Below are 256,963 nucleotides of genomic sequence, written 5' to 3'. Positions count from 1 at the left end.
GACCGGAATCGAACCTGGGACCCTTCAGTCCGTAGGCCGACGCTCTATCCACTGAGCGAAACCGGTTTTGGCCTTACTTCTTTTTATAAGTGTTTCTAGAAGTTTAGGAAGCCATGTTTCATGAACTTCTGGAACTAATCAATAAGACTACTTCTGAACCTCGGTACCCCTGAAGTATGCCACGGGGTGCCGGATGTCACAGTATACTGCAAAATATGGTCCATCTTTCTACGTCAATTTTTCTTAATAGTGAGTACTTTAAACTGTTAATATTACAAAAGCAAACATGTATTATGGAACAGTCTAAAATGAACAAGTGAAAATTTTGGGTTAAATTCATAAGATATAAGTTTATTCCCTATGATTTATTCAGAAATATTAATTAATATGCCACAGTCTACACAAAGTTTTAGTGTATTTAAACATGATAGATCTTCCAGGAACCACAGTTTCCTAGTGGTAAGAAACTTGAGAAATCTATAATAATAAAAACGTAATATGCAAATCGACTGAATGGCTGAACAGTGGAATGACCATCCAGATGACCACACTATGACACCCACTGGCATCAGGCCAGCAAAGGCGGCCTGATTCGTGAGTGGGCCCCACCATCGCCTCATGATTGCCCCGCAGAGGGAGGCCCAGGCCACTGGCCGGTGGGGCGATCAATCGGGACTCCACAATTGCCCCAGAGAGGGAGGCCCAGGCCACACACCAGCAGGCTGCGGCGGGTGGGCAAGACCTCCCTCTGCGGGGTGATCAATTGCAGGGCTCCGAGGCTGCAACAGGGTACTGGCCAGGCTGAGGGACCCCCCCCTCCAAGTGCACTAATTTCATGCACCAGGCCTCTAGTTTTCATATGAAAATATTTCCTTTTATTATCTTATACATTTATATTCTTACTGTTTTAATATATCAAAGTACACATGGGGATATTATGGAGTAGGATAGAAAATCCATATACATCTATCTATATAATAGAGGAATATGCAAATTAGCTGGGATGCCGTAATGTCACAACTGAACAGCAGGGACCTGAGGCTGTATGGCGTCTTGCTGGGGCCAGAGACTTCAGGCCACGCCTCCCGCCCTGCAAGGCTTGACAGGGGACCTTGGGCTGTGGGCCCCCCCCTGCCCCAGTGCCAGGCCGGGGGACCTGAGGCTGTGCCCCCCGACCCAGCAGGGCTTGACAGGGGACCTGAGACTGCACCCCCTGCCCAGTGGGGCTTGACAGGGGTGGGACCGGCCAGGTCTGGGTCTCACCCAATGAGGGTGGGGCCAGTTGGGTCTGGGTCTCCTGCATTTTCGAAGCACGTGCAGGTGGTGGGCGGGAACTTGACTCTAGGTCCTGTGGTGTGCCCCAGAATCTGACAGGAGGGAGATTTTCATATACATTTTACTAATTTTCTTTCATCTCTGACACTTCTATTATAGAGAAAGGGCAAATAGCAATATTAAAATATTTCCTCTAATTAATTCCCCTTTAATGTGCATGAATTTCGTGCACCGGGCCACTAGTCCTATATAATAAAAGCCTAATATGCAAATAGATGGAACTGCGGAGCAACCGGTTGCTATGATGCGCACTGACCACCAGGGGACAGATGCTCAATGCAGGAGCTGCCCCCAGCCCGCAGGCCCCAGGCCAGCCAAGGCAGGTGCCAGCGGGGGCCCCCTGATCACCCCAATGGTCGCCCCACATATTGGCCCTGATTGCCGGCCAGGCCTAGGGACCCTACCCATGCATGAATTTCATGCACTGGGCCTCTAGTTTAATATAATAGAAGACTTAGCTTTACCCTGTATCTGCAGGATAGGGAGTTGCTTTCTTTCTCTGTGGAGAGGTACTGAGAAACTCCTTCATTTTGTTGAGGAAATAACTCAACCCTGCCAACAAAGACCCCTTTATACCACCAATATAAAAGAGAGGGGGAGGGCACAATTTATTATTGAGCAAGCATTAGTATGAATATATGCATGAAAGATAGCATGAAATCTTTGTGTTACCTTTGTATCAGGATGTGCCTCCTAAAGATGTGCCTATTGACTTGGGGACTAACTTGGTGCCCTCTCAATAGTAAGTTAAAAGCTTTATTCCTGTATCCCTGACTGCTTTGCTGAACCTTCTCTGGAGACATATTTCTCTACATATGCAAGTGCTGAACCTTTCATTTTCTGGACTGTTCCTATGAGTTTTATTCTTTTCTTTCTCATATAGTATTTCAGTAAGATTAATTTTATAAAATATCCATTTATGGAGAGATTTGATGGCTCCTAATCTTAGCATGCTATAGTAATTTTTACAAACTCGAGATTGTTTCTGGGAGAAATTCTGCTACAAATTTAGAGAAAGGAAAACACATTCAGTCAGAAAATGAATATACTAAGTATTGGGACTTTCCAGGAAAGTAAGTAGGGATATAGCCAGTGCCCAGCCAAGTCACATTGGACCTAGAGGTAAAAGAGAAAGTGTGTTATTCGTACACACACTCTCTTTACTAATTTTTAATGGTTAATTTTTCTACAATGTTAAAGTAGTTGAAAAAATGTTGGAAAATAAAAAAATAGGTATATTAAAACTCACAACATTAAGTTTAAATGTAATATTTATACCAATACCAGGACTTATTACAAATTTACATTCCTGGCCTTACTGGAGGCAAGCATCAATAATATTTTTTAAATGTACTTCTTTAGTGTATCTTGTTTTCAATAGAAAGATGGCCATGTTTTACAATTTAATTTGTAATTACGAAACATCTTGCATAGGACCCCAACACTGTGACTGATATTGTTAAAAACAAAACATATGAAGGTCATTTTCAAATTTAGATAAGATTGCACTAAGTAAAATTTGTGAATTAATTTTATTTTTTAAATCTTTATTGTTGAAAGTATTACATATGTCCCCTTTTTCCCCCATTGACCTCTCCCAGCCTGCCCCACCCCCTGCCTCCCACCCCAGGCCTTCACCACCCTATTGTCTGTGTCCATGTGAATCAATATTATAATATCAAAACACAATGATGATTTTAAAAATATGAATTATTGATATTGCATGCTGCTTAAAATAATAGAATATGAAATTTTACACTTAAGTTGTCAGAATATTTGAGAACGAAATCAGTGGTTACTTATTATAAATCAGAAGTATCTATTGAAAATAATTTTTCACAAATTCAAATCTGAACACAGTTTAATTTTTTATATCTCCATTTCAAAGGTGAAATGAGAATGTCTATAACATCCTAATGTTTTAATATATATATTTTTTTATTTTAGAGAGGAAGGACGAGGGAGAGAGAGATAGAAACATCAATGATGAGAGAGAATCATTGATCAGCTGCCTCCTGCATGCCCCACACTGGTGACTGAGCCAAGCCCACAGCCTAGGCATGTGCTCAGACTGGAATTGAACGGTGACCTCCTGGTTTATAGGTTCACACTCAACCACTGAACTACATGGGCCAGGCCCTAATATTATTAAGTATGCCTATTTCTCATAATACTAGTAATTGATAATTTAATCCAGTGATTCATACATTCCAGTTTATTATTTTTTAAATTTATGTTGTAATTTAGACAGTATATTAATATCTTGCTGAAATGCTACATGCAACAAGTATATTTCCAAAGTTTCTTTCTGTTGTTGTAATCAAGGGGATACGCCTTCAAATAGGCATGAAGCTTTATATATTGTCAGATTTTCTCATAATAACCTTTTAACACTTTATTCAAGATATCATCCCACACTGATAGGTTGCATAAAAATGTGTGATCTGTTTACATCAAGATGCTTTTGATTCTATCATAGTGTATTTCCTTATTTGATATTATATATATTAGTAGTAGGTGAATGTTAATTTGTGTGGGAAATGCCCTAATCTTTTTTTTAAATGCCCTAATCTTGAGTCCATTGGGTATCCTAATGTATCTATAATGTTTTTATTTTATTTTATTATTTTATTATTATCTCTCTATATAAAAGCCTAAGTGATCGTTTGACCGTTCAACTGGTAGCTATGATGCACACTGACCACCAGGGGGCAGACACTCAATGCACAGGCATGGACACATGGAACAGACTGATGAATCTCAATGGGAAGGGGGGCGGGGGAGTGTGGGAAGAGATTAACCAAAGATCTTATATGCATACTAGAGGCCCAGTGCACCAGTGGGGTCCCTCGGCCTGGCCTGTGGGGCTCTGGCTGAAATTGGCTCTCCAACATCCCCCAGGAGGTCCTGGATTGCGAGAGGGCGCAGGCCAGGCTGAGGGACCCCACTGGTGCATGAATCCATGCCCCGGGCCTCTAGTTTAATATGGTGGGTTTTTTTTTTTTCCGAAATTCCCTCTAATTTATTCAAAGGTTTCTGTTTTTGTTGTTGTTATTAATCCTCACCTGAAGATATTTTTCCCATTGATTTTTTGAGAGAGTGGAAAGGAGGAGAAGAGACTGAGAGAGAAAGAAACATTGATGTGAGAGAGACACATCAATTGGTTGCCTCCTGAAGATGTCTTGGTTGGGATGGAACCTGCAACCCAGGTACATGCCCTTGATGGAATCAAACCTAAGACCCTTCAGTGTGCAGGCTGACACTAACCATTTAACAGAACCGGCCAGGACTATTTAAATAGGTTTTTATTGATTTTAGAGAAAGATTGGAAAAGAGAGAAACATTGATTAGCTGCCTCCTGCATGCCCCTTGCTGGAGATCGAGCCTACAACCTGGGCATGTGCCCTGACTGGGAATCTAACCAGCGAACTTTTGGGTGCATGGGAAGATGCTTAATCAACTGAGCCACACTGGCCAGCAATATCTATTAATGTTTTTAGAACAGATATGAGAGTAGTTAATCTGATCATTGAATTTGCAAAAAAAATTTTTTTAAGTCCTTTATAAGATATTTTAAATGGTTATCATATTTGAATCCATAGACACGGAAGTTTTGCATATAAAATTAAGAACTGACCAAGGCTTAAATGTGGGATAATCATTTGGAAGGAGGAGATGATGGTTTCTACCCTTTTATATAGCTGGCATAATTGCTCCATTATCATTTTTCTGGTCATGAGCATCTGTCAGTATTATCTTTTCCCAGTGAATTTCCTAAGCTTGTTCATATGAAAATTTTTTCTTTTTTTTTTTTTAAATATATTTTATTGGTTTTTTACAGAGAGGAAGGAAGAGGGATAGACAGTCAGAAACATCGATGAGAGAGAAACATCGATCAGCTGCCTCCTGCACACCCCCCACTGGGGATGTGCCCGCAACCAAGCTACATGCCCCTGACCGGAACCGAACCCGGGACCCCCCAGTCCGCAGGCCGATGCTCTATCCACTGAGCCAAACCGGTTTTGGCAATATGAAAATTTTTTCACTTCAATAAAGTCAATACATCTTTCTTCTATTGTCACGACAGTACTCTTAATGTGAACATACCTTATAATATGACACATTTTTATAATGGATTATATCTTTTACAATCAAAAGTGAGGAAGAGCCCTGGCTCGGTGGTTCAGTTGGTTGGAACATTGTCCAAATGTGCCAAAGTTGCAGGTTCAATCCCTGTTCAAGGCACATGCAGGAGTCAACCAATGAACGCATGGATGAGTGGAGCAACAAGTCAGTGTTTCTCTTTCTTTTTTTCTCCCTCTCCTCTCTTCCTTCCGCTATCTCTTCTAAAATTAATTTAAAAGAAAAAACTGCCCTAGCCAGTTTTTTTTAAAAATATATTTTATTGATTTTTTACAAAGAGGAAGGGAGAGAGGGATATAGAGTCAGAAACATCGATGAGAGACAAACATCGATCAGCTGCCTCCTGCACACCTCCTACTGGAGATGTGCCCACAACCAAGGTACATGCCCTTGACCGGAATCGAACCCGGGACCCTTGAGTCCGCAGGCCGACGCTCTATCCACTGAGCCAAACCGGTCTGCCCTAGCCAGTTTTGCTCAGTGGATAGAGCATCGGCTTGTAGACTGAAGGGTCCCACGTTTGATTCTGGTCGAGGGCACATCCCCAGGTTGTGAGCTCCATCCCCAGTAGGGGGCGTGCAGGAGATAGCGAATCAATGATTCTCTCTCATCATTGATGTTTCTATCTCTCTCTCCCTCTCCCTTCCTCTCTGAAATCAATAAAAATATATGTATTTTTGAAACTAAGGAAGAATGTTTTCCTTCTTATATCCTTAACTGTATTTCAGGTCTAATGAGATTTCCTACTAGCATTATAAGTTCCTTTTAAATTCTATTACACAAAAAGGCACAGGTTTCTGTCTATCATTCTATAAACATTCTGTTTATATTCTTCTAATCTTTTTATTATTTATTTATTTATTTATTTAATATATTTTATTGATTTTTTACAGAGAGGAAGGGAGAGGGATAGAGAGCTAGAAACATCGATGAGAGAGAAACATCGATCAGCTGCCTCCTGCACACCTCCTACTGGGGATGTGCCTGCAACCAAGGCACATGCCCTTGACCGGAATCGAACCCGGGACCCTTCAGTCTGCAGGCCAACGCTCTATCCACCGAGCCAAACCGGTTTCGGCCTTCTAATCTTTTTAAAAAATTGGTGAGAGAGAGAGAGAGAGAGAGAAACTTTGATTTGTTGCTCCACTTATTTGTGCATTTATTGGTTGATTCTTGTATGTGCCCTGACTGGGGATTGAACCTACAACTTTTTTGTATCGGGATGACACTCCAACCAACTGAGCTATCCGGTCAGGGCCTCTTTCAATCTCTGAATATATATATATATATATATATATATATATATATATATATATATATATATATTTACTAGCAAATATTTGATTCTGTTGCATTACTGTCCTCCAAAATACACATAAAAACAAAATAAAGACAAAGATTCTTTGGCATAAGAAAACCATTAGAATAAAAAAAAAAGTTTTTTGAAAATGTTCAGCCATCATGTGAAATGGATTTTCTAAATTCTGAGTCTATCCCAAGTCTAGGGTGACCAAATTTTTATAGAACCATTGCAGGACACAGACCAAAAAACCCATCTTATAACATACAAGAGATAATTATAAACTTAGGGTTTTTCTTAAACACCAGAATGTATAAAACGGGAATTTTAAAAGAAGTACATATTAGTTTGTATTATTTACTTTTCTGTGACAAGTATCGTATTATTTAAACAAAACAACAGTAGGACTAGTTAACAGTGGCAGGAAATCTTAGTAATTTTAGAGCCTAAAAATTATGGGGTTTTGGTATGGGCCCAGAAAATTACAATTCTTCAACCTTTGGGACTCAATGGAAGAACTCTGTAAATGGAGTTCTGACCATCATTTATGGAATGGAGCAACCACATTTTCTTTTACTTATTCTACCTTCTTCAAGAAAAGAGTTAATTATCTAGAAGAAAAACACTGTGTTCTCTTCTTTAGAATGTTCCCTTTTCTGTTTGTCCATTTTTTAGTTTAGGTGTGGTACAGTCATGCTTTCCAGTTGTATTATGATAAAGTTCTCAGTAGTGAGAGGTGTCCCCAGTAAAAGATTCTATGCCAAGTTTGTACTCCCTTTTTAAAAATGAAATTTGTCATTCCAATTCTTCATAAATATTTTGTAGTTCTAGGAAGTTTCCATAAGCTCTTTACACACTATATATATATATATATATATATATATATATATATATATAGTGATTTCAGAGAGGAAGGGAGTGGGAGAGAGAGATAGAAACATCAATGATAAGAGAGAATCATGATTGGTTGCCTCCTGCACAGTCCCCTACTGGGGATTGAGCCTGCAACGCAGGCATGTGCCCTGACCGGGAATCAAGCTGTGATTCATAGGTCGATGCTCAACCACTGAACCATGCCAGCTGGGCTAAGATATATTTTCTTGTATCACTAAAAGGTTTACAATAATAGTAACAGCTTCACTTGAGTGCTTTCTGTGTGTCAGGTACTATGCTCACTAACCTCTTTATTTGAATCATCATTTAATTCTCACAACAGTCCTATGAAATAGGTTCTATTATTATCTGTGTTTCATAGTTGAAGAAAATGAGAAATGGAAACCAACTTATTCAAGGTCATATAGTCACTAGGTTGCAAATCAGTGCATAATATGGAATAGGATAGTGAACTGGAAGTCAGGAGATAAATGCTTCAAGACTTACTATGTGCCCTGTGCTGTGGCTGCAAATGCATTTGAGCAGAGTGCTCAGAAATAGCTTATAGCCCAATGTATGAGAGAGACACAAGGCATCAAATTTGTGTTTTAGGTGCTGGAATAGAGGTACAGACAGGGGACAATGGGGCCAATCAGTGGTAAACCAAGTGGAGTTCTCATTTCTAGGCATAAATACTGAGGAAAAGGAGGACCTGAATGGGTAATGAGTCTTTCAGCAAGGCAGGGCAGTTGTGTGAACAAGGGATTATAAAAACACAGGCATATTAAGGAAACTGACAATGGATCAGTTTAGTTGATGTGGTGCCTGTGAATTTGGGGAGAGTGGTAGAGAAGTGGAGTGGAGACACATGAGTGGTGAAATGAAGCTAGAAGGTTTTATGACATGATATAGAAGTTAGACTTTGTGAGTAGTGGAAAACCACAGACAAGTCCTAAGCCAGGGAATATGATCAACTTTACAGTTTTAGAGAGTGCCCTGTTAGATTGAAGACAGCAAGCCTGTCACCAGGGATACCAGTTAAGATTAATGTAGTATTTTAGGAGAGGGGTATTAGGAGGACAAACTGAAGCAACAGTAGTAGGATGTAGAATTTGTGCCTCCCCCAAAAAGTATTAAGAAAGTAAAATTGACAAGGGAAGTCTGAAGGAGCTTCTATTAATGGGCCACAGCCTGAAGGTTAAAAAAACAACAACACTGTCCTGAGGTCCTCTCTAGCCCAGCAGCTCTTACAGTCTGAAGGTTTACAGTGTGTCTTTTAAATCACAGGCTTGAAACCTCTGTGAAGTTGAGGACCAACATCCATCTTATTCACCATTGCATTCCTGCAGAAGGATCCTGAAACATTTTAAAATAGCTATTACAGACCAAAAATTCAACACTCTTTTCCTTTGACTAATAGAATTAAATTCTGTCATTAGATATGAGAATAAAATTCAAGTTACCTCGCCTGATACAGGCAAAACTTTAAGAATAACCACATCAGAAGTTTTATGAAAAGCTGCTAAAGTTTAAATAATATGTGAGAAGATTTCAAATTCTTTAAGTTGGACAAGGCTTAGAAGAAATTATACCTGTGTTTTTCAATGTTTTTTAGTCACATGATATTTTTTAGTAACTACGCAAAATATTATTTTTATGAAAAAAAAATGCTTGCTTTACTTACCTGATAGTAAAAAGTAGTGTTTATACAAGAACATAGATTGAAACATTTCAAGCCAAACAGCACAACCAGCAGTGGATTGATAAAAAGCCATGTCATGTCATCTCTTTTTCAGGAGGTGGGGTCTTGATTAGACAATCATAGCAGCACACTTTCTCAGAGGAAGCTATTTTCACACTTAAGATTCGTTTTTTCTTAATTAAGACAATAATTTAAGTATTTACTAGCCAAGAAGGAATGTATGTGTGTATTTATTATTATATTTTTAAAATTATTGATTCCTACTAATGTTAGGTATTATTCTAAATCTTTTTTTAAAGTATATTTTTATTGGTTTCAGAGAGGATGAGAGAGAAACATCAATGATGAGAGAGAATCATTGATCCGCTGCCGCCTGCACACCCCCTACTGGAGGTCAAGCCCGCAACCAGTGCATGTGCCCGTGACTGGAATCAAACCCAGGACCTTTCAGTCTGCAGGCTGACACTCTATCCACTGAGCCAAACCAGTTTAGGGCTGTATGTATTTTTTACAAAAGAATTTATTAACCAGATGAAATATGAGCAATTACTTGTTAACTATCCATGATAATACTTGTGTTTAAGTTTTGGAAATAGTAGATTTATTTTACATTGATAATGCAGTTTAGTTGGAAGCTATTGGTCCTCTTTTGTTTTACCTACTGCTAAAATCGTATGAATAAATGATGTGACATACTTGAAGTCAATGATTATTAGCTCTGTCTACACATTACAATCACTGGGAGAATTTATAGCAAATATTGATGCCTGAGCCACATCCCTAAAGAGTCTATTTAATTGGTCTTGGGTATCACATCAGTATTTTAAAAACAATTTTTTTAGGTGAATCTAATGTGTAACCAAAGTTGAAAACCATTGTTTTACAGGTAAACCACTGTTTCACATACCTCAGAGGCCAATTAATAGTGTAGAAGAGTAGAATGATCATCTAGATTTAAAAATTGAAATTTTATTTGTGTGTTTCTTTGTCTTTCTCCTCATTGCAGGCTATATGCTTGTTGAGGGCAGGAACTATGTCTTATTTATCTTGATAACCTCACAGCCTAGCATAGAACTGTGCATATAGTCTCTTAATAACATATTTTGGAATAAAGGAAGAAATAATAGGACTTGGTAATTGTTTGAGCATGGGATGATGCAAATAGTGGAATCAAATATGTGACCTTTTTTTAAATTTAATAAATCTTTATTGTTCAGATTATTACAATTGTTCCTCTTTTTCCCCCCATAGCTCCCCTCCACCCAGTTCCCACCCCACCCTCTGCCATTACCTCCCCTGCACTGTCCTCATCCATAGGTGTATGATTTTTGTCCAGTCTCTTCCCACACCCCCCACACCCCTTTCCCCCTGAGAATTGTCAGTCCACTCCCTTTCTATGCCCCTGATTCTATTATATTCACCAGTTTATTCTGTTCATCAGATTTTTTATTCACTTGATTTTTAGATTCACTTGTTGATAGATATGTATTTGTTGTCACTTTGTTGTTCATAATTTTTATCTTTACCTTTTTCTTCTTCTTCCTCTTCTTAAAGAATACCTTTCAGCATTTCATATAATACTGATTTGGTGGTGATGAACTCCTTTAGTTTTTTCTTATCTGTGAAGCTCTTTATCTGACCTTCAATTCTGAATGATAGCTTTGCTGGGTAGAGTAACCTTGGTTGTAGGTTCTTGCTATTCATCACTTTGAATATTTCTTGCCACTCCCTTCTGGCCTGCATAGTTTCTGTTGAGAAATCAGCTGACAATCGTATGGGTGCTCCCTTATAGGTAATTAACTGTTTTTCTCTTGCTGCTTTTAATATTCTCTCTTTGTCTTTTGCCCTTGGCATTTTAATTATGATGAATCTTGGTGTGGTCCTCTTTGGATTCCTTTTGTTTGGGGTTCTGTGCGCTTCCTGGACTTGTAAGTCTATTTCTTTCACCAGGTGGGCGAAGTTTTCTGTCATTATTTCTTCAAATAGGTTTTCAGTATCTTGCTCTCTCTCTTCTTCTGGCACCCCCATAATTTGGATGTTGGTACACTTGAGGTTGTCCCAGAGGCTTCTTAAACTATCTTCAACTTTTTGGATTTTTTTTTCTTTTTTCTTTTCTGGTTGAGTGTTTTTTGCTTCTTTGTATTTCAAATCTTTGACTTGATTCTTGCGGTCCTCTATTCTGCTGTTAGGTCTCTGTATAATATTTTTTATTTCAGTCAGTGTATGCTTAATTTCTAGTTGGTCCTTTTTCATATCCTTGAGGGTCTCGCTAAATTTATTGGCCTTTTCTAGGAAATTCTTGAAAAACCTTATAACCGTGGTTTTGAACTCTATATCCAGTCATTTGCTTTCCTCCATTTCTTTCACTTGTGATCTGTTTCTTTGTCTCCGCATTTTTGTTGCTTCCCTCAGTTGGTAGAGTAGCTTTGTTTGGTAGATGTCCTATATGGCCGAGTGGCTCTGCCTCCCCTGTTACCTGAGGTGGACACTTTTGATGCACCCCTTTGTGGACTGTGTGCACAGCCTTGTTGTAGTTAAGTCTTAATTGTTGTTGGTATCACTGGGAGGAATTGATCTCCAGGCCGATTCACTGTGAGTATCAGTTGTGTCTATGCTGGGAGAACTTCTGTGCTGGAGACACCCTTATGGGAGAAGACTTGCAAAAGCCTCTGTGCTCAGCTCGGATGGGGCAGAGTCTCAGGGCGGAGCAGATGCCTTGGCTTCCCGTCAGCCCTGCCCTATGAGGCCCCTGGGTCTCAGTGTCCCTCGGTAATCACTGCAAGCACCTCTGAGAGAAAGCCACCCTCGAGTTTTGCCCACTGCCAGACAGTCCAGTTTCTCCCCGAATGAGTCTGGTTTCTCAGAAACTCACCCGGAACTGGAGTTCAGCGTAGTAGGGAGCTTCCGTCTCCCTCCCGCTTTAGAAAGCCAGCCGCACACTCAGCCACCTATGCAGTCAGCCGCCCGTCCTCTCCGCTCGCGTCTCCGTACCTCAGCCTTTTGCAGCTCCTCTGAGTTTCAATGTGCTTTCCTCTTTCCTTCTAGTTGTAGAATTTCCACTTAGCCAGCTTTCCTGTGGTTCTGGATGGTGTCCGTTTTGTCTTTTATTTATTTATTTTTTTAAATAAATCTTTATTCAGATTATTACAATTATTTCTCCTTTTTCCCCCCATAGCTCCCCTCCACCCATTTCCCACCCCACCTTCTGCCCTTACCTCCCCCACACTGTCCTCATCTATAGGTGTATGATTTTTATCCAGTCTCTTCATGAACCCCCCATCCCCCTTTCCCCCTGAGAATTATCAGTCCACTCCCTTTCTATGCCCCTGATTCTATTATATTCACCAGATTATTCTGTTCCTCAGGTTTTTAATTCACTTGATTTTTAGGTTCACTTGTTGATAGATATGTATTTGTTGTTCATAATTTTTCTCTTTACTTTTTTCTTCTTCCTCTTCTTTAAGAATACCTTTCAGCATTTCATATAATACTGGTTTGGTGGTGATGAACTCCTTCAGCTTTTTCTTATCTGTGAAGCTCTTTATCTGACCTTCAATTCTGAATGATAGCTTTGCTGGGTAGAGTAACCTTGGTTGTAGGTTCTTGCTATTCATCACATTGAAAATTTCTTGCCACTCCCGTCTGGCCTGCATAGTTTCTGTTGAGAAGTCAGCTGACAGTTGTATGGGTGCTCCCTTGTAGGTAACTAACTGTTTTTCTCTTGCTGCTTTTAAGATTCTCTCTTTGTCTTTTGCTCTTGGCATTTTAATTATGATGAATCTTGGTGTGGTCCTCTTTGGATTCCTTTTGTTTGGGGTTCTGTGCGCTTCCTGGACTTGTAAGTCTATTTTTTTCACCAGGTGGGGGAAGTTTTCGGTCATTATTTCTTCAAATAGGTTTTCAGTATCTTGCTCTCTCTCTTCTTCTGGCACCCCCATAATTCTGATGTTGGTAGGCTTGAAGTTGTCCCAGAGTCTTCTTACATTATCTTCAACTTTTTGGATTTTTTTTTTTGCTTTTTGCTTTTTCGGTTGAGTGTTTTTTGCTTCTTTGTATTTCAATTCTTTGACTTGATTTTTGTGTTCCTCTTGTCTGTTTTTGGGTCTCTGTATAATATTTTTTATTTCAGTCAGTGTATGTTTAATTTCTAATTGGTCCTTTTTCATATCTTCGAGGATCTCATTATATTTATCGGCCTTTTCTAGGATATTCTTAAAAAGCCTTATAACCGTGGTTTTGAATTCTATATCCAGTCGTTTGTTTTCCTCCATTTCTTTCGTTTTTGATCTGATTCTTTGACGCCGCATTTTCACTGCTTCCCTGAGTTGGTAAGGTAGATTTGTGTGCTAGGTTTCCAATATGGCCCAGTGGGTCTGCCTCCCCAGTTAACCTGAGGTGGACACTCTTGGTGCACCCCTTTGTAGACTGTGTGTACAGCTTTGTTGTAATTAAGTCTTTATTGTTGTTGGTATCACTGGGAAGAATTGACTTCCAGGCCAGTTGGCTGGAAGGATCAGCTGTGTCTATGCTGGGAGAAGTTCAGTGCTGGAGACAGCCTTATAGGATTAGACTTGCCAAATTGCAATAGCCTCTGTGCTCAGCTTGGATGGGGTGGAGTCTCAGTCTTGGCTTCCCGTCAGCCTTGCCCTTGCGCGCACGTGCGCGCCTTCAGACCTCTGCCTTCCCGGCTCCCGAGTCTCCGCCGGAGAGTCCAGACTCCCCCCACAAGAGCGTGGGTCCCCAGGGCTCTCCTGGAACTGGGGTTCACTGCAGTCAGAACTGGGGCTCAGTGCAGTCAGGAGCCTCTGACTCCCTTCCACTAGGGAAAGCCTGTGGCAACCTCCACAGCCTTTGTGCGTACTGGCACGCGCGCGCTTTCAGTCCTCCACCTTCCCCGGCTCCCGAGTCTCCGCCCGAGAGTCCAGATTCCCCCCACAAGAGTGTGGGTCCCCAGGGGCTCGCCTGGAACCGGGGTTCAGTGCAGTCAGAATTGGGGCCCAGTACAGTCAGGAGCCTCCGACTCCTTTCCACTAGGGAAAGCCTGTGGCAACCTCCGCAGCCTTTGTGCGCACTGGCCCGCGTGCGCCTTCAGAGTTCTGCCTTTCCCAGCTCGAGTCTCCGCCCAAGAGTCCAGACTCCCCCCGTAAGAGCGTGGGTCCCCAGGGGTTCGCCCGGAACTGGGGTTCAGTGCAGTCAGAACTGGGGTTCAATGCGGTCGGGGGCTTCCTTCCCCCTTCCGCCAGATAAAGTCCGCCAGGCTCTCGGCCGCCCTTCCCTCTGCGCGCACAAAGACCCTTTGCCGTACCTCCAATTCTCTGTGAGCTTTTCTCTTTCCTTCTAGTTGTAGAATTTTCACTCAGCTAGCTTTCCTGTGGTTCTGGATGGTGTCCGTTCTGTCTTTTAGTTGTAGTTTTGAAATTGTTGTGCGAGGCAGCAGTTTAGGTGTTTACCTATGCCGCCATCTTGGTTTCTCCCCATTTTGTCTTTTAGTTGTAGTTTTGATATTGTTGTGCGAGGCAGCAGTTTAGGTGTTTACCTATGCCGCCATCTTGGTTTCTCCCCATTTTGTCTTTTAGTTGTAGTTTTGATATTGTTGTGTGAGGCAGCAGTTTAGGTGTTTACCTCTGCCGTCATCTTGGTTTCTTCAAATATGTAACCTTTTTAAATTTACTTACTTATTGGGCACATGGAACCCTGAAGATCAGTTGGGTCTTGGCTCTATAGCTCTCCTCTTCACAGGGACAGTCTTTGAGGGAGGGGGAAAATATCCTGTGAGAGAAAAACGCAAAGACCTTACTTAGACTTCAGTACACCTATGAATTATTAGGTAATATAAAAATCCTGAGAAGGGACAAAAGATACTCACCCTGCCCAAGTAGTTTCTGTTTAATCAACAGGTGTTATTGTACTGATTTTGTTCATGTTTTCTGGGGGCCACCTAATTTGTGCTCTCTATAAGTAGTAAAAGCTATAACAGCCAGTTGTCCTTGACTTTTTTTAAACTGATGGGTTGGTATAAAGTTACACAGGAATAGGAATTTTGCCATTCTTTATTCTAGAGGGCACTGACTCTAAGACTCAGGAAAGGTTTCATAAACTGGCTCTGAAGAAGTTTCCCCTAAACCTGCCCCTTCTGTTGGTTATTTGATTATATCACTTACTAACATTTGGAGAGAACTTGGAATTATTAAGATGAAGAATTTTCCCTCTGCCCCAAACACAATATAAAAAAACTTTTCTGAAAATGGAAATGAACAGAATAGAAGCAAAATCTTTATTGCTATAGCTTAAAGACTAATGGTTTAGGTTTAAGAAGAGAAAATAAAATTAGATACATCACCCAAAAATGAATAACAGGCTCCTTGTGGCTCTTGCAGCATAGATTAGGTTGGTGGTTCATTCTGTAGGTGGACACCATAGTGCTTTGCTTGCCTTAGACTCACCTTCTTCATTGTTGCACTGTAGTATTCATATGTTGAGTATCAGTACACAGAGAAGAACTAGTTAAAGGATAAAAGTTATCCAGTCATCAGTTGACTAAGCCATCCCAATAGTGAACAGCAAATATCCTAATATAAGGAGAATGATGAATTCATGGTGCTGAATCAAGAAATTCCCTGCATACTGAATCTCTTGTGACATGGTGTTTTAATTAAGGGTTCATGGGACCCCAGGCATGGTGGATTTTTGTTGGTGGCAGGAACAAGAGAGAAAGAATTACAAATACCATTTAAAGGCTGACTAAAGAATTTCTCATTTTGGAAGTCTTAATGCTAGGCTTAATCTAATAGAGGACAGCAGTTATTTAATTAAATATATGCAAAAAAATTTTATTGATGTGACTATAGAGGTGGACACAAGTGGCAATATGAGAGAATGGATGGAGAGGTGACAGGGAATAAACAGGAATGGCCTCCTAGCAACATATAGGTTTAGTCCTAAGACATGACTGAGATATACTAAGCAGAAGTGGGAGGCATAGTCTAGCTTGACAAAATAGTAGTAAGCATCAAGGCAGCATGGAGTGATGCGGGATCATATACAGGGTGGGGCAAAAGTAGGTTCACAGTTGTTCATATGAAAAATAATACAATAATTAATAAATAGTAATACAAGAATAAACTCTGTGTTTTGCATACTCACATTGTAAACCCACTTTTGTCCCACACTGTATGGGTAATGGCAAGTAACTTAGTATGGCCATGGTGAAAGCTGTGTTCTGTGAAGAAAGGAGACCTGTCCAAAAAGCCTACATATTCCAAAGGTCTTCAGGACTGGCCCTTAGGCAATAACTCTTGAGCCCTTGAAATATGCTGCCTAATAAAAACATTTACATTTAATATTAACACTTATTTAGTCAAGAATGATGGATATGAGTGTCAACCTTTGAACCAGGAAATCATGATTCAATTTCTGGTCAGGAAACATGCCCTGCATATGACTTGATCCTCAGTCAGGGGCATGCAGAAGGCAGCTGATCAATGATTCTCATTGATGTTTCTATCTCTCTCTCCCTCTCCCTTCCTCTCCAAAATCAATAAAAAAAAATATTTAAAAAAGAAAGAAATGGAAACACTTAAATGGGAGTTCGCCATCTACACTAATAAAAGAGAAACATGCAAATTAACCTTCACTCTGCTATGCCCACAAGCCACGCCCACAAGCCAATCAGGAGCGAGTATGCAAATTAACCCAACCAAGATGGTGGCTGGCCATGGAGCTGGAGCAAGCAGGAAGCTTGGGTTGCTCCCAGTGATAGAGGAAGCCAAGCTTCCCACGCACCCTGGCCGGCCCTGGCCTCCACTCAAGGCTACAAAGTTTCAATTATAGAAGATAAATACATCCTAGATACTTGTTTCCAGCTGGCCCTGGCCTCTGCTCAAGGAGGCGCTGAAAAAAAAAAAAGAAAAAAAAAAAAAAGGAGGGGCTGGGACCTTGGGTCGCTGGGGGGGTGATCAGGCCAGGATGGGACGGCAGGGGCCGTTGGGGGTAAGCAGGCCAGCAGGGGGGAACTTGGGGGTGAGCAGGCTGGTGGTGGGGGCAGTTGGGGGCAAGCAGGCTAGCAGGCAGAGTGGTTAGGGGCAATCAGGCAGGCAGGCAGGCAGGTGAGCGGCTGGAGCCAGCAGTCCCGGATTGTGAGAGGGATGTCTGACTGCCGGTTTAGGCCCGATCCCTGTAAACCAGCAGTAGGACATCCTTTGAGGGGTCCCAGATTGGAGAGGTGCAGGCCGGGCTGAGGAACACCCCCCCCCCCACATGCACGAATTTTGTGCACTGGGCCACTAGTCTGTAATAAAGAGTCTGGCTCCATTTTACCAGTAATAAAAAAGAGAGAGATTTGTTGTTCCACTTATTTATGCATACATTGGTTCATTGTTTTTAAATTTTTAAAATTTATTAATTTGAGAGAGAAATATCGATTTGTTGTTCCATTTATTTATGCATTCATTGCATAAATATGCATGTTTCTTATATGTGCCCTGACTGGAGATCAAACTGGCAACTTTGGTGTATCAGGACAACACTAACTGAACTACCCGGCCAGAGCATTGGTTGATTCTTGTATGCGCCCTGATAGGGGATCGAACCTTGGTGCATCAGGACAACAATCTAACCAACTGAGCTACCTGGTCAGGAAAGATCATACAACCTTTTAGGACTGGTAAATCTTTCACAATCGATGAGGAAGCTCTCAGTTACTTCTAATTTAACTATTGCCAGCATTTCAGGTATTTCCTCAGTGCTATTCCACATAACACTCATTCCCAGAGAGCTGCTTCACAAATAGAATGTTTGGGAAATGCTACATAACCAATTCTCTACAGGCTCTGGGAAATTTTGAATGAAGACTTTTGCGTGTTAAACTCACTGCTCCCCTAAAATCATCTGATCATTGAACCACTTGCCACCAAAGACCTTTTAAAATTCTGCAGAACTCATGCCCTTGGGAACACATCTTCCAAATACCAAGTTTGAATACTCCAAATGGTTTCCACAGGGTAGGCACTACCTTGTAAGATGATTCTTTGACACCAAACTTTTTAATAGAAAGCAGAGCAATCTTTCCTCCTATCTGGTGAACCCAATAATTTTCTCCGGTATAAGTTAGGGAAAATATAGAAGGTTCTATAATTCACACTCTGTAAAACTGAATGTGTAGTGAAAGAACTTTGTAATTGGACAGATCTGTTCTAGAGGACAGCAACAAAGAACATGGGCACTGGGGCTGCACTAGCTGCACTGGGTTCAAGTCTTGCCTCTGCCACTTTCTAACTACATTACTTTGGGCAAGTTGCTTAATCAAATTGCTTAATGATACAGTTCACATCTCTCACTCTGTAGAGGGGGATGACAACAATAGTGTTTACCTCATGAGGGTTATAATTACCCAGCACATCACTAGTGCTCAACAACTATTTCTCTTTCTCAGCTTAATCTGTAGAGTAATGCCTGCTAGTCTCGGTAATGTTTGCTAATTTCCCAATTCGTTTTAAATGAAAATACTTTATTTGACCAGAACTCTCCTTATCTTTAAAAAAATTTTTTTTTATATTGGTTTCAGAGAGGAAGGGAGAGGGAGAGAGAGAGATAGAAACATCAACGATGAGGATCGAGCCCGCAACCCGGGCATGTGCCCTGACTGGGAATTGAACAGTGAATTCCTGGTTCATAGGTTGGTGCTCAAGCACTGAGCCACACTGGCCGGGCAGAACTCTCCTTATCTTTTAAAATGACTTTTTTAGAGCCCTGGCCAGTGTGGTTCAGTTGGTTCAGAATACTTTGCTGCTTTCTGGAAGTACCCCCACTTCACTGATGGATAAAATCAAAGCACCCAAGGCTATTATTTGCTCTTGATACTTAAAAACAGTGCCAAATCAGTGATTCTCATCATTGATGTTTCTCTCTCTTTTTCCCTCTTCCTTCATCTCTGAAATTAATAAAAAAATATATTTCTTAAAAAGCCCTAGCTAGTTTGGCTCAGTGGATAGAGTGTCGACCTGCAGACTAAAGGGTCCCAGGTTCGATTCCAGTCAAGGGAACATGCTCAGGTTGCGGCTCTATCCCCAGTGGGGAGCGTGCAGGAGGCACCCAATCAATGATTCTCTCTCATCATTCATGTTTTTCTCTCTCTCTCTCCCTCTTCCTTCCTCTCTGAAATTAATAAATATATATATATTAAAAAAGAAAAAAAACAGTGCTAAGAATTTGCCTTTGAGGAAGATCAGCAGGGGACTCTCTGGTGGTCCTATGGTGAAGCAGGTCTGCCTGATAGTTGCAGTGACAACCTTGTAAGGCTTCAGAATGTCATTCCAAGATGACCCTCTGTGGTATGGAGATTATTTTGAACTAAAAACAACCAGGACCCTGGGGGTTCAAGAGAAACTCCACCCCCCTTAACTACCTAGGAGAATGTAAATTAGGGGCCTTTCCCATTAGAGTTATCACCAGAAAAAAATTTTTATGACCCAACAACAGGGAAGGGCAAAGTAATTACTGAATGAATATCTACTCTTCTTATTGTCCTGCAATGAACCTTCCTCCCCTCTGAAGTCCCAACTCACCTTACCTCAGCCTTAGCTGAGATGGTCTTATATGCCTCGTTTTCCTTTTTTGTCTCTGAACCTCTCATGTATGAGGGATCCCTGACTCATGTGTGCCTATATGTTTGTATGTAATGAAATTTGTTTTTCTCTTGTTCATCTTTCTCTTATAGATTTAATTATTAGGCCACTGGAAAGTGCTATAAGGTAGAGGAAAGGTTCCTCCCCCACAACCTCCTCATACAGGAAGGCCAGGAATAGAGCCTTTGGGATATCTTTCCTTTTTGATAAATTCAGAACGTACATATTTTTCAAATCTCTGTACCTTTCTTCTGACTCATAAGAATAGTGATAGGTCAATGGGGAGAAAAAGGAGACATATTAATACTTTCAACAATAAAGAATTTTTAAAAAAAAGAATAGTGATAGAAGCTAAATTTAAACATCATTTTAAAAACTTCTAAAAAGTTCTCTGACCAGTTACAATACTATATTTCTCAATACATTTAAAGTTAAAGAATATCCTGAGGACTAACAGTCATTACAATGCTTGATAAGCAGGAGGAATTTTAAGTCCACGTGAAGGAGACTTTAACTTTAAGAGAAAAGTAAAAACACTTCTGAAGCATTTTTTATGAAACTTTTGTTTTATTTAGCAATTATGAAAAGTGGCTTTTAGGCAACAAATTAGAACACATTTTAGGAAACAGGTATCCTCTAACCTTCAGAGAAAACCTATTTCTTCAGAGAAGAAATGAAACACCCACCTTTTCTCCACCTCTCACCTTTTTGAACATTTAGAATCGACTGTCACTGATTACAATAATGGATTTTTAGAGGGACTCATTTTTACAACTCAGATTTGTTCTCTTCCCCCCCTAATTAAGCCTGTGGTTTCTTTAAGTGGTGACGGATCTCATTAAGGGGGGCTGCAAGCAATACTTGTTACTATAGGGCTGTGGTTCCCAACCTGTCCATAAGAATCAACCACCGAAAGAGCTTTTGAAACACAGATGCCTCTTAAAGAGATTTTAAAAATGTAAAACAATGCTACCTTTTCATTATGTCTTTTTTTGTTCTGAAAAATATATGTATTTTTCATAAAAATATGTCATTCTTGTTAATATGTAACAAGTTTATTGTGGCTATTTTTCAATGAATTAATAAATATTTTTAAATGAGAAAAAATACAGATGCCTCTGCCTGGCTCCAAACCACCTGAACAAGAATCTCTTGGGCTAAGGACCTGATATCAGGAGAAATGACAAGCTCCCAGGTTATTCTAAAGCTCACCCAGAGTCAAAAACTACTGTTGTAAACTAAGTAATTTGAGGGCAAATAATACGTATAAAATTAGAAAAGAATACATGATTTTATTCTACCCTTTGTTTCAATTAGAAATTATAATTGCTTCCTCGTTTGGTTTCACATGATGCTACTTTGATGCAAGTGTGACTTCTAAATGAAGGTTACTTCTAAGCTATTGCATTGGTTCCCCAAGTGTAGTCCTCAACCAGCAGCAGAAGCAGCACTTGGGAACTTGTTAGAAATGTAAATGATCAAGCCCTACCCAGGCCTATTGAACTGGGAGATAGGGGCCCAGCCATCAGAGTTTCAGTAAGTACTCTAATGCCACCTGAAGTTTGGGACCTACTGCACTATTGTATTACTTTAAATCTAGGGCTGCCAGGTACATAGATAGGGGTACCTAATAAAATATGAATTTCAGATAAACACTGAATAATTTTCAGTATGATTTTGTTCCAAGTATTGCCTAAGACATGCTTATACTAAAAAAAAAAAAAAAAAAAAAAAAAAAAAAAAAAAAAAAAATCGTTATTTAGCTGAAATTCATATTTAACTGGGCATACTGTATTTTTATTTCCTAACTTGGCAATCTCTCCCACATAGCTTTTAAAAAATATTTATTTATTTAAATCTTTATTGTTGAAAGTATTACCTATTTCTCCTTTTTTTCCCTCTAGCCCACCCCCGCACCACCTCCCCCACATAACTTTTAATTTTAGACTTGTAAGAAGATGAATGTCTCCTTTTTAGAATAAATGCTTTTTTTCTTTAAGAATTATTTTATTTATTGATTTTTAGAGAGAGGAAAGGGGAGAGAGAGAGACATTGATTTGTTGTTCCGCTTATTTATTCACTCATTGGTTGATTCTTGTATGTGCCCTGACTAGGGATCGAACCCACAACCTTGATATATGGGGATGACGCTCTAACCAACTGACCTATCTGGTCAGGGCCTTTTTTTCTTTATGAAATAATTTCATAAAGAAATTTTGAAAAAAGATGACTAAATTGAAAGGGGAAAAAGAGAAAACATTCCATTCACTGAAAATGCAGTGTGAAAAAATACACTAAATATACACACTGTTGAGGCTTGTCAGACTGATATCATGAGTAACATTATTTACTTATAGATTTGAATTCTGAATAATTCAGAACAGTTTGAGTTGCGAGAAGTATTCCCATTTTGGTGATGGCAAAACCAAACGCAAAAAGGAGGTTTGCAGGTGATTAAAAAAAAAAAAGAAAGAAAGAAAGAAAAGGAAAATCAAGGTATTTCCTATTTGACAATTTTGTAGAGAAATAGGGGGATAGTACACGCCTGATGTCTGTTTATTTTTATTAATTTCCACTGCTCATTGGAGAACTTCTGTGGGGAAAGGAGCTGATAGGTGAGAGAGGGAGGCTAAGAGTGGAGTTTGGAGGTGACAGGAGATGCCTGTCTCTTGACATTTAAATACCATATTTTAAAAGACTTATGTAACCTTCATGCTAAGAATTGTCCAAATACTGATTTTTTAAAAAAGAACAATCTTCTTTCTTAAAACATTTTTTTCTGATTAAAAAAAATAATACTCTTTGTAGAAAAATTATAGAAAAATACAAAGAACAACAATCAATGGAGAAAACTTGTAATTTGTGAATAGCCTTTGTGGTTTTTTTCAATACTACATATACATGTAACAAATGTGGGGTATATTACTGTACTTGGTGTTTTATTTTTTTTTATTTTTAAAAGTTAAAAAATATATTTTTGTAACATTCAGAGAGGAAGGGAGAGGGAGAGAAAGATAGAAACATCAATGATGAGAGAGAATCATTGATTGGCTGTCTGCTTGTGCGCTCCCTCCTGGGGATCGAGCCCATAACCGAGACATATGCTCTTGATCAGAATCAAACCCAGGACCCTTCAGTCCACAGGCCCGCGCTCTACCCAGCTAGAGTTGTATTTGGTGTTTTAAAACCCAGCTTTTTGCCCCAAGAATACATTTGACTCATTTCTCAGATGATTAAAATTTTTTCCATATAATATTTAAAATTAAATTTACTGGGTAACATTGGTTAATAACATTATATGTTTCAGATGTAAAATTTTATAATACTTCATCTGTATATTGCATTGTGTGCTCACCACCCAAAGTCTAGTCTCCTTTGGTCACCATATATTTCACCCCCTTTCCTCTCTTCATCTTCCCTCCTACCTCCCTTCCCCTCTATTAATCACCATACTGTTGTCTGTGTCTATGCATTTGTTTGTTTAGTTTGCTTGTTGCTTTCTATTTTATACGATGTTAATCATATGGTTCTTGTCCTTTTCTGTCTGACTTATTTCACTTAGTATGGTACTCTCAAGATACATCCATGTTGTCGAAAATAGCAATATTTCATCATTCTTTATGGCTGAATAGTATTCCATTATATATATATATATATATATATACTAGAGGCCCGTTGCACAATATTTGTGCAAGAATATGCCTTCCTCCCCTTGGCTTCGCTCCTGGACGCCCGGGAGCCTGCAAGTCCCTACTCCCGGGCCACCTGGGAACTGGCAAGTCCTCACTCCTGACTGGAGCACCACTCCTGTAGCTCCCTCCGCCCCCTCCCCCACTTCATAGCAGGCGTCCTGCCCCACCCGGCCACTCTGCGACTGCATATGCAAATTAACCTTCCATATTTGTCAGGTTAATTTGAATACTCACTCCTGATTGGCTGTGGGCGTAGCGGAGGTATGGTCAATTTACATGTTTGTCTATTATTAAGTAAGATATGTGCCACATCTTTGTGTGTGTGTGTGTGTGTGTGTGTGTGTGTGTGTGTGTGTGAATCCTCACCCAAGGATATTTTTCCATTGCTTTTTTAGAAAGAGTGGAAGGGATGCTTGGAGGGGGAGGGAGAGAGAGAGACAGAAACACTGATGTGAGAGTGACACATCTATTGGTTGCCTCCCACATGCGCCCCAACTGAGACTGGGGATCACACCTGCAACTAAGGTATGTGCCCTTGACTGGGGCTCAAACCCTTGACCCTTCGGTGTTGGAGCCAAAACTCTAACCACTTAGCAACACTGGCCAGGGCATGCCACATCTTTTTATCCAATCATAGTTGAAGGACATTTACGTTATTTCCATAGTCTTGGCTATTGTGAATGATGCTTTAGTTAGTTATAGGGATGGTAATATAATAATTTAATCCCCTGTTGTTAAATATTTAGTTTTCCTAGTTTTTCCCAATTGTGGATGCAGAACATCATTGGATATAAGTCTTATTGTATATAACCAATTATTTCCCTAGTGAAATTTCTAGTCCTTTGAAGAGACGTTGTTCTTTCAAAGGGCATTCTCCTTAAATGCAGCCCCACTAGTTTAACAGGATGTTAAGCAGCACTTGCCTTGATGCCCCAGCATTGGTGCCTAAGGTTCTGCTAGCTAGGACCAGAGTCCTTCTCAGGGCATGAGACCCTCAGCCACTACCCTGACCATCATTCCCTTCCCCAGTCTGTATAAAATGACCTGTAAAGGAGAGACATCAGGTGTGGGAGCTTTGTGGGCAGTGCCATAAAGGAAGGCCCAAGCAACTTCTTATAGAAAGACTCAGAGGAGGGGGTGTAAAAAGGAGAGACTGGGTGGATGGATGTGTGCTAAGGCAGAGAGAGAAGGACTGATGAGAAGGCAAGAGAGAATGCTGTTGCTGGAGCAGCCAGTATCTCCATTATCTGGTGTAGCAAAGATGTGGGAGTCTTCCCTGCTCAGATGGACACTGGGGAGGTAGAAGGTTTGCAATAGAAATTACAAAAGTATAAATTTTGAAAGATTGAGATAAAGATGAAGTAAATATTTTTAAAAATCTTGCCAACCATATGGCTTTATACTATCATTAAAACCTCAAGACTTGCCCTAACTGGTTTGGCTCAGTGGATAGAGCGTCGGCCTGCGGACCAGAGGGTCCCAGGTTTGATCCCGGTCAGGGGCACATGCCCAGGATTGCGGGCTCCATCTCCAGTGGGGGGCGTGCGGGAGGCAGCCAATCAGTGATTCTCTCACATCATTAATGTCTCTCTCTCTCTTCCTCTCTGAAATCAATAAAAAAATTAAAAAAAAAAAAAAAAAACTCAAGACTTAATGCCTACTTAGGATAAGATTCATTGTTAACAATAGTGAATACAAATGCTTAACTCAAGAAACCTTATTGATAATTTTCCATTTTCTTGATCTATTTTTTCCAGATATAATTGTTATTTTTACCTCAAATGTAGCTGGAGAAAAGCTCTTTGTGAGAGTGAAAGAAGCATTAGCTCTGCTTTTTTCTTGTTTCTCAGCATTTTCTGAAGGTTAGTTTATTTAGAACTATAATATGATTTGTAAATCCAATAACTGGGTATTGTAAGACACAGAAAATACTAAACACGAAAAAATATGAGAGGAGGCCACTCTTAACCCCTTTGTGTTGTGGTACTTCCACTCTTATGTTAATATATCTCCGTGATGACCTGACTCCTAGAACATGTGTGCATGACATCACTCATCAGTCTACATTACATTATCAGGAAGCTTAATTTATTTTTTTCTTTTTTAAATAAAAATAAATGTAAGTAGAATTTTTCATCTTTTATCGCACACCCCAATGGATTTTTTTTACTCCCTATGGTTGATGCACCTCTCCATGAAGACCACTGGCTTAGAAAAGGGAAGGAGAGGGAATGAAGAAAGAGATGATGTCCTACCCCCTCCGCTTTGTGTCTGTCCTGCAAAATGGGGAGGAGGAAGAACCTTACATCCTTTATGAGAGTGGAGTTTTAAATTGAAGTGGAATTTTTTTTTAAAGCAAGAAAGAGTTGTTTTTTTGTTTTGTTTTTAAATATATTTTTTAAATTATTGATTTCAAAGAGGAAGGGAGAAGGAGCGAGATAGAAACATCAATAATGAGAGAGAATATAGATTGGCTGCTTCCTGCATGCCCCCCACCAGCAATCGAGCCCGCCACCAAGGCATATGCCCTGACCGGGAATTGAACCACGACCTCCTGGTTCATAGATTGACGCTCAAACCACTGAGCCAAACCAACCGGGCTGAAGTAAAATTTTTTTTAAATAAATCTTTATTGTTCAGATTATTACAATTGTTCCTCTTTTCCCCCCCCATAGCTCCCCTCCACCCAGTTCCCACCCCACCCTCTGTCCTTACTCCCCTCCACTGTCCTCATCCATAGGTGTACAATTTTTGTCCAGTCTCTTCCCACGCCCCCACACCCCTTTCACCCCGAGAATTGTCAGTCCACTCCCTTTCTATGCCCCTGATTCTATTATATTCACCAGTTTATTCTGTTCATCAGATTTTTTATTCACTTGATTTTTAGATTCACTGGTTGATAGATATGTATTTGTTGTTCATAATTTTTATCTTTACCTTTTTCTTCTTCTTCCTCTTCTTAAAGAATAACTTTCAGCATTTCATATAATACTGATTTGGTGGTGATGAACTCCTTTAGTTTTTTCTTATCTGTGAAGCTCTTTATCTGACCTTCAATTCTGAATGATAGCTTTGCTGGGTAGAGTAATCTTGGTTGTAGGTTCTTGCTATTCATCACTTTGAATATTTCTTGCCACTCCCTTCTGGCCTGCATAGTTTCTGTTGAGAAACTATTCAGCTGACAATCGAATGGGTGCTCCCTTGTAGGTAATTAACTGTTTTTCTCTTGCTGCTTTTAATATTCTCTCTTTGTCTTTTGCCCTTGGCATTTTAATTATGATGAATCTTGGTGTGGTCCTCTTTGGATTCCTTTTGTTTGGGGTTCTGTGCACTTTCTGGACTTGTAAGTCTATTTCTTTCACCAGGTGGGGGAAGTTTTCTGTCATTATTTCTTCAAATAGGTTTTCAGTATCTTGCTCTCTCTCTTCTTCTGGCACCCCCATAATTTGGATGTTGGTACGCTTGAAGTTGTCCCAGAGGCTCCTTACACTATCTTCAACTTTTTGGATTTTTTTTTCTTTTTGCTTTTCTGGTTGGGTGTTTTTTGCTTCTTTGTATTTCAAATCTTTGACTTGATTCTTACGATCCTCTAGTCTGCTGTTGGATCTCTGTATATTATTTTTTATTTTAGTCAGTGTATGCTTAATTTCTAGTTGGTCCTTTTTCATATCCTCGAGGGTCTCATAGTGAAGCTGTACCATTTCCCTATGAATAGGAATTTCTGTTGTTTCCATTATTTTACTGTTGTGTTAAAATGAATAGCTTTGAGAATATGCCATTTCATGTTTTTGCCAGTATGTTTGAGATAGATTCTTAGAATTGTATTGCTGGATCCAAAGGTAAATGCTTATGAGCATCGGCAGAGCACCAAAGGGTGGTGGGTTCGATTCCTGGTCATGGGCACATACCTGTGTTGCAGGTTTTTTCCCTGGCCCCAGGGTTGGGGTGCTGCTGGAGGCAACCAATCAATGTGTCTCTCCCACATTTATGTTTCTCTCTCTCTCTCTCTCTCTCTCTCCCCCCTCTAACTCTTCCAGTCTCTCTAAAATCAATGGAATAAAAAACATCCTCAGGTGACAATTAACAAAAGCAAAAAAAAAAAAAAAAGGTAAATGTATATGTATTTACTCCATACTCATTAAACAACACCCTCTTCTCCCTCCCTGCAGCCCCTGGTAACCACAGGAATACAAAGTCTTTTAAAAACCACAAAAGGGAAACCAAAAACTGATGAGTATTGTTATCCTTATGTCTGTGTCTTTGTGTTTTTAGAATAATATCAAGATAACTTTTCTCAATAGACAAGCTTTATTTAATTAAAGTCTAATTTTGTTTTTATTTTAATTTTTTATCTGAATCACAAAAGTTTAGGTTTTAATAGAAATTTGGAAAATTAAGAGACAACAATAAAAATAATGCAATTCCACCACCAGAAGATAACCAATGTTACATTTTGATGCATGTCATTCATTTTTTTCCTGTCTTGCTTCTTCCATCTCCCTCCCGTCCCCTCCAGAGAGCCCATGTGTATATTGGAGTGGGTATGTGCATATAGATATTCTTATGTATGGCTCTCTTTCAGTTGTGTGGTCTGTAACTATAAAGGTAGGATTATACTGTAAGTTTCTACTTTTTAGAGTATTTTTAAATGGCCATTAAATATTATTCAAAAATACTATATTAGAATGATGCATATTCTAGCATATGAAAAATCTCATAATTTAACTATATTTTTATTGTTGGATATTTAGGTTGCTTCTCAGTTGTTTTTGCTCTTTGTTAAGGATCAACTTTGTGTATACATCTTGTCTGAGTATTTTCTCTTCTTTTTCTTTTTGAGTATTTTATTTTCTTAGAGCTATTTCTAGAAACAGGTTACTAGGTCAAAGGGTGTGCTGGTCTATATTGGGATTCACCATTCTGTTATATGTGGTCTCATGAGCTAGAAAAAGCACCCAGATTCACAAGCTTCCTGTGTAGTTATTTTACCTTCTAGCCATAGAGGAGTACCCACTTTTGTCATAAAGAAGAAGAAATCCTTTTACTCATCAAACCTTTGCAGCAACCTTTAGTCAGTAGACCAGAATGAAATCTGAAGATATGGCTAAACTGAGACCAACAATAGAGCATAATTAATTCATATGCATAACTCACCCTTAGGCAGTGAACCAATTTCTGATTCTATTTACCTTCTGTCATAACCTCTCATATCTCAGCACACTCAACTGAGGCCCTTTTGGACATGATTTATAATTTACATTTTTTTTTTAAATATATATTTTATTGATTTTTTACAGAGAGGAAGGGAGAGGGATAGAGAGTTAGAAACATCGATGAGAGAGAAACATCGATCAGCAGCCTCTTGCACACCCCCCACTGGGGATGTGCCCGCAACCAAGGTACATGCCCTCGACTAGAATCGAACCTGGGACCCTTCAGTCCGCAGGCCGACGCTCTATCCACTGAGCCAAACCGGTCAGGGCTATAATTTACATTTTTAATATGATAATTGAGGAAAGAGTGTAGGACATTAATATATTTGGTAATGGACCCAATGCCCCAGTTATCTAACATAATTAGGAACAAATTATTCTGTATGAATGAGTTTTGCAGATGATTGAGGCTAACCAGTTACAGTGGTCGATTTTTGGTGCAAAAGTTCTAATACTGAGAACAGATTTCCTAACTTTTTAATTATAATGGACTTACCAGTGTAAATGAGGTTTCCTCTGTGCACATGGATTGTGAAATTCCTTGAAAGCAAAAGTCTTTCTCCATATATTTATGTGGGATATTTTATCTCCCATTGCTCATAGGAGATCCTTAGAAGAAAGACAATGTTTTTTACCCCATGTTTTGGAGAGTCTGTGTGGACAAGCCCTCATTGAATACTTGTGTGCCAGGCAGGCCCATGTTAGGGGTTCAAGAGGATGTTACAGAAAACTGAAGAAGAACAAAGCAATACTTAGAGAGATGGAGTTACATTTATTACGCGCGGGTCCACAGGAGAATGTCTCTCAAATTCTGGGCCCCAACATGCAGGAATTTTCCCTATTTATATGTTTTTACCTTCTTTGTCTCCCAAATATGGGGTGTTTCCGGCCCCTTTTGCAAGTTCTTAAAGAGCCCGTATGTGCTGGGGCCTCAAGACCTCAACCAGAGGCCTGGCCTGGCACCAGCACTGATAACCTTGTCTGGGGAAGGTTTAATGGCCTCTCTGAAGTGGGAGTAGTCTTAGCAAGCAAGAATTTACAGAAGCCAAATAGCAGAGCTAAAATTTCAAACAGCAGTATTTATATAAGATGGATGCTTCAAGGAGAGACCACGCCTTGCCTTGAGGAGCTCACTCCAGTGGAGAGAATGACTGAGAGTGGCAGATGAATGGCCTGATGCCTTAGGTTTTCATAGAAGTGTTACCGGAAGGGGACTGGCCTAGGGCCAGCTGTTAAGTGTGTGGGTTCTTGACTATGTGCAGGAAAGATTTCACAACATTGGCCCAGGTGATTTTGAGGGTACATTTATTAAAACCAGGGACAGTGATACAAGGAAGGGCCTAAGATAGAAGAAACTACAGGAGAGAGCTTAGGTGGGGTGGCTTTGGCTCTCTAGAAATGTTATAAGAAAGAAATGAGGCCTGGCAGCGTTGCTTTAGCTCACTGATAAGTCTAAGAACGGGGCGGGGTGGGTGGGAGGAGGAGAAGGAAGCGCGGGTGGTATTAGAAACAGGTTCAGGGGTTGGCCCAAGACAAGCTGTCACTGACCATTGCTCCCCTGGTTGCAAGTTTCGTAGGGTCCCTTAGAGTTTAGGAGATGCATGCCTGTGAGGGGAAAGGAAAAGACTTGGGTGTGCTCCCCAGGATGGAGAGCTCTTGCTAGGACTTTTCATTTTGAGGCTTTTTAAAGGCTGGGAGTTCAGGGGAGGTCTTAGGAGAGGATCTCAATAGAATATTCATCATGTTTATGCTGATGTGCCAAAATGAGATTTAGTCCCTTAATTAAATAATCCTATCTATCTCCCTTAGTAGGGTGATTTAAACTAATTAGCCTCTGGTTGGGGAGAAGCATAAGCCATTTACTCTTAAGAGTCTTCGGTTTAGGGAAGATAGGATTACTAGATGGTTGCAAGCTGCTTGGTCATTTATCTATCTCAGTTTCCATATTTCACTTGCCCCGAAATTTTCCTAGCTTCTTACTATCCTGCCTCAGAAGGAGGCAGATGGAATTTGGCAACATGTAGAAACGAATTTGAAACTGGGCACCCACAATTCTTGGTTCTTAACTTCTCTGAGCCTCAATTTTTTCCTGTGAAATGGGGACACCAGAGCGGTCTGAGGCTGTGCTAAGATCATGTGTCTGGCCCTGGCCGGTTTGCTCAGTGGTAAGAGATCGGCCCATGCACCGAAGGGTTTTGGGTTCGATTCCAGGTCAAAGGCACATACCTGGGTTGCAGGCTTGATCCTAAACGGGGCACATGTGGGAGGCAACCAATCGATGTATCTCTCTCACATCAATAAATATTTCTCTTTCTTTCTCTCCCACCCTCCCACTCTCTAAAATTCTGAAAGGTGAGGATTCTTAACACATTATAGCTAGTGAGACATAGTTACTGGAAATGGCTTTGCCTAGGGCCAGCCAGTAGTGTGTGGGTTCTTGACTTTGAGCAGGAAAAACTTCACAATACTAGTCCAGGTGAATTTTAGAGGACGGTTATTCAATCTGGGGAACCATGAAATAAGGAAATGAAACAATGTCTGCTTTTGGCTCACTAAAAACTCAGAGTAAAGGGGGCCTTAGTGACATGTTCAGGAGTTTTGCCTGGGACTAACTGCTGTTGTATTTGCTGCCCTGATTACAAGCCTCATGAAGTCCCTTAGAGGCATGCCTGTGGGGAAAGAAGTCTAGGGAAGGCGTGGTGGGCATGGTCCTGGGAGGGAGAGTGAGGGCTCCTTTGTCTTGATGATTTTATCTCTCTTGCAAGCAGGAATTTTAGGGGAGGTCTCAGGAGAGGGTTTCAGCAGAATATTCATCCGTTTTTCGTTTTTCGGTGTGCTCCTTCAGGGTCGTGTTCTTCACTGATTTGTCAATGTCAGGGGGTCCTTAGTCATTGCAGATGGTCCTGGTGTCACCCACCTGGTTTTGCTGCTTCTCTGGGCCTGGAGCTGAAATACAACTGAGGGCTAGACGTTATCTCTAGGGAGGTGACCTTCTGTATCTGCTGTGAATTGCTCTGCCCCTTTGTTCAGCTCTCTGTCTCAGTTTCCCTGTTCTACTCACTGGCCTGTCTCAACATGACCTAAATTATTAGTTGCCATTATTTTTACGAGAGCTTGGCTGTGGAGATGAGAGGAGTCTAGGAGTTCTACTCTCAGAAGTAGTTATAACTAGAAATCATCAGAAATTGATGACACTGGGTAGGGACAAAGGGGAACAGATGTGTGCCACAATTGTCACTTCCTTTCAATGCTGAGCACCTACTGTGTCTGTCTTCACTGCCTCACTGTGTCCCTTGGAAGAGGCTTTACTACCCTTGACCAGATGAGAAGCCTGAGGCAGAAAGGGCATGGGGTGTGAAGCCAGTTCCCCTCCTACACCAGTTCAGCTCTTTCACCAGAACCCACCTTGGGCAAATCTTTGACCCCTTCAGTTTCCCAACTGTGTTGGTGGTGGTGGTGGTGGTGGTGGCAGTGGGGAAGGGGCAGTGCAGAGTTAATTTCTAGAGGTATCTGGAGCACCAAATTTCCTACATTCAAAGTGCTTAAAATAATTTGTCTCTCTCCCTCCTCCAACTCTTCTTTTGGATGCCCAGGTGAGTGCTGGAAGGGGGCTGCAGGTAATAATAATATTAATAGAGCACCCTTTTTGAGCATTTACGAGGTGGATCGCCCTATGCTAAACTCCTTCCCTAATTCTCCCCAAACCCTAATTCGAGACTTCCTGGGCCAGATTCTCTCTTTTGGCCTCCAGCACCCATTCCATGACCAAGATGCAGAGGCCCAGGAAGGACTTCCCTTGCCGCCCCAGGGGCTTGCCCTTGCCGGGCTCCTTCCAGCCCTGCGGTAAGGTGAGGGCAGGGGCGGGACTGGGCGGGGCGTGGGGGAGGGGGTTTGGGCCCCAGTTTGGTGACTATCTACACTGGCCAGACAGATCGTCCCACACCTGCCGCCTTCCTATGGGTCAGCTGCCCCTGTGCCAGCCAGTAATGCTCCCGCTTCTGCTACTACTGGTACCCGGACTCCTGCCCTGCACAGGTGAGTGAGGAGTGCGCCCCTGGAGGACCAAGGAGTTCCTGGGACTCCTTCAGCCCGCCCTCCTCCCCAGCCCTGCTCCCCACCCCTCTGTAAGAACTCCAACTTACCAGCCCTTTCCAAGGTCCCAGGAGCCCTGCAGCCTCGAGCCCTCCTTTCTCTGGCTCACTGACACATTTCTTACCAGGTTTCTAAGAGCCTTTTCCCCAGTCCTTCCCAAGAGCTTCCACTCATCCACTCCTCCCAGGGACCCAAAACTAGGCTAGCCCTTCCCATGGGCTCGGTATCCTCCCCAGACACCCCCTCCACCACCGTAACCATCTTCAGCGACCAGACTCTCCCCATCCACCTGTCCCTGGGGTCTGAAGTGGGACTACCAAGGGGAGGAGCAGGGGAAGAAGGGACTGCCCTACCTGGATTGGGGGAAGAACATAAGGTTGCCTTCTTACCCATCCCTAGGCACCACACTTGGAGAGGTCCCCTCAGTGACTGCCCATTTCTGGGGTGCACAGGCACACATTCACAGGGAGATATACAGACACCACATCTTATACATACACACTCCCAGCCTCACCTGGGCACTTGGGTGTAGGGGTCATGGACAGACTCACAAACAGACACAAGCAAAGATACCCCAAGGAGAACACACACACACACACCCTCAGGCCCATAGGAATATAGGAAGCCCAGACAGCCTTGGCACTCCTAGCAAGGCTGCCGTGGGCAGACAGAGCAAACAGACCCCAGAGTGACCTGCCCCACCTAAGAGGGAGTGTTTTCCTTGGTTCCAAACCCAGTGCTGGGCCTCTGCCCCATGCTTGGGTTCTCCACAGGGCTGTCCCCAGGACCCTGAGATGCCAGAGTGTGGTTAGGTCAGGGTGGGGGACCTCTGGGGACAGCTGTGGGGTATAGGATTAAGACTGGGGTCCTGTCATATATGCTTAGACTGGGGCTTGGTGGACCCAGAGGTCAAGGGACCTTTTATGGAAGCCAGCTGTGTGCCAGGGCATCTGGAGCTGCCTGTGGCAGAGATCTGTCCTCCAAGAGCCCCCAGGCAGATAGCAGCACAATGTGACAGGGCTCCTGTGGTCGACCTGAGGGTGAAGCAGATTCTAGGAGGTGACAGGTGAGCTGGGTGAGGATGGGGTGAGGGCATTTGCAGCACAGGATATATGTGATGGGAAATGTAACTGGAGGAACAGGAAATGATGAGCAGGATCTATGTGGTGGGCATTCAGAGAGGACACTGGAGAGGAGGGAAGGGCAGGCTCCTGCAGGGCTTTCTCTGAAGGGTGGTTTCAGGCAGAGGTGTGGGCAGCTAGGAGCAGCACGTGGCAAATCCTGAGAGAGCGAGCTGGATTTAATTCTGGTCTGTACTCTTAAAAAGAGTCAGTGTAGTAAAAACTTGTTCTAGAAAAGAGACACGATGACTAGATGTAATGCATAAGTCTCTGGACTGGCAGTCTCAGAGCAGAGGAGAGCAGAATCCCAGGAATCAGGCAGGTCTGGGCCTGGGCGTCTGCTCTGAGACTCACCAGCCCTGTGACCTGGGATGGGTCCTTGTGCCTCTCTTAGTCTTAGTCTAAGGGGTGCACAGGCACACACTCACAGGGAGTGTGTTCTCTGATGCCCACGTCACAGAGAGTTTGGAGATGTCTGACCCTGAGCAGTGGCCCCCTCCCTGGTGACCCTCAGCTCTGTCACCCTGGCAGGTCTCCTTCCCCTGCTGTTATTGGGCAAGGAGGACTGAGCACTGGATTGGGAGTCAGAAGCCTGGGTCAGAGCCCCCAGTCAGCCAGGTTCTTGTTGGCTGTGTGGCTGTGAAAGGCAAGGGGTTCCCATTGCACCTACTGTGCACTGCTATGTGTCAGAGCCATAATTGGGCTCGGGCCACAGGGCCTCTCTGTGTGGGAGGGAGCTGTGCCTAGGCAGTGAAAATAGGAGATGGAAAGGGCCCTGAACCAGTGTCTAGAAGATGGAAGTGGTGATGATGGTGGTGGAGAGAACCAGGGACAGGGATGCCTGCACAGAGGAGCCCTTGTGGTGGCAGGGACCCTGTTTAGCTCATCTCTGATGTCCAGTGCTCATCACAGGCAATGGGACAGACATTTAAAAATATATATATATTTTATTGATTTTTTACAGAGAGGAAGGGAGAGGGATAGAGAGTTAGAAACATCGATGAGAGAGAAACATCGATCAGCTGCCTCCTGCACACCCCCTGTTGGGGATGTGCCCACAACCAAGGCACATGCCCTTGATCAGAATCGAACCCCGGGACCCTTCAGTCCACAGGCCGACGCTCTATCCACTGAACCAAACTGGTTAGGGGAGTGGTCGGCAAACTGCGGCTCGCGAGCCGCGGTTTGCCGCTCTGTTGACTAATGAGTTTGCCAACCACTGCGTTAGGGCAATGGGACAGACATTCGATGCACAACGTAGACTCTGACTGTGTCAGAAATTGTCAAGGGCAGAAGATTGGGAATCAGGGCATTCCAGGAAGAGGGCCCAGTGGTGAGATCTTTCAGATGCTGTGGCTCTGTGTCTTGTTTTCTCTTTCATGCCTGCCTTGAAGATATTGGTAATAATAGCTAGAGCTTGCTATGTGCCAGGTGCTTTACATACACGATCTCATTTCATTCTATGAAGAGAGGTGCACTTACCCCCCTAATTTTACAGATGAAGAAAACAAGGCACAGAGAGTTTGAGTAAGTTGTTCAAGGTCACCCAGCCAGGGACTAGGAGGAGCAGGATTCAAACCCAGGCAGTCATCCAGGCTCTTCAGGCCAGTGACCTTCCCCAGGGCCAAGGGAAGACTTGACCTTCAGCCTCTAACTTTTGTTTTCCCCCAGCTTCCTTGAAGTCACATGTGCACCGACGTGGGCTCATAGAACTGGCACAGACCATACACTGTGTTGGCCCCCGCAGCCCCCTGGCCTATATTAGATACGGCTGCTACTGTGGCCTGGGTGGCCGAGGCAAGCCCATCGATGCCATTGACCGGTGAGTTTATGTGTGGGCCGGGCTAGAAGGTCTCCCACCCTCTGGGGGTAGGTAAGGCCTATGAGGAAATAGCACATGGCACTACCTTGCAGGCAGAGGTCCTCCTGGGTAACATTGCCAGCTGCCCCCTCACTCTGGTTATGGGATGATTTCTTTGGCTGAAAAAAAAAATAACCCACACAAAACTGATCAGACTTAAAGTGCACCAGAAACTGTTTTGAGAACCCCTCTGAGTCCTCACAACAATCCCATTTCAGAAATGAGGAAATTGAGGCACAGAAAGATTAAGTAACTTTGTTTGGGGCCACATAGAGAGTAAGGATGTGAGCCCAGCAGTCTTGCTGGGTTCATGGCCCTTATCACTGCATTCTGCTATCATGTGAGAAGTGCCTGTTCTGTACAGGGCTGTGGACGCACATCTTTCCATGACTTCTCATTCACCCTCAGGGCCATCCTTCGAAACAGGCACAGTGGCTATCTCTGTTTATGGACAAGGGCCCCGAGACTCAGACAGGCACAGCCACTCACCGTTTCCCAGCAGCCAGCAGGTGACAGAGGATTTGATTGTCTCCTCCCTATCTTAGAGGATGTGATTTATCATTAGCAAGTCTTGACTCAGCCTTGCGCCTTCAAGGCTCTTGCTGCCGGCCATGCCCTCCCACACTGTGGTTGTCTGGTTCCTGTACATCTTTCCAGATGCAGATCAAGCATTACCCCCTCTAGGAAGGCGTTCCTGAAACGCAGCTGGGCATGGCACCTCCTCTGGCTTCCAGAATCCTCTCTTACCCCTCATCGCAGCACTTCTCACAATGCATGTAGCACTTGGTGGCTTGTCTGCTTCCCTCACCAGACTGGGAGCTCCTTGAGGGCAGAGTGAAATCTGGCTGACCTGTCCCTGCCAGATCAGCTGAGGGCTCAGCACAGAGTGGGGCTCGTGGCTGGGCGGAGATAATACCAGTGAATGAATGAATAATGGGCAGGTTTAGGGGTATTTGTGGGTGTACCTCAGGAAATTTTTCAATAGTAAATTATTATTATTATTATTATTATTATTATTATTGAAATCCTATTATGTGGCAGGCCCTGGGTTGGATACTGGTGACACTGTGAGAAATGGTCCCACATCTTAGAGCTCTGCTCAGGTGTTAACCTTCTTGCTAATGAGGGTCTCATTATAAACCTGCCCTGAAGGGAGGTTCCCTGGTTTTATGAGAGGGTGTAACAATGAGACACTCATAGCCTGGGAAGTAGGGGGCCTGATGACATTCTAGGGTTGGGAGATGGTACTTAGGCTGAGACCTAAAGGAGGAAGAGTGGGCATGCAGTTGTCCTAGGTGGAGGGCAAAGGTGGGAGGCAGGCTCGTTCTAGCAACAGAGAGGAGCGTGGTTCTGCTGGAGCTCAGAGACTAAGGGAGTGAAGCAGGCAGGGGCCAGGCTCTAGCATGGCTGGCGATGGAGGCAGTGCAGGACACACTGAGGTCAGTAGAAGTATTTCCCAAGATAGGATTCTCAGGAACAGAGTTTGGACCAGAAGATGCTCACCCATAGTCCTGGCATAGAAAGATGGCCAGGAGAGCAGCCTTCACTCACCTGCTGGTCTGCCTGTTTGCCATCCACAGGTGCTGTTATTGTCATGATTGCTGCTACCAGCATGCCAGGAAGAAGTTTGGCTGCATAACCAAGCTGCAGTCCTACCCCTGGACATGCATCAATCAGCGCATTGAATGTGGTGAGTTCCCAGCAACACCCACACCAACCTTCCCCAGAGTTCCTGGGGGCATCTGCTTGTAATAACTTACTACTGCTTCCAACTCCCCATAGACCGTGCTTTGGATTGATCTAATATAAATAATCGTTAATGCTAAACACATAAAAAATTAACAAAAACAAACCCATTTATTTATTTAAAAAATATATAGTTTTATTGATTTCAGAGAGGAAGGGAGAAGGAGAGAGAGATAGAAACATCAGTGATGAGAGAGAATCATTGATCGGCTACCTCTTGCAAGCCCCCTACTGGCGATTGAGCCCACAACCCAGGCATGTGCCCTTGACTAGAATTGAACTTGGGACCCTTCAGTCTGCAGGCCGACGCTCTATCCACTGAGCCAAACCAGCTAGGGCCAAAGAAACCCATTTCTTTTCTGTCTGGACAAAAATGGAAAAAGAGAGAAATGATACCAGATATAAACCACCTAACTGTCCATCAGATGGGGCCCGAGTATATAAACCCATGATGTATCCTCACTGAAGGATATCCTCAATGTGGAAGACTGCAGCCTGGAGAAGGGATAAGGTAGAACCATATGCTGACATGGAAAGATGTTGAGTGAAAAAGCAAACTGCAGAATGACATGTTCAATAAAGCACCACTGTGTTAAAAAGAAAAACTTGCAAATACTACCATGCTACTTTTTATAACTACATGTGGACGCTTGCAAAGCTCAGAAAAATGTAAAGATACACCCCAAACTGAGGATGACTGTGGTCATTTCTAGGGACAGAATCAGGTTGAGGGGAGTGATGGTAGGAGGCAATTTTATGTTCTCTGTAATGTTTCCATTTTTTAAAAAAGATTACCTTCATGAATTATTTGTGAATTAAAAGTTAAAAAGAAAAGGAATATACAGACTGATGGGATATATGCAAATTACTTTCACGTGTAATGAAACAAAATTAAAAAATGTGGGTGGAGGATGGATGGACAGATTACTTTCTTAGAGATGGTATTTATTAGTGGGGTGATTAGTATATCTCATTGTGGTTTTTATTAGCTTTTCCCTAATGATGTTGAGCATCTTTTCATGTGCTTGTTGGCCATTTTTATATCTTTGGAGAAATGACTATTCAGGTGTTTTGCTCATTTTTAATTGGGTTATTTGTCTTTTTGTTGTTGAGTTATAAGAGTTTTTTTTTTTCATTTCAATAAATCTTTATTGTTCAGATTATTACAATTGTTCCTCTTTTTCCCCCCATAGCTCCCCTCCACCCGGTTCCCACCCCTGCTCTTACCTCCCCCACTCTATCCTCATCCATAGGTGTAAGATATTTGTCCAGTCTCTTCCCGCATCCCCCACATCCCTTTCCCCCCCGAGAATTGTCAGTCCACTCCCTTTCTATGCCCCTGATTCTATTATATTCACCAGTTTATTCTGTTCATCAGATTTTTTATTCACTCGATTTTTAGATTCACTGGTTGATAGATATGTATTTGTTGTTCATAATTTTTATCTTTACTTTTTTCTTCTTCTTCCTCTTCTTAAAGAATACCTTTCAGCATTTCATATAATACTGGTTTGGTGGTGATGAACTCCTTTAACTTTTTCTTATCTGTGAAGCTCTTTATCTGCCCTTCAATTCTGAATGATAGCTTTGCTGGGTAGAGTAATCTTGGTTGTAGGTTCTTGCTATTCATCACTTTGAAAATTTCTTGCCACTCCCTTCTGGCCTGCATAGTTTCTGTTGAGAAATCAGCTGACAATTGAATGGGTGCGCCCTTGTAGATAACTGTTTTTCTCTTGTTGCTTTTAATATTCTCTCTTTGTCTTTTGCTCTTGGCATTTTAATTATGATGTGTCTTGGTGTGGTTCTCTTTGGATTCCTTTTCTTTGGGTTCTGTGGGCTTCCTGGACTTGTAAGTCTATTTCTTTCACCAGGTGGGCGAAGTTTTCTGTCATTATTTCTTCAAATAGGTTTTCAGTATCTTGCTCTCTCTCTTTTTCTGGCACCCCCATAATTTGGATGTTGGTACGCTTGAAGTTGTCCCAGAGGCTCCTTACACTATCTTCAACTTTTTGGATTTTTTTTTCTTTTTGCTTTTCCGGTTGGGTGTTTTTTGCTTCTTTGTATTTCAAATCTTTGACTTGATTCTTACGATCCTCTAATCTGCTGTTGGATCTCTGTATATTATTTTTTATTTCAGTCAGTGTATGCTTAATTTCTAGTTGGTCCTTTTTCATATCCTCGAGGGTCTCACTGAATTTATCGGCCTTTTCTAGAAAATTCTTGAAAAACCTTATAACCGTGGTTTTGAACTCTATATCCAGTCGTTTGCTTTCCTCCATTTCTTTCATTTGTGACCTGTTTCTATGTCTCTGCATTTTGGCTGCTTCCCTGAGTTGATAGAGTGGCTTTGTGTGCTAGGTGTCCTATATGGCCCAGTGGCTCAGCCTCCCCAGTTACCTGAGGTGGACACTCTTGGTGCACCCCTTTGTGGGCTGTGTGCACAGTCTTGTTGTAGTTAAACCTTGATTATTGTTGGTATCACTGGGAGGAATTGATCTCCAGGCCAATTGGCAGTGAGGATCAGCTGTGTCTATGATGGGAGAACTTCTGTGCTAGAGACACCCTTATGAGGCAAGACTTGCTTCAGTGGGGCTTTGGTGCTCACTGAGTCTGCCCCCCTGAGTGTGTCCCTTATGGATCTGAGGAGTTGTAATCTGGATGGTCCCACTTGACCCCTGGGTACACTGGCTTTTGGATCTCCAAGGAGGTGCTAATTTAGCCTCTGCCTGAGGCCACCCAGCAGGAACTACAGAGAGATCTGCAGATTCCTCTTCTTTGTTTGGGTTTTGGAGGTGCCCAGATGAGGCCCAGCTGTGAAGCAATGCAAGCTGCTGTGGGGCCTTGGGCCTTCTTTTGGATGTTCTGGGTCTCACTGACTCAGCTACAGTTTGTTTAGATTTCAAAGGACCAGGCCATTCATATGCAAAAGCCTCTGCGAATAGCTTGGATGGGGTGGAGTCTCAGGGCAGAGCAAACAGCAATGGCTTCCCGTCAGCCCTGCCCTAACAGGCACCGGGGTCTCAGTGTCCCTCGGTAATTCCTGCAAGCACCTCTGAGAGAAAGCCGCCCTCGAGTTCCGCCCGCTGCCAGACAGTCCAGTTTCTCCCCATATGAGTCTGGGTCCCCAGAGTCTCGCCCGAAACTGGAGTTCAGAGCAGTCGGGAGCTTGTGTCTCCCTCCCGCTTGAAAAAGCCAGCCGCGTACTCAGTTGCCAGCCCTTTCCAGGCACGCGCCTCCGTGCCTCTGCCTTTACTTCTGCAGCTCCTCTGAGTCTCAGTGTGCTTTTCTCTTTGCTTCTAGTTGTAGAATTTCCACTCAGCCAGCCTTCCTGTGGTTCTGGATGATGTCCGTTTTGTCTTTTAGTTGTAGTTTTGAAGTTGTTGTGCGAGGCAGCAGTTCAGGTGTTTATGTATGCTGCCATCTTGGTTTCTCTCCAAGTTGTAAGAGTTTTTAATATATTCTTGGTACTGCATCCCTATCAGATATGTGATTTACAAATATGTTCTCCCATTCTATAGGTTATCTTTTCATTTTCTTTCTTTTTCCTTTTCTTGTTAATTATCACCCGAGGATATTTTTCCCATTGCTTTTCAGAGAGAGAGAGTGGAAGGGAGGGAGACAAGGGAAGGGATAAACAGAGATAGAGACAGGGGAGAGAGAAAGAGAGAGAGAGAGAGAGAGAATGTGAGAAAGACACACCCATCGGTTGCTGTCCCCCCAACCCGGGGCAGGGACGAACCTGCAACACAGGTACTTGCCCTTGACTGGGAATCGAACCCTGGACCCTTTGGTGCTCAGGCTGACCCTCTAATAACTAAGTCACACCTGCCAGGGCTGTTTTCATTTTCTTGAAAATGTTTTTTGTTAATGTTTTTATTGATTTTTAGAGAGAGAGGAAGGGAGAGGAAGAGAGAAACATGGATGAGAGAGAAACCTCATCGATCAGCTGCCTTCCACATACCCCCTATTGGGGATCGAGCCCAACATCTGGGCAGGTGCCCTGACTGGGAATTGAACCAGTGACTTCTTGATTCATGGGTTGAGGCTCAGCCACTGGACCACATTGGCCAGGGCTCTTTTCATATTCTTTTCTTTTTTAAAAAAATAGATTTTATTGATTTCAGAGAGGAAGGGAGAGGGAAAGAGAGATAGAAACAGCAATGATGAGAGAGAATCATTGACTGGCTGCCTCCTGCACTTCCCCTACTGGGGATCGAGCCCACAACCCAGGCATGTGCCCTTGGCCAGAATTGAACCCAGGATACTTCAATCCGTAGGCTGACGCTCTATCCACTGAGCAAAACCTACTAGGGCTCATTTTCTTGATAATGTCTTTTATGTTCAAAAGTTGTAATATTGGCTCTAGCTGGTTTGGCTCAGTGGATAAAGTGTTGGCCAGTGGACTAAAGGGTCCCAGGTTTGATTCCAGTCAAGGGCACATGCCTGGGTTATGAGCTCAGTCCCCAGTGGGGGGCATGCAGGAGGTGGTCAATAAATGATTCTCTCTAATCATTAATGTTTCTATCTCTCTCTCCCTCTCCTTTCCTCTCTGAAATCAATAAAAACATATTTTTTAAAAAAGTTGTAATTTTGGCCCTGGCTGGTTTTCTCAATGGTGAGAGCATTGGCTCTCAGACTGAAGGGTCTTGGGTTCGATTCTCAGTCAAGGGCCCATACCTGGGTTGTGGATTTGCACCTGTCCCCCACCCCCACCCTCCACCCCAGTTGGGGCATGGGTAGGAGGCAACCAGTAGATGAGTCTCACATCGATGTTTCTCTCTCTCTCTCTCTCTCCCCTCTCCACCTCCCTCCTTTTCACTCTCTCTAAAAATCAATGGGAAAAATATCTTGAGGTGAGGATTAAAAAAAAAAGTTGTAATTTTGATAAAGCCCAATTTTTCTGTTTTGTCTTTCTTTTTAAGGCCTCATCTGATGATATTTTCCCCTTTGATTTTTAAAGAGAGTGAAAGGATTTAATCCACATGTGGGATTAAACCTGCAACCAAGGTACATTTCCTTGACTGCGAATGGAACCCAGACCCTTTGGTCTGCGGGCCGATGCTCTAACCACTGAACAACTGGGCAGGGCTATTTTGTCTTTTATTGATCATGTCTTTGGTGTCCTATCTATGAATCCATTGCTAGATCCAAGGCCATGAAGACTTATGTCCCTGTTTCCTTCTAATAGTTTTATCATTTGTTGTTGTTTTTTTGTTTTTTGTTTTATTTTTTTTTGTTTACCCCCGCCCCCAACCCCTAGTTTTATCATTTGAATCTTGCATTTAGGTCATTGATCCACTTTGAGCTAATTTTTGTATATGGTGTGTGGTAAAGGTCTAACTTCATTGTTTTGCATGGACTATCCAGTTGTCCCAGTACTGTCTGTGGAAGAAACTCTTCTTTCCCTTGTTGAAAATCTCTTGGCCCTAGATCAGTGGTTGGCAAACCACGGCTCGCGAGCCACATGCGGCGCTTTGGCCCCTTGAGTGTGGCTCTTCCACAAAATACCACAGCCCGGGCGAGTCTGTTTTGAAGAAGTGGCATTAAAAAGTTTAAGTTTAAAAAATTTGGCTCTCAAAAGAAATTTCAATTGTTGTACTGTTGATATTTGGCTCTGTTGACTAATGAGTTTGCCGACCACTGCCCTAGATGGATGACCTCTCCGGTCCTCAGTTTCTTTACCTCGAAGATGGGTGTAGCAAAGATGAAACAAGGGTTTATAATGTGATACGCAGATTGGACAGAGGTTACTACTGTCTCCCATCTCCTCTCCTCCCTCTCTCTTCCTGATCTGAACCTCTCTCTGACCCACTACCTCCCACTGGAGAGAACTGAGGTTCTGGTGTGACTTTCCACTGGAACCCTAGCTCCTGCAGCATGGTCTGTTCCGGAGGAAAGAGGCAGCTAAGTGTTACTAGAAGGATGGTCTTAGATAGGCACAGATCCTCAGCCATATCTCCTCAGTATGACTTAGGAGCTGGCATAAGGACAAGGCTGACTTCATATTGAGAAACAATATTAGTGTTTAGGACTGAAAGTGGCCCAGACATCATTTCGTCCAGCCCTCTCATATGGAGTCGGAGAAATTGAAGCACAGGGAAAGAAGTGACTTGCCTGACGTGGTGGTGATGTGCCTACTCCTGGGCACATTCCCTGTCCCCAAACTGCCCCTTCTGGTGTGGGCAGGGAGGAGGTGAAATGGGCCTTGAGTTGGAAATCTTAAAAATCTTCCCCTTCTTCCCTTCAACTTGCTCCTAACCATGTTAAAATGGAATTTGTAAAATATTTGTTGATGGAGTCTGTGCCTGTTTACAGAACTGCCCTCCCTGAACCAAATGAAGAGAACCAAAGTATGTATTATACATTTTTGACTAAAAATATTCTCTTATTCTGTTTGGAGATATTCTGAACATAGTTGTTTATTTAATTACAGGTGTGGCCCATTTTCCATTTATGGGCCTGACTTAAATATATTTTAAAAATGTTAAGCATATAATAATATTTACTGGCAGGCCTTTATTTTAAACTTAACCCATGGGAGCTATTTTTCCTTTTAAATTTTTATTATTCTTGAATAACATGTTGCTATTAGGTTCCTGAGGCTATAGAGTAGTGAGACCAAGTCTTGCTTTTGAAAGAATCTTTCTTGCTCAGAGATGAGGGTGGGAACAGAAGGGAGGTACAGGAGCTGGATCATGAGATCCTGGGCTGGAGTGCTGGTCCACCCCTTTCCAGCTCTGTGTCCTTGGACAAGTTACTGAATTCCACTGAGTCTCCCTCACTTTACACATCCATAAAATGGGAATAGTAAAAATTAGATGCAGTGTTTGTGTGAGAATTGGAAATGATGTATGGTTTTTCCATATTCTCTCAACAAATATTATTGAGAATCTATTCTGTGCCAGCCTCTATGATAGGTTTTAGGTAAGACAAAGAAGTGTAGGCCAGCTGGTATATGTAGCTCAGTGGTTGAATGTTGACCCATGAATCAGGGAGTCATGGTTTGTTCCTGGTCAGGGCATATGCTGGGGTCGTGGGCTCAATTCCCAGTAGTGGGTGTGTGGGAGGAGGCCATTAATGATTCTCTTTCATCATTGATGTTTCTCTCTCTCTCTCTCTGAAATTAATAAAAACATAAAAAATAAAAAAGAGAAGTCTGAAAGGAGGAGAATGGGAAATTGTCTCTGTGCCAAGTGCTTTTATAACTGCTGTGTCAGAAAATAAAGCAGGTGAAGTACTTAACCTGCTACAACATGGATGAACCTTGAAAATGTGATACAAGGAGCTAAGTGCAAGAAGCCAGGCACAAAAGGTCACGTGCTATATGATCCCAAGTGTATACAATATCCAGAATAGGCAAATCTATAGGGACAGAAGGCTGACTAATGGTTGACAGATTCAGGAGAGGGGTATTGGGGAACAACCTCTTAATGTGTACAAGATCTCTTTGGGGTGATAGAAATGTTTTGGAACTAGATAGAGGTGATGGTTACCCAATATTATGAATGTATTAAACCCCACTGATTTGTGCACTTTTAAATGGTAAATTTTGATATGGGAATTTTTCCTCAATAAAAAAGCAGGGATGCAAGGTGGGGGCTATTCTTTTATATTGAATAGTCAGATTAGCTGGCAACTTTAGGAGGTCAGCTTCAGCTTACTAGTGCCTCCTGTGTCCCCTGCATTTTACCGATTTGGTCTCTTTCCATTCTCTCAACAGCCCGCAGAAGTAGGTACTATTAGTATCCCTGTGTTGCACTTGAGGAAACAGCCTAGGGAGCATGAAGTGATGTGTCTACAGGTGCATATCTACTACATTCAATGTTGATTGAGTGCAGGTTCAGTGCCAAGTCTCTCCTGGGCACTTGACGTAGGCTTCCTCACCCAGGCTTCCCAGTAATCCTGCAAAGTGGATAATGCCCCATTTTAAATGAGGACTTGATTCATTTAGGCAAGATCACACAGCTAGAAAGCAGCAGAGCAGGCATTAAAAAAAAAAAAAGGCCTGGATGGTTCCCTACTGCTAGTCTCAATGGATCCTCAAATGAAATTGTGTAATATTGATAGAAAAGAGAAGCTAGCTCAAATGGACTTTGGACTCAGCATTTCAAAATACTTCTCTGACAACTTCATTTCCTTTTCAGCAAGATGGGGCCAATATCATTCCCTCCTGGAGTTGCCCTGACGATGGAGATCACATAGTGAATTGTCAAGTGTCACACACATACAATTTATGACCCTTACTGCCAACAATGTTACTAGTTTCCCTCATGTTTATCCTCAAGTCTCTGCAAGTTCCTGCTCTAACCTCAGTTTCCCCATTTCTTTCAGGACCAGCAGAGGATAAATGTCAAGAACTCTTGTGCAAGTGTGACCAGGAGCTTGCCTACTGCTTAGCCAAAACTGAGTACCATTTAAAGTACTTCTTCTATCCACATTTCTTATGTGGGCAGGACCCGCTTAAATGTGACTGACTAGTTTGACTTGAAATGTTTTGCACAAGGAAATAAAACTCTTTTTTTTTCACTAATTAACAGCCATATTCAGTTCACATTCAGAGGGGAACTGAGTTAAAGTGTTAAAGCTGCAACTTGTGTTTGTTCTTCCTCCTTCTCCAAACTTGGGGCTGGAGCCTGTTTGGTTGCCAGTTTGACTGAGGTCAAAACACCCTATTTACAAACCCATGACAGTGTTTGTACCTGTATTGGATCTGGTACCATGTCTGAGGTTCAACTTTTATGAAAAGGCTGAGCTTGTCTTCTAACCTGCTCTTGATGAACAAATACCTGCTAAGTGCCTGGCCTTGTTCTAAGTTCTGGGTTGAGGCAATAAACAAGATGACCACACGATACCATCCACCCTTGTGAAGTTCAGGTCTAGTAATTGTTAGCTCAAGAAAGAGTATTCTTGCCCATCCTACTCCACCTTTAAAAAAAAAATCCTCAACCGAGGATATTTTTTCCATTGAGTTCTAGAGAGAGTGGAAGGGAGGGAGGAAGTGGAGAGAAAAACATTGACATGAGAGACACATTAATTGGTTGTCTCCTGCATGGGCCCCTACCAGTGCTGGGGAACTTGCAACCAAGGTATGAGGTACATGCCCTTGACCGGGAATCAAACCCAGGACCTTGCAGGCCAATGCTCTAACCACTGAGTAACCAACCAGGGCCATCCTACTCCATCTTTACTAGTTAAAATTTATTTCCTGATTACAAAAGTATTATATACTCACTGCTTTCTAAAAAAGGCAAATACAGAGAAATATAAAGGGGAAAAATTATTCCATTTCCCACAAACCATAATGACCACTTTTAGCATTTTAGTTTGTTGTCCATCAGTCTTTTCTGTAATTTAAAAAAATGTAGTTGAATCCTGGCTGGTGTGGCTCAGTTGGTTGGGGATCATCCCATGCATGGAAATTTGCTGGTTCAATTCCTGGTCAGAGCACATCCCCAGGTTCTGGGCTTGATCGCTGTTTCTCTCTCCCTTCCTCTCTCTAAAAACCAACAAACTATTCTTCTTTAAAATGTAGTTGAAATTCTTTGTTTTTCATAAGCTTTTCTCCATGTCATTAAAAAATATTTGGAAACTCCATTTTTGTTGTTAATCTCACCCGAGGAAATGTTTTTTCCCCATTGATTTTTAGAGAGAATGGAAGGGAGGGGGAGAGACAGAGAAACACTGATGTGAGAGACACATCGATTGGTTGCCTCCCGAATGTGTTGGGGATCAAGCTTGCAAATGAGTTATGTGCCCTTGACCAGAATCGAACCCACAACCCTTGTCACAGGCCAACGCTCTAACCACAGAACAAAACTGGCCAGTGCTGGGAACTCCATTTTAAATAGGTATTATGTACCAGTTTATAAATTGCTCACTTTAGAGTATTGGTGGTTTCCTATTTTGACCAATTATTCATGTGTTGGCAATACTTGTGAATAAATCTGCCAAATCCCACTGCCCACCTTTTCATTATCCCTTAACTCAGATTTGCAGAAATGGAATTATTACTTCAAAGGGTCTGAATATTTTAAATAGACACCCTCTTTTGATGCATGTAAACTTGCTATGACTGAGAAGGTCTGAGGGAGGAGAGAGGCAGCTGTGGCCTTGGCTCTGAAGTACCTGTCTCTCCTGCTGACGATCAGTGAAAGTCCAACCCAGCCCATTTGCTCTAGTCTCCTTTGCTCTCCCCTGAGCAGATGTGGATAGCACCCTCTTTGAAGCAGAATATGGGGAGTGGGTGGAGGGGACTGTTCTAGGAGTCTGGCAACCTGTAGCCCACTAGTGCCACCCAGTCTCCATCTCTTTATCTGGAAAGAATAGTAACCCCTCAAGGCAGGAGACCAGGGATGTGCAAATACTGCAGTGTCCCCAAACTTGCAGTGCCGTCAGCGTCTCGGGCAAGTCATGGGTGTTAAGCAGGTAAAGTCAGGCAGTCCTGGGCCTGATGAGCAAACACAGGAGGAAGAAAACATTTTCTCTCCTTTCACTTAAGATACCTTAGGGTGACTCCTTGGCTCAGTGTTCCCATCAGGCAGGGAGACTTCAGCATGACTAGTAGGTTGTATTGAGCAATTCAGATTTTCATCATGTTTTCTAAACAATTTTTTTCTACCTAAGTTTTGTCTTTATAAAAAATATTTTATTTTTATTTCAAGTAATTTCTTTAAACTTTCAGATGCAAAGTTTGAGTGAAATCTTCAAAGATACAAAGGATTAATGAATGGTTCATGGAGTCACAAAGAAACCCTTTGGATGCAAATTTATCTCGAGGCCCATCATGGATCACATTAGAATGAAATAAGAGGCATAGTTCATCTCATTCATATTTACAATTACAACATTTGGTGTAATTATACTTGCTGTTTTATACATCAGAACAAGATGATAAAGATTATACAGTGTGAGGTCAATGTATAAAATGCTTCATTAAACAAAAGGACTATCCTGGATTTTAGATTATTCAAAACAAAGCAAACCTCAAAACAAAACAATTTTTTAAATTCTCACCCGAGGATATGTTTTTTAAAAATTTTTAAAAATTGATTTTAGAGAAGGGAAAGAAACATCAATGTGAGAAAAACATTGATTGGTTGCCTCCTATACATGCCCAGACTGGGACTCGAATCTGCAACCTTCTGGTGTACAGGATGATACTCCAACCGAGCCACCTGGACAGGGCCAAGACAATTTTAAGTAGCACTGACGCAGCACAGCCTGATATCAATTACTCTCTGTTAATACCCTGACATCCCACTTAATCCCCCAATTCAGAGAAAGAGATCCAAACTTTCAATGATTAGAAGTTAGAAACAGGATGAGTATAACCATCATTCTAGTCTCAAACTGAATCTTTTAGATATTTAACTCTTCAACCTCTTAGCAACTCAATAAAACTGTCTACCAGATTTTGTTTTTTCCTCTGTATTTTTTTGTGTGCAAATGTCTATGCCTATGACAAAGTCTTCTCCCATTTCCCTAAACTTGACTTAGAGGACGGGCCTGGCTCCAATAAGCCAGATCTTGGGCTGAGTCTCAGAACTCCAACTTGCCCTGGGAGCCTTTGTCAGTCACTGAAGTTAGGACTGCTGATGTGGCAGCCTTCTGATGTCACCCACACCACATCCTCTGAGGACCCTGGTTCCTTGCAAGCTGTAGTGGATGGGGCCTCCCAAGTTCCTGTGAGCAAGGAGGCTAGGTGGGAGGTGCTGCTGCTGTGTCGGCCCAGCTCTGGGATGTCAGTCCCTGCTGCCACAATGACATAGGCAGAGGGAGAGAGGACCTGTTTGTAGGCTTTGACAGAGAAAGCAGCACCTTGTTTACTAGGGAAAGAAAATAGGAAGTCGAGCGCTCCCAACTCCTCTTCACTTAAGCATCAAAGCTCAGATGTCAGGGAGGCTGCAGGAGTCCCTCAGAGCGTGGGCAGTGCCACTCAAAATACTTGGGTTTCCAGCCGTCGGACTTCCTTGACCACAAGATCAATGTTAATAATTGGGTTAAAGTACAGGGCCCAGTAAAATAAACAGTTGCAAACAAACTGAGGAATGAGGGGCCAGAACATGGCCACAAAAAGCCCCTGTGTTGATACTTTCCAAAAATGGCTCCACATCCTCTGAGGCACAGTCCTGAAAAAGAAGAGAAGCATTTGAGAGGTGGAATAGTGCTGGCAATTCTAAAGACAACACCAAAGTGCTCAGACTTCGGCTGTCTCCAATGCAGTCAGGTGGCCTGGCTGCAGAGACCTTGTTTTCTGTCCCCATTGCCTGAGACACGGCTTTGCCTGACCCATCCATCTTCAACTCCCAGGATGCAGCCTAGACGGTGCTTCTCCAGGGCACTATCTACACCAGGTGAGGCATCCCCATTTCAGCCCCAACTCCACTTGCTTCATCACTGTGTCTCATTTGTATATATTTAATATACACATTTTCTCTGTGAGGCTGTAGACCTTCAGAGTAAAGACTGTCTTCATTACCAAAAGATCTGCAGTGCCCAGAAGAAAGCCAGGGGCAGAGAAGGGGCTCAATTAACGGTACATGAAGAAAGGAGTTCAAAACCAAGATGGCGGCATAGGTAAACACCTAAACTGCTGCCTCGCACAACAATTTCAAAACTACAACTAAAAGACAGAACGGACACCATCCAGAACCACAGGAAAGCTGGCTGAGTGAAAATTCTACAACTAGAAGGAAAGAGAAAAGCTCACAGAGAATTGGAGGTACGGCAAAGGGTCTTTGTGCGCGCAGAGAGGAAGGGCGGCTGAGAGCCTGGCTGACTTACACTGGCGGAAGGGGGAAGGAAGCCCCCGACCGCACTGAACCCCAGTTCTGACTGCACTGAACCCCAGTTCCGGGCGAGCCCCTGGGGACCCACGCTCTTGTGGGGGGAATCTGGACTCTCGGGCAGAGACTCGGGAGCCGGGGAAGGAGGAGGACTGAAGGCGCACGCGTGCCAGTGCGCACAAAGGCTGCGGAGGTTGCCACAGGCTTTCCCTAGTGGAAGGGAGTCAGAGGCTCCTTACTGCACTGAGCCCCAGTTCTGACTGCACTGAACCCCAGTTCCAGGCGAGCCCCTGGGGACCCACGCTCTTGTGGGGGGAATCCAGACTCTCGGGCGGAGACTCGGGAGCCGGGGAAGGCAGAGGTCTGAAAGCACACTCGTGCCAGTGCGCACAAAGGCTGCGGAGGTTGCCACAGGCTTTCCCTAGGGGAAGGGAGTCGGAGGCTCCTGACCGCACTGGGCCCCAGTTCTGACTGCACTGAACCCCAGTTCCAGGCAAGCCCCTGGGGACCCACGCTCTTGTGGGGGGAGTCTGGACTCTCGGGCGGAGACTCGGGAGCCGGGGAAGGCAGAGGTGTGCGCGTGCGCGCAAGGGCAAGGCTGCCGGGAAGCCAAGACTGTCTGCTCCACCCTGAGACTCCACCCCATCCAAGCCGAGCACAGAGGCTATTGCAATTTGGCAAGTCTAATCCTATAAGGCTGTCTCCAGCACCGAACTTCTCCCAGCATAGACACAGCTGATCCTTACAGCCAACTGGCCTGGAGGTCAATTCCTCCCAGTGATACCAACAACAATCAAGACTTAACTACAACAAGGCTGTACACACAGTCTACAAAGGGGTGCACCAAGAGTGTCCACCCCAGGTTAACTGGGGAGGCCAACCCACTGGGCCATATAGGAAACCTAGCACACAAATTTACCCTACCAACTCAGGGAAGCAATGAAAATGCGGCGTCAAAGAAACAGATCACAAACGAAAGAAATGGAGGAAAACAAATGACTGGATATAGAATTCAAAACCACGGTTATAAGGCTTTTCAAGAATATCCTAGAAAAGGCCGATAAATATAACGAGACCCTCGAAGATATGAAAAAGGACCAACTAGAAATTAAATATACACTGACTGAAATAAAAAATATTATACAGAGACCCAAAAACAGACTAGAGGAACACAAGAATCAAGTCAAAGAATTGAAATACAAAGAAGCAAAAAACACTCAACCGAAAAAGCAAAAAGCAAAAAAAAAAATCCAAAAAGTTGAAGATAGTGTAAGAAGACTCTGGGACAACTTCAAGCGTACCAACCTCAGAATTATGGGGGTGCCAGAAGAAGAGAGAGAGCAAGATACTGAAAACCTATTTGAAGAAATAATGACTGAAAACTTCCCCCACCTGGTGAAAGAAATAGACTTACAAGTCCAGGAAGCACACAGAACCCCAAACAAAAGGAATCCAAAGAGGACCACACCAAGATTCATCATAATTAAAATGCCAAGAGCAAAAGACAAAGAGAGAATATTAAAAGCAGCAAGAGAAAAACAGTTAATTACCTACAAGGGAGCACCCATACGACTGTCAGATGATTTCTCAACAGAAACTATGCAGGCCAGACGGGAGTGGCAAGAAATTTTCAATGTGATGAACAGCAAGAACCTACAACCAAGATTACTCTACCCAGCAAAGTTATCATTCAGAATTGAAGGGCAGATAAAGAGCTTCACAGATAAGAAAAAGCTAGAGTTCATCACCACCAAACCAGTATTATATGAAATGCTGAAAGGTATTCTTAAAAAAGAGGAAGAAGAAAAAAGTAAAGATAAAAATTATGAACAACAAATACATATCTATCAACAAGTGAACCTAAAAATCAAGTGAATTAAAAACCTGAGGAACAGAATAATCTGGTGAATATAATAGAATCAGGGGCATAGAAAGGGAGTGGACTGATAATTCTCAGGGAAAAAGGGGTATGGGGGGTTCATGAAGTGACTGGACAAAAATCATACACCTATGGATGAGGACAGTGTGGGGGAGGTAAGGGCAGAAGGTGGGGTGGGAACTGGGTGGAGGGGAGCTACGGGGGGAAAAAGGAGAAACAATTGTAATAATCTGAATAAAGATTTATTAAAATTAAAAAAAAAAAAAAAAGAAAGGAGTTCACTGAATTGAAATAAATGAGGGAGATTCTTATCAGGTTCTCAGAACTATTCATAAGGCTGCTCTTGATTGATGAAGCCAAGACCTTGTGAGTTATATAGGACATTTCAGACTTCAAGGATACTGTGGTAATGTTACTTCTGCCTGCCAAGCAGCCATTCCCTTTCTTCTAACAACACCTTCTAAGTTGTCCTTTGGGGGTAACTCCCTCCCGTACACTTTTTCTATGTGGTCTGGGTGGGGCTGAAGCCAGCCCCTGGTGGGGGATGAGTACATGCCTTGAGCCTGGACAAGGAGAGCCCCACATATCCTGCACCAAGTGATGGGTTCAGGTGAGCATGTGACCCAGGCTGGGCCAATCAGAGTAAAGGCATGTGAGCCCTGAGACTCATGAGTACTACAGGGAAAGAAGTGCTCTCCTTCCACAAGGTGCTAAGCTGCTCTGATCTACGCCTGGAATGGCCCAAGGCCCCCACTTAAGGAGAGCTGCCTAAGGCTGACCAACAGGAAAGAGCAGAGTTGCAAGAGGGAGACAGAGCCAGTTTGGATGGTAGCATTTAGGTCTCTGCATCCAGCTATGTGGGAAGCCTTAACTGGGCATTTCCCTTTTTAGGAAAGCCAATTCAGATTGGTTTCTGTCACTTGCAAACAAGAGTCTTAAGTCAGTGACTGTCTAGTCCAGTGGTTGGCAAACCGCGGCTCGCGAGCCACATGCGGCTCTTTGGTCCTTTGAGTGTGGCTCTTCCACAAAATACCACGTGCGGGCGCGCACGTACAGTGCGATTGAAACTTCGTGGCCCATGCGCAGAAGTTGGTTTTCGGCTCTCAAAAGAAATTTCAATCGTTGTACTGTTGATATTTGGCTCTATTGACTAATGAGTTTGCCGACCACTGGTCTAGTCCAATTCTCATTTTAGGCATTAATCCAGAGACCTTATTACTGTTCCAGTTGGCAGCAGAGCAGGATTAGAACTCATGCCCACAGGATTTCTCACCAGATCTCTTTATGCTTTACCATAATGCTGTTGTTTTTTAAAAAGCACCTTCATTTTCCCACTTGTTTATCCCTAATTATTAAAATCTTTCATGTACACCCTCCACTCCCAGGAATTATATGGTAGGGTACGTGGGATAAGATATATGGAGAAACACTTTAACCATGAGCACCATGAAAACCTCTCCACCCTGCTACCACAAGGTAACTTTTCCTATTTGCTGCTTAAGTAGGTGCTTAAAAACCAGAACATGAGGCCCAAACCGGTTTGGCTCCGTGGATAGAGCGTTGGCCTGAGGACTGAGGGGTCCCGGGTTCGATTCCGGTCAAGGGCATGTACCTTGGTTGCGGGCACATCCCCAGTGGGAGAGGTGCAGGAGGCAGCTGATCGATGTTTCTCTCTCATCGATGTTTCTAGCTCTCTATCCCTCTCCCTTCCTCTCTGTAAAATATCAATAAAATATATTTAAAAAAAAAAACAAAAAAAACAAAAAAAACCAGAACATGAGGAGTCTTTGCGTCTAAGTAATACTTTAGACATCTTTTCCAGTCCCCACCCTTTGCTCCAACTATATCCAATATAAAAACACACTTACTTCAGTTCACTTCTTGACCAGATCCTCCAAAAGGAGAATAATTCCAGAACCGAGAGTAACATGGCATTGACGATGAGAAACCGAGACGTCCAATAATGGACTTCTAGCCAGTCCCAAGCAAATTCAGCAATCAGCTGGTACGGAAGGAAGGAGTATTTGACAAGGAATTCTCTCCACTGCTTCCATGTGGGCTCTCTAAGATCCTTTAAAAATAACACACAAATAAAAATGGATAAAAAAATTATGAAGATCAACTTTTATATAAAATATAATATTGTGGTTATTCCAGTGAGTTTTACATTTAACACACACTCACAAACACACACACACACTCACACACACACACACCCCTAAACCATCTAAAATGAAATTTCCATCAACTCACCTTGTAATAATTAATCTTACATTGGCTAAATATTACCAAAGATGTTGAACTGAGATGCTTGTTACATAATTCTAGAAGTTCAGAAGTAAAAATCTAATCATGAGTTATAAAAAATGGGGTTGATATGAATTGAAATTAACCAGTTTTATAATTTCATCATCAATGCATGTGTAGCTCAGTTTCCTAAATTCAACATCTTAGCTGTGGTAGAAATTAACAGGTCATGGAAAAATTAAACACAAATCTTGGAAAAATAATTTTTGGGAAAATAATATCTGATTATAGATATTAGCAGATAATTAACAAAAGTATTTAAACAATTCAGAGACATCCAGAAGTGAATGGAAGGTCAGCAAGACTGTGTGCAATGAGTATTCCAAGAAACAAGTTAGCCTGATGCACAGGCAGGGGTTGCTGGGGCTTGTTAAAATGGAAAGGTCAGCTAAGTTTCTAAGCTCCCAGTCCAGCAAGGGCAGGCAACAGCTAGAAAGTGGGTAATTAAAGAAACATTGTGCAAAGGGGCTCATCAGCAGGCTTTAAACTATATCCAAGGCTGAAGTCAGGTAGGATACTTGCCTAAAATGTTTTAAAAAGGACATTAGGAGATTTAGGAATTCTATTTCAACATTTATGGGTGTGGATCATAAATGACAATTCCTATATCCATGTGACTTTTTAAAAAAAAAATATTTTACTGATTTTTTTACAGAGAGGAAGGGAGAGGGATAGAGACAGAAACATCGATGAGAGAGAGACATCGATCAGTTGCCCCCTGCACACCCCCTACTGCGAATGTGCCTGAAACTAAGGTACATGCCCTTGACTGGAATCGAACCTCGGACCCTTCAGTCCGCAGGACGACGCTCTATCCACTGAGCCAAACCGGTTAGGGCCCATGTGACTTTTTGATTTAAACAGATCAGAGGGATTGCCCCAAGAGCAGCAATGCAAAGGACAATATACCCTCAAAACACAAGAAATCACCTAGTCCAGTGGTCAGCAAACTCATTAGTCAACAGAGCCAAATATCAACAGTACAACGATTGAAATTTCTTTTGAGAGCCAAATTTTTTAAACTTAAACTCCTTCTAACGCCACTTCTTCAAAATAGACTCGCGCAGGCCGTGGTATTTTGTGGAAGAGACACACTCAAGGGGCCAAAGAGCCGCGTGTGGCTCGCGAGCCGCAGTTTGCCGACCACGGACCTAGTCAATGGGATCCACCAATAATTCTGAAGGATCCATGGGTCAAACTGAAGAAACAAGAGCCATGATGGGCAACCATTTCAGGTTACAAAAGGATTCCCATCAGTGAGCTGGACTCTGGCTTACTGTTATGAGGCCAATAGGACAAATACTATCCGTGTCTTGTGGTAAGACAAGTAATCATTCATCTTTTGGAGATCCTATTGAAAGACAGATTACCAAGTTAGCAGACTCATAAATCTAACCCTTGGGCAATCTGGACCTATCCTATCTTTCATAATAAAAGAAATGCTGGTTTTCCCTCCTAAACATTTCAAGTCCAGAGAGTAGCCCCTCTTGCTATGCAATGTGGGAAACAAAATAGACTTCTTGGGGTGGAAAAGTTCCTTTTTTTAAAATCCTCACCCAAAGATATTTTTCCATTAAATTTTTAGAGAGAGTGGAGGGGAGGGAGGTGAAGGAGAGAGAGAAAGAAAACATGGATCTGAGAGAGACACATCTGTGGTTGTTCCTGCACGCACCCTGACCCTGGATCAAGCCTGCAACGTAGGTGCCCTTGACTGGGAATTGAGCCCACGACCCTTTGGTCCTCGTGAGCTGATGCTCCTACCACTTAGCCAAACCAGCCAGGGCAAACATTCCTTCTTTATTTTCTTTTGTAGGGGATCTCCTTACAAAATCCAAATGAAAGCCAGGAGTTGTTTACTCTTTATGACAGGCTACAGCCATGTCTCCAGTTCTGCAGCACACTGGGAAATGGTAGAATAAGTTCATTCAAGGCACTCTGCAGACCTACCAGAAGTTTGGTGAGGATGTCCTCCTCAGAGCTGTCTTCTTGCAGAGGACAGATGGTATGGATGAAGGGTAGGAAGGTATCTGTGTAGTCAAACAGGTAGAGGTACAGCAGACCAAGTCTGGGGGAACTCCTGAGGGCATACAGCAGGAACAAGGACCTGCCTGGGTTCACAGCCTGCAGAAGATGGTGAGTACAAGGTCATGTTACAACCATGGCAGCCAGCTCCCACCTATGCTCTGTCTGCAACCTCATGCCCTTTGTCATCAGTCATTTTTTTGTGTCATTTGCATAAACAATGAATGAATGAATGGAGAGAAGAGGCTAAGTCATATAAAGATCCAACCTCTCTTCACAGCTAGGGAAGGGAGGGGGGATGAGAAGCATATTCCGAGGCACTACTAGTAGAACACAACCTTTGTAGAAAGCAATTCTGCAAAATTAATCACTCTTTTTAAAAATATATTTTATTGATTTCAGAGGGGAAGGGAGACGGAGAGAGAGATAGAAACATCAATGATGAGAGAGAATCATTGATCAGCTGCCTCTTGCATGCCCCCTACTGGGGCTCAAGCCCACAACCTGGGTATGTGCCCTTGACCGGAATTGAACCCGGGACCCGTCAGTCTACAGGCTGTCCCTCTATCTACTGAGCCAAACTAGCAAGGGCCAAAATGTATCACTCTTAAAAATGTTTTAATTTAACCAATTTATTAGTGGGCACTACTTAAAAAAAATATTCTGAAGTGAAGAAGGTCTTATGTACAAAATGCTTAGCATTGCATTGTGTATGACAGAGAAAAAATAAAATCTGCGACCTAAGTAATAAAGTTCCAGTAGATATTTAACCATTGAAAAATGACTATGAAAAGTTTTGGAGAATATTTATGAACAATGTTAGGTGAAAAAAAGATTCAAAGATGTGTAGCAATCTGATCTCAATGGTATCTGCACCGTTCAGGGCGAGATCCTTTTCTTAGGGGAGCACTTGAGTCACACCAGTTGTCAATAAACATTTGTGTAATAAATACACACAAAAGGACTGTTTAAACTATACACAGAAAATTGTCTAGAAGAAAACAGAGCAAAATGCAATGTTAACTGTGTCTGAATCTCAGGTAGGATTATGGCAATTTATTTTCATTTTCTTTACTTTTGTAAACTTTGTTACAATGAAGTGTACTCATATTTTTCCTGATAAAAGTAACTAAGATAATTCAACTTACTTTATGCTACTAAGAATCAAATAAAATGGGCAAAAGATATGAATGGACATGTCACCAAAGAAAATGTAAGGATGGCAAATAAACATATTAACCATTGGTTGACCAGTCGCTATCATGTGCACTGACCACCAGGGGGCAGGTGCTCAACGCAGGAGCTGCCCCGTGGTGGTCTCTGTGCTCCCACAGCCAACCTCCTGCGGCCCCTCCCCCGGCCAGCCAACTTCCCACAACCCCTCACCGCTGCCGGGTGATGTCCCGCCCCCCTCCAGGCCCTGATCGCTGGCTAGGCCGAGGGACTCTACCAGTGCATGAATTCATGCACTGGGCCTCTAGTGCTTTAATAAAATCTCAGGATTGGGGGTTTTGGGAGGGTGTGAAGGAGACAGATGAAATAAGAATGCCCATGAGTCAATACATGTTGAAGCTGCATATGAGTACACTCTTCCCTCTATTTTTGTTTATACCTAAAGTTTTCTATAGTAAAAGTTTACTTTAAAAAGGAACAACTTGCCCTAACTGGTCTGGCTCAGTGGATAGAGCGTTGGCCTGCGGACTGAAGGGTCCCAGGTTCGATTCCGGTTAAGGTTATGTACCTTGGTTGCGGGCACATCCCCAGTAGGGGGTGGGCAAGAGGCAGCTGGTCAATGTTTCTCTCTCATCGATGTTTCTAACTTTCTATCCTTCTCCCTTCCTCTCTGTAAAAAAAAAATCAATAAAATATATTTTTTAAAAAAGAAAAGGAACAACTTGTGAAATGGCTGACTCCAGATTTGGGTATGGAAAAATACAAGAATAACTTGAACATCTTGTCAGTGAGAAAGGAAAAGTATCAAAGACTAATGAAGTCATGTTAAAAGAATTCACTAGCATGCACATTATTCTTCAATTCAAAAGTTAAATTTATTTTTATTTTTTTTAAATACATAGTATTTATTTCTCTTTTCAAGTGTTATTCCAGTTATTCACTTTTTTTAATATACATCTTTTATTGATTTCAGAGAGGAAGGGAGAGAGGTAGAGAGATAGAAACATCAATTACAGGAGAGAATCACTGATTGGCTGCCTCCTGCATGTCCCCCACTAGGGGGACTGAGCCCACAACCTGGGCATGTGCCCTTGGCCGGAATCGAACATGGGACCCTTTAGTCTGCAGGCTGACGCTCTATTCACTGAGCCAAACCGGGTAGGGCCAAAAACGAACTCAGAAAATAATTTGAGAAACCTCCTCCTCAAAAAAGATGGAACGATATGAGCATCAATTAGAATAATTACTGAAATGTATTAAAACACATCAAGAATGTTAAAATATTCAGTTAATGATCCTAAAGAAAGAAATTGGTCACCTTAGAGATTAACAGGGAGTCAAATCATTCTTCTGAAACTGCTAAATAAAGGGAAAGAATCAAACACTTAATCTGACTTTCTGGTATAAACTGTTCTTCGGGTAATCAAAATGGTTGTTGAGGGAAATTCCTCTCCCCCCCTTTTTTTTCAGTTGTATTTCAGCTAACAAATGAAGAAAAATGAGCTCTGGCCAGGTGGCTCAGTTGGTTGGCGCTTCGTCCCATACAACAAAAGGTTTCAGTTTGATTCCTGGTTAGGGCACATACATAGGTTGCTGGTTCAGTCCCAGTCGGGGCGCGTGGCAATCAATCTCTCTCTCTCTCCCTCTCTCAAAAAAAAAAAAAAAAAAAAAAAAAAAAAAAAATCAACAACAACAAAAAACATACCAATCAGTAAAATGATATTAGTGAGGATTTAAAAAAAAAGAAGAAATGAGAGAATTACAGTGTCGCCATTTTGCAACCCTTAATGAACTAATGAATCTAAACAATCAATGGTCACAGTGGCTGCAACCACAGAAAAAGAGACAATTGAACATTATAAACATTACTAGAGGCCTAATGCATGAAATTCGTGCATGGGTAGGGTCCCTAGGCCTGGCCTGCGATCAGGGTGGATCTTCCCTGGCTGTTGGCAGCCGGCCCCGTCCCCTGCTCACCTGCACCCACCTTGGCCTGGCGCTGCCCAGGTTCGCCACCACCCACCCCAGTTCCCCGTTCCCCATGGGGAGATCGGAGCCTGCCGGCTGCAGGGAGGGACCAAGAGGTTGTTCAGCAGATCCCAATTGGGCAATCAGGGCCTGCGGGCTGGGAGCAGCTTCTGCATTAAGCGCCTGCCCCCTGATGGTCAGTGCATGTCATAGCGACTGGTCGTTCCGCTGTCTGGTCAATTTGGATATTAGGCTTTTATATATATATATGTGTGTGTGTGTGTGTGTGTGTGTGTGTGTGTGTGTATATATATATGTATACACACACATACTAGAGGCCTGGGGGGGGGGTCCCCTCAGCCTGGCCTGCCCCCCATCTCAGGGGTGGGAGGTGACCCAATAATCAGGGGAAGGCAATGCCCCATCACACCTCTGCTGCTGCCACTGCCGGAAGCGCAAGCCTCAGCTGGCCCTGGTTACCTGACCCTCAGGTGGCCCTGGGCGGCTGGGCAGCTGCCATCCGAGGCTTGCCTGCGCCTCAGGCCAGCCCAGGGTGGCTGGGGGGCTGAGGGGACTGGGGGACTCCGGAGGCAGGTGTGCGGAGCGACCAGGCCCACCTGAGGCCCCAGAGGGGCTGAGGGGACTGGGCATCACCATCTTGTGGCTGTGGGTGCCACCATCTTTGAGGGTGGGGCAGTCAATTAGTATATTTCCTCCTTATTGGCTGTGGGCGCCACCATCTTTGCAACGGCATGAAGGTTTATTAGCATATGCCCTCTTTATTAGATAGGATGAGCCTCTTGATGGGAGAAAACACCATTACCTATGAGGTAGTCTTGCCAAAATAAGAAACCAAAACCAAAGCAAGCCTCTAGATCAAACTACTAGAGTACAGGATATGTAAGGGACAAAGGGACCTGTTAGGTGACAACATAGAGAGACAAGTAGCAAAATTCAAGATGTGGGAAAACTACAGAACAAATTATCTGGTTTCTTCAACAAATAAATACAGGGTAACAAAAACAAGGAGGAGGACCTATAGACTAAGAGACTTAGGAGACATAACAACCAAAAGTGGACTTTGTTTGTACCCTGTTGGGAACAAATCTACTGGGAAAAAAAAAAAAAAGAAGATGTGGGTTATTTGAATACCGACAAGTGATAATATATAGAGAATTATTTTGGGGGGTACAATGGTGGTATTTTAGTTATTTTTATTTTTTTCAGGCTTTATCTGGTTTTATTCTTTTTTCCCCCTTTTCTAATTGAATTTATTGGAGTGACAATCTTACCTAATAAAAGAGAAACATGCAAATTAACCATCACTCCGCTATGCCCACAGCCAATCAGAGTATGCAAATTAACCCAACAAAGATGGAGGTTAATTTGCATATGCAGAAGCAGAGCGGTGTGAAGCCTGCTATGAGGGGAAGGGGGGCGGCGGAGGGAGCTACTGGAGTGGTGCTCCAGACAGAAGTGAGGACGTGCCTGCTCTGGGTGGCCCGGGAGCGGGGACGTGCTGGCTCCCGGGCAGCTGGGGAGCGGGGACGTGCCCGCTCCCTTCCGGGCAGCCGGGGAGCAGGGACTTGCCAGCTCCTGGGCAGCTGGGAGTGAAGCCAGGGGCCTATTCTTGCATGAATATCATACAATGGGCCTCTAGTGGTTAATAAAATTATATAGGTTTCAGGTGTACAATTCTATACTATATCATCTGTATATTGTATTGTGTATTCAACACCCTAAGTCAAGTCTTTTAAGGGGTCCTTAAGGGGTAAATCCTCTCAGATTTTCAAAATAATCTTTAGGTGGGGGTATTATTGAAATAAAAATGGCCCTGGTATGGACAGTAGCAGCTTTTTATCCTGCTTTTGTGTATGTTTGAAATTTCCCATATTAATATAGTTTTTAGAAAAGTCTAACTTCTAAAAATAACTTTGTGTCCTAACTTAGGTGAGACATAGACATATATGGGAGTACTTCATCCTAAAGTATTGTTTCCCAACATTTTTTCATTATTACCCCTTGAGAAGCCCTTAAAAGACATTTTTTTCATTAACTCCCTCACCCCCATGCCCATGAATTGTTAATACCACATAAACATATACAATTAATACAGAAATGAGAATAATCTCAGTGTACACCAACAGGAGAATGCATACATTGTCACAAACTTGTGCAATGGAAAACTGCCCATAAGAGAAAACGAATAAACTAGAGCCACAGAGATAAACACCACTTGCAGGACAGGCTCAGTTCACGACTCTTAGGTTAAGGTTAAAAACCTATAGAACAATGCTCGCAGTGCTTGCAGCCTGGCTGTAGGAGTGTGGGACCTACAATATAGTGAGGGTGGGAGGCAGGGCTTCAATTGCATCTGTGATGTTTTCTTAAGTAGTTGGGCATGCAGATGATTTATATTGTTCTCTATACTTTTTTCAATGAAAAAAAAAAAGAAGAATTCACCTTATATTCCCAGAGATTTTGGGGGGGCTTCACACCTAGTGCTTTGACGCGCTCCAATTCCATAAGGATGGCTCTTCTGTGGCTGCTGTTTTCTATGGTATACGGTGCCCTTGAAAATTCTTCCTCTGTTAAAGTTAAAAGTAATCTGTGGTGGAGAAGGTGATAGGAAAATTTTTTTGAAGTTGTGTACTGGAAGCAAACTTTCCACAGAGTTCCATCTTATCAACACAAATACTTTAGCCTTGAGGTAAGGTAAGACACCTAATATGTGAAATACTATTAATAACAGCAAACAATTGACTGCCTGCTATTTGCCAATGACTATATGAAAATACTTTCATAAATCATCACTGATCCATTTAACAATTCTGTAGGGTAAGTGGCCTTATGCTCATTTTGTGGATGAGAAAACTGGCTCAGAGAAATAAAGTGACCTACCCAAGCCACACCCAGGTCTGCTTTGCTCCTAACCTTTAATCTTTCAGCTATGTACTCTGACCTCTCACATATTACTCTATTTTTTTTATTTTTCCTTTTTTTAAACATCAGAAATGGGACAATTTTATTTATTTATTTATTTATTTATTTATTTATTTATTTATTTGATTGATTGATTGATTGATTGGGGAGGAGGGAGAGAGGGAAACAGACATCGATGTGAGAGAGAAACATCAATTGGTTGTCTCCTGTAGGTGCCCCAACTGGGGATCAAACCCACAACCTGGGTATGTGCCTTGACCTGGAATTGAATCTGCCACCTTTTGGTATATGGGACAACGGATGCTCCAACCAACTGAGCCACACTGGCCAGGGCTTACTGTTTTTTAAAATTGTGTGTGCAGCCCTAACTGGTTTGGCTCAGTGGATAGAGTGTCGGCCTGCGGAGTGAAGGGTCCCAGGTTTGATTCCGGTCAAGGACATGTACCTTGGTTTCAGGCACATCCCAGGTGGGGGGTGTGCAGGAGGCAGCTGATCGATGTCTCTCTCTCATCGATGTTTCTAACTCTCTATCCCTCTCCCTTCCTCTCTGTAAAAAATCAATAAAAATATATTTAAAAAAAATTGTGTGTGCATAGAAAAAAAGTTGGGAAGAAAGCCAATAAAACATTATGACATTAGAAGTAGTTGTTTTGGGGTATTAATTTAATAAAAATAATTGTAGATGTCTTATCTATTCCCTTTCATCAGAAGACACAAATCCACCTGCACAGTGATTCATTGTTAGAAACTCCCTTGCGCATTGGCAGGTGAGCCACCACAACCACTGTTGGAGGACTGTGCACTGATGTCCTTCTGTGGGTAATTTGGTAATATCTAAGTAGCAAAGGTTTACTCCCTTTGATCCAGCAATTCCAGTTTTAGGAATCTGTCCTCTGGAAGAAAGACAGTTATGCAAAGATATATTGTATTAACTAGAATTTTTAAAAAAAATATATATTTTATTGATTTTTTACAGAGAGGAAGGGAGAGGGATAGAGAGTTAGAAACATCGATGAGAGAGAAACATCGATCAGCTGCCTCCTACACACTCCCTACTGGGTATGTGCCTGCAACCAAGGTACATGCCCTTGACCGGAATCGAACCTGGGACCCTTGAGTCCGCAGGCCGACGCTCTAGCCACTGAGCCAAACCGGTTAGGGCTAACTAGAATTTTTTTAAAATCACAATTCTGGGCTGGGGGAGGGGGCACACTTTTACACAAAAAAACCCCCAGACAATTACAGTGGGAGCATTCTGGTTCCACAGAGAGTCAAATATTGGAAGTTCAGTTTATGGAGGAAAGTGACTGGGGTGGGAAGTGGGACAGTCAGGCAGCCTGGCAGTGAGTGGACTCCAAGTCTGAAACAAGCAGCTACTCTCAGCACTGCATGGTGTTCTAAGTAACATCCCTACACAGTCTCTCCAAGGAAGGGAGGGATCCCAGTAAAGATGGACAATGCTCTGGAAGGACAGGGGTTTGCTGATGGGTAAAAGCAGGCCTCCTCAAGCAACTTGTGAGTTCCTCATACTAATGAGTTCCTCCAGGTACTTGCTACAATGTTGTGTGAAACTGTCTAGAAAAAGGAAAAAGGAAATAATCCAAACATATTTTGGTAGAGATCAATTAAATAGACTCTAGCATAGCGGTTGCCAACCTTTCGGACCTCACAGACCACCAGTGGTCCGAGGACCACCGGTTGGCGACCACTGCTCTAGCATATAAACATACATATATCTATATGTACATGTACACAAATATGTAAATATAGACACAGATCTATTTAGTACACCGTATTTTCAGTTTAAAACAGTTTGACAGTTCCTCAAAAAGTTAAACACACACTTATGACCCAGCAATTCCACTCCAAGAGTACTGAAATATATGCCCTCACAAAAACTTGTACACAAATGATCACAGCAGAATTGTTCATAATAGGCCCAAACTGGAATCAACCCAAATGTCCATCAACTAAAGAATGGATAAATAAAATGTGGTATAGCCACATAATGGAATATTATTCAGCCATATAAATGAATGCTACAACTTGGATGAACTCTTAAAACATGATAAGTGAAAAAGCCAGACATAAAAGGCCACATATTGTATAATTCCATTTATATGAAATACTCTGAATAGGCAAATCCACAGAGACAGAAAGGAGAATGGTGGTACATAGGGCAGAGTGATGGGGGAAACAAGGATTGACGGCTAAAGGGTAAGAGCTTTCTTTTTGGGGGTGATGAAAATATTCTAAAACTAGAACATTATCGTACCTGTGAATACATTAAAAACCACTGACTGTACACTTTAAATGGTGAATTTTCTGGTATGTAAATATGTCTCAATAAAGCTGTTTTAAAAAATGTCAGTGATGTGTCAAAGATTTTGCTCCTCACCTTCCATTTACTCTTTCGGCTAAAAACCTGTCTCTGTAGAGAGACGCCCAAGGGCCCAGCTGCTCCAGCCAGAGGACAACTTCTTCTGCTGTCCATTTGGCCACAGCCTTGTGGACCAGGAGGTCATGCTCAGATTCCCTGCTGCTCCAGTGATACACGAGCAGGACCACCTGGGGAAAAGTGACAGGGTTTTTAAGACACAGAAAAGTTAGAGGTGCCAGTTTCTAAATATGTGAATGTGGGGCAGGGAAGGGAAGAGGCTGAGCTTGAAGGGAATTATGCCAAGTCTGTACACAGAAGCAGGGCAAGGCCAGTGCCAGAAAGCGGGGGAGCACAACTCTTGGCAGGCTCAACTCTCTGCTGATTGTTGGGTCGTAAGGGAACAGAGACAGGAGTGGGACTCTTCACAGGGTACCTGGGAACACTGAACCCAAGACTCCATCATCCTGGCTAACATGACTAACTCATGTGCTTTTTCTATTGAAAAATTTATAACGTTTAGATTTCTGTAGCATGGAACTTAAATAAAGGAAATAGTCTTTACATTGGGAGTTAGTAAAAGGCTGTGCTCAGGACTCTATCAAGGCAGACGTGGTCTCATATTCCAATTCTGTCACCTATTTCCTCATCTCTAAAATGGGAGGAAGATGAAATGAGAGAAAGTTAACATTTACTGGGCTCTATTATGTTGTCTACTTGAGTAAGCAACATCCTCAAAGAATCATACAACCCAGCAGATTTCAATGTACGTGCTGAATTACCACAAACAGCTATGTCATCAATCATTTAGGTTATTTAAACAGAACTGGCTTCAGTAGAAACCCTGGGAGGGTGGGGACAGTGAAAAAGTTATAAACTTACTGCCACACCAGTTAAAGCTGTGAGCACTCCTGAAAAGAATCCGCCTCCTCTCTGCTGATTCACTCGGCCTGTGTTGGGAGCTAAAGAAATCTGATCATTCCCATATTTCTGAAAGGCTGCAAGACTCTGGACTATGTCATTATTCTGCTGAATGTCTTCAAATCGCATTCTAATGGCATCAGGAAATAATTTTTCAATGGCATCCCTATGGAGAACAAAAAAAAAATCACAACGGAGTTGTTTTACTAAATATACTTACAATGTTTAAAAGCCAAAACAAAACTGTCAACATTTAATAATATGCAAGTACTCTAGTACTATTGAAACAGCAAAAAAGTGGGACATATTAAGAAAACAGCTAAATAAAACACAGTATATTCATACAATGGAACACTACATAGTTTTAAAAAATGAATTTACTGGATATCAGTTTACAAAGATGGATAAATTTAAGACATACATATTGTTGAATGAAAACAGTAAACTTTAGCACTATACAGATAGAATACCACTGATATGAGAAAGTGTTTGCATTTTTTATTGATATATATATATATATATATATATATATATATATATATCTTTTTAAAAGTCTGAAAGAAATCACAACTAAGTCATAACTGAAGCTACTGTGGGACAAAGGAAGGAAGGATTATAAGATGGGGAGGGGGTCAAAGAATTTTTAGCTTTATCAGTAATGCTCTAATATTTTAAAAGTAATGCAAACAAATGAATGTATGTATGTACTGCTTAGGTTATTAAAAATTAATATGTGCCCTGGCTGGTTAGCTCATCGTCCCAATACACCAAGGTTGCTTGCAGGTTTGATCCCTGGTCAGGGCACATACAATCAACCAATGAAAGCATAAAGAAATGGAACAACAAATCAGTGTTTCTCTCTCTCTTTCTCAAAATAAATTTGTAAAAAAAGAAAAAAGTGAAGTTGAGTAGTAAGAGAAAAGATCAACCATCAAGACCAAAGTGTTTGTAAATACACCTCCTGTGAAAAAGAGAATGTTGAATTAATGTTTTCATGGAACTTTTTGGTACTCTATTAATATCAAGACAACAGAAGAAGAGACAAGGAATTTAGTTTCAAAGACCTCATAATAAGCAACATCCCCAAAGAACTTTAAACATTACGAATATTATGAATGGACTAACCTGATAACTGAAAGGTGTATTGCCATTTATTGTGTGATGCTATGTATGCAATAGAACCTACTTCAATTAATGTGATAGCTGGCACAGAGGTTAGTCAAAGACTATGAAAGTCAGCATCAAACCAGGTATTCAGAATTATACAGTTACTAGAGGCTTGGTGCACGGATTCGTGCACTGGTGGGGTCCTCAGCCTGGCCTGCAGGGATTGGACCCAAACTGGCAGTCTGACATCCCCTGAGGGGCCCTGGAGTGCGCGAGAGGGCACGCTGCAAAGTTGCTCAGCAGCTCCTGTATTGAGTGTCTGTCCCCTGGTGGTCAGTGCGCATCATAGCTACCGGCCGGTTGGCTGGTCGCTTAGGCTTTTATATATATATAGATAGCCTTTCCCCCATTAGACCTAGGGTGTTTTCACTGAATACACATCAATAAAAAGTATTATATGGCCTGGCTGGTGTGGCTCAGAAGTTGAGTGACAACTTATGAACCAGGTCACAGTTTGATTTACTGTCAGGGTACATGACCAGGTTGTGGGCTTGATCCCCAGTGGGGGGTGTGCAGGAGGCAGCCAATCAATGATTCTCTCTCATCACTGATGTTCCTATCTCTCTCCCCCTCTCCTTTCCTCTCTGAAATCAATAAAAAAAATATTTAAAAAAATGTATTATATGGCAAAGGATTACAAGCAATGGTCTGATAACAAGGAATTCTTTTATTTATAATAAATATAAACAAATCACAGTCACCTATGAGGAAGGGAGTGTGGATTTTCAGGTACTTGAGCTCCCTGATTTACATTCCAGCAAATCCAGAATGACCACAGTGGGGGTCAGCTCTGTGTCTCTTGTGTTTTTCAGACATGGCTGCCCCATTAAGAGAAACCATATCGAATAAGCTGTATGTGCTACAACACGGACTGAGCATACCTGAGGAGAATATTGACTTTGGGGAAACCTTCCCATTTTTCTCTGCATTCTGGACACTCTGTTTTCTTTGAAGAGGTCCACCATAAAGCTAGGCAGTGCCGGCAGAAGCTGTGCCCACAGTTCAAGGTGGTGGGGTTAATCAGGATGTCGTAACAGCAGTGGCAAGAAAATTCACTAACAGAAATCTGAGGGCTGGTGCTCTCGAGGGGATCATCTTTCTCAAGGGTCATCATGTTCAGGTCATGTTGCTGAGACTCCTCCATTTCTTAGCAAATTGTGGGATTCACAGGCATAGAAAATTTCAGACTTAGAAAACTGCTGTTAAGCATCATTAAATCTAAAAAAAGAGAGAGAGCAACAGAAATAGGACAATTAGTTTAGTAGGTATTTGAGATTACTGCCATTCAATTAAAGCTATTTTTTAAATGTGACAAATTTGATTTCTAAAAATTCACATTCCAAAAACCAGATAAACATTATTGAATTTCTTCCTCAACTATCAGTCTTACTTTTGAAAATTAGGTAAAGCAAAATAGTGTAGTGGCAAGTTCAATAGACTTGGGAGGCAGTGTGGAGAATTCTAGATCCTACTCTTTCACTAATTTTTTTTGAAAATTTAATTTCTCTAGCCTCAGTTTTCTCAATTAAAATCTTTTCAGTGGGTGTGATTTAAAATAAACCAGCTTCTTGGCCTGGTAAAATGTCTGGAGTTGGCAATAACAGATGTATTTAAGCCCTAGCCAGTTTGGCTCAGTGGCTAGAGCATCAGCCTGCAGACCAAAGTTCCTGGGTTCAATTCCGGTCAAAGGCATGTACCTTGGTTGCAGGCTCCTCCCCGGCCCAGGCCCTGGTCAGGGCTCATGCAGGAGGCAATCAATTGATGTGATTTCTCTCACATTGATGTTTCTCTCTGTCTTTCCCTCTTTCTTCTGCTCTCCTTAAAAATCAATGAAAAAATATCCTTGAGTGTGGATTAACAAAACACACACACACACATGTATTTCATGTAAATAACACATTTTGTCCAAATAAGTCTGCCTTTCCTTTAGGTAGTTATTTATTTTATAGCCATTCGATTTCAGAGGCTCCCACAGGAGCAGTTCCAGGAAGTGAGTGAAGCCTTGTTTTTGAGATGTTCTGTGCCCGATCAACCCCACCATGGCTCAATATTACCCTTTTCCCCAAATCAACCCAAACATGCATATCATGCCCTCTGGATCTGGCCAATTTGGTCCCAGAGAAATAGGCTAATATCACTAATATGCAAATGGCAAAGGACCCATTCTCTTCTTATTTTCAGCTGGGTCTCAGGAGACTTTTTTATTAAGAGGCAGTATGATGGAGAATACCATGGAGTTAGAATCTCAACTCTCCAACTCACTAGCTGTGACTGTGCATAAAATTTCTTGAGCTCCCTGAGCCTTATTTCTAAGCAATGAAATGGTGGTAACAGTACAAAACCTTCAAGACTTACTGTGAGGACTAGAGACCGTGACAGTAAAGTGGCTAGGATGGTGTGTGGTTGTAAACAGGGGCTAAAAAATGATTATTCATTGTGTTCCTGGTATTATCACAGTATAGGCACTAGTGGTTGAGTTTCTCAATGTCACTATTGTGAAAGAAAAAAATGTAAATCAGTCACACTGATCACACAGAGCTCAGTTTACACTTTGCAGGCACAGTAGGTAAGAAAACAAGCCCCAAGTCTGGCCAGTGTTGCTCAGTGATTGAGTGTTGATCCATGCCCCAGGAGGTTGCCAATTCAATTCCGGGTTGAGGGCTTGGTACCCAATAGGGGACATGAAGGAGGCAGCCGATGATGTTTCTCTCTCATTGATGTTTCTATCTGTCTCTGTCTCTCCCTCTCCCTGAAATAAATAAAAACATATTGAAAAAAAAGAAAAAAGAAAAAGAAAAAGAACGAAAGAACACAGGTCCCAGGATTGGGCTGCCTTGGTTCTTATCCCTCCTCTGCCCTTTACCAGTTGTGGATCTGGACCTCTTTGAGTCTCAGCTTTCTCATGTATAAATGGGGGTGGTAATAGATTTACCCCATCAGGAGTTTTTTTGTTTGTTTGTTTGTTTTTAAGATTCTAAGAATTTTTATGACCAGTTAAAGAGTCCATATTAACCTGAGAATATGGGTCACTCTGTATCACTGAATCTATCTTTTTTAAAAAAGGTATTTTTCAATTACAGTTGACATTCAATATTATATTTGTTTCAACTCTCCATTGGGAGGTTTTAAGGATGAAATGAGAGAATGCAAATAAAGTGCCTAGTACAGAGCTGGGCATATGGCAATTTACCTAATTTTCAAATGTTGTGATAAGAGAATTTTATCACCCCTTATAGGGTGAACATTTTTACATAGACCATGATAACACTATAATTTAAACTAGCAAATCTATAAACAAAGACTAGAAGAAAATACAATGAAATATTAGTAGTGGGTGTGTTGGGTGGAGAGGGTCATGATTGGTTGGTTGTTTTTTTTTGTATTTATGAAGCTGATCTTAATGAAAATGTCTGACATTATAATAATTGTAAAACATATATATATAGCCCTAGCCAGTTTGGCTCAGTGGATAGAGCATCGGCCTGCGAACTGAAAGGTTCCAGGTTCAATTCCGGTCAAGGGCACATGCCCAGGTTATGGGCTTGATCCCCAGTGGGGGGCTTGCCGGAGGCAGCTGATCCATGATTCTGTCTCATCATGGATGTTTCTCTCTCTCTCTCCCTCTTCCTTCCTCTCTGAAATCAATAAAAATATATTGATAAAACAAAACAAAACAATATATATACACATATGTGTGTGTGTGTGTGTGTATAATTATAAAAAGTATACTGTATTGTATTTCTTTTGGCCAAACACTAATGGGAGATTTTCATCTCAGAATAAACAGAACTAAATTTTAAGCTTAGTGTTAATTTAAATAAATAAAATAATACAATTATTTACAATTGATGGTAGCAAAGAGGGAAACAATCTTTGTACAGGCCTATTAAAAACTGTTCTATTTGGAAGAAAAGAATCTAAATAAACGTTCTTAATGACAAATTCTAAATTATTTCTGATAATCACATTTGCTCATTACTTGTATGTTTAGGAACACTTTTTGTTGTTATTAATCCTCACCTGAGGATATTTTTCCTATTGATTTTTTATTTTAGAGAGAGCAGAAAGAAGGGTGAGATGGGGAGAGAGAAAAATAATCAATGTGAGGACAGGGAAGGCTGGGGGTGGGGGTACGGAGAGCGAACCTGGAACCCAGATATGTGCCTTTGACCGGGAATTGAACCCGAGACCCTTTGATGCACAGGCTGATGGTCGACACTAAGCAACACTGGCCAGGGCTGTTTAGGAACTTTGAAAAATTTTCTAAGTGCTTTACCTTGTACAGTCTTTTCAAATTGCTAAAGAAGTGAGAGATCTTATATATAGGTTTCTGGAAAAAGAAATCATTTTGAGAAGTTTCTTTACTTGGTTAATAGTTATTAAACAACTACCATGTGGACAGTATCATCCCAGGAAATAACTGAAATACTGCTAATTACTGAATTTTTCCTATGAGCTTGGACACTGGGAAGGCCCTTTAGGTATATTCATATTCACATATGGACTCAGTGTCAAAGGAAAGATACAAGGCTTCCATTGAGGGCTGGGCAAGGGGTCAGAAAAGATGGGCCTGACTTGGGCGCTGCTCTCAGTGTTTTCATGGGGAGCAGTGAGTGACATAGGAGCTACAGGTCAGATACAGGGTCTTATGTGCCTGGTTAAAGAGAGGTGAGCCAATGGGAGCACATAAAGGTTTCAGAGGCAATGAGATCAGCACAGCTGTGCTTTAGGATAATAAATCTCATAAAAAAGGATTAGGTTGGAACAAGTTACAAATGAACTGTTATCACTGCTGGAACTAAGGTGACAAAAATGAAAATGGTAAAGATAGTAAAAGAAAGAGATCAATCTATCCAAAAGATGTTAAGAAAATAATTCATGGCCTCTGGTTGGGTAGCTCCGTTGGTTAGAGAGTGTTGTCCCGATACACCAAAGTTGCGAGTTTGATCTCTGGTAAGAACACATTCAAGAGGCAACTGATGAATGCACAAATAAGTGGAACAAATAGATGTTTCTCTCTCTCTCTAAAATCAATAAAAAAAAATAATAGTATTTCTAATAATGATAATACTAATTTGTGGGCTTTGGTGGCTAGAGAGAAAGAAAAATCCAAGATGGTGGCTAGGTTTCAGAACTGGGGAAGAATAGTAGTACATCTGATAGAAATGGGTCACTGTAAAAAGATGGGGCCATCTTGGAAAGGTTAGCTGAATTTTAGAAAAGTTGAGTTTGAGGTGATGTACAACTGTCTAGTGAGCAACTGGAGACACAGACAGAAGTTGGGAGTTAAGAGTGAGGCCAAATGCCCTGGCCAGTTTGGCTCAGGGGACAGAGCACTGGCCCATGGATTGAAGGGTCCCAGGTTCAATTCTCGTTAAGGGCACATGCCTTGGTTGCAGGCTTGATCCCTGGCCCTAGTCGGGGTGTGTGTGGGAGGCAACCAATCGATGTGTCTCTCTTACATCAATATTTTTCTCTACCCCTCCCTTCTACTCTCTCTAAAAATCAATGGAAAAATATCCTCAGGTGAGGATTAAAAAAAAGAGGGAGGCCAAGTGTATGGATTTAGTCATTTGCAGAGAAATGACTGTATATGAAGTTAATTTCTCACAAATTAGCCTTTTAAAACTAGAATGCCCCAGTAGTTCCTAGCTTACCAGATCAGAAAGTTTGTTTTTCATGAGAGAAAACAAATCACCCACTGACATCAGAGTGTATTTTATAACTCATATTTTGAAAAACTGAGGTGGCCACTGTTTTATAATTGTCTTCAACAAACTAAAAACTGCATGGACTTTGAATACAACTTAGGAATTTGGCTAGTTTCATCTTACCCTAAATTCAAAAAGTGAAAGCTAACAGAAAGAATATACATCTTAACCAAATTCAGTTGATCTTTTCTGCTATTTCTACCTGTATGTATTAGGATTATTTCCATTTAAAAAAAAAGTAGTAATTTTAAAGGATGAAAGTGCCTCTTCAGTGATAAAATTGAGCTCAGACACTAAAGTTCCCAGCTGTGGGTTCTGACTTGGGTAAACACACCCTCCTCCACTGGTAGTGATTACATGCCTCTTTGAGAAGGCCCAGTGTTCATGAGGATGCTTATAGCTGTTCTCAGCACGCTAACCAGCAGGTTGGAGCTGTGAGGTTCCTGGCTCTTTCTGAGCTCCTTCACAAGTAAACATGTGTTAGAACACCCCTGTAGCCTTCTGGTCTTTTCCCCTTGGCTCAAAGGCCTCAGGGAGACTGGGGACCTATGGTTAGGATTGAGGTAAGAGAGTCATCCCATTCCCACCTCCAGTGCCCCGTTTACATGGATACACTTAAAAGTCTGTCCTCATAACACTACATTATCCCAATAATATAATCAATAACAGTTATTAGTTCAAAGGACTGAGCTGCTCCTTTATTGTCAAGGCCACATCAGAGAGCTGCTATTGCAAAGCTGAGAAGTCCAAACCAGTGAAAACAAACTAGAATCTAACAACACTGCATTTTGAAACATGAACTCTCACATGTGACTCCTAAAGTGAGTATGCTGCCCTAGGAGATAAATAAGCAAACATTCACAATAGAAATAGGGGTGAGGTCCTGGCCAGGGTGGCTCCGTTGGTTGGGTGTTGTCCTGAGCACTGAAAAGTTGCTGGTTTAATTCCCAGTAGGGGGGCATGCAGGGGTAGCAAATTGTATTTCTCTCTCCTTCTCCCTTCCTCTTTCTCTAAAAATCAATTAAAAATCTATTTAAAAAGGAAAAAGAAATAGGGGTGAGGGTGGTGGGAGCAACCCATTTCTGGCACCCAAGTCCACCTCTGGGACACCAATATAAACAATACCCAAATACTACAGACATTAGTAAATGTTCAAAGAGTGACTACTCATTCCTAGTGACTATGAAAAAAAAGTGCCCAAATGTAAGCAGGGCAAGAGTCAGCAATGGCAATAAAAGAGACTTACGTGCACTCCTGGCAGGTGGCAAAAACTGGCTTTCATTAAGAGAAGCCTTTACAAGAGAAGCATTTCCAGGCTCTTACCATACAGAACCTTGTGTTTTTCTGGCTCCAAATAGATCTTCTTTCTGGATGAGGTCAGAAATCACTAGGACAAAGGTAGCTAGTAGCTCACTGGATGTTGTCTTGCTGCCTGAACTTTTGCGCCCGTGATTTACTGCCTATGAGTCGTGTTGAGCAAGAGGAAAGAGCACATTGAAAAGGGTGTCCGGCTCTCTCTAGAGCAGTGGTTCTCAACCTTTTTAATGCCGCGACCCTTTAATACAGTTCCTCATGTTGTGGTGACCACTGCCTTGAGACTGTCCTCTTTTGTTTTTGTTACATGGCATATATTCAATGACCTATCCTGTATTAAATGCTGTAGATATACAATAACTCAGAAAGTTATCAAAAACTACTGGTAAGTACCAGTAAACCATACCTTAACTGTTATTTATAAGCGATTCTGTTGTGATTCACATATTAAAAACGGACGTGCCCTTTTCAGGTTTAGCTTGCTCTTATACTTTTTGCACATTACTGTTTGAGTAGTCTTTGCCTCTTCGACCAAATCCTGAGGTCAGAAACCAACTGATAGAATTCTATCATCACACCTGAGTCGCAGGCACAAAGCTGGGCTCCAGAAATTTGTAAATGAAAATCAAATCAACAAAAATTGACTCCCTATCACAGTAATTTCCTAGATCTTCCATCAGAATCACCTGGGAAGTTTGATGATATCTAGGAAAGAGGATATCACCAAAGGATATCTGGGAGAGAGGCTCAGGAATGTACATGTTAAACAAGCCCCTCAGGAGAGATTCTTATGCACACAGAAGTTTGGTAACTACACAGCTGTTCCAAACAGGAACATCTCCTTTTACTGTGCTTCTATTTATTGCAATTCACAGATGTTGCATTTTTAAAATTAAAGGCAGGTCCCTTTACCAGCAAAAAGATTACAACTTGCATTATTGCGATACTTGCTTTATTGAGGTGGCCTGGAACCAAAACCAAACCCACAATATTTCTGAGGTAGGTCTGTACAAAAAACATTTATATGCCCTAAATATATGTCTCAGACAACATATGGGTAAGGTATGAACAGAATAAAGTTTCAGTAACACTACTAATCTCATGTGCTCTTCTCTCCAGTCCCTCCACTCACCACAGCCCAAACCATCCTCCTGAAACACAATTCTGATCAAGCCCTTTCTTTGCTCAAGCCAGTTCCACCAATTATTAGTTGTGTGACCTCAGGCAAATCGCTTAACCTTTGTTCTGTTTCCTCATCTGTAAAATGGGGATATTCATAGTATCTTCATGATAGGGTTGTTGACTAAATGAATTAACATGTGCACAGCACTGAGAATAGTGCCTGGCACATAGTGCAATTTAAATGTTAACTATTATTATTATTGTGATTACCCCCTACTATGCACCTATTCATCTAGTCCTACATATTAATTGCTGATCCTTGCTAATTTTTCCATATCACACTGTTTCCTCCATCTGTAACACAGCACCACACCATCCTCGTCAAAAGTGTCCAGCTGACAAGACCCAAATTAACTCTTTGAACGTCTTTAACAACTACCTGCCCTCCCGCCCCAATTAATCCTTCCTGCCTCTGTGCATTAATATAACTTTTATCTGTGCATGTTTCCTCATCTCAAAGACTGTAATTTCCCTGGAGAAGCTGGTATAGTTCAGTCAATATAGTCTCCAGAATGAGAGAGAATGAGAATGTGGGTTCCAAAGCAGGCCTCATTTATTCTCCCTGAGCCTCTAATTTCCTATTTATTAAGTTCAGGATAATAATATATACTCTGAAGGAGGCTTAAGTGATAACTTCTAACCATAGATACTACTGAATGGTCGACAGTATTAAAATTATTAATAGTTGTATTTAATGAGTGCCAGCTACATAAGTAGTGCCAGCACCAAGTACCAGAGCTTTTTAAAAAAAAAAGGAAAGAAAAAAGAACTGGAGAAACAATATTTTATCCAGTTTATGAAGATAGACAGAAAACAAAACAGCCATAACAAAAACAAACCAAACAATTCACTACGCACGTGCGCTCGGAAAGGACTCTGGGGTGTGCTTTGGAGGTTGGAAAGGGGAGTGAACCTCCTTCCTATTGGCCTTTCAGAGTGTGACATAAAGGCAACCCCCAATGGACTAACGAATGGGCTTCGGCGGGGAGGACCCAACGGCGACATCTGAGGACACAACAGCTATTGGCTCACTTCTCTCCACCAAAGTAGGAGGGCAGCCGCCTGGGGCACTGACAGGCCCTGCCAAAGATTCCGTTAGACCCACAGCCTGAATCTCATTTGCCTATTTTTTAAAAAATAAAATTCCCTTTTGCACAAGTTCAGATTTCTGCCCGAAAGTACGGAACCACAGAGCTGGTTCTAGCGGCTCCCAGTGTGACTGTGCGGTTTCACTTTCGCCTTTCTGCGCGCCCGTTATCCTATTTTAAAACGGGAGCAATCGTTCCGTTTTGTGGCAGGTGGTGCCTCGCCAATTAGAACTGAAGCCCAGCCTGGCATTTATGAGGAGCCTAATAAATTCTGATCGCACTGTCGCAGGCTGCGGCAGGTACTCCTCGGGCCACCAGTCGTCCCCCTTCATCGTGTGTGGAAGCGACGCCCCCTCCTCGCCCAGGGGTGATGCCGGAGCGACAAGCTGATGCTGACCCTCGAGGGGACACCAGCGAGGCCCGCTGACCCGCCGTGCCGACGTAGGGCTCTAGGGAAGGGATGGGGGAAGTTGGCCAAGAAGGGGTCTGCGCCTCAAGGCCAGGACTGAGGTTGCTCAGAACTCGGGCCTGGATAAGGAAAGCCCCGCGCGCCTCCTCGGACCTCGAACCCCATGCCCGTTCTCTACACCCCGCCCCGAAATCGAACCTGGGTCTCCCTCTCACTATCACCCGCCGCGCGGCTGCTTACCACTGCGCTCAAGCCGGGGCCCACCCGTCCGTTGCCCCAGGCTGGACCCCGCCGAAGTAGAGGAGGTGGCAGCTTCACTTCCGGAAGTAACCTAAGACAGCCAGGGAAGGTGCCCGGGGCTCGGACCATAGAGGAAAGGTCGCACTTGTTTCCCAGCTCCCCCACCCCGCGACCTCCCCGCTGCCTAGAGCGGCCACTCCCCGCCGAGGAGCTCGACGCATGCGTACCAATATCGGCCCCGCCCCTTCCTCTTCAGGGACCCCGAAGGGCAGTGCGTAGCACGCCGAAGTTGAGGTTTCTGTATGTGTGTTCCTGGCTGCTGTTTTTGAGTCTGGAACAAATAGATTTACGTAGAAATTAAAATAATATTACAAGTCCGCAGTGTACTTCACATAGGTTTTTTTTCTTATTCACATTTTTCAGAAAATCAGAGGACCATGGCTAAAGTTCCATTTACAGTATCAAGAATCGGAATTAAAATGACTTTACCACTTTTTTCCCTCAAGCCTCTTGATACGTTGAGAATTCATGCTGAGTTAATCCGTTTTAAATTGATGGTCTGGAGATTGTTAAATTGGTCATTTGGGTGACTTCTACCTATGAAAGTGGCAAAGAGTAAAAGGATTGGTAATGACCTGTGCCAGTGCCCGAAGTGTGTGAACTCATTTTCTGGAGGATAATCTGGTAATAGGTGTCAGCATGTGTGTGTGTGTGTGTGTGTGGTAAAGATATACGTAATATAAAAGTTACCATTTTTTCTATTTTTAAGTGTACAGTTCAGTGGCATTAAGTATATCCACAGTGTTATGCAACCATCATTACCATTATTTTCAGGATTTTTTTCGTCTTCCCAAACTGAAATTCCATATCCATTTAACACCTCCTCATGGTCCCCTCCCCCCAGCCTCTGGTAACCACCATCTACTTTCTGTCTCTGACTGACTACTCTAGGTACCACACATAATAGGAATTGTACAGTATTTTATTATGACTGGCTTAATTCACTTAGCATAAATGAATTGAACTGCAACCTTTTGGTGTACAGGACGACACGCCAACCAACTGAACAACCCAGCCAGGGCAGAATTTCCTTCTTTTTAAGGTTGAATAATATTCCACTGTATGTACATAGCACATTTTGCTTATTCATCTGTTGATGGACACTTGGGATGTTTCCACCTTTTGGCTATGATGAAAAATGCTGCTAATAAATGGATTAGCATATAGATTTACCCAGAAATTAACATAATATTACAAGTCCACAGTGTACTTTACATAGGATATTTTTGGTGTAGTTCAAAAACCTCTGCTTTCAATTCTGTTGATGTATACCCAGAAGTGGAATTGCTGCATCATATAATTCTATTTTTAATTTTTTAAGAGCCACCATAGTGGCTGCACTATTTTACATTCCCTCCAGCAGTACAGGAAGTTGTAATTTCTCGAAAAATGGATATGAAATGGTAACTCATTGTGATTTTGATTTGCATTAGTGACATTGATCATCTTTTCATGTGCTTGTTAGCCATTTGTATATCTTCTTTGGATAAATGTTTATTCAAGTCCTTTGTACATTTTTTAATAGGATTGTTTGTTTTTGAGTTGCTGAGTTGCAGGAATTCTTTATATGTTATGGATATTAACCCTTTATCAGATATATGATTTGCAAATATCTTCTCCTGTTCCATGCATGGATTGCCATGTCACCTTGTTGGATAGTGTCCTTTGATACACAAGTGTTTTTAATTTTTTTAAAAAAATATATTTTAAAAATAGATCTTTATTGATTTCAGAGAGGAAGGGAGAGGAAGAGATAGAAACATCAGTGTTGAGAAAGTATTATTGATCAGCTGCCTCCCCCAGGCTCCCGACTGGGGATCGAGGCTGAAACCCTGGCATGTGCCCTTGACTGGAATGACACTCGGGACCCTTCAGGCCCCAGGCCCTTCAGTTCCCAGGCCGAAGCTCTATCCACTGAGTCAAACCAGCTAGGGCTAAAAATCTATTTCTATTGATTTCAGAAAGAAAGGGAGAGAGAGATGGAAACATCAGTGATGAGAGAGAATCACTGATCTGCTGCCTCCTGCAGGCCTTCTACTGGGGATCCAGACCACAACCCAGGCATATGCCCTGACTGGAATAGAACCAGGACCTCCTGGTTCATAGGTCGAAATTCAATCTCAATCACTGAGCAACACTGGCTGGGCCCTCATTACCTTTTTATATAACCCTCTCTCACATTATTATCATTGTATCATCCTGCTCTTTCTTTTCAAAAAGATTATCATGCTTCCAAGTGGCAAGTTTGATTCCTGCTTGACTTTCCCCTCTTCCCCCAAGTTAAGCTCCAGTGGGGCCAGGGACCTTGTTTTCTGTTCATCACTGTATCCCCATTCCTTACAGAGTGCCTGGAATATAATAGGAACCCAGGAAATATTTGTTCCTTGATTGGATGTCAGGATATGCATATTTCTTCTAAACAGAATGCCCCGCCTAAGTTAGATCGCCTAGCCTAGGGGACTTCGATAGCCACGCCCCTCCTCTGTCCCTGGAAGGAGTGAGGGAAGCCCAGCCTTGGCCCCGCCCCTACCGTGACGCTGCGCACGTGATTGCGCGCCCGCGCGCTCTGTTCCCGGAAATCACCGCTGCGGTCTCTGTAGTTGGTACCTCAGCCGCCGCTGCCGTCGTTGCGGAACTCTACGAGTAGAACGGCCGAGGCGGCCCGGGCGGGCCTGGCTTCCGGCCACCCTACAGAATGGAGATAATCCGGAGCAGTGCGTGTCGGCCGTGCACCTCCCCGCGTCCCCACGGTCCCCTTCACTCGGCCTTCTAGGCCCGGATCACGGCCCGCCAATCTGCTTGGTGGGGCCGGAGGCTGAGGCAGCCTCTCACGAGTGTGCCCCCTAAGCCTGTGTGCCTTTTGGGCGCTTGACCCTCTCTGTCCCGTGCCCCCTCGGGGTCTTGTTCTCCTGCGGGCACCCCTCAGGGCCTTGCTCCTCCCTGGTCCGTACACCCTCAATCCTTGTCCCTTTCCGGCCCAGGCACCCCTTAGGGCCTGGACGCTCTAGGTTCCCAGCATCCCCGCAGTACTTGTCCTCGGGTCCCAGGCCTTAGGAGCTCCTTGGCCCTCCCCCGCTATCCCCTTTAGGCGTTTGTGGGCAGAAAGCCAAGCCACCGGTTCTGAGCTTCTCGGTTTTTCCGCAGATTTTAAGAGTAATCTTCACAAAGTGTACCAGGCCATAGAGGAGGCGGACTTCTTTGCCATCGATGGGGAGTTTTCAGGTATCCCTCCTTGCAAGCTCGCGGCTAGCACCTTGCAGTGCGTGGCCCGGCTCCTTCTGACACCCTGCCCCTGACTTCTGCTTGCTGGCCCCTTTTCCCTGTTTATAGCCTTGGAAAAGTTCCGTGAGTCTCAACATTTCCTCTTAAGCGTTTCAAAAGCAGGGAAGTGGGTTTTTGATTGTTGGGGCTCTGAGGGTTTCGGATAGAATATGGTTTTGGTGCTGCTTAAAACAATTTGACAGAGAGCTTCAGGGTTAGGGTCAGGCTTTTTTTTTTTTTTTTGGTGTGTTAGGTAAATACATAACATAAAATTGACCATTTTAACCATTTAAAAATAGTTCAGTGGCACTAAGTACATTCACATTCTGTGCAACTATCTCTACCATCCTAAACTTTTTCATCTTCCCAAACTGGAACTCTATATCCTTTGAACAACTCCCAATTCCTTCCCCCTCCCCAGCCTCTGGCAACCAATATTTCTGTCTTTATGAATTTGACTACTCGAGGCACTGCCTATAAATAGAATCATACAATATTTGTCCTTTGTGACTGACTTTTGGGTCAGGCTTTATGCATTTGTGGAAGTGTTCATTGCCTACCTTGGCATGGGTGTGTATGTGTGTATAATACTTTACCAACATGTACAATTGCAAGGATTTTTTTCTTTTTGGATCAGATTAATTGTTTTAGAGATTAATTTTTAAATTGTTAAAGTTAATATGAACAGTAGACTTTCTTTGGTATAGATATCCACTTTCACTCAGATTTTACATGTTTAAAAATTCTTCAGCTTTTTCTGAAGGAACCCATGCTGAGAGTAAATACAGGGTGTCCCCCAAAAATGTATAAACACTCATTTCTATTGATTCTTTTAAATTTTGAAAATGAACTGTATGTTAATAAATACTGACTTTATAATCTCAAACTGTGTATAGATTTTTGGGGGACACCCTGTAGATCCTTGGCTTTACTTTTACATACATGCCTTTTTTAGTAGGATTCAGTTCTCTGGGAAGCTAAGAGTTTTCACCAGAAATAATTTTCTCTTGACCTGGAAAATACCTTTGTTGTATAGATGTTACTCCAAACTGCTGGCCAAGACTGGGACTCTAACAATAATAGACTTCAGAATTTGTTGATATCTGATTATGCATTAAACTTTTGAAAGCAGTAAAACTTAATCATAGATATTGTTTTCTTAAATCATTCATGTGTTTTGAAACCTATTTTAGACACTGGAACTGCCGATTCTGAAATAGAAACATTCACATTTCTAAATTTGTTATAGAGTTTAGCTTGGTCGCCAGTGAAATGAATGCTAATTTTGAAAAAGTGAAATAGGAGCACTTCGTAATACATGAAAATATAAAATTACAGAGCCATTGAATAGGTGACTGACATTTTTACATTAGTATTTACTAACAAGTTAAAAGCTTTTACTTATTAAAATCTAGGAATCAGTGATGGACCTTCAGTTACCACATTAACAAATGGTTTTGACACTCCAGAAGAGAGGTATCAGAAGCTCAAAAAGGTAAGTGGATGTGCTAGAAACCCCTCTCCCCCACGTTGGTCCTCCTTACATTGAATTATAGAACAATATAATCATTAAACTTCTCAACCCAAGCTATGAAATGATATTTTAGTGTTGTTTAAAACAACAGCAAAAATAATTGTTTGCTGGAAAACATTTTGGGAAAAGGTTTAGTATTTTCAATGTTAATTTGTTTTATAGGAAGTATGATGTGGTTATTTTAATAATTTGGAAATAGACCTAATATGATGCTTTGGATGGTGGATAGCTGTCTAATTGGGAAGAACATTAAGAGATGTATATAAACTAATAATGCTTCTAATACATAATCTGTAATCTGTTCTATTAGGAAGTATTCTGCCCAAGTCAAATTTAGTAATTAGAAAGCCCATCTGATTGAGAATACTGTTGCTCACATAAAATATACAGCATTGTTTTGACAGATGTTTTATTTCCCTTTTCCAGCATTCCATGGACTTTTTGCTGTTTCAGTTTGGACTTTGCGCTTTTAAGTATGACTGCATACATTCAAAGTAGGTTGTTTTAACAAGTGGTGGGAATGCTTTTGTCATGGCATAATGTAACCCCCTAATCTCCTTGTATATCTTGTGTTCCCAGGTATATAATAAAGTCATTTAACTTCTATGTTTTCCCGAAACCCTTCAATAGATCCTCACCAGATGTCAAATTTGTTTGTCAGGTTAGTAACATAATTGAGTTTTTCTGATATGAATTGCTGATGATTCCGTGGGGATATGTGGAATCAGAATTCTCTTTAAAATTTGGTTCTGTCACTAACTTTGAGCTTTGGGCAAACTATTTCATCTCTGACCTTCAGTTTCATTTATTTTATGTTTTAATTTTTCCTTTTCATTGAATTTCATTGAGGCCCAGTACACAAATTTATTATATACCAATTGGGGGCAGGGCCGGCCCTGGGGAGGGGCTGTGGGCAGTGGGTTGGCTGTCTGGCCGTGCCCCCGAATGGGGTGAGGGGGGCGCGATCGGGGCTCAGCAGCTGGAGAAGCGGGGATGGAAGGTTGGCCCGCCAGCCCCACACCCCCATTGGTGTGGGGGGCCCATCAGGGGCGGGGCTGGTGGGGGGAGGGGCTGCAGGCAGTTGGTTGGCCGGCCCCGCCCCCTATTGGGGTGGGGGGCGATTAGGGGTGGGGCCGGCCGAAGGGAAGGGCCATGGCCTGCCACCAGCCCTCTATCAGGGTGGGAGAGGCCGATCAGGGGTGGGGCTGGCTGGGGGGATGGGCTGCAGGAGGTTGGCCAGCTGGCCCCACCCTCAGATCAGCGGTTTGCTGCCTGCAGTGGGCGTCATGGTGACCAGTTATGGTTTTCCAGTCGCTGGCTTTTATGTATATAGATTGGTGTGATACTGGTTAACAAAATTATAAACACGTTACAGGTGCACAGTTTCACAAGCTATCATCTGTACACTGTATCTGACCTTCAATTTTAGGGTTCTAAATTAATTACACTGCTGTCTTACCCTTTACTTTGGAATGAATTGAGTAAGATGCAAGTGACAGGTAGATGGAAATCAGAACATGAGCTTTATTATTAGTAAGATGTTGAGAATTGCATAAAGTTCTCAAAACTTTGAGAACTGCATGAAGTGTTCTAAGTGTAGCCAGATAATGGGTTTGAGAACTTGCCTTCATAATGTGGCTCTTTTTGGGATTTTTAATATCTTACACCTGAATTGAACTTACAGCTCCGGACCTGCAGGCTCCTTCCCACCTCATTCTTTTTGCACCCACCTTCAAAGGTAGAGCTTTATTTTCTGGAAGAGCAGAGTATGTGTGTATCCTGTCTAAAAAGAACCCAGAAGGAGCTAAACTATAGACCCTTAGTTCCTTTTTCCAAGTTCACCAATTAGAAAGGGAGGGTGGAAAAAACTATTGTTTCCTCCTGAGGAGGAGAGGGCTTATGAGCCAAGGCAAGCATATGGGAGATTCTCCCTTAGAATGGTTGTGGTAGCTGAGCTGGTAGACACTTACTAAATATCAGTTTCCTTTTTCTTTCCTCTTAATCTGTTATAATGGATAAGGAGAATGTGAATAAGTGGGATAGTGTGTAAATATGTGAGTAAAGATAAGTGTTAATTTTTTCTCCTTTACAATCCTGTGCTCTGGCTTCTCTTCCAGTAGCAACATAAGTTCATTTATGTCATCTCAACTTTCCTTTCTCTTGTGTGTAAGTAGTAATTCAGTTAGGAAAGCCTGAAGGGTAGGCTTCTGAGTGACTGAGTCATGTCAAATTCTTTCTATAATAAGGCAGGATATAAGCAAATAAAATTGAGAGTTAATCTCAGGTATGCCTGGGAATGAAGAGAAAAGGTGAAGGTAATTTTAGTTGTGCAACCTGTTTAAAAAAAAAAAAAATTAAGCTCTAGCCGGTTTGGCTCAGTGGACAGAGCATAGGCCTGCAGACGGAAGGGTCCCAGGTTTGATTTTGGTCAAGGGCATGTACCTCAGTTGTAGGCTCCTCCCTGGCTCGGGCCCATCAGGGTGCATGCAGGAGGCAACCAGTCGATGTTTCTCTCACATGGATATTTCTGTCTTTCCCTCTCTCTTTCACTCTCTCTAAAAAATCAATAGGAAAATATCCTGGGGTGATGATTAAAAATTTTTTAAAAAAATTGACTTTTAGTGAGAGAGGAAGGGAGAGGGAAAGAGAAACATTGATGTGAGAGAAAAACATTGATTGCCTGCCTCCTGCACGCCCCCTGACAGGGATGAGCCTAAAACCCAGGCATGTGCCCTGACCAGGAATTGGACCAGCAACCTTGGGTGCACAGGGATGACACTAAATCCCTGGTCGGCAGACTGCGGCTCACGAGCCACATGCTGCTCTTTGGCCCCTTGAGTGTGGCTCTTCCACAAAATAGCACGGTCTGGGCGAGTCTATTTTGAAGAAGTGGCGTTAGAAGTTTAAGTTTAAAAAATTTGGCTCTCGCTGAAACCGGTTTGGCTCAGTGGATAGAGCGTCGGCCTGTGGACTGAAGGGTCCCAGGTTCGATTCCGGTCAGGGGCATGTACCTTGGTTGCGGGCACATCCCCAGTGGGGGGTGTGCAGGAGGCAGCTGATCGATTGATCGATGTTTCTCTCTCATCGATGTTTCTAGCTCTCTATCCCTCTCCCTTCCTCTCTGTAAAATATCAATAAAATATATTAAAAAAAAAAATTTGGTTCTCAAAAGAAATTTCAATCGTTGTACTGTTGATATTTGGCTCTGTTGACTAATGAGTTTAACGACCACTGCGCTAAATCAACTGAGCCATACTAGCCAGGGCTTGTAACCTGTTTTGTTAAATTATCAAATAAACCATAGTGTTTTTTTCTTTATAATATATTTTTATTGATTTCAGAGAGGAAGGGGGGTGGAGAGAGAGAGAGAGAGAAACATCAATGATGAGAGAATCATTAATCTGATGCTTCCTGCAGGCCCCCCACTGGGGATCAAGTGCAAAACCCCAGGCATGTGACTGTGAATAGAACTGTTGGACCTCCTGGTTCATAGGTTGACACCCAACCACTGAGCCACACAGGCCAGGGTGACTCTGGATTTTTTTTTAAGTAAAGGTCATATTTACTAATCTATACCATAATTCCAGTCTTAGGACCTCCCAGGCTGCTAAAGGAGGAAGGGAAGAAGTGAAGATGTTGGGAAAGTAAGGACAGTTCTTAACTTGTGGCCCCATTTGTGTTCGAAGCAAAGGCTGAGACTGGAGACAGAAGCTTTGGTTCAGATGTAAAGGAGTCCCTGGAGAAGAGTAGAGTCAGGATTTCCTGGAGTCAGTGCTGGAGTTGGCCTCATGAACTAGGGCAGTGGTTCTCAACCTTTTTGATGCTGCGACCCTTTAATACAGTTCCTCATGTTGTGGTGACCCCCAACCATAAAATTATTTTCGTTGCTACTTCATAACTGTAATTTTGCTACTGTTATGAATCGTAATGTAAATATCTGTGATTTCCGATGGTCTTAGGCGACCCTGCTAGCGGTTCTCAACCTGTGGGGCGACCCACAGGTTGAGAACTGCTGCTGTAGAGCCTAAGACCATCGGAAATGGCATCCATGTCCTTTTTAATTTCTTCAAGTTTTTTATCTAGGTTTGGCATGTCATAATTCTGAGCCATATACTAGTACATTTCAACCACTTTGCCAAAAGTAAATCCAACCAGGAACTGGAGCATGATGTCAGGGAAGAAGGCACGAAGGGTGGTGGTAGCTCTGTGGGCCGTTCCTACCCTGCCTCCCCGGTGTGAGGCAACTCAGGATTTTTAAAGAGAAGGAAGTTAAGATCTTTTAGAGTCTAGTGACCGGACGGACAAGAATGCCTTTCCATAGTCCATCTTTTGGTGTTTCTGTCGGTGATGGAATATATAGGTGGACAGAATTACAAGAGTATACAGGCTTGTGGCCCAAGTCAGAAATCACTGGGTCTTGGTTCAGAACAGGAAAACGTCAGGGGAAAGATTGCTTGTTTCATTTTATTTTTTTTTAAGATTGCTTGTTTTAAACCATAGAAAACTTGGACATGATAGAAAATGATGTACATGTACCTAAGTGTGTGTGTTGGGGAGGGGGAGTAGGTAAGATTGTCTTTTTATAATCCACCAAATTTGAAAAAGAATTTGTGTTGGCTGATAAAGATATGTGTAGTATTTACATTTTAACATGATTTAAAAAATAAGTAAGTGAAAAATTGGAAGAAAAGAAAAATGCAGATATGATTACCATGGTATGATTAGAACACAGAATTTGTGACAAAGAATGTTTCCACTCTTGGTCTCTGAGCTTCCTACCAGCTAAGAAAAGGAGAAACACACAATTTGTGGCCATAGGATCTAAACAAACCAGGATCAAGAGAAATTTGGCTTTGCTCAAACTAGAGACCTCAGAACATTTCCCCTTCCATTTTCATAAAGAAATCATTAATGTAGAAAACCTACTCTTTAACCATATCTCTCAAGCAAATACTGTAATGCGTTTAATGGAACAGTACGACAGTCTGGACTGATGGTATAAAGTCAAAGTACAGTTCAGGGAAGGTAATTCTGTGAGGGATTAGATTAAAATGATTCATTTGCATTGCCTTTTCAATTCAGACTTAAGACAAGAGTAAAATTAGAGTAGCTACAGTAATATTTCTTACTCTTCAATCAGTTTGAGTAAGAACTTTGTGATTTTGCCATTCTTCTGTACATCGTGTAATATTATTCACTTAATGTTTTTATTTAAATTTACTTAAATATTTCAACTCACCCTAGGTTTCAGATGTTAGTTGAATATCTTGTTACTGGGAATTTTTATCTATTTTGATCTTGAATGTAAAGAACATCCAGTCAAGATTTTGGGTTTTCAGAATCCCAATAGTAATTTGAAGTGGATAGTGCTGTCTTATAACCTGCACATTTGAGCTATACCTTAAAGTTGAACTGGGGTGAGATAGTATAAATATATTTTATTTTTACTTCTAGTCTTCTAGTCAGTACAGTGATCAGGAGTTTTCTGCCTATTGGCGAATATATGTTCACTAAGTAGTTTTCTTAAATACTGTGAAGCAAGGAATATTTGTTTTATCTATATATATATAAAAAAGGTTAAGCGACTGTCCGACCGTCCAACTGGCCGGTACATATGATGCACATTGAGCTGCGGTGACTTGGCAGTATTGGTTCTTGGGTGACACACCCCTAACCAGAGAGGAGGGAGCTCGATTCCTTGTAGGGCCATTCCACCTTTGGCCGTGGGTTATGTTGTTGCTGGGGCACTGTCGGCCCTGAATCTGGTTTACTGCCAAGCTTCGGTGACTTCTATTATAGAGAAAGGGCGAATAGTGATATTAAAATATTTCTTCTAATTAATTTCCTTTCAATGTGCACGAATCCGTGCACCGGGTCACTTGTAAGTTATAAAGGAGCAGAGCCTGGATAGTTTAAGTTAATTAATGGATTGTTTGGCAGCCTGGGAGTAGAAATCCCTTGTCTTCTGACTTTTGACATGTTGTTTCCTTGCCTGGTTGCTTATGTTTACTCACCTGAGTTACTTCTCCACTTCTGTTTACATACCTGCCATTAAAATCACTGAAATGTATGTCCTGTTTGCTCTTGTTTCAGAGCTCAAGCATTGACTTTCTAGCAAGCCAAGGATTTGATTTCAATAAAGTTTTCCGCAATGGTAAGATTATCTGTGACTTTTCTTTAGAACGTGAAAATGTAAATTTGGTTGAGAATTATCTTGTTATGCTTGCTCTCTGATACAGAATCTCAGAAATCCAGTATATCACATGCAGCCTTCTAGGTTTAAAAAAGTTTTTTTTTTTTTTTTTAACTTAAAAAAAATTATACCACTAGTTTTCCTGGTTTCTTAAACTTACAGTTTTTTATTTTTTATTTTTCTATTTTTTTATTTTTTAATCCTTACCCAAGGATATTTTCCCCATTCATTTCCAGAGAGAGTGGAAGGGAGGAAGGAGGGGGAGAGAGAGAAAAAAAAAAATTAATGTGAGAGAGACACATCGATTGGCTGCCTACTGCATGCGCCTCTACCAGGGCTGGGGAACCTGCAACTGAAGTATGTGTCCTTGACCAGGAATTAAACTCGTGACCCTTCTGTCTCTGGGCCGATGCTCTAACCATGGCCAGGGCAAGTTTTTGAAACCTTTATTGTACATTTCCCCCCACAAACCTAGTTAACCATGAACTGAACAGAAGAGTAGACGCTACTTCACTGGCTCTAATGAAGCCTCTCAAACTCCTGATTTTATTGAGTAGAGCTTACTCATAGTTTGTTCTATGAATTAACTACTTATACATAGTTAATAACAGAATAACATAGTTATTAATAATTTATTCTATGTGACTTATCTAAAATCTGTGGGGAATGCTTTCCTGTTATCTTTCAGTGAGACAAGTAGTATGGTATAGTACTTTAAAAAGTAGCTGTATTTCAGTAATCCTGTAATGAAAAACTCCCTTTTCCTATTGGTGTTTGTTTTATAATAAGAGATGGTTTCTCTATTTCTCATGGGAGAAAAAAAGTCTGCATAGACTGTAATATCATGATGGCTAACTTGCTGGTGTGGTAGGCTGCTGAGCACTCTGAGGAAAGGGACTGTGTCTCATTACTGCCCTTGGTGCATAGCATGATTCCTCTTCTTCATCAGGGGGGAGTGACCATTAAATATCTAATGAGTGCATGTCTGATATTAGAGCATACAAGAGTGGTTTTCCTTCCTCCATTCATTTCCTGAACAGTGTTTGGAAAATCTTTGGTTTTTATCAGCTTTATTAAGTACCTGCTGCTGGTAAGGTCAATAACTACTTTTACTGTAATTATTTTCCTAAATTGTGTTCTTTTCCATGGTGAATGTAGAATTATTGAGTAAGGTTAGGAAGGAAATTTTTTTAAACAAAAGTACTAGAACATAGACTTCAAATAAATTCACTTCCTCTCAGCGTGGTCTTCCTGGGAGGCCTTTAGAACTCATGCTATGTTTTTTTTTTCTTTATTGATTAAGGTATTACATATGTGTCCTTATCCCCCCATGCCCCCCCCCCCCCCCCCCCCCGCTCATGCCCTCACCCTCCTGGTGTCTGTGTCCATTGGTTATGCTTATATGCATGCATACAAGTCCTTTGGTTGATCTCTCCCCCTTACCCCCACCCTTCCCTACCCTCTGAGGTTTGATGGTCTGATTGATGCTTCTGTGTCTCTGGATCTGTTTTTGATATGTTGTTTTTTAATTGCTTCAGTGGTGCTGTATTATAATTTCTATTGGCGATTTTATTTTTGGAAATAACTAAAAAGTTTTGGCGCCCAAACTGCTTAACATAGTGGGTAAACCAAGTGGGTAACACAATTTGGATATGTAAAATATTTTTTTTTCTTTTGGCTCATACTTGGTTCTGAAAGCCATTATAAAATACAAGTGCCAAATGCAGTTAGAACACTTTATTGGAATAAGCACAAAATTCTTTTTAAGGCATTACTTTAACCAGACTCATATGGATGTAGTATAGTTTCCAACCTGATGGTTTTATTTTCATAAAAGGAGAGAAACAGCCCAATTAGAGTGTGTCTCTTCTTACTGTTTTATAGTCAGAATATTTGGAATAATTTAGTCACAGATGGATCAGGACCCCCAGGCCATCTATTATTACCAGGATTCTTATCTTCATGCTGTTGTTGGTATTCTAAATCTGATATAGACCCTCACTTCTCTTCCTTATCAAATCTTTCCAGTCACTCTTTGTAAATGCCAGACCCTTTTCTCTTGGTAGTTTTGTCAGTATTGACTTTCTTTTATGAAATGGAACCAGGTGACTCCTTGTTAATGTTCTCCCTGAAGCATCAAAGGTGGTTTTTCCCAGCTCTCTGTTTATACCTTCATCCCGGCATTAGTAGGTATCCTTGCTTCCCCATGCCACTTTCAAACCATTTGAATTCTCTCTTCTCAGGAGCTACAGTTTTTTTCAGGACTGTCACCCAGCTCTGCCACCCCTCTTTCTGCTGACTTCATGGGCATAGCATTCACTGACAACTTTGGCTTTGGCTTATTTGTCTTTCTACTCCTATTTCTCTCCTCATTCTGGGTGAACTCTGCATCCACAAGGATGACCAGCAAATGCTCTGTCTTACTGTTTCTTGATCAGGTGGTCAGTAGTCCTTACTGTTTCTTGATCAGGTGGTCAGTAGTCCCTCTATCTCTCCCCCTCCTTCCTCCCTTCCACTCTCCCATGGCTTGGTAGCATCATGGGTCTTATCACCCACTCCCAACATTTCTTGTTGAGAGCACTACCTTCTGTTCTTCTCATTTACTTACTCCAGTACCTTATTTCAGCAATCTGTTGACCTGCATTGCGTTTTCTTTTCTTTTCTTTTTTTTTTTTAAATATTGATTTTTTACAGAGAGGAAGGGAGAGAGATAGAGAGTTAGAAACATCAATGAGAGGGAACTATCGATCAGCTGCCTCCTGCAACACTCTCTTCTGGCGATGTGCCCTCAACCAAGGTACATGCCCGTGACCGGAATCGAACCTGGGACCCTTCAGTCCGCAGGCCGAAGCTCTATCCACTGAGCCAAACCGGTCAGGGCTGCATTGCGTTTTCACTATCAGTATCCTTCCACTCTCTTGTTCTACTCTCCTGTTTTGACTTCCCTCCTTATCCAAGTGGTCCATCATATCCTTCCTTCCCTGTCTCTCCATTGCACTTACCTAACAAAGTCTCAACACTGGTTGGATCTGACTACCCACCTTCTCTGTTTCTGAACATGTGAATATTGCTGGAAAACATGACACGTCTGAGCTAATTTGTTACTTTAAATTCATGATCACAAGCTTCAAATAAACATTCATGCTCAAAAATCCTACTTTATTGACTTAGAAATTCCCTTTCCAGCTCTCTGTTTTTTTACAATCTCTTTCTCCAAACTTTCTCCATACATCCCACAAACTTGTCTTGGCCTCTCATTGAAAATAGAAAAAAGCAGAGAAGAGCTGCTGCACGTTCTCACCACCAGACTCATGTCTGGACCCAGCCTTCCTACTTCTGTTCTTTACAGTGAAGAGGAGTTTCTACGTCTGTCAACGGCTAGTCCCTGTCTCCTTGTCAAGCACTGGCTCCTCCAGTTTGCCCTTCTCTTTTCCTGAATTATTTTCTCTTCTCTACTGCATCATTCCTGTATATTTTCTCAAACTTTGAACTGACTTTGGTAATTTCAGTTTCTTCCATAATGAATGTAGACAATAACCTCAGCAGTGTTATTATCTGTTGACAGATGTGATCAAATTCCATCATTCTTTCTACAAAGTTCGTTAGTCTCCCATGGCTTTTAAAACCATACATATCCTGATGATATCTAAATTTCTCTCCCAACACCTTTCACCTGTACCTTAATGATTTCATATATCCAGGAGGTAGCTTTTGGTTTTCATCTTTGGAGCCTCAATCCTATTTGCCTAGTTTCCCCCCACCTCATTAAGTGGCACTATCATCTTCCTAATTGCTTAAATTTAATAGCATCATTTTTTATTTTGTTCTTTTCTTTATCCCTCATCTCCAGTATATCAGCAGGTTTGTCTGTTGTATTTCTAAAATCATTCTTTCCATCTTTATAGTCTAAATTAGGGTACAAACTATGGCCCACTGCCTATCCTATATAATAAAAGCCTAATATACTAAGTGTCGGACTGTTCAACCATTTGACCAGTTGCTATGATGCGTACTGACCACCAGGGGGCAGACGCTCCAACCGGTAGGTTAGCTTGCTGCTGGGGTCTGGCCAATCGGAACTGGGTGGGTCCCTCGGCCTGGCCTGCACCCTCTTGCAATTCGGGACCCCTCGGGGGAATTTCAGAGAGCCTGTTTCGGCCCAATCCCTGCAGGCCATGCAACGGGCCTCTAGTTTTGTAAATAAAATTTCATTGGAACACAATTGTGACCATTCATTTACTCATTGTGTATTACTCTTTTCATGCCACAAGAGCAGAGCTGAATAGTTGCAACAGATTCCCCCATACATCCCACAAACTTAAAACATTTACTATTTGTCCCTTTAAGAAAACGTTTACTGATCTCTGATCTAAGTGATCATCTCTTGCCTGGACAGTTATAGTGGACAATTGCTTGTAGCACTGACTTCCCTACTTCAGGTGATCTTTTTAAAACATGAAGCAGGCAATTTAATTACCTTCTTTAAAATCTTCTAATGGCATCCCATTGCTCCTAGAATAGAACAGATTTTTACTGTGGCCTGTAATCTTGCCCCATCCTCTTTCCAGCCTGGTGCCATGCCATCCTCATGTTCTTTGTATTCTGGCCACACCAGCTTCCTTGCTGTTTTTGGAATAGTCCATGCCATGTCCATCCTCAGTACATTTATATTTACTTCCCTGCTGGAGATACTCTTTCTTTTTTTGCATATATGAATCATTCTTATGCTTTGGGCCTCAATCACAGTCGCCTTCTCTGATCATCCTGGCTAAAGTCATGTTATTCACTACACAGCAAGATGCATCTACTTTGCTCACTGTTAGATTCCCTAGTGCCTCATACATTTCCTGGAACAACGTTTAAGTGCCAAATAAAATTTTGTTAAAAGAATAAGTGAATGGAGTGTATGAATAGAAAACATATTTCAGAATCATTTGCTTTTTCTGTTGATTTTTTTAAGATATAGTTAAATATGGTCTTTCTTGAGTATTTTAGGCTCTTTGGTTTGTTAAACAATTTTTATGTTAACACAGTTACTTCTACTAATACATTTTTCTTAAAAACTATGTTTAGGAATTCCATATTTAAATCAGGAAGAAGAAAGACAGTTAAGAGAGCAGTATGATGAAAAACGTTTACAGTCCAATGGTGCAGGAGCTCTATCATATGTGTCTCCTAACACATCAAAGTGTCCTGTGACGATTCCTGAGGATCAGAAGAAGTTTATTGACCAAGTGGTGTAAGTTCCTAAACTGGAACCAAATGTGCATTGTGTAATGTGTATTGGGGGCAGGACTGACATCTGTATCTTAAACCTGTGCTGCCCATACATAGTACCCACAGAGGTGTGATGTTGTGATTGGCAGGATTTAATTATGGCATATCTGAATTTGTGTGACAATAGCATATAGTAAATAGGATTCTGTTTACTATACTTAGACTTGTCATGTCACTGTGAAGGCCTTCTGCAAAGGCCTGGTAGCCACTGTCTAGTTCCTCTGAAGGCAGAGCAGTGAAACAGGCCCATCCAGATGTTTGCAACATGTCCATGTGTTTTTCTTTCACAGTGAAGTTTCTGATGAGCCAATGTGCCATTGAAGGAGTGTCTAGACTTTTTTAGTTTGCTTATCAGTATAACTGCTTTACTAGAAAAGTAAAAATTTAAATCATTTGTATTGATGAAGCCTTGAGGTGTTGTCATTAATTTATTGAGAACAACAATAAAAAAAGAATATGCTAGAATAAATTATTTTTCTTTAAGCCTTATTGTGACTTTATCCCTTAGAAGTATTGACATTCATGTTTTTATTTTAATTTATCAGAGAGAAAATAGAAGATTTGTTACAGAGTGAAGAAAATAAGAATTTGGACTTAGACCCATGCACGGGGTTAGTTGCCCTGAATCTTTTCACGTCTTTTTGGGGAAAGGTAGATGATTTTTGACATGTGCTGTATTTGGCCTTGGTGAACAAAATAGGTCCAAAGTTGAACAAATAGGAACAAAATAGGCATGGGACAGATTGACATACCTCAGAGGGAAAGGACGGGGGAGATGGGAAGAGATTAACCAAAGAAATTACATACATATATCATAATCAATGGACACAGACAATAGTGTGGTAAAGGCCTGGAGTGGGGTAGGAGCTGGGAGGAAGGGAAAATTGGGGGACATCTGTAATACTGTCAACAATCCTATATAATAAAGAGGTAATATGCAAATTGACCATCACTCCAACACACAAGATGGCCGCCACAAGATGGCCAGCAGAGGAGGGCTATTGGAAGGGACCAGGCCTGCAGGGGAGGACAGTTAGGGGTGACTGGGCTGGCAGAGGAGGACAGTTGGTGGGGACCCAGGCCTGCAGGGGAGGGCAGTTGGGGGGACCAGGCCAGCAGGGGAGGACAGTTAGGGGTGACCAGGCTGGCAAGGGAGGGCAGTTGGGGGCGCCCAGGCTTGCAGGGGAGGGCAGTTGGGGGTGACAAGGCCTGCAGGGGAGGGCAGTTGGGGGGGACCAGGCCTGCAGGGGAGAGCAGTTGGGGGCTACTGGGCCGGCAGGGGAGGGCAGTTAGGGGCAAACAGGCTGGCAAGGGAGGGCAGTTAGGGGCGACCAGGCTGGCAAGGGAGGGCAGTTAGGGGTGATCGGGCCCATAGGGGAGGGCAGTTGGGGGCGACCAGGCTGGCAGGGGGGGCAGTTAGGGGCAATCGGGCCAGCAGGGGAGCAGTTAGGCGTCAATCAGGCTGGCAGGGGAGTGGTTACGGGGCCAATCAGGCAGGCAGGCAGGCGAGTGGTTGGGAGCTAGCAGTCCTGGATTGTGAGAGGGATCCCAGATTGGAGAGGGTGCACCAGGCCTCTAATAAAATAAAATGAGCAATAGAAAAATAAATAAAGACAGAACGAAACAAAAAACACTTTCATAAATAGTGTTTTTATTGTAGTCATACTCCCAAGATTTAAACACTAACTTTAACATTAATACAGTGGGTATGATAGTATATTGAGCACTGAATGAAAGCTTTGTCCCATCCTGGAGAGGCTAAAACTGTTGTGGAACTTTGGTTTATAAAGTTATGCTTAAGAGTGGCATAATTGTTTTAGCCTCAAGGAGTACTTAATTTATAAAGGCTTCAGAAGAGAAGAACTTATTCTCAGACTACTTCTATGCTTTTAATTTTTCTGTGGTAAAAAAAATCAGTGTTTCACAGAGTCAGTAACTTACACATCATACATTTTTCTTTGTGACTAGCTTCACAAAAGTGTTTAAGTGCATCTGTCTACCTTAACTCTGTATAAGCCACAGGAAGTAAAACTTTGGTTAGACAGGAACTCCAACCTCTTCTATAAAGGTAGTATAATAATATTAAAGAACACTTCGATGAAGGCAAGTGGTGAGGAATCCTCACACCTCAAACATCCTGCCCATTTTTTAAAAAATATTTTTTATTTTTTATTGATATCAGAGAGGAAGGGAGAGGGAGAGAGAGACAAACATTAGTGATGATAGAGAATCATTGATCAGCTGCCTCCCGCACACCTCCTACTGGGAATTGAGCCCAAACCCTGGGCATGTGCCCTGACTCCCTGGTTCATAGGTCGACGTTCAACCGCTGAGCCACGTCTGCCAGGCATCCTGCCCATTTTTGTTTACATATTACCTGTCACTTTTATTGAAGTTTTTAAAAAAAATTAAATGTCTTTCCCTACCAGTGCTTGATCAATTAGGATTTTCTTTTAATAAGCCAAGACCAATATCTTTTTGTTTTTGTTTTTATAGGTTCCAAAGAAAACTAATTTATCAAACTTTGAACTGGAAGTAAGTGTTTATATTATATGCAAGAATTCTGTGAGGGACCCAGGATTTAAAAACGAAATATAATCTCTTAGCTCTCATTTCATTTATAGAATTCTGTACTTGGTGATTTGACCATTTTAAATTATTGTGCAGTGCTTTATTTTACTTCCCCCTATTTTCTTTCTTTTTTGTTAAATATGTTCTTATTGATTTCAGAAAGAGGAAGGGAGAAGGGGAGAGAGATAGAAACATCAATGATGAGAGAGAATCATTAATCGGCTGCCTCCTCCATACCCCTTACTATGTCTGAAACCCAGGCATGTGCTCTGACCGGGGATCTAACTGTGACCTGGTTCATGGGTAGACGCTCAACTACTGAGCCACACTAGCCAGGCTATGTCCCCCTATTTTCTTTTCTTTTTTTTTTTTTAATATATTTTATTGATTTTTTACAGAGAGGAAGGAAGAGGGATAGATAGTCAGAAACATTGATGAGAGAGAAACATCGATCAGCTGCCTCTTGCACACCTCCTACTGGGGATGTGCCCGCAACCAAGTTACATGCCCTTGACCGGAATCGAACCTGGGACCTTTCAGTCCGCAGGCTGACGCTCTATCCACTGAGTCAAACCGGTTTTGGCTCCCCCTATTTTCTTAAGTTGAATACCCACTTAATTAATTTTGTTTGTTATTGCTTTAAAATTTTTTAAAAATTGATTTTAGAGAGAGGGAGAGAAAAACATTGATTTGTTGTTCTACTTATTTATGCACTCATTGGTTGCTTCTTGGACTTCTTGTATGTGTCCTGACCAGGGATCAAACCTGCAACCTTGACATATTGGGACAATGCTGTAACTAACTGAGCTACCAGGTCAGGGCAATGTTATTGTTTTTTGTGTGTTCTTTTTTTTTGTTTTTTGTTTTGTTAATCCTCACCTGAGGATATTTTTTCTATTGATTTTTAGAGAGAGTGGAAGGGAGGAAGGAAGGAGGAGAAAGAGAGAAAAACATCGATGTGAGAGAGACACATAAATTGGTTGCCTCCCACACACATGTGCAACCCAGATATGTGCCCTTGATGGGGAATTGAACCTGTGACTCTAGTGTGTGATCTTATGTTCTGACTATTGAGAAACACCAGCCAGGGCTTTTTAATAGATGCTTTAAAGCCTTTTAAAATTTATTTTAATTATCCTTTGGCTTTACTCTGTTAAATTCTGGGTGGTGTAGTGTTTTTGTTCTTTGAAAGTATACTATAAAAATTTGGTTTTAAGACCAAGGAAATACTCAGCTGAATTCTTTTTTAAAACAATATATTTTTATTGATTTCAGAGAGAAAGGGAGAGTGAGAGAGATAGAAACATCAATGATGAGAGAGAATTACTGATCGGTTGTCTCTTGCACACCCCATATTGGGGATTGAGCCCGCAACTCAGGCATATGCTCTGACCAGAATCAAACCGTGACCTGGTTCATAAGTCGATGCTCAACCACTGAGCCACACCAGCCGGGGTTAATTATTTTTCTAAAGCAGAGGTTAGACCATGGATGGGTTTTAGGAGGTCTGTAAATCCCCTGAAATATTATCTAAAATTTTGTGTGTGTATTTGTCTGAGGATGTTTCCTTTGGTTTCATTCTGTTTTCAAGTGAATCTGCAACCCCCAAATTGCACATTAATGTTAGACAGTTTGATGTTTGCATTTGACTTTGTTTGGGGTTCTTATTCTTCCATTAGAATCTGTCAGTGACAAGTATACTGGAAATTTACTTTGAACATAGTAGGAAAGGTTCTTGTCCTTTTGATCAGGCTCCCTTTCTTTCATATTATCCTTGCAACTTAATTCATGTGGGTTCCAGATCCCTCTTCTTGGCTGGTACAGACTACCATGCCAAACTACAGAGTTACTAATCTCAAACCTTTTGTGTGTGTGCCCATACAATCTAAAAAGACCTTCAAAATCAGTTAGGAAATTAACGTTATTATATTTGGGAGAAAGATTTGACTGTGCGGTAATGAGTTGACAGTATTATGTGATGTAAGACATTTCAGAAAATGCTGAAGCCCTAAAACAATTTGAAATCAGATACATTCCTGTGTGTTTAAGAGCAAAAATAGAGGATCATTTAGCAGCTGAAATATTATGGACTAGGTTTTATCATAGTAATACTTATTTCATATTTAATTAAATTATAGCTATATAGTTGCTTTTCAAATACTTATGGTGGTAGCTGTTATTTTCTACTCTACTGATGTGATGTGTTCTTCCTTTTCTTTAGGTACCCCAAAGGCATTCACGTTGAGACTTTAGAAACTGAAAAGGTAACCTCAAGAGTTATCCAGGGCTAACAAACACATGCAATGGTACACTGATATGTCAAAAGTCGGAATTCACTTCTTGGTCCTGCTATTTATGAGCTGGGTGACCTTTAGCTAGTCCTTTAACTGCTTTAAGCCTCATTTTCCTCATTTGTACATGAGCATGGTAATGCTGATCTATAATGCTTCTTTATGCTGATCCAGTGGGAGTGAGCAGGCTTTGTAAATTTGAAAGCATGCAAATGTTAGTACATGCTCTAATTAAAGCATTCCTGTTATGTGGACAAGCAAAATTAAAGTTTAGAATTTAGGCCATAATTGTATGCATAAGTATTGTCATGTATTCCCAAGGTGTACTGACAGAACTGTAATGGGTAATGGTGGGTTGATGATGGGTTCCTTTTGCAAAATTTTAGAATTTTAGAATTTAGTTGTTGCTCTAAAGTCGGATGTCAAATTATATAAAAGTCTAGAGGCCCAGTGCACGAATTTGTGCATGGGTGGGGTTCCTTGGCTTGGCAGGCAATTGGGGCTGATCAGGGCCATCTCGCCCAGTCCCGATTAGGGATAGCTGGCCGCGGGGAGGGACCGCAGGAGGTTGGCTGGGCATGGGAGGTTGGCTGTGGGAGCGCACTGACCACCAGGGGGCAGCTTCTGCATTGAGCGTCTGCCTCCTGGTGGTCAGTGCTTGTCATAGTGGCCAATTGTTAGGTTGACCAGTCGTAATGGTTGCTTAGGCTTTTATACGCATAGATTAAGTGAATTAAGAAACAATCGTGCTAGAAGATAAATCTCAAACTTTGACATAGGAGGTGTTATGGTGTGTTTAATTGATAAAAAATGCAATATATGAGGAAGAAGGAATCTGATAAATTATTAGAAAATCCAGGATTTTTTTATGTTCATGAAATATGATGTAGAAACTTTATTTTAAAACTGTTTAGAAATTCATGTTTAGATGCAATGTAATTTCTTAGTGTTTATCTTGAAAAGTGTCCTATTCTCACAGTCTGTTGATAATTTTTTTAAAATATATTTTTATTGATTTCAGAGAGGAAGGGAGAGAGAGAGAGAGAAACATCAATGATGATAGGGAATCATTGATTGGCCACCTCCTGCACAGCCCCTACTGGGGATCGAGCCGACCACCCGGGCATGTGCCCTTGACCAGAATTGAACCTGGGACCCTTCATTCTGCAAGCTGACGCTCTTATCCACTGAGCCAAACCAGCTAGGGCTATTGATACTTTGAATTCTGTTGGGTTGGATTAATAAACCATGGGAAATTGTCATGGAAACATAGAAGCAGGATTTTAATGCATCAACTCAACTTTTGGTGGCATTAAAAATCCTTTCAGTGTTTTTAGCCCATGAAAGACATGAAGTGATAAAAATGATAAGTTCTCATGGTAGCAGAATTCGTAATTTTTTGGGTCAAGTTGCTTCCAGAAAATTGTATGTTGGCTTTATGTCTTTTAGAAAGAGCGATACATAGTTGTCAGCAAAGTAGATGAAGAAGAACGCAAAAGAAGAGAGCAGCAGAAACATGCTAAAGAACAGGTAATTGAGTTACATTCATTTCCTTTGGGGGAGAAATGACACCCAAAGGAAATAACTTTCTCTATATTTATAGATCATATGTTGGATTCAATTTAATGATTAGTTTTCTACGATAGAAAAATTGAATTGGTAGGAAAATCTAGAATAGAACAAGGGGAACTTAAGTATTTAGACATAGCCAACAAAGTGAGTCTGACATGGTTGACCAATATTCCCTTATATGAAGCAGTCTTGAAAAAAGTGTTTTTGATTATCATTGGGATTATGTGCCATTATTCTTCATTGCCTATTAACTAATACCGCTATGTCTGATTTCAAGCAAGTTACTAGTTTTACTACAACAAAGTTTAGAATATATGATTTGACAGATTAGGATGATATGGTCATATTTGTGTTGTTGGAACATCACCTTGATTGCTATTTGGAGATTGGATTTGAGAAAGACTAGAACAGCCGTGGGCAAACTATGGCCCACGGGCCGGATCCGGCCCGTTCGGCTGTTCTATCCGGCCCTCAGAGCCGAAAGAGCGGAGGGTTCTCTTGCTCTCCCCTCCGCTCCTTTACTTTGAATTTATATTAGTTCACACAAACACTCCATCCATGCTTTTGTTCCGGCCCTCTGGTCCAGTTTAAGAACCCATTGTGGCCCTCGAGTCAAAAAGTTTGCCCACCCCTGTACTAGAAGCAGGGATGCCTGTTAAGCTGTGGTGTAACATAGCTAAGAGATACCAGTGATTTGGAATAGGGTAGTTAGTAGTAGTTTAGATGAAATCTGGAGATATTTAGAAGGTATAATCAGTGAATTTGTGATTGGTTGTGGGTGGTGAAAGAGGAAAAGAGAAGGAAGATGCTGATGCTCAAGCTTGACATTTGAGCAACTGGGTAGACTGATGTCAGTTCACTTAGATGGAGTGGGCTTGAATGATATTGGTGGGGGGACACAGGTAGAGTAGGGTTTTTTGTGTGTGGGTGCATGTCAAACTGACAGATATATAAGGTTGGGCCACATCTGACTGATTCAACCAGTAAAGACAAAATAAGCCATTTTGAGATTTAGATGTTTTATTACTTACATAGAGAAGGAAGATCAGCCAAAGGTGCCAGCTGCATGTGGTCCTTGTTCCATACACAAAAAGACAACACTGAAAAAAAAGGGGCCAGATGGCTGCAACATGAATTGTGGATACCTCATTATTAAGGAGCCAATTCTAGATTGCAGCCAGGTGCTTTCATATTCTGCAGCTCTCTTCTGACAAGGGTAGGGTGGTGGTGGTGTGGTGAGGCAGAAAGTCCCAAGCCTCATCAGAATCTGGGAGGCAGTGAGAAACTATCTCAGCCTCCTGGGACAGAGGGAGGTTTGTGGGAGATGGCATATTAGCAACTCCTTGCAAGCTTCTGCCTCACATCCTTTCTTCCTGGGTTGTTTCACAAAGATGCAGATTACTTGCAGCTCAAGCCTTTGCCTGTGTGGCCTATTTGGATATGTGTAGGGTCACCAGGGTCTTTGGAACATCCAAGGGTAGGTGTCCTGTAGGCAGAGTTGTCATTCTGGAGCATAGTACAGAGGGCTAGACTTGATTGTTGTTGGCAGAGAGACTGGGACTGGATTAGAGCACCTACAGCGTGTAGGAGGGATGAGAAGAGGACTTAGTGTAGGATTCTGAAGACCACCAGCATTTAAATGATAGAAGTAGAAAAATGCACCAGGAGATTATTGTGACACAGCAGCCAAGGGAAGGGAGTGTTTGAAGAAGGGGATGTCAACAGTGTCTGATACTCTAGAGAAGGGTAAGGATGTGGTCATTGGGTTTAGTCTTGGGATTTTTTTTTCTTTTTAAAATATTCTTTAAAAATGTACTTTCATTGTGGTAAAATAACACAAAATTTACCATCGTAACTATTTTTAATTGTACAATATCATAGTGTTACATACATTCAGATTGTTGTGTAACCATCAGCACATCCATCTCCAGAAGTCTTTTCATCCTGCAAAACTGAACTCTGTACCCATTAGCTCCCCATTTCTCCCTCTTACCAGCTCCAGGTACTTTCTGTCTCTGAATTTGACTACTCTAGGTACCTCATATAAGTGGAATTATACAGTATTACTGTCTTATTTCACATAGCGTAAAGTCCTCAAGGTTTATCCATTTTATAGTGTGTATCAGAATTCCTTTCTTTTTTGAGGCTCAATAATATCCCATTTGTATACCACATTTTCTTTATCCATTCACCACATTTTCTTTATTCATTTGTCGATGAACACTTGGGTTGCTTCAACCCTTTTGTTCTTGTGAATAATGCTACTATGAACATAGGTGTACAAGTATTTCTGAGTTCTTTCTTTTATTAAAAATATATTTTTATTGATTTCAGAGATGAAGGGAGAGGGACAGAGAGTTAGAAACAGCAATGATGAGAGAATTGTCGATCAGCTGCCTCCTGCACACCCCACACTGGGGATTGAGCCCCCACCTAGGCATGTGCCCCTGGCCAGGAATTGAACCCTGACCTCCTGGTTCATAGGTTGATGCTCAACCACCGAGCCACACTGGCTGGATGAGTCCTTTGGTGTATATGCCCAGAAGTGGAATTGTTGGATCAAATAGAAATTCTGTTTAATTTTTTGAGGAACTGCCATATTGTTTTCCATAGTGACTATACCACTTTACATTCCCACCGACAGGTCACAAGTGTTCCAATTTCTAGTAATACTAGTTAGCTTTGGGAGTCATTTAAAGAGGTGAGCAGTTTCATTGAGGGTGATGCCAGAGAGCAGAAGGCTGCAAGTACCTGGGAGTTAAACTGGAGCTAGTTAGTGGAGGAAAGTTTTAAAGTAATTTATATGTAAAGAGATAAGAAGAAGGGAGAGTAAATAGTTGCTTGGAGCTTAGAGTTAAGGAAGGGGTTTCAAGATAGGAGAGAAATGAAGCCTATTTAAACACTGTTAGGAAGGAAATAGGAAAGAAAAAACTGAGTGGGGATGAGTTTCAGAATGCTGTACTATAAAAATTTTATAAAAATACTTTCAATAAGGAGCAAAATCAAGAAATGAGAGCCTGGCCGGTGTGGCTCGATGGTTGAGCATTGACCCATGAACCTGGAGATCACAGATTCCAGGTCAGGGCACATGCCAGGGTTGCCAGCTCGATCCCCAGTAGGGGGTGTGCAGGAAGCAGCCAACCAATGATTCTCTCTCATCATTGATGCTTCTCTCTCTCCCTCTCCCTTCCTCTCTAAAATCAATAAAAACATTTAAAAAAAGGATTATGGGAATGCTGTTTTGATCTCTTGACTGCTGGATGGATGTCCTAAAAATTTAATTCAGTATTGAATTCGGCCGGCAGGTGGCAGCTTTTAAAGGTTTGTGTTTTTATGATGGCTTGATAGACTTGGAAATTGTAACAAGTGATGGGAAGTGATGGTAAGCCCCAGGCACTGTTATTTTAGTAACTAATGAATAATTTGCCACCTGCTCATTCAACTTTCTAAAACAGAATAAAGGAATACCATAAATCATTTCAGATGCAGTTGTTAGGGATGATAGATGCAAAATAGGTGAAACTAAAGCTAACGCACTATAAAATTTCAGTGCTTTTTTTTTTGGCTAGGGCAGTTGTCGGCAAACTCATTAGTCAACGGAGCCAAATATCATCAGTACAACGATTGAAATTTCTTTTCAGAGCCAAATTTTTAAAACTTAAACTTCTTCTAACGCCACTTCTTCAAAATAGACTCGCCCAGGCCGTGGTATTTTGTGGAAGAGCCACACTCAAGGGGCCAAAGAGCTGCATATGGCTCGTGAGCCGCAGTTTGCCACTGGGCAAATATAGGAATATAGTAAGTGAGTAGTTTTTTTGTTTGTTTTAAATTAGGAAGAACTGAATGATGCTGTGGGATTTTCTAGAGTCATTCATGCCATTGCTAATTCGGTAAGTGAACTGAACTTTTTGTTTTTAACTAGATTCCAGAACATAACATTGAAGGTGAAATGCCTAGTTATCATTACAAATTAATCATTTGGTTATATTTAGAGTGTTTACCTGGTAGGGAGGAAAATGTTAGAACTTCATAAAGGTAGATTGTTGTTATGATATGCTTGTTTTGACATAATTGCTGTCACCATTTTTTAATCCAAAGCATTTTTTTAGAAAACTTTTCTTATAAATGCATAGGAGGATTATAATATGAGGTCCTTATATGGCTATATGAAACCAGTATTTATTATTTTCAAAACCAATAAGAAGTAGGATAAAAAAATAAGGAACATAGGGTGACACAATCAGGTGTTTGAAGGTGTTTTTTCCCCTTAATTAGAAGAATCTAAAGGATGAAAAAATAATTGTCTGTGTCGAGTTATTCTGCATACTGTAATGGAATCTTATATTGTATAGCCTAAATAATATTTGATATTTTAAAATGTGTTTGAGACATCCAAGGGTGTTTACCATTTATGTAAATGTGCTAGAGGGTTCTGTGGTATATATGATAGACATTTTTTCTTGTTTTCTAAGTCCTTTTGGAAAAGAGGCATCCACATGTTGAATAGATAAACTGGATCATGCTGCTGGCGGTTTTATGAATTACATATCCAAGTCAGACTGCTTGCTTGGATTCTAAAGTTCATTTCTTTCCTTGAGTAGTTGGCCTTGGGAGAAGGACTCATTTCCCTGAAAAGGATTCGTCTTGTCCCTAAGATGTTGCACTTTGCATCAGAAGCTTTAAGGCCGTAGAGACCCTCTCAGAGTTTCATGGCTGTCTCACCACTGTCTTCAACTGGGGGTAAATAGAAATTACAGAAGAGGGCTGGCTCCTAGGAGTTCCTTCTCTAAAGTAAGCAAGATTATCAGAATGGAATAGTAAGTTGGATGAGCCTGGAGGGAAAGATGGGAGTCTCTTCAGAAGTGGCTAAGATCACAGGTATCTAGAAAAGCAGAGTTTCTGGATACATTTGCTCACCTTATACACACTTAGCCAGCAGACTTCAGATAAGTAGTTGGCTTGACTGAGGCTGACCCTAAAGAACAGGGATGTGGGACATCAGTAGGCTTTGAGTTCTCTTGTAGCATTCATTATAGTTTAGTTAGCTGGGACATTTGTTCACCTTGTACAAATTCAGATACCACATCTTGCTGTGTTTCTGTTGTTTCCTCTCTTGTCTTCCACAGAATAATTCATAGTATGTTGCTGACCTTTGATAGTTTATGTCACATACCATACTATGAAAAAAAGCCTTATTTATTAGTGATGCAGATGTTTAAAATTTAAAAGTTACATGTCTTAAAAATGCTAACATGTTAGGTTAAGCTCTGTAAAGCTAATGAACAGTAAATACTCTTAAATATTTATGTCATACCAAGTTCTTTTCCTGTCACCTTAGTAGTAAATCTATGTTTTCTACAGTTTTAAAAACCATATTTTTACTGACTTTACACTTACAGCAAAGTTGCAAAAATAGTACAGAGTTTCCATGTGTTCCTCACCTAGCTACTCCTAATGTCAACATCTTATATAGCCATATAGTTATCAGAACCAGAGAAATAACATTGGCACAATATTATAAATTAAACTGTAGACCTTATTTGAATTTCACCAGTTTTTCCACTAAGTATTTTCTGTTGATGATTTTATCAAGGATCCCACATTACATTTACTTGTTATTTCTCATTAGTCTTCTGCAGTCTGTAACCTTGATATTTTTTAAACAGTATTGCTTGCATTTTGTCAAATCTTCCTTAGTCTGGATTTATCTGATCTTTTGTATGATTGGACTGAGGATACTAGTATACAGTTTATACAAGAATACCACTGAAATGGTGGTTCAAAGTGTTGACCTTAATCACTTGCTTAAGGTGGTATCTGCTAGACTTGTACACTGTGAAGTGATTACTTTTCCCTTTGTGGGTAATAAATATCTCGGGAGAGATATTTGAGCCTATGAAAATCTGTTTTTTTCTCAAAGTTTTGCCCACTAATGCAGCATCTATCAGTGGATCTTACCTGCAGCCATTATTACTCTGATGTTGTATGGCGAGTTTGTATTTTCCTCTTTCTACATTTGTTCTTGGAATTCTTTTATAAGGAAGAGCTATCCTTCTCCCCTGTTTATTTAATAATTTAAAAAATGTATGAGTATGGACTCGGGGAAATATATTTATCCTACAGATTATAATGTAGTATTTTTATTATTTATACTAGAGGCCCAGTGCACAAAATTCGTGCCTGGTAGGGTCTCTAGTGGCTGCTGGCTCCTGGCTGCTGGCTGGGTACCCCTTTCCTTCCCCCGGCTAGCCCTGTCCCCTTGTTGAACTCCTGGACGAACTCCCGGTCAAGGGGACAATTTGCATACTACACTTTTATTATATAGGATTGTTTTTCAACTTGTACCACCTTTGACATCTAGTCATGATACCGTTTTTGTAGTTCTTTTCTTCCCAGCCTCCTTCATTTGTAATATAGTTAGGTATTCATTTATAATATAGTTAGGTTTTATTAGTGTTAGTATTCCATATTGGATTTCCTCCACATCTTTTCTATAGTTTCAATCAGTACTTGATATTTTAGCATTGAATTAGGTATTCAGAATGTGCAGAAACACTGAGCCTAAAGGACAGCTTGTCTGTTAGATTTGGGATATTTTATATAGAATTATTTATTTCAAATAATTACGTTTAGCCCTATGAGTCAAGGAATGTTACTCTAAAGGTCCACTGGGACATGGTAAAAAGCTCCACTATAGTGACCTGATGCTTTATGTTAAAAGCTAGAGGCCCAATGCATGAATTTGTGTAAGGGGCTCGGCCCTCCCAGCCCCGGGTGCCTCCGCCCTTACAGCCCTGGATGCCTCAGCCCTCGTAACCCCAGCTGTCTCGTGGCCCCGTGGCCCTGCCCACTGGTTGTTCTGGAAGGTCGTTCCGGAAGGTTGTTCCATCATCTGGTCTAATTAGCATATTAGTTTTTTTTATTATATAGGATTATATAAGATGGTGTCACCTGGCTAGCTAAATCTAAGTTGATATTCCATTTTGGTAGTTTAATTTTTATCAAAATGGAGTGAACTTATTGCATACATGTTGTACTTTAGTTGGTTGAAAAGCAATGATTTTATTGAAAATGGTATTTAAGAACATGCCCATGAATTTTGACATAAATGATAAAGGAAATGAAAATTCATTTTGTTTATTATAATTAGAAAGTCATTTTTATCTTTTAGCATTGTTATGAATGTATCTTTTAAAAATAAATGAGTTGTTTTAAAGAACACAGTTCTAAAGTAGGTATTTGGAGTTTGTTCACAAATTATTTGATAGTGCAAGGGACTTAGTGTTTTCAGATTTTACCTTTTTAACTTGAACTCCTCAATCAAAATTTAGTACTCCTGATTTTTGTGGGTGGCAAGATTAATAAAAATTAGAGAAGAAGATCAATGAAATTAAAACCATTTGGAGCTTTTATTTTGCATTCTATATTTAACACCCCAAAATTGAAAAAGGATGAAGCCAACCCTAATTTTCTTATTTGTGTATATTTACGATTATTTTTAATGTGGTAAAATAAGTTTAGTAGAAAATCCTCATGGATTTTCACTCTCCATCCCCACTATAATTTTGTACCAGGACGTCTTTTTCCTAACCTTGACTTTCTTTAGGGAAAACTTATTATTGGACACAATATGCTCTTGGATGTTATGCACACAGTTCATCAGTTCTGCTGTCCTCTGCCTGAGGTAAGTGACTTGTCAGCCTGTGTTGAAAATTCATGGTTCTTTATTGCTGAGTGAGTGTTTTCTACTTGAGTGTTGTTTTCTTATATGCAGCATGTTCCCAGAGAGGTTGAGTCTCCCAGAGAGGGAGGGCCTCCCAGAGAGGGAGATCATGTGCTTGGTGTACATTTAAAAAAATATATATATATTTTATTGACTTTTGACAGAGAGGAAGGGAGAGGGATAGAGAGTTAGAAATATCGATCAACTGGCTCCTGTACACTCCCTACTGGGTATGTGCCTGCAACCAAGGTACATGCCCTTGACTGGAATCGAACCTGGGACCCTTGAGTCCGCAGGCTGATGCTCTATCCACTGAGCCATACCGGTTAGGGCAGCCGTGGGCAAACTACGGCCCGCGGGCCGGATCCGGCCCGTTCGGCTGTTCTATCCAGCCCGCGGAGCCAAAAGAGCGGAGGATTCTCTTGCTCTCCCCTCCGCCCCTTTACTTTGAATTTATATTAGTTCACACAAACACTCCATCCATGCTTTTGTTCCGGCCCTCTGGTCCAGTTTAAGAACCCATTGTGGCCCTCGAGTCAAAAAGTTTGCCCACCCCTGGGTTAGGGCTTAGGTGTACATTTAAAAAAATATGTTTTTATTGATTTCAGAGAGAGGAAGGGAGAGGGAGAGAGAGATAGAAACATCAATGATGAGAGAGAATCATTGATGACAGAGAATCATTGATTGGCTGCCTCCTGCATGCCTCCCCTACTGGGGATCAAGCCAGCAACCCGGGCTTGTGCCCTGACCAGGAATTAGACTGTAACTTCCTGGTTCATGGGTGGATGCTCAACCACTGAGCCACACCTGTAGGGCTTGGTTGTACATTTTTGAAGGGGTGTACATGTATGTACAGGCCATTTTAAGGGATCTTCAGTCATCTGCCATTGCCAGAGCAAGGCTAAACACTTGTTTTATCTTAATGTCAGTGGTTTGCCATTAGTGCTGGGTAGGGGTTTCTCAGCCACAGGTGTGGTTATCTAGTTTGCTACTGCCAACATTAGACATAGCAGGGCCATTGAAGCTGAGTGGTGCATTAGATCCAGTGAACTGGATCAGCTCCTGCAAAGTTCTTGATTACCTCTTGCTAAGCTGCTTCCCTTAGATTCTCTGTTGACCTTGTTTTTTTCTTTCACTCTTTGAGCCAAGTCATCTCAGTGCATGAAAGCTCAGGAAAAGAGCTTTTCTTCTGTCTCTTCCCCTCTGCTCCCTAACTGCACATGGCCTCATCTCACTTGTCCTCCCATCTCCTGTATTTTCTCTCCGTATTTTCTGTCCTTTAGTGGTCTCACTCACTTTTATAACTTCAGCTGAAGACACTGACATTAGTCTCTCCAGCTGTGATCTCTCTCAGAACTGGGGACACAGTTGATGCTGGATTCCACACGTCCCTACCTGCAGTGCCTTCAGATTAAATGGTATTTAAAATTTACAAGTTTCAAAGGAGATATGTAACTTGCACTACCTTTCTTTCCTTCTTATTGCCTTGAAACCAGTTCCTTCTATTGATTCCTTTATTATAAATAATACCCAGTAACCAAGACTATATTTAACATTGGTTTTGACTCCTTCTCGTCTCCCCAGACCTGGTCAGTTAAAAATCCTGACAATTTTGTTTTTATGCTGTGTCTTGCATTTGGATTCTTTTTATTTCAATTGCAAGTAGCCTGTTTTTCATCTGGCGTTCAGCAAATTTCAGACAGCATTCCCTGACTCACTTTAACCTTCAGCCCATCCTTTAAATCATAGGTTGCTAGGTAAACTTTTCCTATAAAGGGCCAAGTGGTAAGATAAGTATTTGGGGCTTTCCAGGCTGCCCAGCCTCTGTCATAACCCAACACTGCTATTGTAGTCCCAAAATTGCCATAGAATGCATAAAGAAATGGATGTGGCTTTGTTCTAAAAAACTTTACTTAAAAAATAGGTGGTGGGCTAGATTTGGCCTGCGGTCCATAGTTTGCCAACCCTTGCTTTCAGCTGCCACCAGATTAATCTGTTACTCCTTCTGGATTGGAAGATACCTGCTTTGGAGTTTAGTCTAAACTTATACATCTCAGAGCCTCACTTTCTTCCCATTTCTTAGGGGACATTGTCCCAGCAGCATCTTGATGACTTTCGTTTAGAAAAGTCCACTGGAGCCCAGCTGTGAATACAGGGGTTCTGTTGCTCCCCTTGTCCTATTTCTGTGACGTTAAGATTGTCACTGCTTCTCATGACAACTGTATCACCCTCTGGGACTCAAAGGCTTCATACTTGTGAGTCTCAAAACAAATGTGATGGGTGTGAATTTGCATTGTATAAATCTAAAGATCTAATATTTATCTCTTATTGGCCAAACAGACCAAAGTAGCAGCTTCTCTCACTTTAAAAAAAAAATGTTTTTATTGATTTTTAGAGAGAGAGAGGAAGAGGGATGAAGAGATAGAAACATTGATGAGAGAGGAACATCATCAATCAGCTGCTGCCTGCACACCCCCTACTGGGGCTCGAGCTCACAACCCCAGCATACGTCCTGACCCTTTTGGGTCCTGGGTCGATGCTCAACTGCTGAGCCACACCAGCCGGGCTCTCATGACTTTTTGACCTTTAAAACAATGAAGTTATCAGTGAGGAAAGAGGAAAGTGTATTTAATACTGTGTTTATAGGTGTTTTGGATACCAAGCAGAGTTTGGCTCATTGTAGGCATTGAATATTGATTTAACAGATGAGTGCCTTCTCACTGTGCCAGTTTTATAATCTTCTGATAATGTATGTCTCTGTTCACATCACTGACCCTGCTTAAAATTCTGAACAATCTCACATTCCTTGTTTCTCTATACAGTTGATTCTTTTTAGCTTGGCATATTAAGCTTTCTATGATCTGGCCTAACCTTCTTGCTAGCGGCTAGGCACTCGTTATTCTCCTTAATCCAAGCCAGAATGGCTCATCTGTTCCCTGAGAAGTTCTTTGTATGTTTGTGGTTTTGGAATATAATTTCCTCCAAGTTGAATTTTCTCTAGCCTTTCTCAATGTTTGCTGTATACAACTTTACCTATCTTACCATGGTCCAGCTTATGCCTCCTCCAGGAAGTTTTCCCTGCCTGCTGCCTTGCCCAACAGACGATCTTTCCTTTTTCTGACTTCCCACAGAACTCTGTGCCTGTTACGGCGCATGAATTTTGTCTTTACAGCTTACCCCCCTTCTCCTGTTAGGTGATTAGTGTCTTAGACAAGGAGTATAACCTTGTTATTGTCTTTGTATAAATGACTAGCATAAACAAACAAAATAAATGCCTCGCATAGCATTTTGTAGGTAAGCACTTAATAAATGTTACCTTGAATGAAACCATTTTTGAATCACATTTTAGTAGAAAGAGCACGTGATCTGTTGCAGAGTAGGAGGTGGATTAGGATAAGAGGTTTTATCCCTTGCATTATTACTAAGGTAACCTGAGTAAGTTACTTAACTTATGTTCTATCATTGTCAGAAGGAGAAAGTCATTTTCTTCCATCTATCTTTGGAAGCAGTGATATAAATGAGAAAACCTATATAAAATGGTAGAACTTTTACAAACACTGGTACCAAAATATGCATTTAAAAGTAACTAAAGAATCCTTATTTTGGAGCTACCTTTTAAGGGAAAGTCTCTTCTTAATCTTCATGGTACTTCTGTCTGACCTTTTAGAAGGCGCTGGTTTAGAACTTTGCTATTGCTGGCCCTGGAAGTAGCCATAATTCTAAATTTTCTTGCTGTGAAGCTTTGTAATGGTATTGAGAGATTATAAACAGTCCTCATTGCATTTTTGTTTGAGTTAGCATTGAAACCCCTTGTTCACCTATTGTCCATTAATTTAATGATAGCCATTTGAAAGCTGGTAAATTTTACAAAGTAGATACATACAATCTGTATTTACAGTTTGAAGAGCTCATTGGGAATGGCTGAAGAGAAGTGTAGTTACAAAGGGTCAAGAATATGACTGTCAGTCTAGTGAGGCAATTATGCAGGTAAATGAGTTAATTTAAAATTAGAGCAGTCTCATTCAGCTTTAGACTTCCTGATCAAAATAAACTTGGGAAATGAATTGTCTAATGTAGGTACTTGCTATTGGTGCCACTTTAGCAACTTTCTGAGTACCTAAAACAGGAATCGTGTATACTGGTATATTGGAAAGTGTGTGTTTTAATGGTAATTTTTATTTTATATATTTTTTAATATATATTTTTATTGATTTCAGAGAGGAAGGGAGAGGGAGAGAGAAAGAGATAGAAATATCAATGATGAGAGAGAATCATTGATTGGCTGCCTCCTGCATGCCCCCTACTGGGGAGCGAGCCCGCAACCTGGGCATGTGCCCTGAATGGGAATAGAACTGTGACCTTCTGGTTCATAGATTGACGTTCAACCACTAAGCCATGCCGGCCGGGCTTTAGTGGTCATTTTAACGAACATTTCAAAGGTGTTCCCAATAAAAGAATAATCTAGTTTACTAGTACAGTATCCATTTCCTGTATAAACCATTTTTTAAAATAAATTTTCTAGTCTCTTTATAATGATGAATTTGTGTGATAGAGTTATTACTGAAAGTTTTCTATATATTATAGAAACCTATTTCCCCCACTCCTACTTCAGTCATAAAATACTTAAATTTGTTTTGGTTATGCAGAGGTTTCATATCAGGCCATATGATTCCCAATCAGTGAGGAAATTGTGAAGATTTTTATAAAGTTATTATCAACTAGAAACAGGTCTGGCAGTTTAGCTTTAAAAGGCCTGTATGAGGTATAACAGTTAAAGAAGAGACCTATGGAACTAGAAATATTAATGTATGTTTTTAAAACTGTGAGTGTACCAGTAAAAGTGTAACAAGTCCATTTTCTTGTTTTTTAGGACTTAAATGAATTTAAGGAGATGACAACATCTGTTTTCCCCAAGTAAGCTTCCTTTCCAGATTTGTCTTTCATTTAAAATTAGAGGCCCGGTACACGAAATTCGTGCACGGGGGGGTGGGGGGGATGGAGGATGTCCCTCAGCCCAGCCTGCATCCTTCTCCAATCTGGGACCCCTTGGGGGTTGTCCCTGTGGGATCTGGCCTAAACCGGCAGTTGGACATCCCTCTCACAATCTGGGACTGCTGGCTCCTAACCACTCACCTGCCTGCCTGCCTGCCTGCCTGCCTGCCTGATCGCCCCTAACTGCCTCTGCCTGCCTGCCTGATCATCCCCTAATGGCTCCCCTGCTGGCCTGACCACTGCCTAACGGCTCCCCTGCTGGCCTGATCGCCCCCAACTGTCCTCCCCTGCTGGCCTGATCGCCCCCTAACTGTTTGCTCCCTCGCTCCGACCTGATCTTGCCCCTAACTGCTTGCTTCCCCGCACCAGCCTGATCTTGCCCCTAACTGTTTGTTCTCTCTTGCCGGCCTGATCTCGCTGCTAACTGCTTGCTCCTCTGATGGCCTGATCACCCCTAACTGCTTGCTCCCCTGACGGCCTGATTGCCCCCAACTGCTTGCTCCCCTGATGACCTGATTGCCCCTAACCACCTCTGCCTCAGCCCCCGCCACTGTGGCTTTGTCCGGAAGGAATTCGGACATCCGGAAGATGTCTGGTCGACCCAGTCTAATTAGCATATTACCTTTTATTAGTATAGACTAGAGGCCCGGTGCACGAAATTTGTGCATGGGGGTGTGTGTCCCTCAGCCCAGCCTGCACCCTCTCCAATCTTGGACCCCTCGAGGGATGTCCGACTGCCCTTTTAGGCCTGATCCTGGGAAGGGCAGTCGGACATGCCTCTCACAATCCAGGACTGCTGGCTCCCAACTGCTTGCCTGCCTGCCTTCCTGATTGCCCCTAACCGCTTCTGCCTGCCAGCCTGATCACCCCCTAACCACTCCCCTGCCAGCCTGATTGATGCCTAACTGCTCCCCTGCCAGCCTATTGGCCCCTAACTGCCCTTCCCTGCAGGCCTGGTCCCCCCCAACTGCTCTCCCCTGCAGGCCTGGGTCCCCTCCAACTGCCCTTCCCTGCAGGCCCGGTTGCCCCCAACTTCCCTCCTCTGCTGGCCTGGTCACCCCTAACTGCCCTCCCCTGCAGGCTTGATCACCCTCAACTGCCCTCCCTTGCAGGCCTGGTCCCTCCCAACTGCCCTCCCCTGCTGGCCTGATGGCCCACAACTGCCCTCCCTTGCAGACCTGGTCCCTCCCAACTGCCCTTTCCTGCTGGCCATCTTGTGGTGGCCATCTTGTGTCCACCTGGAGTCAGTCATCTTTGACCACATGGGGGCAGCCATCTTGTGTGTTGGAGTGATGGTCAATTTGCCTATTATCCTTTTATTAGATAGGAGGATTAGATAGGATAGAGGCCTGGTACACGGGTGGGGGCCGGCTGGTTTGCCCTGAAGGGTGTCCCGGATCAGGGTGGGGGTTCCCTTGGGGCGTGGGGTGGCCTGGGCGAGGGGCCTGTGGTGGTTTGCAGGCCGGCCACGCCCCCTGGTGACCCAAGCAGAGGCCCTGGTATCTGGGATTTATTTATCTTCTATAATTGAAACTTTGTAGCCTTGAGTGGAGCCAAGCCTCCTGCTCGCTCCATGGCCGCAGCCATTTTTGTTGGGATTTATTTATCTTCTATAATTGAAACTTTGTAGCCTTAAGCGGAGGCCAAGGCAGGCCAGGGGAGGTGGAAAGCTTGGCTTCCTCCATTGCCGGGGAAACCCAAGCCTCCTGCTCTCTCTGTGGCCGCATCCATCTTGGTTGGGGTTAATTTGCATACTTGCTCCTGATTGGCTGGTGTGCGTGGCTTGTGGACATAGCAGAGGTATGGTCATTTTGCATATTACTCTTTTATTAGGATAGTCATCATGGCACATGTAATACAAATAGGCTTATAGTAATTTTTTGAATCCATTGGATCATGATTACAATCCACTTCATATAAGCTGGGAAATCGTTTATTTAATAGCTCCAAGTTTGTGATGGTTTGGTTTTATAATTGACTAGAGGCCTGATGCACGAAATTCATGCAGAGGGCTCAGCCCTCGCAGTTGTAGCAGCTTGCCTCGGCCCTCACAGTCCCGGCTTCGTCTGGAAGGTTGTCTGAAAGGTCATTTGGCTGTCCGGTCTAATTAGCATAGTATGCTTTTATTATTATGGATGATTGGTTTTGTTATCTATTAATACCAGAATTTGAACTGAGAGTGAAAATAGCAATTCCTTTTCTTTTAAATCCTACGTCTTTTTTATTTTAAAATATATTTTTATTGATTTCATAGAGGAAAGGAGAGGGAGAGAGAGAGAGAGATTGAGAGAAACATCAATGATGAGAGAGAATCATTGATTGGCTGCCTCCTGCATACCCCCTACTGGGGATCAAGCCCGCAACCCAGGCGTGTGCCCTTGAACAGAATTGAACCCGGGACCCTTCAGTCTGCAGGCCGATGCTCTATCCACTAAGCCAAACTGGCTAGGGCTCATCTCATGTCTTGATGTCTGAAGAATTGGTGAAGTTTTCTTGAGTTGGCTCTTGTCTTTCTTGTATGTTGGATGTACCTTGTCACAGTGAAGTGTCCAGTTGAGAGTATTCAGTTGAATATTGGATATAGTTGGATATTTTTGAACTATCCAGTTGAGAGTATTCTGTAGTCCATCAAGAACTATCTACCTAGAGTTTTTCCCCTCAATTTTATGTCAGTGCCTTTATCTGTTAGTGTTTTCCACAATTAATATTGCATGCTAATTCTGATATGTCACATGTCTGATAGATCACATATGGGTCATATAGAGCCTACAGAGGAAGCCTCTGCATTTGAGGACCTGTTTGAAGAGGGACAGGAGAGGCAGAAGAGCAGTCTCTCTTGTAGTCAGGATATTTCTGTCCTATTATCTAGTGTTCACACTTATGTGAAAAGAAACAGTTTTTTAGTTTCTATCTCTTTTTTGTTATTCCATTCACTGAAACAGAGTAATAAGAAATAACTACAATAGTATAAGCTTACCAAATGCAGATTTTGACCCTCTAAGCATTTATAGTGTATAAACATGGGTAGTGTTGGTAGATAGTAACGACTTGGCAATATTAGACCTGTAGCAGTATTTGGACCATGTAAAAACATATGAGGATATTTGACTTCTCCTTGAGATTGATGTAGCCCACACCCTCTCAGGGTACAAGCAAATCCAGAACTTGTGCTCTGTGTATTGCAGAGTGTGGACTCTCCCACAGCCTCTTGATGAAGTCCCTGCGTGAGGAGACCAAGTTCCCAGTCTAACCTAGCAGGAATGCCAGCGCCAGGCTCACAATGGCTAATGTGCTAAATTTCCCTGTCCACTTTTAAGACAATAGGCTATTCATTTGAGTAAAATACATTTTGAACATTGATATACATTTTGTTTACCTTATTAAAAATTCTTTTGTTTTTAGGCTCTTGGATACTAAATTGATGGCCAGCACACAACCTTTTAAGGTATTTGAAAAATTTGAACTATATTTGAAATTCTCAAAATTGCTGCTAAGAGCTTTGGAATTCTGGTCTATTTAAATGTTATTGATAAAATCCATTCCCAAAAAAGAAAAAAGAGAAGAGCGAAAAAGAAAAAAAGAATTGGCAAAAGACTAGAAATAAATATATCAAAATGTGAATAGTGGTTGTCTTTGGATGGTGGAATTGTATTTCTCCCTCTTTATTCTTTTTGAATGTAAATTTTTAACATTAAAATATATAATGTATTTTTGAATAGGTTACACAGGCACATACTTCTTCCTTTATTTTCCTTATTTTATATATGTGTTAATCAAGAAAATTCAGGTAAAGGTATAATCATTTGCTACTTTGTCAAGGGACTTTATACAGCTGAGTGAAATGAATGTCAGCACAGTATAAGAACAAATATAGCTTTCTGGCCCAAGGTCTGTAAGTATTTAGCACATCTGTTTAAAATCTTTCATATGGCTAAACCTTCTATATGCTGAAAATTAAACTTGCTGGTTTTCTTTCACATTGAATAAACGACTCCACGCTTATGTTTCTTTAAAAAACACAAGGGGGCAGTATCTCTTTAATATATATCGCACTGAGATGATGAAGGCTTGTAATTCTCTGCTTACTGGTTTGCAGGATATCATTAATAACACATCCCTTGCAGAATTGGAAAAGAGGTTAAAAGAGACACCTTTCAACCCTCCTAAAGTTGGTAAGAATACAAAATATAAAATGAAAATCTAAACCTTTTTGTGATAATTATGTATTGATTTATATTGTAGAAGAAAGGTGAAACTGCTCTAGAAACTACATTGTACATTTATAGATTTTGGCTAAATTAAATTGCTGATGCCCTGTGTTGAATTCATGCTTTCTCAGTAAAAGTAATCTTCTAATCTTACATCTATTTTATGTGCATGGATTTGGGTAGCCTGTTCTTTGAGAGCTTTAGCAATTAAACCTTCAGGGCTTTTATTTCCTAGTGCTTGGAATTCTCCCAAAACGATGTGTCCTTTCTATGGTGCATTGTTTAAAGCAGAGACAAAGAGTAGGTGATTAATTGTCAGGACTAGAATGAAAATACCCTTTTTGTTTCAGAAAAGCCCAAGGTTTACAGATGAGAAAAGAGAGTCCTTTCCATCCCTTCCTCCTTCAGAGGTAGCTTTGGAGTGGAATAGCAGTACTGAGGGAAACTAGAAGAAGTAGGGAGGAATATTTCTCAGGCCAGAGATGTTTTGCTATCCTGGTTATGGCCCCAACCCAGGTATTTGGTGAATCTTCCAGGTGTCACTTCCTGGGTTCCTGTTTGCCTAATTGTGCTGCTGATACTGTAATTAGTCTCTCATTAGCTGTAATCTCTAAATTCTGAAGACATTGATAATAGGACTAAGGGTTCAGAAATTGACAATGACAGGTACTAAAGTAGCCAAGAATACAGTTATTTCCTTTCCTTTCTGGGTAATAGTTCAGAAAAGGAGTTAAGAAAAGCGGTGAGTGGCCCTGGCCTGTGTGGCTCAGTTGGTTGGGCATTGTCCAGTGTACTGAAAGGTTGCTGGTTGGATTCCCAGTCAGGGCACATGCCTGGATTGCATGCTTGATCCCCAGTAAGGAGGGTGCAGAAAGGCAGCCCGTCGATATTTTGCTCTCACATCTATGATTCTCTCTCTTTCTCCCTCTCCCACCCCATCTAAAAGTCAATAAAAAAATCTTTAGGAAAAAAAGCAAAGGAGGATGTGTGGGGGGACGGAAGCCTGATGTTTTTCTATAACAATATAATGGAAATGACTTTGGAAATCTGTGTTTCAACTGATTGTAGAGTAGAGGCTATTAATTAGTTTGCTATTGTGTTATATAAGATTTTTAAAAGAATATATTTTTATTGATTTTAGAGAGAGGAAGGAAGAAGGATAGAGAGAGAGAAACATTGATGAGAAACATCGGTTGGCTGCCTCCTTTACTCCCCCTACTGGGCATGTGCCCTGACTAGGAATTGAATGGTGACCTCTTTGTTCATGGGTTGAGGCTCAACCATTGAGCCACACCAGCTGGGCTAATATTATTTTTTTAAAACTTAAATCCTTGCCCTAACTGGTTTGGCTCAGTGGATAGAGTGTCGGCCTGCAGACTGAAAGGTCCCAGGTTCGATTCCGGTCAAGGGCATGTACCTTGGTTGCAGGCACATCCCCAGTTGGAGGTGTGCAAGAGGCAGCTGATCGATGTTTCTCTCTCATCGGTGTTTCTAACTCTCTTTCCCTCTCCCTTCCTCTCTGTAAAAAAATCAATAAAATATATTAAAAAAAACTAACAACTTAAATCCTTAATATTTAATACTTAACAGAGGCTAGAAATTTTTGTTTATACAGAATTGTATTGATGTAAAAATAGTTATAGCCTTTTCATTGATAATTTCCCTTCATGCTTTTGATTTTGTTGTAACCTTTTTTTTTTTTTAAATTTTCTACTTTTTGTTCTTTACAATCCCTTGTGTTGTAACCTTTTTGATACTCATTTTCTGAATGGTTCTAGGAAATAATTATGAGTTACAGTTGTATCATATTATTTCCATATAATATTCTGGTGTCTGGTAGAGAATTTACTCTAAAACAGGTAGGTTACTCTTCTCAGACGATATCCTCTCAGCATCTACATATATCCGTGTGACAAAAGAATTATGTTATAAATGGTCTATACTATGAAGTGGCCCCATGTTTCAAGGGCTGCATTACAGAAAGTTCTGAACCGTTTTTTGGAGTTAGTTGTGCTTTCATCTTTAGATCTGTAAACTTGGCAACATAGTCAAGGACAGTATTGAATTGAGCTATCAATATTGATTGGAGTCTTGCTTTTGGGAGGATTATCTGCGGTATTGACAGATAATAATTAGTGAGCGTTTACCTTGTACCAAGCACTATATAAGATCTTTACTTAGTTAGCTCTTTAGATCCTCACCAAAAAAGGGGGATTTTGATTATCATCTTCATTCTACCAAAATGGAGGACCAGAGGCGAAGCCCAAGATCACATAGCAAATAAGTGGTGAGCAGAGATTCAAACTTAAACACAGTGGCGCTCCAGAGTCCATGTTTAATCATTATTCTGAAATTCCTGTTGTGTCCCAATGCTACCATTGTCTCTAAGAGTAGACACTCTTTTTGTGACCGAAGAGAGAAATTAGAAGAGGAATCATTGTCATAAAGCGAGGCATGATTGTAAATAGCACTGACCGCTGTGCAATGGGGAGGCCTATGACTCTCTTTGATAATATAACTGAGGCACTGCTCTAGTCTAGACAGAAGCCCTCATTTTCAGTAACTCTGTTATCTCATATTGTAAGGGCTTATGTGTAGAGAAATTAAGAAATTGTAGATTCACTGCAATTCCTATCAAAGTATCAATGGTGTATTTTACAGAACTAGAACAAATAATCCAAAAGTTTATGTGGAACCACAAAAGACCTTGAGTAGCCACAGCAATCTTGAGAAAGAAGAACAAAGTTGGGGGTATCATGCTGCTGGATTTCAAACTATCCAAGGCTGGATATCAAACTGTTACAAGGCTATAGTAATTAAAACAGGATGGTACTGGCATAAAAACAGTCATATAGATCAATGAAACAGAATAGAGAGCCCAGAAATAAACCCATGCCTATAAGGTTAATTAATATTTGACAAAGGAGGCAAGAACATACAATGGGGTAAAGACAGTCTATTTAATAACTGGTGTTGGGAAAATTGGACAGGTATATGCAAAAAAAATGAAACTAGACCACCTTCTTACACCATATACAAGAATAAACTCAAAATACATTAAAAAAATTGAGTGTAAGACTTGAAACTTAAAACTCCAGGAAGAAAACATAGGCAGTAAAACCTCTGACATTTCTCTTAGCAATACTTTTTTGATATGTTTCCTCAGACAAGGAAAACAAAATAAAAAAATAAACAAATAGGACTACATTAAACTAAAAAGTGTTTGCACAGCAAAATAAACCATCAATAAAACAAAAAGACAACCCATGGAATGGGAGAACATATTCACCAATGATACATCTGATATCTGACGTTTATAAAGAATTCGTACAACTCAACACCAAAAAATAAATAATCCCATTAAAAAAATGGACAAATGACCTGAATAGACACTTCTCCATAGAGGACATACAAGTAGTCAATAGACATAAGAAAAGATGCTCAAGGTCTCTAATCGTCAGAGAAATAAAATTAAAACCACAATGAGATATCATTTCACAGTTGTCAGAATGACTGTCATCAATAAGTCAGCAAACAACAAGTGTTGGCAAGGATGTGGAGAAAAGGAAACCCTCGTGCACTGTTGATAGGAATGCAGATTGGTGCAGTTGCTATGGAAAACAATGTGGAGAGTCCTAAAAAAAATTAAAAATGGAACTGTTTTATGACCCAGCAATTCCATTTCTGGGTATATATATCCTGAGAATCTTGAAACACCAACCTCTGTGTTCATTGCAAGTGTTATTTACAATAACCAAGATATGGAAGCAACCCAAGTACCCACCAGTAGATGAGTGGATAAAAATCTGTGGTACATGTATATAATGGGATATACAGCCATAAAAAAGAATGAAATTTTACCATTTGTGATAGCACGGATGAACCTAGGGAGTATTATGCTGAACGAAGTAAGTCAGTCAGAGAAAGACAAATACTATATGATTTCACTTATGTGTGGAATCTAAAGAATAAATATAAATGAACAAGCAAAACAGAAACAGACTCATCGATACAGAGAAGAGACAGATGTCTGCCAGAGGGGTGGGGCAGTGGGGGACTGGGTAAAAAAGGTGAAGGGATTAAGGAGTACAAGTTGGTAGTTAGAAATCAGTCATAAGAATGTAAAGTATAGCATAGAAAATAGTCAATTGTATTGTAATAACTATGTATGGTGCCAGGTGGGCACTGAAATATCAGGAGAAATACTTTGTAAAGTATATGGTTGTCTAACCACTGTGTTGTACACCTGAGACTGATATAAAATAATAAGAATGTAAACTGTAATTGAAAAATAAAGTTAAAGAAAGTTTTTTAAATGCTTATTTAGGATATTTCTATAGCACATTCTGAATACAATTTGGATTTGGTAGGGCAATACACTTACCAGTCTTTATGATTTGTGATGTCCTTGGGAAAACTGTTTTTTCTTTTTTTTTTTCTTTAGAAAGTGCAGAAGGTTTTCCAAGTTATGACACAGCTTCTGAACAGCTCCATGAGGCAGGCTATGATGCTTATATCACAGGACTGTGTTTCATCTCCATGACAAATTACCTAGGTATTCACTGTACATGTTTCTGTCAAACACAGTGGTCTAGAGTGGATCTTACCTGTCTACTAGTTCCCTGGGATCCACTCACCCAGTTAGAAATGGGAGGGGACGGAGTCTGAGGAGATTGGGTTGGAACAGATGGAGAGTACACAAGGAGGAACCATTGACTTGTACCTGTGGAATGGTAGTTGGCTCATATGAGTACTTTTTACCCTTGCTGACCCATACTATTGATTTAAATATATTTTCACCTGAATTTTCAGGCTTTGTCTACTTGACTATATATAATACTCTGCTTCTTTTCTTTATTAGGTTCTTTTCTTAGTCCTCCAAAAAATCATGTGTCTGCCAGATCAAAACTCATTGAACCTTTTATCAACAAGTAAGTAATCAGTGGGTCCCAAGGCCCACATTATCTCGCTGTGGTATAGCCTAGTATCTGGAATGTCAATTAGGAATGATTGGGAGGTGTAGTGCATTTTTATTATTATTATTGTTACTAAAGGCCTGATGCATGAAATTTGTGCAAGGGGCTCGGCCCTCGCAGCCATGGCAGCTGCCTTGGCCCTCACAGCTCTGGCTTTGTCTGGAAGGTTGTCCGGCTATCTGGTCTAATTAGCATATTATGCTTTTATTATTATAGATTACTAGAGGCCCAGTGCATGAGAATTCGTGTACTGGGAGGGCAGGCAGGGAGGTTCCTCAGCCTGGCCTGCACTGTCTCACAGTCCGGGAGTCCTCAGGGGATGTCCTACTGATGGCTTAGGCCCGCACCCTGCAGGCCTAAGCCACAAGTCTGGCCTTCCTCTGCAGGAGGCGACCTGGTGGGCCGATCAGGATCAGGGGATGGCACCATCCTCATCGACCCCCTGCAGCTTCTGCCCGGCCTTTCTCTGTGGGATCGGCTTGGCGCCACCCCCATCACCCCACCACAGCCGCGCTGGTGGCCTCCCTCTGCAGGAGGCAACCGGGTGGGCCCCCCCATCACCATTTTCTCCCTCTGCCTGCTGGCAAGTGCCTTGGCTGGCCTGGTGCTGCCTGCTCGAGGGCCCCGCCCTCTGCCAACTGGTTGTTCTGTTGTTTGGTTAATTTGCATATTACGCTTTTATTATATAAGCCTCACCTGGGGATACTTTCCCATTGATTTTTAGAGCGAGTGGAAGAGAGGGGGAGAGACAGAGAGAGAGAAACACTGATGTAAGAGAGACACATCGATTGGTTGCCCTTTGCATGCCCCCAACCAGAGCCAGGTACTGAGCTTGAAACCGAGGTATGTGCCTGTGGCTGGAGTTGAACCTGGGGCCCGTTAGTCCGTGGACCACACGTTGGCAACTGCTGCTTTAGTCTATGGGCCAGTGCTCTATCCACTGAGCCAAACTGGCTAGGGATGTAGTGCATTTTTATTTGTTTGTTTGTTTTTTTAAATATTTTATTGATTTTTTACAGAGAGGAAGGAAGAGTGATAGATAGTCAGAAACATCGATGAGAGAGAAACATCGATCAGCTGCCTCTTGCACACCTCCTACTGGGGATGTGCCCGCAACCAAGTTACATGCCCTTGACCGGAATCGAACCTGGGACCTTTCAGTCCGCAGGCTGACGCTCTTCCACTGAGCCAAACCGGTTTTGGCTGTAGTGCATTTTTAGATGAAATGTTTCTCATCTCTAGTGACTGAGATGTTTTTTGAGAATAGAAATTGATCTTTTGGGAAATTATTTATTAATAATATTTTTTTAAATTGATTTCAGGGAGGGAGAGGGGAAGGGAGAGAGAGAAACAACAATGATAAAAGAGAATCATTGATCGGCTGTCTCCTGCACGCCCCACACTGGGGAATTGAGCCCCCAACCCTGGGCATATTCCCTCACTGCGAATCAAACCATGACCTCCTGGTTCATAGGTCGATGTCCAACCACTCAGAGACACGGGCTGGGCTAATTTATTAAACATATTAGCTAAAAAAAGGAAAGGAAAGGAAAGAAAACATTGCCAATGATAGTGCATCTCTTCTAAGCCAAAAAACTGTTTTGTGTTTAGATTACCGATAAGGGAGGCTATGTGTGTGTGTGTGTATAGTGAGATCTAACTTACTCCTAACAAACTTTATATGTGAGATTATTATTTACACTTGTATTGTTATCTGATTAAATATTGTTTCTAAGAAGGTGTTGGTTATACAAATGGCTTTTAAAATAATCTATGGAGCTTTGATTGTCATTGCATCCTGAGCCCTCATCTGAATAGATCCAATGAAGTACAGGCTTGCTCATGTACCTTCATTGTTGGGAGAAGTCAGTGTGATTTAGGGAGAAGTCTAAGTTCAGAACATTCTCAAAGAATCTCAAGATTATTACTTCAAAGTGTGGTTTGCACTTTCTTGGCAAAGTTAAGACTAAAGTTATGGATGTACTCCTCCAGCAGGCCACAGTTTGGCTCTGTTCCAAAGCCCTAAACCTTCATCTTTATTCCAGCTTTCTTGGCAGGGTTGGTTCCGGGAGATTCTGGGCGAGCCAGAGAGAACAAGCGATCACCACCATGGGGGAAAATTATTTTGGTGTTGGGTTGGTTACATCATTTCCTTACATTTTGTGCAACACTTTACAATTCTGTCAGTGCTTTATTGGATAAGAATACTGTCCTTAGAATGTCTGTATAAATACTATTATTACTGTGCTTGTATTTAGGTGACATGTTGCAAAGACAGATGTTAATTCCAAACATCTGGATTGCTACAGGTTCAGAATTTGTGTAGTCTCAGGGAATTTTATCATGCTGTGGCTTCTTATTTTTTAATCTTTGTCCTTTTCTATGGAAGTTCAGAAGTAATTGTGTTTGATTTTCTAGACATCTTTCAAAGTGGACTGGACAACAGTGTGGTGTATATTAGAAATTAAATTTTCTATAAATAGTTAGAAAATTAATTCTGCTAATAATTGAGTCCTTGCCATCTATCTAGATCTTATGGGTATTACAGGATTTTCTTAGCTCTTAACTCTTATTTCAGGGCAGTGCTTAGCTTTTTAAATCTTTGAAAGGACAGCTTATGTGATAGGCTATGAAACCTATAGGTGACACTAAATATTGTTTGGATCATGGTTATTCCTTACATTTTTATGTGTGTGATGTTAAGTTCATAGTTCAACAATATTTTTCAAAAATTTCAACTGGGAGATATTTACTTATTTCCATGAAATCAACTTCTTATAAAACCAGATGATAGATACAAACTGGGTTAGATACAGGAAGCACCTACTTTATCAGTGATCTTTGTGACCAACATGCACTCAAAGTAAGCTTTGATTAAAAAGCTTAAGTAAGAGTTTATGCATTTCTAGATCAGCTTAATGTCCTATATAATAAAACCCTAATATGCACATCGAGCAAATGGTGGAATGACTGGAGGAATGACCGGTCACTATGACGCGCACTGACCACCAGGGGGCAGACGCTTAATGCAGGAGCTGCCCCCTGTAGGTCAGTGCACTCCCACAGGGGGAGTGCTGCTCAGCCAGAAGCCGGGCTCACAGCTGGCGAGCGCAGTGGCAGTGGTGGGAGCCTCTCTCCTTCCTCCATGGCAGCGCTAAGGAGCAGCGAGCCTGGCTTCTGGCTGAGCGGTGTTCCCACAGGTGGGGAGTAAGGAACAAGGGGTCTGGGACTGAGAGAGCTCCAGACTTCTAGAGGAATGTCTGACTGCCAGCTTAGGCCCAATCCCTCCGGCAGGTATACATCCCCTGAGGGGTCCCGGACTCCGAGAGGGCACAGGCCGGGTTGAGGGACACCACCACCCCCCGCCCCCAGTGCATGAATTTCGTGCACCAGGCGTCTAGTTGCTAATAATCTGCAAGACCATTGCTCAAAAGAACTGGATGGTAAACACATAGCTTCACTTTAAATTAGGACATGTTTCCATTCAGATTTTTTTTCTAAAACCTAGATACAAAGTATCTGAAAATTCTTGCCTAATTTGAATTTTTTTGCTTTATTTTCCCCATCAATAAAGGAAGAATCTTTCTTCATCTTGGAAGGTAAATAAAATTCCAGAGGTTTTTGAAATGAAAAATAAGAACTTTTTTTAAAAAAAATATTTTTATTGTTATCACAGAGGAAGGGAGAAGGAGAGAGAGATAGAAACATCAATGATGAGAGAGTATCATTGATTGGCTGCCTCCTGCACACCCACACTGGGAATCCAGCCCATACCAGGGCATGTGCTCTGACTGGGAATTGAACCGTGACCTCTTGGTTCACAGGTCAATGCTCAACCACTGAGCCATGCACCAGACAGAACTGTTTTTATTATTCTGTATTGGAATAGCCTGGTCAAGTACAGTCAAACATTCTTAACTCATTTAGAAAGTAGGAAAAGTAGTTGCTTCTTTTGACATCATTCTCTGTTAATATTGACCTCATTATTACTTACATGCAGGTTTGATTTATGACATTTTTTCAACATTGCCCTTAAAAATATCCAACAATTGTCATAAACATTATATTAAGTGGTTGATTTTATAAAAATTAGTTACTTTTCTGAGGGTTTATATATTTTGGCATCAGGCTTTTCTCAGTGTACCTCATCCAAATATGCATAGTCCTAACATAAATTTGGAAGGACATTAAACTGCTCCTGTATGCAAATAATTTATTCCTCTGTTACCAGATTTACATTTAAAAAGTAAACCCAAAGGGGAAGTAACTCTACCTATTTCCACATTATCCTAAATTGGCATTGACTGCATTAGGCATCTCTTTGGGAGCTTCATTGAGTCAACTCTTGAGAAGATCTCAAGATACCTGGTGGTTGAGCAGTACGCAGACACTGAATGTAATATAAGATATGTTCTGTGCCATATTTGTCTACAGAATGTTCCATGAGAGTTTTGTATGGTACCATTTTGTCTCTTTCATGGTCTAGGTAGCTCCCATATTTCTGCTTAGTTTGTTGGACTCAGAATGAAAGTCAAGAGAGCTGAGCGATGGAAATCATGATCAGACCACTGCTAATGACAGGTTGTGTGGAATGTGCTCTTCATTTAAGTTGTAGGCTCTCTGGTCAGGAAATGATTTTCGTTCTTTTATAATTTTGGTCAGTTTTAATCAATGAATGAAAAACCAGACTTAGAGAAGATCCTTTGGTTAAATCCTTTTAAGCTTGGAAGAGCTAAAAATACTCTTTGCTTTTACTTTTATTGCACCACAGAAAGCACAAAATCAGACTTCTGCCTTATGTTTTTTTAACAGTCATCTGTGTCTGAAAGACCCCTTGAACTCTCTTATGGATAACCTTTTCAAAGGTTTTTTGGGAAGGTTATTTTCCATATACCTCAGTTCTTAGAAAGAGAAGGGAAATGACTAAGTTCCTAATTTTGGCTATTCTCTATAACTAATTGAATTAAAAAGAAAGAATTACGTGCACTTTACTATACATATAGGATGGCCATCTTGTTCCTGATACCAGTGTTCTGAATCTGAATAGGATACCTCTAGAAACCAAGGTCTTCCTGGGATGACCCTACCATATATGTTCTTTCTAAGCTGCAGATGAGGAGAGAAACCATTAGAAAGGATGCTGTGCTCTTGGACAAATTGTTTCCTCCTTTGTAAAATGGGGATAACACTGTTAACCTCCCACAGAGAGTATAAAGATTGGATGAGATGCAAAAGAACTTTGATAGTTCTTACTGTTTTCCTATATATTGTTTTCCTTTATTGACATATAAGAGAATTTAACATACTAGGAAATTTAAAAAAGTAGGTGTAGTAGTGGGATGTGTTTTGTTTTTTTGTTCAGTGATACAGAAGAAAATATGTTATCATGTGGATATAAAATGGGAATACAGTGGCAGCAGATGTGGTGTTCACTTTTGCTTGTACCTACCTTTTAGTGTTTGCTTATGAAAAAAATCATATGATGAAGTGAATCAGATTGGTATATAGTGAAAGCAAGGTTGCTTTGATTTGAAGCATTTCAAAGTTTTGCTATTAAAATGAATACAACAATTTATCGAGGGCAGTATAGGTATAAATAACTGCTCTAAGTATATAAAAAGGAGGAACCATTATGGTGCCTAAGATAAAGCACACCAATGTTTCGCCCTGTTTTCTCCATGGAAAGCAATCACGTTGGCAGTAAGTTGTTTTTGATATATGCATGTGCTTCATATTTAACATCAGAGAGATTTTAAACTGAAGGATTATAGGAAAATAAAAAACTGAAGATCAGGGCTGTACAGTCATTTCTGAATATCTGAAGGGGATTGGTTCTAGGTCCTCCTGCCATTACCAAAATCCACAAACGCTCAAGTCTTCCATATAAAAACTAGAGGCCTTGTGCATGAAAATTAGTACACTCTGGGGGTCCTTCAGCCCAGCCTGCGCCCTCTTGCAGTCTGGGACCCCTCGGGGGATGTCCGACTGATGGCTTAAGCTGGCAGTAAGACATCCCTCTGGCAGCCTGGGAGTCCTCAGGGGATGTCTGACTAATGGCTTAGTGCTGCCACGGTGCACGTCATAGCGACTGGCATTCCGCCATTAAGTCAATTTGCATATTACCTTTTTATTACATAGGACTAGAGGCCTGATGCACGAAATTTGTGCAAGAGTAGGCCTTCCCCTGGCTGCTGGCACTAGCTTCCCTCTGGCACCCGAGACCCGGGCTTCCCTCATAGCCCGGCTTCTTCCGGAAGGTCGTCCAGAAGGATGTCCAGTCTAATTTTATTATTACAGATGGTGTAGTATTTAAGTATAATCTATGCATATTCTTCCATATACTTTGTCATCTCTAGATTACTTATGATATCTAATACAATGTAAATGCTATTTAAATAGTTGTTATATTGTATTATTTAGGGAATAATGACAAAAAAAAAATCTGTACAGTAGGCCTGACCACATAATACATGTCAGCAACAACATAATGTTAAGAAAAATTTTTTTCTATTTGTGATTGGTTGAATCTGCAGAGGGCCAACTGCACCTCCTTTCTTCCCAGCCCTTTCACTGATAGTGGACTGAACAACTCTTACTTGCCTCATTTACTAGCAACTTGCCATTCATGCTTCACCGTATGGTATGCCAGGTCACATGCCAGTCGGTAGCAGGCTGTCAGTAGGCCACGTGTCTAGAAGAGCAGACTGCTTGTTTCTCAGGAGGGTGGTGCCTGATCACCTGCAAGGTGGCTCTCACTGAATCTTCTCTTGTCCTGCCTGCCCCTCCTCAGAGGAACAAGAGGACAAGGCTACGGTAAACTGTTCTGATTCCCAGTGTTTCTGTTGTTTTTTAGCATCCTGGGTGATGGACTAAATGTGTCTTTACTGATATATTATTCCAGTCAGGTATCTGAACAGTTAGGTCCATAGTTTTAAGTGTTACAATAACCCTCCCCCCATGCCCAGCACACACATGGGACTTCCAACTCCAAATGTAAGCAAGAGCTATAGCACAGTTTGCACATTTTCTTAAGAGATACTAGTAATGCTGGAATCTTTGAAAGATTTCTTCTTCTCTCAGCCTGAGCAGTAATTATAATAGACTAGGGGCCCGGTGCATGAAAATTTATGCACTGGAGGGGGCGTCCCTCAGCCCAGCCTGCCCCCTCTGACAGTCTGAGAGCCCTCAGGGGCAGGAGGCGATCCAGTGATCAGGGGAAGGCGATGCCCCCATCACACCTCTGCTGCTGCCACTGCTGGCAGCACAAGCCTCGGCCGGCCATGATTACCTGAGCCTGGGTCAGCCCTGGGCGGCTGGTCAGCCGCCATCCGAGGCTTACCTGCGCCTTGGGCTGGCCCTGGGCGGCTGGGCAGCCACCATCCGAGGCTTGCCTGCACCTTGGGCCAGGCCTGGGAGACTGGGGGGCTCAGGGGACTGGGTGCCACCATCTTTGAGGGCATGGCAGTTAATTAGCATATTCCCTTCTTATTGGCTGTGGGTGCCACCATCTTTGTGAGGGCGTGATGGTCAATTAGCATATTCCCTCTTTATGTGGGAAAGGTACCCCACTCACATTTGGCTTTTAACCTGATAGGATGTGACTTTGACCACTAGATTGTGTTAGGCTGATTTCCTCTGACATTTTACAATCTTGTTTTGAGGTCCTGCAGAAGTTATCTCTGTATAACACTTAATTTAACATTTTTATTTGATGTAATTTGATATGGTTCATTTGATGGAGACTTCAAATCAGCTGCTGGTTTTCTCTTTTGTTTCTCCTTTCTTCCCTCTCCCCCTTGTTTCTGGTGGTGTATCTCTGTTTAGAAAGGACAAGAGTTGGCTTCAGGACAAATGTCGGGTAACACTCTATTTGTCAAAACATCAAGTTGACTGGATTGAAAATTGTATACTCCCCCCCTGAGTGAATTTAAAATAACTGATGGCACAGTAACTCCCTGCTAGCCAGTGGTTGCCCTTTGATTTTACATAAGAGCTTTAGTAAGCAAAATAAATTAGCTTATTTTGTGAGAGATGTCTGAATGCTTCCTACCCTAGATGATGAAATTAGTTTTTTATAGCACATAAATATGTATATTGATGAACCCTTGCATACAAGGTTCTTATGAAGTGCTTTTACTGCTGTGCCCTGAAGGAAATACCAAGACCATTTGCAAGTACAGTAGAGCTGACAGTCATTAAAGGTTTCAATTTTCTTTTGGAAGGCTTCAGACTTAGGGTGAACTACAAATTAATTCACTGCTTCAATTGTGTTGAGATTAGATTTTATACAACATTTCTGTATCCCAGTTTAGTGTTATGAGAGGAGTGCAGTTTTCCCTGGAAATCTTTTTTTTTTTTTTAGGTAAAAGTTTTTAGTAAGAAAAGTGTCTTTAAGACAGCAGATGAACAGCTGGAACCGGTTTGGCTCAGTGGATAGAGCATCAGCCTGCGGACTGAAAGGTCCCAGGTTCGATTCCGGTCAAGGGCACGTACCTGGGTTGCGGGCACATCCCCAGTAGGAGGTGTGCAGGAGGCAGCTAATCGATGTTTCTAACTCTCTATCTCTCTCACTTCCTCTCTGTAAAATATCAATAAAATATATTAAGAAAAAAAAAAAAAGAAAGCAGATGAACAAATGCAAATTGTTACTCATTGAATAAAATACTAAGTTTTTAGGAGGAAGAAGGAAGAGTTTAGGAGTTTGCGGTTTCTCCTTTTTTGCTAAGGAAAGAGACCAGAATAAACACTGTTTTTCTTAATTATGACATGTTGTAACATTAGAAGTCCTTCTAGATCATTCAGGCCTATGTATGTGTACAAATCTGACATTACATAAAATAAGTCCCTATATTCAGATACCTCAATGTCTCGCTCAACCCTGGGGCAAACCTATTTGCTAGTTTTCCTGATGGTGATCATGGTGTGTGTGGGCATATGTGGCTGGAAAGCCTGATGCCCAGGTAGCCCAGATAGCAGCTTTTCCTATGCTACAAATATGGGAAGTTTGTCCTTTTGGTCTGTGGCAACATAGCTCTCTTCAGTGCCTGTTCTCATTGCCTTGAAAATTCAGTCTACCTAAAGCTCCTTCTCTTGTATCTAGGCTCTGCTCATCACATGAAGCCATAATTTAATCAGCCCCAAAGCATTACAGAAAAATGTTTCTGAGATCTTTACTTATATCTCGAGCTCATGCTTCACTTTTATATACTAGTGGATTGGGTTTGGGTAGTAATTCAGGACTAAAACCTGACTTGTCTCTAGATGCTCCTGCACATGGAGGCTTTAGACATTGTTCAGGTTAAAAGCCAAATGTTAGTGGGGTACCTTTCACATATAGCATTGGAAAGCATGCTGCTGCAGGAGCAAAATTAAATATTTTCTTTTATTTCTGAATAGAATCATTGATTTTTTCCCCATAGATTTGGTAATGTAGAATTTTAAAGAACTTTAATGATCTTTTCAGTTCCCTGAGATCTGAGCCTCTTGGACTTAGTATTCCTAAATCACCATCAGAAATTTTTGCATGCATTTTTGAATATCACTTTTGTTGTTTTTGTTTTCTAGAGATCAGCTGAATAAAATGGGTTAATACTGGCATTGTTTTGCAATCTGATTTTATTTATGGACATCCAGGGAGTGGTTCAGATAAGCTGGTGTCATCAAAGGATAACCTTTGATCTTGTGTACTTCTTAAAGCAGCCTAATGTGTTTTGTGGTTGCCAGAATCTGTGTCTGAAACTTGTTGGTAAGGTTGGAGAATTTTGATAAATTTTAGAGGTGTCTGATTCTTTGTCAGTCTTCAGTGCTGCATTATTGGCTCAAGTTTAATTTGTGATGCTGGAAGTGTTCATTTTTGGCCAATTTACAGAAACAGGTTGGACTTTTGCCAATGAGTTGCCAAGAGAGTAGTATAAGTAGTCTTTTATTCTTTCTTCTTAAAAATGAGAAAAATAGCTGCCAGAACAGTAACTTCCCCCAATTTACTTCTTGCATAGAACCTAGTTTCTTGCTATAGTTGACCTGGTTTCAGGAAGTAGTAGAAGTGTTAATATTATTGCTTCCTGGACTTTGAGGTAGTCCTTGGTATATGTTTTAATAGTTTTGTGTTTTTCTAAGCCAAAATCACTTAATATAAAAAAATCATTAACACTAATACTTTTTTTGGAGAAGTTGGCTCAAATCATTATTATCCAGCTGATTAGTTAATCATCATTAATGGCAATTAACCACACAACCTTAAACATACTCTTTTTTTATTAACTAGTGATTCTCAATCCTCAGAGTTTCTGAGGCAATAGGATTAGGTGTGGCCCAGGAATTTGCATTTCTATCAAGTTGCCAGGTGATGTTGCTGTTGCTTTTCTGGGGAACCACATTTGGATAAGGGCTCAAGGTTCCAAGGGCTCAAGGCCCCTAAGAAGTTTTATATCTGAAATGAAATTCTTTTGTGAGTAGTGAGCTTTCTTATGCAGTCAGTTCATAGTATCATACCTCCTTGGTTGGAAAAGAATGTTAGCAGATGGCTTTCTGTGAGTGCCATTCAGCTTATGAGCAACAAAGGTGACTCTGGAGATAAAGGTGTTGAACATAGCCTACACTGTGTAGCCTATTAAGAGGCTGAGCTCAAGTTACCCTGTCTGCTTTATCCTTGGATCTTTCCAGACATGTTTGAAAGCCGAGATAAACAGCATCACCAGACGTATAATCATAGAATGTTTAAAAAAACTGACAAATGCCAAAAGGGCTAAAATTTGTTTTATGGCATCTGGAATGTCAACTTGAGTTATACAGTTTATTAGGATAAAATCCTGGTATAAATTTGGCTGTTGTATCAAATGGGAATTTTAATTTTGACTGAATCGGTGTCAGTCCTTTAGAGAAGAAGTGCTAAAATACGGTTCATCAGAAAGTTTGCAGGAATGTGGCGGGACTCCCACACGGTCTTCAATGTCTTTACCCAATTATAACCATCTTGAATCTTCACTAAAATAGAGAAAACGTTTCATGAAAGTGTTGGGCCAAGTATCTTTTTGAAATTTCCCAAAGAAAGGCCTTCTGGGAGAAATTGCTCTTCAATGCAATTCACAGTGAAGAGATAGCCTTTCAAATATTTATTAGCATTTCTGCTTTTCCAGGGCATTTTCTCACATGTTAAAATGAAAACTGTCTAGTCCAGCAATCCATATGTGAAGTATTTTATCAAATCATGCTAGGGAGTCAGTGTAGGCCTTTTGACAGCCAGTTTGTATGAGGCATTCATACAATCAGATGTTTTAATTTCACTTTAAAAGGGCATGGATGTTACCAGAGCAGTGGCTTGCAAGTAGCCCTGAGTAAAGGGATGGGAGGCCATTGGAGAGTTTACTTTGGTTCAGTTCCACAGATGCTCAGCTACAGTTTTAGAGTCGGTTTTCCAATTGCATGGCTCTCCAGCGGCACAGTCTGCCAAGTCACACACACAGTTGGTTTTCGTGTTCTTCCAGGGTTTGGAGCTATTCATTTCTCTCTAAAGCCCAGACATGAAGGTGGAGGCCTACGGGAAGAGTGAGAAGTGCTATTAATAATTCATTTGAAAAGGGTTTCTATTTAGTTAAAGTATCAAGTAAGCAACCAAGATAGCATAGGATTAACTAACTGTAAAAAAATCTTTTGAGTATTTTAGCAGAGAATTAGTTTTATTTCTTTTAATGAGAGATGATACTTCAAAGTTAGATGAAATTTTAGAGAACAAATAGTCTGTATATTGCTTGACAAGAAATATCTTTATAAATTTTTCAATTACAGTTGACATTCAACATTATTTTATACTAGAGGTGCGAGGAGGTGCCCTGCCTCCCGCCGTGTGAGGAGGCACCCTACGGGGGGCCAGGACCCGCGCCTGACTCGCAGCGTCCCATGGTCCCCCTGCCTGTGTCTCCGTCTCTGCTCCGGGCCTCACCTGCGTGCGCAACCTCCTCCTGTCTGGTCGTGACCCGTTAGGGAGTCCCGGCCTAATGTGCATATTACCTCTTTATATATATAGATTAGTTTCAGGTACATGGAATAGTGATTGGACAGTTATATAATTTACAAAATGATCCCCTGATAGTTCTAATATTCACCTGGCATTATATATAGCTACTAGAGGCCCGGTGCACAAAATTCATGCATGGGTAGGGTCCCTAGGTCTGGCTGGCGATCAGGGCTGATCGGGGCCTTCTGGCTGCTGGCCGGGGCCTCCCTTCATTCTACACCGCCCCCTGTTGGTCAGTGCATGTCATAGTGAGCGATAGAACTCCTGGTCTCCCAGTCGAACTCCCAAGGGGGCACTTTGCATATTAGCCTTTTATATATATGTATGTTGTACTTTATATCCCTATGACTATTTTGTAACTACCAATTTGTACTTTTTCACCCAGCCACCTATCCTGCCTCCCATCTCCAAACTTTGTTTGTTCTCTGTATCTGTGGGTTTATTTATGTTTTGTTTATTTTGTTCTTTAGATTTCACATATAAGTGAAATCATATGGTATTTGTCTTTCTCTGTTTGACTTATTTCACTTAGCATAATACCCTCTAGATCAGACGTGGGCAAACTACGGCCTGCGGGCCCGATTTGGCCCGTTTGGCTGTTCTATCCGGCCCGCGGAGCCGAAAGAGCGGAGGGTTCTCTTGCTCTCCCCTCCGCTCCTTCACCAGCAGCAGTGTTAACATCGCAACATTGGGAAACACGGCTGCAGCTCCTTCTTCTGAGTGGGTGGATTTATATCCGCCCATTCAGTAGAAGGAACAACCTCTCAATCTTCCAGAGGCTCCTTGTTATGCCCGTGGACGCGTCTCCCGACATCACCCTGGGAATGCGTAGACACGTTATCGTGGTGATGTAGGGAGACACGCCCCTGGAGAGCACAGTATCAGAGCCTTTCTGAGGTAAGATTAAGAGCTCTACTCAAACACAGTTTTTTCCTGTTCCCACATTCTGTACATCACAATGACTTGTTAATAAAACAACAAAGACTTTCAGCTTTTAGTCACTTCAACTGGTGGCCTGTCCTTTGTCACAAAACCCTGAAACAGCACCAGAAGAGGTGCAGCTGGAACTCATCGATCTTCAGTCTGACTTTGTCCTAAAGGAGAAATTCAGCTCTCTTGAACTAAGAGACTTTTATGCTTCACTTAACGAAGCCACTTCTCCAAACATCCGAAGGATGGCACAGAAGATACTGGTGCTGTTTGGGTCAACCTATGTTTGTGAGCAGACATTTAGCGTCATGAACATCAACAAAGCCCCTCACAGATCCAGCTTAACTGACGAACACCTCAGATCTATCCTGAGAATAGCCACAACAAAACTAACTCCAGACTTTGATGCATTAGCTAAAAAAGGAGACCAACAACACTGTTCCCACTGAAGTTGATGTTTTAAAGACCAAAAACCTTTCAACCCAGTCTACATTGCCATCTACATCTACGTCCCGGGCAAATTTGGAAGTTGCACTAAAGAAAATGTTTAATTTACTGTTTACACATTTTGTTCTTTTCTCTTTGTTTTAGTTTTAAATTATTTTATTATATTTAAGTTTAATTTGAAAGGCTTTTGTACCTTTCCTTTGTTAGGCAATTTTATTTTGCCTTTGCCATCTTCAATATAAGGTATGTTATTGTGCTATGATTCCTCCATTTTTTGAAGTTTCAAATTATAATAATTAGTGTTTACATTCTTCTTGTTAAAATGTTTGAAATGAATAAAACTATTGAAATAAACAAAAAAAAGACCGTACCCTTTTATGTAATGATGTTTACTTTGAATTTATATTAGTTCACACAAACACTCCATCCATGCTTTTGTTCCGGCCCTCCGGTCCAGTTTAAGAACCCATTGTGGCCCTCGAGTCAAAAAGTTTGCCCACCTCTGCTCTAGATCCATTCATATTGTCCCAAGTGGTAAGATTTCATTCTTTTTTATGGCAGAGTAATATTCTATTGTATATGTATACCACATCTTTATGCACTTGTCTATTTATGGACACTTGGGTTGCTTCCATATTTTGGCTATTGTAAATAATGATGCAGTGAACATAGGGGTGCTTATATCTTTTTAAATTAGTGTTTTGGATTTCTTTGTGTGTACAGGGTGGGGCAAAAGTAGTTTTATAGTTGTTTGTATGGGAAATAATACAATAATTAACAAATAATAATATGAGGACAAACTCTTTCACATAAAGTTGTGAATCTATTTTTGTCCCACCCTGTGTACCCAGAAGTGAAACTGATGGGTGATAACCTAATTTTATTTTTAATTTTTTTGAGGAACCTCCATACTGTTTTCCATGGTGGCTGCACTTATCTGCAATCCCACCAACAGTGCATGAGGATTCCCTTTTCGCCACATTCTTACCAACAGTTGTTATGTGTTGAATTTTTGATGATAGCCACTCTGGCAGGTGTGAGGTGATATCTCATTGTGGTTTTAATTTTTATTTCTCTGTAGACTAGTGACCTTGATCATCTTTTCATATGTCTATCGGCCATCTGTATTTCATCTTTGGAGAAGTGTCTATTCAGGTTCTCTGCCCATTTTTAAATTGGATTTTTGTTTTGGTATTGAATTGTATGAGTTCTTTATAAATTTTGGAGCCTGGTCAGCATGGCTCAGTGGTTGATCGTTGACCTATGAACCAGGTTCAATATCTGGTCAGGGTATATGCTTGGGTTATGGGCTCGATCCCCAATAAGGGGCGTGCAGGAGGCTACCAATCAATGATTGTCTCACCGTTGATGTTTCTATCTCTTCTTCTCCCTTCCTCTCTGAAATCAATAAAAATAAATTAAAAATTTTTTTGATATTAACCTCTTATCAGATGTATCATTGGTGAGTATATTCTTCTATTCAGTGAGTTGTCATTTTGTTTTGTTGATGGTTTCCTTTGCTGTGCAAAAAGTTCAATGTAGCCAGCCCGGTGTGGCTCAGTGGTTGAGCATTGACCTCCGAACCAGGAGGTCACAGTTCGATATCCTGGTTAGGGCACATGCCCGGGTTGTGGGCTTGGTCCCCAGTGTGGGGCATGCAGGAGGCAGCTAATCAATGATTCTCTCTCATCACTGATGTTTCTGGCTCTCTCTCCCTCTCCCTTCCTCTCTGAAATCAATAAAAGCCAAAACCGGTTTGGCTCAGTGGATAGAGCATCAGCCTGCGGACTGAAGGGTCCCAGGTTCGATTCCGGTCAAGGGCATGTACCTTGGTTGCGGGCACATCCCCAGTAGGAGGTGTGCAGGAGGCAGCTGATCGATGTCTCTCTCTCATCGATGTTTCTAACTCTCTATCCCTCTCCCTTCCTCTCTGTAAAAAATCAATAAAATATATTTAAAAAAAAATAAATAAAATAAAAAAATAATAAAAAATAATAAAAAAAAGTTCAATGTAGTACCATTTGTTTACTTTGTCTCATAAAAGATACTTTTCAAAAAATTTTCAACATTTATATGGTGAGAAAAACTGGGGAAGTATTCTTTTTCAGTGCTTTACTTGTATATAAGGACACTAGGTCTCCTAAACTCATTATTGAGGTCTCATGATTTTAGAAAGAAAACAATATTTTAATAAGTAATAAAGTAATTGCTGACTAAGAACTTATGATTTTGCTTTATATTCCCCTCCTTCACAACAGGTGAGATGGTACACAGGATGCATAAGATTGACTCATTTGGCACTTCCAGCTGGGCTTTCTCTAAAAAAGTCGCTAGTTATTTACTCTGGGCCTCTCACTTCTGGTAGCCTTTATTATTATTTTTTTTAAGTTTAAAAATAATAGTAAAAGAATTTTGAAAAACAAAGTTCAGTTTCACAAAACCATTGGGGTGGAGGTATTTTTCATTCTTGCTTTAATGACATAAATATTTTACAAAGCTGTAATTGCAGTATAAACTTTTGTGCTTATTTAAAACTTGAAATTGTATCACAATTTTTTATGTTGTGAAGTTTTCAGAAGTTATTTTGAGTTTATTTTGATAGTTTAATGTTCTGTTGAAATGATGAACTATAATTTATCAGCCCCACATATTATTAAATCTTGAGGTTGATTTTGATTATTGGTGTATCTGGCAGTATAGCCAGGAACATCTTGTTGGTTCAACTTTATTCTTCTGTTGAAATTAGGGTAAAAAAAATTAAATTATTTTTACAGTACTTGATATGTCTTGTTAACTTTTAAAGTATTTTTGATTTGGCTTTTAGAGTTTGGGGACCATTGCTAAAGTTACTAAATGGAGAATTTAAAGTTATCTATAATAATAAAAGGATAACATGCTAACTAGACCGGATGTCTTCCAGACATCCTTCCTGACTGAAGCCGGGGCCAGGGGGGAAGCCATCCGGGATCCCCGGTTCCTGCGGGCGGCCCGGGGGAAGCCAGCCCGGGTTCCGGGTGCCTGCCGGCAGCCGGAGGAGGGAAACCTGGGTCCTGGGTGCCGGAGGGAAGCCGGTGCCAGCAGCCAGGGGGAAGGCCTACTCTTGCATTTTTTGTGTATCGGGCCTCTAGTACAAAGCATAAAAATACTTCTAACTGAGGAATATCTTTCCAGGTTCTGGTTGGCAGTGGTAAGAAAAGCTACTTGCGAGCAAACCTCCTATGTGTTAGGTGCTTTATATGCTTTATTGTCTATTGGCATTTCAGTATTAATTAAATTGGATAAAATAGCTATCAGAACCAGAATAGTATACTTGAGCCTAAATTAGTGCACTAAAAATAAATTTGGTTTCTTAGCCATAGGATTTGGTTTATTAAATTGTAGGCTAGGCAACAAGTTTTCAAACCACAGAGTACCATAACTTCTTTTTTTTCCTAGTGTTAATGGAACAGTGTTATTCAGACTGATGGTTCCATTTTTTTTTTTTTGAACACTGAATACTTTTTAATTTCTTTTTAAGCCTTAAACCAGCATTACAGTTTACAATTGAACTGAAGGTTCACATTCATTCTATTTGCCAGTCTTTTTTATTTTTAAATAAATCTTTATTGTTCAGATTATTACAGGTGTTCCTCTCCCCCACCCCCATAGCTCCCCTCCCCACCCCATGCCCTTACCCCCCACCACTGTCTTCATCCATAGGTGTAAGATTTTTGTCCAGTCTCTTCCCACACCCCTCACACCCCCTTCCCCATGAGAATTGTCGGTCCACTCGCTTTCTATGTCCCTGGTTCTATTATATTCATCAGTCCATTCTGTTCATCAGATTTTTTATTCCACTTGATTTTTAGATTCACTTGTCGGTAGGTATGTATTTGTTGTCATTTTGTTGTTCATAATTTTTATCTTTATCTTTTTCTTCTTCTTCCTCTTCTTAAAGAATACCCTTCAGATTTCATATAATCTTGGTTTGGTGGTGATGAACTCCTTTAGCTTTTTCTTGTCTGTGAAGCTCTTTATCTGCCCTTCAATTCTGAATGATAGCTTTGCTGGGTAGCGTAATCTTGGTTGTAGGTTCTTGCTATTCATCACTTTGAATATTTCTTGCCACTCCCTTCTGGCCTGCATAGTTTCTGTTGAGAAATCAGCTGACATTCGTATGGGTACTCCCTTGTAGGTAACTAACTGTTTTTCTCTTGCTGCTTTCAAGATTCTCTCTTTGTCTTGCCCTTGGCATTTTAATTATGATGTGTCTTGGTGTGGTCCTCTTTGGATTCCTCTTGTTTGGGGTTCTGTGCGCTTCCTGAACTTGTATGTCTATTTCTTTAACCAGGTAGGGAAAGTTTTCTGTCATTATTTCTTCTAATAGGTTTTCAATATTTTGCTCTCTCTCTTCTTCTGGCACCCCAATAATTCGGATGTTGGTACGCTTGAAGTTGACCCAGAGGCTCCTTACACTATCTTCATATTTTTGGATTCTTTTTCTTTTTTGTTTTTCTGGTTGGGTGTTTTTTGTTTCCTCATATTTCAGATCTTTGGTTTGATTCTTGGGGTCCTTTGATCTACAGTTGAATTTCTGTATATTCTTTATTTCAGACAGTGTATGCTAATTTCTGACTGGTCCTTTTCCATTTTTTTGGCATTCTCATTAAGGTCCTTGAAGGTCTCACTAAGCTCCTCGGAGGTCTCATTAAGTTTCTCGGCGGTTTTTAGAAGATTCTTGAGTAACCTTATAAATGTGGTTTTGAATTCTATGTCCAATAGTTTGCTTTCCTCCATTTCTTTCATTTGTGACATGTTTCTTTGTCTCCGCATTTTGCTGCTTGCCTGTGTTGATGGAGTGGTTTTCTGTGGTAGGTGATCAGTGGTTCAGCCTATCACCTGAGGTGGACACTCTTGGTGCACCCCTTTGTGGGCTGAGTGCAAAGTCTTGGTGTAGTTAAGCCTTGATTGCTGTTGGTACACTGGGAGGAATTGACCTCCAGGCCAATTGGCTATGAGGACCCACTGTGTCTATAATGGAAGAACTGCTATGTTGGAGACACACTTATAGGGCAGGACTTGCTTCAGTGGGGCTTTGGTGCTCACTGAGTCTGCCTCTTGAATGTGTCACTTATGGATGTGAGTAATTGAAATCTGGTGTCATCTCACACTGACCACTAGATACACTATCTTCTGGATCTCCAGTGGGGTCCAGGTCAGCTACTGTCTGAGGTCACCCAGCAGGAGCTATAGCAAGAACTACAGTTTTCTCCTCTTTGCTTGAGGTTTGGAGGTTTTGGAGCTGTCTGACCAGAGCTGCAGTTTGTTAGGTTAAGCTGCGATAGGGCAGACCATTTCTATGCAAAAGCCGCTGCTTGGAGCTTGGATGGGTTTGTAGATTGTGCGGGGCGGGGTCTCAGGGAGTCACTAGGCTAGGGCGTGGCAAACAGCGATGGCTGCCAGTCAGCCGTCTCTGTGTCGCCACGTTTCCAAGTCCCCGTGTCCCTTCCAAGTCCCTGCGCCCCGCACCCCAGTGCAGTAAACAATGATTGCTGCGCGTACCTCTGCAAGAAAGCCACCCTCACTTTCCGACCCAATGGCAGACAGTCCAGCTTCTCCCCGAAGGAGTTTGGGTCCCTAGTGTCGCCCCAGAAATGAGTTCAGAGTAATCGGGAGCTTGTCTCCCTTCGGATTGAAAAAAGCAGCACACCCAGTCGCCCGCTGCCAGCCCGATTCGCGTGCCTCTGTACCTCAGCTTTTCAGCTCTTGTGCACGTCTCAATGTTCTTTTCTCTTTCCTTCTAGTTGTAGAACTTCCACTCAGCCAGCTTTCCCATGCTTCTGGGTGATAGACGTTTTGTCTTTTAGTTGTAGTTTTGAAATTGTTGTGCGAGGCAGCAGTTTAGGTGTTTACCTATGCCACCATCTTGGTTCTCTCCTCTGATAGTTCCATTTGTAAACTGAATCATGCCTTGCTTGGCTTTTGAATGTCTGCTAATAAAATGCCTTAATTTTGGGTCAGTGAAGCCAAACTAATTGCTTGTTAGGCACTTGGATTGCCTTTTTAATTTGCTGTATAATGCAGTCTCTACCAGAAGTACACAATATATCGTTATCTCAATAAAACTCATTAAAATAATCTCACATACAACAGAATGTTTGATGTTTTGTCCATAGTCTTGCAAATAAGAGAAAGTTGAGTGGCATTACAGAGACTTCTAATTTACAAGTACTCTTTTTTAAGTGCCTTTGTTTCCATTTTGGAAGTTATACATAAAATTACTGCTATGGTTTATGTCAGTGTGATAGTTTTCTGTAAAAAAAGGCATCTCTGCTGTTATTCTTAATTCACAAAACAGCAATTAGCAGGGTAACCTCTACAATTTAGGGAACAATTGTTTATTGGTTGGTAGGATGTTTAGCACTAAAATATTGGTTTTCTCTCATTTTCTCTGGATTGACAGGCAGCTTTATTGAGGATTATCTTTAGATTCTGCTTACTAATTCCATTCATTTAACAGCCACTGTGTGCTAGGAACTGTTGTAGGTGTTGGGGTTACCCAAGGTTCTTTTTTTTAAAAAAAATATGATAGATATTTAGCCGTATTGAAATGAATCCTAAGAGCTTTTAAAATGATTTTTAAAACAGAGTAATTTGATTAAGAAATTTCTAAAATATTTAATAGATGCCTGTTTTTTTAAAAAAATATAAATTAGTTCATTACCTTTCTTTTTGTAGGTTATTTCTTATGAGAGTCATGGATATTCCCTATCTAAACTTGGAAGGGCCAGACTGTAAGTGAAATTTTATTTTCTTATGCATCTGCACATTTAAGTATGTGGTCTGGAAGGAATAACAGGAAAAGTATGACTGAAGAAAGAGCTTTATTCACTTAAAAATAGGCAGTGATTTTTGTGGTTGATATGGATAGTATGCTTAAGTTAATGATACCCTTGAGCCTTGATTAACGCATCTTTTTACTTACATTTTCCAGTTTATGTGTAAGTTGAATTAAAAATATATCGCCATAATTTGTTTCACTCAGAACTCTAAATTTATAATTTCTTATAAATGCATAGTAGATTTTAGGATGTGTTACCTATGTCAGTAACAGTAAGTTCTCTATTTTCTAATTATTGGAGTACAGTATATTTAAGTTTAGTAGGTGATTTTGTTGTTATTGAAAACCTTGGAAAACTAATATATTTGGGAGGTGGTTGCTTTTTCTTCTGATTAATCTGTATTTCTCTACATTGCCCCACTCTTTTCCAAGCCTTTGGATGTTGGTCTTAATATATACTACAGGGATCTAGGAATGGGTAAACTATACTTGATGATAATCATTGCAATGATATTGATTTGAGGACATACTGTTGCACTCCATATTAGTTTTACATTGTAATCTGTCATTCTCATAAAACTTCTGCAAGGTAAATATCATCATTCCCAATTTAGAACCATGATTGGTTAGAGTGGTTAGTTCTCTTGCTTGGAGTTGCACAGTTCAGTGGTGGGTCTGGTAATAGAACACAAAATTTTGACTTAGGACTGCCTTTACTTAAACACAATTAGCCCATTTAATTTGAACAGTATGGTGTGTGTTTTAGCTAATAAACATGTGGACAACTAGATTAAAAGGAGAAAGTTCAAATGTTTGGTGAAACTTCTCAAACCGAGCAGCTGTTTGTTTTTTTCTTTAAATAATTTTCACAGGAACTTCATGAGCAAAGATGTTTCTGCATAGAATTTTTATTATTGTGGGTTCTATAAAATATCAGAGCCTGATGTCTAGGTTAAGATGGCAGAGTACTGCCATTCCTAAGAATGCTTTTAGGAGTTCGGTAATCAGGAGGCATTCATAATAATTCCCCAAGTTAGTGTGGACTTAGAGAACCCTTGGAATATAGTTCACTTTCCAGCTATCAGCCTTTTATCAAAAATTTGTCTTGTAGTACAACCTAAACGTGATCATGTTCTCCATGTGACATTCCCCAAAGAATGGAAAACCAGTGACCTTTACCAGCTTTTTAGTGCCTTTGGTAAGTAACTCACAAGTATATATGTCCTTTTAACACTTTGCTCTTCTTTTGGTCAAGGTGATCAGAGGTATTCAGGGGCATAAAAGAATATTAATATGCAAGGCTTTAATCTGACTTAAGGAATTTTTGGGAGTTTGGCATACTGCTGTCTTTGTGCTAATACGATCTGAGGAACTTATTTTTTTTTTTAAGTCCAGATTTATTTTTTAATCCTCACCTGAAGACATGTATAATTGATTTTAGAGAGAGAAGAAAAGGAGAGGGAGAAAGAGAGAAACATCAATGTGAGAGCAAAACATAGATTGGTGAAACATCAATTGGTTGCCTTCCATAGGCACACTACTAGGATTGAACTGGCAACCTGGGTATGTGCCCTGACCTGTAATTGAACCTTTGACCTTTCGGGGTACAGCAAGCATGCCTCGTTTACTCGCATGGTATGGGATGATGCTCCAACTAAACTGAGCCACACCGGCCAGGGCGATCTGAGGAACTTTTAATAGCACCCCACAATAGAGATATATTATTAATTCATGAAAAGCAAGATATGATTACTATGACTTCCCTTCCTGCTGACCATGGAAAATAAATCTAGGCTTATGATAAATCATTTTTAAGATTAAGGGCAGCCGATCATTCACTGTTTGACATTGAACATTCCAAGCAGATGAACACAGATATTTGAGAGGACCAAGATATGTGATACGTGTCAGGTAGGGCAGCTTTTCTTTTTCCTTTTTATCAAGTCAGGGGATTAGGTTAAATTGAACAGTCTTCTGATTAGGGTTTATAAAGACCTTTCTGATTATAAGTCTTCAGCAATGCCTTCACCCATCTTTTTTTTTAATAAATTAAGTATTTAGGCTATTCTCTTTGGATATTCTTGAATAAAGTGAAGGCAGCAAAAACTTAAATGTCTAATAATAAGGACATTTAGTAAATGTTTACCTATCTCAGTAGACTAGTATGTAGCCATTTAAAAATATTTGAAAAGCCCACTGGCATGGCTCAATGGTTGAGCATAGACCTATGAACTAGGAAGTCAGGGTTCAATTCCAGGTCAGGGCACATCCCCTGGTTATGGGCTTGATTCCCAGTGGGGGGCATGCAGGAGGCAGCCCATCAATGATTTTCACTCATCGTTGATGTTTCTATCTCTCTCTCTCTCTCCTTTCCTGTCTGAAATTAATGAAAATATATTAAAAAAAACAAAAAATATTTGAAGTTTATTAAAAGATGATAAAGTAATCATATATTTTAGCATTTAGAATAAAAAGCAGATACAAAGTAGGATTCCTGTGTAACTAAAATTTTTTTTACAAACTTCGTATAGAAACTGGATTGAAAAGAAACATACTAGCATCACTGAATGTTTTAGATAGGATTTTTTTCTTTATGCTTTCTGTATTTTCTAAATATATATTAGCTTTTTAAGTAAAACCTTTACACACTTAAATTTTAGAAAAGTAATTGAAAGCAGGCATATTTTCGGAAAGTTATCCTAATCTTTGCAGATGGTCTACATGTCTTCTAAAATTCTAGTTCTGCTTTTAAACTTAAACACAGGTATAGAAATGCAGTGAATTTCACAGCTCATTTCTTTTGAAAGCTTTTGATGTTGTTTCTCATCTTTTATTGTTACATTCTTATCCCCGTATGGTCAAACTTTAATTGGCTAAATTAAGTAGAAAGCTCTGAGTAAATTAAAAAATATTTTTTAATTAAAGAAAATTACTTTGTGATATTGGACAAGTAACCCCTCTGTGTCTTTGTTTCCTCATCGGAGCTGATGATGATGGTGATGATAAAATAATAATAATGTCACCCATTTCATAGACATGTCATGAAGATTAAATGAGCTAATCCATGGAAGGCATTTACAATAGTATGTGGTATATAGTAACTACTTAATAAATGTTAGCTATTATTATTTATGACAAAGACAACATACTGGATAGAGAGGCAACAAAATAATAGTAAGTGACTTTCTAATTAAGTCATTATGGCACCTCATTGTGCAGCAGGAAGTGTGAGTTTTATCCTATGATAGTAAAATAAACTAGTTTCCTAGCCTTCGAAAATTTAGTTGGAATTAAAATAGTTTTTCATTGCTAAATTCCGGTGTGTTTACCCTTTTTTGTTATTGTTGTTAATCCTTACCCAAGGATATTTTTCCGTTGATTTTTAGAGAGAGTGGGAAGGGAAGAGACAGAGAGAGAAACATAAATGGTTGCCTCCTGCAGCATCTCCACCAGGCCCGAGGATTGAGCCTGCAACCCAGGTTTGTGCCTAGGGATCATGCCCTTGACTGGAATCAAGCCCAAGAACTTTCAGTCTGACTGAGCCAAACTGGCTAGGGCTGTTTACCCTTTTTAAAATATTTCAGTTTTCTGTATTTTTTTTTTAAAAGAGTTGTAGCAGAATAATTAGATCTCTGATTTTCTCTTCAGTTTTCTGCAAGTTCCTAGTCCATTCCTCTTTCCCTCTCCTCATTGCTCTCCTATATTCCATTCTGTTTATGCTTAGCCATTTTTGAGGGTTAGTCTCTGTGAAAATCATTTTGTTTTACTATACTGCTTTCTGCCCCTCTCTGTGTTTTTTTTTTTTTTCTCTGTTAGGCTGTCTTGGTTTTCTCTCTCTGATACCTTCTTTTCTTTTCCCTTCATTCTGTTACCTGTTTTCTTTACTTGGCTTGAGATCAAATTGACTTTTTCTTATTTTTTGCTACATTGATTCCCATTGGTAAATTTTCAAAGTTTATGTCTCTGAAAAGAAATCGTTGTGTTTTTTAACTTATGTGGTCTCTGAATTTTGTTAGTGATCTTGATAGGAACAAAGTTTCCAGCTCTGGCAGGACACAAATTATGAAGGATATTTCTCTCTTTTTTTAAATTAATTTCTTTATTGATTAAGGTATCACATATTTGTCCTCATCCCCCATTCCCATCCCAAACCCCTCCCCATGCATGCCCCCACCCCGCTGTTGTCCGTGACCACTGGTTAGGCTTATATGCATGCATACAAGTCCTTTGGTTGATCTCTCCCCCTTACCCCCGCCCTCCCCTATCTTCCCTCTGAGGTTTGACAGTCTCATCGATGCTTCCCTGTCTCCGGGTCTGTTTTTGTTCATCAGTTTATGTTGTTCATTATTTCCCCTAGATGAGTGAGATCATGTGATACTAGAAATACACTTATAAGAACCGAAAATGAGACAAGCAATAATGGTTATGCTGGGAGGCAAATGAATCAGTCTGTAGTGAGTTTCTTTCTGGGCCAACAGTTCTTTTGAGTCCCAATTTAAATGTCAAATAGTTCCTTATGTGTACATGTCAGCGATGATATTTCAGTTCTGGATGGTGGAGAAGGATATTTCTTTTGTTTATTAAAACGAAATTTTAAAGCTCCTTTTTTTTTCTTGGAAGTTTTAACTGAAGTAACTGCTGTGGTAGATTTATGATTACCTTTTAATAGTGATGAGATTTTGATTATATTTTAAACCACCTCATATTTCTCTAAATTAACACATATACTGAAATATAACAGAGATATAAATGAAATCTGATAGCTGTCTAAATGGTCAAGTGTTCACTTTATGTTTAATACAATATTACAGGAAATATTCAGGTATCATGGATTGATGACACGTCAGCATTTGTTTCTCTCAGTCAGCCTGAGCAAGTACAAATTGGTAAGTGTTTTGGACATTGTTTTGTTTATTAAAGTGGAAGCTTGCCCCCCACACCCCTAGTGGGTTCAGTCAGCTGATTCACAAGCATTGCAGCCTGGTATGTTTTGAGATTGTCTATAAAATAAAGAAAATAATTAGTGAGTCATGTTTACAAAAGAAAGTAAGACAAATTTTTTGATTCATTACACATACTACATAATATATTTTTTTTCCTTACCTCCATTCTGTTCCTTTCCCATTGCATTTTTTTTTCTAAAATGAGTTGCAGATTTACTTGTAGGTTAGAAGTAGCAAATTGAGAGGAATGGGAAACACCAAAAAATGATACCTGTATTGACCCTTTGACCTCTAGTTTTCCCACATATTTATAAATTTTTGTGATCTATTTATTCCATTACTTGTATTCCATTACTTCTCTCTTTTTTTTTTTTTTTTTAAGAGAGAGAGAGAAGAAGGGAGAGGGGGAGATGGAAAGAAACATCTATTGGCTGCCTCCTGCATGCCCCCTGCTGGGGATCGAGACAGCAACTGGGGATTCAAACCTGCGACCTCCTGGTACATGGGTTGACACTCAACCACTGAGCCACACTGGCCGGGCTATGTTGTTTGCTTTTAAAACAGGGTTATAAAAAGATTGAGTATCACATCTCTAGTTGAACCCTAAATAATTTTGATATTAACCATCACAAAACATTTAATTTTCTTAGGATGGAAAGTTATTGATTAAAATAATGAAAAAAATATGTAGTGTTAGCTACTTATTTAAATAGGTTTCAAGTTTCATGGTGCTTAATGTAAAAGGTATGAAATTTTTAAGTGATATATCTAATTAATTTTTTTCTTTTTATTTAACAAAAGTGTCACATACTAAAACTAACAATTTTGATAATGTAACTATAAGAGTGATTATATATGAAAACTTCTACAAACATACAGACCAGAGTATTTTGATACTTTTTAATATTATATGGCCATCACAGGCATATAGGCTGTTATAGAGATGAAAACCTTAGGTTCTGCATCATATTTTGTTGTACTACCTATAGTTGTGTGACCTTGGGCAAGTTATTTAACCTTGATAGATAAGCTGCTTCTCTCCATAAACTGAGGATGATAGCATGGACTTCTTAGGGTTATTGTGTGGATTACATGAGCTCATGTACATAAAGCTTGACATAACTTTGGACTTTTATTATGGTTATTAATAGTAGATTTCAATGTGAACTGTACTTCAGGAGCCCATGACACATCAGGAATAGCATCGGATGCAGGCTGTGAATGATGTTGTTTGTTAAAAGTTTTAATATTTGCTTATTTTTGTGATCCATTCCCTCATTATACTTTGACAGATAATTTAGGTGGAATCCAAAGGGGTTGGATTATTAGAGAACTAAAGATAAGTTCAAGCGGGAAGATAGGGATTCTGAGATTAAGACTATAGTGAAACTTCAGTGTGGCTGAAAGAACATTGAACAAGAACTCCCGACCCACCCGGCCAGCGTGGCTCAGTGGTTGAAGTTTGACCTATGAACCAGGAAGTCACAATTTGATTTCCAGTCAAGGCACATGCCCGGGTTTGGGGCTCAATCTCCATATTGTGGGATGTGCAAGAGGGAGCCAATCACTAATTTTCTCTCATCATTAATGTTTCTATCTCTGTTTTCCCTTCCTCTCTGAAATCAGTAAAAATATATTTAAAAAAAAAGAACTCTCTACCCAAAGTCTAGTCACACCTCCTCTGCTCAGTGTCACACTTCAGCACCCTCACTGTTCACACTTGTGTAACATTGAAGCCGTGCAGTAGGGAGAAGGAGGTGCACAGTCTATGACATCAGGCTGACATGGGGACTAATTTTGCCTCTGCCACTTGTTAGCCATGCATCTTTGGGCAAGTTATGTAAATTCTCTAAGACACAGGTTTCTCGTTTGAGAAATGGGATTGATGACAGTTACTCCGTGAAATGAGACTATGGAAATTAATTCCCACCAAAGTACCTGCCATTCCACAAGCAGTGCTTGACAAATGGTAGGTAATTATTAAAATACTAGAGGTCTGGTGCACGAAATTCGTGCACTTGGGGAGGGGGCCCTCAGCCTGGCCTGCACCCTCTTGCAGTTCAGGAGCCCTTGGGGGATGTCTGACTAACGGGGAGCGGGCCTAAGCCGTCTGTGGGACATCCTTAATGCTGCCGAAGAGGCGGGACCCTTGTGGGAGCACACTGACCACCAGGGGGCAGCTCCTGCATTAAGCGTCTGCCCCCTGGTGGTCAGTGCACATCATAGCGAGTCGTTCTGCCGTCAGGCCAAAACCAGCTCTCCCAACATCCCCTGAGGGGTCCCGGATTGCTAGAGGGTGCAGGCCAGGCTGAGGGGACCTACCAGTGCACAATTGGGGCCGGGGCAGGACACGGAGGTTGGCCAGTCGGGGATGGACTGTGGGAGGGCTCTAGGGTGTGCCTGGCCCATCTCGCTCAGTCCTAATCAGCTGGACCCCAGAAGCAAGCTAACCTACTGGTCGGAGCATCTGCCCCCTGGTGGTCAATGCACATCATAGCGACTGGTTGACTATCAGCCCTCTGGTGGTCAGTGCATGTCATAGTGAGCAGTTGAGTGGTCTTAGCATATTACGCTTTGATTGGTTGAACGGACGACCCAACGACTGGACACTTAGCATATTAGGCTTTTTTTTTTTCTCCAAAAGTTTTTTTTTTTTAATTTTTTAAAAATTTCTTTATTGATTAAGGTATTACATATGTGTCCTTATTTCCCCATTACCCCCCACCTCCCATTCATGCCCCCATCCTCCTGTTGTCTGTGTCCATTGATTAGGCTTATATGCATGCATATAAGTCCTTTGGTTGATCTCTCCCCCTTACCCCCACTGTCCCCTACCTTCCCTGAGGTTTGACGTTCTGATTGATGTTTCTCTGTCTCTGGATCTGTTTTTGTTCATCAGTTTATATTGTTCATTATATTCCACAAATGAGTAAGATCATGTGATATTTGTCTTTTTCTGCCTGGCTTATTTCACTTAGCATAATGCTCTCCATCCATGTTGTTGCAAATGGTAAGAACTCCTTCTTTTTTACCACAGTGTAGTATTCCATTGTGTAGATGTACCACAGTTTTTTAATCCACTCATGTGCTGATGGGCACTTAGGCTGTTTCCAAATCTTAGCTATGGTGAATTGTGCTGCTATGAACATAGGGGTGCATATATCCTTTCTGATTCGTGTTTCTAGTTTCTTGGGATATATTCCTAGAAGTGGGATCACTGGGTCAAATGGGAATTCCATTTTTAGTTTTTTGAGGAAACTCCATACTGTTCTCCACAGTGGCTGCACCAGTCTGCATTCCCACCAGAAGTGCACGAGGGTTCCTTTTTCTCCGCAAACTCGCCAGCACTTGTCATTTGTTGACTTATTGATAATAGCCATTCTGACAGGTGTGAGATGGTACCGCATTGTTGTTTTGATTTGCATCTCTCTGATGATTAGTGGCTTTGAGCATGTTTTCATATGTCTCTTGGCCTTCCTTCTGTCTTCTTTCAAAAAGTGTCTATTTAGATCAGTTGCCCATTTTATATCAAGCTGTATTACAAAGCCACTGTTCTCAAAACTGCCTGGTATTGGCACAAGAACAGACATATAGATCAATGGAATAGAATAAAGAACCCAGAAATCGACCCAGATCACTATGCTCAATTAATATTTGACAAAGGAGGCATGAACATACAATGGAATCAAGACAGTCTCTTCAATAAATGGTATTGGGAAAATTGGACAGATACATGCAAAAAAATGAATCTAGACCACCAACTTACACCACACACAAAAATAAACTCAAAATGGATCAAGGACTTAAACATACGATGGGAAACCATAAAAATACTAGAAGAATCCATAGGCAGAAAAATCTCTGACATATGCCAAAGCAATTTCTTCACTGATACTGCTCCTAGGGCAATGGAAACTGAAGAGAAAATAAACAAAAGGGATTACATCAAAATAAAAAGCTTTTGCAAAGCAAAGGAAACCATCAATATAACAACAAGAAAGCCCACTACATGGGAGAACACATTTGCCAATGATATCAATGATAAGGGTTTAATCTCCAACATTTACAGGGAACTCATGCAGCTTAACAAAAAGAAGATAAGCATATTAGGCTTTTATTATATAGGATCTGCTTGGCCTCTCTTGCTTTGTACAGTAAAAATGAGAGTGTGTAAAAGTGCATTGACATCTGTAAAACACTAATTAGTAGTATTTACTTGAAAATACAAGCATAATTCTTGTTTATGTGTACGGGGTGTCAAAGCTTCTTTTAATCTTCCTGTTATACCATATTTGATGTCCAATATTGATTTCTCCCTTATTTATTATTTGAAAGAGTCTTTAAACAGTAGCTTTTAAGCTCAGTATTTTAGTCAATGACTTCGGAATCAGGTAGCCATAGAAGTACTCTAATTTGATTGTTTGCCTATGTGTGTTGTTTCCCTGAGGGTAATATTGAGTCCACCTTATTCACCATTGAATCCTTCTCTAGTGCCTGGCACACACTGTGGCATGAATATATAAATGTGTGTTTGAATGGGTAATATGGGGAATAGGCCAAGATGACATTGTGACCTTTTTACCATTTTCCTCAGAGATTAAGAGGTAGAGATGCCTATTGTCTTTTGATATATGCAGCTTTACTAGTAAAGTGTAATTTTCCACTGTTGTCTCCCTTTTTACACAAGAGGCAACTCAACATAAATACCTGGCCATTTGCACATGCTGTGCCTGTGACCATAGTGTTCTTTGGCAGAAGCCATCTTTTACTCGACAATCACCTAGGTCCCTTTAGAGCCAGGCTGCGTCCTATTTCCCCCCTCATGTCAGCTTCAATGTCCACTTCTCTGGATGTTTTCTCTGCCTCCATTTGAAGGGGAATGTACCCTGTTTTCTGTGCTAGCCTGGCATCCTTTATTGACACACCTTGGTTTTCTTCCCTGATAGACTATAAACTCTTTTAGTGCAGGGACCATATTTCTTGTTCACCATCATGTTTTCAGTGCTTAGGATAGTATTGTCTGACATTAGTAAGTGTATGTTAAATATTTATTTATCTTAATAAATGATATTCAAGGTATTATGACTTAAAAATGTGTTTTTGCATGTGACGGATATATCTACTGGTCTTTTGCTGTGTTTTCTAAAATTATGCATATGTTTCATTGAAAGACAATTTAAAATATGTTCTTTATGGTAATAATTCTTATGTGCTACAAACCCAATTAATATAATCTTAAATTACTTATTCATTTTTGCAGAAATGGAGGACCTGTTAGATCAATATTGTAACATTGGAAAAATCATTAAATGCCTATTTATATAGCAAGCAGCTCATAATGGCTTCTTTGGCCCAGTTACAAGCTCTTTTTGTTGTTGTTAATCCTCACTTGAGGATATTTTTTCCATTGCTTTCAAGTGGAAGGGAATGGGGGAGGAAGGGAGGGAGGGAGGGAGGGGGGGGGGGAGAGAGAGAGGGAGAGAGAGAGAGAGAGAAACAGAGAAACATTGATGTGAGAGAGACACATTGACTGGCCACCTCCTGCATGAGTCCCTACCAGGGGCGGAGAGGGAATCCGCAACCCAGGAATGTGCCCTTGACAGGGAATCGAATCTTCGACCTTGAGGTGCACAGGCTGACACTCCAACCACTGGACAATACTGGGTGGGCACAAACAATTTTTTATTTACATTCATGGAGTTGCTTTTTAAGTGACACCTATCCTTTTCTTTTTATATTACTGTACTGAGTCTAATCAAGATTTTTAAAAAATTTATTTTCAACATTTTGAATATGAGAGCTCTCTTTTTCTAGGAATCCTTATCATACTATTTATTAAAACCTTTCTACTGAGTGCCATGTATTTTGATTCCTTTTTTTTTTTTTCTTTTTTCTGCTGCTGCTGTGAAGGTGAGGGTCCCTGGTGGCTTTGGGGTGTTCAGATAGTGATAACCCATACAAGTCATATAGTCAGCCTTCTTCCCCTCTCTTCATATACGACAGTAGGTGGCCAAAATAAAAAAAAACAATTTCCCAGCCCTAGGTGGTTTGGCTCAGTGGATAGAGCATCAGCCTGCGAAGTGAAGGGTCCTGGGTTCGATTCTGGTCAAGGGCACATGCCCTGGTTGTGGGCTCATTCCCCAGTAGGAGGCAACTGATCAGTGATTCTCTCTCATCATTGATATTTCTCTCTCTCTCTCCTTTCCTTTTTGAAATCAATAAAAATATATTTTAAAAAAATAGACGGTAGGTGGCCAATATGGGACTTGATACATTGGAGAAGATAACAGCCTCTGCATTTGAGATTTTTTCCTCCAACTAGTCAAATAAGAAATTACCTTAAATAAGAAGTCACATCTGAATAGCTCATTCATATTTAATATTTTTAAATTCCTAACATAGTTTTATTAAATGGGGAAAGAGTTCGATATTTCAAAGTAAACTTTCTAGTCATACTCTCAATATATAGACATTGTCTTGAGTGTCCTTGAATATAAGACATTTCTCTCTGCCTATAGTTTTTATAGTATTAGCTTTCATTTATTTTGAAAGCTGGAGATTGGAGTTAGAAACCTAACAATTATTTTGTAAAGCCAGCCCAAATTCAACTAGTTATATAAATTCTTGATGTGCTGTTTTTAAGAGCTTGTTCAGGATGCTTTATTAGGGTTGTGGGGGGGCGGGGGTAGAATCTTGGCTTCATTTCAGCCCAGAGTATGAATGTGCTTTTATTAAATCAGACTTTTAAAAGCATAGCTTTTGATTTCATTTAACAGATAAAAATTAGAGTTGTGGATATGACTCTTTGGAGGTGATTATTTAGCAATGTTTTGCTAAAAGATTACTTGTAATTTTAAACTTTACCTGTGCCTTTTGTTATCCTTTTAATGTGTGCAAAATCTGTGGTGGTAACTGCTTTTCATTTGTGATATTAGTGATTTGTGTTGTCATTTTTTTCTGGGTCACTCTACCTAAGGATTATTGATTTTGTTGATTTTTTTAAAAAACAGCTTCTGGTTTATTTTGTTTTTCTGTATTGTTTGCTGTACTGTCTACTTTGTTAGTTTTTGCATTAAAATTTTTTAAATTACTTTTCTTTTTTAAAGAGAGAAAAACATCCATTTGTTGTTCCACTTTTTAATGCAGTCATTGGTTGCTTCTTGTATGTGCTCTGACCGGGAATCAAACCCACACTATGGCATATTGGGATGACATCTAACCCAGTGGTCGGCAGACTCATTTCATTAGTCAGCAGAGCCAAATACCAACAGTACAACGACTGAAATTTCTTTTGAGAGCCAGATTTTTAAAACTTAAACTTCTTCTAACGCCACTTCTTCAAAATAGACTCGCCCAGGCCGTGGTATTTTGTGGAAGAGCCACACTCAAGGGGCCAAAGAGCCGCATGTGGCTCGCGAGCCACAGTTTGCTGACCATGGCTCTAACCAACTGAGCTCCCCAGCCAGGGCCTCTTACGTTTTTTATGTTTGGCTGGTATATCTTCCTCTTATTTACTGTTAGCCTATATGTGTATATAGCATATAGTTGTAGATAGCGTATAGTTGGGTCTTGCTTTTTTATTTATCCTAATGAGTGATTTTTAATTGGAGTATTTAGTCTATTGACATTTAATGTAATTATTTATATGATTAAGTCTATCATTAAAATTTAAAAAAAAATATTTTTATTGATTTTAGAGACATCAATGGTGAAAGAGAATCATTGATCGGCTGCCTCCTGCACGCCCCCTATTGGGGGTCGAGCCAGCAACCCTGGCATGTGCCCTTGACCGGAACTGAACCCGGGACCCTTCAGTCCAATAGGCTGATGCTCTGTCCACTGAGCCAAACTGGCTAGGGTCAAAAAAATTTTTTTTTGTTTTCTCTGTTTTATTCCTTGTTTTCTTTAGCCCAGCCGGTGTGGCTTAGTGGATGAGCATTGTCCCATGGACCCAAGAGGTCCCTGGTTTGATTCCCAGTCACGGCACATGCTCGGGTTTGGGGCCCAGTAGGGGGTGTGTAAGAGGCAGCCAATCGATGTTTCTCTCTCATCAATGTTTCTCTCTCTCTCCCTTCCTCTCTATCTAAAAACCAATAAAAATAAAAAAAAGAGTTTTCTTTAAATGAGTACATTATATTACATTGTACAGATACATGTGACATATATAATGATAGCCCTTTTAGATGTTTAAGTTATATCCACATTTTTACTAGTTAATTTTTTAAATTTTATTTTTGGTTAATTCTCACCTGAGGATATTCCCTCCATTGACTTTTTTTTTTAGAGTGGAAGAGAGGGAGGGAGGGAAGGGGGGGGGGAGAGAGAGAAAGAGAGAGAGAGAGAGAGAGAGAGAGAGAGAGAGAGAGAGAGGAACATTGAGGAACATTGATGTGAGAGAGACAAATAGATTGGTTGCCTCCCAAACATGCCACGACCTGGGGCCAGTGATTGAACCTGCAACCCAGGTGTGTGCCTTTGACCAGGAATCAAACCCATGACCCTTTGGTGTGCAGGCTGATGCTCTAATCAATGAGAAACACTGGCCAGTGCATTAAATTAATTCTTTAAAAAATATTTTTATTGATTTCAGAGAGGAAGGGAGAGGGAGAGAGAGATAAAAACATCAATGATGAGAGAGAATCATTGACTGGCTGCCTCCTGCATGCCCCCTACTAGGGATCGAGCCTGCAACCCAGGCATGTGCCCTGACTGGGAATCGAACCGTGACCTCCTGGTTCATAGGTTGATGTTCAACCACTAAGCCACACCATCTGGGCTTCCCCAGGGAAGTTTTAGTCACTTGATAGTATGAGCATGATCATATTTAAGAGAACATTTTTGTAATTATATTTTCAGATGGAGTGTAAGCCTTTTATTCCTTATTGATTTCTCACTGTATATTGCTAAACTTTACACTTGTATGTTCAGTGTTGTTTTTTATAGTAACAACATAGAATATGAAGATACTTCACAAGGTTTTTACAAGGATTGTTTTCATTTGAAACTGCAGTGTTATTTTTTTGTATAAATATTTTCCTGTCTGCTATTGAAGAATTGAGGGACTAAATTTGATGGGGAATAGAGTTGAAATAATAGTGTCTGTGCTCAAGGAATTCATAGTCAAGTAATGCAGACGAATATATAGACAACTAGCATATCAGCATATGCTAAGGGAGGGAGAACCAGCTCAGACTGGCATGGAGATACAGTAGAGGGTCAACAGGGAATACTTCCTGGAGTAGGTGATGCCTGTGCTGCTCCTCAAGTAATGGGTTGGATTTAGTTTAGTAGGAGGAAGACTGAGAAAGCTTTGGCGGAGTGGGACTAGCATATCCTTTGGTATGACTGGGATAAAGGGTACATGTGGTGTAGTGGCTGGAGGGGAATTTAGAAGGTGGAAACACAGAATTTGTGTGTTAAAAATAGGAGTTTGAGCCCTGGCTGATTTGACTCAGTGGATAGAGTGTCGGCTTGCGGACTCAAGGGTCCCAGGTTCAATTCCAGTCAAGGGCATGTACCTTGGTTGCGGGCACATTCCCAGTAGGGGGTATTAGGAGGCAGCTGATTGATCTTTCTCTCTCATTGATGTTTCTAACTCTTTATCCCTCTCCCTTCCTCTCTGTAAAAAATCAATAAGATGTATTAAAAAAATAGGAGTTTGAATTGTATCCTTTGTACAAACCTTGCTGTAGCATTGATTTGGAGTGTTTTGTATTATTAAATCAAGTTTTAAAATAAAATATTGTGCCTAACTTATTTTCTTTTAAAAGTTTGGGGCTTTTGAAAGAATTCTCAGGTATTGAGTGCCCAGTTTGCCAACCAAACAGGGAGCAGCCATTGGAAAGCCTGATAGTTGTCAGAGGTGATACACTCAATGGCATTTGTCCATGTGTGTATGGTGGCATTGTGGCAGAGTAAAAAATAGGTGGACATATTCAAGTAGGTTTTGTTTTTTTGTTGATCCTCACCTGAGGATTTTTCCACCCTATTGATTTTTAGAGAGAGTGGAAGAGAAGGGGCATGGGGGAGGGAGGAAGGGAGGAGGGGAGGGAGAGAAAGAGAGGGAGAGAGAGAGAGAGAGAGAGAGAGAGAGAGAGAGAGAGAGAGAGAAACTTCTATGTCAGAGAGACACATCAATTGGTTGCCTCCTGCACGTGCCCTGACTGGGGGCCAGGAACGAGCCTGCCTGCAACCAAGGTACATGCCCTTGACTGGAATCGAACCCGCAACCCTTCAGTCTGTGGGCCAACCCTCTAACCACTGAGCAAATAGGCTAGGGCAGGTTTTATTTATTTTTAAATATCTAGAAGGTTGGTCTTTGCATTTACTCTAGTTCATAGCCTTTGCTAAGAGATTGGGGCCTAATTGAATTTATCTGGGAACCTGCCATATCTATAAATGCTGCACAAAATAATAAATGGGCCATTGGTTTCCAAGAATTGGTGACAGTGCACTTTAGTTCCTAATTTATTTATAGTTCATAAAAATTATCTCTTGACAAACAAGATTGTAAAAAAAAAAAAAAGAAATCCTACTTGATGAATTAATCTTTTGATAAACATTTAAATGTTGTTTACACAAATGATAATGAAATGAGCCAAGGTGGGGAGATGAACGAACACAGGGATGAATGGTGAAGGAATGAATGAATACAGATGGCATGTGTTTTTGTGTTCAGAGGAAGGAGAGATGACCGAGCTAAAACTCATCGATTGTTAATTGTCTCACCCAGTAGACTTGGCTTCTCAAAGTGGGGACTATTCATAGCTATTATTTTACTTCCTTGGTGTTTGGGACATGCTGGGCACTAGTTGGGGATGACTTTGAGGAGAGGCCTTTATTTCGCCCTTGATGGAGGTCTGATTCTGGGTTAGCAGAGAAGAGGATCATGCCAGCACAACAGAGGTTGGAATGAAAGTGGATGTTTACTACAGTGTTTGTCAGACTGTGGTTCACACTTTCTCAGTGGGTTGTGAAATCGTTTTAGTGAGTGTGATCAGCATTTTTATAAAAGGAAGAAGTTAGAAAAGTTCAGTGTAAGTCCCATATAATAAAGGTAGGTTTGCTTTTTTTAAATGTAACTTTTGTTCAGGTACAAATCTGTACATGTATGTGTATAGGGTTGTAATAAAAATGTATCGTAGGTCATGGCCAAAAAAGTTTGAAATCAGATGGTTTAGGAGACTTTTCCATGTGTGCAGAGCACTGTGATTGGGGAGGAAGCAAAGGTAACCCTGACAAAGGTCTCGATCCTCAGGTGCGGGCTGGGGATTTGTGCAGACAGCATCTGGGAGAAATGCTTGTTCCTTTATCCTTACATCTCCATGGGCCAGGAGTCTCGTCATGCTTCTCACCAAGAGAGGAATGTTGTGGTTACAGTGTATAACCCCACTCTCTATCCCCCTTGCTTTGTCCTCTTCATGGAAGGACAAATGGCATATCTGATGAGTGAAATCAGACAAAGGCTGGCTCCAGGGGCCTTTGAGTGGGGTTACTGCATTGAAGAAGGCAGACCTGAAAATCAGCTGCTGGGGTCTGTTCTGGCAGCAGAGATTTGGAAATAGTTCAGAGTCTCCTTGCAGTTGTAAGATTTCTTCATTGATGGGGCCTCCCGGTCTGGATTTCTTTAGAGGGTGGCAGCAGCTATAGTATAAAGCACCACTTAGACCTCAGGCCCTAGATCCATCTCAACACAATGTACTAAGGAGTCCTGCACTTTGGGGGAATAGAAATGTGATGCTAAATCATCATTAGCTCTTCTATCTGTTCTTCAATTTGTTCAGACCCGTAAGAGACGATGGTGCTCTCTAACTGCTAACCAATATTAGTGGCAGATAGGGAAGGGGCCAGATTCTGAGGGCCTTGATAGTGATTGCCACCCCCAACAAATTTTGACTTTGTGTGTGAACAGCAGCCTTTATGCGCACCCAGGCAGGTATGGGTGTTACTCTGATTACATGATAAAAAATTTCATTCATAAGGCATGATGGGTTCTACAGTGTGAGAGAGCTGAGAGGCTGGGTGTGGCTGCAGTGATTGCAAAAGTGGAATGACGACCAGTAGTGACCTATAGTTAAAAATTTTTTTATTCTACGATTGGTCTGTAAAGGTGTTTACTTACTGCCAACATTGTTCAGAGTTTTTGGAAGCTGATTTTCTAGTTTGTCACCCTTCTGGATTACTAAACTGTTTAAGTGCTTTTTAACGCCAGATATGACTTTCTATGTCTCAATTCCATTTCACCAACCAGAAGATGGTGCTGTTGTGTTGGAACTAATCCACCTTTCCTTCTTCAAGTAAAATTTGTCAACTAAATGCTTATTCATACTAAATCATGTGGACACATTTAGCATGTGGTGTTTATAGTATACTCCTCATGCAGAATTGGATCAGATGGGCAACATGAAACATTTTTAGGGTCAAACTTACAAAATGAGGGGCTAGAGAAACCAGGCTCAGGGGCTTTGATTAGCTGTTTGCTCAGGGCAACCTTTGCACGCAGGGTAAAGTGACAATCTTATAGGAGACAGGATGGAGATGTCTGTTAGGTGCTGTTTGATCTGTGTGTAGTCTTCTAAGATTTGGTTTGAATATCTATGAATAGAAGTGAGAGAAATTTCCATATAAAAAGAAACATTTTTTTTTCTCTTCTCTTTTTGGAAAAGATCCGAGTTACCTAGAGAAAAAGTCATGAATTGAGTTTATAAGAAATACTATGCTCAATTCAATGCTTAACTGAATACTCAACTAGCCGAAACACCCAAGCAATCTCTTATTTTAACCTCTTGAAAGGAACCCAGATGGTATGATGGACTTGAAGTAAAATTGGTTGTGTGATATTGAGTGCTTGACTAATCTCTTTGAACCCTCAGCTGTAAAATGAAGATGAGAAACTCTACTTCTTAGATATGGGAAGAACTGATCTGGGTAATAAAGGTAATGTTAACGCAGTGCCTGGCACTAGCTGCTCAGTAAATGTTCACTTCTTCCCCCATCTCACCTGCATCCAGAAATCCAGACATTAAAACAATATTACCAAATTGAAACAATATTACACAGTGTATGTATTGCTGCATCATGGAAACTAAGTGTAAAACTTGTGGTGTTTGCTCAGCTTGAAGAATGACGTGTCCCTCAGGTAGGGCCATGTTGGTTGCTGTAAGTGACCTGGAGTTAAAGTCTTCTCCTTCTTGTACCTTTTGAACAAAAGACCAAAACTCTTGCCATAATGATTCTTAGTTGTCTCTCTTTTTCTTTCACATGGCTTCCTATAGTTGGTAGCCATTCTGGTTACTCTCTTATCCAAACAGTCAGGGGTCTCCCTCAGAGCTCACTCAGAGAGCTCCCTGAGTTACCGGAGCAGTTTTCTGGCATAGAAGTTAGCTTTTGAGTAGGTTCTTAAATACCATGAAGGTTCTATAGACAGAGAATTTTATAATATTGCTGTAAGATTGGTCTATGGATTTATTCTCAGACTTAGGGTGGGAAGCTGGTTTGGGAATGGTCTCAAAAGTACCGTCAGTTCTCATATGCATAGATTCTATGTTTGTGAATTCACCTACTCATTAAAATTTTTTTGTAACCTCAAAATCAGTACTCACAGAGTTCTTGGAGTCATTTATGGATATCTAGAGAATGGTGACATTTTAGTCTCTCAATGCACAGGTTCCCCAGTTGAGGGGGAACAAGGAAACACTCTGCCTTCTTGTTGAAACGCTCATGCTGTAAAGAAGCGTTCTTTTCACAGTATAGTTGTGCCATGTTTTTCACATTTTTGTTGGTGATTTGACTGTTAAAAATGGCCCGCAACTATAGTGTCAAAGTGCTATCTAGTGTTCCTAAGCTAAAGAAGACCATGATGTGCCTTATGGAGAAAATATGAGTTATTAGATAAGCTTCATTCAGGCATGAGTTCAGTATTAGTGAATTGACAATGTATATTAAATAAGGTATCTTTAAACAGAAGCTCACACAAAACAAGGGTATTTGTTTATTGGTTTACAAAAACATTGTGTCCAAACGCTTGTAGGAACCTAATCCTGGTTGTCCCTTAGAAGCAATGGTTCAGTGTTTGTGGACACTTCATAGAAATAACTACCAGGAATAATGAGATTTGAGACTTGATTCTTTGTTCTTTTTCCTCCAGGGTATTTGACCCAGAGCCCTTAGGGAAAAGGCTTTCTGAGCTGCTTACTCTTTGCTTTCCATCGAGAGGTCCCTAGCGCAGAGTTCTGGAGAGTTGTGCCTGATAGGGATGCTGCTATAAAATGGGCTTGCTGCAGGGTGGTGCAGCCTCTCCTAGCCTAGCAGGGCCCTGAGATAGTTCCAAGTGCTGGGTAATTTGGTGCATGGGGACTTAGGATCTTCATTTGGTGAAATGAGGACAATGAGCCATAGCCTCAGTTTATTGTGAGTTTGGTCATTTTTTCTTATTAGAGTTGAATAGCTAAAGGATTGAGGTTAGTTAATTCTGTTGTATGTTAAGCATCTCTTCTGCACCTAGAATTCCTACAACTACTGAATTTGACTTTAATTGGAAGGTGATGTCTTTATTTCTTCTTTTTCTTGATACCACATTTCTGCCAGTGAATCCTCTTATTGTGGATTTTCACCTTAACATTTTTGTAGTGTGGCGAGAAAATCAGGGACATGTGCTTTACATTGCCAACATATTTATTTCATCCACATTTTAACAACTTGCACCTTGGCTCCTTTAGAAAAGAAGGGGCCTAAGATGGGAAATGGTAAAAAGCAGTGGAAGAGTCACTTGATTCTTTTGCAGGTACTTGGAAAAAGTAACATGTAGCAAATCTGGTTGAAGTCAAAGTGAACACTCAGTGTCCCATTATGCAATCTGTCTTTTCACCCCTCTACATATAACACATAGTACCATCTTTTCCTAGTGGAGCCTACAATTAAGGACAGTATTGGTCTTAGGTTTGCTGAGCTAATCAAAGCCTTGGATTTACTGGCCACCTCTGACCTGTCATTTGGCACGTGCATGATAATGAAGAGGGGTGCAGTGAGTATGGTGGCCATGCCGAGCAGGACCGTCCTGTACCCCAACAGATCCCACAGTTGGCATGCTACTGCCTTAACTCATCTGCTTGGAAGCTTGTTCCACAGACATGGCCACACTGATTGTCATTCGAATGGAGTGCTTGTGCATCCTGTGCTTGGGTGCCCTGCTTTTCTATGCCTCAGAGATGTCCCTTTTATGACTGCTGCATTGATGTGACTGTATCAGTGTTAAGTACTGAAACTGACATGTCTTGGACAACTTCAAACCAGGCTTCCTGTGTTTTCCAGACACATCCTTATCTTTCACATGGGAGAAGTCATCTGTTTTATTTCTTGACAGAGAACAGCCTTTATCCTTTGGTGCCTTTACTGCCTCATGTACAGAGTCACATTTAGTAAGAGTGACATAGGAACTCAATGAGGTTTTTCTCAGACATCTTCAAACTGAATTCCATAATTATCTGTAAATATTCTAGATAACGTCAGATAAGCAGAAGCAAGGAAATACATTATTTACTCTCTTTTTTGTGTAGTATTATTTGCTCTGGAAAGTATCTATTATAGGCTGGTTTAAAATCTGTCATTGTTTAAATTCTTTTTCTCCTTTCTCATGAAATTAGATCTTCCTTCCTCTCCATTACATATACTGGGTTGAGTTATATTTAAAGGGGAGATTTATTTTGATGTACAAGTTATGTATAAAAAAATACTACCATGCTCAGCAGGTGTGACTTAGTGGTTGAGCATCCACCTGTGAACTAAGAGTCACCGGTTTGATTCCCCGTCAGGGCAAGTGCCTGAGTTTCAGGCTCAATCCTCAGTGGGGGTAAGCAGGAGGCAGCCAATTGGTGTTTTTCTGTCATTGATATGTCTATGTTTCTATTCCTCTCCCTACCTCTCTCTCTAACATCAATAAGAACATTAAAAAAAGACAGATCTTTATATAAAATAAATACTACCATAATATCTGGTAATGGAAAGATTTAATGGACTGAATGGGAAAGAGCCACATAAAAACCACAGGGGAGGAGCTGAATGATACCATCGGCTATGTTTTGTTGATGCTAATTCCTTGAAGAAATTTTTACAAGCAGTTGATACTCAGTTTTAATATTGCTTCAGAGACATTTTTACTGAATAATGTTTAGGGAATTATATATAAGTGAGATCAGATGTTTTCAGTAAAGTATTTGAAGTAAAGTTAAAGACTTTCCTCTAAATTGTCATTAGATTTCTAATTTGAATAAAGGGAACTTCCCCCTCCTAGTCCTTCACCCCTTTTAAATCCTTACAAGCATTTTGAAAAGTGATTATGTTAGAGCTTGATCTTTGTCTTCTTATCTTGATAAATCCAATACTCTTTTTTTTTTTTTTGGTTTATAAATGAATTTTTTATTTTAATAAAAAGATACAGTACGATACCATACTTATTTAAGGGTCAGCTTCTGTAAGAAAAAATTTTTTTTCTTAAATCTTTATTGTTCAGATTATTACAGATGTTCCTCTTCCCCACCCCCACCCCCCACCATAGCTCCCCTCTGATTCCCCCCTCCGCCCATGCCCTTATCCACCCCCCGCCCCCGCCACTGTCCTCATCCATAGGTGTAAGATTTTTGTCCAATCTCTTCCCACACCCCTCACATCCCCTTCCCCCTGAGAACTGTCAGTCCACTCCGTTTCTATGCCCCTGATTCTATTATATTCATCAGTTTATTCTGTTCATCAGATTTTTTATTCACTTCATTTTTAGATTCACTTGTTGATAGATATGTATTTGTTGTCACTTTGTTGTTCATAATTTTTATCTTTACCTTTTTCTTTTTCTTCCTCTTCTTAAAGAATACTCTTCAGCATTTCATATAATCCTGGTTTGGTGGTGATGAACTCCTTTAGCATTTTCTTGTCTGTGAAGCTCTTTATCTGACCTTCAATTCTGAATGATAGCTTTGCTGGGTAGAGTAATCTTGGTTGTAGGTTCTTGCTATTCATCACTTTGAATATTTCTTGCCACTCCCTTCTGGCCTGCATAGTTTCTGTTGAGAAATCAGCTGACATTCGTATGGGTACTCCCTTGTAGGTAACTAACTGTTTTTCTCTTGCTGCTTTTAATATTCTCTCTTTGTCTTTTGCCCTTGGCATTTTAATATGATGTGTCTTGGTGTGGTCCTCTTTGGATTCCTCTTGTTTGGGGTTCTCTGCACTTCCTGGACTTGTAAGTCTATTTCTTTCACCAGGTAGGGAAAGTTTTCTGTCATTATTTCTTCTAATAGGTTTTCAGTATCTTGCTCTCTCTCTTCTTCTGACACCCCCATAATTCGGATGTTGGTACGCTTGAAGTTGACCCAGAGGCTCCTTACACTATCTTCATATTTTTGGATTCTTTTTTCTTTCTGTCTTTCTGGTTGGGTGTTTTTTGCTTCCTCATATTTCAAATCTTTGGTTTTATTCTTGGGGTCCTCTGGTCTACTGTTGAATTTCTGTATATTACTCTTTATTTCAGACAGTGTATGCTTAATTTCTGACTGGTCCTTTCCCATTTTTTTGGCATTCTCATTAAGATCCTTGAAGGTCTCACTAAGTTTCTCGGAGGTTTCTAGAATATTCTTGAGTAACCTTATAACTGTGGATTTGAACTCTAAACCCAGTAGTTTGCTTTCCTCCATTTCTTTCATTCATGACATGTGGGCTGGATGCACAGTCTTGTTATAGTTAAGCCTTGATTGCTGTTGATACACTGGGAGGAATTGACCTCCAGGCCAATTGGCTGTGATGATCAGCTATGTCTATAATGGAAGAACTGCTGTGCTGGAGACACCCTTATGGGGCAGGACTTGCTTCAGCGGGGCTTTGGTGCTCACTGAGTCTGCCTCTTGAGTGTGTCACTTATGGATGTGAGGAGTTGAAATCTGGTATCGTCTCACACTGACCACTAGGTACACTGGCTCCTGGATCTCCCAGGAGTGGCAAGTCAGCTACTGCCTGAGGCCACCCAGCAGGAGCTATAGGGAGATCTGCAGATTTCTCCTCTTTGTTTGGGGTTTGGAAGTTTTGGAGTTTTCTGACCCAACTGCAGTTTGTTAGGTTAAGCTGCGAAAGGGCAGGCCATTCATATGCAAAAGCCGCTGTGCATAGCTCCGGTGGGTTTGTAAATTGGGCGGGGCTGGGTCTCAGGGAATCACTAGGGCGTGGCAAACAGCGATGGCTGCCAGTCAGCCATCTGCGTCCCGCGCCCCAGCGCAGTAAACAATGATTCCTTCAAGCACCTCTGCGAGAAAGCCACCCTTACTTTCCGACCTGATGCCAGACAGTCCAGCTTCTCCAGTAGGAGTCCGGGTCCCCAGAGTCTCGCCGGTAACTGGAGTTCAGAGCAGTAGGGAGCTTGTATCTCCTTCCCGATTGAAAAAAATAGCATACCCAGTCACCAGCCCGATTCACGCACCTCCGTACCTCTGCTTTTCCGCGCCTCTGCACGTCCTACCCAGTCTCAATGTGCTTTTTTCTTTCCTTCTAGTTGTAGGACTTCTACTCCGCCAGCTTTTCCATGGTTCTGGGTGATAGTTGTTTTGTCTTTTAGTTGTAGTTAGTTTTGGTGTGGTTGTGAGAGGCAGCGAGTACAGGTTTATACCTTATGCCGCCATCTTGGTTTCTCCCAAATCCAATACTCTTAATGCTGTAATTGAGTAGCAGTGGTGAACAACAGCTGCCCTTAGGAGTAAAGATCTTTTTTCATAATTCATGTTTGGACAGGAATGTATACCTGGTAATGAATCTTGGTTATCTAAACCAGTGGTCACCAACTGGTGGTCCGTGGACCACTGGTGGTCCATGAGGTTCGAAAGGTTGGCGACCGCTGGTTTAAGGAAACCTTTTGGAGCAGCGGTCGCCAACCGGTGGTCCTCGGACCACTGGTGGCCCGTAAAGTCCGAAAGGTTGGCAACCTGAAAGGTTGGCTACCGCTGAAAACTGCCAGTGATGGACTAAGGCATTGGTCAGCAAACTGCGGCTCACGAGCCACATGCAGCTCTTTGGCCCCTTGAGTGTGGCTCTTCCACAAAATACCACGGTCTGGGCGAGTCTATTTTGAAGAAGTGGCTTTAGAAGAAGTTTAAGTTTAAAAAATTTGGCTCTCAAAAGAAATTTCAATAGTTGTACTGTTGATATTTGGCTCTGTTGACTAATGAGTTTGCCGACCACTGGACTAAGGTATGATAATATACTGGTTTGCCTTCAGGCCTTAGCTCCTTTTGGAGAGCTTACTGATAAGGAAAAACAAAACAAAGAATTTATAATTAGGTAGTTGACTTGGGAAAACAACATCTTAGGAAATGTTTTAAGTGTTTTAGGCTAAGAAAAAATTTTAATTTTAATGAAATTCACAGATTATCAACCTGTGAAAACCACCTGCTTGCTTTGTTTTTAGGCTTCCCTCTCCAGAATGATTTAGCCCTTTATCTCCTTAATCCCTGCATCACTCCAGGGTGATGCACATGATCAAGCAGGTTTTGTTTTCTTCATGGGATTGATTAGTTAGTTGCTCTGTGCTATATTTAAAAAATTATTTTTTAAAATAAATATTTCAGAGTCGAAGAGAGAGGGGGAGAGAGAGATAGAAACATCAATGATGAGAGAGAATCATTGATCGGCTGCCTCCTGCATGCTGTCTACTGGGGATCAAACCTGCAACCTGGGCATGTACCCTGACCGGAATTGAACTGTGATCTTCTGTTTCATAGGTCGAAGCTCAACCACTGAGTCACACCGGCTGGGCTGCTCTGTGATATTCAGTGTCATAATCATTCTATGCTCTATATAAATGTTTAGCCCTTCCTACATCAGCTCACTCCCTAGATATATACAATATTCACTTTAGGTTGGAGGATAGACATCTCTCTGACTGTGATCAGAGAAATGGGGCAGAAAGTAGAGATTGTTCTGATTTGCACCCTAGTCCCTGCTGTGGTATTTGTTGCATCTTGCTTTATGACCTAAGTCAGTTTTTATAAATATTCCAAGGTTGTTTGAAAGGAAAGTGTAATTTTCTAAATGTGAAGTGGTATATGGTTCAATAGGTCCATCCAGTAGATCAAGCTGTTAATCTTTTATTTATTTACTAATTATATTTGTTTGCTTGATTTATAAGTTTATAATTGGAATATATTTTAAAAAAAACTACTGTGGTTTTGCCCTAACCGGTTTGGCTCGGTGGATAGAGCGTCGGCCTGCAGACTGAAAGGTCCCAGGTTCGATTCCGGTCAAGTGAATGTACCTTGGTTACATGGTTACATCCCCAGTAGGGAGTGTGCAGGAGGCAGCTGATTGATGTTTCTCTCTCATCAATGTTTCTAACTCTCTCTCTCTCCCCCTCTCTGTAAAAAACCAATAAAATATATTAAAAAAAAAAAACTACTGTGGTTTTGAAATTGTTGGGTTTTCCTTGCAATTCTGTCAGTTTTTGCTTTAGATAGTTTAATGCTGTTGTTCTAAATAGTGTTTTGTTCTGTTTGTTTTTTTTTTGCCCTGAACTCAGTTTTCTCTGATATAAAATATACCAAGTTTTCCCTTTTTTGTTTAGTACTTGCCTCAAATATCTTTTTTTATCCTCTTATTTTTAACCATTCTGAGTTGCTTTAGATGTGTCTCTGTGAATAGCATAGATATGCCAGTTTGCTTTTCTTTTGTCTGAGAATCTGTCTTTGAAATGGTGAATTTGGTCAATTTATCTTGACTATTTACCATGCATATTTCTTTTTTCTTAATACCACTTGTGGAGCAAGCATGAGTTGTGATTTCTCTTACAGATTCTTCCCACCTAAGGCCTTAGGCAGGCACAAATGACATTGCCAAATCTCAGGACCAGTTGATGAGTTCTTCATGTAGTCCTCTCTGAGAGATTAGCTCTTGTATGTCCCTAGCTTTATGCCCTCGTCCAGTTCCTACTCCTCACAGGCCTGAAACTGTGTCTGGGTCTCTGTGTGGCTTCTGGAAGTTGGAGTCCGCACTTAGGTCTTATACCTCTCCCTCCCCTTTGGCTACTCCAGCCTTCTCTTGCTCTTAACCTCTGCATTTAAGTTCTCTCTTATTTCTGACACCTGAGGATTTCCGTTTCTTTTCTTTAAGCTCAGCTATACATTAAAAAAAAAAAAAAAAAAAAAAGCCTGGCTGATGTGGCCCAGTGGTTGAATGTCGATCCATGAATAAGAGGTCATTTATTCAATTCCCAGTCAGGGCACATGCCCTGGTTGCAGGCTCGATCCCCAGTAGGAGTGTTCATGAGGCAGCCGATAGATGTTTCTCTCTCATTGATGTTTCTATCTCTCTCTTCCTCTCCCTTCCTCTCTATGTTCAATAAAAACATGTATATTTTAAAGAAGTGTTAGTTTCCTTTCTCTAACTCTCCTATACATTTCTAGTGGGAGGAGACTGCATTCTGCATTAGTCCAGTCCACCTCCTCACCTGCACCCCAGTTCTGTTTGTTTCTTGACATGGTGTAAGTGATGTCTGTGGTTAAAGATCGTTCTGGACTGTTAGTGTTGGGCTTTTCGGACCACTTTTGCCTTTGACTTAGCTCCTTTGTAATGTTTAACAAATACTCCAAGTGGAAACCAGCACCATTTCTTTTTTAGTGTGAACTGATATTCTGTGGTTTTGTGGGTTCATTTACTGATGTGAGACTGTCCAGATTTTACCACGTGTCAGACATGTGCCAGGCTGGAGGACTGTGGAGAACAAGACCTGCAGGTAATTGAATTTTTTGGCAATCCTGGTTTGCTTTGAGAAAACAGCAACTGCAAAAGCTTGAGATTGGGTATATGTTCACTCCATTGTTTAGTTGAACTCCTAATTGCTATGAGGGATACAAATTCTGGTCAAGATGTCTTAGGTAATACTTGGTCTTCTTTTTAATTATTCTGAGGGAAAAATTAGAGAAACTGAGTTTATCATATGTCAGGTGCTCTATTTTACTTTGTTTTCATATGAAAGGGCAATGTTTAGGTTTGCCAAAATGTATTGTTATAGCAGCATGATAAAGCCACAAAAAGCAGTGAAAGTGAAAATGAGGTTCTGACAAACCTTTTACCTTAGTTAAGCTATTGGGGTAATTAGACTAGAAACCCAAAGGGTAACACAGTGTGGTATAGTCATCAGAGAAGTGAATACGATGGCGAGTCTTGAACCATTGGAAACTTCCTGAGGAGTGTGAGCAAGGGGAGGGGAAAGGCTCCTTTGGTCTGGTTGTTGGTTTGGTTGAATTTTTAAAAGATAATCCCAAAAGGCAGAAGAATATAATGAATCCTCTGTGTACTCACCTCCTCTCCCTGCCACTATCAAGGCCAGTCCTGTTTTATCTTTACCAAATACACGTTCTCTCCCTTTTTATTTTATTTTGAAGCATATTCCAGATACCATATAATACTCACTGGTAAATATTAAATACTAGAGGCCCGGTGCATGAAATTCGTGCATGGGGGGGGGGGGGGTGTCCCTCAGCCCAGCCTGCACCCTCTCCAATCTGGGACCCCTCGAGGGATGTCCGACTGCCTGTTTAGGCCTGATCCCACCGATCGGGCCTAAATGGGCAGTCGGACATCCCTCTCACAATCCAGGACTGCTGGCTCCCAACTGCTCACCTGCCTGCCTTCCTGATTGCCCCTGACCGCTTCTGCCTGCCAGCCTGATCACCCCCTAACCACTCCCCTGCCAGCCTGATTGATGCCTAACTGCTCCCCTGCCAGCCTGTTTTCCCCTAGCTGCCCTCCCCTGCAGGCCTGGGTCCCCCCCAACTGCTCTCCCCTGCACGCCTGGGTCCCTCCCAACTGCCTTTCCCTGCAGGCCTGGTCGCCCCTAACTTCTCTCCTCTGCCGGCTTGGTCACCCCTAACTGCCCTCCCCTGCAGGCTTGATCTCCCCCAACTGCCCTCCCTTGCAGGCCTGGCCCCTCCTAATTGCCCTCCCCTGCTGGTCTGATGGCCCACAACTGCCCTCCCTTGCAGGCCTGGTCCCTCCCAATTGCCTTCCTTTGCTGGCCATCTTGTGGAGGCCATCTTGTGTCCACATGGGGGCAGGATCTTTGACCACATGGGGACAGCCATCTTGTGTGTTGGAGTTATGGTCAATCTGCATATTACTCTTTTATTAGATAGGCTAGAAGCCTGGTGCACAGGTGGGGGCCAGCTGGTTTGCCCTGAAGGGTGTCCCGGATTAGGGTGGGGGTTCCCTTGGGGCGTGAGGCAGCCTGGGCGAGAGGCCTGTGGTGGTTTGCAGGCCTGCCACCCCCCCCCCCCCCCCCCCCCCCGGTGACCCAAGCAGAGGCCCTGGTATCTGGGGTTTATTTATCTTTTACAATTGAAACTTTGTAGCCTGGAGCGGAGCCAAGCCTTCTGCTTGCTCCGTGGCGGCAGCCATTTCTATTGGGATTTATGTATCTTCTATAATTGAAACTTTGTAGCCTTAAGCGGAGGCCTGGGCCGGCCAGGTTGTGTGGAAAGCTTGGCTTCCTCCATCGCCAGGGGCAACCCTAGCCTCCTGCTCTTTCCAGCTCCGTGGCTGCCACCATTTCTGTTTGGATTTATGTATCTTGTATCATTGAAACTTTGTAGCCTTGAGTGGAGGCCTAGGCCAGCAAGGGCAGGTGGAAAGCTTGGCTTCCTCCATTGCCGGGGAAAGCCAAGCCTCCCTCCTGCTCTCTGTGGCCGTAGCCATCTTGGTTGGGTTTATTTGCATATTTGCTCCTGATTGGCTGGTGGGCGTGACTTGTGGGTTTAGCGGAGTGATGGTTAATTTGCATATTGCTCTTTTATTAGATAGGATTTCAGTGTGTATCTCTGAAAGACAAATTATTTTTTTATTTTTACTTAAAATATATATATTTTATTGATTTTTTACAGAGAGGAAAGGAGAGGGATAGAGAGTTAGAAACATCAATGAGAGAGAAGCATCGATCAGCTGCCTCCTGCACACCCCCTACTGGGGATGTGCCTTGCAACCAAGGTACATGCCCTTGATCGGAATCGAACCTGGGACCCTTCAGTCCCCAGGCCGACCCTCTATCCAGTGAGCCAAACCTGCTAGGGCCAAATTCTTTTTTTAAAACAAAGCAACAATATTATAATTGCTCTTTAAAAATAAATCTTTATTTTCATTAAATATTCACTTACTATTAAAATTCCCAAATGATCTCAAGGGTGGTGAGTTTTTATTTTTCCATTTGAGTCAAAGATCCATTTAAGGGCCACATATTGTGAATATTGAAATGTCTAATATGTCTCTTAACCTATAGCTCTTTGTCTCTTTCTCTCATTTGTTGAAGAAACAGGGTCATTTATCTTGTAGAGTTTCCTGCAGCCCGATTTTACTAGTTTTAATCCCTTTGAGTTGTTTCATATATTTTCCTGTCCTGTTTAACCTAGATCCATTATTTCATTAGAGGTTGCAATATGGTGATATAGTAATTCTAGCATTCCTTTTTTTTGTTTGTTGGAATACATCTCTAAAGAAAAACTTATCAGGGATTTGCAAAAAAGACAGAATATAGATTTGATTCTTTCCCTTAACTTACTGCCTTTTAAAGAGCGAGTTGATTTATTATAATTCTCCAATGGGGACCAGTCAGTTATTTTGTTTTAGGGTCATTATGAACTCATGGACATAATGGCATGTAAGCACCTACAATGTAATTCAGTCAGTTACACTTTTGACCCTTACTAATGATCCAGTTGTCCTACTCTCTCTTGGTTGGCCAAGTTTTTTTTACTTCCCCTGTGTTATGATAAGATGTTCCAGGCTCATCTTGTACATGTTCTGCCCCAGACCCCAAATCAGCACGTCTCCAAGAAAGCTCTGGTTACTTTTCATGGAAAATGGTATTTCCAGACCACAGTCTGGGTGCTAGAGTGCCAATTTTACTGGGTTGGTCATTGTTTCTGAGCCTTTACAACAGACAAGCTAAGAAAATTTTCTTTCTTCTTCTTCCTCCTTTCCCTCCTTTCAAATAAAAATACATCATGCATAGAAATAGAATATACAATTATTCATTTGCTTTATCCCATGACATAAATCCAGCAGTCTCAGTGTAATGAAACCAACGCAGTCACCACTGATAGGATAATTGAGAACAGTTTAAGACTTTTTGCAGTTCTTTTTGCCTTAGGGCAGTGGTCAGCAAACTCATTAATCAACAGAGCCAAATATCAACAGTACAACGATTGAAATTTCTTTTGAGAGCCAAATTTTTTAAACTTAAACTTCTTCTAACGCCTCTTCTTCAAAATAGACTCGCCCAGGCCATGGTATTTTGTGGAAGAGCCACACTCAGGGGGCCAAAGAGCCACAGGTGGCTCGTGAGCTGCAGTTTGCAGATCACTGCCTTAGGGTATCCCCCTTGAGGGACTTAAAATCTGATCTCTGTTTCATAAAGCCTTTTCCATTAGTCCCCTCCCTGTGAGTTTTATACTCCCAGCTGATACATTTATGTTCATTTCTTTTATTTTCTTTGTGATTGCTTTTAAAATTATAATTGTTTTGTAATTACTTACAATTTTGTCATGGTTCCAAAGTCAAAGTTAAAAACAAGATATACTGTATTTAGAAAAGTATGAATTTTATCCCCATTTCCTCTGCTCTGTTCTCTCCCTTCCCTTATAGGTAACTATTAAAACTTTGTTTGTGCTCTATCCTTCCATTGCTTGTATAGATAAGTTTATATATTTATATGTTTCTATTGCTTAGATAAATTATAATCTACCATATTTACTTTTTTTTAACTTTTTTTTTCATTTCACAAGTTATCTAGATTACTTCTTAGTAATACCACTATAGTAGTAGAGCATAGTGTTGGATTTTATTTTGATAGCCATTCTGGATTTTTTTCTTTCCTTTTGTTTATTTATTATTTTTAAAAAGAAAATTGTATTTAAGGAAAAGGGGATGGAAGATGGGAATATCCAAAGGGAAGGACTACACAGAGGAAAGGGGGCCTTGGAGACAGGTTCTGAGAGTTAGCCCAGAATGAGCTGCTGCTACCCATTGCTCCTCTGATTTCAAGTCTCATGGGGTCTCTTAGAAGTTAGGGGATATGTGCCTGTGGGGAAGGCAAGTGGAAAGGGAATAGCACGGGTGTGCTCCTTGGAGAGAGAGTGTACCTGAATTTTTTTTCTCTTATTATTATTGAATTTGAGCCCATTTAAATTTATTCATATAACCGATATGTTTGGCCTCAGTTTTGTCTCATTGTTTTATGTAACACATATATATACACGCGTCTTTTATATGAATAATCTTTCTCTGTATAGTCTGTTTTATTCATTCTTTCTCCCCATTACTTAGTATGATTTTGCTTTTGTTTATTGTTTTGTGTTTTTTTTTAAAGAGCAACTTACATTATGTTCTAAGCAGGGGTGGGCAAACTTTTTGACTCGAGGGCTACAATGGGTTCTTAAACTGGACCGGAGGGCCGGAACAAAAGCATGGATGAAGTGTTTGTGTGAACTAATATAAATTCAAAGTAAAGGAGCGGAGGGGAGAGCAAGAGAACCGGATAGAACAGCCGGATCCGGCCCATGGGCCGTAGTTTGCCCACGGCTCTTCTAAGGGCTACTATATTCTAATGCCATTATGTAACACCTTAGTTATTTACCCCCTTTTTTCATTGCCCATTAGTTCCCTCTGTTTGCATTATGCTTATTAACACACCTTTGGCCAAATCAGGTCACATGTCAATCTTAGATTCAAGGGGAGCAGTAAATACAGTGCACCTCTTGATGGGGAGAGCAGAAAAGTCACATTGGAAAGGCTGTGCATAAAAAAAGGAAGAGTCCTGGCCGGTGTAGCTTAGTGGATAGAGCGTCGGCCTGAGCACTGAAGGGTCTCAGGTTCAATTCCCGGTCAAGGTTACATACCTGGGTTGCAGGTTTGATTCCCCAGCCCTAGTCGGGATATGCACAGGAGGCAACCGATCCATATTTCTCTCTCTCTCTCTCTCTCTCCTCCTCCTTCCCGCCCACCCCCCCTCTTTTCCACTCTCTGAAAATCAACGGGAAAAATATCCTCCAGTGAGGAATAACAAAAACAAAAAAAAAGGAAGAATTTTTGGCCATTTTACAGTCTGCCACAACTAACATTATATAATATTTTAATCTTATCTATTTTTAGTTATTATTTATTGGCTCCCTGCTAAAATTAGCTAATAATCTTTTAGTTCCCCTACCTTCCCTCTCCTCTGCATCTCATTTGAAGAAATACCGTTTTACTCATCATTACTAACTATAAGGAAGGCAGTATTGTTATTCTACTCCTCTTGTATGCCCTCTCATTCTCCATTTCTTTTTTAATAACTATACTGTATCTACATTGTCAGAGCCAACAGCCACTATGGACCCTACTCTCACTTAAAACCATCATTGAGTGTTAGTTTTACATGTAAATCGTATACATATAATGCTTACTATCAGTACTTAGGATGATATTTCTTCAATTAATTTGATTGTCCAAAGCTTATTCTCTAGTACAGTGGTTGGCAAACTGCGGCTCACGAGCCACATGCGGCTCTTTGGCCCCTTGAGTGTGGCTCTTCCACAAAATACCACGTGCGGGCACGCAGGTACAGTGCGATTGAAACTTCATGGCCCATGCCCAGAAGTCGGTTTTCGGCTCTCAAAAGAAATTTCAATCATTGTACTGTTGACATTAGGCTCTGTTGACTAATGAGTTTGCCCACCACTGCTCTAGTACATGTTTTAGAAAGTCATGGGAAAATGCTCCTGGAACCGTTGCATGTTATTTTTCTATATAACCTTTAATCTGTACTTGAAAGTTTGTTTAGATAGATACACATTTTGATATAACAGAATATAGGCCCAAATATTCTTTTCTTGAGTATTTTAAACACACTATTCTATTTTCTTATGGCTTTAAGTGCTTCTCTCAAAGTGTTATGGCAATCTGATTTTTTCCCTCCTTTTCAAGTGACTTGCTCTTTTTGATTGGAGGCCCAAAAGATTTTTTTGCTTTACATGCATTTTGTTTCAGGTATTTAGTATACACATTCCACTCATCATCTCACTTAAATCACGTAAGTCATGATTATCACTGTTTTACAAAGGTGCAAACTGAGACTCGGAGAGATTGAGAAACTCACTAAAGGCCAGTCCTAAGATGGATATGGCTCAGACAGAATTTTAGCCCAGCGCTGTCTGACCTGCCAGCAACAAGGTCAGGCTCACCACATGAAGTTGCCTGGATTATGTCTTCAGGTAAAGTTATAGATATTCGAGAAATGTTTGAAGGAAGTGAGATGTCCCCCTGAAGAGAAGTAGTTTCAAGGAGCCTATACCAAATGTCTGTAGGTAATCAAACGGCTGCTAAAGGGAAGAAATTCCAGATTTATTCTGTGCCTCTACGTAGAGAATTGGAACAAATAAGAAGACAGTCTTTTTAAAAAATATATATTTTTATTTATTTCAGAGAGGAAGGGAGAAGGGAGAACAAGATAGAAACATTAGTGATGAGAGAGAATCATCGATAAGCTGCCTCCTGCACGCCCCACACTGGAGATTGAGCCCTCAACTCGGGCATGTGTTCTGACTGGGAATTGAACTGTGACCTCCTGGTTCATTGGTCGATGCTCAACCACTGAGCCATGCCGGCTGGGCGAAGACAGTCTTTTACTTGATATTAAGAACTATCTAACAATTATGATTATCCAACAATGGAATATGCTGCTATTATAAGTAATGTTTCCCTGTAACTGGAGATATTCAAGCAAAAGTTTAATGACCATGTCTTGGAAATGTTGTAGAAGAGACTCATGAATCAAATAATAACCGGTCTTAGTATAGCCAAGGCCCTGTCAGCTGTGCTATAATTTGGATAACGAAGTTGTTTTTTCTTAGCCAATGGGTAAACGTTCAGTTCTCAGTAAAACCCCCTATTGGTCCAGTAACAACCAAAAAAAAAAAAAAAAAAAGTTTTTTTTTTTTTTTTTTTTTTGCTTTAAAGCCTTCAGGCTAATTGTTTTGGATCAGTTTTCCCAGATATATGGTGTGTTTTTTCAGTGTACAATATCAAGGGGTTTTTGTTTGTTTTTGAGAACAAACTTTCTTGAATTATAATTTTCAGCATCATTCTATTCTTTGCTTTTGTTTTTGTTTATGAGAACTGCTATTATATCTATTTGAATCTTCTTTGCATATCTTCTGTATCATTTTTCAAATCATTCTTTAAATCTCTTTATTTCCTTTTGATTTTAAAATTTTCTTTTTATCTTCTCTGTTCTTAAGGTATATTGCATTTATTTATTCTTATATACTTTGTATTTTGGTCTTCATTTGTAACATGCTTTCTTTGATACCTAATTCTTTCTTGAGTTCTGGTGTGTGTTTTTTTAGTACTATTACTCCTTTCTGAGTTCTAATTCTGATTTTGTTCTCTCATATATTATATAATTTCCTTAAATTCTTTTAGTTTATTTTAAAATATTACATGCTGTTTTCTTTCCTTTCATAGGCATGTCTTTTTGGCATGCTTTTATTGACCATATAGGTAATTTTTCTGCTTCTTCTTTATAATAACTTCCTAGGGGATTTGAGCAAAATCATCTTATGTTTCTCATTTTGGCTGTATTTTATTTTTACTATTAAAACCTTTTAAAATTATTTATTTATTATTGAATTTATTGGGGTGACATTTGGGTAATAAAATTATATAGGTTTCAGGTGTACAATTCCACCATATATCATCTGTATATTGTACTATTAAAGCCTTTGAAGAGACATTAAATTGGTAATAAAATATTCTTTTAAAATATATTTTTATTGATTTCAGAGAGGAAGAGAGAGAAACATCAATGATGAGAAAGAATCATTGATCCGCTGCCTCTTGCATGGCCCCTATTAGGGATCAAGCCTGCAACCCGGGCATGTGTCCAGACCGGGAATCGAACCATGACCTCCTGGTTTATAGGTTGACACTCAACCACTGAGCCATACTGGCTGGCTCACGTACATATATTTGAGCTTAGTTGTCATCCCAGTGATTTAACTGCAATGAAACATACCTTAGAATTTGCCACCTCAATGGGTTAAAGCCATTTCATGTTTACATTGGGGACATTGTTTTATTTTTATTTTTCCTTTGATTTTTAGAGAGAGGAAGAGAGAGAGAGAGAAAGAGAGAGACAGAGAAAGACAGACATCGATGTGAGGGAGACACATCAATTGGTTGCTTCCCACATGCGTCCCCAACCAGGGCCAGGGATTGATCATGCAACTGGGGTACGTGCCCTTGACCGGAATTGAATCTGGGACCCTTCAGTCTGTGGACCGATACTCTATCCACTGAGCCAAACTGGCTAGGGCAGAGACCTTGTTTTAAAAAGGAATTTAGCATTTCTAAGTACATGGGTTCAAGTTATGTAAGAAATGCTTATGGCTAAACAGTGAGAGACAGGAGCAGGTATATATTTTGGGATTTGACTAGCACAATGACAAGGGCAAGTTTGTTTGGAGGGGACAGTAAGGAACAGGTAAGTGTTGATTTGGGCCTATGTAAAGTTGTTCTATAGACCACATAGTGTGTTACTACCAACAAAGTCGTTATCTGAAGAACACTTAGCTTCACCTTGTCATCTGTGATAATTAGCAGCTTCAGTTTATGTGACTTTTCTGTGTCATCTCATTTATACAAAACATCATTATTGAGTGCCCACTATATGGGAACTGCTTGTTCCAGGCACCCTCCTGCTGTAGGCCTTTTCACTGGTTACTTCCTCCACTTGGAATGATCTTTCCCCAGATATTAGGTGAGGCACACTCCCGTATCTCACCTCTGTCTAATCATTGTTCAAAATTTGTCGTACCACTCCAATTAAAAGTAACCCTTTCCTTCCCACTCATACCATTGCCTTATTAATCTCAAAAGCACTGTAATTGTTTGATTTTTTTTTTCATTTTGTCTATACCCTTACCTCTATGTCTGTTTCCCCTTATTAGCCTCTAAGGTTCATGATAGATCCCTGGTGCCTAGAACAGTTCCTGACATGCACTAGGCACTCAGCGGTTTATTGTATGAATGTATATGTGCTGTGCACTGAGCTAGGTGCTAAGGATAGTGTTGCACAACAGGTGCCTCACCCTCAGGGAATTTGTAGTCTAGTGGGAGAGGCAGAAATTAGTCAAATAAAATGTGGAAGGTACCATATAGGAGGGCAGAACAGGGAATACATAGCTAGTCTAGAGCTGTCAGGGTAAGCTTCACTGTGAAAGAGAGTTTTGAGCTAAGAAGTGAAAGAATAGTGTGAGCTTTGTGACAGTGGTGGGGAATTTCCAGGAAGATGGAGTACCTTTTAAAAAGATTCAGTGGCAAGAGGGAGCAAGACTTGACACGTTCAGTTAAGCAACTTGGAAGAAGGCCAGTGCTGTGTGGGAATAGGAGAGAGGTGAGCAGAAAAGCTGGGCACGGCTATGTCAAGCAGAGCCTTTAGGTCAGGTTACAAATTTTGCTCCATGAACTATCTGAAAAGTAGTACCAGTCACAGCCACATAGGTTGGGTCACAACTCAGATAGCATGGTAAATCACAATATGTATAATAAATACAGGATTTAACAGGACTTCCAAGCACAGAACTATAATAAGTAACTATGGAATCCATTTCTCATGACCTAAGACTGGTTCCCTCATAGCAATTTTGAGAGACAACAGATAAAATGAATATAGTAGGCATAATAAATAGTTCGTATTTGTGTTATATACTAGAGGCCCGTTGCATGAAGATTCGTGCAATAGGCCTTCCTTCCCCTGGCTGCTGGCACCAGTTTTCCTCTGGCACCCAGGACCCAGGCCTTCGCTTTGGCCGCCACCTTCTGTCTTCACTCCGGCCGGAGTCTTCTCTGGTTGGAGCCTTCATTCTTTGCTTGGCACGGCCGCCCTCGCCTCCCGGGGCCGGCGATGGTCCCGGGAGGCTGCGGGCTTGGTGTCTGTCCCAGGGACCCAGGCTGCTTGGCGCCTGCATATGCAAATTAACTTGCCATCTTTGTTGGGTTAATTTGCATGCTCACTCCTGATTGGCTGGTGGGCATCATGGAGGTATGGTCAATTTGCATCTTTCTCATTTATTAGTGTAGATTAGCAAGGTCATAGTACTGTAATATTTTTGTTTTTAATAGTATACTTTACCTGCTGAAGTTCTGAAAATATTTTTTAAGTGCTCCTAGAAAAGAAGCATTTATTGTAGTTGTAAGATTCTTTTTTAAAAAATATTTTATTTTATTGTTTAAAGTATTACACATAGTAGTACATATATCTCCTTTTTTCCTCCCATTGACCTTCCCCCAGTCTCCCCTACCCCCTGTCGCATGCCCTCATCCCACCCCCAGTGTCTTGTGTCCATTGGTTGTGCTTATATGCATGCATACAAGTCCTTGGGTTGATCTCTTTCCCCCTCTCCCCAACACTCCCCAGCCTTCCGGCTGTAATATTTTTGTTTTTAATAGTGTCCTTTACCTGCTGAAGTTCTGAAAATATATTTTAAGTGCTCCTGGAAAAGAAGCATTTATTGTAGTTGTAAGATTCTTTTAAAAGAAAGAAAAAACTTTTGCTTTGTAAAAGATGACCAGTTTTATTGCTAGTTTCACTTGGAAAGGTCAAGTTTTATAGAAGTGTGTGGATTAAAAAAAGGGATCAGAGGCAGTAATGCAGAGTGGACAGAGCAGGCCCTTTTGGAGTTCCATAGGTTCACCTTGATTTCTGAGGCCTGTTCCTTATGAGCCTCAGAAATCAAGGCTGGGAAAACTACCTACTGAGGCCTAATTAAGTGCCTGTATAGAACCACACATCATGTTTGCTAGTTACACATCTAGGCTTTCTGAGCCTAGGTTTCCTCCAGTGTAAAACTAAGCCAAAATAGTACTATGCTCATCCATAGCTAGTCAGTGAGCCTCTTCCTCATAGGGGCCCCCTTCCCAGTAGTTTCTTTGTCATAGGCCTCTCAGGATCAGTGAGGATGAATGAAATGATATTAGTACAACACTTAGCACAGGCCTGGCACTTAGGAATTGCTCAATAAATGGTAGATCTTATCTATAGAATGGAAGATAAAATGATATATCTTACTGGGATTTGTGTATAATCAATGGCTTTTTAACTTATGCCTTCTAGAGAGAGAAAAGAAAATCACTTCTCTTTAGACTCTAAGGCTATCATAGTTACTTTTTAGATGCATCTAACCATTTAGGTACATGGATCTCAACTTGAATCATTCAGGAGGCAGAGGAGAGCCAAAGATATCTCAGCCTCATATTTTTGTCATGATTTCAGCACATTGATTCAAGCTTATGTTATGTGTGATGTATTATTAGCTACCCTCTCTGACTAGTGTTGGAATTCGTCTGCTGCTTGAATACGTCCCAAGTAAAAATATTTTTTTAATAAACCATCAAACAGGATGTGGCTTGGTGTTTTCTCAACATTTGGAATAGATTTGTGTTAATATGTCTAGATTCTCTTTTGTAAACAACAGCATTTATTTCTGAACAGTGTGTTAAGGGTATCGGGGTATATAGACTGTGTCCCTAGAACAGGTCAACCTATCTCATCCTTGACCTTTAAAAGATAATGGAACTTTAGACTTACACCCTGTGTCAACTCATAGAGATAAGTAAGCTGTGTGCTTCAGGGTTTGAGCTAGCAGTGAATTTGTAATTTTGTTTAATTTTTTAAAATAAGGGAAGACTTTTATACTATTTAAAGGAAATACTTGTATAAATTACAGATAATAGAAGAGTAAGAACTTGTGAACTGATTTTTGTGTGTTTTGGGGACTCCTTAAAAGGTGAAATGGTCTAGAAACTACCTTTATTGAGCAACCCCGTGGTTGGTAGCATTCACAACTTTTGATATTGGTGAGTATATTTTTCCTCTGTGACTCACTTGTCTACATTTTCTGCAATCTGTATAGATTTCTTTTCTTCTCTTGTCTTAGTTTAGCATAACAGAAAAGCAAGCTTGGCTAGATGATAAACATTGCTGCACAGCAAAGTCAAGACACCGTGTCAGAGGATGGTGGTAGCTGGATGGTCTGCTGTTCTGTGCTTCTGTGGTTGTCAGTGAGACCTAGGCCTAAAATGCAGTGTTCTGGTGTGGTCTTTAGAAAAGCAAAGTGATAGGTTAAGAAACTAAGTCCAGCTGAAGATTTGGGTTTCCTTATTTGTCCTTTTAAATAAGCTATTTTTTTGGTTTGTTTTGCTCTTTAAGACCTTGATAATCTTCTTCCTCCTCTTGTTCAAGTCATACAGGTTAATCTTTCTTCTTTACTTGTGATTTTAGGTCAATTTTTATAAAGCCCTACATGATTTGTGGTTCTATACAGGCACTTAATTATGCCTTAGTAGGTAGTTTTCCCAGCCTGTATATTTTTCCAGAAGTGACGAAAATGATAGAAAATAGTACTGGTTAGCTTGGCTGTTCTCTCCTCTGGGGAAAGAGTCTGGGGCTGTGAAATGCTTGAAATGCCATGCAGCAACACTGAGTAGGTTCAGTTAGTAATCGGTGGGTGTCTGGGAATCTTGTCTGAATGTGAATGTTTCCATCAGTTGTTTTTGTCATTGTTTTGTTGGGATGTATTTTGTTTGTTGGCTCTGGGTGAGGATTTAGAACTCTCCACGGAAAAACTGTTGGGAATATGTTAGCATGGTAAGTTGTATATCTTAACTCTGGTGAGTTGTGAAACCCATTTCTTAGGGACGGGACAAGAACACTTAATCATATTCTCCTTTACTAAAGAAATTTAATGCCACAATGTTTATTCCTTCAAGAATAGGGAAATATGTACAAGCCTCCCCTAGGGTTGGGAAGTGCATTTGTTCATATGAAGCTGCTTTCTACCTGTAACAATAGCTTCTATAGGCTTTTTCCCCTCCAGCTACTAAAAAAACTGGTATTTATTTTAATTACATTTTGCCTTAACACTGTATATTACAGTTAATATTACAAATAAAAATGCTTTCAGGTGCTCTTACATATTGGTGATTTTTGACCAATTATTAGAGCTGAATATTTGTGGGTTTTAAATTACAATAACAATGATAAAAGTTTATAATTTGATATTTCTCTTGTGGGTTAGGGTGGGGTTTAGGGCTTAAAATTTTTAACCATCAAATATCCCTTTTCACATGAAAATGGATTGGTAATTACACTGCTTTACCACTTGTGACAACGTTTTAAAATAGTCTCTTTACTTATAGCCAAAGAAAAAGTTCCTAAATAATCATATATTAAATCCCATTCATTGAATAAAGCCTTTCTTCCCCTTCTTTCCACCACTAGTTCAGTAAGTTTGTTCTTTCTGCGAGTGAGCAGGGTCAGCCAAATGATACTATTGTTGGTGCCCCTTGTTCAGGCGTCATAATGCCAGGGTTCTTTTCCCAGCCTTACAAAGGGTTCAGCATTATGGAGAAAGGGGCTGCGCGTAGATGATTAAGAAGGAGTCTGGAGAGGAAAGATAATTTTGAAAGGCATTGGGGGTCAGAGGATCTCCAGCTAAAGGAACTGAAGACTCCTACCTTGACCAAGGACCTGTGCTTTTGTTCTAACACAATTTGTCCTTAAGGCAAGGTGGAGATATACACTTCTAAGGGCATCAAAGGGTACAGAAGCATTGTTAGTTTGGGGAATAGCCTACAGCTGTTCAAGTGTTTGGCCAACAGGAGGCAATAAAATGCCCTGAGCTGTCTGGCAGCAGACAATCCTATTCAGGTTTGGGGGAAGTGCCGTTTAGTTGTTTCCAACAGGTAAACTACATATGTGGCTCACCCTTGTTGAGCCTCCCAAGTCCCATCAACCTTTTGATGGAACTCTTGTAATTATTACATGCTGGAATTGGTTCCCGGCATGCTATTCCCAAATGCAGACTGGAAGTCAGGGTGTCCACCACATCGGGCTGGTCAGTAAATCAAACAAACAAGTTGACACATTGTTTACATCTTTTCTTGGCTTTTTGAGAAGTTATTCTAAGTAGGTGAAATCCCTCAGTGATTTATTTCTTAGGATAATTTCCAAATAATTTTATTTACTTACAATTTAGCTTATTTTTTAGAAACTTTACTTTTTAAAAGTTTTACCTTCTGATAATTTTATTATTCTCAGAACAATTTACTTCTAAGAATAATTTAAAAATTCTGTCAAACATTAGCAGTTGTTGGCTTAAGATATTAATTGAGTATATCAAAAGATACAAGGATTTTCATTCTGTTTGTGATAATTCTGTTTTCTTAAGCTTATAGTTATAAATGAAGAATTGTGTTCAGTCTAGTTTAGGATTTTTGAGGTCGAGCTATAGCCAAACATCAAGATAATTAAATAAAAAATTGAGACTGTTTCTTTTCAAAGAAAATTTATTTGGTCCTTGCTCGCATTGAATCAATCCTTTATTATTAATATGCTGAGTATAACATTTCAGCGTATTAATAATAATATACGTGAATGTACTCATAACTCAACCTTCCTGTGTAATTTAAAAAATTTTTGCTATACCACAGTCAGCTCAAAAGTTTCCTTTTTAAATAGGGCTCTCTCCTAGTTATTACAGAGAGCAATATGTGGGGATATGAGCCTGTGTTCCCTGCACACAGCTTTCAGATCATCTAATCAGTTAAATACAATAACACAAAATTTTGCTATAGACCAAGTCTAAGAATGCCAGATTTTGTGTATCTTTTATTTTTTAAAACACATGCTCATTTCAGAAAATTGGGGAGGAACACACACACACACGCCCCAATGGAATTTTAAAAAATCACCTAGAAATAATCATGATAACATTCTGGTATATTTTCTTTCTTTATTTTGCCTCTTTATGTGGATATAATCATACTATATATAGAATTTTAGGTTTTACTTTTTTCATTAATAGTTGTGAGAAATTTTCTCAAGTTACTTTAATTCTATGAAAACATGTTAACTGGCTGCATTAGTTAAATAAGCCATCGAGTGAATATAATTTACTCACAATATTCTTATAGAATTTTTAGGTTATTTTTTAATCTTTATTTCTGTAAATAATACTCTCAAATCTCTTTGGGCACAATAATTTTGTGTGAAAGAAGGAACTCCAAGTGCAAAATTAGAAGTTTCTGAAATTTTACTTAGCCTCTATTAATTACATGATAGATTCAGAAAATTGAATTTTTAAAAGTATAAAAATAAAAAATTCTCATATATTGTCAGATTATCCTATATAAATGTTATAATCAATTTATAAGCCATCCAATTAAAAAACCATTCTTATTAGCAGTTCTTTGATTACCTAGAATTTTTTTTTTTGCAATTAGACTTCATACATTTTATTTATTTTTTTTTCAACTTTTTATTTTGAAAAATTTTAAACCTATAGATAAGATGGCAATATTTTGTCATATTTGCTTTATCTCCTTGCTTTGCATGCATGAATCTGCATGTGTGTGCACACACACATGTATTCATAATATATATATGAACATTTATGTATGTATTTTATTGTAGGAAATTTGTGATACTAATATGATCTAATGTTTAGGCCAGCCATGGGCAAACTACGGCTTGCAGGCCGGATCCGGCCCACGGAGCCGAAAGAGCAGAGGGTTCTCTTGCTCTCCCCTCCGCTCCTTTACTTTGAATTTATATTAGTTCACACAAACACTCCATCCATGCTTTTGTTCTGGCCCTCTGGTCCAGTTTAAGAACCCATTGTGGCCCTCGAGTCAAAAAGTTTGCCCACCCCTGGTTTAGGCTATAATCAAATTTTCCCAAATGCCATAATAATGTCTCTAACAGTTTTTTTAAAATCCAAGATCCAGTCAAAATCTTGTATTGCATTTAGTCATTATAGTTCTTTAGTCTCCTTTACTCTAGAACAGTTCCCCAGCCTGTTTTTGTTTTACATACCTTTGACATTTTTTGAAGAGTTGAGACCTGTTGTTTTACAGTGTCTTTTAATTTGGATTTGTCTGTCTCATGACAATTCAGATAAAGCATTTTTGGCAAGAGTACTACATAGGTGATATGTTCTCAGTGTATCACATCCAGGGGTACATGATTGCAGTTTGTTACATTATTACTGATATTTTGTTTGATGATTTAGTTAAATGGTGGCCTCAGATTTTTCCACTGTAGTTTTCCCCCTTTGTAATTAACAAGAGGCCCATCGCAGGAAGATTCCTGCAAGAATAGGGTTTACTTGGGCCTATTCCTGCAAGAATAGGGCTTCCTGCAGCCGTCTCCGCGGCCCACCTGCTTCCCTCCCTTCTCCGTGGCCCTGCCTGCTTCCCTCCCTTCTCCGCTGCCCTGCTTCTCCGCAGCTTCGCTCCCTTCTGCAGCGCTTGGCTTCCTTCTACGCTGTCTTCAGTCTTGCTCTGCGTCTGGATATGCAAATTAACCGCAATCTTGGTTGGGTTAATTTGCATACTCGCTCCTGATTGGTGGGCGTGGCTTGTGGGCGTAGCAGAGATAAGGTCAATTTGCATGTTTCTCATTTATTAGATAGGATTAGAGGCCCGATGCATGAAATTTGTGCAAGGAGCTCAGCCCTTGCAGCCGTGGTGGCTTGCCTTGGCCCTCGCAGCCCCAGCTTCATCTGGAAGGTCGTCCAGAAGGACATCCAGAAGATTTTTTGGCTGTCTGGTCTAATTAGCGTATTACACTTTTATTATTATAGACTAGAGGCCCGGTGCATGAAAATCATGCACGGGGGTGGTGGTGTGTGTCCCTCAACCTGGCCTGCACCCTCTCCAATCTGGGACATCCCTCTCACAATCTGGGACTGCTGGCTCCTAACTGCTCACCTGCTTGCCTGCTTGATTGCCTCTAACTGCTTCTGCCTGCCAGCCTGATCGCCCCCTAACTGCTCCCCTGCTGGCCTGATCACCCCCAACTGCCCTCCCCTGCTGGCCTGATCCCCAACTGCCCTCCCCTGCCGGCCTGATGGCCCCCAACTGCCCTCTGCTGCTGGCCTGATGACCCCCAACTGCCCTCCCCTGCTGGGGCCTAATGGCCCCCAACTGCCCTCCCCTGCTGGCCTGATCGCCCGCAACTGCCCGTCCCTGCTGGCCTGATCGCCTGCAACTGCCCTCCCCTGCCGGCCTGATCGCCTGCAACTGCCCTCCCCTGCCGGCCTGATCGCCTGCAACTGCCCTCCCCTGCTACGGCCCGCCTTCTCCGCCGGGACCCACCTTCTCCACATGAGGCGGTGGAGACTCCAGGATCAGCCTCCTCCACACCGTGCAGAGCCACAGGACCCCCAGGCCTCACTGCGCGGAGCGGCCACCGGGCCCTGCCTCTGCTGTGCGCACGTCCATCTTGTGGTGACATCGTGCGAGGGCGTGACGCCACCTAGGCTTTTATTATATAGGGTACTAGAGGCCCAGTGCACGAATTTGTGCATGGTGGCGGGGGAGGTTGACCGGCCAGGGGAGGGACCACAGCAGCTTGGCTGCCGGCCCCAAGGAGGGAGCTGGCCCTCGGCCCCCCTGGGAAAAGGGCCGCATCCGCTGCCACCCACCCCTGGTTCCCTGTCCCATCGGGTCGAAGGATCTGGTGGGATCGGGAGAAAAGGCAACAGTCGCTGGGCCAGGTGCAGAAGGAATGAATGCCAGACACCAACGCCGCCCTCGGCACCCTGCCACTGTGCGGTTCTCCCCCACCTCCTTCCCTCACCACTGTGCTGCCACATGGCAGGTGGGCGGCCCCCGGGGAAGGGAGAGGATGGGAGCAAGACAAACCCTGTGACGAGGCTGACTTTCTTTTTTTTTTTTTTTAAATAAATCTTTATTCAGATTATTACAATTATTTCTCCTTTTTCCCCCATAGCTCCCCTCCACCCCTTTCCCACCCCACCTTCTGCCCTTACCTCCCCCCCACTGTCCTCATCCAAAGGTGTATGATTTTTGTCCATTCTCTTCATGAACCCCCCATACCCCTTTCCCCCTGAGAATTATCAGTCCACTCCCTTTCTATGCCCCTGATTCTATTATATTCACCAGATTATTCTGCTCCTCAGGTTTTTAATTCACTTGATTTTTAGGTTTGCTTGTTGATAGATATGTATTTGTTGTTCATAATTTTTCTCTTTACTTTTTTCTTCTTCCTCTTCTTTAAGAATACCTTTCAGCATTTCATATAATACTGGTTTGGTGGTGATGAATTCCTTCAGCTTTTTCTTATCTGTGAAGCTCTTTCTCTGCCCTTCAATTCTGAATGATAGCTTTGCTGGGTAGAGTAATCTTGGTTGTAGGTTCTTTCTATTCATCACATTGAAAATTTCTTGCCACTCCCTTCTGGCCTGCATAGTTTCTGTTGAGAAGTCAGCTGACAGTCGTATGGGTGCTCCCTTGTAGGTAATTAACTGTTTTTCTCTTGCTGCTTTTAATATTCTCTCTTTGTCTTTTGCTCTTGGCATTTTAATTATGATGTGTCTTGGTGTGGTCCTCTTTGGATTCCTTTTGTTTGGGGTTCTGTGGGCTTCCTGGACTTGTAAGTCTATTTCTTTCACCAGGTGGGGGAAGTTTTTGGTCATTATTTCTTCTAATAGGTTTTCAGTATCTTGCTCTCTCTCTTCTTCTGGCACCCCCATAATTCTGATGTTGGTACGCTTGAAGTTGTCCCAGAGTCTTCTTACATTATCTTCAACTTTTTGGATTTTTTTTTTTGCTTTTTGCTTTTTCGGTTGAGTGTTTTTTGCTTCTTTGTATTTCACTTCTTTGACTTGATTCTTGTGTTCCTCTATTCTGTTTCTGGGTCTCTGTATAATATTTTTTATTTCAGTCAGTGTATGTTTAATTTCTAGTTGGTCCTTTTTCATATCTTCGAGGGTCTCGTTATATTTATCGGCCTTTTCTAGGATATTCTTAAAAAGTCTTATAACCGTGGTTTTGAATTCTATATCCAGTCGTTTGTTTTCCTCCATTTCTTTCGTTTGTGATCTGATTCTTTGACCCCGCATTTTTACTGATTCCCTGAGTTGGTAAGGTAGATATTTGTGCTAGTTTTCCAATATGGCCCAGTGGGTCTGCTTCCCCAGTTAACCTGAGGTGGACACTCTTGGTGCACCCCTTTGTGGACTGTGTGTACAGCCTTGTTGTAATTAAGTCTTTATTGTTGTTGGTATCACTGGGAAGAATTGACCTCCAGGCCAGTTGGCTGTAAAGATCAGCTGTGTCTATGCTGGGAGAAGTTCGGTGCTGGAGACAGCCCTATAGGATTAGACTTGCCAAACTGCAATAGCCTCTGTGCTCGGCTTGGATGGGGTGGAGCCTCAGTCTTGGCTTCCTGTCAGCCCCGCCCCTGCGCGCACGTGTGCTTTCAGTCCTCCGCCTTCCCCAGCTTGAGTCTCCGCCTGAGAGTCCAGACTCCCCCCACAAGAGCGTGGGTCCCCAGGGGCTCGCCTGGAACCGGGGTTCACTGCAGTCAGAACTGGGGCTCAGTGCAGTCAGAATCCTCTGACTCCCCTCCACTAGGGAAAGCCTGTGGCAACCCCCGCAGCCTTTGTGCGCACCAGCGCGTACGCGCGTGCGCACTTTCAGTCCTCCGCCTTCCCCGGCTCCCGAGTCTCCGCCCGAGAGTCCAGACTCCCCCCACAAGAGCGTGGGTCCCCAGGGGCTCGCCTGGAACTGGGGTTCAGTGCAGTCAGAACTGGGGTTCAGTGCGGTCGGAGGCTTCCTTCCCCCTTCCGCCAGAGAAAGTCAGCCAGGCTCTCAGCCGCCCTTCCTCTCTGCGCGCACAAAGCCCCTTTGCCGTACCTCCAATTCTCTGTGAGCTTTTCTCCTTCCTTCTAGTTGTAGAATTTTCACTCAGCCTGCTTTTCTGTGGTTCTGGATGGTGTCCGTTCTGTCTTTTAGTTGTAGTTTTGAAATTGTTGTGCTAGGCAGCAGTTTAGGTGTTTACCTATGCCGCCATCTTGGTTTCTCCACGAGGCTGACTTTCAATAGATTGCAGCGAGGGGGCTGCTCTGCTATATATGAAACCCCGACCTAGAAGCAGGTCTCTACAAATTGTTTAGCACCAGGAGCTGATGGAGGCTGGCCAGCCAGGGGGAGGGGGTTGCAGGAGGTTGGCTGTGGGAGCACACTGACCAACAGGGGGCAGCTCCTGTGTTGAGTGTCTGCCCCATGGTGGTCAGTGCGTGTCATAGCAACTGGTTGACCGGTCTTTCCATTGTTCAGTCGTAACGGTTGCTTAGGCTTTTATATATATAGACTAGAGGTCTGGTGCATGGATTCATGCACTGGTGGGATCCCTCGGCCTGGCCTGTGGGGATGGGGCCAAATCCAGCTCTCCAACATCCCCCAAGGGGTCCTGGATTGTGAGAGGATGGTTCTTGGGTGATGCACCCTGGAATCGGGCTCCCTTCTTTCTGGTTCTGGGTGTGTCACCTGAGAACCACAGTTGCCAAGTCACCGCAGCTCAGCAGCTCCTATGTTGAGCGTCTTCCCCCTGGTGGTCATTGTGCGTCATAGCTACCGGTCGGACAGTCGCTTAGGCTTTTATATATATAGAAGTATACTATGGGTAGTACTTGAGCAAGGATGTCATTAAAATTTCAGTTTATGTATTGTTAAAGCAGCACTAGAATTATTTTGAAAAGTTTAATTGGTTCTTATTTTATGAGTTATGTGTTTATTATTGATTTGTAAGTAAACTCTTATGATTATTATTCATTTTTAACATTTAGTGAGTTATTAGTTATTAGATACTAGATGCTGTTCTGAAATCTTTATAACAGTTCTATGAAATGCAGGTACCATTTCCCCCTTCACTTTATAGAAGAAACTGAAGCTTAAAGAGATTCATTCTGGGTTTTGTATTTTGCAAATATTTGTCCTATTTTATTTTGTACTTCTTGATATAGTCTATTTTGCTGCATCAAAATGTTACATTTTCCCATAGTAACAACTATCAATTCATTCTTTTATAATTTCTGCAATTAAAAGTTCCACATATTGTATGAAATATACTTATACTAAAAATTTCTTGCTTATCTGAAATTCAGCTTTAATTGTGAGTCCTGTATTTGTATTTGACAACACTGTTACTAAGACTCTCCCTGTCCACTTTAGTTAAAATTACAACTCCCATTTCAGCACTCCCTGCTTTTCTTTTTCTCCATAGCATTGTATATACACAATGTATGTTACTTTACGTGCCCCTGACCGGAATCAAACCCGGGACCCTTCAGTCCGCAGGCCGACGCTCTATCCACTGAGCCAAACCGGTTTCGGCAAGCTTTTTTTTTTTTTTTTTTAATTGAGATTTAACATAGAAATAGGAAAGTACATTTATTGGAAGTGTATTGCTCAATGAATTATTTCAAAGTGAACATACCCATACAACTACCATCCAGGAGGACAGAGATTTTTATTTTGAATATATTTTTATGCCTAAAAGGTACCTGACACATAGTAGGTGATCAGCAAATATTTGTTAAATGAATGTAACCGTGAGCTAGGCATCCAAGTTACTTTTGTCCAAATAACTAGCCAGGAAATTTATTGATTATTAGTGTTTGGTTGTTATTCCATTGAAAAGCATAATTTTTAATGACTATGAATAGCATAATTATTTAGCTTTCCCCCACTGTTGAACACTTGGGAGGTTTGTTTTTGCTTTTTTAAATGTATATGTGTATGTATGTATGTGTGTGTGTGTATGTATATGTCTGTATGTATTTTTGATCTTCAAACATCTTTGTGCATTAAAAATTAGTCCTCATTTCAGATTACTTTCATATACTGGTTTCCTAAAAGAAATTACTAGGTCAAAGGATATGAGCATCTCTAAGCCTTTTCTCATTCAGCAGGCAGTGGACCTGTCTGCTGAAGAAGGCACATAGGAAGAATTGACACCATGGCCCTTTGTTCCCTGCTTCAGAGAACAGCCAGCAGAGTAGGTGGCCAGTGCATGGTAGTTTCCTTGACATCATTTTCTTTGGTTGGTAGAGTGACTGAAATACTTTGGGTTTGAAGTTATTCTCCTTACAGCAGCTATAAGACGTTGGGCAAGTCATTCAACAGATTTCAGGTTTCTCCTCTATACAGTAAGAGTAGCAGGGTCTACGGCATTTGACAGTGTGCACTACCTGCAGTGTAACCTCAGGAACTGATGACAGTAGCTCTAGTGCAGGTGTCCCTGGTGCTCAGAACTTACCTAGTCTTTGGTCCAGACCATTTGATTGATAAACTTGCTGATACAAGGGGACTACTTCCCTGGGACAAGAAGTACTTGTCAAGTGAATTAGGGCCAGGATGTGAGCTTAAATGGAAATGTCACCTTCCCATTGTGGCCACTGGTATGCGGGGTTATAATCCCTTTCAGACAGATTTATTTAACTCTGAGAGCATACCCGCTCAGTGTAAGCTGCCCTCATCTTCCCTTGCTTATACATGATTCATCCATATCTGTTACTTTGCTGGAAAAATAGATATTGCATTACCCCTTTCTCAGACAAGTCAGCTCTTTCCAGGATTGCATTCAGTCATAAAGAGCTCCTAACAGCTCCATGAGTGTCGTTAGTGAGTCTAGAGTACAAATTGTCTGTGTAAACTACTCTATGAGGACATTACATTCACCACTTCACTGCCAAGAAAAGAAGGTGGGGTTTTCTTCTCTCTCTGATGTTATCACTATCAGAAAGGAGACTTGATCACTCATTCAGCTAATATTTATTACTACAGGCTTCTGTGGGAGGTATATTATACTTATCCCATTGAAAGGTATAATTTTTAATGAATATGAATAGCATAATTATTTAGCTATTCCGTTGCTGTTGAACATTTAGGAGATTTGTTTGTGTCTGTGGGAGGAAGTTATTCTTAAGCTTTCACTAAGCATCCCAACACCAAAGGAGAGCAGTTAGGAAAGCTTGGGGGTTGTGGGGGTTGTGGGAAGAGAGTCTGTAGGGGAGGGGGTACAAGTTGGAATTTCTCTGCAGTCTTTTATTTAAACCATTCTTGCAAATTTAAAAAATTCAACTCTAAAATACATCCATTTTATTTTAATATTAAAATGTGTTAAATGACCAGATTAAGTATTTAACTTTTCCTCCTTGATAACAAGTAAAATCTATGCTCCAGGAAGTTAAGCCATGGTTATTCAGTGGCTTGTAGTAACTGCAAGCACAGGTCTGTTTGGAAGCTCTGTTAAATATTCTCTCCTGGAGAAATACCACTGGTGATATAAAATGTACTAAAACACATTCTCTGTCTTCAAAGAACCAGCTAGGGTATGTATGATTAGAGGATAGGCACAAAGGTATGGATTGTATACAGAGATTGGCAAAAGTAGATTTATAGTTGTAATACAAATAAATAATGAAATAATTAATAAATAATAACACAAGAATAAACTCTTTTGCATACTCACATCTGTAAGCCTACTTTTGCCCACCCCATATTCACTAGGTTCCAACTATAGTTGCATCAGAAAAATTTGATTCAAAGTATAAATTCAGATTTACTCCTTTGGGGAAATTATTATTTCAGTAGTGAGACTGGTTTTGCTTGTCACTCCGCTCAGTGAAAGAAGGTGTCCAAGTGAGTCGGAGATGAAATGGGAGATATGGATCTGCTTTTCCCATGTGAATATCAGTTCTCTCATTCTGCATGTACTTGAGCATTCCACTGCTTAGAAACCATGTGTGCTCACATGAGTTTGTGTTCTGTAACATGATCTTTCCTCTGGTGTGAAAGAGGAGAAACAGCAGTGTGTTCCAACACTGGAGGGACGTGTTGGAGGCCAGTGTGGTGCCTTGGAAGGGAATTTTCAAAGGGCAATTTTATTTTTTAATCCTTACCTGCCTGAGGATATGTCTTTATTGATTTTTAGAGAAAGAAAGCAGGGCGGGGGAGGGGGTGTGGAGAGAGACAGAGGGGGACAGAGAGAGAGAAAGAGAAGAAGCGATTTGTTGTTCCACTTATTTATGCATTCATTGGTTGACTCCTGTTTGTGCCCTGACTGGGGATCAAGCCCACAACCTTGGCATAGTGGGACGACATTCCAACCAACTGAGCTACCTGGCCAGGGCCAAGCGTAATTTTGAATAAACAGTTTTCTCCCTTAGTCTCCCCTTCCCGCTCCCACAATGCTGCTGCAACTCCATAGTGCTCGATTTCCCTGAAATGAACTATAGAAAGCACCTCAGCTCAAGGATAAGAAAGCAGTTGTCCAGAGAGGTGAAGTGGTAGTCCAGGGCTAGAACTGTCTCACCCCCAAGTGCACACTGTGCTATTCTGCTCATACAGTGTTTATTAAAATCTTATAAATAATGAAGCAGTCAAATTTTTATTTTATTTCATGTATAATCTAGACAGCATTTCGTCAAGGCTTCTGGAGAACCAAGCACAGGGTCTGCCTGTGCTCTTTTTGGCAACAGCCACGAATTCTGGCTGCACTCTGGCTTAAGTTGGAAAAAGAACGAGCCCCAGTTGACTTGTGTTTTGCTCCTTGTCCTTGATTTTCGGTTTACTTTCAGGTAGCTGCTTCCTCCTGCAGTCTCGCAAGAGCATATTTATGGGGAGAGACTGTGCAAGGGGAGGTGACCAGCTGTGAGCCTGGGAGAGAACACATGACACAGCATTCCAGCCAGCTCCCTGAGGATTCTCACCGCTCCTGCTTTAATAAAATGTGGCACGTTGCTTGGCAACCTGAGAGTCGTGGGGCTTTTTTCTACCTACTTTACCAAAAGGCCCTCTATCAGCTCTTGGCTGTGAACACTCAGGGTGGAGTAGCAGATAAACTTGGCTCTGCCAGCCGACTTCCTTCTTTATTTTTCATGCCTCTGCCTGCATTTTAACATTTGCTGTCTCTTCTGTTCTCGTTTGTATATCACTTAAATGTAGTAGCTGGTCAGTTGGCTCCCAAAACAAGATGGGAATTAGTTAATGAAAATATGTTCCTTTTTATATTAATCAAAATGATTTCATTTGTGATTCAAACCTGTGGATTATCTCACTAAGTCTGTTACATAGCAGCAGTCTGTAACATGCACTTCCTAGACACCAATTTGGTTTTGACAGAAGGATCAAGTTGTAGGCTTCGAAGCAAGCCTAGCTTGTTCTTTTCCTGTTGGTGAAGGACTCTATTTGTTGTCCTTATCAGGCACTGGGCTGGGACGCTGTCTGTGAGTGCAATGAAAAAACGTGGTTTGTGGAGCTTTACATCTGGGTCTCAGGGAAATTGCTGTCACATATACATATTTCTCTTCATTAAGATTATAGCATAGAGCCCCGACTGGGTGGCTCACTTGGAGTGTCATCCCATACACCGAAAAGGTTTGTGGGTTCAATTCTAGTCAGGGCATATACCTAGGTTGTGGGTTTGATCCCCTGTTGGGGCACGTAGGGGAGGCAACCAATCAATGTTTCTCTCTCTCTCTCTCTTTCCTCTCCCTTCCTCTCTCTCTAAAAAAATCAATAAACATATCCTTGGGTGAATATTAGAAATTAAAAAATCAAATAATAATACCTATGCAAAGGCAGGGTAAATAAATCATTCATTAAACAGACATACTTGAGTTTACATGCTTCAAAATGAGACTTATGTTAGAGGCATTAGATGTGGGACCTCAGGTTATAATTTAAAGGATGGTAATATTTTTATAGGGAAAAATAAATGTGGAGAGTATTTTTTTAATCCATGAATGTTCCATTATTGAACATTCTGTGTACCACTGTGCAGATACTTGACTTTCCAAAGTTGTTTTTCAAATTCCTAATTTGTGTTGAGTATTTTGACATTGTGGGAAACCTTTACATCATTGGGAATTTTAAGATACAATCTTATAAAATACCCCAAAATTCTTTAATATGTAGCAGTTTTATAACACTTACCATTGTATTGATTATTTGTATGTAAATGTTTTCAAATGCAAGACATGACTTTTAAAAATCTAACCAGTTTATTTTGCATTGTCCAAATAGACAAAAAGATCTACATTAACTTCACCTTAGGATGTAAAAAATAAGATGAATATTTATAACAACTTAGAGATATTAACAACTGGAGGACAGGAAAGCTGAACAATGTCAGTATCACTTTTTTTTTTTAAATATATTTATTGATATTTTACAGAGAGGAAGGGAGAGGGATAGAGAGCTAGAAACATCGATGAGAGAGAAACATCGATCAGCTGCCTCCTGCACACCTCCCACTGGGGATGTGCCCACAACCAAGGTACATGCCCTTGACCGGAATCGAACCTGGGACCCTTCAGTCCGCAGGCAGACGCTCTATCCACTGAGCCAAACCGGTCTCGGCATCAGTATCACTTTTTTTAAAAAAAATTCTTTATTCTCCTGCTGGCAAAGAATTTCACAGGTTCTTTAAATGTGCACGAATGGTGAAGAACTTGTTAGCTCTCTGATTTTTGGGAGTTGCCACCTTCTAAAAGCACTTACTCATCAAATGGGAAAAACTCTGATGCTGGCATGCTCTCCCTGCCTCCTTTCTCCCTGTCCCACTTTCCCTCTTTTTCTTCTTTCCTTCTCCTGCTCCTCTGTGTATAAAGCATTTGTTTGACTAGAGAAATGTCACTGCACTTGTTTAAGCTGCTTTGGCACCTAAATGTGTTCATGTCAGACCTTAACATCGCTTGTAGAAATGGCCTCCCTAACGGAAACAAATTATGGGTGAGGAAAATAAAGAGGTGACATAGTTTTCCTAAAATCATGAAGGCTACAGTGATGCAGTTTGGTAATTTAAAAGGCGAAAATAGTACCAGTGTAGAATGAATGTGTTAAATGCCAAGATGGGACTTTAAAATAAAAAAATAATCCTTGTTCAGTTTTGTGCTGCCCTTTTGGGATGTTTGATAATCCTTAGGGTTTTAGTGTACAATCTGCAGATGGAACCCACCAGAGAAATAAATCAGTCGTTGGGCACATCGTCTCAGCAAAGGGAAAGAGTAAAATTGATGCGGAAAATAAGACTAACTTCATCATTCTTCATTTATTTCCCCATTGAAAAAGTGTGACTCATTCTGTATACTTCTTTTCTGAAGTCAAACATTGCCAGTTATAACAAATACATTTCATTGTCCCAAGACAACCTGTACTCTGAAGAGCAGTATTCATTCCTTTTGTTGTTAACCTATTTACTCTCCACAAAGGGCTGGCACAGTGCCAGTTAGGGTTCTAGGAGGGCACAGAGGCTGCTGGCCTAAGTGTTAAATGAAGTTGTATTGGCATTTTTTCAAACCTTTTTGGTGGTGACAGATCATATGTGGGATGTCCTGGAGACACTGAAACGGTGAGTGTACATTTGATATAGATTTCAGAATGTCCCACATCTATAGATGGATCTCCGGGGTGTGGAGTGGGGAAGAGATGAAAGGCAGGACCAGACGGAGGACTCTTGTTCATAGGGTAGCACCATGGTGCCATAATGAGAGCACTGACTGGTTCCAGAGTGGCGGTGTGGCAAGGAATGGTTAGAGAACCACGGCAGAATTGCCCCATCTATGTGGAATTTATACGTAATTTCTGTAACTCCTTTCTTACTAGGTTGGGACAGGCCTTTTTTTGGTGACCAATTCCCTCCTTCCCAAGGGTAATGACTCATCTTGCACGTGAGATAGCTCAGCCCTGCCTGGCTGATAAGGGCCTGTCATTTTTTCTTCTCCTTTTCCTCAGGGATTTCAGTTGGGTAATGAATAAGCTGAGTCAGGAAATGTAAGTAAGTTCTTTTATCAAATGAAAACCACATCAAAACATCCACAGAGAAACATTTAATGAAAGTGCAAATATTGCAGCGCAGCATCTCCCATTTCTGGTTGGCTTATAAACAGACTTTAAGCCTTTCAACTATTGAAACCTTTCAGTATGAAAATGTGATGCCCTGTCAAGCTTTTTGTAAGCCTGATTATGGGAAGTGGGGAAAAGATGGTGAACTTACGTTTTATTACAATAGCATTAATATTGTGGCGGATTCAGTGCTTTATAAATAGCTGCACAAGCTGCCAACGTTAAGTAGCTCAAAAGTATTGTCTTGGTGTATGAGGTGTACATTTTTATTTGGTGTGTATTTGTATCTGACAACCAAAGCTTTGTTAGCAAAAACTAGTCCAGATTAAAGAACCCTGCTTAATTCTGACTTTAGACCCAATCACTATCTCCAGCAGTTCATTACATGCGGACTCTGATTGGTGAATAGGTTGTGTCCTGAAAGTTCTTTTGTTGATTAACCTTTTAAAACACAAAGCACATTGTTGCCTGAAATGCCATTTTGAAAGGTGGGTGTCAGTGAGCTATGGTGTGCCTCAAACTTTGGGTTAGGGCCCATTAGTGGGCCAGGAAATCAGTGCTGGTTGACACCAGTATGAAAAAAGAAGGGAGAAAGAAACAGAATAGAAAACATCAGAATGGGTTCTGTGTAGTAAAGGTAGGTATTGTCTGGTGATACTATTGCAATTTAAAACCTATTGCACACTGTGCTGCCATCAAAGTGTAAAAGGCACTCCTCTGGAGCGCCATTTACCACCATCAAGCACAGTAACATCAGGCAAGTGATTTAACCTGTCCATTTGTTCAAATTCGTATTCAAAACAAGCCTATTTTGTATAAGTAGAATTAGAGATGAAAGGGAGTATGTTAAAATTAATATATTAAGGATATTACAGAATACAGAATAATATACAGGGTGCCCAAAAAAATGTATACACACTTTAATAGTTGATGGCTCAGTTTTGAAAATGAAATGTATTTTAATAAGCACTGCCTTTATAATTATTCAGAGTATGTGTATACATTTTTGGGGCACCCTGTATTAGGGCTAGAGCCAGTGCAGCACCTGATGCATGGTGACCTCTCTATACCATGATTATTTTTTATTTGTACTCTTGTGATATGTTTGTAAGCCTTAAAGATACTCATAAAATAGTCTAACTGAAAAACTAGTACTTCCCTGGAGAAGAATTATTCAGTGTTCTTGACGTTTAGGATCTGCCATTTCCCATAGTCTAGGAGAGCTTCGATTTTGCTTTAAATTATTCTTGTGTAGTTGAGACATCAACCTTAATTTTCTCCCATGAAGTGTGAAGAATGTTGTAAATTGCTTAGGCCTTTCAGCTGTCTGTCAAATTCATCAAGACTGTTAAGTATGGAATTGCTTCCCAACTCCTATTTTAAGTTATGTGTTTCGTCTTAAAAAAAAAAAAAAGGTTTTCTTTTTCTCTCTCAACTCCCAATTCTAAACTTTTTTGGAACTCCATCTGCTCCTGTGTGAGTCCATCTTAAAATTCCTTCTTACTTGTTGCACATCACTACCCCATCTTTTCAGGAGCTATGTCAGCACTCGTGAAAAAACTTTGTTTGTTTGTTTGACTTAGGTTTAGAGCAGCTGCTTTGTTGACAGCTTGGAGGAGTAGGTTAAAGTAGTCATCAAAACCATAGGGAGATCGGGACTCAAATCCAGCTCTGCCAATTAGTTATTTTGGCCCTCAGCAGGTTACTCAACCTCTCTCAGCCTATTCTTGTGTGAGTAAAAATAGAGCTACTGCCCACCTTGAGGGATTGATTCGAGGAGAAAAAGAGCATGGGCAGATTGTTAACTCTGCAAAGAAGGCCACTATCTCAGGTAGGGTCCTCACAATAACTAGCCCATGGGCTTTACTCTCTTTCTGTCCTTCTAATATCCAACGCTGGAACTCAGGAAGACCTCCTCCAACACCCCCAGGAAACAGCCAACTTCCAGGCGCAGCTTCGTACCCCCAGGGTCACAAAGCTCTACACCCACACCGCCCTTCTCTCACAAGTGGATCCCACACATCTCCACCCCTGGGCCTTGCGCTATCCCTCACCCCTGGGCCCACCCAGGAACTTCTTTCCAAAGGCATGAAAACCTGCTGGATCCCTTCCATCTTTTGAGAAGAACTCCTGAGACCCCCAATTCGTCTTTGCTTCTGATCATTTCCCTCCTTTGACAAATTAAGGTGGTCTGCATCCACCCCCCTTGCCACTGTTTCCTCTTACTCTCATCCTACTGTGGTATTCCCTCATAGCACCGAGCTTACTCTTACTAAGCTCCCACTGTCCTCTGTACCATAGCACCACTGGATCCTCTCCTTTTACCTGGTGACCAAGTCCATTGATGTTCTCCCTTCTTGAGCTCTCTAACACCGTCTTCTCTGGACTAGTCCTCCTCTTTTTCAGCCTGCAGCTTCCCAGGCCCTGTGCCTGCTCTTCCCCATCTATATGATGATTAAATGTCTGTGTTCCTATTTTCATTAGGAATTCTTTTCTTATTCTGTGCCTTTCCATTCCTATTACTGTTCTTCCACCCTCACCCACAGTGAAGTAGAAATGCACATCAGAGCGCATCCTTTTCCTGACTAAAAACCCTGTTGCTGCACTTAGCATGGCCGAGGCCCTCTGTGGTGTGTCCTCGCTCTAACTTCACTGTGGGTTCCTCTCTGCTCCCTCTTTAGGGCTCCAACATTAAGATCTTCTTTCAGTTTCTAAGTCAAGACTGTGCTTCCTCACTCAGAGATTCATCAGGTCATGTTCTTTTGGTCTAGAGCAGTGGTCAGCAAACTCATTAGTCAACAGAGCCAAATATCAACAGAACAACGATTGAAATTTCTTTTCAGAGCCAAATTTTTAAAACTTATACTTCTTCTAACGCCATTTCTTCAAAATAGACTCGCCCAGCCCAGCTGGCATGGCTCAGTGGTTGAGCATCGGAACCAGGAACCAAGAGATGGTGGGTTCAATTCCCAGTCAGGGCACATGCCTGGGTTGCAGGCTTAATCCTCAGTGGGGGTTCATGCAGGAGGCAGCCAATTGATGATGTTTCTCTCTCATTGATGTTTCTATCTTTCTATCCTCTCCTTTCCTCTTTCTCTTAAAAAAAAAAAAATCAATAAAAACATATTTAAAAAAAATAGACTCGCCCAGGCCATGGTATTTTGTGGAAGAGCCACACTCAAGGGGCCAAAGAGCCGCATGTGGCTTGTGAGCCTTGGTTTGCCGACCACTGGTCTAGAGCATAATTCTCCACTCTTAGTGATTTTAACACTGTCTACTCTCCCAACCTGCAAGTCTCAGGAAAGACCCAAATGTCATTTCTTTGGGGAAACAGTCCCCGTGTCCTAGGTTTGATCGGCTCTCCACTGGAAACCCTGGAGCTCTTCTCTTTTCTAAGCCTCAGCACACACGTGGAGCTCTGTACACTGTCTTTGTCTCCCTGCTGAACACAAGGACTGTGTTTCTGATTCACCCTCACAGTTCCAGTTGCCTAGTATTAGAAGATAGTGTGTTTGTTCATGACTGAATGAATAGATAAGTAAGTGAACAAATGAGAATTTAATGCATCATGAGTATCTGTATTCATAAATAAATGAACAATTGAGAACTAACTACATTTGTAAAACAGTATAATTCTTGTTATATAGTAAGTAATCAATAAATGGCAGCTTTGTTTTTTAATTGACTTTTCAGCTTATAATCATGAAAAAAAAAACACATACCACCAGTCTGATTAATGGAAGCAATGTTTCTTAGTGACATCATTCATTAAATGCTAAGGCAGTTGTTGTAGGTCATGGGAATTTAACACTTAAATAGCAGCCTTTTCCCCTTACATTCAACTTTTTAATATCTTGTATTTATTGTCTCTTCTTCCCTCCTGCCCTCCTCAGGTTAAAATCATCATTTCTCACCTTGATTCTTACCTACCTGGTGTTCCTTTAACAATCCGTTCCTTTCTATTCCTTCTCCTCTAGATGTGGGCTTCTTCAGGGTAGGGAATGTCTCTACTCTTCTGCCACACCCCAGTACCCAGCACAGTACCTAGGACCAGTGTTTGTTAAATAAATGAATGATGATGACTGTTTAAAAAGCAGACTATTGCATTGTCAGTAGACTTAGTAGAAATTAATTGACTAATTTTGATCTTGGTACAGTTTTGAAAAATTATAGTTCAGACTTTTTGATTTTATACTTGTTGAGTATGGTTGATATATTGCTTTTTATATTTTCCACTTTATTTCCACATTTTTACATAGGAAAGATTTTGCTAGATTGCATCCCAATTCTAAATGATAGCTGTATTCCATGAGCTATTACAGACCTAGGTATATCAAACCTCCTCACTTCTGTACACTGAGGCCTTCTAATCTCCAACCCTAGAACTCAGGAAGACCTCCCTCAACCCCCCCAGGACACAGCCAACTTCCAGGCACAGCTCACTGAGTTACAGCTCACTGAGTCTGTGTCCTTGTAGAATGTCTTATATTGGCTTGGGCATAGTGCTCTTTGTCAGAATTATGGTTTGTGATTTAACAGCAGTAGCCTCATTAATTAGGCATCTACTATGAGCCAGTCCTTATGCTAGAAGCTTTGCAAACACAGTCTCTGCTCTTTCTTATAAAATAGGTAGATATACTCTTTTTATGGATAAAGAAACAGAAGCCCAGGAAGGCAGATGACTTGCCTCAGGCAAGTTCAAGATTAGGGCAGGATTTGAACCCAGGTCTTTGGGGCCTCAGAACCTGTGGTTCTCCTACTTGGCTCTCTTACCTCCCTTTTTTATATTATAAGCTTCAAGTAAATGTCACTATATCTATATGTCAGCCTTTGAGCAGTTTATAAGGAGTGTTTCTTTGCTACTTCTTTGGCCTTAATTAGAGAACTGTGGAGTGGAATGAGGTGTTGGACAGTGATCAAAATGAGTGCCTGTCTTCCTTTAATTGAGGGGCTCATGATGTGGAGAGAGCACAGAGTCATAGGCATGACTTCTAGGTGGCAGAACCAGTATTACACCCTTCCCTACTCTGCCACTTCTCGCTGGGTGCTAGTTGAGTTTTCTCTCAGTCTTGTCAATAACACCTACCTTCACTGTGGTAAGGAACCAGTGAGGGGTGTGTGTGGAAGGTGTCTGTAAACACCTAGCTTCTCTTGCTATCATACTCTGCACTTTACATATTTGGAAGCGTGGTCTGCTTCCTTTTCCTTAATTCATTTCCCTTTTGGGTGCCCCCTCAGAATCAGTGCTATAGTGGATACTTTGAAAGCAGAGATGAATGAATCAAGTCCCCTCTGCCTCTTACTTCATTGTTTCCACCTGTCCCCTTTTGTGGGCTTGGATCTCTTTCATTGCCTTAGTTTTCACTAATTTATTTATTTATTTAATAAATCTTTATTGTTCAGATTATTACAGATGTTCCTCTTTTTCCCCCCCAATAGCTCCCCTCCACCCGGTTCCCACCCCACCCTCTGCCCTTACTCCCCCCACTGTCTTCACCTATAGGTGTACGATTTTTGTCCAGTCTCTTCCCGCACCCCCCACACCCCTTCCCCCCGAGAATTGTCAGTCCACTCCCTTTCTATGCCCCTGATTCTATTATATTCACCAGTTTATTCTGTTCATCAGATTTTTAATTCACTTGATTTTTAGATTCACTTGTTGATAGATGTGTATTTGTTGTTTATAATTTTTATCTTTACCTTTTTCTTCTTCTTCCTCTTCTTAAAGAATACCTTTCAGCATTTCATATAATACTGGTTTGGTGGTGATGAACTCCTTTAGCTTTTTCTTATCTGTGAAGCTCTTTATCTGCCCTTCAATTCTGAATGATAGCTTTGTTGGGTAGAGTAATCTTGGTTGAAGGTTCTTGCTATTCATCACTTTGAATATTTTTTGCCACTCCCTTCTGGCCTGCATAGTTTCTGTTGAGAAGTCAGCTGACAATTGAATGGGTGCTCCCTTGTAGATAACTGTTTTTCTCTTGCTGCTTTTAATATTCTCTCTTTGTCTTTTGCTCTTGGCATTTTAATTATGATGTGTCTTGGTGTGGTTCTCTTTGGATTCCTTTTGTTTGGGGTTCTCTGTGCTTCCTGGACTTGTAAGTCTATTTCTTTCACCAGGTGGGCGAAGTTTTCTGTCATTATTTCTTCAAATAGGTTTTCAGTATCTTGCTCTCTCTCTTTCTTCTGGCACCCCCATAATTCGGATGTTGGTACGCTTGAAGTTGTCCCAGAGGCTCCTTACACTATCTTCATATTTTTGGATTTTTTTTTCTTTTTGCTTTTCCGGTTGGGTGTTTTTGGCTTCTTTGTATTTCAAATCTTTGACTTGATTCTTGCGATCCTCTAGTCTGCTGTTGGATCTCTGTATATTATTTTTTATTTCAGTCACTGTATGCTTAATTTCTAGTTGGTCCTTTTTCATCAAGGGTCTCGCTAAATTTATCGGCCTTTTCTAGAAAATTCTTGAAAAACCTTATAACCGTGGTTTTGAACTCTATATCCAGTCGTTTACTTTCCTCCATTTCTTTCATTTGTGACCTGCTTTTTTGTCTCCGCATTTTGGCTGCTTCCCTGAGTTGATTGAGTGGCTTTGTGTGCTAGGTGTCCTATAGGGCCCAGTGGCTCAGCCTCCCCCAGTTACCTGAGGTGGACACTTTTGGTGCACCCCTTTGTGGGCTGTGTGCACAGTCTTGCTGTAGTTAAGCGTTGATTGTTGTTGGTATCACTGGGAGGAATTGACCTCCAGGCCAATTGGCTGTGAGGATCAGCTGTGTCTATGCTGGGAGAACTTCTGTGCTGGAGACACCCTTATGAGACAAGACTTGCAAAGCCTCTGTGCTCAGCTTGGATGGGGCGGAGTCTCAGGGCGGAGCAGACAGCATTGGCTTCCCGTCAGCCCTGCCCTAAGAGGCCCCTGGGTCTCAGTGTCCCATGGTAATCGCTGCAAGCACCTCTGAGAGAAAGCTGCCCTCGAGTTTTTCCTGCTGCCAGACAGTCCACTTTCTCCCCGAATGAGTCTGGGTCCCCAGAGTCTCGCCCGGAACTGGAGTTCAGAGCATTCGGGAGCTTTTGTCTCCCTCCTGCTTGAGAAAGCCAGCCACATACTCAGTTGCCCGCCCTCTCAGAGCGCACGTCTCTGTACCTCTGCCTTCTGCAGCTCCTCTGAGTCTCAGTGTGCTTTTCTCTTTCCTGACAGTCCAGTTTCTCCCTGTATGAGTCTGGGTCCCCAGAGTCTCGCCCGGAACTGGAGTTCAGAGCAGTCAGGAGCTTGTGTCTCCCTCTGCCTTCTGCAGCTCCTCTGAGTCTCAGTATGCTTTTCTCTTTCCTTCTAGTTGTAGAATTTCCACTCAGCCAGCCTTCCTGTGGTTCTAGATGATGTCTGTTTTGTCTTTTAGTTGTAGTTTTGAAGTTGTTGTGCGAGGCAGCAGTTTAGGTGTTTACCTATGCCACCATCTTGGTTTCCGAATTCCTTAGTTTTCACTCTTTCAGGCTCAGTACTTTTTAAAAAAAAATTACCATTTGTTGGAGAAGTACACACAGGATGAAGGAGGAACAAGGACAAGGAATCACAAGCTGTGATCCTCACCTTTTACCTGAGGCAAGTCCATTGGCCTTATCGCTGTGAGGCTTAGGTGTGGTGAAGTGTAGGGATTGTTACTGCACAAGGGAACCTGCTCTTTAGATCAGAGTGACCTCCTCTTGTTGCCAGTCAGGGCTCTTCATCCACTAGATCAGGGATTTTTAACTGAATATTTTGTGACTATGTATCCTAGTTCTGGCTTTTTTCTCTTGAGTAGAAACAGGCTGCCAACATATATAAAAGCTGTTTCTTCTCCCCTTTCCTTTCATAATCTTCCCCGCGAAAAACCTCGGGAGAGCCCAGGCACTACAAGGGCGACTGGGCCTGTTGGGTAAATGTGGGGAAAGAGTAAGAGCTGAGGTGAGGGCTAAATAATTACTGAGGGCCCTGCATAGTGTACTAGCAAGTTGGGACTTTATCTTGAAGACTCTGAGGGTTTTCTACAGAAGAGAATGGATGTTGTCAGTAGGGAAAGGATGAACTGCAGAGGGTAAAACATAGGGTCTCATTTTCTGGGCTGGCCTGCCCACTTTTGCCTATTGGCACATTTGGGAATACCTATCTTTCATCATGCTCCTGTTAAAGATTGTCCATTCCTGCCTGCACCTCAATGTCTGCTGAGACTTGTGCATGGGTTGAGGAGAAATACATCCTGAGTCAGGTTTTCGAATGGAGGAAAATGTTCATAGTGACCATTAGGTTGGTATGGTTTTGTTTTATTTCTCCTTAACTCCTTTCTTTAAAGATTTTAAAGTTTGCTCCTCTGTAGAATTCAAAATAAAACCATTCATTTCCTATCTGATAAAAGTGAAAAAGTGGTCATGCTGTTGAAAACCAAAATCTGATTAAAATTTTATGGGTCATGAGAATACATTGTATCTATGATGTTCATATTTAAATAAATAAGCAAACACAAAACATTTGGTGTCATGCTAGCATGGTGTGAAAACCTGGAATGACAGTAAAGTAGTGCAGGGTCAGGTCGGAGGCTGTAAGAGAAATGAGGAGGTTGTCTTAATGGGCATCTGAAGCAGACACTGTTGAGCGTGAAAGCCCAGGTTGATGTATGGGGAGTAGGGTTTGGGTCTGCAAAGCTGGCAGAGGCCATGCTGGCACCTGTCACTTCCGGTGGTGGATTAATATACCAGGTAGATTCCTTCTTTTAGCGTTGTGTGGAGAGATGGACAGGCTCTGGTCATTTTGCAGACAGGTATATATGCCTGTGTTAACTTTAAGTGATATGATCTGGGACCTTTCCAGTGCATGTGGTGTCATGAGAAGAATGTAGGCTTTGGTTTGCATCCAGCCCAAACACTTGGAATCTTTGGGACCTTGGGCTAGTCACTTCTTCTGAACCTCAGTTTCCTTATCTATAAAGTCAAGATAATATTTACAGGATTTTCTGTGCCTGGCAGAGTAAGTATCCGATAAATATTTCTCTTTCTTGTAGACATACTATCTAATAAAGAGGGAATATGCTAATTGACCATCACTCCATCACAAAGATGGCTGCACCCACAGCTGAGGCCAAGTTCTCATAAGGAGCCTTAATGAGCAATCAGCAGGGACCTGAGGCTACGTTCTCCCCCGCCCCCGTGGGGCTTGACAGGGGACCTCAGGCTGTGCCCCCCACCTGGCAGGGCTTGACAGGGGACCTCAAGGTGCGCTTCCCATCCTGGTGCTGGGCTAGGGGACCTCAGGCTGCTCCCCCTGCCCCAGTGCCAGGCCGGGGGACCTCAGGCCGTGCCCCCCACCCGGCGGGGCTTGATGGGGGACCTCAAGGTGTGCTTCCCGTCCTGGTGCTGGGCTAGGGGACCTCAGGCTGCTCCCCCTGTCCCAGTGCTAGGCCAGGGGACCTCAGGCCACGCCCCCTACCAGGTGGGGCTTGACGGGACCTCAGGCTGTGCCTCCCACCCAGCTGGGCTTGACAGAGGACCTCAAGGTGCACCCCCAGTGCTGGGTCGGGGGAACTCAGGCTGCACCCCCGCCCAGCGGGGCTTGACGGGGGGGACCTGAGGCTGCGCGCCCCTCCCGGTGCTGGGCTGGGGGACCTGAGACTGCACCCCCCCCCCCCCCGCCTGGCGGGGCTTAACTGAGGACCTCAAGGCACGCTCCCTGCCCCGGTCTGGGCTGGGGGACCTCAGGCCACGACCCCTGTCCTGGCGCCAGGCCAGGGGACCTGAGGCTACTCCCCCTGACCAGCAGGGCTTGACAAGGGTGGGACTGGCCAGGTCTGGATCTAGCCCAATGGGGGGGTGGTTGGCCAGGTGTGGGTCTCACGCGATTTTGAGGTGCATGTGGGTGGGCGGGGACTTGACTTTGGGTCCCGTGGTGAGCCCCAGACTCTGACAGGAGGAAGGTTTTCATATACATTTTACTAATTTTCTTTCATCTCTGACACTTCTTTTATAGAGAAAGGGCAAATAGCAATATTAAATTATTTCCTCTAATTAATCCCCTTTTAATGTGCATGAATTTCGTGCACCGGCTCACTAGTTGGATTCATTAGAATATAGGTAATTCCCTTAGAAATTGAGAACATGATGTTGGTTGAGGATAGCCATTGTAAAAAAATGCAGAAATATTGGTGTATCCTGCATTTTTCTAAATGCTCACCCACCCTACTCCCAGCGTTTGCTACCATGAACTGATTTTAGCAGTCTGATAAGCTGGCTGTACAGATGACCTTAGCTTCCTGAGGAAGGTGTGAGAAGTCTGGCATTTCAGCAGCAGTGCTCATTTATACTACCTGGACCATTCAGGGGCAGCTTCGTACCACAGAAGACATTGAAACTGAAGTAACTAACCTGGTCTTTCATAGACCTTTATACTTGGACAGTCTGTATTGGAAATGGCCCTTAGTTGGACAGGGTAGACAACAGAAAACCTAAACAGTTTGTTTGGTTAAGATGTAATGAACATCTAGAAAACCACCACTCAACTAAAGTACTAAAATATTGCCAATCAATTACATCTACCTGTTGTTCTTATCCTACCCCACCCTCCTGATTCCCTGCCAGGGGCAACCACTCTTCCAAATGTTGTGCTGATCATTTTCTTGTTTTTATTTTACTTCTCTTCATCTCTCTCCCCACCTGTATCCATCCATCCCTCTCTCTCCCCGCCTTTCCCTTTCACTTTCTCCCTACCACTACAAATCTACAACATGTTATCTCATTGCCTGAGGTTGAACATTTCTCTATATAATTATTGTCGTTATATGCTTCCTTTTCTGTGGCGTGGCTCAACTCCATCAGTTGCATATGTTACAAATGTCTTCTCCCATTTTGTAGATTGTCTTCACTCTCTTTAAAGTGTCTTCTAATGCACAAAAGTTTTCCTATGAATGTAGCCAAATTTATTATCTTTCTTATGCTTAACACTTTGTATCTTCATAAATTCTTTCCTACTTTAAGCTCAGAAAGATATTTACTTATACTTTCTTTTCAAGTTTGCTTTTAACATTTAAGTACTTCATCCATCTGGAGTTGATTTTTTGGCATAGTGTAAGAATTCAATTTCATTTTTTTCCTGTGGATAAACAATTTTTCTAACTTTTCCTTTTCCACACTCTCTGTCGTGCTGTCTGTCCAAAAGCAAACTTTGACAGATGCATAAGTCTCTTTCTAGGCTCCTCTATGCCATTGGTCACTTTGTTTGTCATTTTGCAGACAGGTATATATGCCTGTCTGCAAAATGTATACTGCCTAATTACTGTAGCTTTACAGTAAGCTTATTTGGCTACCCAGGCAAGACCCCCTTTCTTTTCTTCTTCAGAAATGTCTGGGTTATTGTTGGCCCGTTCTTCCATTTACATTTTGGAATCAACCTTTCTAATTCCACAGAATAATTGAGGTATAACTTATATACAATAAAAGTACCCTCTTTGTTGAACAATTCTGTATTTCAACAAAGGTAATCACCACCACACTCAACATATAGGGCAGTTCCATCACAATATTCCGTCATCTCCTTGGTAATTGACCTATTCCTGCTGTTGCCTACCACTGCTCTGTTTTCTGTTCAGATTTGTTTCTCATTTCATTTAATTTTTATCCAATGTTCCATTAAAATGCTGGGATTTTTTTTTTTTTTTTACTGCAGTTACATTAAATCTATAGATCAACCTAAGAAGGAAATCTACATCTGGTGTTAAGTCTTCTTGTCCGTAAACATAATGTATCTATCAACTTAGAGAGACTTAGCTTGACAGTAATGGAAAGTTCTTAATTTCTAGAAAGAAAAAAATCTAAACATTTTAAATAGTTCTTTAAAAGTACTAAAAGAATCATTTTACAAAATAATTATCCATCTAAATAAATACATTAAATGCACATAAATATATGGCAGACCTGTGGCAATATTACATTAAAAAAAAAAAGACCCATCTTGGTTCCAAACCATCTTTATTGCCCTTCTACAAGATCTTAGGCAAGCTTCTTAGCTTCCCTGATGCTCTGTCTCAGTATCTGTGTGATGACTAGAACATCCCTTCCTTGTGGGGTTATTGTGAAGATTAAATGCTAAAATGTGTGCAGAGTGTCAAGAGACAGTGGACTCAGTACAGTGAAGCTGTGAGTGGATGAGACTATTATGTGGGAGGAACTGCTCTCACTCAGCTATAAGGAATCAGGGAGGACTTTCAGCGTGTTTAGTTCCCCAGTGGCTTTAACCAAGTGGCACGACCGAAAGATGGCCTTGAATCATTTCCCTGACAAATTTGGAAAAGGTTAGTGTTGCCAAGCAGCTGACTACACGCTACTTCTGACAGGCAAGCTGGAATCACTGGAGGACACAGCTGACAGCCAATTCATTTTGCTGATTCATCCATTAGAAGGGTGGCTTTGAGCCAGAATTTAGCTTCCAGATTAAAGGCCGAGAGCTGCAAAGCTGCTGGGACTTGAAGGAATGCTGGTAAATTATTGCCATGTGAAGGCCAGGAGTGAAAAGTGGATTGTTATTTGTTTTCCCTTTTAAGCAATCCTAATTCCAAATGTGCTCAAATAAATTCCCTTTCCAAGGTTAGAGGGTTGTTTGTAACATTTGTCCATGGGACTGAGAGTGAAATTATTGGAAACAATTGGACACTATTAAACAGGTCATCTTGGCTCCTTTGTGATCCAGTTACCACCTTTGTTTTCATGGGGAATACTGACTCAGGCCTACTCTTTTACTTGGTGTAGTCCAAGTTAATTTAGAGAGAGAGATTATTGTAGATGTCACCCCTTTTGGGGACATTTGCAAAATGAACATGCTGGATATAGGAATGAAACTTAAAGAGGAAAATCCAGGAAGTGTTTATTTACCAACAGTCAGTACAGAATAATGATGGTAGACTCTATGGGTTCTTTATGTATCATTTTGGTAGGTTAACCTGTTTTAGTAGGTAGTCTCAGGCATATAGGGAAATCAACTCTACATAAAGCTTGCATGTGACAGGGTGAGCTTAAGGGGATGGAGACTGTCTTTTTTATCAAATACCTAGCATAGTCCCTGGACAGACAGTGAGCAATTACTGGATGGAAGCATAGACGGATGGTGTTTGTTTATATGGAAACTAGAGGCCCAGTGCACGAAATTTGTGCATGGAGGGGGATGTCCCTCAGCCCAGCCTGCACCCTCTCCAATCTGGGACCCCTCGAGGAATGTCCGACTGCCCGTTTAGGCCCGATCCCGGTAGTCGGACATCCCTCTCACAATCCAGGACTGTTGGCTCCCAACCGCTCGCCTGCCTGCCTTCCTGATTTCCCCTAACCGCTTCTGCCTGCCATCCTGATCACCCCTAACCACTCCCCTGCCAGCCTGATTAATGCCTAACTGCTCCCCTGCCAGCCTGTTTGCCCCTAACTTCCCTCCTCTGCTGGCCTGGTCACCCCTAACTGCCCTTCCCTGCAGGCTTGATCGCCCCAACTGCCTTCCCTTGCAGGCCTGGTCCCTCCCAACTGCCCTCCCTTGCTGGCCATCTTGTGGCGGCCATCTTGTGTCCACATGAGGGCAGGATCTTTGACCACATAGGGGCAGCCATCTTGTGTGTTGGAGTGACAGTCAATTTGCATATTACTCTTTTATTAGGATAGGATAGAGGCCTGGTGCACGGGTGGGGGCCAGCTGGTTTGCCCTGAAGGGTGTCCCGGATCAGGGTGAGGGTTCCCTTGGGGCATGGGGTGGCCTGGGTGAGGGGCCTGTGGTCGTTTGCAGGCTGGCCACGCCCCCCAGCGACCCAAGTGGAGGCCCTGGTATCTGGGGTTTATTTATCTTCTACAATTGAAACTTTGTATCCTGGAGCGGAGCCAAGCCTCCTGCTCACTCCATGGCCACAGCCATTTTTTTTTTTTAAATATATTTTATTGATTTTTTACAGAGAGGAAGAGAGAGGGATAGAGAGTTAGAAACACTGATGAGAGAGAAACATCAATCAGCTGCCTCCTGCACACCCCCCACTGGAGATGTGCCCGCAACCAAGGTACATGCCCTTGACCGGAATCAAACCTGGGACCTTTCAGTCCACAGGCCGATGCTCTATCCACTGAGCCAAACCAGACAGGGCGGCCACAGCCATTTTTGTTGAGATTTATTTATCTTCTATAATTGAAACTTTGTAGCCTTGAGTGGAGGCCTGGGCCCACCAGGGTGTGTGGTAAACTTCGCTTCCTCCATTGCCTGGGAAACCCAAGCCTCCTGCTCTCTCCATGGCCGCAGCCATCTTGGTTGTGGTTAATTTGCATACTCGCTCCTGATTGGCTAGTGGGCGTGGCTTGTGGGTGTAGTGGAGTGATGGTTAATTTGCATATTACTCTTTTATTAGATAGGATTATTGGGTGGTTAGATAAATAAGGGGAAAAGTCAGAAATGTGGCCACTGAAAGTAGGAAAAAAGTAACTGTCATGAGGAATAAGGTTTTCAAGAAAGGATCCTACTTCTGTGGTTCTCTGATTAATATGAGTGACTGGTCAATAGCATGTCTCCAGAATTTGATGCCCGTTTATCTCCTTGTGAGTGAGTCAGAGAACACCATTTTGAGCTCACATTTTAGTAACTTACACTACTTCTTTGGGAGACTGTATACTATGGAAGTTCCTTAATACCCTCATGCGTCATGGTTTTTTTTTCCTTTTGTTTCTCTAACTCTAGAGTGAATGTTTGAAAAGTACAGCAAACTTCTTAGTAAAATTTGTGTTTCTACAGAATTGGTTTTTCTTTTCTGTAGTTTTATTTTGCTCTTTAAGTAGCTAAACATTTAGGGCACGACATTCTGTAATCCACTATTGTGCTGAGAAGTTTTAGGCAAATCTGGCCCCCTTTGAATGAGGATTAAGTGTCAAGTGTAGGATATGTGGAGCATCTGCCTCTCACACAGTTGTCTTTCCCTCTGATTTCAGGTCCCTAATATAATTGAGTCCTTTGTCCAGTTCTGATGTTCTCAAATACTGCATGCTTATCACCAGTTGCTGCATTCTGCCTGCACTCATTCACGTAATATTTATTGAGAAGTACTCTGTAAGAAGAACTTTGCTAGAACTGGGTATATGGATTCTCTGTCAAACAGTAAGATGCTTTTGCAGCTGCCCAGGTACCAAGTCAGCAAGGCAAGGCTCTTACTGTCTCACTGCCAGTGTGGGAAATAATTGTTGGCAGTGAGAGTGGGCTAGGAGAGTATATGCTCAAATTACATGAGTTAGAATCAGCAAGTGGGTGCCTATCCACCCACAGGCCTTCCATGGGTCCTCACTCCCACTCCATCAGCTTTTCCATCCCGCCGGCCTCTGTGGAGGACACAGCAAAGGATTGCAACAAAACTGACCTGGCCTTAGTCAAGCATTAACACCAAGGAGGGAATAAGCTCCATCCAGCTTTCAAGTATTCCTGCCAGCCAGAGGCACATTACAGAGAATTAGCAGTCTTTAAAAGCGTAAGGAGAAGAGGCATGTCTTAGGCATTGTGGGGATCTCTTAAATTTGCAGAGTCCGAAGTAAGGTGCAGAGCAGCAAGAAGGCCCCTGGCCTTAGGGTCAAAGTAACTTGGTTTTGCATCCCATTGCTGCCACTCACTCGTGGTGAGGTCTGCAGTAAATCACCTGACTTCTGTGCCCCTGCTTTCTCACCAGCAAAAGCAGTTCCTCCCTTGTAAGTGTATTGTGAAGATTAGACATCATGTATGCAAAACGCTGGACACAGACATATCGTAGAACTTAAGTATTTGACAGTGAAGATTGCTTTTATTGCCATTTTTATTTTTTAAAAAAATTAATGAGGGTTTACAGTTTTCCCTTAGGAGTTTTGTTTTGTTGTTATTTTCATTTTCTTACTCTGGAAATGAATAATTTTTAAGCAGCAGTGTTACCTGCAAATATTTTGAAAATTAATCTTTTACTTACAGCATGACGGTTCTTTACAGTTTACAGAGCACTTTCACACTGTGGATGAGGTTGTGGAGTAATGACTCTCTCTTTTCTCCAGATGAGGAAGCTCAGACTTGGCGAGCCCAAGGAATGTTCCCAAGGCCACCTGGCTTCTAAGTGTCAGAGCTGGTGTCTGAGCTCAGACCTGAATCCAGGGCTCCTTTGACTACCTCAGTGACACCTCGGGGGCTGGGTCATAATGACTTTTCATAATGACTTTTTTCTTTTTCTTGTAGCTGTCAATACCAGCAAATACGCAGAAAGCTATCGGATTCAGACCTATGCTGAATATGTGGGGAAAAAACATGAGGAGAAGCAGATCAAGAGAAAGTGGCCAGAAGATAGTTGGAAGGAGATTGAGAGAAAGCGGTTAAATCAGTGCATATCCTGTGCTCTGCAGAATCACTATTACTGCACCAGTAGGTAAGAATCATTGGCTATTGACTTAAAAGCACAGTTATTCTAGCAATATCTTTTTTCTTGCTCCCTACATTACTGTAAATAAGAAATCTGACTTTTGAGAAAGGACTTTTAAAAAAAAACTTTTCTCATAATATCAGAAGTTACAATTCTTTCTGTGATTTATCAACCACAGCTGGTTCACTCACAGAAAACCCTTTTGAGGCAGACAGGATACATCTTATTCCTGTTTTAGAGGTGAGGAAATAGGCTCCTTGACTTGCCCACCAGTTTCAGTGAGAGAGCCAGGTTCAGAGTTGAATTCTGTTGTGTCTGATCCCTTCCTCTTCTCAGTACACCATGTTCCTCTGCCTAAGCTCCTGAATTCCCGTCAGATCCTACATAGGGATCTGCACCACATGCCGACTATAAAACGAGAACGTGACAAATACTTCCTTTAATGCTTTTCATAATCCTACTTTCAGAAGTTAAATACTGGTAACATTTTGGCATCTTTGTGAAACTACAAAACATAGGTATAGAAAAAGGGGGTGGGAGAAGTTCATTATAGAAAATTGTAAAATTCATAAAAGTGTGAATTAGCAGAAGAAAATCAGGCCAGCAGGGGAGGGACCAGACCTGCAAGGGAGGGCAGTTGGGGGCGATCAAGCCTGCAGGGGAGGGCAGTTAGGAGTGACCAGGCCAGCAGAGGAGAGAAGTTGGGGGCGACCGGGCCTGCAGGGAAGGGCAGTTGGGGGGGACCCAGGCCTGCAGGGGAGAGCAGTTGGGGGAACCAGGCCTGCAGGAGAGGGCAGTTAGGGGTGACCAGGCCTGCAGGGGAGGGCAGTTAGGGGCAAACAGGCTGGCAGAGGAGCAGTTAGGCATCAATCAGGCTGTCAGGGGAGTGGTTAGGGGGTGATCAGGCTGTCAGGCAGAAGCGGTTAGGGGCAATCAGGAAGGCAGGCAGGCGAGCAGTTGGGAGCCAGCAGTCCTGGATTGTGAGAGGGATGTCCAACTGACTGTTTAGGCCCAATCCTACCTTGATCAGGCCTAAATGGGCAGTCGGACATCCCTCGAGGGGTCCCAGATTGGAGAGGGTGCAGGCTGGGCTGAGAGATACACACCCCACTCCCGTGCACGAATTTCGTGCACTGGGCCTCTAGTTATAAATAAGGCTGCTATGATCATTTCTTTTTTTTTTTTTTAAATATATATTTTATTGATTTTTTTTTTTTTTTTTACAGAGAGAAAGGGAGAGGGGTAGAGGGTTAGAAACATCGATGAGAGAAAAACATCGATCAGCTGCCTCCTGCACACCCCCTACTGGGGGATGTGCCTGCAACCAAGGTACATGCCCTTCACTGGAATCGAACCTGGGACCCTTCAGTCCACAGGCCGACGCTCTATCCACTGAGCCAAACCGGTTAGGGCTGCTATGATCATTTCTGTAAAAAAAATTTTGTGGCATATGTTATCATTTTTCTTGAGTAAATACCTAAGACTAGGTTTGTTGGTACTTAGGTTAGATGTATGTTAAACTTTAAAGGAACAACCAAACAATTCTCCAAACTGAACATACCATTTTATGCTCCACCAGTACTGTATGAAAGTTCCAGTTGCTCCATGTCCTTGCCAACATTTAGTGCTGTTAATGTTTTTTCTTATTCTAGCCATTCTAGAGGATATAAGATGGTTTTAATTTACATTTCTCTGGTGACTAATTATGTTGATCACCTTTTTGTGTACTTGATGGCCATTTAGATATCTTCTTTCTGAGGTGGATTTTTCAGTGTCCTGCCCATTTTCTAATTGGGTTATTTGTCTTTTTACTGTTTTTATTGTAAGAGTTCTTTTATGTATTCTGGATACACCTCCTTTGTCAGATATATGTATTGCAAATATATTTTTTTGAGTTTTGAGTTCATTTTATTAACAGTGTCTTTTGATGAGCAAATATTTATCATTTTGATGAAGTCTGGTTTAAAATATTTTTTTATGATTAGTGGGTTTTATCCCTGTCCAAAATATCTTGGCATCCTCCAAGGTTGCAATGATTTTCTTATCTGTTTTTTTTTTTTCTAGAAGGCTTATAGTTTTAGCTTTTATATTTAACTCATGATCCATGTCAAATTAATTTTGTGTATGGAATAATATTGAAGTGAGTGTTAATTTTCTACATATGAGTATCCAGTTGTTTCAGCAACATTTGTTCAAAAGATTTCTTTTCTTATTAGATTAACTTGGTACTTTTGTCTAAAATAAATTGACTATGTATTTAGGTCTATTTCTGTACTCCTCTGTTTCATTCATTTTTATGTCTATTCTTATGCTAGTACCACACTTTCTTATTTCTGTGACTTTATAGTAAGACTTAAAATCAGGTAGCATAAACCCTCCAACATTGTTTTTCTTTTTCAAATTATTTTGTCTATTTTAGATCCTTTGTATTCCAAATAAATTTTAGAAGCATCTTGTCTGTTTCTTCATTAGGCCTGTTTTTAGGTTTTGCTGTAGAGGTCTTATGTTAATATTCTTCCTAAATATTTTATGTTATTGATGTTATTATAAATGAAAGTTTCTTAAAACAAGTCACTCATTTTCAAATTGTTTGCTGCCTCTATATAGGATATAATTAATTGTTGTATGTTGACCTTGTACCCTGCAACCTTTTAAAACTCACTTCTTCTTATAGTTTTTTTTTTAATGTCCCACAGGGTTTTATATACACAATCATGTTAATGTGCTAGTAACAAGCTTTATTTTTCCAATATTTGTGTCTCATTCCTTTTTCCTACTTTTTTTCTGACTAGCAACTCTGGTACACAGTTAAGTAGAAGCGGAAGAGTGGATATCCTTGCTTTATTTCTAGTATTAGGGGAAATTCAGGGTTTCCCCATGAAGTATGATTTTTAGGTTGTCCATACAAGTCCTTTTTTCAGACTGAGGAAGTTCCCTTCTATTTCTGGTTTGCTAAGAGTTTGTATCATGAATGGATGTTGAATATTTTCAGATGTTCTTTTTGTATCTTTTAAAATTATCATATAGTTTTTGTACTTTATTTTGTCAGTATTACATTTATTGTTTTTAAATCAAATTTGTATTCCTGGGAGAAATCCACTTGGTCATAATGTATTATCCTTTTTACATGTTGCTGGATTTGATTTGCTCATATTTTATTAAGTACTAGAAGCCCGGTGCATGACATTCATGCACTGGGCGGGGGCGGTGGGGTGGGACCCTCAGCCCGGCTTGTGCCTTTTAGCAGTCCGGGAACCCTTGGGGGATGTCCCACTGACGGCTTAGGCCCGCTCCCCCTGTGGGCCTAAGCCGCAGTCAGACATCCTTAGTGCTGTCGCGGAGGTGGGAGGGGCCAGCCGTGAGCCCCGCTTCTGACTGAGCAGCGCCCCCCCTGTGGGAGCGCACTGACCACCAGGGGGCAGCTCCTGCATTGAGCATCTGCCCCCGGGTGGTCAGTGCGCATCATAGCGACCAGTCATTCCACCGTTCGATTTGCATATTACCTTTTTATTATATAGGATTTTTATCTTTATCCATGAGAAATATTAGATAGTAATTTCCTTTTCTTTTATATTTTTGTCAAGTTTTTGTATCAGGATTATACTGACCTCATAACACTAGTTAAGTTCTTTTTTTTTTAATATTTTTTATTGATTTTTTACAGAGCGGAAGGGAGAGAGATAGAGAGTTAGAAACATTGATGAGAGAGAAACATTGATCAGCTGCCTCCTGCACACTCCCTACTGGGGATGTGCCCACAACCAAAGTACATGCCCTTGACCGGAATCGAACCCGGGACCCTTCAGTCCGCAGGCTGATGCTCTTATCAACTGAGCCACACCGGCCAGGGCAAAACTAGTTAAGTTCTTAAATTTTTGGTTGAGTTTACTAGGGGAGACATCTGGACATAGAGTTTCTCTGTGGAATGGTTTTTTATTATGAATTCAATTTCTTTCATTGATATAGGCTATTTAGATTTTCTGTTTATTTTTGTTTCACTTTTAGGAATCTGTGTTTTCCAAGGAATATTCTATTTCATTTAGGGTGGAAAATTCATTAGCATAAAATTGTTAGCTCAGGCTATTCCCTTATAATTTTAATATCTGTAAGATCTCTAATTATGTTCCTTTAAAAACTCCTGATACTGGTAATTTGTGTCTTTTTTTTTTTTTTCCTAGCTAGGTGATTATTAATTCTTTCAAAGAACCAAATTTAATTTTTTTTTAAAGTATGTTTTATTGATTTTTTACAGAGAGGATGGGAGAGGGATAGTGAGTTAGAAACATTGATGAGAGAGAAACATTGATCAGCCACCTCCTGCACACTCCCTACTGGGGATGTGCCCACAACCAAGGTACATGCCCTTGACTGGAATCGAACCTGGGACCCTTCAGTCCGCAGGCTGATGCTCCATCCACTGAGCCAAACTGGTTAGGGCCCAAATTTAATTTTATTGGGCTTTTTTCCTGTTGTTTTCCTGTCTTATTTTATTTATTTATTTATACTCTTGTTATTTCTTCTGCTTCTTTTGAATTTGTTATTCTTTGTCTAGCTTTTTAAAGTGGGAACTTAACTCATTGATTTTATTACATTTCTTCTTTTCTAATAAAAGCATTTAAAACTATACTAGTCCTAGCCGGTTTTGCTCAGTGGATAGAGAATCGGCCTCTGGAATGAAGGGTCTGGGGTTCAATTCTGGTCAAGGGCACGTACTCAGTTGCAGGCTTGATCCCAGCCCTGGTTGCGGGGGTGCATGCAGGAGGCAACCAATTGATGTGTCTCCCTCACATCGATGTTTCTTTCTCTATGTCTCCCTCTTCCTTACCCTCTCTCTAAAAATCAATGAAAAAATATCCTCGGGTGAGGACTAACAAAAAAAATAAAAATAAAATAAAGCTACACTAAATAATAAAGTCAGCACACTAAATAAGAAAAAAATTATTCACCCTTTCAATGGGTACAGTCTTTTAATTCCCACCTACCGTCTGTATACATGACTTCAAGAAATGGTTAGAAATCACTAGACTGTGGCAGGAGAAACTTGTACTCAGCCCTTTTTGTCCTTTGTGTGTTGGTTCCTGATTTACACATTAATTGCTTAACTGCTTCTGTGACTTAGAGTGGTTGCCTTTACCCCCAGACCCTCCACCACCCACCGTCTAAGAATGCATTTCTGCAGCATGGGCACCAGCCCTCTTGTCCTGGTCGTAGCTCACTCCCTCTCAGCAGTAAGGAGTGCACTCAGAAGCTCTGTTTACCATCTCTTGTTTCTTCTTTCTTACTCCTGGATCCATTCAATTTTAATGCTTCTGTTCTTGGTTCTCAGCTGCCTTTTTCTGGGGAAATTTCCTATTGTTTCGTTCTTGTTTGCTTCATGTTCTACAGTTTAGGAACAGATTTATTACATCTGTATCTGTATATTAACCAAATGACCATCCTACAATTTGCATATTCCTTAGGATAGACCTTTAGTTTCTGGAAAGTACTGTAGAAGGTATCTATCTAGTCTAGTGACCTCAGAATCTTTCTTGTATTTGAGCAGTGTTAGCAAATTCAATGTAGATCTTGTGGGTTACATATATTTTAGCAGAGAAAGTGTTTTCCATGACACTTTTTAAACCATTGAAGTGATAAATGCACAAATTTTTTAAAGTTTGCATAGTACAAGAGAATATAAAATGAGCGGGTGTAGGAAAATCTGCTCCTCATTCCCAGTTCTCCTTCCCTACGGTGGCTACTTTATCATTTTCTTTTGGTGGTTTCACTCTACCTTTAACTAAAAAGTCTTACCAACTTTGACCAATATATCTTGATTGCTTCTATATAATATTAAAAATTAAGCACATGTAGTACCTTCCTTTGCTCTCTGTCCCCTTCTCACTTTCGTTAACTAAATTAGGTTATTTATACTACTTACTACTTTTTTGTATCTATATTTTTGTGCTTTCTTGAGAAGTTGATTCCAAGAGATAGCAGGAGGTATATAGCATGTATATTATTCTGATTGTATAAATACAATTCTCTAGTGAAGAAAGGCTGCATATTTGGGTCCACAGAGAAGAAAATGTATCCCTATGTCATTCAAGCTTTGCTAGCCAAAGGAGAATCTTCTAAATATCTCAGCCATTTTTGCGTAGATTTTTTTCGAGGGAACTAATTTTCTTTTCTAAGTGGTGTATTGGTTTTTTTCTTTTTTTGCACATATATTGTATGGTTAGTAAACTAAAAAATGCCTCTATTTCACCTTCCTAATTGATAATGTTCCTGGATATAGAATTTTAGATCCAAATATTTTATCCTTCCAGAACTTTCAATACTTACCACTATAATCATGGATTTACTTTCCTGTTTTCCTTCAAGGCAGGTGCCATGTTTTCCAAGTCTTTATATCTCTAGCATCTAACTGATCCACAGTATGTACTCAGATATTTGGTGAATTAATGAATGAATAAATAAATACTCAAGTGTCAGTTTCCTGAGTGCTTGCTCTGGGCTAGGTGTTTCACATTTTATCTCATTTATGCTCATAGCAACATTGTGAAGGATGAGCGGTTATCCCCATTTCATAGAGGCTCAGGGAGATTAAACAGTTCTTGAATTGGATTTGATTCCAGGGTGATCCGAAGAGCCTGTTCTTTCCGCCCCCATAAATTTTTCCAGGTCTGGGATAGCCCTGTCCTGAAGGGAAAAAAGTATTCAAGCAGATTGATTGCATTTAGGTGCATGCCATCCAGGGGACTACTGTCTTAACTATAATCACCATACACCTAAGATAAACATCGAAGAGCTTGTATCTTTTCATTTAAAAGTGATATCCTAGGAAGCTGAAGAGAGGTCTTTTTGAATTTCTGCTTAAAAGAATACCAAAACTCTTCATTACAAAACCAAATACTTCAAACATGTACAAAAGTAGAGAAAATAATATAACAAAACTCCCATCTAGCTGTCATAAAGTATCAACAGTGTGTATCCAGTTCTGTTTCATTAGTACTCTTTCTCTCCCTCTCCCCTTCAGATAATTTTGAAACAAATCATAGACAGGGTATCATTTCAACGATAGGCTATATATGTATGTATCAAAAAGATAAGCAGCCATTTTAAAACTAGAATACTACTGTCATAAAAAATTAATTCCTTAATATGTGTTCAGATTTCCTGCTCACAATTTTTTTGAAATAATTGTTTTGTTTGAGCTCTAGTTTATAAACAAGTTCACGTATTATATTTGGTTGACATGTCTTACTTCTCTCTTAATCTGTGAATTTCCTCTCTCTGGATTCCCTTCCCTTCACCCCTCATCCCTTTGCAATATATTTAAGAAACCAGGTTGTTTGCTCTGTAGAATTTCCCATATTCCTGAACATTTTTTTAAGGTTGTTTAACATGTTCCCTGACTTCTGTGTTTGCAGTGAACTGGTAGTTAGTTCTATAAACTTGGTTAGATTCAGGACTGAACTAATAAAAAGAATATTTCATAGAAGGTTTTATGTATTTCCTGTTGTGTTGCTTTGTGTGGCATTAAATGTCTACTTGTCTCTCTTTTTGTGATAAGATTGATCGAGTGGGTTCAGATATTGCTATTCTGGTTCATTCAATATGAAGTTCCCTGTTAGCTTTTCACCTGATAATTTTAATAACTATTAATGATCAATTGCTAGATTCATTATTTCATTAAGAGTTGCAAGATGATAATATTATAGTTTGTTCCTCCTTCATTTATTACCCCAAATGCTTTTATTTAAAATGTAAAATTTGCCCTAGCTGGTTGCTCAGTGGTTAGAGCATCAGCCCTCAGAACAAAGTATCATGGGTTCTAGGGCACGTACCTCAGTTGCAGGTCAGGGTGCGTGCAGGAGGCAACCAATTGATGTGTCTTCCTCACATGGATGTTTATCTCTCCCCCTCTTCCCTCCCTTCCATTCTTTCTAAAAATATATGGAAAAATATTTCTGGATGAGAATTTATATATATATATATATACACACACACACACACACACACACACACACACACACTGAGTGGCCAGATTATTATGATCTCTGAACGGATAATAATCTGGCCACTCAGTGTATATCTTATATAATAAAAGGCTAATATGCAAATTGTCCCCTTGACCAGGAGTTCGACCAGCAGGCAGGCCGGCCAACCGCCCATGTCCCCTCCCCCTGGCCAGGCTGGCTGGACCCCACCCATTCATGAATTCATGCACCGGGCCTCTAATATCCTATCTAATAAAGAGGGAATATGCTAATTAACCATCACTCCGTCACAAAGATGGCTGCACCCACAGCTGAGGCCAAGTTCCCATAAGGAGCCTTAACAAGCAATCAGCAGGTACCTGAAGCTACACCCTCCCCAGCCCCTGTGGGGCTTGACAGGGGACCTCAGGCTGGCAGGGCTTGACAGGGGATTTCAGGCCGTGACCCCCAACCATCAGGGCTTGATGAGGACCTCAAGGTGCACTTCCTGTCCTGGTGCTGGGCTAGGGGACCTCAGGCTGCTCCCCCAGCCCCAGTGCCAGGCCGGTGGACCTCAGGCCACGCCCCCCACCTGGTGGGGCTTGACGGGGGACCTCAGGCCACGCCCCCCACCCAGCAGGGCTTGATGGGGGACCTCAAGGTGCGCTTCCCGTCCTGGTGCTGGGCTAGGGGACCACAGGCTGCTTCCCCGGCCTGAGCGCCAGGCCGGTGGACCTCAGGCCACGTCCCCCACCAGGTGGGGCTTGACAGGGGATCTCAGGCTGCAGCCCCCGCCCCAGCACCGAACCAGGGGACCTGAGGCTGTGTCCCCCTGCCTGGCGGGGCATGACAGGGGACCTCAAGGTGCACCCCCAGTGCTGGGTTGGGGGAACTCAGGCCATGGCCCCTGCCCAGGGGGGACCTGAGGCTGCACCCCCTGCCAATGGGCCTTGACAGGGGACCTGAGGCTGTTCCCCCCTCCTGGTGCCGGGCCGGGGGACCTGAGGCTGCAACCCCCCACCTGGCGGGGCTTGACGGGGGACCTCAGGCCATGCCCCCCATCCAGCGGGGCTTGACAGGGGATCTCAGGCCATGTCCCACACCTGGTGAGGCTTGACGGGGGACCTCAAGGCATGCCCTCCCACCCCGGTCTGGGCTGGGGGACCTCAGGCCACACCCCCCGTCCTGGCGCTAGGCCAGGGGACCTGAGGCTACGTCCCCTGCCCGGCAGGGCTTGACAAGGGTGGGACTGGCCAGGTCTGGATCTAGCCCAATGGGGGCGGGGCCAGCTGGGTCTGGGTCTCACACGATTTTGAGGCACATGTGGGTGGGTGGGACTCTGGTGCGCCCCAGACTCTGACAGGAGGAAGGTTTTCATATACATTTTACTAATTTTCTTTCAATTCTGACACTTCTATTATAAAGAAAGGGCAAATAGCAATATTAAATTATTTCCTCTAATTAATCCCCTTTTAATGTGCACGAATTTCGTGCACCGGGCCACAAGTGTGTGTGTGTGTGTGTGTGTGTGTGTGTGTGTGTGTGTGTGTGTGATTTATTCGGTTATCTGAAGATATAGTTCATCTAGAAAAAGCAGAATAAATTCTTTAATCTCTATCCCCAACACACCTTTTAAAAAACAGTTTCAGAATAATTGGTTTTCATGCTAGCACCTTCCAAAGGTGACTATGCATAGATTTTTAAATATACATATATATACATTTATACATTACAGTTGCTTTTTAAAAAAATGTGTTTTTAAAATCTTTATTGTTTAAAGTATTATATATGTCCCGCTTTTTCCCCCATTGACCCCTTCTAGCTTTCCCCGTCCACCTCCCCCATCCGCCTTCACCACCCTATTGTCTGTGTCCATGGGTTATGCATATATGTAATATTTCTCTTTTCCGTGTCCAGCGTGGCTAGAGAGTGGGTCCAGTTCCTGAGTAGAGGAGCTGGGGATTGAGAAATAAAAGAAAGAAAGAGACAAGACACAAAATGGAAGGAAAAAGCTGGGATAGGGTGGGACTGCTGTCCTCTTCTGAGGGAGAAACAGTGACCCAGAGCCAATACAGCATGTTTATTTTATACCCCAAATACCAGGGGGTTTCACCAAAACTTAAGATAAAAGGAGCTTGTGTGGGCCTGAGTCGTATTCATTCCTTCAATCCTGGTGCTAGACTGGATTTACATATCAAAGCCCACTCTCCAACACCTGGGCAAAGATAAGAGTCAGTGCTGACAAGCATCTGCCTTTTTGGTAAGATGTGTATCCAAGACATGGCTTTGCCTGTCGCCTTGGGTTCAGCTGACAATTTAAAGAAATGCCCATGTGCCTTTCCAGGGGCCCCTCTACACATATATGCATACAAGTTCTTTGGTTGATCTCTTCCCACCCACCCCTGATTTTTAGAGAGAGAGGAAGGAGAAGTATAGAGAGATAGAAACATTGCTGAGAGAGTAACATCATCCATCAGCTGCCTCCTGCATGCTCCTTAGGGGATAGAGCCTGAAACCCTGGCATGTGCCCTAACCAGGAATCGAACCAGCGACCTCTTGGTTCCGAAGGCAAAGCTCAACTGCTAACCCATACCAGCCAGGTGCTATTCTTTTTTACGCTCTAATTATCTTGCTATGACCAGTGGGAACCATTCTGAGTTGCCTTTTGAATCTTCTGATACAATTCCAGTAGTCTTTAATAGCTTCTTTGACTTCTGGTATGCTTAACAAGATATTTCAGGCTCTTGTTATACATTTTCTACCTTATATTTGGAGTCAACCATTTCTCTAAGGGGTTTGTTCCTTTTGATAGGAAATGGTATTTAGAAACCATAGTCTGGGTTCTCAGGGTGTTGATTGATACTGGTTTCTTTGTTGTGTTATAGCCTTTTTTACTGAAAAGAACTAGCAAGGTAGTCTTTCTTCCTTTCTTGAAAAAAGATAAGTTTATACTGATATTTCAAATTCCAGTTAGACTCCACAACTTATCTATTTAAAATTTTGTTTTTTCTTTTCCTTGTTGAAAATTCGGTTTATAATGATATTAAATTAATTATTTACTTGGTTTATGCTACTACATACTATAATAGTTTCAGAATAACTATCAGTAGCATTACTAATAATATACTTATTGAAAAATAATTTTACATTTTTGTAGCGATTTTTGTCCCTCGAGTATATCTAACTAGAGCTGAACAATCAAATTACCTTATTTTAAAGTCATTTGAAGTAATTAATTTTTTGTGTGGTTAAGCTACCAACTCAATAATCATTTAGGTTTGCTTTATATTTGCTTTTATGGATTGCCTTTCTAAAAATTTAATTTTGTCTTATAATTATGTAAAACATTTATATGGTTCCACAATCAAATCTACCAAGCTTGTCTCTCTGCGCCTTCTCCAGCTTGTTTCTCTCTCCCTTGTAGTGACCAGTTTTATTAGTTTTTAGTATATCTTTCCATTCTTATAAATATGTAAACAACTACATATATATACCCCCACCTTTTGTTAGGTAAATGGTAATGAGCACATACTTTTCTCTACCTTCTTTTCCTCATTTGCCAAATAGCTTGGAAGTCACTCTTATTCTGCTTCTTGTTTAAGTGTGATTCTTTACACTGCAAATGGCTTAGTGTTCTTTAGCCTCCTTAATAAAACACACTAACCTGCTAACCTGGGTTTAATTCTAATTTAAATGATCAACCTTGTAGCAGAACTCATGAATATTATAAAGTCAGATGCTTGTGAAAGATCGATTCGTGACCCAGTGCTCTAGTTCAGATATATCATTCTTCTTTTACCTTTCTTATGTCTTTCTCTGTCCTGTCAGTATAAAGGTATAAAGCTCACTGACACACAGAATGCTTTTTGTAATATCTACAGATAAATGTGAAATACAGGAGAGAATGCTTATATTTACTAAGCAGATTCTTCATTCTAGGCACTGAGCTAGATGCTTCAGGTCGTTTTTTAAAAAACAACAACTGTGTAATAACTCATTGTAACCCTTGGTGATATTCCTGATTTATATATGAGGAAGTTGAGTCACAGAAAAGCCAAATAATTTAGCTGAAGTTACACAGAATTCTAACTTTGGATCCATAGCCCAGTGTATTAAGTTACCTGTTAGAAGCATGGCACATTTACACCTATGAGTGTGCATGTTTGAGAGAGATACTCTCTCATTTTAATAAATTATCTTTTCTTAAAAAAAAAAAAATACAAACAAACTGTTAAAGAAGCCCTAAGTTGAAAACTGAATTTCAACCTTGTTTCTTTGGGGAAAGGATTTAGATGTCTAGTTCCACAGATTATCAGTGGAAAACTATTAGTTTTAACAATTTTAAAATACACAAAAGTGACCCTATGATGTATAAGCCAATATAAAAATTATTGAAGTGCCATCCCTTTAGAATCCAGTGTTGGTCTTTGATGAGTTGATTGGTTGCTTTTAAGTAGAAGTTCCATAGCCCGTCTGGAGGAAAATGACTTGATGGTGAAAGGAAGGGGAAATATTGAGACTATTCAGCCTGGAATAGTAGCTGGAGGCAAGGGGCAGTAGGAAGATGGTAAGATTATGAAATGCTGTTATGAGAAGAATAATGGTTCTTTATCCTCACAGGGGACTGAGGAAGAACCCTGAGGGGAATAAGGTAGCATTATTAGTCCTATTTCACTGATTAAAAAAGAAAAAAAAAAAGAAAAACTCAGAGGGGAAGTGGTTTGCTCCAGATCATAGAGCTGGTGACACAGCTCTTTTCTGCTGATGGGCTACCTTCCCCTCCTCTTTGCTGATTTTGCCTAGGTCTGATTATCTTTGAAGGGCTGTGTTAATTTCAGACTGGAAAGGTGGTACAGAGAGACCTTTAAAATCGGTTTTAAATGATTAAGAAATAATAATCACAGCCCTTTGCTCAGTCTTCCCTCTTATTCAGCTCCTTTCCACCTTAACATCAGAACAACTAAAGAAAGGATCACTCTAGTCTAAACGAGTATTTTAAGAAATTCAAATAAATATTCAACATAAAACTAGAATCTGATTAATGTAGAATTTTAAAGTACCAGGCAAATTGGTTTTACCATGGAATGTTCCTAAGACATAAAGCCAGGGAGCTTTCTTAAGTCAAGATGTAGAAACAACTCTTAACAAATATTCCTTCTAAATATTGTTCCATCTGCCTGACTGGTGTCAGGGAAAGCTGAACTGGTCTAACCTGTCTCCTTCTTTTGACTTCTTTTGGGCCAATAGGTCAGGACACCATTGCTTTCTTTCAAAGAAAATATGTCATCAGGATTCCTGAGAATAATATAAAAAGAAAAGCAGACAACTTGAATAAACAAAATGTGATGTAGAACACCCATTTTCAAACGGTGTGCTGTAAAACATGCAATACCTGACTAATCAGGAGCACTTACCTCTTTTCCCTTGGATTGTCAAATAAAAAAATGACAAGCCAACACAACAATAGCCGCCTGATGTGAATGAATCAAAATTATACCTATTTTTTGTCAGATTGGCAAAATATACATATATACTGCTGTGCTGCAGAATTTTAGTAATTAGTTTGTGTGCCATAAGATGAAAAAGATTGAAAATCACTATTACAGAATATTATTCAACTTAAAAAAGGAAGGAAATTTTGATATGCTACTACAACATGTAGAATCTTGAGGACATTATGCTAAGTGAAATAAGCCAGTCACAAAAAGACAAATACTGTATGATTCCATTGTTATGAGGTAACTAGAATAGTCAAATTCACAGAGACAGAAAGTGGAATGGTATTTGCTATGAGCTGGGGGAGAGAGGGATGGGAGTTAAGTATTTAATGGGTAGAGAGTTTCTGTTTTGCAAGATGAAGAGTTCTATAGATTGGTCACATAACAATGCACCTGAATTTTGTATTTCCCTATAATGAAAAATTTTTGAAAATATGCAGGCAATCTGGAATGCAATTTTTTTATGGTAAACTTTTACTTGAAGCCTTTCTCATGATAATTGGGGATGGGGAGGATGCTGACCTAAAATACTTTTAAAATTTCAGCAGAAAATTATGAATTACCAAGAAAAATAGTTGGTGAATTTATAACTTTCAGTTACTACTTATCTATTTTACACTTTATTAAATTGCTGTTGTAGATATAAAAATTCTTAAGATAAAATATGAAAGATAGGTAAATTGATTGTAAATGCTGTGAGATCCGGCCTTTTTTTTCTTACTTGTTGTATGGGCTATAGCATGTCTGGCAACCAGACCAACTGATTCTTAGATGTAGGTCTGTCTGCTTTAAGAGAATGAAGTGTCACCTCTACAGAAATGGACAAAAGCACAGCTGTGAAAGCAGAACAGTTGTAGTGATTAAAAATTACGTATTTTTTAAAAGAGCTCAATCTCTAAGATTTCTATAGTTGATTTTTAAAAATCTGTAATTATCACATTAAAATTTCGAAAATTTTAGTAATGACTTAGCTTTCTTTAAATTTAAAAACATAGGATTTAGTTCCCATCTCCAAGAAAATTCATTATTTCCATTTAGAAGTTTCTGTTTGCAGTAATTTAGAATTTGGCACTGAAAACCCACATTAAAGCAGTATGTCATCTCAAGATTTTATTTTAAAGAATTGAAAGCTCAGTTTAATATCCCCTTATATTTAATCTGACTTTTGATATTTTGGAAGGCTTTCATGTTTCATAAAAGCAGTAGTATTTGAAATAAATGTTTTCTTTCCATATCTTCATGTTATTTATTTGAATAACCATAATTAAAAGTAATTATCATCTGTGTATTTAATAATGTATTATATTATTCATACTTATCTTCATGTAATAGTATAATTTTTTAAATGGGACTGCCGATTGAAATTGCCCTCAACACACTTAGATGATTAAGGAAGTGAAATGCTATCTTTTCCATATCTATTAACCAAAAACAAAACAAATTTTAGTTGCCCAGATCATGTGCAGTTAGAATTATTCCTGTATTATTTGTAGTATTTTAGCTGAAATAAAGTGTGAAATAATGTAAATCCTGTATTTTCATTTCCAGGTGTAGAAATCCTTAACATTTTTCTGGCAGTTCTTTTTTGACACTTTATGCCCTGCTAGTACATTATAAGCTGGCAGAAGCCACGGCATGTTTATATTTACTTGGGGGAGGTCAGGTATAAGGATGAATGGCTACTATGGCCCAATATGAGCTTTGTCATTGTGCTGATAGGTGGTTCCATGTTTAAATTCTGTCTGCAGATTTTAGGTGCTTCTTTTTGTTCATTCAAGAATCTCTGAAGCAAAAATTTCATTTCATTCAACTGCATTGCTGGGAAAGCAGAAGCCAAATACTTAACTACATGGGACCATTCTAGAGGTTCCCCCTTTTATGCCCTCTTTCCAAATCAAAAGAACTAAAATATGCTGTGTATTTTCAGGTCTCTATCCCCCAAGTAGAACTAATTATAGAATCTAAGTAATGGCTAAATCAGGCGTCCTCAAACTACGGCCCGTGGGCCACATGCGGCCCGCTGAGGACATTTATCCGGCCCGCCAGGTGCCGCTGCCTGTCCTGCTTAGCACGACTCATCCCGGGCCCGCAGTGCACATAGGAATTTGTTCATAGTTTTTTTTTTAAACTATAGTCCGGCCCTCCAACGGTCTGAGGGACAGTGAACTGGCCCCCTGTTTAAAAAGTTTGAGGACCCCTGGGCTAAATTGATGTTAACTGTACAGTTCTTTATACTTTTCTGTATATTTGAAGTTCTCATAATAAAATGTTGGGGGAAAATGGAACTGTGTCTTCTAGTAACCTTGTATATATTTCCAACAGATTAGGGCATTTGGGGTGGTCTGGACATCCATGAGTTAATAAATAGCTATCCAGTTAATTACTTACCCTCCCAGCCATCACGACCATGCTGTACCAACTATTTTTGCTGCTTATGTCTTCGTTCTACTCCTTCTCTCTTCCTCTCCTCCTTTTCTGATGCTTTTCAAAGATTTGGACCACTGCCTCTGACATGGACTCCCCTCTCTACCCCCTTTGCCTACCATAGAACAGTGAGGAAGCAGAGAAGGCACTTGCATTTGTTAAATGTTTACCATGTGCCAGGTACTGTAACCTTTGCTGTTTTGTATAGTTTTCTTATTTGATCCTCACAATAACCTATTTTATAATTGAGGAGACTGAGACTCACAGAAGGAACCTGCCCTGGGTCACAACACCAATATATGACAGAACCCAGATTCAAGCCCTCATCTCTCTCATCTGAAATCCCATTCATGCTCTTTCCAGAATGTCCACTCCCTCAGATATCCACTTGTGATCCTTCCCCACCACCAGGAATGCCTTCTGATGCCTTCTATGCCACCTAGAATCCTTGGGAATTCTTTGCCTTGGTAACTCTTAGTAGGAAGTGGAAAAAAAAAAGTTGGGAATGGTTGTTTACTTATATTAGCATTCCAGTACTTAACAAATGATGCCTTGTGGTCACTCAGAAAAAGATGCAAATGAATGAATGATCAAGAGAACCTATAATACACCCAGAATATACCTTCCTTTCCAGTTTCTTATTGGAGAATACTATTCAGACTGCTTTTTGCTATTTATGCCAGTTTTAATTGCTTTGCTGAAGGTAAGGCAGAAAGAAGTGACATTCTTTTTATAATTACACCAGTATCCACCCTATTTTATTGTCTTACCTGCTGTTTAGACTGAAAGAACTGTAAATATTTCTCTCTTTCTGCATCTAGCAGATGAGAGTGGTCTGATTCCTGAGTAGGGGCTGCTGGGGATTGAGAAAATGAAAGAAAGAGACAGACACAGAGATAGAAGGAAAAAGCTGGGCCAGGTGGGACAGCTGTCCTCTGATGGAGAGACAGAGACCCAGAGCCAATACAGCGTGTTTATTTCATACAGCAAAAACCAGGAAGTTTTACTAAAGCCCAAGACAAAGGAGATTATGTGCATTCTTGTGGCTTCTTTGTAATCATCACTTCTGGGTGGGCCTGGATAATCGTCTTTGTTCCTGGTGCTCCGCTGGATTTAGATAATAAAACCCACGCCCTGGTGCCTGAGCTGAAGGTCAGGCTGACAACACACTTGCCTCTGGCAAGGTGTGTTTTCAGGATGTGGCTCAGCCAACGCCACTGGATTCAGCTGACAATAATTAAAGAAATGCTCATGTGCCTTCCCAGGTGCTCTCTACAAAGAACCATATGAAGGTGGGAATAGATCAACTGTGGGGCCTTGGAGTATCTCAGTCTGAAGACTGTTCATGCATACCTTACCACATTTTTTTAAGGGAAAATAACATAAAAGCAAATCAATCTCATATAATGCTACAGAAATCAGTATAAAGAACTGGAGAATTCTTGGGAATGACCATGAGGTACATTAATTTATCATCTTAAATTAATGAATCTTAAATGTTGGAGGGGATTAGTTTCTAGTTTGCTATAGTCACAAATTATTCCCAGAAGGCACTTCATAAATTAAACCAAGATGTAAGAAGCATGTCATTTCTTGGTAAGAGAACATCTGGTGGTAGGTGGTCCTCTGTTCTGAAGAAGCTGAAATGACATTCTCTATTTCATGAGGTAGAACCTTGTTCTCTTCTCCTGGTAAAGCCATCATAACTCTTTTGATTCAACAAGTTGAATTAGTGCTAATGATGTCATCTCATCATCAATTTGACTAAATATATGATTTAGGATGTTTAAATTAATGACTATAATGAAACCATTAGAATTTAGAGTAGTATTTTCTATATGGTCGATAGCTTTCTTTTGATCCTCTTCTTTCATCCCCAGTTTCTTTCTCTCTATTAGCTAAGATCATTTGTCTACAATGGGCATCATATAAAAGTGAGTGCCCAGGCAGAGAGGAAGGGTTGGCACCTTCCATGAGTATGAAAACCTCACCTACCTCCTTCCTTTGACATCATTTGTAAAACAGTACTTCATTTCCAAATTTGAGCCTGATCAGTTATTATGAGTTTTTTTTCCTTCTCAGGTTGGATTTAATGGGTTTATAAGAAAAATAGAAACAACCAAAAATGGCAATTTCTGAAGAGATTGAAAGCATGTAGGATTAAGATACTAATACCATAAATTTTGTTTTTGTTTAGATAACTAAGTGTCATTTCTACTTGCAAATGCTAATAATTGTGAAATACCGTAATATCACACTAATTCAGATGAATGGAAGTGAAAGCTAAAGACATTTTTTTGTTGTTAATCCTTACCCAAGGATATTTTTCCATTTATTAATTTTTTTTAGGGAGAGTGTAAGAGAGAGAGAAACAACGATGTGAGAGAAATACATTGATTGGTTGCATCCTGCATGCACCCCGACAAGGGCCCAGGCTAAGGAGGAGCCTGCACCAAGGTACATGCCCTTGACCAGAATCAAACCCAGGACGCTTTGGTCTGCAGGCTAACGTTCTATCCACTGAACCAAACCAGTTAGTTAGGGCGGCTAAATACATTTTTGAAGAAATGTAAATATATTCTTTTAAAGAATGGGTAGCATCTGTAATTGTGTGAGCAAAAGTATTACTTGATAAAGCCATATATTTGCTGGAAAGGACTTGGAGGTGATCCAGTCCACTCTTTGTGCTTACAAAGGAGAACTGGAGGGTCTGAGAAGCTGTGTCTTATTCAAGGTCACAAAGCCAGTTAGTAGCAGAACTGAATATAACCATTTAACATAACCAGACAAGTAATGATTTATTGGTATGGTAGCTATTCATATGTTAAGTGGATCTTTGTGAAGTTCTTGACGTTTTTAAAATATTTCAATGAAATGTATGAATAACTAGAGGCCTGGCGCACAAAATTTGTGCACGGGTGAGATCCCTAGCCCTGGCCGGCTATTAGGGCTGATTGGGGCGATGGTCACCGGGCTGGGCACCGAAGGAACGGATGCCAGATGCTTCCATTGTTGGCGCCCTGCTACCGCGTGGTTCCCCACCTTCCCCCTCCTTCTTTCCTTGCCGCCACGCTGCCCTACGGTGGGTGGATGGCAGGCCAATCGGGGCCTGCTGGCTAGGGGGAGAGATAGAAAGTTGGCTGCCGCCCCCAAAGAAGGAGCTGTCCTTCAGTCCCCCTGGGAAAGGGGCCGCATCCGCTGCCACCCACCACCGGTTCCCCGTCCCAGCCCAGGGTCAAAGGCCCCAGCAGGGTCGGGAGAGGAGGTAGCAGTCGCCGGGTGAGGCATGGAAGGAACGGACGCTGGATGCTGACACCGCCATCGTTGGCACCCTGCCACCATGCAGTTCCCCGCCTCCCTCCCTCCTCCTTCCCTTGCCACCACGGCGGGCCTATTAGGGCCTGCCGACTACAGGGGAGGGACAGGGCATGGGAGGTTGGCCGCTGGCCCCGAGGAGGGAGCTGGCCCTCAGCCCCCCTGGGAAAGGGGCTGTATCCACTGCCACCCACCCCCGGCTCTCCTGTCCTATCCCGGGGGCCAGTGGGGCGGGACCGTGGGAGATTGGCCAGCTCAGGGAGGTTGGCTGTGGGAGCGCACTGACCACCAGGGCGCAGCTCCTGTGTTGAGCATCTGCCCCCCTGGTGGTCAGTGTGTGTCATAGCGACCGGTCATTCCGGTCGCTTAGGCTTTTATATCTATCTATCTATCTATCTATCTATCTATCTATCTATCTATCTATCTATCTATCTATTTAAAAGCCTAAGCGACTGTCGCAACTGAATGGACGACCGAACAGGCTGCGTGGGGTGACCAGGCTGGCAGGGGGTTAGTGAGGGGCGACCAAATGACCGAGCAGCAGGCTGCGTGGGGCGACCCGGCCAGCAGGGGGTTAGTGAGGGGCGACCAAATGACTGAGCAGCAGGCTGTGTGGGGCGACCAGGCCGGCAGCGGGGGTAGTGAAGGGCAATCAGGCCGGCAGGCAGAGGCAGTTAGGGGTGATCAGGCTGGCAGGGGAGGGGGCAGTTAGGGACGATCAGGCAGGCAGGCAGGTGAGTGGTTAGGAGCCAGCAGTCCAGCATTGTGAGAGGGATGTCCGACTGCCGGTTTAGGCCTGATCCCCGGGATTGGGCCTAAACCGGCAGTCGGACATCCCCTAAGGGGTCCCGGATTGGAGAGGTTGAAGGCTGGGCTGAGGGGACTCTCCCCCATCCCTGTGCACAAATTTGGTGCACCGGACCTCATATATATATATATATATATATATATATATATATATATATATATATAGTTTTTAAGAGCCAAATAATACAAAAAAGTGTATAATAAAAAGCAGCAGTCCCACCTGGCCAGTGTGGTTCAGTGGTTGATCATCTACTGGGAGGTCACAGTTCATTTCCTGGTCAGGGCATATGCTTGGGTTGCAGGCTCGAGCCCCAGTCTAGGGTGTGCAGGAGGCAGCCAATCAATGATTCTCTTTCTCATCATTGATATTTCTATCTCTCTCTTGCACCCCCTTCCTCTCTGAAATCAATTTTAAAAATCCTACATAATAAAAGGTTAATATGCAAATAGACTGAATGGCGGAACAACTGAACATACACTGACCACCTGGGGGGTGTGCAGAACATGGCGGGCGTTGGCTGCGGTGGGATGGTGGAGCAGGCGAGCAGGGGTGCCAGACCCAGGTGGGGCACTGGTCACTGTCATTGGGGCGAGCCTCTGGGGGTTACTGAAAATTATTTGCTCCTGGGTACCATGGTCCCACCTGGCACTCGTACCTGCTGCTGGCGCTGGAGCCACCACTTGCACCTGCTGCTGGTGCCTGGCACCAGTGCCGATCACTTGGCACCATCAGCAGGTGTGAGCAGCGACTGCTGGCCCTGATTGCTCCTGAGGGCTTCTCCACCTCCCCTTGCTCCTGAGGGGGCGATAGGGGAACCAGCTGCCATTTGCATTTGCTGCTGGTACCAGCCCCAATCGCTCCACGCTGTCAGCGGGTGCGAGCAGGGCCGGCACCATCAGTGTGTGGGAGCAGCAGCAGCAGGAGCGGGGCTGCTGGCAGACAGGGGACCAGGGGCTGTGGTGTGAGGGGCCAGGTGGGGTCGTGGAGGATGGGCCGAGACCCGCCCCTGTGCCTACCGCAGCCTCGTGGCCCACAGTACCTTTCAAGGTGCACAAATTCATGCACTGGGCTCCTAATATATATATATATATATATATATATATATATATATATATATATATATATAGCAGTAATCCCCTTCTACTCGCACCCTGTCCTCAGAGGCAATCACTTTCAACTTTCCTTTTATATTTACCTGTTTTTCCAAGTAGTAACATACTTATTGCTACTTCTTGATTTTTTTATTTATCTTTTGACTTGCAAATATGGCAGGTTGCCCAGTCATTTTTATGGCCCTATAATATGTGCAGAGCAAGGACTGCCTGAAGCTTTAAAAATGTCCCTCAGTTCCCTACATTGTTTCTGTTTCCTCGGAATTTTTCCTGTCTGTATATTGGTCTGTTTTGAATTTTGTCTCTTATATTGAAGGCTTTCTTCAAATATTTGACTATTTTTGGATATCTATTATTTAAGAATGAATTAAAAAGGGATGAAAAGCTCTGGGTGTGGAGGCAGATCTTATTGATGGTTTATCTCTGTAGAGTGATGAGGTGAAAAGCTGACTTTATAATTATATCTTTTCTCTGAGGCTAATCTTTTCTTTATGAATTGTGGTTTTGTGATCTACATAAAAATGATTGCCTAAACTAGGGTCACAAAGATTTTTTTCTCATTTTTTTTCTATGGTTTATAGTTTTTATTTTGTTTAGATATATGATCTATTTTGAATTGATTTTTATATACAGTGTGAAGCATGGGAACAAGTTCATTTTTTGCACATAGATGTATATTTGTTGAGCACCATTATTTGAAAAAACTTTTTTCTCTACTGAGTTACCTTGACTCCTTTGTCAAAAACCAGTTCGGGATGTGAGTGTGTGTGTATAAAATTTTTGGACTATTCTGTTCCATTAATCTATATGTGTGTCCTTTCACCAGTATCACACTATCTACATTATTGTATTTATAAGTAGAGGCCCAGTGCATGGATTCATGCACTGGTGGGGTCCCTCAGCCTGGCCTGCGCCCTCTTGTAATCTGGGACCCCTTGGGGGATGTTGGACTGCAGGGATCGGGCCAAAACTGGCAGTCCGACATCCCCCAAAGGATGTAGTAGTGTACGAAGCAGCAGGGTGCCATGCTGCTCCTGCTCATCCCAGCCCGCTGTGCCTGCCACTGTCGCTGCTGCTCGCATCACAGGGGAAGTGTCTGTGGGAGATGCTCGTGCTACCACAGCTGCGCTTGCCAGCTGTCAGCTCGGCATCTAACTGCCCATCTCTCATCTGAGCAGTGCTCCCTCCTGCATTGAATGTCTGCCCCCTGGTGGTCAGTGTGCATCATAGCTACCAGCCAGTCGTCCGGTTGCTTAGGCTTTTATATATATAGACTAGAGGCTCGGCCTGGTGCACGAAATTTGTGCATGGGGGAGAGGGGGTCCCCTTAGCACAGCCTGCACCCTCTCCAATCCGAGACCCCTTGGGAGATGTCTGACTGCCAGTTTAGGCCGATCCCTAGGACGTCCGGCAGTCGGACATCCCTTTCACAATCTGGGACTGCTGGTTCCTAACTGCTCACCTGCCTGCCTGCCTGATCACCCCTAATGGCCTCTGCCTGCCTGATAACCCCTAACTACCCCCCCTGCCAGCCTGATCACCCCTAACTGCTCCTCCTTCTGGCCTGGTCGCCTGTAACTGCCCCCGCTGCTGAACTGGTCACCCCAACTGCCCCCCCTGCTGGCCTGGTCGATAGGAAATTTTTCAATCTTGTTTTTATTTTTTTTAAAAATGTATTTTATTGATTTTTTACAGAGAGGAAGGGAGAGGGATAGAGAGTTAGAAACATTGATCAACTGCCTCCTGCACACCCCCTACTGGGGATGTGCCCGCAACCAAGATACATGCCCTTGACCAGAATCGAACCTGGGACCTTTCAGTCCACAGGCCGACGCTCTATCCACTGAGCCAAACCGGCCAGGGCCTGTTCTTATGTTTTTAAAAAATGTTTATTCCTTCATTTTTCCTCAGAAAGTTTAGAGTCAGTTTGCTGATTTCTGCAAAAAGCTAGGACTTTGATTAGAATTGTGTTGAATCTATAGATCATTTCAGGAAGAATTAACCTCTTAAGTATCTTGTGTTTTCCAGTCCATGAACATATCTTTTTACTTATTTAGGTTTTCTTTGATTTCTCTCATCAGTGTGTTATAGTTTTAAGCATACAAATTTTACATAAGCTTTATTAGAGTTATCTTAAAGTATTTTGCTTTTGGATGCTATTGTAAGTTATATTTTTTAATTAAATTTTCAGTTATTCATTGTTAATATAAAAAATACAATTGATTTGTATATTGTGACCTTGTATCATTGGACTGTACTATAAATTCTCTTATTAGTTCTAATAACATTTTGTAGACTATTTGGTATTTTTTTATTAGACAATCATATCTTCAAATAAAGGTAATTGTATTCCTTCCTGTCTAAAGGACCCTATGAATTTTATTTCTTTCTCTTATTGCATTGGTTACAGCCTCTAGAACAGGGTTGAATACAAGTAGTGAGAGCCAACATCTGTGTCTTATTCATGATTTTAGGGAAAAAGCATTCAACATTAATATGATATTAGCTGTAAGGATTCAGGTGTTTTAAGAGATTGACTTTCTGATTTGCAATTGATGGAGATAGGCCTGATTGCTGCTGGTGCTTTGGGTACTGATTGGCTGAAGGAAACTGGAGGCCTCACTTCTCAGTATATGGGGGATGCTGCTTTCCCCACTAGTTCTTATTTCGCCCAGTCACTCCCAATCTCTACTACTGGAGCAGGTGCCTCTGTGAGAGGACCACCTTCTCCACACTAAACTTCCTGCTCAGCTCTGCTGGTCTGGAGGAATGCCAGTGCCCTGGTTTCCTAGGGATGGTGTGGGGATCCTAGTCCAGCCTTCTCCCTGTCCACATAGTGTCAGTCCTTATTATCTGCTTGCTTCAGGAATCTGTTGCTTGTTATTTGCTGAGACTTTGCTGGGCTCTATTGGGTGAATCAGCCTTTTACACAGCACTTAGATTTCCATTTCCTCCTCTATGCAAAGTTCTTTGTCATGCTTCTCCCTACTTGCCATCTCCAAAATGAGCTAACATCCCATTCTCTGGTGTGCCTTTGTGAAGATATTTATATCTCTCTACAGATAAATAATGTGTTCAGTTGGTTATGTTTAATTTACTGGAAAAATTTTTAAAGCAATTTATTTTCTGAAGTGGTTGGATTTTGGTATGGGAGGAGCTGGTCATTTTTCCTCCTGTAATTTTGATTACATTACTGGTTTCCTTAGCAAATCCTTTCATCAGAATCAAGGGTAAATTTTGGTGCAAAGTAAAATTCGTCCTAGCTTCTGAAATTTTCAGGTATTCTGTATTCAGCTCCAATTAATTGTATGTTGAGTATAAGTTCTTTATTTAGGAATTGGTGTTAATTTCTGGAATCAATGAAAATGTCCTTGGGTGAGGATTACAAAAGTGAATTACAGTGAGTTACCATTAGGGGATTGTTTAATATATTTAAAACGAGTTCTTGTAAAATATGTCTAATCGAATGCCATTGATTCTTTGTAACCCAAAACCAATTTTTCTCTCACTTAGGCCAATCTCATATTTGCAAATCAACTTCATACCTAGTACTGACAAATACATATATAAAATCCTCCTCCCCTCAACTACTCCCATTCCACAAAAGATGTTCTTTATTACTGAGTAGCTATCAAACATACATAGCTTATTTAATGTTTATTTTGCTCTTCGAAATCAAATTTTGTATTAGAAATAAGAGTCACAGTTATCAGCAATTTCCAAGGCATAGTCTATCCAGTATCCTTGCCTCATTCACCCAGATCAGGCCCCAAAATACAGAAGCAGTTACGCTCATGGAATTTGAGTTCAGCATGAGAGTTTGTGAAGACAGAGGTAATGCATTTTCTAGCGCCCACTTCCTCAGATTTTTCCAGTTCATTCTGCTGTGTGAGTCAGTTTGCACAGTGGAACATTCCCTCTTTCCCTTAGTTACCTTTGGTAGGGAATATGGTGTTATCCAGACAGACTGGGGAAGTTGACTGTACTATACTAAAATGTAAATCTTGTTAATAAATATAATTCAGGAGGAAGTAAGCAAGTTGGTGTTTGTCACTTGGCCTACTGCATTGTGGGGAAAGCATCCACTGATCTGATCCATTCAACACACCCTGATTGCAGAGGACTTGCTCTGTAAGGCCATGGGCCAGGTGCTGAGGATCCTGTGGTCAGCAAGGTGTATGAGATCCTGCTCTCAGAACTTACATTCTAGTGACATAGAGAGAGAATTAGCAAAGAAAACAGCACAGGCAGAGATGAGTTTTAGGAGTGAAACAAAAGGCAGAGGGTTCTACAGGGAGAGGGGCTGCTTGGGCTCAGGGGTCAGGGAAACTCTTTCTGAGGGGGTCCCTTTCTGCAAAGATGGGGGTGGAAGGGAGGCTATGCAAAGAGCACTGGACTTGGAGGACAACCTCAGATCTACTTACCCAGCTAGGGGAAGTCATTTGATGAGCTTTTTTGTATGCAAAATGGGAATGAAAACACATGTTCAGCTTCAGATGGATATATACAAGTCTCAAAGGAGAGAATTTTTAAACTGGGCAGCCCTTTATAATGAAAGGTGGCTAGTATTTTATCCAGTGGCATGACCTTCCCAGCCAACTAAAGGACTTAACTCTATCTTTAAAACTTACTATGTAGCAATAGGAGTAAAGACAGTATGGTGCCCCATAAAGAAAGACAGATAATGAAACAGAGTAGTCCAGAAAACCCCCCACACATGTGGTCAGTTGATTTCCAATAGTGTATTTTTTGTTGTTGTTGTTCTTTGTTTTTAATCCTCACCCAAGGATATTTTCTCCATTGATTCTTAGAGAGAGTAGAAGGTAGAAAGGATGGGGAGAGGATGAGGGAAAGGGAGAGAAACATTGAATAGTTGCCTCCTGCATGGGCCCTGACTGGGGCTAGGGATTGAACCTGCAACCGAGGTACATGCCCTTGACCAGGAATTGAACCCACAACCCTTCGGTCTGTGGGCCAATACTCCAGCCACTGAGCCAAACCTGCCAGGGCCCAATAGTGTTTTCATGAAGAAATTCCTTCCTGGCATTTTCAGGGAAATTTTTATGTTGCTCCAAATCATGCAAATAATCAGTTTAGAAATCAGGATAAAGGAAAAAAATCTGTGGGAATTAAAGTTTAACCATCAATATAGGCATTACTAGTTCAAAGGAATTCACTAACATGAAGTTGAAAACAAGAGTGGAATCAACGTCAAAGGTTAAGGTCAATGTTTCTGAAACCAGGACAAGAGCATGCAGAAGAGAAGGGGCCACAATCAAATTAGTCATTCTTGTCTGTCACTGTTGCTATGTTAGAAGTGTGTGTTTGTGGTCCTATCTGCTAACAGTGAGTCCATAAAAGTATAGTAGTGAATCATACACATTAGTATACTTTATAAAAATGCTGTAAGTCTTGTTCCAAGAGATAATAAGTTTTGGAAGCTGTCCTTAAATTGGCAGTTTTGAAACTTGTGTCTGTATAGTAGTGCTGTTAACCTTGCTAGGATGTCAGCATGTTACATTATCTTACGATAGAATCCAGTGGTGTTTCAGTATTTAAATATTTGCTGTAAACTACTGTTCTTTGTACCTTTGCAGAAGAAACACGAAGACAGATTGTAAATATCATTGTGGATTACTCCATTGTGAAATCAGCCGATTTAATCCGAATTAGAACAAGCAATATCAATTTTAACAGCAAAACCAAAATCAAGGCAAGCAGACAAAATATTTCCATTTCTAAAAAAAAAGAAATGAGCTTATATGAAGCATTGTGTAGTCTAGCGCCCAATTTGTATTAACTTGGGACACACTCAGAACAATCTGACCAACATCAGCACAACATGAAACAAACTTTTATATCTGGAATATTTGTTGTAAGACAAATACTAGCAATGAAAACTTGTGGGGGTTTTTTTTTATTGTTGTTGTTAATCCTCACCTGAGGATATTTTTTCATTGATTTTTAGAGAGAATGTCAAGGAGGGGGAGAGGCAGAAAAATTGATTTGAGAGAGACACATCGATTGGGTTGCCTCCCCCACAAGCCCCTACCAGGGCAGGGGATGGAGCCTGTAATCAAGGTACATGCCCATGATCGGAATCAAACCTGGGACTCTTCAGTCTGAGGGCTGATGCTCTATCCACTGAGCCATACCAGCTAGGGCATGTGTTTAAACATCTCATTTGAGAATAACTTTTAAATATTAAGTATTTGTGACATCTTTCAATGTTTAAATGATATTTATTTGGCATCCCTTTGGTGCTGTCTTAATCTTTTCATTTTCTAAATATCTATATCAGGTAGAGATTATTTATTGAAATATGTAATTTTTCATAGTATATTGGTTCATAATAATAACCATGCACTTATTATTATATCTTACTTTACCAAACTGCCCTCTCAAATTTTTAATATAACCCTATCACAGAAGAGTGAGTCACTGTTTTATGCTAACTCATTATTATTTAAAAAGACATAATAAAGTGCTATTAAATATACAGAATAATGGATAATTTGAGAATTTTGATCTCTTGTTCTCAAATCCTGAAGATTTGAGAATTTGGAAAAGTAAAAATTTCTGACAAAAGTGCTGGTGATCCAGTAGGCAAAGGTTAGTTTTGTCAACAAATAGTGCTAAAAGGATTGTATAATGGTATGTAAGACAACGAACTTTCTCTGTCTTATCACGCCTTGTATGTAATGAACTTAAAATGACTTGTAGAATTAAATGTGAGAATTAAAATTGTAATAAAATCTTAGTGATCTTGTGTTGTGGACTGAGTTGCATTTCTCCCCTTCCCCTTAAATTAATAAATTGAAGTCTTAACCACCAATGTGATGGTATTAGGAGATGGGGCTTTTGAGAAAGGGAACTATTCTACATCTTGATTGTAGTAGTGCATATGTGGTTATATACAGTTCCCCAAATTAACCAAACAGTATACTTAAACTATATGAATTTCATTGCATGAAAATAATATCCTAATTTAAAATAAAGGGGAGCCCTAGCTGGTTTTGCTCAGTGGATAGAACGTTGACCTGGGGACTGAAGGGTCCTGGGTTTGATTCTGGAAGAAGGCACATGGCCAGGTTGTGGATTCAATCCCCAGTAGGGGGTGTGCAGGAGGCAGCCAATCAATGATTCTCCCTCATCATTAATGTTTCTATCTCTCCCTCTCCCTTCCTCTCTGAAATCAATACAAATATATTTTAATAAAATAAAATAAAGGGGAGCCCTTGCTGGTGTGGCTTAGTTGGTTGAGCGTTGTCCTGTGCACTGAAAGGTTGCAGGTTCCATTCCACATCAGGGCACATGCCCAGGCAGGCTGGATCCCGTGTCAGGGAAACAGCTGATCGATGTTTCTCTATCACATTGATGTTTTTCTCGCTTTCTCCCTTCCTCTTTCTCTAAAATCAATAAAAACATTTAAAAAATAAAATAAAGGGGAAAAATTTCATGGAGCAGCCAGATTTTTGTGGTTTTATAGAAGGAGCTTGTGAATGTGACCTTTCTGTTAGCAAATAATTTTTCTGCTAAAAGGAAGAAGTTAATGGAGAATCTTGCAGAATTTGTGTGTACTTGCTGCATTGTTAATAATATTTTGCAGCAAAATTCTAAGTTTTACCTAATAGTCATTATAACCAGGATGGCTTGTTATTTGCATCCCCCATATAAATACTAATCAAGGTTTAATGTTCAATATTTACATACCAAGTTGTGTCAGAAACATTTTATTTTTTAATTAGTCACTACTTCTTCAGTGGGTTTAATTGTGTTCTTCATATTCCTTGTAAAATGGCTTACTTTGTTCACTAATTTTGCATGTAAGATGAGCCCAGACTAATGGGAGGTTGTTTTGTCTGATCTCATTTTGACTTTTGACCTTTGAAATCAATTCATACAGGAGTATCTTATCAACATACATGTATTGAGAATGTCTATATGTAATACACACACACAAACAACTATATCTTAAAAATATTTAAAGAATTCACATTTTTAAGGTAGTAACCCCTTCATATATCTAGTTTTCAATGTATGATAAAAACTGTTTTGATCCAAAACTGCTTTAGTTTAGCTATATGGCATATAATAATCATTTTTATTTTATTTTTTTAAAATATATATTTTATTGATTTTTTACAGAGAGGAAGGGAGAGGGATAGAGAGTTAGAAACATTGATGAGAGAAACATCAATTAGCTGCCTCCTGCACACCTCCTACTGGGGATGTGCCCACAACCAAGGTACATGCCCTTGACCGGAATTGAACCTGGGACCTTTCAGTTCGCAGGCCGATGCTCTATCCACTGAGCCAAACCAGCTAGGGCTATAATAATCATTTTTATTAGAGAATAACAGTTGAGAACATTTTATGTTGGTATGGGTATTACATACATATACAAATACATATTGTCAACCGATGGTCATTGTCATCAACTCAGCGCCAACAGGAATACCCAGTTTGAGGTTCAGTGAAAAAGGAAACTTGATTCAGAGCAAAACAGCTCAATTGTGATGCAGCCTGGCTGTGAGGCAGCCCTGGGGCCAGGCAGCCCTGAAACCAGTCTTCTCTCTTGCTAGGCATCTCTGTTATGCTCCAGCCTGGGAAACACAATCTTCAGTCTTTGGTAGGAAGGGGAAGTGTGTTCTCAGAGCCAGACAGGAGCTGGCTTATATAGATAGAAGTCCCTACCTCTGATCCCTGATTGGTCTGTCCTCGTGCAAAGGAGGACTTCAAATCCTCACAGTTTAATTGGCCTAAAAGACACTTTCCTAATTGGTCAGAATAGAACTACTCTGATTAGTTGGTGAAGATATTTATGCAGCTCTGTTTGGATGAGGAAAGCCTCAGTCCTATTGGTTGAAATAGGATTCCAGGAACTCCTTTATAAGGGCTGGTTCAGATGACAGAAACACAGTGTGGGCAGGCAGTTTAGTACAGGCTTCTCTGTAAGTGTGGGGTGTGTGAGAGGCCCCAGCATAGAAATAACTGCTAGGCTATGTTAAAATTTGAGCCCAGGGAGCCACCAGGACCCATTTTTAGGCAGTATCTTTCTCAGGGTCCCAGTTTTGGTTTATTATAAAAACTAGAGGCCCGATGCATGAAGATTTGTGCAAGAATGGGCCTTCCTTCCCCTGGCTGCCAGCACTGCCTTCGCTCCGGGTGGAGCTGCCTTTCTGCCTTCCCACACTGCCCAGAGGCCCGGAGTGGCTGGGGCGGTGTGGAATGCCTGTGTCCTGCCCCACCCCTGGCCGCTCGGTGCCTGCGAATGCAAATTAACCTGCCATCTTTGTTGCATCTTATGCATACTCCTGATTGGCTGGTGGGCATCGCAGAGGTACGGTCAATTTGCATGTTGCTCTTTTATTAGTGTAGATGATAGATGACTTAAAGACCACTTGAGACAGACAAACTGAGTGTTATGGGGAGCATTTTAAAAAAGGAACACTAGGCAGAGAATGGGGACCATTCTCAAGGCTAGTGGTGTTTAATCAGGAATAGATGGGCACTGAAGTGGGGAATATAAGCTATATTGGGACTGATAAGCTCTCTAAAGAGATGGTGGATATATGGGAAAGTGCATATATTGGAAGTCATTAAGGTCAATGTATATTGTATTTGCAACTCGACTGCCTAGTGGAAGATAAGGCTAGAAGAGCAGATTGGGACTCAGATGACAGTGATTCCTGGATGGTATGCCAAGTAGTTTAAATTTAGGTTTGTAGTGGAGAGCCATAGAAGTTTCTGAGCTGGGAACATCTTGATCAAATTTCTGCTTTGGAAGAAGTTTGGCAGCATTGGAAGGAATGGCTTTGAAGGGGAAGAGAGGAGAAGAGGGAGAGACAGGAAAGTGGAGAAGAGGGAGAGACAGGCCAATTAGAATCCTGTTTTGAGTCTGGGTAAGATAGGGAGTGCCCACAGTGGCAGTGGGTGAGGAAAGAGCTGGACTGGTGGTAGGTAGAAATAAATTGAGTAAGACTGGAGGCTGTTTGGGGGAGGCACTTATTAAGTTGATGAAAAGTAGTTAATGAGTTAATGAGGGGATGAGTTTCTCTGAAGGAGAAGGGCTCAGGCACTGAAGACTGAAAAGGGACAGGTGCTGACTCCGAGAGTGTGAGCCAAGTTGGTGGATAAACATCTAGTTGTATCAAATGAGACATTTTGTTAATGGTCAAGGTTTCCTCTTTCTTGTATTAATAGGTTGACAATACTAATATATTTATTAGTCATGTATAAACACACACACACTTTAGCCCTAGATTGTGTCATAGCAGGTATCAGAAGATATTCAATGAAATTTACTTTTCTTGTTACACATCATGCTTCTCAGAAAAAAAATTTTTAACTTTTAATTTGAAAATAATCTCAAACTTTAAAAAAGTCACACAAATACTGTTACCAAACTCAAGTGGTTTGCTGCTTGGGGTGTTCTATTCAAGACTGAGAGGTGGTTGTTGCAAAGTAGTTTTATTTACTTGCAGCAAGTAAAGAAGAAAGAGGATTCATACTCAAAGCTCTGTCTCTTTGAAGAGAGGCTTAGCCATTGTTTATAAATATTGTTGGGTCTGTTACACATTGATTTCTTCTTTGTACTTGGCTACACTTATCTGGTTGAGTTCCAGTCAAGCTCATCCAGTTTACAGCTGATCTGCAAAATACCGTGCTACATTTTAACATTTAGCAAGAATAACATTTAGAACTGTCTAGACCTTGAGACCCTTGTTGTCTAGGATTCCAGGAACTCCTTTATAAGGGCTGGTTCAGATGACAGAAACACAGTGTGGGCAGGCAGTTTAGTACAGGCTTCTCACACTTACAGAGAAGCCTGTCCTAAACTGCCTGCCCACACTGTGTTTCTGTCATCTGAACCAGCCCTTATAAAGGAGTTCCTGGAATCCTAACAATAATTCAAAGATACTCTATCCAGATTCATCTATTGTTAACATATTGCTCCATTTGTTTTTTTGCTTTGTGTACACATGCTCTTTCTTCCTCTCTTTACCCTCCCTCTCTCTATCTCTATATAGCAGGTCCTCATCATTTCATTCAGTGTTGTTTCACTATAATGTTGATTAGATGCCATTGGAACTTAACTTCTGTTTATATCAATTAGCCTATGGTAAAATTGATTTTATTATACATCGGTTTGCTTCAGAGTCACAGAACCTATTGATATCATTAAGTGAGAGCCTACTGGCTTACTGTACATGCACACACTGTATTGCATTCTCTCTCTTCTCTCTTCAACTCCCCAACAACCCCCCCCCCACCCACTACCACCAAGAATACTACTTTTTTTCTGAACCATTTGAGAGGAAGTTAGATATATAGTGGTCCTTAATAGCCAAATAGTCTAAATAAGGATATTCTCTGACATAACTATAGTATAGTTACCAACCTCGGTTATTCAATATTGATCTAATATTTAATCTACTGTTCATTATCTGTTTTTTTATTTGATCACATATTATCTTTATAGCTTTTTCTCCTCCAGTATAATATTCAGTCTATAATCCAATCTAAGCTCCAGTCTATATATGTTCCATCTAACTTTCCTGTCTCTTTAGTCTTTATTATGACTTTGTTTTTAAGAACACACCCCCCCGCCCCCGACACTTTTTTTCAACAAAATATTTTTTATTTGGATTTGTGTGCTGTTTCTTTATGATTATGTTCAGGTCATACAGTCCTGACCAGAATACTATATAATTGGGTAGCCAAAGGTTTTTCAGGCCTAACATTGTGAAGTATTCACTTCCTAAGGAAGACTTAAGTAGGATAATGTTCCAAGCAGAATGACTTGATTTTATATGCTTTTCAAAACTTGGGGGCTATAATAAAAAAATCTATTTACAGACCCTTTTAGAAGAGACAGGACTCACACTGGCCATGTGGTCTCTGTTTTTATCAAGTTATATTTCAGGAAACATTTTCTTAAGGAAAAATTGGGACATACAATTCGATGTAATTCAACATGTCAGATCCTATGAAGCTTTAAAAGTGAAGCCAGGTTTAATTATAAATTTGGCACCTATTAGGAATAGGAGAGAATTATAGGAAGGTGGGGTATGCCCTGTAACTGTATTAAAATGCATGTGCAGTGTGATAACTGACTCATGATTGCTTCTGCTGTGTATCCATTAGGTAGTTGTGAAGGTAACAATGCTGGCTTCTGATTTAATGTAATCAAGACTATTATTTTATAGTAGTCCTACTAAAACAGAGACCAGGGGTTTTCTTTTAAAAGAATTGTTCTTTATGCACTTAGAACAGCTTAGATTTGTGTGTGTGTGTGTATCCAAGCATGATGTAGAACTTGCTTCTGAATAAGCTTGTCATGGGTAAACCTTTAGACTTCAGTTCATAAGGTCTTAACTTACACATAGGCAGCAGCTGCCTATGTTGTTGATTGCTAGTTAAGTGTTCATAGGATTAAGAGTATTAAAATATTTTTATAGGCTAGTCTTCCTGTTATTCTTAACATATTTCATGTTGTTCCACTGTCTGCATTTCAGTCCTACAGCTACCAGCACAGGAAGAAAGAGAAAGCTGAGCCTCAGTCAAGCAGAAGCTGGCTCGGAGGCGAGAGAGACTTCTGACCTTGAGTTTGAGCAGACAGATTCCTGTGCCGAACCCCCCACCGAGGGAAGGAAAAAGACCAAGAAATTTAAAAAAATGAAGAAGGACCTTTCTCCAGCAGGTTTGTATTGGCTCTTTCTGAAGTTCTGGAGCTGTGTGCTCTTCAGCGCACAGGAAACTTGTGTTCTGTGGGGGAGACTACAGCAGGGCTCAGTTGATGCAAGGGACCAGATGTTTTTAGGACCAATTTAATTTAATTTAAGGAATCCTTTAAAAGCCCTGGCTCTTAAAAAAAAAAAAAAAAAAAAAAAGAGCCCTGGCTCTTGATAGAGAAGGTTAAAGATGGTTAGTCCATTTTGGTATCTTCTCTCTCCTCTGTGGGTTAGAGGTTTTGCTGATGTGCTTAAAGTAGCCTCCATATTTTAAATGTACATTTAACTTTGCACAGAGGCCTACTCCTACACATATTATTTTTGGTAGCAGAGTTTTCACTGTTCCCACGAAAACCCAGGCAACCTGGATTTCTCTCTGAAGCAGAATTATATAAGGAGCAAAGGAAACAGGAAATTAGCACATGTTGAGAGCTTACTATGTGCTAGATGCTGTAGCAGGAGTTTTTCCCTTTCCTTATTTAATTTCATCCTCACAATAGCCCAGACATAGGGAACTGTCATCAGAAACATATGCAGGTCCCTGTAGCTACTAGTAAGAAGCAGACCCAGAAGCAGACCCAGAAGGTGAGCCCTAGCCCACCTGAAGCCGAAACACACATCCTCTCTGTCACTCAGACATGCTATGGAGGATCCATGACCTCACTCAGCCCTTCATGCCCAGACCCTATACAGAGCTATAGTATAGGAGGAAGGGGCTTGCTTGTCAGATCCAGCCATAACCCGATGAGGCAACAGTCACAGTGACAATAATTATAGCTGCTGCTGACTGAGTGTTTGCCAAGGATCCAGCACGACACCTAATGCTTAACAGAAATGCTTTCATGTAAATATCTGAGGTAGTCATCATGGGCCGGTTTACAGTTAAGAAAACAGAGGCCTAAAGGATTACTGACTTGCCCAGGGTCATGGAGCAATTAATTCTGTCCTATAAGGAAGCTGGTGTTTGTAAGCAGTTATGTATTGTCTGTTCGGGGAGGAAGGCCCAGCTACCTAAATGCCATTATTCCCTGTTTCTTATCTCTTTACATCATGACAGTCGCCCTGGTCAGCAGGCCCAACAACCAAACTGAAGGAAGGTAGTAAAGCAATGGAACGTGATTCATACCCAAGCTAGGAACTTGTGTTTCAGTTCATTCCTTTGCATGTGGTCCAAACTAACTGTAGGAAGTTTTCTGCATTCTAGTATTAATGAAATGAAAGAAGTGGCAAAATGTCGCATAAGCTTTTTTACAATATGCTGATGCCTAACTTAACTGAAAACTTTAAACTCTGATTGGAAGCCTGGAGTGTATATTTGAGCTATCTCCTTGAATCAGGGTGTCTCCCTTTACTTGCCTCCCATGCTTTCCTTAAAATAAGTTCTTGAGAAGTTCTTAATCTGTAACATACTTAGTCTTCACCTGTGATACCTTGTTATTGCTGCTGATTTATACCTGCTCAACACATGTTAAATATTAAATGTTAGCCCGACTTTTAGCAATCACTCTGAGCATGATGGGGGAGCGGGGGCAGGAGGGCTCCCCTCTTATATTCCTTTCTTTCATATCTTGTTCTCTCTTGAATTTTTCAGTTTAGCTGTTACTTTTCAGGGACAAAATTTCAGGGTTTTTTTCTATCTCAGCATAATCATAAAGGTATTAAAATCAAAATACCTAGTAATAGACTCCACTAATAGATTAGCTCCTTTCATAACTTTCATTGTTTTAAATGAAAGCTTTATGTGAATTATTTGGGGTTTTGAATTTATAATACCATCATTTAAATAGTTTTTTCCCTCTCCCATTGACAGTAAAACTGTAACTACCACAAGATGTGAGCTTAAAAAAAATGATAGATTTTGTACTTCATTGTCAATCATAGAGAGAAACATCTTGACAACTTTGAATTGAACTACAGAACTTGAGAGAATTTAGCTTTCTTTTGGAGCACCGCTCACCAAGTTAGACCTAGCAGTGGCAGGGTAGAAATTTAATGGATTCTTTTCCGTTGGTTTGTTGTAGCATTTGGTCCTGATTGTATTAGCAGGTTGCAGGTCAAGTGATTAGGTGTGGAATCTGTTGAATTAACCAACTTTGATTGCTTGGTGACTGTAATAAGGTCCTGCAGTAGTGAGAGGACCAGTTTCAGCCCTGTGAAGGGTCTGTCTTCAACTCTCATGTTCCAGAGCTGTGAAGCCTGGTTGGGTGTTGGCTGGAACTGTGCTGCAGTGTTTGGAGTGTGGGAAAGTCTGTCTCAGAGACAGGTTAAGGCATCAAGTCTGAGCTGTGATACTGTGGAGAGAGTATCTTGGCAGGTACTCGGGGTATTCACAAAGGTGTGTTGGGTGCCCAGCACTCTCAGTGAGGGCATGAAAACATAAAACATTGCTTCATTTGTAGGGAATTTTCTCTTTTCTAAGGAGGACGTAGCAAGAAGTAAGACATAGAATGTCATGTATTGTGGCAATCCTGGGACAAAGGATGCTCAATAAACCCCACACAAAACAGTGCAGTTTTCCTTAGTTATACATAGTAATATATCTAAAGTACATGAGGAGGTAAGTGTTAGAATCCTTTCTAGATAACAAAATGACCCATTCAAGTTTAAATATACCAGACATTGTACTAGGAACGTCCTTTGTTAACTTGTTTAGCCCTTAGAAAAACTCTATCAAGTACATATTCAATTTCTATAGGAAACCAAGGCTCAAAGAGTTATCAACTGGCCAAGTCAAATATGTGGTGCGGGGAGGGGGGGAGTGGAGGCTGTTTGATCCAGAGCTCACACATTGCACCAGAGGAAGCAAAGGGTTCTTTATGTACAAACATGAGGATTTCTGGCAGTTGTTCTGGATCAGAAACAGTTAACAACCTGGACTTTCAAATGAAGTCGTGATAAAAACCCAACGACCGCTCCCCTTGGAGCTTCTATTTTATGCACATATTATGTACTTAGTAAATATTTTTCTCTTAGGCTTTGCTGTTTCTATCCTATTTTTAGGAAGCAAATATATAATGTAAGCTCCCTTCTTTTATATTTATTATGATTAGTGTAGATTGATAGTGCTATCTACTTTTCCTCTGCAGAATTCAAGGTACATAAAGGAAAACAATTCTGTGTGCCATTTATGCTGGAATAAACTGTCTTTGGGAAATGGTCCCAGGCAGTGTTGAATGGATGTTCTTCCTAGCACACTTGTTCTGGATGACTAAGTGAAGAGTGTCCCTAGGGCCTGGAGAAACCCCAGCCTCGCCTGTAGGCTGACAGTAGTTGCCTGACACTGAGCAGACTGGCTACTCAGAGTGCTGATGGACAGTCCAGGGCCGGAGGTTCCGTAAGCACCCTGTTAGGCAGTGGTCGCGGAGGAATGCCAGAGACACGGACTGTTTGTATTGACTGTTCTGTCATGATAGAGACGTTGCTCCAAGTCTCTCTTCCCCCTTGCATTTAAAACAACACATTAGACCTTTGACTTTTTGCCAAGAACCGTGAGTTTCACTGGAGTCTTGACTAGTCTGCTGAACTTTTCAAGCTCAAAGCCATAGGGTCAGAATATAAAAAATTAGAATCTTCATAGAGCAGCAATCTCCTTATACTATTACAGGTCTCCTTAGAGTCAGAAATGAGATCTGCAGTGGCTGCTGTTGGTCACCTGAGTAACCAGGCTGGGAACGTTCAGCGACCTCCCCAGGAGCTTTTTAATTACTCAAAGTGTGGTTTCCAGCCTAAGTGTGGGAAGTGAGATGTGTGCTGCTCTGGGCTGTGGGGCAGTTTGCTTAGTGCATTTTTGTGCCCTCCCCGTTCCTCCTGGCAACTCTCTGGGACGCCCACAAACGATCCAGGGGGAGCTTTGCCTGCTGGGAAACCACCTTTTGGAGCATTTCCTAAGGAGTTAATAACTTTCTATGGCACCCCGAAGGATCTTCCCAAATACAGAATTCTGCTCTGTAGAAAATGATACCTTGGCATATTTCCAGTGTACCATGTAGCTTTTAGATTCTGTTTTGGATTCACCTAAGGTCAGAGATGTCTTACCTCTCGGAGTTCCTTCCTTTCCATTCTGGTTAGTTGAAAGATAAATAAGCAGAAACAGTCACCAATTGTGTGGACCACTTTTTAATCTCTTTTGTTGTTTTGGTTAATAAAAATAATGTGCTCACTATGAAAATCTGTAAAGCGAAGAAAAATAGAAAGTTACTTGATAGTCTGTTAATGTGTTTTACTCCACCTCTCATTTTTTAAAAATATATTTTTATGATTTCAGAGAGGAAGGGAGAGGGAGAGAGAAATAGAAATATCAATGATGAGAGAGAGAATCATTGATCGGCTGCCTCCTGCATGCCCCCTACTGGGGATCCAGCCCACAACCCAGGCAAGTGCCCTGACCAGGAATCGTACTGTGACCTCCTGGTTCATAGGTCAACACTCAACACTGAGCCCCTCTGGCCAGGCTCCACCTGTCATTTTTATACATCATTGGCATCATACTCTATGGCAGTTAGTATCCTGTTTTTTCTCCATTGAAAAAACAACCCTTGGCCAAATAATTTTTTATCAGCATAATATTTTATATTATATCTTTGTTGTCTTTTTAAAACAACATTCCTAATATCTTTTAAGGATAGCCTTTTAAAAATATAAATTATGTACAATAGAAGTAATCACTTTAGATGTACAATTTGATTAGTTTTGACAAATGTGTACATTCATTTAACAATCAATATGATTGAGATATAGACCAGGTCTATCATGCCCCTTTGTAGTCATCCCTGCCTGCATGCCTAGATCCTGATAACCACTGATAGGCTTTCTATCGCTGTAATTTTGCCTTTTTCAGAATATCATAGAAATGGAACCAGACAATAGGTAACCTTTGAGTCTTTCATTTAGTATAATGCATTTGCGATTCATTCATGTTGTTGTATGTATTCATGGTTTATTCCTTATTGCTGAATAGTATTCTGCTTTATGGACATATTGCTGTTTATTTATCCACTAATGGTCTGATGCATGGATTCATGCACATTGAAAGGAAATCAATTAGAAGAAATATTTTAATATTGCTGTTCGCCCTTTATAAAAATAGAAGTGTCAGAGATGAAGTGTCAGAGGTACATAATGCCAATAGTTGGTCTTCAGACATACTTTGTCAATGACACTGCTTTCTTTCAGCTTTAGAATGTCAACAAAACAACCAAATTCACAATCGACAATGACAGATCGAAACACACGCATGCGATTGGCACCAGCGAGAGCTTTATATGTATCGCGCATGCGCGAGTCAACATTTATTTTTAAATTGCCAGTGTGCATCATATGTGCTGGCCAGTTGGTCAGTTGGACAGATGGATGGTCAGTCACTTAGCCTTTTATATATATAGATTTTGCCAGTTGGCATTTAGATTGGTACCAGATTTTGGCTACTAAGAATCAAGCTGCTATAAACATTTAGGTACAGGTTTTTGAATGGACTAATTTTCATTTCTTTTGAGTAAATACCTGGGAGTAGAATTGCTGGTTCATATGGCAAGTGTATGTTTGACTTCATAAGAAACTGGCACACTGTTTTCTAAAGTACCTGCACCATTTGCATTCCCACCAGCAGAGTAGGATGGTCCCAGTGGCTCTGTACATTGACAAGTACTGGTATTGTCCTTTTACAGCCATTCCGATGGGTATGTAGTGATATCTCATTGTTACTTTGATTTGAATTTCCCTAATGACTAATTGATGTTAAGTATCTCTTTATGTGATTATTTGCCATTCAAATCTCTCCTTTGGTAAAATGTTTGTTCATATATTTGCCCTTCCCCCTCCCCACCTCACTCCCCCCACTGAGTTGTTTTCTTCTTATTCAGTTTTGAGACTTCCTTATATATTCTGGATACAAGTTCTTTTGGGTGTTTTGCAAAATCTTGCAAACTTTTCATATTCTGTGTGTGTGTGTGTGTGTGTACTTTACAGAGTTTTTTAATTCTCTTAACAGTATTTTTCAAGTAGCAGAAGCTTTAAATTTTAACAAAATCCAATTTATCAATTTTTCTTGCATTATGCCTTTAATATTATATTTAAGAAATCTTTGCCTAACTCAAGATTGCAATGGTTTTCTCCTATGTTTTCTTCTAGAAGTTTTATAGTTTTAGGTTTTACATTTAGGTGTACAATCCATTTTTAATTAATCTTTGTAAAGGATGCAAGGTATAGATTGAGGTCCATCATAGAAGGAGGCAGATGTCCTTAAGTATCTGTTTTAAAAAAATAAAAATTGTTCCTAAATAAGTTTTGCACTCTAGTAAAACAGGACTGTGAAAATGAGTTCCATGGAAAATTGACCATGGCTCCTTACCCACTAGCTCTGAGACTGATCCTTGGACAGTCCACAGTGCTTTCTTTCCGGAAAGTGCTGGAAAGAACACTAGCAGTGACCCCCAGCTCGCCTATGTCTGGGTCTCCTTTAAGGTTCCTAAAGTTCTGGTTCCTCTGTACATATTTTTGTTCAGCAGCTGCACATTTTAGACAATGAAAATTAGCATCTCTTTGACGGCAGGCTGATGGCTTTCTGGGAACAACCATGCTCAATGTTGGGCTCCTTATTGATAAGGGGAAGAGAAAAACCTGTATGAAAAACTTACTCTGTGCTAGGAACTTTGCTAGATCCCAGAGTCCTCTGTGGCATAAAGTAGTAGTCAGTCCATCTTATAGACGAGGCAATGAAAGTTGTTTTAAGTCATCCAGCTAGTAAAATGGGCAAGCCAGATTTACCCAACTCCAAAGTTCTTTCCATTATTTCTCACTAGATCTTCACAGAGTCACTACTGTGTATATGGTGGTGTGCCACCCTACTCACACATGTTCCCATCCGTCTAATGGCAGGTGCAACTATAAGTATGACAGTGCAATTGCTTTTAGTCATTTACCTTCCCCCGCCCCCCTTGGCTAGTTTTAATTCATTTCCTCACATTGGGCATTGTGGCCTTTACCTTTATAGTGGCTAATTGGCTGCTATTTATTTGATGTGAATTATAAAAATGCCCTTATTGATACTTATTTTCCTGCCTCCCAATAGTTACTGTTTGAGCGTATGAGTGAGAAGGTCAGGCTAGTTATGTTTATCATGGGCCAATACAGCACTTAGTTATTCCAGGGAGGGCAATGTTTCTGGGGTTTTTTGTTTGTTTTTTGGTTTGTTTTTAATCTTTTATAACAGGATCACATGAATCTTTTTCATGTCAGTCATCTCCAGCACATTTTCACTCTCCAGGAGAGGTCTTGCAGTCTTCATTGAGAGTCCCAAGGCTTGCATGTTCAACACAGCGGTGCAAACATTAGAGTCCCTTCTCCTGGTCTGCTCCCGTCTCTCTGGATTTTCTCTCAATAAGTGATCGGAAGTGGGATTTCTCATTTTAGCTGAAATGCCCGTGTTATTTTAGGTGTTTAGATCTCTTTCCTTTTAAGCATTCCTGTCAATAACAGTAGCCAGTCTCAGCTGAGCGATTTTCTACTTTGTGGGACACTGAACCCCATATCTTCTTAAGAGTTACTCTCCATTTCAGGCATCATCAAAGACCTCTTCTGAAATCTTGGAATGTTAGCAACTGGGGTTGGCTCTGCCCATTTTCCCTGCCAACCCTGCAGTTATGGCTTAAATAAGGCATGACACCAGCGGTGCAGGGTGGGCCTGGCCTGCTACACTTTCCATTGTGAACACGCCTTTTCCTAACTTAGTTCCCGTTCGCTCAGCTCCGGACATCAGCGCTCCAGGCCCTGACACATCTGTGTAGTTTCTGTTGCAGAAAGTGGCATGGATGGAAAAGAAGGGCTTCTCACTTTGAGTTGAAGCTGTTTGTAATGGAAAAGGTTCCTTCAGTCCAAGAAGACCTTAGCCGGTGTTGCTGAGGTCGGAAAAAGCTACAAGCTTCTTTGCCCTTTTTGGGATCTCAGAACCCACACTGGTCAGCTTCCTTCCACGCTGGTCTCGGTGCCCGTAGCCCACAGATCACAGATACTCAGCCTTCTGGGACTCAGCGGGGCTCTTGGTGCTGTAGAAGGATGCAGACTCTATCTCAGCCACTCAGCCTCGCTGAGCCTCTTCTTGCATCTGTGAAATGGGGATATTTGTACCATCGTGTGGGGCTTTTCTGAAGAGTGAATGAACTAAGTGCTCAGCATGGTGACTAACAAATAATATGGTGTATGTGCCACTGGGAGATGTAAGTGTCCACGTGTTAACTCCTGTAAAATGACAGAGGCAGCCGAGTGGGGAGGGAGGCACCTTATGGTCCTACCTGGGATGTATCTGTGGTGTCCCACCGTTTGCTGGACACTGCTCTCCATAGACAAGACCTGCCAGGACTTTTCCCGCGTGGCTGTGCAGCTGCCCTGCCCTGTGATAGTGGCTCTATTCTCCAGGGGCCGCCTTCTCCTTGCTCATCTTGTTTTGTCCTTTCCCACCAGGAAGCATCTCGGACAGCTCTGCCAAGCTCTTTGAAGTTCCTGACACGTGGTAGCCGAGGCCTGAGTGAGACAAGTCGCAGGTGCTGTCGTTGGGAAAGAACCAGCGGCACGTTGGAAGCCATACCCTATTCAATAAGTGTGGTGTGGGAGGGGTTTGAAAACGGCGTCTCCTGGAAAAAGCTCAGCTTTTGTTTTTGTGGCTGTGCATTTTTCCTTCCTTTCGGTTGTAAACTGCTGACACCCCGCACGGCTGTAGGCTGTAGGGTGTACATTATTGACCAGTTATTTGTTGCTCATGTGAAGCCTTCCCTGTGATGAATTAGTGTGTGTAAGACTCCACCTGACGGGGGTGTCAGCTGTGAAATATGCAGAAAGAGCTGACACTCTTGGGGGCTGTGATGACGAGTTTGGGGTTGAACTCCTTCCTGCTTCAAGGGGTTTCCTTGTCTCCTCATGCTCGGATTCCGCGGCAGTCCTAGCACATGGTTACCGTCTCCTAGTGGGGAAATCGGTTATGTCTGTCTGCTTCCCACCTTAGCTGCCTGAAAATATGAAGCTTTCAAGCTTATCTTTCCAGTAGAAAAATCTCTACCGACTAAGGAGCTTACCATATGCCTTGGCCTTGGGCATATTTATTTAGAGTTATTTTTTCCTAAGATGTGAGTTTCTTGCGCTGGGACAAGTAAAAAAGTTAATTTCTGTTTTTACATGTAGTGCTCTGTTCACTTGTCAGTATAGTTGTCTCCTCTGTGTGTGGGTGGCTGTCCCGGAAGAAGGTGGCATGTGTGCATACCTGTGCGTGGCTGTGTGAAATCATGGCAAAGCTACGTGTACCCGCCCTTCCTCTGTTGAAGCAGATCACAACGGAGACGGAATTTCGTGGATCTGCTTCAATAGAGCTGCTTCATAGAGATCATTGTTAGATATATAACATTTTTGTATCACAGAAATAAAAATGAAAAATGTATTTCCAAAAGGTGAAAATTAAAGACATTTTCATAGGATTCTGGTTTTTTCCTTTTTTTAAATAAGTGAATGACATATTCAGTCTCTACATAGGTATCATTTCTCTCTAAAGATCAGCCCTGAAAAGCTGTGGTAAGTCACCGGAGCTCTTTTTTCTCTCTAACCCTATACCAGCCTCGTGAGTCAGAGCCTGTGCTGGAGCTGCGCCCTCTGGTAAAGGCGGCGTGGAGGCCTGCGTCTTTTCCACAGTGGGAGGAATCTGAGCCCTCACAACTGACCGGAACTGCAAACTGGTGTTCTGCAAATTCAGATTTGTAAGACACTTCCCCAATTAAGAGCCTCTTAACATTTCCCATTCTAGTCCTCTCCCTTCCATAGGCTAGTCTTCCCTAGCCACAAAGTTACAAACCCAAGCTGGCCCCCTTCTCAGCTGTCACTGCTCCCAGCTCAGTGGGGAAGTGAGATGGGAGAGTGGGGAACAGTAAAGGAAGGGACCAAGGCAGGGGCTTAAAGAGCGCGGCTGG

At 41.2% G+C, this 256,963-nt stretch overlaps 3 protein-coding genes across 9 annotated transcripts; 2 read left to right on the top strand and 1 right to left on the bottom strand.

The window, feature by feature from the left end:
* Positions 1-32,836: 32,836 nt before the first annotated feature.
* Positions 32,837-46,174, top strand: PLA2G10 (phospholipase A2 group X; the record flags this gene model as incomplete). The annotated part of the gene is made up of 4 exons (XM_080677900.1): positions 32,837-32,915; positions 35,765-35,915; positions 37,535-37,644; positions 46,032-46,174. The coding sequence occupies 4 exons, from the start codon at positions 32,837-32,839 to the stop codon at positions 46,172-46,174; spliced, it is 483 nt and encodes a 160-aa protein (XP_080534026.1).
* Positions 46,175-46,886: 712 nt separating this feature from the next.
* On the bottom strand, positions 46,887-77,411 carry BFAR (bifunctional apoptosis regulator). Of its 4 annotated transcripts, none has more exons than XM_080677897.1 (9): positions 77,187-77,411; positions 68,940-69,060; positions 68,124-68,460; positions 66,037-66,241; positions 65,176-65,345; positions 62,298-62,442; positions 56,619-56,792; positions 54,233-54,435; positions 48,253-49,828 (listed from the first exon to the last, which is right to left on the bottom strand). In XM_080677897.1, the coding sequence occupies exons 3-9, from the start codon at positions 68,384-68,386 to the stop codon at positions 49,636-49,638; spliced, it is 1,353 nt and encodes a 450-aa protein (XP_080534023.1). In that variant the 5' UTR covers positions 68,387-68,460; positions 68,940-69,060; positions 77,187-77,411; the 3' UTR covers positions 48,253-49,635. The 4 variants fall into 4 exon arrangements, with proteins under 4 accessions (XP_080534022.1, XP_080534023.1, XP_080534025.1 ...); XM_080677899.1 differs by lacking the exon at positions 77,187-77,411 and adding an exon at positions 74,200-74,332; XM_080677896.1 differs by lacking the exon at positions 68,940-69,060 and having other exon boundaries at positions 46,887-49,828.
* A 2,363-nt stretch (positions 77,412-79,774) lies between these two features.
* PARN (poly(A)-specific ribonuclease) lies at positions 79,775-256,478 on the top strand. Of its 4 annotated transcripts, XM_080679022.1 has the most exons (24): positions 79,775-79,960; positions 80,391-80,468; positions 81,923-82,002; positions 82,468-82,535; positions 82,621-82,702; positions 88,135-88,195; positions 93,308-93,473; positions 94,057-94,122; positions 96,008-96,046; positions 98,304-98,346; positions 99,823-99,903; positions 103,779-103,835; positions 107,552-107,629; positions 112,539-112,582; positions 116,063-116,105; positions 116,757-116,832; positions 121,313-121,423; positions 121,730-121,799; positions 141,952-142,007; positions 143,166-143,252; positions 146,866-146,940; positions 212,987-213,173; positions 246,804-246,988; positions 255,474-256,478. In XM_080679022.1, exons 1-24 carry the CDS (start codon positions 79,942-79,944, stop codon positions 255,524-255,526), a joined length of 1,905 nt encoding a protein of 634 aa, XP_080535148.1. In that variant the 5' UTR covers positions 79,775-79,941; the 3' UTR covers positions 255,527-256,478. The 4 variants fall into 4 exon arrangements, with proteins under 4 accessions (XP_080535148.1, XP_080535149.1, XP_080535150.1 ...); XM_080679023.1 differs by lacking the exon at positions 121,313-121,423 and having other exon boundaries at positions 255,474-256,476; XM_080679024.1 differs by lacking the exons at positions 246,804-246,988; positions 255,474-256,478 and adding an exon at positions 239,880-241,050.
* The last annotated feature ends 485 nt before the right edge of the window (positions 256,479-256,963 follow it).

This window comes from Plecotus auritus (assembly GCF_963455305.1).
Source record: "Plecotus auritus genome assembly, chromosome: 7".
NCBI classification, from domain to species: Eukaryota; Metazoa; Chordata; class Mammalia; order Chiroptera; family Vespertilionidae; genus Plecotus; species Plecotus auritus.
This window is presented reverse-complemented; position numbering and strand designations above follow the sequence as displayed.

Excerpts from the sequence above, each read along its gene's own strand:
- BFAR (XM_080677896.1), bottom strand. The coding sequence starts at position 68,386 with ATGGAGGAGTCTCAGCAACATGACCTGAACATGATGACCCTTGAGAAA. Across the intron at positions 65,346-66,036 it reads CAGCTTTAACTGGTGTGGCA|GTGGTCCTGCTCGTGTATCA; the intron begins GTAAGTTTATAA and ends ACTTTTCCCCAG. Across the intron at positions 49,829-54,232 it reads TGGTCAAGAAGTGAACTGAA|GACTGTGCCTCAGAGGATGT; the intron begins GTAAGTGTGTTT and ends CTTCTTTTTCAG.
- PARN (XM_080679022.1), top strand. Across the intron at positions 121,800-141,951 it reads ATTGAACCTTTTATCAACAA|GTTATTTCTTATGAGAGTCA; the intron begins GTAAGTAATCAG and ends TTCTTTTTGTAG. Across the intron at positions 246,989-255,473 it reads GAAGGACCTTTCTCCAGCAG|GAAGCATCTCGGACAGCTCT; the intron begins GTTTGTATTGGC and ends CTTTCCCACCAG.